General features: G+C 34.8%; 2 long non-coding RNA genes across 2 annotated transcripts; both read left to right on the forward strand.

Moving 5' to 3' along the window:
• The first annotated feature begins 32,594 nt into the window (after positions 1 to 32,594).
• Positions 32,595 to 77,979, forward strand: LOC129532538 (uncharacterized). Its single transcript, XR_008678293.2, has 3 exons — positions 32,595 to 32,982; positions 72,253 to 72,310; positions 74,009 to 77,979. It is a non-coding gene; the product is annotated as an uncharacterized lncRNA (long non-coding RNA).
• A 2,875-nt stretch (positions 77,980 to 80,854) lies between these two features.
• On the forward strand, positions 80,855 to 188,465 carry LOC129532539 (uncharacterized). The gene is made up of 2 exons (XR_008678294.2): positions 80,855 to 80,979; positions 188,301 to 188,465. It is a non-coding gene; the product is annotated as an uncharacterized lncRNA (long non-coding RNA).
• Positions 188,466 to 288,358: the final 99,893 nt, after the last annotated feature.

Here is a 288,358-nt window from a genome sequence, read left to right on the forward strand (position 1 = left end):
TGAAACATTTTAAATAGATTAGAAGTTTTAAACTTTTTAAGAATAGAGATTTTAAAGTACTGTTGTAAGTCATACAAATTTTAGCCAATAAAATCCTAAAATGTTGGGAAATATTCATATCTCAAAATTGTTCCTAATTAACAGAAATTTCTTTCAAAAACATTACTTTCATACCCATTTTTGAATCATGACCTTTGCACTGCAGCAATAGATTGTATTTTCAAAATTATCTGCCAATGGTACACTACTGAGAGACATTTATCATAAAAAATTCAACAAATTTGTAGTGTTTTGCTGACAAATGCACCTCATTTTTGGTTCAACCATTTTATATACTTTGCCACAAGAGAACCAGCATACTTCTCTGTGGTTAAAAGATTTTCAGTTTTTCATCATCTCCTTATAAAACAGTATAAAAGCCTCCTACTGCACATGTTTTAAAGATCTCTTTTTGTAAAATAATTGTCATGAATGTCATCACGTATAACATGTACACCTCTGGCTTCTATAATACTTCTCTGATGGGACGATTGCTTTCTTCTGAATGATATTGTAAAATTCATGCATGAAAACTTCTTTGTGCCCTTAGCTCAGAACACTTAGCTTTTTCCTAAATTAATTCAAAAGTGTCATTTACTTTTTAAAAGACATACATTTCCAGTGCACCTTTCCTTTAGTAGCTTACCAAAAGCAGTTTTGATGCATTGGTTTGCAAAATAAAATGTAGAAAATGAAGTGAGATGTTAGAAACATCTGGGCTGTCATGCAGTTTTACAGTAAACCTCCCACAGTAAATAATTTTTCTAAAAATTTTTATTTAGATCATCAATAATACACCGTAGTACCTGTCAACAATGCATACTGAAAAATAATGCATTTTTGTCTCTGTTTTGCTTTCTGTGTACTATTCTACCTAATTTTATGCTTCTGTAAGAGTTAATATTTCAACAATGCTATGTGGCCTTTGTCTTCCATTACTGAGTGGGAAACATGAAAAAATATTATTTTTCTGAAATACTGCCTTTAGGTCTCAATTCTGTCTTTTAATGTGGTTGTTCAATAAGAACTACTGGCATTGCCATTTCTTTTTATCAGTAACACATTCTGAAATTGTTGTTATTGGTTTTAATTACTAATTTTTTGTAGGAATACTAGATCAATTTTATGTTTTCTAAATATTGGTTCAGTTAAGATTAGAGACCAGAATCTGTAAACCAATTTAAGTGGAAATATATAGACGGTCTTGTAATGCACCACACAGACAGTGAGGGAAGATGGCCCTCACAAGTACTCTGCCTGTGGAAACCCAGCACTTCTTTAAAGCCATTCCACATGTTAACTGGCCGTGTGACCATCCAAGTATACAAGTTCTATTCTATGCATTAAATAATAAGTAGTTCATCTTTATTGTTAGGTTAAAACAAACAAAACAAAAATAAGTCCTAATATTTAATCCCAATGCCACATTAAGTTGTTTTGCGCTTGAAAACAACTCAAATAATTGAATGAATTGTCCAGTAACTCAATGGTACTCAAATGTCAATATATGTAAGAAATACTCTGGCATGCATTAAAATGCATATTCTCACACTCCACTCTAGACCTACTGCATCAAGATCATTGGGAGGTGGATGAGGCTTTACAACTGGGTAATTTTTAATAAATATTCCAGCTTATTTTAATAAATATTCTATCAATTACACATTGGTAAATATTGACTTAGAGTATAGAAAGTAGTCACTGGAGTAGAACATATGAAGACACATGACTTTTCCAAAGTGCATAAGGGCAAATAGAACTACGTTGTTTCCCAACAAATAATTCCAACATTCTAAGGGTGGTATAGATGGAAATATAAATAGCTCCAAGGGTGCTTTATTTACATCGGGGTAATAGTTTATAATGCCTAGCATTGCAGGTCACGTTATAGGTAGAAGGAATCATAAGATACAAATATACTATGTTTTGGAACAGAATCATTAAGTATTTTTTAGTAGTATATGTCTGTGTGTTTTCTATGCCACAATTCAAATTTAACTTTATAAAATTTGCTTTTTCCCTCTTTTTAATGTTATAGCTACTAGTATTGATGAAGATTTCACAATGTTTTCCTGTTGAGTTGGTTGTGCTGAGAGATAGCAAATTTAATTCAATTTGGATTACTGTTAAGATAATTAGCCTTGGGAGGCAGAGACTGGGACATTTATCAGTTCTGCAATACTGTTGAGCAAAAATGATATGGAAGTGATTGTAGCAAAATAATGGTATATATCAGACTCAAGGTACAGCTTTAGAAAAGAAAATAATTGAGTAAAAGAGCCACTAAAGTTAAGAGATAAGACATGTTTTTCAGATGAAATTGCACACATTACTGCAACACAATGACATTGAAAGTTTGGGCAGATGACAAGATAACGGGGCTCCCCAAAGACCAGGTGAGAGGTTAAAAAGTAAAATGGTTAGGAGTTACTAACAAGGTGATGATTAATGTTAAAAACAAGAATCAAATTCTGTTGTGCCATAATATTACAATTGGCTTGACCTTTAAGGCAGGCATCTGATATTAAATAAATAAATAAATAAAGCCTCTAAATTAAGGCAAAGTAAATTCAACATTTCTATAGTGTGAAACTGATAGAAATTTGGAAATTATAAACTATATATTCAGATTCTCTAACTTTCTGAACTAACCTTTAAACTTATGTATGCTTTCTGTTTTAAATTCTTTCCTTCTTTATTTCTAATAGCAAAGGGAATGACATATGTTTATAAAAAAATGTGTAGTGATACAAAATACTTTAAATAACATGTACATCTACATCATGAACAAAATCTTCTAGGAAATGTTAAGCAGAAGAATTTTGATATAGCTAGAAGAATTAGCCTAGCTTAGTATCCGTAAATTTATGAGAATAGTCACACTTCCTGTTTGATGGAATCCTCATTTCATATATCTTCAAATTTTAGCTAGACAAATGCATAACTGGATAATTGTATTCTCTCAGAATCCTGTGGCATAATGTCAAGTAAACTAGAATTCAAGTTTAAATAATTCAACAGTGCTAAATGGAATGTTGTATATTGTCAACAGAAATATTCTACAGTGAAATACCAATTTATAAAGTTCACATATATCTTACAACATGGCTTCCAAATATTGATCTAGTAGCCCCTTTTTATAAACAAAAAAATAACAAAAATATTACTGATCTCAGACTTATCCTTTAGCAATTTGATAAATTTGAGCTTCAACTTTCTGTTCATCCTAGAGATAGGAGCTTTAGGTATTAATACTTTAGGTATTAATTAAATAGTAAGTAATAATTCAGCATATTTTTATCATTTAGCTCTTCGCAGATTCCAAGCAATGAAAATTCACAAGAAGTAGTGTCAGTTTCTCTTGTTTTCTCCCCCATTGTCTATTTTAAGACACTAGGAATTTACTCTTAGTACAAACTTTCCCTCCTCTCAAATTAGACCAATATTGAACATAAGATTAGGTTAAGAATTTGTTTTAGACATAAAATTAAGAATAGGGTTATGATTGACCAACTTTTATCGCATCAATTGGTCAACTGTGATTAAAAAATAAAATGTTCTTTCATTGACAAACATCTTTGCTTCTCTGGTTTTTGTTCCTTTTCTCTCATTTCCATTTATAGGCACATTGGCATACATCGTATTGGGGATAAAAATCTTTTAACTGCAGCATACGTTGCAAATACTTTCTCCCAGTTTCTCACTTGTTATTTTTGTTCATAACATCTTTTATTATATAAATTTATTGAATTTATCATCCTTTTATGTATTCTTTATGGTTTTGTTTCCAAAAAACATCAGGTTGTTATATTCTCAAGTGTCTAGAATCATTTTACTCTCTTGGGTCAAATGCACATTCTATCAAAATTGTATTTTACTCTTGATCTCTTTCTTCGTTTTTTGCCTTGGACTTTTTTTAGTTATATTGCACTACTAAAAAATTATTAGTATTATTAATGTTAGTGTTACTATGATGGAAGTGACCAGTTTTCTACAAAAGCCCCTTTCTCCTTAGCCAGTCTTATTACCTTACCCATCTTCCACTTCCTCAAGCACATACCTACTGAAATTGTTTAAGTAGTTCGTTTACTTGCCTATTTTAGTATGCGTATTTGTTTTCTGTTAGTTTCCTATTGTATTTTTTCTGTTTAGTATGTATATTATATACTATTAGTGTATTTCATATGTGTATTAGCATTCATATTGATATACAAATAACACATACTAAAATAGTCAAGTAAATTATCACAACAATTGCCACAAAATTAGTGACTTAACACATATTTAATATCTTACAGTTTAAAAGGTCAGAAATGTGAAATGGATCTCACTGGGCTAAAATCAAGGTGTAGGCAGTGCTATGTGCCTCCTGCAGGGCCTACAGGAGATTCTGTTGCCTTATCTTTTCCAGATTCTAGAGTATGCCCACATTTGTTGACTCATGGTCCCCCTGTATCTTCAAAACCAGCAATTTTATCACTTTGACTCTGCATTTATGATCATATCTCCACATCTCCATTTCTGCTTCTTACTTTCCTGCCTCACTGTTTCACTAACAAGACCCATCTGGATATTCCAGAATAATCCCACATCTTAAAGTCATTATTTTGATTACTTCTGCAAAGCCTCTTTTGTATTTAAGGTAACATATTCATAGGTTTCTGGGATTGGGAGACATATCTTTTTGGGGGTCCATTATTCTCCCTACCATGGTGTGAAAGTCTTTTAGTTAAAAAAGTCTCCTCTAATTTACTCCTAAATCCACATCATGTGGAGCAATACATGGAATAGAACTATGTTTTTTTAAAAATTTTGAATATTTTTAAGACAAAAACTTGGAAAAACATAAGGAGAACAATTTTCATATAAGTATACTATGTGAAATTAAAGCAAATAAATCAGAACTTCCTGCCTTTTTCCCTAAATAACTTTCTCAGCAATAAAATGACCCACAAATTAAAAATTAAAAAACAAATTACAAAGTGGGAGAAAATGTTTACAACACGTACAATATACACAGGAAAATTTTCCAGTATACACAGCAGATCCCTAAAAATGACAAGATACTGATGTTTAATCTAAATAGTGGCCAAAGATATATACATTAAAACAAAAATGTATATATAAAAATATCAAATAATGTAGTGTAGAGAAGGGGCTGTAATGTAATTCATTCATACTCCATTTGTGGAAGTGAAAAATGTATGACATTTGGAGGAAAAATTACATTTGTGAGTGGTTAAAATACTTCTACAATTAAATATTCTAGAGACATACTCACAAATGAGCACAAAAAAATCGTGTTTTAAGTGTGTTTGTGAACCATGATTTTAAATAGGCAGTATGTTGTAGAGAATATAGTTACACAACAATAAAGAGATGGTTGCATTTATATTCCTCAAAATTAAAATGAATGGGCTGTATCTATCTAGTATCTATCTATATATCAGCATTGAAATAACTCATAGAGTTTCTCTTTGTCAAGTTGTGTCACTGAAGTACCTGGCCTCACCTCTACAGGCCACTATAGCTGGTCCCATCAGATCTTTAGAGTATGTGGCTGCTCATCTGTGAAGATGATGCACTAACTAAGAATTATTTTATTGTGTACAACAAGGTAAGCTCCATTTTAAAAGCCCATTCTCTTCTCCCCATATTAATTTTTAGTTTTACAGAATAAAGGGGGAGTAGAGTATTGGAAAAATCTTGACACACAAGTAAGTTTTGAGCATTCAAGCCAATGATGCAGTCCAGCTTTTCCTAGATTTTAGTTAGCAACTATTGCAGTTCCCATGTCATAGGAACCGAGAGTGGCTCAAATGAGAAAAAGAGCTGAGTCAGGAGAATATTTTAGTTCATTGGCCCATGAATGTAAATAGCTGTGTGTGGCTTGACTTGTCAACATTTTGAAAGCTATGTATTAGCAGATATTGCTTTAGATGATAGGAGGAGAGTTTGTATTGGTGTTCATTTCACTTTCTGTTATAAGCCATTAAATGTTTATTGTATGCATTATCTTTTTCTATTTCTGATAGCCTTATTTCCTCACTGGTTTTTCATTCTGAGTTCACCAAAAGTCTGAATTCAGAGTAATTTCAAGTAACATTTAAGTTTATTTTAAAAATGTTTTTCTAACTGAGCCGATTTTGTAGTCTTTTATCTGTCTCATCTTTCTCATACTTCCCTCCTGAGATCCTTTTCATGTCACCTTGTCTTCCTAGGCCTGATGGCCATCATCTTTAATGATATCGTTTCTTTTTTTTTTCCTTGGGAAACAAAGTGAATCTATATTTTCGTAGCATTTTTTTGTAGAATGCCAGACGCTTCAACTGTCTCTGGCGAGTCTTGAATTTCTAAATCTCATTTTTTTTCTCATTCCCTTTTACTAGAACTCTCTCTCCCTCCCACTGTCTCTCTCTGCCTGTCGCTCTTTCTCTTGCTGTCTTTTTCCTCCACCCTCACCCTCAATAGAAGGATGAATTTGATAAAAAATATTTATAGGTGAGGAATATTCTTTCTATGTGGTTTTTCTTACTTCGACAATCTTTTAATGTTGTTGATTTTCTTATTTTTCTATTTATTTGGTGGTGGTTCATTATTGGTTAGCATTCTTTTCTGCCATCCCAGTTTTTTATATTTTTATTTATTTTATCATGTTTTCCAAGCTTGTATCTCTTATCTCTGTACATCTAGGACCATACTAAAATGCATTAATATTTGGCAAAGTAATTTGTTCTTTTGATCCTCATCTGAAAATTTTTTTGTTTGCTTTTCAATTTCCTCTGGTTGCAACAACTTGCATATCACAGTATGTCACACATAATATTTGTAATATAAACACAAGATTTCTCATCAAATTTAAGGAAATTTTTTGACATATAATTATACATATTGTCAAATATATTTTAAAATTTCTTGAATGTTTTGTAGTAATTAATAATAATAGTGTGTGGCTTAGTAAATATTATTGTAGAATATCTCGTTCTATATTAGTAGTCCAACATTGGAAGCAGCACAAATGTCTTTCAATGTGTGAATGGATAAACACATTGTGTTATATCATACTACAGAATAATATTTTGAAATAACAAATAACAAACTGTTGGTACAAAGTTTAATTATTTGAGTTCTAACTTGCATAGAACTCAGAGGGATTATGCTGAATGGAATATGTCAATCTCAAAGGATTATAAAATGCATGGTTCCATGGTTCCACTTATATAACATCCTCAAGGTGACAAAATTATGGTGATGGACAACAGACTATTTCTTGTCAGGTATTAGACATGTGAAAGGCTGTGACTGTTAAGGGGTTATTGGAAGGATCTTGCCTGTGATGATAAAGGTATTCTGATTATGATGATGGTCACGCAAATCTGCATATGTGGTATATGTTCACAGAACAAATCATAAAAAAGTTTCATGCAAAAACTGGTAAATCTGAATAAGATCTGTACCTGAGTTACCATTAGTAAATAGTCAATATCCTGGTTTTGACAATGTGCTATGGCTATATTAAATATTGTATTTGGAGAAAGTTGAATGAAGCATACATGAGAACTGCATACCATTTTTAATAACTTCTTGTGACTTTTAAACTAATTTAAGATAAAAAATTATAATACTGTTGAAAGAAAAAGTTGTATCCCTAAAAGAAAGACTTAGGGTAAGAAAAAAATGTTAATAAAAATCTAAGACTTGCATTAGTTGAAGCATTTTCACATTTTGTATCTCAGTTATCTCCTAATACTATCAATCATGAGAGGAGCCAAGCATCATTACTCCATGCACAGTCAAGACCACAGTTGCATTCCAACTCAGAATCTGCGTTTGAAGGAAGAAGACACATTTGAGCAAATTGTTGACCTAGGTATCTCCAAAAGAGGAAAGGGCTGAGCAAGATGGTAGGTGGTAGTTGAGAAATCTGGCAGCAGGTGGTAGGAAGTAAAGTCTCAGTGTGAAACCTAAAGTGCACAGCTGAGATTTCATTCGTCATTGTCATAGCAACAAGACAAAAAGTATCTTGGTGGGATATTAGAACACTCAACACTGAATAACACTGGTATTCAATCTTTGTAAGCTAATGTCTTAGCCACCAGAGCTGGCATTGCATTTACTGTCATCAGGCTTCTAATTTCTTTCTATGTTAGATTAAGACTAGTCTCAGAACCTGGGCAAAAACTCTAAGGAGAGAACAAGTGACCTACCCATAGCTTGTAAGATCTATTTCGTAGTACCACATAGTACACTATAAATAACCACATGCCTTATATTTTACATTTTCATGTTCATAATTCTGCAGAATCAGACTAAAATTAGATAAGCAATAAGAATAAACAATTCATATTTTTGTACTCAGCTTTTCAGATGACTACTTTTTCTGAATCATAATTTTCTATTTTTACATAATTTTTGTACACTTGATCTGGCATCAGGAACAATAGACTATGATTCACTTAATCACTTCCCAACATTAAATAAATAATGATCTCTTAACATGTAATTCTATTTTATTTTCATGACATGCTCTCCTGTTATGTATAATAGTATTCGTCTTTAAGTGTGATGTAGTCAAAGGCAATGAGAATAGAAATAAAGACCAGCCTACCAATTAAAAAAATTTACTCCCCAAGTTGCCTAGACCTACCGTATGAGTTGTCACATTAAAACTGAAGTTTAATTAATCTTTTGCACAATGGCAATTAAAAGCATTTGCTTCAGAATTAGAAGACAGCAGAATCACAATAACCGTGTTAATTCTCTGAAATCCTAACTCTAGTAAATATTTTTCAAGGTTTTCTCAGCCCTCATATAGACATGTGTAATTTCAAACCAACATATTTTACAAGGAAAATGTTTCTGAGTGGTACTGTTTAGCAATTCAAATTATATGTCATCAGAAAGATGAATCGAGAATATAGCTATTAAAGATAAGGAAAGGCAATTGGAATCAAGAAAGGCACATACATTTCTTTCTAGCTGTCAGTGTTAAATCAGTAGAGAAATGATAAATGATCACTGTTTCGAGGAAAATCATAAGCTTTAAAAATACTTACGGCCGGGCATGGTGGCTCACACCTGTAATCCCAGTACTTTGGGAGGCCCAGGCAGGTGGATCACCTGAAGTCAGGAGTTGAAGACCAGCCTGGCCAACGTGACGAAAACCCATTTCTACTAAAAATACAAAAATTAGTGGGAAGTGGTGGCACATGCCTGTAATTCCAGCTTCCCGGGAGGCTGAGGCAGGAGAATCGCTTCAACTTGGGAGGCGGAGTTTGCAGTGAGCGGAGATCACACCACTTGCTCTCCAGCCTGGGCGACAGGGAGATTCCTTCTCAAAAAACAAACAAACAAAACAAACAAGCAAACACACCTTACATTTTCATGTTACAATATTTCTAAAAAAATACCACTTTAAGTGTCTCGCCTGTCATGGGCACCAAACCCTGCTTTCAATGTCAGACGGACTACTACAGAACACAGCAAAGATGTGTTGGAAACACATTCTTTCCTAAAAGTTCAGGTGCGATTGTACTACTTCACATAACCCTTCAACTTTGAATACATTTAAATAGCATGGAATCTAATTAAAGGAGAATAAGCGATTCAGGTGGCCGTCAAGGCCAGTCATTATTTTGTTGTACTGCAAATACAGATGAATAAGCTCCATCTTAAAAGTTCAATAACGTGTATTTAACAAATATTCCTAATGTGCAAGCTCATGGCAGAGAAGTTCTCCTTAGCAAGGAGACTGTCCCTAGGATGCCAGATGTTTCTTACACCAGAGCAATATTTCTGGCAAAATCTTGGAATATCAATTCCAGGATTTGCTCAGTATCCTTTACACTTCCGTGTCATCCATGATGAATAATGTCTTATTACTGACCACATATATTGAAATTGCATAACTGGCTTCTCCACTAGATTGAGAATTTCATAAAGACCAAGAATGCCTTTTATCTCTGTATTTCTGGAGTCTAGTGCAGTGTAGGATCCTATCAGGCCTGGAATATATTTGTTCCATTTATTCTGTAGAAACTAATTTTTAAGTAGTCTATAATACTCAAAAAGTGTGCTATTGCTGATCCATAAAAGTTGTTACACAATCTTATTGATACAAATACAATTATTATTACTTTGATATTTTATGAAAAATAAGATTTTAAAAGGAAAAAGAAAAATTTTTAAATATAGTAATTAAAAGTTAAGTGTTTTAGAAATTTATTATAATCTGACAGAGAAATTTTATGTCTGTTGTATCTAAAAAAATAAAGATTTGGCCTTATATATCTTTTCTAGTTATTCTGGATTCCTGGTTATAATAACTATTTCCCTGATTATTTACTTTTATTACATCTTTAAAAGTATCAATCCATAATGTATTAGAAGAACATATGAAAATATAAACTCATACTTCATCAATGAGAATTTAAGAAAAATGTTCTAGATTATTTTTGTCCACTATGCCTAATCCACATAAATCTGCCTTTGTCAATGGAGTTAGATTAATGCTAACTTAAAACACAATATCACAGAAACAATCTCTAGTGTTTCTCTTTTGGTGCAAAGTAGTAAAAGGCAATGAGACTAGAAATAAAGGCCAGCCTATTAATTAAAAAAAAAATACTACCCAGGTTGCCTAAACCTATGGAATGAATTGTTACAAATGAATTTAGGACACTTTGATAATGCTATCAAAAGTGACAAATGCTAGAAATCTGCAACTTTAACTACAGCACACAGCAAAGATGTGTTGGAAACACATTCTTTCCTAAAAGTTCAGTTGCCATTGTGCTATTTGGCATAACCCTTGGACTTTAAAACAGCACTCACATTAATTTTTAAAAGTTATTACTTAATATGTTGCAAATGCATAGCAGAGCCAGTCCCTCTTTCTAAGCAGACTGAACACATTCCTGTTATTTTTGTTTCCAACCCAGGGGTCCCGGTAGTTACTGCTAAGTAACTAGAGTTGGCATGGGAGATAGAAACTAACTGCTATTTTGATACCTGTGAATTCATGGGGAGGAAAGCTTGAAACAGCTTATCTCAACCTCAGCTCTATTGATATATGGGGCCAAATAATTTTTTGTTTTCGGTGCTGTCCTTGGATTGTAAGATATTTAGCATCCAGTAGCTGCCAGTGGCAATTCTTCCTCACACTCCATGCATCTATAAAAATTTAAAACATCTCCAGAGAAAACAGACGACTTGAATTCTAGCTAATCAAAATTATCTGTGTGACCAAGATTACAACTTGCGTTCTTACATCTCTGGACCTCATCATCAACATGCGTTGAAGTTCTGAAATTCCATGTTTTCTGACTTTGTGAAGAAATACCTTATTTTTATAGCATCTGCAATATTTATAATCTAGTGCATTAATCTGTCCTTGGACTAATAAGATTCTGTAAAGAAATATGACCTATTAAATGGTAGATTTTTCTATCTAATCTCTAAAAAAGCTTCATTTCAGGAAATTAGATAAATAACCTAAATGCCATTGGCTTTATATCATATTATAATAAATAAGAAGCATGTTTATAGATTGTAATAGAAAGCTATTACCTATGTGGGCATTTAATTTAAATTACACTAATTTTATAAAAAGGTAGCAGCAATAATATTCATCATATTCACTTTTGGAATAGATATTATGTGGCTGCAGGCTTTCATAACCCGAAATGATGGATCAAGAACTCTTCGAGTTTATTTATTAAATTGAATTTACCCCAAATTGCAAATGATGCCATTGATTGCATGGGTTTCTGATTCATTAAGATGTCTTAAAAATTGTCAAAGCAGAACCAAATGAAATTTGCACAATATTTTCTTTACACTTAACAGAGAGTTATAAACATTTTAAATTTTTTCATTTTTAATTTTTGTGGGTACATATTAGGTATACATATATATTTGCAGGGTATATGAGAGAACATTTTGTATAAAATAGTATTTTAAAAAAATAATAAACAATCATAAATGATTCTAAAAATACCACTTTTGTTTTCTAAACTTAGATTTGCTTTATGTCTACTGCTTATATATGTGTATGTGGAGGCCATATAATTTTGATTTTTGTGGTGGGCTGGACTTTCTTCTCTCCTTTATCATAATCATGTACATTTAGAACTTGAATGTTGGAATGAGGGATCAAGCACTTTTACATTTGTTCACATCACACACACATACACACATTTGAAACCAAAATGAATAGGAATTTAGGTCACTGCCACTATTGCATTGAGTCACCGATATACATACATAATGGTACATGCGATGGGAAAAGGGAGGTTCCTGAGAAATACCACATCAAATAGGTTGACATTATCTTGACAAGTAAAACATGCTCTGCTTCAAAGACTGAGGATCAGAGAGCAGGGATGACTCTGTATAGCAAGTAGCTGATATTAGAACTTCTTTGGACATAGATGGTTACTGCAAGTGACTGAGAAAATGGCTGTATATGTCAGAAAGGAAATATGCTTACCAAAAAATAAATAAATAAAAGAGTTTATGGGGTAGAGAAGAGGATTTTTTTTTGGTTTGCATTTCCTCTGAGGGTAATAAAGAAGAACTTAGCATCCTTTAATTCCTCACTACCACTATCTTCCAGAAATCTTGTTTACTGTTGTAATCAGCAACCTTATGAGTGAAGGCCAATAGAGTTGTCCTGCCATGACCAAAGAGTGGGGGCAGCATCCAGTGTTGCTTCAGAGCAGAGTGAGAAGATCAAAATAGAGAAAATCAAAACAGATTTACAGAAGGAATTTTGAGGTAACCAAGCCCATTAGATGTATTGGGGAGGACAAACTGTATAGCTTGATTTGAAAAGTACTGTGGAGGTACTCATTCTCCCAGCAGGTAGCAGCAGGTCTGTATAGAGTTGTGTTGACTTATTTTAAGAGCCTATGCATGTTCTGAGGAAAAGAAAAACACTAATAAACTGGAATTCCTATTAGTGAACTGAATATGGGCTCAGAGGCATCATAAATTTGTTAGTTTGATATAAACATCGTAACATTTTCATCTATATATTAAGAATGTCTCAAAACCTCAAGTTATAATGACTTCATCTCTTTTCTTTTTTGTACAAAGTTATGGGGAACATGTAAAATTTTATTACATGTATATAATTCATAGTGATCAAGGCAGGATAATTAGCATGTCTACCACCAGAGTAAAATATGTTTTCTTCAACTGTAGACACCCAGTCTTCTATTTAAGATTGAATTTATTTTTACAATCTTACTGTATATTTACACCCTTTAACCCACTTCTCTTTACCTTCATCTCCCTTTCCCTCTACTTATGCTTCCCAGTCTCTATTTTCTATCTTTTCCACTCCCTATCTCCATATGAGCAAATATTTTAGCTCTTGTAAGACTATGTCTTATTTGTTTTTTTTTTGTGCCTGGATTGTGTAACCTAAAATGCAAATGATATGATGTTATTATTTGTTATGCCAGAATAGTGTTATATTGTTGTATATATACTACATATTGTTTATCCATTCATTGGCTGATGGCATTTAAGTTGATTTCACATCTATGCTATTGTGAATAGTGCTGCAGTAAACATGGGAGTGCAGATATCCCTTTGATATATTGAGTTATTTTCTTTTGGTAGATACCTAGCAGTGGGATTGCTGGCTCTAACAGTAATTCTATTTTTATTTTTTTGAGAAATATCTATACTGCTTTTTATAGTAGCTATATTAGTTTACACCCCTACCACAAATATGTAGGCACTCTCTCTTCTCTGCATCCTAGCCGACACCTATTTTTTGTCTTTTTAATAATAGCTATTGTGACTGGTGTGAGATGATATCGCATTTTGGTTTTGATTTGGATTTCTCTGATGATTAATTATGTTTAGCATTTCATTATATACCTCTTGAGTGTTTGTTTGTCTTAATTAGAGAAATATCTATTAGTGGCTTTTGTCTAATTTTTAATGGAATTATTCATATTTTTCCTGTTGAGCTGTTGGAGTTTCCCATATATTCTCAGTATCAGTCCTCATTGGATGAATAGTTTGCAATTATTTTCTCTCATTCAACAGATTGTTCACTCTGTTGATTATTTCTTTTGTGGAGCAGAAGCTTTTTAGTTTAATTGGGTCCCATTTGTCTATGTTTCTTTACCTATGTTTGATTGCCTGTATTTTGAGGTCTTAGTCATAAATTATTTTCCTAGACCAGTTTCTGGAAGTGTTTTCCTCCAGTATTTTTAGTTTCAGGTCTTAATATTTAAATATTTAATCTATTTTGAGTTGATTTATGTATGTGGTGCAAAATAGGGGCCCAATTTCATTCTTCTGCAAGTGGCTATCCAATTTTCCCAGCATCATTTCTTGAAGGGGTTTTTTTTTTTCCCCAGTGGAATTTCCTGTTTACTTTGTTGAAGATCAGATGGATGTAAATATGTGACTTTATTATCGGGGGAACTAGCCCCCAATATTTCAACATAGGTTCTTTTCTATTTTCCCTAAGTGTCGGCTGGTCTGAAAAATAAAGAGAAAAAGTACAAAGAAATTTTACAGCTGGGCCTCCGGGGATGCCATCACATATTGATAGGAACGTATGGCGACCCCGAGCCACAAAACCAGCAAGTTTTTATTAGGGATTTCAAAAGGGGAGGGGTGTACGAATAGGGAGTGGGTCACAGAGATCACATGTTTTAAAGAGCAATAAAAGATCACAAGGCAAAAGGGCAGAGCAAGATCACAAGGCAAGGGTGAAATTAGAATTACTGATGAGGGTCCATGTCCCACTGGGCACGCATTGTCTTGATAAACATTTTAACAGGAAACAGAGTTCAAGAGCAGAGAACTGGTCTGACTAGAATTCACCAGGCTGGAATTTCCCAGTCTGAGCAAGCCTGAGGGTGCTGCAGGAGACCAGGGCATATTTCATCCCTTCTCTCAACTGCATAAGACAGACAATCCCAGAGTGGTCGTCTGTAGGCCTACCCCTGGGAATGCATTCCTTCCCCAGGGTTATCAATTATCAATATTCCTTGCTGGGAAAAGAATTCAGTGATATTTCTCCTACTCACACGTCCATTTATAGGCTCCCTGCAAGAAGAAAAATATGGCTCTATTCTGCCGGACTCCACAGGCAGTCAGACCTTATGGTTATCTTTCCTTGTTCCCTGAAAATCACTGTTATTATGTTCTTTTTCAGGGTGTCGTGATTTCATATTGTTCAAACACCCATGTTTTACAATCAGATTTCATATTGTTCAAACATACGTTTTACAATTTGTACAGTTAATGCAATCATCACAGGGTCCTGAGGCGACATACATCCTCAGCTTACGAAGATGACAGGATTAAGAGATTAAAGTAAAGACAGGCATAGTAAATTATAAGAGTATTGATTGGGGAAGTGAATAAATGTGCATGAAATCTTCACAATTTATGTTCTTCTGACGCAGCTTCAGCTGATCCCTCCTTTGGGGTCCCTGACTTCCTGCAACACTTTATTTCTTGGTTTGCTATTCTGTTCCATTGGTCTATGTGTCTTTTTTAAATAATACCATACTGTTTTTATTACTATGGCCTTGTAATGTATTTTAAAGTCAGGTAATGTGCTGCATCCAGCTTTGTTCTTTTTGCTCAGAATTTCTTTCAGTATTCAGCTGTTTTTGGTTTTCATATGAATTTTAGGAATTTTTTCTTATTCTGTGAAAAATAACATTAATATTTCGATAAGCATTGTGTTGAACTCATAGATTACTTTGGGCAGTATGATCTTTTTAATAATATTAATTTTTCTAATCCATGAGAATGGGATGCTATTTTCATTTGTGTCTTCTATAATTTTCTTCATCAGTGTTTTATAGTTTTTTCTTGTATAGATCTTTCACGTCCTTGGTTAAACTTATTCCCAAGTATTTTTGTGGCTGTTATAAATGTGATTGGCTTCTTGATTTGGTCCTTAGCTAGATCACTCTTGGTTTATAAAAATTCTCCTGACTTTTGTGCGCTGATTTTGTATCCCGAAACTTTACTGAATTCATTTGTCAAATCTAAGAGTTTTTTGGTGGAGTCTTTAGGTATTTTTATGTAAAAGATCTTATCAGCAATGAGGCACTATTTGACTTTCTGTTTTCAATTTTAATGTCTTTTATTTCTTTATCTAGCCTGATCGCTGTGGCTGGGACTTCCAGTACTATGTTAAATAAGAGTTGGAAAAGTGGGCATCCTTGACTTGTACCAGTTCTTAGAATGAAGGCTTTAAACATTTCTCCATTCAGCATAATGTTATCTGTGGTATTAATGTGATCTTTGTGTTTTGGGATTTGTTCCTTCTATCCCTAGTTTTTTGAGAGTTTTTATCATTCAAGAATGTTGAATTTTATTAATGCTTTTTCTGTGTCTATTGAGATAATCATGTGATTTTTGTTCTTCATTCTGCTCATGTGATATATCATGTTTATTGATGTGCATATGCTGATGCATCACTGGTATAAATCCCACGGTATCATTTTGTATTATCATTCTGATGTGCCGTTGGATTTGATTTGCTGGCATTTTGTTGAGGATTTTTGTGTCTAGGTATATTAGGATTATTAACGTGTAGTTTTCTTCTTGTTGTTGTTGTTGTGCCCTTGTCTGGTTTCCGTTTCAAGGTGATGCTCCCTCACCAAATAAGGCCTCTTCAATTTCACTGGATTAGCTCCAAGAGTATTGCTCTTAGTCTTCAGCTGTGAATCTATATTTTAATAAACTTTTCTTTCTTGGGAGACTTTCTACTACTGATTCAATCTCACTGCTCATTATTAATCTGTTCAGGTTTTCTGTATCTTTCCGGTTTAATCTTGGTAGCTTGTATGGTTCCAATAATTTTACTGTTTCCTTTAGGTTTTTCAGTTTGTAGGTGTATAGTTGTTATTTTAGTCTCTGGTGATTTCTTTTGCATCTCTATGGTATTAGTTGTAATGTATCTTTTATCATTTCTAAATTTATTTAAGTGATCTCTCTTCTTTTCTTGGTTAGTCTAGCTAGTGGTTTTTAGTTTTTGTGTACCTTTTCAAATAATTAACTTTTTGATTCATTGATTCCCTTGTAATTTTTTTGGTCTCTATTTCATTTAGTTTTTCTTTGATCTTTATTACTTCTTTCTTCTGGTACTTTTGGATTTGGCTGATTCTTACTTTTCTAGTTTTCTGAAATTCATTGTTAAGACTGTTAATTTGTAATCTTTCTACTTCATTGATATAGGTATTTGTTTCCATAAGCTTCTCTCTTAGAAGTGCTTTTGCTGTATCCAACAGCTTTTGGTATGTTGTATTTTGATTTCGTTTGTTTCAATAATGTTTTTGATTTCCATCTTAATTTTTTCATTGACCCAATTGTCATTGAAGAATATGTTCATTAGGTTCCATGTGTTTGTATAGTTTCTAAATATTCTTTTGGTATTGATTTCTAGTTTTATTCTATTAAGGTCTGAGTAGATACTGACATGATTTCATTTTTTCCATTCTTTGAGATGTGTTTTGTGCCCTTACATATGGTTTATTTTGGACAATATTATATGTGCTAATAAAACAACAGTATATTGTGTATTTGCTGGATATAATGTTTGTAAATGTCTGTTAGGTCCATTTGGTCTAATGTTCAGTTTAAATTCCATGTTTCCTTAGCTGATTAGCTGTCAAAATGATCTTTCTAATGCTGTGAGTGGCATGTTCAAGTCTCTCACTATACTGTATGTCAGTCTACTCCTCTCTTTAGATCAAGGAGTATTCACTTCATGAAACTAATGCTCCAGTGTTGGCTGAATACATATTTAAAATTCTTATACCCTTTTACTGTATTCATTATTTTATCATTATATAATTACCTTGTCTTTATTCTACTGTTATTGCTTTGAAGTCTCTTCTATCTTACATAGGAATACATACTCCTGTTCATTTCCATTTGTGGAGAATGTCTTTTTTCAACCCTTTACTGTTAGTCTATATGTGTCTTTACAGGAAAGCCAGTTTCTTCTAGGCAGCGTATTTTTGGATCATGTTTTTTTTTTGTTTGTTTGTTTGTTTTGTTTTGTTTTCAGAATCTATTCAGTCATTTCTTTATAAGTGAGTAGGCACTTTTCTCTTGATACTTTTCGGATTTACTCTTTATCTTTTACTTCAGATTGTCTGATTATAATTTACCATGGAGAAGACATTTTGCATTGTATCTAGCTGAAGATCTATGAGCCTCCTATATCTGAATGTCTACATCTTTTGATAGACATTGGGGGGTTTTCATCTGTTATTTTATTAAATAGATTTTCTAATCCTTTTATTTTCTCTTCATCCTCAGAAAAACCCAAAATTCATATATTTAATTGCTTTATGTTGTCCCAAATATCACCAAGATTTGCTTATTTTTTTTTTATTCTTTAGTTTTGTTTGATTGGGTTATTTCAAAAGTCCTGTCTTTAAGTTCTGACATTCTTTTTCCTGCCTGCTCTTATGTACTTTTTAAAATTTTCAAATGTATTTTGTTTTTTCTTCAATTAATTATTTAGTTCTAGAATGTCTATTTTTTTAATACTATATCTTGTGTATAAATTTCTCATTAATATCATAATTGTTTTTCTGATTTCTTTGTATTGTTGTTTAAAATTATCTTATTTCTTACTGAACTTCTATAAATCAATGTTTTGTATTCTTTAACTGAAAATTTACAGATTTTTAAGAATTAAGATAAATTGCTGCAGAGTTATTGTGTTTCCTTGTAGATGTCATATTTCCTTGTTTTTTCATGTTTCCTGTGTCCTTATGTTGATAGTTGCGCATTTGGTATAACAGTCATTTCATCCTATTTTTGAATTTAATGACATAGTGGAATAGTTTTTATTGAAGATATATCTGCTGTGAATAGGGCACGTTGGCTTTGATTCCGGGTGCATGCAGTAATGTAGCCTCTGTATGATTTCTTTGGCTGTAAACAGCATTAATACTTTTGCTGATTTCTATGGAGGATTAAAGTGCACTTATTAGTGGAAGTTGTAGTAAAGTTGTGCTGGGAACTGAGAAGCTAGGTCAGCCAGTGTTTGGGCCCAGTGGTGGCAGCAGTGGGCTGAATGTGCCTGGTTTTGTGCCCCAAAGGTGTGTATTATGGCACCGGTGTTTGTGGTTACTTGTGGGCTGATTCTTGGGCCTTCAGGAGGCTTGCTTAAATTCTAGTTGTGACAGCAGTGGGCCAGACAAGTGAGCAGGTTCTCAGGTCTTGGGGTAGGCAATGACAGTAGCAGCGGTAAAATGACCCTATGGGTCCCAAGAGGATAATGAAAGGACTCTAGGGAATGCAATAGCTCCCAGGATGTGGAGTAACAGGGATGCTTATTCCCAGGGAAGGATGCAGTCTTGTGACAGCTGCACTTCAAAATGGTACCCTGCCACAAATGTTCAGGTTTCATGGGAGGAGGTGACTGACCCAGCATGAGTTCCCTCTCTGCTGCAAGGCATTCACTGGGTCTCCAAATTACTACCGATACTTGTGTTAGGATTTGTGTGCATAGAGGATCTCTCCCATGCTTCAGAATACAATAGTCTGTGACAGAGAAGTGGACTGCTTGAGCCCTTTTATTTACTCGTTCCATATAATACTGAACCCCTCCAGGCTTCTGGCCAAACTTAGCCACACTGGCTAGTTGCTTCCTTCTCCTTCTGTTTCTCAGTTGTTTCTGTGAGTTCTCTGTTGGACTCTAGTGTTGCCTCCTAGATATTCTATTTGAGGCATGATTGTCTATTCATACATTTTTTTTTCTAGAGAGGGAAAGTGTCTGATCTGGGCAGTCACAAATATATGACTTTATCAAATTCAGGTATGAAGAAGCTTTTTGTATATCTCCTTATGTGTAGAAGGTATTATTATTATTATTATCATTATTGAGAAAGAGTCTCTCTCTGTCACTCAGGCTGGAGTGCAGTTACACGATCTCCACTCAGTGCAACCTCTGCCTCCCAGGTTCAAGTGATTCTCCTGCCTCAGCCTCCTGAGTAGCTGGGATTACAGGTGTGCACCACCATTCCCAGCTAATTTTTGGATTTTAACAGAGATGGGGTTTCACCACGTAGGCCAGGCTGGTCTGAAACTCCTGACCTCAAGTGATCTGCCCACCTCAACCTCCCAAAGTGCTGAGATTACAGGCATGAGCCACCGTATTATCTTTAATACCCTGTTTCTCTAATACAACCTAAATAGAAGGAAACATATTCAATAAGCTACAGTATGTTCTGACTTTTAAATTATACAGTATATTAAGCTCTTCTTAAATATCCATAAGACCAAAAACATCAAGGAGTAATTATGTTCTCCATAGTATTTCCGTTGCCTGAAAGTTTTATTGAACCTTCTAAAATTTTTGGTTGTTTGGTTAATAGTGTGTTCCTGTAATCTTCCAGAAACACTTTTAATTCTAACCATCTATCAATCCATCAAACAAACCACCAAGTTAACATCAAAGTACAAAAATGCACATTGTGTCTTGTCTCTACATATAATAATAAGTCGTAACCAGTAATAACTGAGGTGTGCTTTATACTTCTAAACACTTCACTAATTTCACGTCATACAGTCCTGTTTACTAATTCACTGTGCATGTTGGAATATATTAGAGGAAGAAGAGGACAATAGGCTATCAGAAAGCAGATGGGCCTTGGAGTTAGATGATCCTGACATCCAAATTCTGCTTCCTAAATGTACTAGGGTTATGAGCTTATAAACAGTACTAAAACTCTGAACATCAGAATATCCATCCATAAAAAAGATCTAAAAACTACGAACTTCCAAAACTCAAAACTTCTAAGGTGTTATAAAGATTATATTTTTAGGAAAACTATGTGTTAGAAACCACCTTACAGAAGCTTTTGCACTGATGTATATTTTCTTCACTTTTACAGTGAATTGTTAAATTAATTTTACTATTACAGTGAATTATTATTTTATCACGTAGCCCTGGGGTCCATGGGCTGTTTCTAAAGGAAACTCACACTCTATGATGCTTATTTGGTGTTCAATAGTACTATTGCTATATGCAATCAAAACCTGTACCAAAGTGAATTAACTTGGGAAGCTTGACAGAAAATGATATCCACAAACTTGGTTGACAAATTAAAGAATGCTGCTGAATTTTAGTAGTGAATTCATCCAGATTGAGTCTCATTAAGGAAGAGGATTTATTTTATGCTATTTACACAGTGAGTCTCCATCTCATTTTTTCTAATTATATTCATGGATACCATTGTTGAATAATGATGATTGTAAGCTCTATTTCATAAATGGACTAAATGTATTTATAAGAATTTGTAATTTTCCTAAAGTTACCCAGGTAGTAAGAACAAAAAAGGCAAAATTAACCCTTTTCTCTATTGTTTCTCCTCTGTAGTTATCCTTCATATCAGGCCTTAAACTCAAATAACATTTAGACTTTTTTCTTTAAACAGGATTGGAAGTAGTAGAATGTATGTTACTTGAGCTGCATTTTGTCATCAGAATATGATCCTTCAAACTAATGATTTTCAAAATGCTCACTTTCTACATCTTCCTGCACCAATCATTCCCTAGACTCAATGTTCCAAAATCAAAACTAAAAAACAAGCCAGAAACTAATGTGAATCTGACTTTTGCTGCTTGACTGTTTGCTGTTATTTTTTTATGAAGGTTACTGAAGGGAAGACCAAGACATTTCCACTTGAAAGTACACAATAACCTGGATAGCCCTAAGATCCTAAAGGTAGCAAAGACAATATTGGAATGAAGGAAATCAATAGTCACACTGAGTTACTAAACTAAAACCAAGAAACAATCCCTGAACTCCAGGGCTATGTGATAAAATAACTTAATAATTCACTGCAATAGTAAAACTAATTTAATAATTTACAGTAAAAGTAAAAATAGATAAATCAGTGTTAGAGCTTCTGTAATTTTCTGAGATCAGAGTAGAAATTTATCAGCACATGCGCTGTTACTAAAATGTTTAACTCTGTGAAGGTACAAGCTGATTCCATTCTTTTGTTAAGTAACATTTTGTAATTTTACTCTATATCTCTTCACTAAATTAATGATGCTTTAAATATGTATATTTTAGGAGGTTGATATCTAATTTATAGGAGAATTCAAGTTGAAGGGTACATTTTAAGAGAACTTTATCTTAATGACCCTTTGGGTAACACTTTGAGACTATCTCATTATTTTTATGTTCAGATTCTCTGGGGCTATGAAAAATGAATGTCATTGCTGGAATTTATTTTTGTTGTTTTTCTTTGCTGATATGTAGGAGACATTTATTTGAACAATTTCTATCCATTCTCTGAACCACAATATAAGAATTCCTATAGAACTGTATAATAAGCGAGGTTAAGTCTGCTCTACAAATGTAGTTTTGGTCCATTTAGAATTAACGTTTCGTGGTCAGTATGAACAATATTTTGTTACATGAGCTACTGCTTGTGTGCAAACAATGGACTAGAAAACATAAGCCAAAGAAAGGGTTTGCCAACTTGGAATTTTGGTCCAAATTCCTGTCATTAAAAATAATACTTTCCAATTTAGCGGGGCAAGGGAGGAGGATTGCTTGAGCCCAGAGTTGGAGATCAGCCCGGGCAATATAGCAAGACCCTATCTTTATCAAAACTAAAAAATTATCCAGGCGTGGTGGTATACACCTATAGTCTTAGTTACTCAAGAGAATAAAGTGGAAAGATCACTGCACCTGGAAGGTTGAAGCTGCGATGAGCCATAATCATGCCACTACACTCCAGCCAAGGCAACAAAGTGAGGTGTTGTCTCACAATAATAATAATGATAATAATAACACTTCCCAGTTACTGTTAGTGTTCATAAATATTGTTTAAAATGTGCTTTCTACCTGCTTATGTTGCCTTCTTTTTATCTAAAGAAAAAAATCCCATTAACTTTAATTATTATGTGCAAGTAGTTCTTTTTTCTCCTTATTCAAAATAATTATTAATTATTCATTTATTCAGATTACAAATAATATTATTTTTAAATAAACATTTACTTTAGAGAAATTTACATTTACAAAATATTGCAAACATTGTACAAAAAGATCCCATATCCTTCATGCTCAGTTTATTCTATTTAATAACACCTTATGTAGTATGGTACATTTATTACAATAAATGAGCAATATTGTTATTATTAACAAACGGTAAACTTTATTCATATATTCTTAATTTTTACCTGAGCAATTTTTATGTTTTATGAACCAATCAACAATATAACATTACATTAATAGTCATGTCCTTTTAGATGGCTGAGACAGCTTCCTAAATGTTCATGGTCTGAGATGATCTGGACAGTTTCGAGGAGTATTGATCCAGTATTTGGTAGAGTGTATCTCTATTTGAATTTTTCTTCAATGCTTTTTATTTGTATCAGATTGGGCTTATTTGTTTCTTGGAGAAAGATCACAGAGGTAAAGTGACATTTTAATCACACCATACCAACATGATTTATTAATGTTGATATTAACCTTGATCACCTGGATGAGGTTTTTCTTGTCAGGTTTCCACACTGCAAAGGTATTTTTTTCTCCCTTCTCATACTGTCATCTCTGGAGGTGTCAAGTCAAACAGAAAGTCAAGAAGGAAGACAAAAACAAGGATACAAAAGAAATTTTAAGCCTCTGATGCCTACAACTACAGCAAATATTAAACACAGCCTCTTATACAGATTTACATGAATCCAAACACTAAAGGTACATTTACTTAAGTTCCTATTTCGTGATACAAAACATGTTCTGCTTTCAAGTCATGCCAAAAGATGGACACAAACAAACAATAAAAACCAATTAAGCCACTGTCTGAAGAGACAAAGTAAGGATCAGAACAACATTCTAGTAGGACAATGATATTGAAATTACAATAATTTAAAAGTACCGTGTTAATAAAATGAAAGGCTTTAATAAAAAATGTTGACAACATAAAAGAATTGATGAAGAGGTGGACCACATAAAAAGACAGTAGACAGCAACTCTAAGAATGAATCAAAAGAGAATTCTAGTAATCAAAAGCAGTATATTAGTAATGAAGAATAATTTAGATGGTCCTCATCAGAAGACTAGAAGTGGCTGAGGAAAGAATTATGAACTCGAAAATAGATCAACAGAAACTTTCCATACTAAAAAGAAAATAGTGACTAGAATGAAGAAGGAGCAGGAAGAGGAGGAGGAGGAGAAAGAGAGAAAGGAGAAGAAGAAGGAGCAGAAACCAGAAAAGACCATCCTAGTGTTGTGAGCAATTTCAAAAGGTGTAATGTATGCATTACAGAATATTAGAAGAAGAAATAAAGAATGGAGAAGCAATATTTACAGTAATAATAATCGAGATCAATAACTTTCCAAATTATTGACAGATGCCAAAGCACAGATTCAAAAAGTTCAGAAAATACCAGACAGGATAAATTATAATTATAATTTTTAACAATAAAACATAAAATCAGGTCGATATTTAACAAAAACAATTATATTTAACATATCTGGGAAAATAAACTAACAGGGATTGAACACATGAAGGAGTGGGATTATTATCATCCTTTCTAACTCTGTTTCTTTGATTTGAAGCTGCAAATTAATTTTAAGTGACACAATGTAGTTAACATTTTTCTCCTTCAGATGACTGGACTGAATGGACTTTTATCTTCCAAATGAAAGCTGCATGAATAAAACCTATTCCCATAATGTCAGTGAGTATGTGTTCTAGACAGTTTCCATATTTATTTGTATTCATTTAGAGTCCCAAGTTTGTTGTAGAAGATATAAAAAGTGATGATGTTGTTTAGAAATAGGTGTAGTGCTTATTGTCTTTTATTTGAAGCATTACTATTATAATTATGAACATTAGTAAGCTAAGAAATCTAATTACACCTCCAATTATATGCCTTATATGTTCTTTAGGTTTTTAATGCTTACTTTAATGGTTATTTTAAAATTAATACCACTAATATTGCTTTTAAAGATATTACTATGGAAAAATTCTAACATGGTCTGTAGACACACTGTGTATGTTGTGTCACTGTTGCCTTAAAATATGTGATTCATACTGCTTTTTGTTGTTATTGTAAAATATACATAACATGAAATTGACAATTTTCAATATATTTAAATGAAGTTTTCAGTGGCAAATGAGGTACTTCTCATTAATATGCAATCATCACCAACATTCATCTCCAGAACTGTTTTATCATCACAAACTGAAACTGAGTATCCATTAAACACTAACTTGTCATTACCCTCACCTCCTGCCCATGGCAACCACCATTCTACTTTCTGTTTCTGAGTTTGGCTACTCTAGATACCATTTTAGTTGAAATAATAGAATATTTGTTCTTCTGTGCTTGACTTATTTCACTTAGCATGTTTTCAAGGGTCATTCATGTTGTAACATGTATAAAAATTTCTTTTTTTCAGGCTGATTAATATTACACACACACACACACACACACACACACACATATATATATAACATTTTGTTAGTTTATTTATCTATTTATGGACATTTGAGTTGCTTTCACCTTTTGGCTATTGTGAATAATGGTGCAGTGAACATGGGTATGCAGATATATTTATATTGCTTTACATTGCTTTTTTATAATGAACAGGAGAACTTCAATTAATAGAGATGTTTACTAAATGTGACATTTTTGGTTATTCTTTGAACAAATACAATAGCTAAAAAAAGGCCCCTCTTAAAACAGTCCTTTCCTGAAATATTTCTAACTACAGCTGATCCCACAATTACAGTTTTTTACACTGTCATATACTACTTGAAGGTACTTATTTCGGTGAGGGTTGGGGGTTTCATTTCTTTACTCACCTACGTAAATCTGCTTAAACAGCACTATCAGCTAAGCTAATGAAATCATGCATGTTTCCTTGAGCATCATAGCAGTATAAGTGCAAATCATCTTTCTGGATCCCGGAATGGCAGACACAGCTATGGCTGAATATTACGTATTCATATTACATAGCTTCATAGAATCCCAAATTTTAAAGTGTCTGAGATTTCCAAATTGCCTAATCCAAATTAAATGAAGGACTTTAAAAGTCAGCCTATCAGTTGAAATATCCAATAGGGACAAATTAGAGCCTTATATTTAAACACTTATTAGTATTAAATCAATATTTGTCAATAACCTATTTAGTCAAAAAGGGGCCAAGAATCTTAGTTGGCAGAGTAGCTGAGTTTGTTTTACTTCCTTGTTGCTTGAGTACCTTAGAAATCATTCAACAGGACAGAGAAGATCATGTTGTATCATTAGCAATTCCATTTCACAATGAATATATAAAGGTCATAGAGTTTTGTAAATAAAATTACATACCAATAACATACAAAGCAAAGCCATTGTAAATATGAGGAGCAGACTTCATTATACTTTTCTAACTTACAGATAAATATAAAGTATGCATAGGCGTAGGAATGGAATAAGAGCAAGACACACTTGCACACACACATATATATATATGTTTTTCCCTCTTAAACATTCACATTTGTTTCCCCTCATATCTATATTTTTAGGAAAATTCTGCTGTTTTGTTGCAAGGTAATTTTATTTCCATATTTCTTTCATTTTCATTATAATTCACGACAGTTTCTGGATAAATAAATATGTGTTAGCCAATACATTGATTGATTGATTGACTGAGTGATTGATTTGCTCCAGGGGAGTAACTTTAGGCAGGAAGATGGATGGTTTGAGCTTCAGTATCTGAAAGAAGGATGTTCATAATGAAATCCAGAAGGAAAGTGGGAACGAAATTATGAGATTTTTTAGCTTCCGAACATTTAATTTTTAAAATTGTAGTATCACTTCCATATAATAAAGTATACAGATATCATGTTCATTTTAATGAGTTTGGACATTTGTGGATGTATATATTCATTGCTGTAGAAAGTTCTGTTTTGAGCAATTGCATTCAATTTCCCCCACCTGCAGAGGCAACAACTTTATGATTTCTATGTTACACATTAATATCTGCTGTTCTTTGTATATATATAAGTTGAATCTTACAATATGTACTTGCTTGTATCCAAATTCCTTTAATCAGAATAATATCTGTAGGCTTATCCATGTTGTCAAGTGCATCATAGTTGACCCCCTTTTATTAATGGGTACTATTCCATGATATGAATCTACCATGATGCAATTATCAGCTCTCTTGTTGATGGACAGTTGAGTGTTTATAGTTTTAAACTCTTATAAACAAGACTGCTAGAGCAATCTTGCTTATGTCATTGTATTTCTTTCCCTTGTGTAATAAAGTAATGCCTGAAATTTTACTTACAGATGTTTAAAGAACTCAATTTCATAAGAAGCTGTGAAATAGTTTTCCAAGTGGATGTGTATTTTATATTTTACATTTCAATCAGCAATATGAGTGCTCTAGCTACTCCAAATCCTCCCCAGTATTCAATGTTGCCAGTCCTTTTTTGCCATTAGGAAATGTGCAAAATAGGTCTTACCATGAACATTATGTAGATTTCATCATGGCTAATGATACTGAAAATCTGTGCGTGTGTGCTTATTTGCTATTTTTATATCATCTGTTATAAATTGTCTTTTCTAGTCACATGCCCATTTTCTTAATTTTATTATTTTTATTTCTCCTTTCATTTGTAAAAACACTTATTATATTCTAGATACAAGTGTTCTGTCATTGTGACATTTGGAGAATGTTTTTCCAAGGCTATAACACACCTATTCTTGATTTGATGAGCAGAAAAGTTTAATTTGCTAAAGTATAATGCATATATTTTTCCATTAGTGGTTAATTCCATATATTTCCTGTACATGAAATTTTTGTCTACTCTAGATTCATGGTAATGTTCTTCTAATTTTGATGCAAGATGTTTAATGATATTAGAATTTTACATCTATGATTCAGATAAAATTAATTTTTTGTATAGAATTCCAGTTTAAATATATTTTATCTATAGAAATATGGCATTTCTTTGACATCATTTATAAAAAGACATACATTTCCTATACTAACCAATTTGAATTGAACAGTAATCAGATTTAATATCATGATGCCTTGATTATTCTAGCATTACTATAATTTTTGTATCAGTTATATAAAGTGTTTCAATTTTGTTTGTTATCATAACTTTTTGGCCATAATTTTGCATTTCCACATAATTTTAAAAATTTATTTGTCAATTTCTAAAAAGCTGGCTATAATGGTCATAGGGATTTTGTTAAATGATAAAACAAGCTGGGTAGAATTAAATTCTTATGAACCTTGTTTTCTCCAAGTCATTTAAATGATATATTTATTTTTTATTTATATTTTAATTTTTTCTCTTTAATGTTCAGAGTAAACATTTGGCACATTTTCACCAGATTTTTTCCTAAACATTTGATATTTTTGATTCTTTTGAAATTATAGTTTTGTTTTTTATTTTAGTGCATCACTGTAATATAGAAGTACATTTTTAAATTTGACCTTAAATGTTTTGACATTGATAAATTTGTCAGTTTTAGATTATCTGTTAGAATTTTCATATATTCCTATATACATAATCATGCTTTCTATGAATAAATACAGTTTAAGTCTTTAAATAGTTTCCCCCCTTTACTGTTTTTTCTTATTACACTCTCTAAGTGTTCAGTGTTATGGTGAATAGAACAAGTATGAGCAGATAACATTGGAATTATGTGAAGTTTTATGTTCAGTATTTCACCATTAAGTATTATGCTAACTGTAGGACTTTTATAAATACTCAATCAGATTCACTGATTTCTCCTATTTCCTCTTATTTCTACTCTGCTGACACACCTTATGGTGCTTTTTTCCCCAATTCATGGAATAGGTAAAATGCCATTTTTCCTTTATTCTGTTATTGGAGTAATTGGTATGAACTGATTGTTTAATATAAGTCAACTTTAAATTCCCAGGATGAATTCTACTGGGTCACAATGTATTATTTGACTTATAACATGCCTGATTTACTTTTTCCCCAAAGTTTATTATATTTTAATCTATGTTCAAAAAGAATATTGGTTTATTTATTTTCTGAAAATATCTTGGTCAGCTTTTGATATAATGGCAATTAGAAAAACAAGACACATTGTAGATTTCATTAAAGATATTTACAATGAATCATAAGTGTCATAAGGACACTGCACACTAAAAGTTTGACAAAAAAATTTTTAAAAGGACAGAAATTTATAAAATGCATTTTGATAATCCATTCTTTTTTTTTTTTGTTTTGAGACAGGGTCTCACTCTGTTGCCCAGGCTACAACACAGTGTTGCAAACATTGCTCACTGCAGCCTCAACCTCCAGGGCTTAAGCAATCCTTCTACCTCAGCCTCTCCTATGGCTGGGACTGCAGGTGTGTGCCACCAAAACTTGCTAATTTTTTTATGTTTTTGTAGAGATAGGGTCTCACTTTGTTACCCAGATTGGTCTTGAATGATTGGGCTTCAAGAGATCTTCCCATCTTGGCCTCCCAAAATGTTGTGATTACAGGCATGAGCCATCATGCCTTGCCATAATCCATTCTCATTTTTGTTTTCTTCTAATTTTTATTCTAAATCTTTTTTCTTTTTCTTTCTTTCTGTATCAATTTTATAGAAGATGTCTCCTTCAATCCTCTTAAAGATACCTGTGGTAGATCAAAAGAGGCTCCACATTCTTTGCCATATCTCTACTGAGAAACATGAACTATTTCATCTACTCTCAGATCTTCCTGGTCCTGTGATTGGGTTTGACTGATAGAATACAGCAGAAGAGATGCTGTGATTAATTCTGAGGCAGTGTCCTAAAAAATTTGCAGGTTCTACCTTCACATCTCGAAATATTTCTTTTCAGAACCACCATGCTCTGAAAAATCCAAATAAACTGCAGAAAGAGCCATATGAGAAGAGCAAAGTCATGCTGTCCAGTCTCAGCAGACCCCCAGGCTACAGCCAGCAACAAGTGCCAGCCATGTCATCCAGATGTCTTGAATGTTTTAGCCTCAATCCTTCAAGTGAACACAGTTCCAGAAAACAGTACATGAAGAAGAAAGACTATGCAGCTGTTCTAAGTCAATCTAAAAATAATACCATAAAGTGACACTTCGGTTTTCAGCCACTAAGTTTTGAGTTATTTGGTATGAAGCAAAAACAGATAATAGAAATACATACAATTTTCTAAATATTCTTCTATTTTTCTCCATAGAATATTTTTATACTCATGTTAAATAATGCAGGGAGCATGCAATACTTAAGCAATTGTTAAATAATATAAGTTTTAATATAAATTAAGACATGAAGTTGAAAAGAGTACAAGCAAGTTTCAGTCCCAAGCCAAGAACATAAAAACTTCATCATGTCTTATTTCAGGAGTCTATTGTTACATGGTATGAATAGAGCTAGGAAGAAATTCATGAACTAAAATATATAATCTTGGCAAAATATAACACTAAAATACTAAAAACTATCAACAATATCCCACGGACCGGGCAGAATTGAACTAGTAAACCTCAAATACCAGTTAAAATATGAACCTGTAGTATTTAAATTATGTCGTTGGACTATTTCTAAAAAGATACTAACAGCAATCTCGAGCATTTATATGAATTACTGCAGGAGCTCCATGCACACTCCTTAAGAAAAAATGAAGATTTACCAAATATGCAATATTGTATAGTACAGTGTAACCCTGTGCTATTGTCTTTCTCTCTACTGAATGATCTAAAATTGTTATGATGTGTACACATTTTACATTTATAACATTCATTGACATTTAGTCTAATTAATTATTAGTTCAGCATGCATAGTCTATTTGTATTAGTCATGTCCATATTTGCAAATCAAAACACAGAATTAACTTTTCGAAGGCTACGTAGGAGATGGGATTCTTTATTTGGGGGATGAGGGGAAAATATTCTATATTTATCATATGCTTTGAAATGTTTCCAATGCCTTTATTTGACTGATAGAGATTCTTGTGTGTGTGTGTATTTATATCTGTGTGTGATCAAAATGTATGGAGTCATAAAAAAAAATCCACTACTTAGTTTCAAATATTTGAATGATCTTTGAAATTCATTAAGTTACATAATTAAAGCTGTCTTAATTTTTTTAAGCCAAATAGCCCTTTATAGAGTTTGCACTGAGAGCTTCTTTGCTTTTCTCTATTCTTCCTGTAATATTCTTGTGATTAATTCAAAACCCATATGTACTCTCTCAAATTGTTACAGGTAGTTAGATAGGCATGCGCGGGGCAGGAGAGGGCTTTTCCCTCACCCACTAGGACTGTCAGGTGTTGATTTGACGTTTATAAAACTTCTCTAAAAATGATAATTTGGCAGCCACAGGGAGAGACAATCTCCTAATGATCCAGAGCTATTATCATTAAAAGTGTTAATTGAATTGCAGATGCCATGGAGAAGAAACTTCCTGGCCATACGCACTAATAGATAAAATGGTGAAATGTGACCTTCCGGGTACATCCCACGGGAAAAGGGAAGAAAGCCTCAGATGGGCATGTGCCCAATTTCCTAAACACGCTAGGCGTGCTCAATTCCCAGAAGTAAAGAGGGCACTGAGCATGCAGGAAGCTCATCCTAAGGGAAGAATCATGGGAAAGAGGGTGAGTCTATGAAGCCCTAGTGAGAGGTGACAGCGTGCTGGCAGTCCTCACAGCCCTCACTCGCTCTCGGCGCCTCCTCTGCCTGGGCTCCCACTTTGGCGGCACTTGAGGAGCCCTTCAGCCAGCCGCTGCACTGTGGGAGCCCCTTTCTCGGCTGGCCAAGGCCGGAGCCGGCTCCCTCAGCTTGCAGGGAGGTGTGGAGGGAGAGGCGCGAGCGGGAACCGGGGCTGCGCGCGGCGCTTGCGGGCCAGCCGGAGTTCTGGGTGGGCGTGGGCTTAGCGGCCCCGCACTCGGAGCAGCCGGCCGGCCCTGCCAGCCCCGGGCAATGAGGGGCTTAGCACCCGGGCCAGCGGCTGCGGAGGGTGTACTGGGTCCCCCAGCAGTGCCAGCCCAGCGGAGCTGCGCTCGATTTCTCGCCGGGCCTTAGCTGCCTTCCTGCAGGGCGGGGGTGGGGACCTGCAGCCCGCCATGCCTGAGCCTCCCACCCCCTCCGTGGGCTCCTGTGCGGCCCGAGCCTCCCCGATGAGCGCCGCCCCCTGCTCCAGGGCACCCAGTCCCATCGACCACCCAAGGGCTGAGGAGTGCGGGCGCACGCGCGGGACTGGCAGGCAGCTCCACCTGCAGCCCCTGTGCGGGATCCACTGGGTGAAGCCAGCTGGGTTCCTGAATCCGGTGGGGATGTGGAGAACCTTTATGTCTAGCTCAGGGATTGTAAATACACCAATCAGCACCCTGTGTCTAGCTCAGGGTTTGTGAATGCACCAATGGACACTCTGTATCTAGCTAATCTGGTGGGGACGTGGAGAACCTTTGTGTCTAGCTCAGGGATTGTAAACTGGCACCAATCAGCGCCCTGTCTAAACAGACCACTCCAGCTCTACCAATCAGCAGGATGTGGGTGGGGCCAGAAAAGAGAATAAAAGCAAGCTGCCTCGCGGCATCAGTGGCAATCCCGCAGGGTTCCGTTGTGCTGTGTGGAAGCTTTGTTTTTTCGCTCTTTGGGTCCACACGGCCTTTATGAGCTGTAACACCGCGAAGGTATGTGGCTTCACTCCTGAAGCCAGTGAGACCACGAGCCCACCGGGAGGCAGGAACAACTCCAGACGCGCTGCCTTAAGACCTGTAACACGGTGAGGGTCTGCAGCTTCACTCCTGAGCCAGCGAGACCACGAACCCACCAGAAGGAAGAAACTGAACACATCCAAACATCAGAAGGAACAAACTCCAGACGTGCCACCTTAAGAGCTGTAGCACTCACCGTGAGGGTCCGCGGTTTCATTCTTGAAGTCAGTGAGACCAAGAACCCATCAATTCCGGACACACTAGGAAGAAGGTAAAATATTCTCTGACCTTCATGCACCTTCTGGGATATCTTCAAAGTGAACTTTGCTTTCTTTCCTGTTTTAAAGCCTTTTAAAATAAGCTTCCCCTCCTGCCCTGAGACTTGCCTCAGTCTCTTTTTCTGCTTTATGCCCCTCAGTAGAATAAATTCTTCTGGAGAGGCAAAGACTGAAATTGCTGGGGACGCGTATGGATACGCTGCCCATAACTCAAAGTAAATCGGATTGCTGCCACTGGTAACAAAATAAGTAACTTGTAAGAGTTGCCTGGACTGTGGAATAACTTATTGGTTAAAACATAGGTTTAGTCTCTTAGGGACTTTCCTGCCTAACTAAACACATGTATTTCATATGGTAGGCATATGGGTTAGTTGGTTGATTGGTTGACAATGTTCCTCGATGTCCAAAACCATGTCTTACTTCTTTTTGTAGATGAAAAGTCCAACAGAATTTTCAGATAGCACCGAGTAACAGAAAAGCCAAATGGATACACACACCTATGGAACTAAAATAGTTATCAGATTTTCAAAGTTACGTCAAACATAAGTAAATAGTCTAACTTAGTATAGAAGTGTAAGCTCATTGTGTATCTTTACATTTTAATCTTTTAAGGTATTTTTGAGAGAAATCTTTATATTAAGTGAAACAGTTTGTTATTATAGAACTGATGTTATCATGAAAGCCATTACAGGAATTATTTATAATGCGTTACTGAAATCAGATATACAAAGTTGTAGGATTTTCCTTTCCAAACTAGTGGCTGTATCTATTAATTCTCTTGTAACGTAATTAAGTATAAATAAAATAGAAATAGTCACTACTTATTCTTTATTTGTTATTTATTTTTGAGACGGAGTCACACTATCACCTGGGCTGGAGTGCAATGGCGCAGTCTTGGCTCACTGCAGCCTCCACCTCCTGGGTTCAAGTGATTCTCCTGCCTCAGCCTCCCAAGTAGGTGGGATTACAGGTGCCCACCATCACGCCTGGCTAATGTATTTTTAATAGAGGCGGGGCTTCACTATGTTGGCCAGGCTGGTGTCTAGCTCCTGACCTCGTGACCTGCCCGCCTCGGCCTCCCAAAGTGCTGGGATTACAGGCATGATCCACTGCACCTGGCCAGTCACTACTTATTCTAAATAAAACAAAATGCATTAACTGAATAGAAAGAACCTTTTAAATTTCCTCTTAATGCTTAAACCTTTTCATTAACCTTTTAGCAAACCCTGTGCTAGGAATTGTTTCAAGCCTCAGGATGATTTTGCAAGAATAAGGAAGCCCACAGGCTAGGTTGAGAGACAGAGAGTTTAATAAGTAATTAAAATATAACATAATAAAAGCCATACTAAATTATGCATAGAGGGCTCTTCAATGTTGTGCTGAATATTCTTTGCTTAAGGGAAGGTCTAAATAGTTTTCTTTGTACCAACTGTGGGGCACAGTCAGTCAAGGATAGCTAAGTATCTTAGGACGTGCCAGGAAAAAGACTAGCTAAATGATTAGTTTTTGTTGTTGTCATTTTGTATTTACCTTAAGTTAGTATTCTTTAAACTTGAAATTTAGCAGAGGTGTGTACAATACTTAAATTTTCTTCCATCTAAAATTGATTGAGATTCATTAACCCTACCAACCAGTTCAACCCAAATCCACAACTAAGTTGTTAATGGAGAGCAAACAAAAAACGCTAGCAAACGAAGACATTCAGAAAACTGTTAAATATTTTAGATTTCATTATTAATATTCACAATATCTTATAAGTATCATAAGACACTGCACACTGATAATCTGACAAAAGGCATTACTTAAAATATGAAAAGGACAGAAACTTATAAAATGTATTTTTATAATCCATTCTTAAATTTTTTCTTCTAGTTTCTACTTTTTCTAAATCTTTTTTTATTTCTTTCTGTATCAGTTGTATATAAGACGTTTCCTTCCATTCTCCTGAAGACACCTATGTTAGATCGAAAGGGGCTACACATCCTTTGTCATTTCTTCTACTGAGCAATATAGCCTATTTCCCCTTCTCACAGATCTGGATGGCCCTGTGATTGGTTTTGACCCATAGAATACAGCAGAAGAGAGGCTGTGGTAATTCTCAGGCCGGGTCCTAAAAAATCTGCAGATTCTGCCTTCACATCTTAAAATAGTTCTTTTTGGAACCACTACGCTCTGAAAAGCCCAAATAAACAGGAGAAAGGCCATATGAGAGGAGCAAAGACATGCTGTTCATCCCCAGCCAAGCACCCAGGCTACAACCAACAAATGCCAGCATGTCAGCCAGCTGTCTTGAATATTTCAGCCCCAGTCAGTCCTCCAGGTGAACACAGTTCCAGACAACAGCACGTAAAGCAGAAAGACTGCAGTTGTTCTGAGTCAATTTAAAAATCGTAAGAAATTATAAAACAACATAAAACAGTGTTTTTTAAGCCAGTTAGTGTTTTAAGCTACTAAGATTTAGGCTGTGTTGTTATGTAAAAATAGAAAAATAGAGGAAAGAAATGCATAAAGTTTTTCAAATTGTTCTTCTATTTCTTACCATAGAATATATTAATATATTTATATTCATGCTCCTTTTCCTTTTTTTTTAGACGGAGTCTCACTCTGTTGCCCAGGCTGGAGTGCAGTGGCATGATCTCAAAACACTGCAGCCTCTGCCTCCTGGGTTCAGGTGATTCTTCTGCCTCAGCCTCCTGAGTAGCTGAGGTGGGACCCAGTTACCCACCACCAGGCTGCCTAAGCTTTATATTTTTAGCCGAGGCGGAGTGTCACTATGTTGGCCAGGCTGGTCTTGAACTCCTGACTTCAAGTGATCCACCCACTTTGGCCTACCAAAGTGCTAGGGTTACAGGTGTGGGCCACTGCACCCAACCATCCTTTTATTCTTTAGAGTGCTGCTTTATTTTGCTGATTCGATAGCATACTTGTCCCTTGACATCTGTAGGTGGATATGTGTACACATGTGAACATTAGTTTAATCTTTAATAACAGAGTGCTTTATTCTTGAAAACTATCTCTCTTAGGATGTAGTGTCTCACTACCTGTTTCCTTTCTCTCTTTTCACTTTCCTTGATGTTCTGAAGTTAAAGTAGATTTTTGAAAATTAACTTAGGGCATATGAGTATGGTGGGGAGAGAAAAAATGACCAAATTCATTCTGAAATTGTGCCTTCAAAACGTGGCACATGAAGAGTAGTGCAGTGTCCCCTGAATACTCCTGAGGTTTTCTGGTGGCACAGAATCAAGGACTCTGAAGAGTGGTAAGTGGGTTACAGACAAATTACTTTCTCTCAGTATTTGTTATATTCTTTTCATAGAATTTCGTTTTATTCTTTCAGTAGATTAAACTGATTTTTTTACTATGCCAAGCATAGATGCACCTTCATTTTTTTTCTTTAAAAGTCAGGTCATTTTTTTCCATACCTTATCTACCATAATTTAACAGAAATTGTGTCTTTATAGGTATTTTGTTGTTAAATCTGAGGCTTCAATACAGAAAATGTTTTTTAAATGGTTATGAAAGTCATAACAAAATTTTCTACTTCTAGCCATTGAATGTCAAACATAATTCCACTCAAACAATTGAAAGTCATTAAATTTTCCAATAAGCTCATGTTTGTATCTGCAAATTAATCATTCGGGTTCATTCAGTATTAACATTGATGCCAATATATTATAAAGAGAACTAATAGTAATGCCAATACTTTTCCCACTCAGTTAATGTATAGGCAGAAAAATAAAATAACTTATTAGAACATCAATGAAATAGAATCTGGGAACTTTTATAGATAATGAGAAAAAAAAAAAAAAACCCAGTGCTGATACTTTGGTCAAAACAGTCATTATCTTGCTATGTTTGAGAAAAGGTTAAGAAATTTCATGATTAGAATATTACTAAGTCATTTAAGTCATTAAGATTTAAATAGTGCAATGTCTCCTGAATACTCCTGAGGCTTTCTGGTGGTACAGAACCAGGGACTCTGAAGAGTGGTGAATGGGTTACAGGCAAATTATCTTAGATCATTAAGACTTAAGTCTTAAGACTATTAAGTCATTTTTGGAAGTTGGGTATAAACTATGTAAGCATTAATTAGTTATGTTATTTTCTTTTTTTTTTTTTTTTTGAGACGGAGTCTCGCGCTCTTTTGCCCAGGCCGGACTGCAGTGGCACGATCTCGGCTCACTGCAAGCTCCGCCCCCCGGGTTGACGCCATTCTGCCTCAGCCTCTCAAGTAGCTGGGACTACAGGCGCCTGCCACCAAGCCCGGCTAATTTTTTGTATTTTTTTAGTAGAGACGGGGTTTCACCGTGTTAGCCAAGATGGTCTTGATTTCCTGACCTCGTGATCCACCCGCCTCGGCCTCGCAAAGTGCTGGGATTACAGGCGTGAGCCACCGCGCCCGGCCGTAATGTTATTTTCAAATAGACAGACTTTGCATATTCATATGTGCGTATGTGTGTGTGTGTTTGTGAATATGAATGAAATAAGCATACAGCAGAACAAATATATCACAAGGGAAACGTCATATATTTAACATTTTACAGAAAAATAATGTAGTTCTTACCTTTTATTAATAATACAAAGTACAGTCTATTTTCAAAATACACTTATGTCTGAGGTATATTCTACAAATGAAACTGCATTTGTCTAAGATGAGTTTTCCAGAAATGTTCTTATCCATATTTGAAAGTGTAAGTCTTTGCTTAGTAATCATCTTTGAATCTCTTTTAATTTAAACCACTTCTGGCAATCTTTTAGCCAACGATTTCTTCATTAAAATGGACCCTATTGTTAAGTACCAGAAAGAATTTTCAAGAGGATTTTTCCAGTCACTAAAAACAAGGTCTAACATCATCTCCAGGTATAATTCTGCGTCAACATAGTGAGAGGGCTTGCCTCTTCATAAGCCAGAAACTAGTTGCAGTGTGACAAATGTTTCCAATGTAGTTTTTTGTCTTGCCTATCTCCAATAGCAACTTTCAGCTACTTCTTTCCCCTTCACCTTCATTTTCTTTTCCATTACCTCTCATTTCTACCACCATTGTTCAGGAGAAATATGACAGACAATTTATTATTTTCTTCATCACATTTTATTAGAATTGTATTACAGGCAAGATCATTGAGAGGCTTTATTCACAGAAGCAGGGAGAAAATCTCAGCATTTCTTCTCCTGAGGGACTCAGAATTGGACAATTTTCTACCAGGTTATTGTGTGTGCTTCCAGTGCTATTCAGTTCTTTCCATTTCTAATTCAGAATCTATCTTTTTCTAGAACTTCCTAACTTATTCACAGCTCCCTGCATTCATCTTTCTTTGTCTATACAAAGAGAGACACATTTATGTACAGACTACAGATTGATACATAGTTATTAAAAGAAATATTATATTTATATAAATTTACAAAAAGATGCATTCTCTTTTAATGGAAAGGCATATACCTAATATTACACTATAATATGGAAAGATAAATACATAATATTACATATTCATATATACCAAAAATCAGGAACTATATTCTCATTGATATTTCATCATGTAATGAAAGAAAAATCAATAAAACACAGTCTTAGTAGCACACTCACTGGTAGATTTAACAAATAATGTGATCTGAAATCTCAGTGTTCAGCATTGTCCCTTCTAGTCAATAGCATGAAAGGGCATTGGAAGCCTGAAGTGTGTTATCTGCTTAATTCATTTATCCTCCATTGTACACGTGGTTTACCTGCAACATATGTAATATTTTAAACAATGTTTACTTTCTAAATAATGTGTTATTTCTATTTTTTTTCCTGGATAGCACAGTATATAGACAGTATAAAGCAAACTTACAAAGTCTGATACAAGCAGAATATTTTGCCAGAGGGTTTTTTGACTAGACAGATACCTTTAACTGCAAAGTCTGAGACTGCCCCAAGGTGCTGTTTCTAAGTTGTTGAGCAGGGGATCGTGGACTACCAGCATGTCTGAAAATAAAAGAACATTCTTTGCAAGTCAAACGAAGATAACGTATTTACAATTTCATTTTTACTTGGATGATTTGGATCATTTCCGAGTGTACAGCCATGAGGTAACTGCTTAACCTTCAGAGTCAAACCATAAAAGGATCTTTATCTATAAGTAGGTCCTTCTGTGTCTCAGATATAGTATGAAATGGATTAAAATACAAAGATAATACCACTGATGCAACAGTAGTAAAACAGCCTTTTCTTTCTAAATTCAATTCCCTATAAACTTCAGATATTTTATTTTTACTAAATTATAGTTAGACTTTCTGTAGAATTTTTTGTTTTAATTTGTCTTATCACCTACTTTTTTGTACAGTGCCCTCTCACCTTTATGTTTTTGTATATAAAGAACGTAACAACTGGACGTTTCTTAATAGCATACTCATATCTAAATAGTAATCTTTTACATCTTATGCAAAGAAATAATAATACGTTTGCAAAGCAACATATGATGTTTTACCCAATTCCTGGAAGGAGTTTCTGAGTATAGTTGGGGAGGTCAAGCATTGAGGCAGAGTTCGGTGACAGGTGCAGGGATAGATAAAAAATGACAGTGAAAATTAAATAATCATAAAAACTTAATAGTGAAGATTCCTTAGAAGTACTTGCTTCACTCAGAAATGTCTTCAGAAACTTAGTCATGAATGATTCTTCAACCTCTGCTTGAACTTTCATTTGTGGAAATCTTCATGTTTACAAGCCAGCATTTTCTATATTTTAGTCACATTGGTTATTAGAATGTTTAAAGCAAATTTTTAGCATAAGGTAGTATTAACTAAACCTTCTGATATAAGTAGCATTAATCAATGCATCTTAGTGCAAATTGAGTACATTATCCCATTTATTTTCACTGATTAATTTTTCAATTCAGGCACATCTAGGATCAGTTTGTTCTCATATTTTTTATGACAATAGAGTTAAAGATTATTTTGGAAAAAAATTAAAAATTTCCACCACCCTTTATTCCTATGTATTTCCTTTTTTTGTCTTAAATAATCTAATAAAAAAAGTTCATTATTGAATTCTGCCTTTTTATATCTTTTCCCACTTAGTCCCGATCCTTTGTTATACAGACACAAAGTATAAGTATATATATATATATATATATTTTTCACATGTCAGGCCCTCAATATTTAGGTAACACTCTTATTCCCTGGTTGATCTTTCAATTTCCAGGTTAACAGTATCAGGTAACAATTAAAGATGAGTCAAATATCGTGATTTCAGAGCCCTTCATGTTTCTGATAGTGGGGCTTCAAAACTGATGTTCAAAATGTAGTGCTTTGACATGTTGAACTGAAGAAGAAACCTCTAGGTCTTCCTGACCCTGCCCACACTGCCGTGTCCTTAGATCTTCTGTCTCTCCCAACACACAAGAGTGAAGTTCTCTGACATTCCCTTATCTGCCTAAGTCTAGACTTGCCGAAGAAAACAATTAAACCTGCTCCCTTCCCTGATTTTCTCATTAACCAAACTCATATCATAGGAAGAAAGACTAAACTCTGTCAACAAACCTAGACAGACTTTTGTCACAAATCATTGTCCTCTCTTCAAGCCCATTGACTCCCCCTTAAAATCAGTTGCTAGCTCCCCCAAATTATCCAACTTCCTTCACTTCCCTTACCCCTAAGAAAAAATGTAATAACCATTCATAAACCATTACATGGTGGGGTAATCACTCTATGATTTTCCCTATTTGCACAATAATAAATTTGTATGTCTGTTATTACTAATTTATCTTCCATCAGTTGATTTCCAGAGAACCTACAGAAGGTGAAGAGGAAGTTTTCCCTTGGCCTCTACAGTTTTAGTGTCACAAACAGGACACTAAATGTGCTCTGATATTCTGGAAGCCATAGTCAAGGGAAGCCAGGACCTTACAAGCTGGCAGAGGAGTAAGAAATTCTTACCAGCCAGGCTCCCAGACTCTACTGACTCTGGTTGAGCAGATGGTAAAAATCACATTTTGTCTGTTTTTCCTCCCAAAACTATTGATTAATGAGAGAAAAGAATTTGTGTTACTTGTTTTAGGTATAGCAGCTCTGGTGTACTTTTAGTATGAATATTAATATTGTTTCATACTTTTCCGCCTAGAAATAGTTTTTTCCTTTGTCTTTCTCTTTCTGTGTTGTTCTGTCATAAAGAGAGGTACCCTGTGGTAGTACATAGGCCTAAAACTCCCATAAATCCATCGTTCAAGCGACTGCTGCAGACTGGTCAGTTTTGCAGTTCTGGCCAGACCGGTGGCTATTTAGACGAACGTTGCTCTGGGTCCCCATAATAAAAAGCAGATGAGATTCCCCTCTCGTCTAATATTTTATGTACTTTAGAGATTGACTTGTGACCAAGTGGGAGCACTCTCTCAACTTTAACCATCTGGGGTGCATGATATTTGAGTCATGTCTGGTGGCCAGCCTAACAAGACTGGGAACCCTAAAAAATGCAAGATTTTAAGCAGTATACTTTTTGTTCTGAACGTGTCATATTCTCAGGGAAGTTTATCGTATGAAGTCCCATCCTTCAGGAGCTTTTGTCACCTCAACACTTGTTGCCTTGTTAGTCATGGGAAAGTCTAGTCCCAGGGCTGCCTACCTATGTCATGGATTGAGTCTATGATTGGTGGCCCACCACAAGTTTGTGGGGTATTGGAGGCACTGTATACATAAACATACAATTATCTTTAACCATCTATGACAAAACGAGTCTTTTGAAATTTTATCCTACCCTTGGAATTGAACTTTTTTGGGTGGGGATTTTTGGAGCTATCTCTTCTATATCCTCTCTAGGGAATTCCTCTTCTATACCCTCTCCAGGAAATAAGTCTTGCTTATATGGTAAAAACTTATGCTAAACTTGGAAAATTGCCTGCTGGACTTTTCATAAAGAGGTTACTGGGCTGATCCACTATTTAAATAATTACACCTTTGGTAATTATCTGTGTGACTCTTGACTTGTGGGGGTATCCATTTATTATTGATACTTTTCTCTTCCACGGATGGCTTTTGACTTTCTATCTTTTCCCATCTGTAGATCACACAAAGTTTTAGGGGTTTTGAATATAGTTTGTCAACTGAGAAGGTGAGACGGTAGACAATATGGCCAGATAGAAATGTGGGTTGTCCCCATTTGCGGGGAGCAAAACTGTCCTTTCATTGAGTTGCTATTGGGTTGGTTCTGTATCTTGTGAAAATAACTCTGCATCTCTTTTGAGACGCCTAGTTTGTCCTTGGTTAAGTCATAACCTTTGTTAAGGCTTATTGATTTTGGTGAGTCACTTGGAAAGGTACCTTTGGTTTAAAAGAAAAAAAATAATATTTAAAATCTAGGTAAATTGACTGTTTGTCCCAGCTAACATTTAATAAGAGATTTTCAAAAATGTTTATTTTAAAGAGATCTATCATCAGAAGTCAGCTTAATTAAAAGCTGATAGTCAGGCTATGGCAGGAGAATTGCTTGAACCCAGGAGGCAGAGGTTGCAGTGAGCAGAGATCACAATGCTACACTCCAGCCTGGGCGACAGAGCAAGACTCTGTCTCAAAAAAAAAAAAAAATACATATTTATATATATATAATTCCTTAATATCAATAGGCAAATATTTGTGAGTGTTCTAATTTCTCTGACATTGTCATATTTAATTTGCAACTAATTTGATTGAATTGGGATCCTAAGAAGGTATATAAATTCACCTCCCACTAGGGAGGCCTCACAATCATGGAAGAAGGCAAGGAGGAGCAAGTCACATCTTATGTGGATGGTGGCATGCAAAAAGAGAGTTTGTGCAGGGAAACTCCCATTTGTAAAACCATCAGATCTTGCAAGACTCATTCACTATCTAAAGAAGAGCACAGGGAAGACCCGTCCCATGATTTAATCACCTCCCACTGGTTCCTCCCACAACACATGGGAATTGTGGGAGTAAAAATTCCAGATGAGATTTGGGTGGGGACTCAGCCAAACCATGTCATTTCGATCCTGAGCCCTCACAAACCTCATATCCTCACATTTTAAAATGAATCATGCCTTCCCAACAGTCCCCCATAGTCTTAACTCATTTCAGCATTAACTCAAATGTCCACAGTCCAATGTCTCATCTGAGACAAGGCAAGTTCCTTCCACCTATAAGCCTGTAAAATCAAAAGCAAGTTAGTTACTTGCTAGATACATTAGGAGTAAAGGCATTGGGTAAACACACCTGTTCAAAATGGGAGAAATATGTGAAAACAAAGATGTTACAGGTCGCATGCAAGTCCAAAATCCAGCAGGGCACTCAAATCTCAAAGATCTAAAATGATCTCCTTTAAATCTATGTCTCACATCCAGGTCACACTGATGCAAGAGGTAGGTTCCCATGGTCTTCAGCAACTCCACCTCTGGGTTTTGCAGGGTACATCCTTCCTCCTGTCTGCTTTCACAGGCTGGCATTGTCTGTGGCTTTTCTAGGTGTACAGTGAAAGCTTTCAGTAGATCTACCATTCTGGGGTCTGGAGGACAGTGGCCCTTTTCTCACAGCTCCACTAGGTGGTATCCCAGAAGGGATTCTGTGTGGGGGCTCCAACCCCACATTTCCCTTCCACACTGCCCTAGAGGAGGTTCTCCATGAGAACCTCGCCCCTGCAGAAAACTTCTGCCTGAACATCCAGAGATTTCCATACATCCTCTGAAATCTAGGCAGAGGTTTCCAAACCTCAGTTTTTTATTTTTGTGCACTCATAGGCTCAACACCACATGGAAGCTGCCAAGGCTTAAGGCTTGTATCATCTGAAGCCACAGCCCAAACTCTACATCAGCCCCTTCCAGCCATAGCAGGAGTGGCTGGGACGCAGGGCACAAAGTCTCTGGGCTGCACTCAGCATACGGTCCCCAGGCCCAGCCTGTGAAACCACTTTTTCCTCCTGGGCCTCTGATTCTGTGATGGGAGGCTGCTCTGAAGATCTCTGACATACTCTGGAGATATTTTCCCCATTGTCTTGAGGAGTAACATTCGGCTTCTCATTACTTATGCAAATTTCTGCAGCCTGCTTGAATTTCTCCTCAGGAAATTGATTTTTCTTTTCTATGGCATTGTCAGGCTGCACACTTTCCAAACATTTATGCTCCACTTTTCTTACAAAACTGAATGCTTTTAACAACACCTAAGTCACCTGTTGAATGCTTTACTGCTTAGAAATTTCTTCTGCCAAATACCCCAAATCATCTCTCATGTTCAGAGTTTCACAAATCTCTAGGGCAGAGGAAAATGCTGCCAGTCTAACTTTGCTAAAGCATAATGAGAGTCACCTTTGTTCTAGTTCCCAACAAGTTCCTCATCTCCATCTGAGACCAACTCACCCTGGGACCTTTTTGTTCATATCACTATCAGCATTTTTGTCAAAGTCATTCAACAAGTCTACAGAAACTTACAAACTTTCCCACATTTTTTTTTGTCTTCTTCTAGAGTCCTCCAAACAGTTCCAGCCTCTGCCTGTTACCCAGTTCCAATGTCACTTCCACATTTTAGGTGTCTTTTCAGCAATGCCCCATTCAACTGGTACCAATTTACTGTATTAGTTCATTTTCACACTGCTGATAAAGCCATAATCGAGACTGGGAATAAAAAGAGATTTAATGGACTTACAGATCCACATGGCTGGGGAAGCCTCACAATGATTGTGGAAGGCAAGTCGGACCAAGTGCCGTCTTATGTGTATGGTAGCAGGCAAAGAAAGAGCTTATGCAGGGAAACTCCCACTTTTAAAACCATCAGATCTCACAAGACTCATTCACTATCTCAAGAACAGCACAGGGAAGACCCGCTCCCATGATTCAATCACTTCCTAGTGGGTTCCTCCAAGAACACGTGGGAATTGTGGGAGCTACAATTCAAGATGAGATTTGGGTGGGGACACAACCAAACCATATCACCTTATAAAGTTTCTGTGAAAATTAATTAGTTAACTGTGTTTGACATATATTAAGCACTCAATAAATGTTTACCCTAAAATGTACATTTATTTTAAATCAAAGTTTATAATATAGTAGGTATTCATGCATTTATAAATGTAATTATTAATTTTTTGCAATACACTTTGAAAGAAAAAATTCATAATTAAGATTAGAATATCAATTTAAAGTGTTTAAAAATATCCTATTTATGTGTTAGTTGCAGAACCAATTTGCTAAAATAAGCTTATTGTATTATATCACAGGCCACATACAGAGCATTTAATAGAGAGTAGAGTGGTTTTCTGGACAGACATATTTTACAAATAAAGATATTCTCTTGAGAATGAAGGTTTAAAAAATAGAAGAACACAACCCTCACATGCTTTCCATGAACAAAGTAATTCACTGTTTGTAATCGATAATGAGAAACCCAGAAGTAATATGCAGAATATATAAATTGGTTGACTGATGCAATATATGCTATTCAAGGAGTTATGAGAAGTTGAAAAAAATGGCCTTCTTTAAAAAAAATAATATAGTCCAAACTGAACATAATAGAGAATTGAGGATACAAACTGCAGTGATATGAACAAGGTTAATTTGGAAGGTCAGACTAAATGAGAACATTAAACTTTTACAAGGCAAATATTAAAAATTGGAATGTAGAAACAAGAATCAATAAGCAGAAGAAAATATTTATCAAAATAATAAAATCCAGTGTAGCCTTCTATGGCAATTCTCAACATATCCTTTTAACCAATGTCTCATAGGTATAAAACAGTTTGAGAATTAATAAAGCCCTCTAAAATTTAGGCAAATTCTTCTTTAAATATAACACCTAATTACCACATTTTCCTAGCCTTGTTCATATGCAGATATTCATTTAATTATTTTTCAGATAAAAATTTTTGTTTTATTTAAACTGTTATACATCTAGACAATCATTTCCAGAACAACAGGATTAGTATCATTTGAGATAATCATATTAACTCTGAGTTAGAACCAGATGATCAAACTTTACTTACTTTTTTTTTTTTTTTTTAACAATATTGAGTGCTGCTTCTGGAGGAGCTAAGTGTAGAAAATACATAATATAAAAAACATAAAAAACTGAAGTATAGAAATGTGGATCTAACATTCTTTGAAAACTTATCACTTGGGTATTCCTGGATTTCTTCATATTACATTTTATTTGAATTGGCAAAGTAGAGGTTGTTCCATGTTGACCAGATTGAACATATTTTTGCAGGAGAGGTAGCATAAAGTTCTTATATCTACAGCAATAGTTGAATCTATTACTTTCTTTATTGCATTTCCTAGCGCTTTCTTATCTCTTTTATATTTTGCTCATATTCTGTTATCAAATGCCCAGTTAAGCTTTGAAATAAAATAACATATTTTTATAAGTTAATTCAGGTTTTAACTTTGAATGTTTGTATAGGACTTGAGAAGTTATATCCATAAGCTTAATACATGTATAAAATACATATATTTGGTTTTTAAAAAGTAGAAAAATGTGAAATGACTTCTGGATTGGTGACATTAAGAACCCTGTTCCTACTCCCTCAGCAAAACAAACGGAATTAGTAAAAAAATTTTTTCAAATAGAAGCCCTGTGTCCTAATGGCACACAGCAAATGAAGAAAACATTCAAGATAATCTACTAAATCTCAGTAAGAGCAAGTCTGTGATGCTTGAACAAAGGCCCACTTGCTACCCAAAACCGCAGCTCAGAATAATGAAAGTTCTACTCTGGGTGGGTACAGTGAAAAAAACAGGACATCTATTTTCCCCAATTTTCAGTCTATGACATCTCCCTAGTTGAGGCGGGACCAGAATTTCTCATTCCACTAAGGTCCATGTGGCAGAAATTGGATTTTAGCAAGAATGTCTGAGATGTCTGGAGCTCTCTTTCCCCATTCACCCTCACTGCTAAAGCAGAAGCTCCATCCCGGGACAAGCAGGTTGAGAGCACTGGGGCCCTGATTGCTCTTGCATCAGCACACTGGTGGGGTAGAGGTTTTATGCCAGTGAGGCTAGACAAGACCAGAGGGAATCTCTCCCATCTGGTGCATGTCCTGCTCATAAACAGCAGCATCACTTTTAGAGAAATAACTCTTTCCACTCCCAATTCCAGAGCGCTGATTCAGAGGTTTTCTTAGAGACAGAGGCTGACCATAAAAACAGAGACCTCTGAAGCTTCCCCCAAGCGACCTGGCTTTATTTTGAATATTGTGTGGGGAAGCTAAAACTTAAGGCATTCTCAGTAACAGTGGAGGTTTTGGTAGTAAGCAATTAAAAGAAGGTTGATATCTAAATGAGGGCAATAAGCTAACACACTAGGCCACTTAGTCTACCAGAGTGAACTAGAGACAGGATATCTAAGAAGAATCCTCTTGGAGTCAGAATAAACTTTAAAGGCCTGCCTCAAGACCACCCCTGCAAAGAGGATAAAATTTAATTATATAAGACCCTGGATTAATTTATGCCCTAGGTCATTGTAGAAAACAAAATACCAATAGCCAGCAATTAGTAGGGGCTACGAGTTTGGTGTGATACCAGTAAAGATAGATGGCTTAACAGAAATATGATATAAAGGGACAATCCAAGAGAGCCCTGCTAAAGCCAGTACTATTCTTGAGTGCATTTTCTAAGGCAGCAATCTCTTGCAAAGGCCACAGACTTCAGGAGAAAATACTTTATTAAGATAGTGACAACAACAATTTATGAGGGAAAATCCATATCCAGAGTTGTTGTAATATATTCCCTAAAATGTTCAATTTTTAACAATAAAAACAAGACATGCAAAGACAGAGGAAAGTGTAACACACATATAGGAAAAAAAAAGATAACCAAAACTGCCTATGAAGGGGTCCAAGTGGTAGGCTTATCAGACAAAGCCTGCAAAGTATCTATTAAAAATATAATCAAAGGACTAAATAAATAAAACCATTCTTAAAGAAATGAAGGTATGATGACAATATTTTACTAAATAAAATATAAATTAAATGGAAATTCAAGAGTGGAAAATAAAATCATCAAAATAAACATTTCACTGGAGGAATTCAACAGTAGATTTAAACTGGCAGAAGATAAATTCAGTGAAGTTGAAAATAAATTAAAAGTTATGGTTCATTCTGAAGAACAGAAACAAAATAATGAAGAAAAACAAACAAACTCTCAGGAGAATATAGGGCAGATACAATTAAACACACCAGCGTATGTAAAAAAGAATATCAGGATAGAAAATTGAGAAGCAAGCAGGAAAAATAGTCAAAAAAATAATGGCTGTAAACTTTCCAAAATTATTGGAAACTTTAAACATCTAAGAGGTTAAGGATTTTAGAGTGCATTAAAGCAAACTCCTTCATTTTACAGGCATGGACACTGTGCCTAGAAAGATGACAGATTTATGTTTCCTTTAATATTCCCGAATGGTTCATACGAAAATCTGTATATGTGAAATTAGCCCAGAGAAGAGTTTTAGAATATGAGGTCAGGAGTTGTTAATTCACTCTAAAATCCTTAACTATCATAAACTTCTATAATTTTGTGTTTCAAGTGGCCTACGTGATTCTTCAATGAATAAAATCTTTAAATCTTAACTCTATTTGAATTCCAGGCTCCAAACAAGGAATCAGTTCACACACTTCATTGCTTTAATAAAACTCCTCATTATTCAACGTAGTCACCTTTTTAACTCATATGCAGTCCATTGGACAATTGTTTATTAACCAATTCCTAATCTCACACACGGAAAGTCCTCCCACTCTTCTCCCCCTTTACAAATTTCTCCTGTCTTTTGGGGATCACCTTTAATCACAATTCCTCCCACACACCTTTTTTGACTTCCCTGATCTTTATCAATCAATATCACTGACTAACATAAACCTCACAGGCAATACACTGATCTTTAAAAAAATGTATTCCTATTCTCATCTGTTTAGATTTAGCTCTCTGATCATGACTTTGCTTTGATACTTTTATTCATGTGTGCCATATCACCAGATTCAGTGCTGGGCATGCCCCTTCCACCAGCCCTTAGTTCCCATGTGCAGAATAGAAGAGTTTAATACAACCATAGTACAGAAACATTTACCACACAGTTCAGAATTACAAAGGCTATTAGAAGATATAAACTTATTATAGAAAACCTTTGGGTTATAAGAATTGCTAGTTTTTGAGAATCATAAAAGAGGAAAAATATTACTCTCCTCTCTCTGGAAGAGAAAGATTCCTAACAAAAGGTCCTTTACAAAGCTACTTTATTGATGTTCACTAACATGAAAAAAAAATTGACCTATTTATCTGACAGCATTTGATTTTAGACTAATTAAAATTTCATAAAATTAGCATTTATAATAGCAATAATTTATTAGAAATTGAGGATTAAAATAAAAATATTATTACACGAATCTAGTTTTGCAGAGTTATCTCTTTACAAAAAAGTAATACATTATTTTGCAAATTATTTGGTATTAGGAAACCTATTTATATAATTAAAATAAGGTACAACAAACAACATAGTTTTAGAAGCATATGTGATGCTCTGTGTGCTCTATATACTTTATTATAGCTGGGTCTTTGTTTCTAAAAATAGTAAAAGAAATCTGTCCTCTGTCAGGTTTTCAGAAACACCAAATTAAGAATGTTTTTATGACATCTAACTTTCATTAGGATAAATATTTTAAAGAACGTTGGAAACAATACATTTAGTTTGGATATCTTTGGGGTTTTTTTGAATTGGTAAAATTACGTATTTTTATGATCTGTGAATTATCTAGAAGCCTGTATACACAAAAAAGGCCTTCAAATAAAAGCATTTCTAAAGGCTAAAGAGATTTTAACCTCATAAATTTGACTTTGAGCATACTTAGTTTAAATATTTGTTCTTTCTGAGGAAAATAAGGTCAAAATAACTAAAGTTCTCTTTAATTTTAAAGACAAACATGCCTCTCTAAATAAACTATACTTTCATTCATATATAACACATTTTGTTTATTACATCTCTACTATTAGTTTCCTACCCCCAGTTTCTGCGCAATGCCCAATTTTTCAGAGTTAATCTGTATTATTACATAAGATGTATTCATTGAATAATAGGATTGCCTGTAAGATTTACATAGCCCCCTCAATTAAATTAAATATGACTTGTATGTCTACAAATACATTACTTTCTACCCTATTTGACCTATTGTGTATAAGAGATTTAAATGTATGAGATTTCAACATGTTGGAACTTTCTGTTCACTTTGCACATTGGCTAAACAAAAGTTATATCCAGATTTAAACTAAGTTTATACAAAGCAGCCAATACTGTAAAAATAATGTCACTGTATAGAGACTAAAATATAGTGGTTGATCCAATTTTCTATGGAAAATTTATTTACATGAACTAAATGTTTTGAATTCTTTACCCTTTCACAAGCAACTAAAAATGCTGCAGGTAAATTTTTTTAAGTATCAGCTATTCTTTGTTTTCTCTGCAATTCTTACCTTTTCAGAATCTATTTAAGCTAAACAAATGTAACAAATAATTCAATTCTCTAAAGAACTTGGAAGGTAATTTAACAAATGATAAAGATATTACAACATAATATAATATTTTTAATAAAACAACGTATGATTAGACATGAATATGTATTACATATTAGGAAAAAGACTGAAGAAAAAATTTGCCAAAGCATATTCAAAAAAACACAGCTATAACAGATATTTCTTCACAATGAGAAAAAAAATTAAGCCTAGGTTCAGGAGTCTTTCGAGCTTTGCAGAAATTCTTGTTAGACTTGCCACCATTATAATAAATAAAATTATTTACAAATAATGCCATGCTTGATAGGTAATAGTAGATTTCCAATGGAGGAATACACATTAAATCAGCAAATGTTTTCACTGTTTTTACTGGGCCTGAACAGAGCAGACAACAGAATTTGTTAAATGCTAAAATTGGCTATTAAAAGACAGTGACTCCATTTCACTGCAGCTTTTTATTTGTTTGGTTGGTTGGTTGAGTTTTTTAAAAATATATATCATAGTATCATACATACCTGATAAAATTGATTCATTGTATCTCTAATGTCTGTTTCTATGTCTCAGCCACTGTCCAATATCCAATTTCCCTTCAGTCACTTTAAATGTGATAGATATTTGTACCTGATTTTAATAGGAAAAATTATCAGGCGGTAGGAGTCATTAGATGCCACCTTTTCAGCTACTTGCTACAGGTCACTGCTATAGCTTTTCACCTTATCAAATTGAATCAGACAGTGGCAATAATCTGATTGCATTCAGCACGGTGCCTGCAGAAACATCTCTACTTTCTGAGCAGCTCTATTGTATTCATCTTTCTTCAGATTGCATCCAGTTTCATTAAGGAACTTTGCTTCAAGGATTAACTTGGGATACAAGAAGAAAAAAATCAAAAGCAAGATGCTGAAATTGCCTTGAGAGACTTCAATAACATCAGTTTAAATTTGTCATACCTCAAATTAAATTTCAAAGGAGACTAGTTAAAAGAAAGTTGGCAGAAAGCTGTTTTTTCCTGTAAGATACAACTTTCTTGGCACGCACAAGTCACTTAACATTTCTGAACTGTATTTTCAATTAGCAAATAAGAATCAAAACTATGTAAGGGAAATTGCTCTCTAAAGTGTAGGTTATCCTTCAGATAAAATCCAAATATTTAAAGGCCTACACAGCTTGTAATAGTAATGAAGTTATATTTGCATTTAAATCCTAAAATTGCTGATTGTTTTCTCCATCTATACAAGTAAAAAATATTCCAACTCCCATATCACTCCTTCCATGCCCCATCCCAACTCCACCCTTCCAATTATTTTTCAGGAAAAGCCTCCTCTCTTTTTCTTTCTTTCATCTTCTTGGTAGCTACCTACCGTCAAATATCCCCTTCAGCCATTTTTGTGCTGCTAAAGACATGCTTTCCCTTTGTAGATATTTGAATCGTATGTCCAAAACAACTCTTCCTATACTTCAGTATTCATAAAACCTTTTGTGAAAAGAGCCCACAGAAATTCAGTGATTTGATGGAGCAGGGCATAACAATTATCTAGAACCTATTATAACATTTGCAAGACTTTTGCAAAGTGAACTATTAAGCACAGTCATTAATAGAAATTAAATTATATGAACTACAAGAAAATTAATTATATTAAAAACCTGGGCAAAAATTCTCACAATTTACCACTTTAAACTGCATTGTACTATCATCTATCCTATTAAGGTTATTACATCTGTTTTATGTATATGGCGTAAATACTCTTAAATTAACTTTAGCCTAAAGCTGCCTCCTTACATACTATGAGGTCAGCCTAAAGATGTCTCTGTACATAGTGAACTGTAACCTAAGTGAATGTGTAGACAGGTTGTAACCTACTCTTGCAGCAGTCATTGGGTTTTGACCAATCAAAGGTAACCAACTATCCAAACTGTGTTCAAATAAGACAAACGTCAAACTGTAACCAACCCAACTGTTTCTGTACCTCACTTCCATTTTCTCTATGTCACTTTCTTTTTCTGTACATAAATCATCTTTGATCAAAGGGCAGCTTTAGAGTCTCTCTGAACCTCTTCTGCTTTGGCAGCTGCATAATTGTTGGGAATAAGAGTTCAGAATCACAAGGAAAATGAGCAATTAGACAACATCTCAGCAAGGCAAATTTACTTCTACAGAAGGGTGTGTCTTGTGTTGGAGCAATGGTGAGAGCACACAGAACAAAGGAAAGGAGGGGTTTTTATTATCTCTAATACAGCTTCTGCTCCTGTGTCTTTCCCCTATGGGTTAGGGTTGGACCACATGGTCTGAACTAGTCCCAATTGGCTAAACATTTAAACTTTCTTAGATAACGTGGGCACATAAGGGAAGTGAGAAGGGAGGGAAGAGGGGTCATTTACAGGGGAACTAGGAAGGTAACCTATTCCCTAATAAGGAAAGGAATGTCGACTGGGGTTGTAGCAAGTTCTAGCATGCCTAGGCATATTCAGACAAGTTGGGGTGCAGCAAAGGCAAGGGGGTATTTGGAATTATAGGATAGAGAATGGGAAACTGGATAAGCTGTTTGAAGAGGGAACCTAACTGTATCTAACAGTTTCCCCCCTTTTGATTTTTACAATCTTTCCTCTTCAAACCTTTTTAACATGTCTTGACTTTGTTGTTCTGCTTGATCTTCTAAAAGAAAGAGCTTATCTGAATAAGGCAGGGGAGGATTGAGGAAAGTTTTGGTGAGAGTTGTCTCGATAAGTCTTTGTATTAACCCTCGAGCACAGGGTATTTGGCAACATCCAACAAGAATTAGTACACTTATAACAATGCCAGGGAGGTAACTATTGAAGTTACTAACTTTTCCCATCCACTGAACCACTTTTCCATGAGGCTTGTAAAGGGGTCCTCTATTCTGAGTTTTTAGCCAATTCATCTGATACAGAGGTAAGGCCCTGAAAGCCTTTTGTAATTGTCCCATCGGGGGCTGTGTTGTTAGGGATGAAAGTACAACACTGGGTTCTGATCATGAAAGAAACTCCACCTTTCTCTGCTAGTACCATGTCTAATGCCATCCTATTTTCCCAGGCCATTTGACTAGTGGACCTTAATTGTTCAGCTATTCCTTTAATGGCATCTCTGGTATAGTTAAATCCTTGCTGGTTATAGTAAATGTAATTTATCCAATCTACATTTTTATTAATAGTTAACCACCAGAACAATGTGGATTCAAACCATGCAGCTATTTGGTTTCAAGCTTTAAATTCATTTGACACTCCTCTTGGAACCCTGATGGCATCTATGTAAACTTAAGGATCAAAAGACTCATGAGGGGTCTCTCCCAGTTTATAGGGCTTTGCTTTTACTTTTTCTGGTGGATGAAATGCCAGGGTGAAAGGGATAGCCAATTGAATTAGAGAACTAGTTCCGCTCCAGTTACTTGGCAGAGTGTCCAGCAGGGGTCCACCACAATATGACCATACATCTGCTCAGGAATGGCTAAGGGCAGACTGATGGGTAAGCTCTTGGAAGGGCCTAAGCTCTTTCGATCCCTTTAAGTCTCCAAGGAATGCTAAGTATTCCCTCTGTCGTGAGAGACATGAGGTAAACTTGACATTGGAAGGCAGAGTCTGGATGGCCCTTGGGGCCTGACCTGCAGGGTATTGAACTTCAGGGAACAGCAGAGAAAGAGCTTGGCACGATTTGTCTTCCCAGGTTGTGGGGCCTTGAGAAAGAGCTACCATACAGCTCATGCACAGTAGGCAGGAAGACTATCCAAGTGGAAAGGGGGTGATCTGGGCCTCTGGTCTACTGTGCACACAAGCGTAACAGTCACTTTTGCTTAGGACATGGATGGAATATTTAATCCATTCCAGCCAGGCATTTGTATCTCATTAACCTATCTCAATTGCTAGGGTTTATTTTAGATCTTTTACTTCTATAATAGACACCTTGGTTTAAACATTAGGTGCAGGAATAACAGGTGTTTGTTTCAAAGCTGAAGCTATTGGGGATGGGGAAGGAGATGGGGGGAAACAAAATGTATCTCAAAAATACCTATAGGGTCTCTCCTGTTAACATCAACCCCTATACCATGGAGACAGCTGAGGGTAGGTCTGGGGTCAGTAGAGGTAGGGATAGTAATAGAAATGAGGATGAAGTTGCATTGGTGATACTGGTAATCAGGGAAAGTAGTTCCTTTAGTAAAATGAAGGTAAAGTTTTAGGGAGGTACAGCCTTCTAAGGAAGTCTAGCCCTGGGACTGAGTGATCCAGATAATATCATACCAGAAATAGCAAGGTAGCCAATTATAAGGAATTTTACAAGGATTAGGTTGAGAGTGGGGTGAGTACTAAGGGCAAAGATACTTTTCTGAAGAGGCTAGTGGCCTTTGACTTTGTAGGTCTCCACAGGGTTTGGCTAAGTAAGCATCAAATGTAATAGTTTGGCAGGGAGGCTGACCTGGTTACATTGATAGCAAAGTGGCTGACAGTGGAGTGAGGGAAGAAGAAGAGACAATATAAGAGACGAAAGAAGGTTAGACTTTTCTTAGTTTTAGTTTGGTGGGACTTGATTCCAGAACAATGGCCTATGATTCTGAAGACTGTGGCACTTTCTTGACTCGGGTATGGTAAGTCTACCCTCTTTCTGCTGTTCATACTGTGGTCTTAGTAGTTAGAAACACTAGGTAGGGTCTTTCCTAAGCCAGTTCAAGTTTTCCTTCTCTCCAGCTGTTAATGAGAATGTGATCTCCAGGTTGATGCAGATGTGCTGGGAACCTTAGGAGTGGTGCCTGTGCTAAAAGGCCTTTAGTTCTGAGGGAAGAAAAGGTGGAAGATAACTCAAGTATATCGTTTTTGAGAAACTGGTCTTTCGTCTCAAGCATAGGAATGTCAGCAGTGGAATGTAAATAAGGGAACTTACATAGCATTTCATAAGGGAATAAGCTGACATCTTTCAGAGGGGCAATCCTGACCCTTAAGAAGGCAATGTGGAGGAGTCTCTAAAACCACTTTGGTTAAGTGGCTCCTCAGAGTCTGGTTCATTCTCAGTATTCTTCCTGATGAAGGTGGGTGCCAGGGAGTATGGCACTCCTATATTATGTTTAGTGCTTGGGCTAATTTCTTAATGACATGTGCAGTGAAATGAGTCTTATTATATGAATCAATATTTTAACCTAAGACCTAGAGGACTATCAGGGGGAATATCGTTGTTATTATCTCCATCCTTTTCACTCCCTCTCTTACTTGGGGCATTTCCCATGTTGGGTCCTGGTTAGGCTCAATCCCTCATACTAGGAATTTCTTGCCTTTCACACACTTTTGACCTCCAAGATATCCCAACCACCAAGGAATACTTCACTGCCCTGGCTGCTTTTCTTACCTTGATCCAGACAAAGAAATGCGTCACCACCCCCATGGCTTTTCTTACTTTGGTTCCCACCAAGAAATACTTCGACACCCCTGTGGCTTTTCTTACCTTGGTCCCAACCACCAAGGAAATACTTTGCCAGCTCCCATGGCATTTCTTTTCTTGGTCTGTGCACAGAGCTACCTGGTGGCCATGGTATTGGTAGGCCTTTTCCTCCCATGTTGCTGAGAGTCCGGGTTTATTCATCACACCAGGTGGTTCTTGATCCTTTAACCCTGAGGCCACTGCAACTAGGCAGTGGGACGTGTCTCCTCATGAGAGAGGACTGGACACCCCTCCCCAGAGGAGAATGGTTTTCCCGTATGGGCCACAAAATTGTTGGGAATAAGAGCTTGGAGTCTCAAAGAAAATGAGCACTTAGACAGAGAACGTCTCAGCAAGGCAAATATATTTCTGCAGAAGGGTGTGTCTTGTGTATGGAGCAATGGCAAGAGCACACATAACAAAGGAAAGCAGGGGTTTTTATGATCTCTAATGCAGCTTCTGCTCCTGTGTCTTTCCCCTATTGGCTATGGTTGGACTGCACTGTCTAAACTAGTCCTGAATGGCTAAACATTTAAACTTTCTTAGATAAGGTAGGCACATAAGTGAGAAGAGAGAGAAGGGGGGTCATTTATGTGGGGACTAGGAAGGTAACCTATTCTCTAATAAGGATAGGAATGTGGATTGGGGTTGTAGCAAGTTCAGGCATGCCTAGGCATATTCAGACAAGTTAGGGTGCAGCTGAGATAAGGAGGTATTTGGAGTTATAGGATAGAGAATGGGGAAACTGGATAAACCATTTGAAGAGGGAAACTAACTGTATCTAACAATAATTTCTGAATCATTCTTTGCTCAAACTAGTTTAATTTGTCTAAAGTTATTTTTTTAACAATGCTATACAATGACATGCTTCTGCACACAGCTTCCTAACTCCACATCCAATGATCTTGAGTTGTTAGTCTGAAGTCTTCCATGGTGAGAATATTTTAGCGGTATGCTGGTAAATGTTTAACAACCAGTTCTCCAAAAGAAAAATGACCTGATTTATAGCATGTATCAATGTTGTGGCATAAGTATCCTCACTGTAGTTGAATCAACTTTGTAAAACTACTGAAAATTTAACAATTTCGTCTGCTGAGCTTGTTGGAGTTGTCTCCAGTATGTCATTGAATTTTTGATGCCAGATCTATTAACAAATATTGCTAAATAGTTCTTTTTTAAGCAAATTGTTAAACCTCTTCCAGCATAGTCAGTGTCAGGTCGAGTTTCTGAAGTCCAGGATTGAAGCAGGCATCTCAGATTTCTCCATTTCTGCCTTTGATTCAATTTAGTCTTTAAGACCCGAGACTCCCTAAAGGACAGATAGGAAAACTGTGGCTCAGTTGGACCTGCAGTCTGTTTATGTATTGCCCTAGAGTTAAGAAAAGTTTTCATATTTTGAAAAGATGGCAAAATACAATAAAGAAAAATATATGACAGACTATATGTGGCATACAAAACTTCAAATAATTACTATCAGGCTATTAAGAAAAAATTTGCAACTCCTGGCCTAAATTCACAACTGTTATTCTGCAAAACCCATTTTTCCAGTTCCTTATCCTTAAAGTAATTCTAGGCTATAATTTTTTAAAGTTTTCTCCAGTCCAGGTGAGTAGTACTGGATCACAATCCTGTCTCACATTTGTCTATTTCTGCCAGTTTTTCATCTGCCCTACCTCATACTGTTACAAGCCCAATAGCCATAAATGCTAAAGTATTTCTCCATTTATAGTATAAAGTAAGAAATAATGGGACACTCAGTTTTTAAACTATTTAACCATATGCTATAGGAGTGAATTCGTTTCTAGACAGAAAGAAAAAAGAACAAACAAGCATGCAGAGAAAAGTAGAAGGTTTCATGCAGGAAAGGTGCTCTGGCTACTCACTGTTTTCTAGTGTGCTAATTCATTTACCCCTTAGAAGCACAAAGGCCCATCAGGGGATGTGGTGATGAGCAAAACAGAGACAAGCCTACTCATATGAATCCCCTGCTTCTGGTTCTAGACCTCTGCATCAACATTGACTGTAATGTTACTCTGATTCTATGAGATACCAGAATATCCTTCAAAAATCCTCTTTCCATGACGCAGTCTGTTGTGAACTAAATTACTGGTCCATTCCTAAGAAAATAAAGTCATATTTAATTAAAATTACTTCTGCTTTTAGGGATTTAAAACATCAAATTTAATTTATAGACCAATATGGTTCTAAATGTATATATGTACATTAATACATATATATTTCTCTATATAAACGTTTTGTGTTTTATTATTTCTGATTGTTTAATAATATATTCTATTCGTTAGTTCTTAAGTTAAAATAATTTTTCCCGTTATATCTTGAACCCCACCTAATTTATCTTTGGGAATAGTAGCCAAGCAACTACTGTATGTAGAGTGATGTAACTTCATACACTAGTTAGTATCTTCAAAATTTTGAAACACTAAGAATAGGTTATATTCATTCTAGCAATATGAAAAGTAAAACTAATAGTTGTCAATCCTTTCTTTTCTACAAATAGTGACAAAAAATAATGTAAAACCTTATATAGATATATATGCAAACTGCATGAAGGAGTTCTAAGATAAAGAATTCAGTACATTTATTTTCTTTTTATGCACAGGTAGTTTTCAAACTTGTGCATTTTTTTCTTTCTCTAAGATTTTCTAATACAAGTTAAATAAGCTTAATGTACAGTTACCCAAAACTCCAGAAAGAAATTCTTCTGGAGGACGGCAATGGGAAAGAGTGGGAAAGATAGGCAGCAACTGATGGTCAAATAGCATTTTTTGATTCTATTTCATTAACTTTAAATTTCATTGAGTAGTATTTGCAGTGCAGTTGACTCTTCACCTATGGAATCTTCCAGGTGACTGTTTAGGGGCTATGCCACTGAAAGTCTTTACCAGTGACATGTCATTTTGTACTTTGTCATACAGTAGAATTTAATTTTCAATCAACACGTATGACTTGTCTTGAAATTGCTGATGATTTAGATTTATTTTCATGGGCTACAAGTGCTTATTTCTTTGCTTACTTCTATTTATAAACTTCCTTAAATTTACTAGACCTAGGAATACTTCTTTTCTGACTCTGTCATTTCTTTCTTATCAATCTGGATTATTCTCTGAAGCCCTGTACAATACACTTGTCCTTAAACAATAATCTCCTTTGTTACATTGCTTTCCTATCTGAGAATTCTTAAACCAGCATGTATAACATGTGGCACATATTGCTTGTAGTATTTTTTGAGGTTTTTTTTTCTTGCCCTTTTGTATCTTTCCAAGTAGAATTTAATTCTTTAAAGGTAATGAACCATGACTTATACTACTTGCATATCTCTCTGTTACTGATAAACTGTTGCACACATTGACAGAGCACATGCATATTTCACAAATGGATGAACAGGACTATCTTTGAAATGAAGATGCAAAATACTCCATTTAAGAAATTTCGTACCATTATTTTAGTAGGGTCAACACACCAGTCAAATACTTATTTTTAATTTGCTCATGAGAAGAATTATGTCCCTCGTTTTATAAACATGGCAGTCTTAGCATACACACAGCAAAATGAAAAAACTGACTCAGAATTATAAATGGATGACAGAGGCAGAATATTTTGGTGTGTTTCATTTTTAATATCATCCTTATTTTTTTTTAGTTTTTGAAATTTGTAATTTTAAAACTATTGTGTAAGTATTACATACAAGGAATTTAGAAATGATATTTTTAATAAATACATTTAAATACTTTCCTGAGTACAATTTGAAAGTCTACATAAACACCAACACATAAACAGAAATGTCTATTTTAAAAACATTTTGACTGGCGGTAATTCTAAATATATATTTGAGAAATATAATTGAGATAATAGAAATATTTTCTTTTATCTCAGAATATTAGAGATATTCTGAGACATTTTTACATTCTGAACATTAATAAATCATAAATATAAGTATATAAAATTATGTCTTTGGAGATATGACAATATATAGTAGAATATAATCATTTCACAAATAAAACAAAGGTGAATTAATAAAATTTTTTGGTCTAATATTATTGAGATACAGGACTAAAACTAGAATACGTATCTCCATTTCAGAAAGTTTCTTTTTTTCCTATTTCTCTCTTATTATCTAAATGAATAAAAATGAAGTTCATTCTTTTTAATGTGAAGCAAAGCATTCATAAAACACACAAAGTAATATTCTGCTATGTGTAAAATATACAGTAGAAAACTATTGTATATAAGTGAAATTAAGCTTTATCCAATGACTAAGAAGATAGAATAAGAAAAAAGTTATTAGAAATCTGCAAATTATTTCCCTTTTTAATGCTGCTGAGAAGCAAGTTTCACTTATTGAACACAGGCAGGCATGATCAATTCAAGTTTCAAACTATTTGTTAAACAGTGAAAAACGATGGCAATATGCCACAAAAGTTTTTAAATTAATTTTAACTTGGTATAAAATTTCCTGAAATTCATTTAATCTATTTTTAATTGGAATGTAAAGAAAATTATTCTAGGGACAAACTCATATGTGAGTCTCTTTGAACAGAAAGCATGTTTCCTGCACTTAGGAAACAAGCATGACAGCATGGCAAGTATTTTTTAATGTGGACATCTGTCTCTCTACTCTGGAGAACATAAATACTACCCACGTGATACATTCCAGATGGTGAGCATTTTCAGCTACCATGGCCCAAACACATTTCTGAGGTGAAGTGCCATCCCTCTTCTTGCTGAATGCTCTAAGCCTCATAGGAAATGAGGAACTGAACCTTTCATAATTCAATATGATCAACAAAAAGATGTAATCTTTAAATTGTTGAAGTGTTTGGTATATGCATTCTCTCATATAAAATATATTTTGTTTAAATACTGTATATAGTTTATTGGTATTTGGATAACATATTTTCTTGGCTAATATTCCCTCATTGCCTTGATGTTCTCTAACTTGATATAAGATAATTTTGTAAGAATATGGATTCAAATCTTACATCACTCTTTGGTGTATTAGAAAGCCAAACCATAATTTGCTACATGTAAATGGCTCACTAAATGTATGCACTAATTGGGATAAGGCATCTATATCCCCTAAGAATGTCTCCCTTAATAAATATCTAACTTACAGAAAACTAAATAGTCGTTGTTATTTATAACTGAATGAGGAAAAGCATTCATGAAAAATCATGGAAAGAAAAGAAAATGCTTTGCAAGACATACATTTGTGGCACTGACATTCATGATTCCATGCCTTTTGAAATATTTAGGTTCTGGACTTAAGCATAATTGATCATAGGAAGGATCAAAGAAATAATACACCCACAGTTACCCGCTACACTCACCTCATATATGTGAGAGAACACTGAGGACATGAGCATCTAAATGCAGGTGAGGTTGGTAGAGGTCCATTGTAGAAAGGAAGAAATTGCAAAGCTGCTACACAAAGGTAGGAAAGTTAGAGGAGGCTGATCCCTGACTACCATACATGGTTTAGGTCCACTATTTAAAATTCCCCATTTCCTGTCCACAGAAAAATGTATATTACACATAATAAAACTACTGACAAGAAAAAACAGTAGTTTGAAAATAAAATTGTCAGGAAGTTGAATGCTCAGGAAATACTTTTTTCTTTGGGTTATCAATAGTTGAAGGTAAGAAAAAAGTAAACATAAAATATGTTAAAGTATATATCTTTATGCATTCAAATTCTATGTCATCAACATATTTATGACATAAGTTTGTAAAATATTCTATGCGATTGTATTGTTTTTTGAATGAATTAGAAATGTTATCCATAAAGTAGGCCAAAATATTTATTTATATACTCTTAGTAAGTAGGCTAGATGATTAAATGAAACATTTGTTCTGACTCGCTAGACAATTTTTGATATGCTGTTTATATTAAGATAAATAAAATGTGAAGAGTATGATTGAAAATAATTTTGAAATTCTTCAAGGTAAAAGTGATATTCGCTTATTTAGAACTGTTTACCTTGAGGATTCCTGAACTGGAAGCCTCAATACTTATTCAAAATGTGCATCAACTTATGCTCATATTGCAAATCCAATGTACTTTTAATGATTTACTACATTATAGGTTCACAAGGAATGTACAAAACCAAAATAAAACAAACTCAATGTCCAGAACTAATAATAAGTTTGACCAGGTCACAAGATATAAAGTAAACATTTAAAAATCAATTGTATTTCTAAATTTTAACACTGGACCCCAAAATTAAAAATAAAATGTTATTTAAAATTGCCAAAAAGGAGAGAGAAATACTTAGGTGAAAACTCAACAAAACATGTACAGGAAATGTTTGCTAAAAACTATAAAATATTAGTGAAAGAAATTTTTAAAATGTAAATAAAAAGACAGACTTTGTGTTCATGGATTGGAAGACAGCATAGTAAACTCAGTTCACCCCAAAGTGATATATGGGAATAATATAATTATTTTCAAAACACAGCAAAATTTTTTGGGCATTGTGTATGTAATATTATCGATTAAAAAGGCCAAAATATTTATTTTATAGACTTTTTAAACCTATTTTGTTTTAATATAGTCAAGCTTTTGCTAAAATTTATGTGGAAAGGCAAAGGAAATAGAGGGGCAAAAACAATATTGAAGAGGAAGAGTAAAATGAGGAATTCATTTCTCCAATTTCAAAAATTATTATAAAGTTAAAGTAGTCAGACATGAAGTATTGGTGAAGGGATAGACATAGAGATTAATGGAATAAAATACAGAAACATAAGACACTAAAACAAACATGCAAAATGCTTTTTGATACAGATGGAAAGGCAATGTGATGGTGGAAAGATATCTATTTTGGATAACTGTAGGAAAGAGAAAAAGAAGGAAGGAAGGGAGGGGGAAGGAAGGAAGGAAAGAAAGAAGGAAAGAAAGAAAAGAAAGAAGAAAGAAAGAAAGAAAAAGAGAAAGAAAGAAAGAAGAAAGACAAAGAGAAACAGAAAGAGAGGAAGGAAAAAAGGAAGGAAGGAAGGAAGAAAGGAGAAAAAGGAAGGCCATTCTGGCTAGTGTGAGAGGGTATCTCTTTGTGATTGTGATTTGCATTTCTCTAATGATTAGTGATACTGAGCATTTTTTTCATGTGCTTTTCAGCCACATGTATGTCTTCTTCTGAGAAGTGCCTCTGTCCTTTGCTCAATTTTTTTTCATGGGGTTATTATTATCATTATTTGCTTGTTGACTTGTTTAAGTTCCTTATTGATTCTGTATATTACATCTTTGTCAGATGCATATTTTGCAAGTATTTTCTCCTTCTTTGGTTGTCTGTTTAATCTGTTGATAGTTCCTTTTGCTGTGCAGCAACTCTTTAGTTTAAATAAGTCTCATTTGTCAATTTTTGTTTTTGTTGCAATTGCTTATGACATCTTTGTCTTGAAATCTTTGCAAGAGCCTATGTCCAGAATGGTATTTCCCAGCCTTTCTTCTGGAGTTTTAATAGCTTTAAGTTTTACATTTAAGTCTTTAATTTAACTTGAATTAAATTTCGTATATGGTAAAGGGAAGGGGTCCAGTTTCACTCTTCTGCATGTGACTAGCCAGTCATCCTAGCACCATTTATTGAATAGGGAGTTCTTTCCCCATTGCTTCTTTTTGTCAACTTTGTCAAGGGTCAATTGGCTGCAGCTGTGTGACTTTATTACTGGGTTCTCTAATCTGTTCCATTGTATTATGTATCTGTTTTTATACCAGTACTAGGCTGTTTTGGTTACTGTAGCTTTGCAGTATAGATTGAAGCTGGGTAACGTGATGTCTCCAGCTTTGTTCTTTTTGCTTAGGATTCAAGTGGCTATTCAGGCTTTTTTGGTTCCATATGAATTTTAGAATAGCTTTTTTCTAGTTATGTGAAAAATGTCATTGGTAGTTTGATATAAAGAGCATTGAATCTTTACATTGCTTTGTACAGTTTGGCCATTTTATCAATATTGATTCTTTCCATCCATGAGCATTGAACCCTTTCCATTTGTTTTTGTCCTCTATGATTTCTTTCAGCAGTGTTTTGTCATTCTTGTTGTAGAGATCTTTCTCCTCCCTGGTTAGCCGTATTCCTAGGTATGTGTGTGTGAGTGTGTGTGTGTGTGTGTGTCTACTGTGAATGGGATTGTGTTCTTGATTTGGGTCTCAGCTTGGATGCCATTTGTGTATAGAAATGTACTGATCTTTGTATGCTTAAACTTTGCTGAAGTTGTTTATCAGATCTGGGAACTTTTGGGCAGAAACTGTGGGTTTTCTAGGTATAAACTCATATCATCTGTGAAGAGAGATAGTTTGGACTTTCTTCCTATTTTGATATATTTTATTTCTTTCTCTTGCCTGATTGCTCTCAGGCACTATGTTGAATAGGAGTGATGAGAGTGGGCATCCTCTTCTTGTTCCAATTCTAAAGGGGAATGCTGCTGGCTTTTGCCCATTTCAGTTTTCTTATCTATAAAATGAAGACAGTAATAGTACTTTTACTGAAAAACTGTTATAAATACATGCTAATGTATTTATGCTAATACAATATTATATTAGCATATGTAATAAATGTATTTATGCTAGTAAAATATATTAGCATAAATACTTTAGCATGTATTTATAACAGTTTTTCAGAAAACTTTCATGCTAATAAATTATATTAGCATAATAATTTTACATTTTATGCACTCAACAAATTTTTATTAATTAAAAGGTAATATAAAGCCAATGTTTAACATATGACTATAGCAGTGTGAGTACGACTTAGATGTTATGTCGTTAGTGGGCATTTTCTTCTTTAGGGTAAGACAAAATAACAACTCAAAAGTCTCTATTCCATTACTCTGAGACTTTCTCAACATTATTGCAAGTCATTTGTGACTCTGAAATACGTATAAATCTTTTGGTGGTGAGAATGATCTAGCTCAGCATTTGTCACTGCTTTGGTCACTGTGACTGATGAGTGATAGGCTGGTATCTTACCATTGCTTCATAATCCAGGAGGTTTCTTCTTTAAGCATGTTCCTAATAAATAAGCCAACTAAGAAAACAAGGAGAAGATTTTTAATTGGAACTCACATTTCTTTGATGAAGTATTCAAATAAACCCACTGGGCACTTTTATGAAACAAACTCTAAGAAAAAAATAGTATTTCAGTAGTGGGTTAATAATGAATAAATAAGATAATTAGAAAGAAGTTTTACATTGATCTGAAAAGTGGGCAAGTGTAAACACATGATATTTAAAGCCAGAAGAAGTTGTGTTGGACATTACAGCATATGAAGATTCCACAGAAATATTTGAGCCAGTAGAGTCAGATGAGAAAATCAGAGGACTTCCCTTTAATGGAGAAGGAACTGTGGAATTTTAAGTAGGAAATCCACAAAGCCAGCTATACATATGAATGTTATTAGAACCAAATAAGAGCCTGCTCTAAGCTCAATGCTTTGTTGTGAGAAAGAAAAATGGAATTCTAAGTTCCCCAATCAATGGAACATCCATCCCAGAGCAACCTTGGAAGAGGAGTTCTTGGCCATAATGGTACGGGAGGTCAGTCATGCCTCATTATACTTCCTCTCTCACTAACCACCATTAGGTTTTCTTCCCCAAGAGCTAAACAGAAACTGGCCTTCTCAAAATACTGCAGGGCTGATTTCAATCAGCTTCCTGACTCTTTCCCCTCCTTGTTGTGGTTTCCATACAATAAGCGACTAGCATTTCTTCCTGATGATAGACCACCAGCCACAGCCACCAACCATGGAGCATTTCTAGCCAGGCTCAAGAGGATGTGCAGTGGGGATTTTCATGTCTTCTGCTTTACTCTTTGACATTATAGGGCTAAAAGTTCCACCCCAGATCATGCTAATACCACCATTTTTTGAACGTTGGACCCATGGAGTGGCATGAAGCTCAATTGCGCATGTACATGTTTCTCCTTTCATAAATATTCCTGACTCCTCCTGTAGCTTATTGAGTATTTATATTAAGTCACCTCATTAAGTATAAATCCCTGTCTTATTCTTCCTGTTAAGGGTGGCAAATATTCAAGTTACTAGTGGCAAATATGTAAAAGTCTGCAGTAACCTTAATCCTTGCCTCCTCAGAAGAAAGAATTTGACTGAGGCATATAAGGCAAAAAAAGAGACTGAGGCAAGTTTCAGAGCAGGAGTGGAAGTTTATTAAAAAGTTTTAGAGTAGGAAAGAAAGGAAATACACTTGGAAGAGACCCAAGCAGGTACCTTGGGGGTCGATTGCGGTGTCTGACATTTTGACTTGGGGTTTTATATGTTGGCATACTTCTGGGGTCTTGCATTTCTTTTACCATGATGCTTCCCTTAGAGTGAGCTGCCTGCATGCTCAGTGGCCTGCTACCACTTGAGAAGTGAGAATGCATTGTGTATTTACTGTAGTTGTACATATGCTTGCCTGAGGTATTCTTCCCTTTGGTGGAAAGCTCCCAGAAGGTTCTACTTCACCATTTTATCATGCTTGAGCCCATCCATCCAGTTCCTGAGATTTTATTGGAAGCTGCTAATTACCAATTTCAAGTGCTTTTATCTATTGGGATATTGCCTCTTCCTGGCACTGACTCTGACCAGTTATTATTTTAGTGTGACAGCTTCCAGACCATCACTTCATGGTTATTCCTGCTGGTCGCCTGATATTCCTCTCCTGCCCTGCTCATGTTTGGCTAGTGACCTACTGTAACATTCCCACTCTCAAAGTGGCTCTTTCTAGCTTCTGCCCAGAAGCTATGTTTCCCAGCCTGTCAGAATGGTCACTGCAGTCTGCAACCCTTTTCAGAAATAAAACTTTCATTTCCAAATTTAAAAACCTCAACATTCTTCAGTTTACATCTGTGTTATCCTAAAATTTGATCTCAAATTAACTTTAAAATTATTCAGGTTTGCTTTCTGAACTATTAAATTTGACTCTAAGTTGCTAGTGACATAAATGCTACTCAAATTAGTTTAAGTAAAAAGAGAATTTCCATGGCTCCACAATGAAAGAAAGACAAAATTTGTTCTAAGGATCATACGATTCCTCTTTCTATACCCTTTGCTTTTATTTTATCTATGTTCTGATCACTCTCTATTAATATAGGTGGTTCTCCTTGAACTGGCAAGAGAAGTTAGTGACATAGGAAAACAAGAGGACTTACTACTTCATTATCTTTTCATTTCAGAGAAGGTCCACGTTTGCTCTGGCATGTAAACAACGCTTATTATTTTTGATACAAGTTTGGGCCCATGGAAGTGAGGTATTATTTTTAGTCAATATCCTAGGGCAGAAAGAATTCAACAAAGATGTGAGGAAGGAAGCCATGATGCACAGTCATTCTTAGTAAGTTTTGGAATTTTTCCTCTCTGCTCTAATATCTACTTTTGGACTATTTCTGTTTTAAGCTTATTCCTTACATTTTGACACTGATAATTAAGAGGCCGTGATAAGAAAGAATTCAGTCAAATATGTATTTATTGAATTAAATCTGAATTTATGTCTCTAACTTACACTTGGTCACCTGCCAGGAAAGTATCTCACTGTGAGATGGAAAATTTCTCATAAGGTATCATTTATGATTGCTAAAAGTCTCAGTTGTCAGATTCTGTCAATTATGTAAGTCATGGCTTCAAAGATTTGGGAATTACACAATGTAAAACCTACTACTCATATGACACATTACTTTCCCGTGATATGTTTTCTTCCTTAATAGTAAGTCCCCAGGGTTTATTCACATGTATGACACATGACTGACACTTTTGGGATAGATCGTACATAGCAATGCAGATATTTCTTAAATAATTAAAAACCTGACAATAATTTTTAAATTAATATTTGAATTAGTTGTGCATGATTTTGAAAGAAGGATATTTCCTAAATTAACATGTAAAATTATTAATCACAACAATGCAAACATCATATTTAATTATAATCACAAATGTCTTATAGTAGGACTTCAGAAATAAATAGGTACAACAAAAATAATAAGGCTAAAATGATGAAAATTGGTTTACAACACGGGTGATCTGGCTCCAGAGCCTGTCTATGCTCTATTTCTACTGACAGTTATATTGTGACAAAATGCCCAGCCTTTTAAAATGAATAACCATTTAAAAATTATTAAATTAATGAGTTACTAACAATTTTATTACTTTTACAAGATTCAAGTCTACATTTGAAAATAAATCAATAGTTTTGTGACATATGCCTAATCAACTTCTATATCAATTTAATCTAATTAATGAAATATCAATCTAATCAATTTTATATACATAATTCAAACTGTGTAATATGCATGTACATTTATAGCCTCATTAAACAAAACTCCTTTTTTCTCTTATTCCTTTATTTTATTAAATGTTGAGCCCTTGTTTAATTGAATTTTTTTTTAATATTAGGGTATTCTATAGTGCAAAGCAGCTAAAAGAAGTTGAGGATTTATTCTCCAATCTTTGCCCCTCCAACATAGTTGTTTATCATTTTCTTTCCTTTTTCCAACTTCGTGTTTTTTCTCTGTCTCTTTTTGTAGTGGTTTAGTATATGATCACTCTAGTCCTTTCAGTCAGATCTTGTTTAGTATGGGCAGTTCTGTCCACATAGACTGTTTGCTATGTTATAGTATGAGAAATTCTCCTTAACACTCATCCTACATATCCAAGTCTTGCATGTAAAAATCTTGATTATAATTTGAGTACTGTCTTCCATCCACAAGCATTTGGCCTTAGAGTAATTGATGTCTGTGAAGGCTGATATTCTGCAAAGTGGTTAATAATTTTAGAGATCACTGAGAGCTGCTTTGTCCTTTGAGATTGTAGATTTTAAACACAGCTTTGTGTTATGTTGTTATGTTTAACAAATGGGGAAACTGAGCCACAGTGAACTTAAATTTTCTTGACCACTCCCCCACTACTATTAATTGGTGCAGCTGGATTTTAAACTATTTTCTAATTAAAGTGTAATTCTTTTTCTGTAATAACACACTTTATATTTGTTAAAGAGAAAAGGTAAAAATCTTAGAGGAGATAGAATTACAAATGGGAGATTTTTAAGGAAGGAAAGCAATTAGAAGAGGAAAATATATGTGCGTGTTCACCCATGAGTACACACACTCACAAACATATACACCCCAAGGACTTCAGCAACAACAATGAAGCCCAAGCCCACATAGGCCTCCTGACAACACTACAAACTGATGTTCATTTCAGAGATAACATATTGCACTTGATTCTTAGCAGATCGATAGCTACAGTGCATTTATTTTTTAGTTAATAACCACATTAGTGCCTAAGCTTTAAATAAAGGTCAGTAAAATTGAACTAACAATTTGATCAAAACAAACATATTTCAACTGGATTTTTGAGCAGAGTCTGAGTCATTGTTCACTCAAGGCTCCACCTTCTCCAAAGATTTATTCTAACTCAACACCCATAGAGGATATCAGCTAACATCTCTCACTCAGTCTTATCTACTTCTTCCAGATTCTAACTAGAGAGGTAAAAACACTAAAACAAACATTTCTCAAACTCCACTGGAGCTATAGTTCTTATGTAAATTGGTTTCACCAATCAACCAGGTTTTGAGATTTGAAAAATAGAAGTGATGTGGAGTCTATTTTTCTATGAGCTGTTTTCTATCGAGAAGCTAGGTTGTGGAAATATGAAGTTTCTCTTACACTGGCTTTCACTATCATTACACCAGCTTCTGCAGAGTGTCAAAAAGAAAACCAAAGCACAAGCCACAAAACATTGGTAGCTGCTTGATCTGACACCCAGATTCCTAACTTATGGCTCACATTGTATATGTTCTAGTTTTTCCTGGGGTACCTGCACAGTTGCAGCAGCAACAACAGTATTGCTTTCCGTATTTCAGTTTTGTTTTCTTCAGTGGTCACCTCAGCAGTTATATAGTAACTCCTAATAAAGCTCCGGTCAGTCACTTTGTTTCAGTGTCATTCTAGAAGGCTCAGTTAAAAACTTTCTCCAATTATATTTTAAGCAGATGACTGTTTTAAATCTCTTTATACTTAAAATGCTTAGTATATCTGTTTTTTGCTTTGACTGATATAACCTTTTTACCAACTAGAAACAATACTATTATAAAACATATGATAAATAAAAAAGACTTTGCTTCAAAGTGATATTCTTTTAATTAGTTTAATATAGGTTCAAATGCATGATATAATTACTCATGACCTGTTGTCAGTTTAAACCACTGATTGTCAATGGCCTGGTTTGCCTTTGCAGATTTTTTCTTCTTTGCAGATTTTTTCTTCTTTTCTTTTCTTTGGGACGGAGTCTCACTGTGTCGCCCTGGCTGGAGTGCAGTGGCGTGATCTTGGCTCACTGCAGCGTCTGCCTCCCGGCTTCCAGCGATTCTCCTGCCTCAGCCTCCTGGGTAGCTGGGATTACAGGCACGTGCCACCACATCTGGCTAATTTTTTGTATTTTTAGTAGAGATAGGGTTTCAGCATGTTGGTCAGGCTGGTCTGGAACTCCTGACTTCAGGTGATATGCCCACCTCGACCTCGCAAAGTGTTAAGATTACAGGCGTGAGCCACTGCGCCCGGCCGCCTTTGCAGACTTCTTGTTCCAATTTCCAAAAGCTGTTATTAAGAAGTGTCTATGTTACTGGGTTAATCTACAGCTTTAGAAATTATCGTTTATAATTATAGAAAAAAATCTCTATTAAATGGTTCCATATAAATTGGAAATTTGATATGTACAGTGACTTTCAAAGATGATTAATAAGAATAGACTAGAAAAATTGTGGAAGGTATTAATAAAGAAATGATGAGCTTTGAAATCATTTTTACTCATTGACATAAAAAAATTCTCTATTTCATTGGACACTGGAAGACTTTAAAAATCAGATTACTATGAAAAAGTATTTTTACGGTGCACAATTTCTACCTCATTCTTGGACATATTTTTATGACTCATTTGGTTTTATTAATTTACTCTTGCTTCTAATTTAATTTGCAGTTTTAATTTTCTCTTGCTTCTACTACTATCAATCTTATATTTCATGCAAATTTGAATCTTCTTTGAATGAAGTTATAGTTAAATGAAAAAAATAAACCTTATGTTTTGAGAAGCTCAACTCATGATATGCTTAAATTTCAGATTTATCTCAAAATAACTTTCTACTCATACTGATGTTTACACATACTACAGCATACCAAAAGTTGTGTGTAACTAGAAAGTATTTCGAAGGATAAAAGATTTTATGATAAAGTGAGCTTTGTAAAGAGTCATCCTGCTATTATAATCATCTTGTGTAGAACAACAGCTATGGCTTAACTTTACCCTGTTAATATAATTTTTTCTAAGAAGAAATAGTATCCCTGTAAACCTAAACTACTCTATGAAGCAGTATATTAATTTAAAATCATATATTTGTTGAATTATACTTCTGAAAGGCATTGTGGCTCCAATAACTTACATTTTTTTAGAAAAAAGAAAGGAAAAGAAAACCAGGACCAAGATCATACAATCAGAAAAGTAGTATTTTGATTCAAGTAGTTTTCATATGCTTCTATAGCTCCTCACCCGTTTCCAGCAGAGTATATTTCGATATGCTGTCAACAAAGTTGGACCATGAAACTTAATGAAAATATGATTTAAAATATCATCAAAGACAAAAAACTTAAGAATATATTTTCTAAACATATACGGAAACTATCCTACACAACAGTATAAAATATTACTGAGAGAAATTAAATAAGACCTAAATAAATGGCGATATACCACATTCATAATTCGGCAACCTCAATTTTTTTAAGAAGACCATATTATGCTGTTCTTGCATTGCTATAAATACCAGAGACTGGGTAACTTATAAAGGAAATAGATTTAATTGGATCATGGTTCTGCAGGCTTCACAGGAAGTATGGTGCTGGCATCTGCTCAGCTTCTGGTGAAGTCTCAGAGAGCTTGCGATCGTGGCGGAAGGCAAAGCAGGAGCAAATACTTCACAAGGTGAGAGCAGGAGCAAGTGCGCGTGCGTGAGAGACAGAGAGAAAGAGAGAGACTAGGGGAAAGTGCCACACAGTTTTAAATGTCCAGATCTCATGTGAACTCAGACCAAGAGCTCACTTATCACCAAGGGGATGGCCTAAGCCATTCATGAGCAATCCAGCCCCATGAATCAAACACCTCCCACCAAGTCCCTCCTCCAACACTGGGGATTATGTTGTAACATGAGATTTGGTTAGGAACTAACATCCAAACTATATCAGAATAATTCTTCCCAAATTGATATGCAGATTTAATACAATTAAAATCAATATGGCTAAGATGCTTTTTTAAATACAAATATTCAAAAGAGTAGACTGGAAGTGGAGCACAGTGGTTGAATAGAATCCTCAACTGATTGTTCTCCCCACAGGAAAGAAATTGAAAAACTATCCACACGAAAAATCACTGTCATAGGAAACAAAAATCAGGTGAGTAATCACAGTACCTGGTTTTAACTTGGTATCACTGAAAGAGGCACTGAAGAGGATAGAAAAGAGAGTCTTGAATTGCTGATGCCGCCCCTCACCAATCCACTGGCAGCCACATAGTGAAGAAAGAGAATCTGTGCTCTCGAGGGAGGGATAGCACAGTGATTGTGGAACTTTGTATTGGAATTCAGTGACACTTTTTCACAATGTAAAGCAACATTTGGCAGAATTTAGCCCACAGCCCTGGAGGGAGCATTTAGATCAGCTCTAGCCAGAAGAGAATTGCCCATCCCAGTGGTCAAAACCTGAATTCCAGCAAGCATCACTACCAGGGACTGACATGTTCTAGGATTCTAAATAAACATGAAAGGAAGTCTAAGTCAGAAGGGCTCTAATTCCTTGGCAAGTCTGGGTGCTGAGCTGGGCTCAGAGCCAGTGGCCTTGGGGTACCTGCAGCCTAGTGAGACAACAGCCCAGGCCGCCAAGAGAGTGCATGCTCCACCGCTCCCCCAACCCCAGGAAGCACAGTTCATAGCCCTGGGAGAGACTCCTACCTTCCAGTTGAGGAGAGGAGAGGGAAGAGTAAAGTGAACTTTGTCTTGCAACTTGGATATCAGCTAAGTCACAATAGGATAGGGCACCACACAGTGTCCTAAACCTCCCATTCCAGGCCCTAGCTCCTGGGTAACATTTCTAGACACACCTTGGGCCAGAAGGGAGCTCACTGCCTTCAAGAGAAGGATCCAATTATGGCAGGATTTATTACTGGCTGACTGGAAAGCACGTGGACTTAAATAATTACCAGTGATAGCCAGGCAGTTCTAGTCATGGGTTTTGGGTGAGACTAAGAGGTATACTGGCTACAGGTGTGACCCAGCATGTTCCTAGCTGTGGTGATTATTGGCAGAGACTCCTTTTGCTTGAGCAAAGGAGAGGGAAAAGTAAAGGGAACTTTGTGCTGCATTTGAGGTACCAAGCTCAACCACAGTGGGGTAAAGCACCAAAAGGGCTCATGGGGTCCCTGATTTTAGGTCTTGGCCTCTGGATGTTATATCTGGAGCTGTCCTGTTCCAGAGGGGAGCTAACTTCCTTGAAGAGTGGGCTCCAGGCCTGGCAGCATTCACCATAATGGGACTGAAGAGTCCCTGAGCCTTGAGAAAACATCAGCAATAGCCAGGTTGTGCTCACCATGGGTCTGTGGCAGTGATGACCATGAGGAGTGACTTTCCTATTTGTGAAAAGAGGAAGGAAGAGTAAGAAGGACTTTGTCTTATTCCTTGGGTGCCAGCTCAGTTGGAGTAGAATAGAGCACCACATAGATTTCTAAGGTTTCTGACTCCAAGACTTGGGTCCTGGATGGAATCTCTGGAACCACCTAGGGCCATGAGAACTCATAATCCTGAAGGAAAGGACATGAGCCTGGCTAGCTTGAGTCTGGCTAGCTTCATCATCTGCTGATTGTAGAGCCTTAGGACTTGAGCAAATATAAGCAGTTGCCAGGCAGTCATTATTGTGGGCCTTGGGCAAGACCCAATGCTATGCTGACTTCAGGTTGAACCCAGTGTAGTCCCAAGGTTAGTGGCCATATGGGTGCTTGTGTCACCCCTCTCTTGACTCCAAGCAACTAAGCACAGAGAGACTCTGTTTGTGTGGTAAAAAGTAAGGAAAGATAACAAGAGTCTCTTCCTTGAATTCCAGGGAATTCTTTCAGATCTTGTCAAAGACAACCATGGAGATACTTCTACAAGTCTGCAAGAGCCACAGTGTCATTGGTCTTGGGGTGTCCCCTAATGCAGGTATGGCTGAGTGACCAAAGACTTAGATCAAAACATCCAAGTTTCACTGACTACCTGGAAGGCCATCCCAAGAAGGACTAGTACAAAAAAGCTCACAATGTGAAAACTACAATAAATACATAATTCTTCAATGCCTGAACACTGACGAACATGCACAAGCATCAAGACCATCCAGGAAAATATGACCACACAAAATGAACTAAATAAGACACCAGGAACCAATTCTAGAGAAAGAGATATGCGACCTTTCACACAGAGAATTCGAAACAGCTATTTTGAGAAAACTCAACAAAATTGAAAATAACAGAGAAAAAAGTTTCAGAATCCTATCAGTTAAAATTTAAAAAGAAATTTGAAATAATAAAAAAGAATCAAGCAGAAATTCTATAGCTGAAAAATGCAATTGACATACTAAAGATTGCATCAAAGTGTCTTAACAGCAGACTTGATTAAGCAGAAGAAAGAATTAGTGAGCTTGAAGACAGGCAATTTAAACGCACAGTCAGAGAAGACAAAAGAATAAAAAAGAATGAAGCATGCCTACCAGAAGTAGAAAATAGCCTAAAAAGGGCAAATCTGAGTTGTTGGCATAAAGACAAGGTAGAGAGAGAGAGAGAGTGATCAGAGTAGGAAGTTTATTTAAAGAAGTAATCACACAAAACTTCCCAAACCTAGAGAAAACATCAATAGTAAAGTAAAAGAAGGTTATAAAATACTGAGCAGATATAACTCAAATAAGACTACCTAAAGACATTTAATAATCAAACTCCTGATCATCAAGGATGAAGAAATGATCCCAAAAGCAGCAAGAGAAAAGAAGCAACATACAAAAGAGCTCCAATATGTCTGGAAGCAGACTTCTCAGTGGAAACCTTACAGGTCACGAGAGAGTGTCATGACATGCTTAAAGGGATAAAAGTAAAAAAACCCTTTTATCCCAGAATAGTATATCCAACAAAAATACCCTTCAAACATGAAGGAGAAATACTTCCCTAGACAAACAAAAGCTGAGGGATTTCATCAATACCAGACATGTACTACAAGAAATGCTAAAGACAGCTTTTCATTCTAAAAGGAAAAGATGTTAATGAGGAAATCATCTGAAAGTACAAAACTCATAGATAATAGTAAGTACACAGAAAAATACAGAATATTATAACCCTGTCACTGTGGTGTGTAAATTACTCATCTCTTGAGTAGAAAGACTAAAAGATGAACCCATAAAAAATAATAACTGCAGCAAATGTACAAGACCTAGACAGTAAAATAATCTATTAATAGAAATAGAAATAAGAGAAAGTTAACAACTGGGAAGACAAAGTTCAGGTGTAATATTTTCATTAGGTTTTTTTTTTTTTGCTTGTTAGTTTGTTTAGGCAATCAGTGTTAAGTTGTCAGTTTAAAATAAGATATGAATGGAGACCTCATGGTAACCGCAAATTAAAAAAAATACAAAGAAAAATGTACACAATAAAGAAAACACAAGAAATTAAAGCATACCATGAAAGAAAATCAACATCACTAAAAAGAAGACAGGAAAGAGAGAAGGAAGATAAGACCACAAAACAAGCAGAAAACAAATAACAAAATGGCAGGAGTAAGTGCTTACTTAATAATAGTAAATGTAAATGTACTGAACTCTACAATTAAAAGACTTAGAGTGATTGAATGGATTAAAAAAGAAGACTAAATGTTTTGTTGCCTACAAGAAACACCCTTCAACTGTAAAGACACAAATAGACTGTAAATGAAGTGAAAAAAATACATTTCATGCTAATGGAAATGAAAAAGTAGCAGAAATAGCTGTGCCTGTATCAGACAGAATAGATTTCAAGATAAAGACCATAAACAGAGACAAAAAAAGTTATTTTATGATGATAAAAGGGGTCATTCCAGCAAGAAGATATAAAAATTAGAAATACATATGCACCCAGCACTAGAGGACCCAGATATATGAAGCAAGTATTACTACAGAAAAGAGAGAAACAGACTTTAATAAAATAATAGCTGTAGACTTCAGCACTTCACTTTCACTGTTGGACAGAAAATCATCAAATAAATGTCAAACATTATCTGCGCTATAGAACAAACAGACCTAATAAATATTTACAGAATATTTTATACAACAGCTGCAGAATACACGTTCTTCTCAGCACATGAATTATTCTCAAGGATAGACCATATGTAGGTCACAAAGCAAGGTTAAATAATTCAAGAAAGTTGAAAACATATCAAGTAACTTCTTGTACCGCACTGGAATAAAATTAGAAATTAGTAACAAAGAATTTTGGAAATTATGCAAACATGGATATTAATCATTATGTTCTTGAATGACCAGTGAGTCAATGAAAAAAGTAAGAATAAAATTTAAATTCTTCTTGATAGTATGAAAATAGAAACACAACATATCAAAATTTACAGGATACAGCAAAAGCACAACTAAGAGCGAAGTTTCCAGCTATAAGTGCCTCCAATTTAAAAAGTATATAAACTTCAAATAAACAACCTAACAATGCATTTTAAAGAATTAGAAAAGCAAGAGCACACAGAACCCAAAATTAGTAGAGAGAAAAAATAATAAAGAGTAGAACAGAAATAAATGAAATTGAAATGAAGAAAACAACCCAAAAGATCAACAAAATGAAAAGTTGGCTTTTTGAAAAGATAAAATCGACAAATTGTTAGTCAAACTAAGAAAAAATAGAGAAGTCCCAAATAAATAAAATCAGCAATGAAAAAGAGACATTAAAACTGCTGCTTCAGAAATTCAAGGGATTGTTAGAGGCTGTTATGGGCAGCTATATGCCAATAAATTGGAAAACCTAAAAGAAATGGATAAATGCCTAGACACATATTACCTACCAAGATTAAACCATGAAGAAATCCAAAACCTTAACAGACCAATAACAAGTAACAAAATGGAAGCCATAATAACAAATCTCCCAGCAAATAAAAGCCTGGGGCCCTATGGCTTCACTGCTGAATTTTAAGAAACATTTAACGAAGATACAATACCAATTCTACTCAAACTAATCTGAAAAATAGAAGAGGAGGGAGTACTTTCAAATTCATTCTACAAGGTCAGTATTACTCTGATACCAAAACTTAGCAAAGACACATCAAAAAAGAAAACTATTTCACATTGCAGTATCCCTGATAAACTCTGATGCAAAAATCCTGAAGCTAGTACTAGCAAGCTGAATTCACCAATACACTGAAAAAATCACTTATTATGGCCAAGTGAGATTTTTCCCAGAGAGGCAAGGATTCAACAAATGCAAATTAATCAATGTAATATATCAAAAGATTGAAGGACAAACAGCCCATGAGCATTTCAATTGACTGTGAAAAACCATTTTATAAAATCCAGCATTGCTTCATGATTAAAACCCTCAAAAAATGGGTATACAAGGATCATGCCTCAACATATACAAAAAGAAGCCACATAGGACAGACAATGAATGGGGAAAAACTGAAAGCTTTTCCTCTAAGATCTGGAAACTGACAAGAATGCCGACTTTTACCACTTTTATTCAACATAGCACTGGCAGTCTTCCCTGGAGTAATCGACAACAGAAAGAAATAAAAACCTTCCAAATTGGAAAGGAATAAATCAAATTATTCTTGTTTGCCGATGATATCATCATATTTGAAAAAACAAAAACACTTCACCAGAAAACCGTTAGAACTGATAAATTCAGTGAAGTAACAAAATCAACATGTAAGAATCAGAAGTCTTTCTATATGCCAACAGCAAATAATCTGAAAAAGAAATCAAGAAAGTAATCCCATTTACAATAGATAAAATAAAATATGCATGAATGAACTTAATCAAAGAAGTGAAAGACTCTACTTTGAGGAAAAAATTTACAATTTCTGACAAACACTATATGACCTTGTAATCGTACTTCAAAGTGTAAAAAAATAAAAATTCATGTTTACACAAAAGCCTGTATGCCAATGTTTACAGATGCTTCATTCATAAATTCCTAGAATTGGATACAACTATTTTGTTTTTCCTTTTGTAATAAATTCTGGAAAATATAAATGTATTGGGATAAAACAATAGTTGGGTGTAATAGTTAAGTACAGGAGTGTCATGCAAGGAATATTTTCAGGGGAAGTAATGATCATGGGTGGGGATGGTAGATGCATGGCTCGAACTCTAGATTTCAATTTAGATTTGTCAAAAATCATGGAACTGTGCACCACAAAGAATGAACTTTCCTGCATGAAAATTAAAATCAAATCAATGAGCATTAGGGTATATCACAGGAAGAAATGCATACTGTGACAAATGAATCTCATTGTTTTACAAATATATGCTATGTTATAACACCATTAAAAAGTGAGAATAAAGGAGCTAACTCTGGAAAATAGCATTTTAATCAGACACTATGAGGGGAAAACTGAGAAATAATTGTATGTAAATATTCTTTTTGGGGATATTTTTTCTCATAGGAGTACTGATTAGAAATTAAGAAACCATATTGTATTCATATTGACTTTGAACACTCGAGTAAAAGGAATATTCATTAATTGTGGTGTGACTTTAGTATATGTCAGGAACTCTTTGATAGTTCTTACTCCAGACGTGACAGCTTAGTTTTCCTCCACTTGAGTGTAGGCCAGCTTAATGATGCTCCTCTAACCAATGGAATGGGAAGGAAAAAATAAAGTGGGACAATGTAGTAGACACCACCATGACCAAGTGGTCAAAGTTAACTCATCCATAAAAAGCCATCATTCTCGCTCTGAGATGATGCATTGAAAAGATCACTTTAGTTCTGTGGTATTCTTCCATAAATTATGAAACTCCAATCTAATCATAAGAAAACATCAGTGATATCCAAATTAAGGGTCATTGTGCAAAATACATAACCAATACTCTACAAAAGTACATTAGTGGAAAAATAGTGAATCAGAATAAAGTCTGTGATTTATAGTATTGTACAAATTTTAGTTTCATAGTTATGATAAATGCATCATGATTACATATGATGTTAACTTCAGGAGAATTAGGGGAAGGCTGTATAGAAGCTCTCTATAGTGTATTTACAACTCATCTCTAAATCTGAGATTATTTCAAAACAAAAGTTTAAAAATATAGAAATTCCTATGGTAATCAAGTCTCCAGAGTTAGGAAATAAACAACCTAATGAATATTGACCAAATATTTAAATTTTTTTGGCAAGGAATTTACAGTGATAGTAAATGAGTATATGAAAAAAATGTACAACATCATAATGGAAATAAAAATTCAAACCAAAATGAGATTTAGTTACATATTTGTTGGAATGGCTAAAAATAATGACTGACCATGTTAGTCATGGAGCAACTTAAACTCTAAAACTGATGGTATACTTTAAAGCTTAAGCTGCAGCAATATGATGACTTAGCCACTTCTATCTTAGACATTTAAGCTAGAGAAATGAAAATCTGTGTTGATATAAAGACCTGTTTACAAAGTGAAGTTTACAATAGCTTTATTTGTAAAAGTCAGTAATTAAAAATATACCAATGTCCATGCACAGGTGACAGTAAACCTTTTGTGATACATTGAGATTATGGAATATTACTTGTCAAATAAAGGAGTGAAAAATTTATACACATGACAACTTCGATGGATCCCAAAATAATTACTTTGAATGAATAAAGCCAACAACAGAGTACATACTATATGGTGTATTTCTCAAAATTTTTTATGAAGTTAAAATTAATGGGTAGTGACAGAAAGTAGATCATGAATATTTCTGTGAAGGAAAAATAAGCTAACTGCAAAATTTTAACACTATTCCTTTGCTACCATGGTTTTTTTTTACATAGATTATCTTTTTTCATGGCTATCCTGCACGTCGTACATGCCCTTTAGAAATTTTCTCTTTGATGCAATTATACATTTTTTCACTGAACAAAACTCAAGTGTATCATATTGCTGATGGTACCCTGCGGGTATCATTCATACACCTCAACATCAGTTGGCAGAATCATCTCCAACTGCACAGAATGCTAAGTGAAGCAATTTATTCACTGCAAGTTTAGGAAGCAGTTAGTGGTGAGGAGAAAAATCAAAAGCTTCTCCTCAAATTATAATGATCTCAATTATGTATAATATTGAAAAAGAACTACTGAATAAAATATCCCATGCAGTATTTATTTCAATTCTTACTTAACTTTTTCTTATTTTAACCATGTATGAATATTGCATCTTTTGCTATTTACTCTAATTTTGAGGAATGATTTTAGTGACATTTTATGTCTTATTTGCAACATTGTCTAGCAGAAAATAACAGGTTGTTATGATAACCACTACATACTTGAATGCTTTAGGTTATAATATAAAATAAATGAAAATATCCCTATAGACAATAAGCAATATTACATAAGATGATTAAAATGAATCAAAATTAAATTCATATGAAAATGATGAAATCAGCAAGTATCTCAAAGTGGAATAGGAAATATATTTGAATTAATGAATAACCTACTCTTTAATAATAATGTTTCATAAATGTTTCAAATGTAAATTGCTTAATAACACAAGTGGGAATAACATGAAATATAAACAACAGTATTAGTTCTCAGTAACATGTTTTAATAATATTCAAGGAAAAGCCAGAAGAAACAGCAAATATTTTATGACTATAAATATTCTCACCTTCAGAATTTCACAGATGGCATAAAAGACAAAATGACATTCTATCTCTTCTTTTTAGATAAAATTAACTTCATTTCTTACCATAAACTTCCTACATTGCACACTGAAGAGTAGAAATTGTGAGTAATCTTATGTGCTGTATCAGTGAAGACATGTCTTCCAAAATAACATGCTTACTTTGGATTAAGAAATACATCTTAATGTGTGATATGAAGGTAAATATAAACACTATAATTTAGAGTTTATTTTATTTTTTATGACATTTTATTTAAATTGTGCAGATTTAAACATTTCCATTTTTATTTTGGGTGATTTGGAATTAAAAAAATAGACACAAATAGCTATACTTCTGAAATTATATATCATTTCAATATGTAAGTAATAGTGTAATAGAGCCAGCTCATACCAGCTCATTAGAGACAATTGTTAAAGTTTTAGGAATTTTGCAAGCCAATTATTAAACTGAGCTATTATTAAATATTAAAATTATATGTTTATATAAACTTAAAAATAATTTATTTTTTAAATTAAAGTAATAAATACACAGAAACCACCACTTCCTAGTTATTTTGCTATTTATTATCTATGATCTTAAGATTTTTATGCCTATTATACCTATATGGAAGAAATACTGTACAATGATGTAATATTGACCATCTCTTCCAAAATCTGAATTCAGCAATGTCATTTTGGTATCTTGAAATTGGCCATGGTGGGTGTATTTACACCACAACAATAAGCAATCATTACAAATCAAGGTTTCTATTTCCCTTCATGGAGAGCAAACAGCCAGAATGTAACTCTTGCTAAGGTTGTATGAATACATAAATGTCTAAAAAAATAGATAATCCAAATGTGTTCAAGTAAGCTAATGCCTTCATTTTGCACTAAACATACTTTTGTGTATATGTATACACACATATGTCTATAAGTACATACAAAATTATATATAATGTGTATTAGTATGAAATTATATATGTATTATATATTTATATATTAATTTTTTTCAAGTTTGAGATACAAAAATATTGGGTTGACTTGCTGTTAAGATGACAAAAGTTTGTATGTTGGGCCCTCATTTCCATTTGAATTATAATATTGGGAAATTGGGAAAGAAAAAAACAAACAGTAAGATATAGAGAGAAGGGAAGAAAGAAGAAAAGGAGGGAGGAAGGAAGGGGTGGTAAGAAGGAAAAGAGGAAAGATGTTAATTCCCCACAAATACAAGGTCTCCATGGGTTAGAAAACAAAGGGCAACTTTGACTGGAGCCACAAGCCTCCTGGGCTGTAAGCATCTGGGACCGGGTGCAGGAGTAAGACGTCCTCGATTTTAAAGAAGGCTGCTGCTTATAAACATAGTTTATGCAAGGCTACAGGCCTAGAGAGGCTGAAGTCCCTGGACCTACTCTTGTCATAAGGAAGTGAAACAAGCCAGGCACTGATTCTGCGGTGAGAACTGCTGTAATTCCAATCTTACCCTAACCATGGTGCCTCAATTCTATTAAGCATGGCTTTTTATTTAGATTAGAAGACTGTTCTAAATTAGTATCACTCCATGTTTATCCCACATTTTCAGAAGTTTTGTTTCAAAAAGTGAAATGATTGCTGTCAAAGTTGTCTGCATTAGCAGAAAATAAAATTCTCAAGTAATTAAATGATACTCATGTCGGTGTCATCATAGATTTTAAATAAAAAATCGTTTACTACTTAATTCAAATAATGTTTTATTACTTTTGTTTATGAAAAGCTTTTTGGGCCAGGCATGGTGGCTCATGCCTGTAATCCCAGAACTTTGGGAGGCCAAGGTGGGTGGATCACTTGAGGACAGGAGTTCCAGACCAGCCTGGTCAACATGGTGAAATCCCACCTCTACTAAAAATACATAATTAGCCGGGTATGGTGGCATACACCTGTAATCCCAGTCACTTCGGAGACTGAGGCACAAGAATCGCTTGAACTGGGTAGGTGGAGGTTGCAGTGAGGCAGTGCACTGCAGCTTGGGCGACAGAGTGAAACTGTCTCAAAAACAAAAACTTGTGGAAGGTAATTTACTGAAGAGAAAAAAATCTGACGTTGTTAATAATACTGAACATTTAGTTGAAATGCTAGTAAATGAAGGTAAACATTATGATGTCAGTTTATACATGTTCTTTGTTAACTAAAAACAATATAGAAGACTGTCTTAATCCATTTTGTGTTGCTATAACAGAATTCGTTAGGCTGGGATAATTTATAAACAAAAGAGTTTTATTTTGCTCACAGTTTTGCAGGCTGAGACATTCAAGAGCATATTGCTGCCTCTGGCTAGCTTCTGGTGGGGGCCATGTTCTAGGTCAAACATGACAGAAAAGTGTAACAGCCACTGGTTATGCATAAAGAAATCACACGGTAAGAAAGGAAGCTAGAGAGAAAAACCAAGGAGCCAGAATCTTTTTAACAACCCACTTGCCCCTCTGGTATGGCAATCTACTCATGACCCAAATACCTGCTACTAGGCACTACCTTCCAAAACTGCCCCACTGAAAATCAAATTTTAACATGAGTTTTGGTGGGGACAAACCACATCCAAAGCACAGCAAGGAGAAATGTACTTTCAATTGGCTGTGAAGCACACATAATTTATAATTATGTCCTAACAAACTGCAGAACAGAACATATAGTTTTCAACATATAAAAAAAATTGCAAAAAATGAAATTAAACTACATTTTATAAAAGTAATATTTAATATTAAGAGATTTAAATTTAGGATCATGTGCTTTCTCTTTTATGTTCCTCTAAATGTTTGAAACTTTATAAAGCAAATGTTCAAAATAATTTAAGGGTTCTGTGATGACTAGAAACCATTTTACAAAGTTCTCCAAGTTTATGTTATAATTTTCTTAAAATAAGTTGGAATTCTTTAAGGACTATATATCCTACAAGCTGTTTACTAACACATTTCAGTTTCTGAAGCTTTCAGGAAATTGCAATTAAAATATAAAAGTGCTCACATTATTTTTTAAATTGAACTTCGAAATATATTTACTTGGGGGGAGAAACTTTTTGTGGAGCTAATATTTTTACTTGGATGAATTTATCTTTTGAACAAAAATAGAAGAAAACTGAGAGTCCCTACAATATTTTAGCATCCAAATTAGGAAAAACATTCAAAAATATCATAAATGTAGATAACTTATTTGATGATTTAATTCTTGAAAAGATTATTTGAAGATTGATACTCTAAGAGTAAAAAGAAGTTATGCATGCCAAACAATTGGCTGGAATGTGTACACAGTTCAGTAAAAGTTCATTTGGGAGATATCCTTGGATTACTAAAATATTTTGTAGGCTTATCCAGTACTCAGCACTTATGGAAAGAATATTTCCTCATTTAAAAAATACATACAGTCCCCTGCTTATGAACATTTGACTTACAACTTTTTGACTCTGATGGTGTGAAAGCGGTAAGTATTCAGTATGCGCCTCCATTTACAAACAATGAGATTATGTCCAAATAAACCCATTGTGAACTGAAAATGTCATAAATCAAAATGACAATATTTTCAATTAACAATGGATTTATTGGGATGTAGCCCCACTGTAAGTCAAGGAGTACCTGCACTATAATAGAGTCAATTTCAGGCATCAACATTTTAGGTTTTAAGATGCAAATAAAATTGAAGACAGTTCTACATAAAATGAAAGATAAAACTAACACTACCCCCAAAAGTAAATTATTATAAGAGAATAAAACTGACGTATAATTAAAAGATAGGAGAAATTTATTCTTATATTTTAATATTTATATTTTTACATTGATAATCAATATTCCAAAATTATCTTTTCTTGACAGAAAGGTAATGCTAAATTTGTTATATACCAAGTTTCTGTATAGGTATAAACTGCTGTACTTCATAATTTATTGTTCATTTTTAATACTTTTTACCACAATCTGATAGTCATATCTTCTTCGGATCCTCTTGGCTAAGATAGTTTCTCGGACTTTTTCATTACACATATCAAAGTTATGTGCTGTCATTATGATGTATCACTGTTGATTTGAGCTTTGATCATCTATCAGAGGTGGTGTTTGTCAGTTTTCTCCACTAAAAAGATGCTTTCTTTTCTCTCTTTCCATAGTGTACGCTTTGGAAGACAGTTGCTATAAAAAAGTTCACATCTAAGGAGGAGAGACTTTGTGTTCCACTTTCTGTGTCTGTAATACCTACGTAAATTATTTGTAATTCTTCTACAAGGGAAATTTGACAATTCTCCATTTATTAGTTCTTAGTTTATATATACAGACAAACAGATCTTATTTGAATTAAATATTTTATTATAAAAATCAATAAATATATAGGATATAGGAGAATCGGGTTCTCTCCCAAAGGAAAAAATGATTTGCTGATAAAGTGACAAAGAAGGATCCTAGATGTGGTGGCTCATACCTATCATCCCAGCAGTTTAGGAGGCCAAGGCAGGAGGATTTCTTGAGGCCAGAAGTTTGAGGCTGGGATGAGCTATGACTGCAGCACTACACGCCAGCTTGAGTGACAGAGCAAGACCCTGCCTAAAGTATGAAACAAAAGAGACCCATTTATAAATATAAGCACTGAAATTTAAAAGAATATACAAATGGCCTTTTATTGCTGACAGCTTAACTACCTCGATTCTAGCAGCTACATCATAATGTGTTCCTTTTGAATATAAAAATTATCTTCTCACTCAAATTTTTCCACCTCTGGGAGCTTTTTCAGTTGGCTCCTCTGAATCTTTGACGTACACCAGGATTAGTTATTGTTGTTGTGATTTTTTAGTAGTTTTTTATTTTGTGGTATTATAAGATGTCTCAGGCTGACATCATATATACTTGGCCCAGATCTAGAATCAGCCATTTATCCAAAGATTCCTAATTTCTCATACTTGAGTGTCGTATTAAAAATCAAGATCAGGGCACTGGATAGACCTGTTACTGTTGGGAAATCCTTGCTTCTAAGCCATTTCAATTGACAGAGCAAAGAAACATATGCATGCATACTAATTAATATATTTATCTATATATCTATCTATTTATCTTTCTATCCATCCATCTACATCTGCTTAGGTTTTAAGCTAAGCATGTGTTTATTCAAATGTCTTCAGTTCTATTCTGTTGTCACACAGATCATTGTAAGTTTCCCCCATGCTGGTTTTTACCCTCTTACTCTAATGGTGAGAAACTTGGCTCCCACTATCTGCCAACTATTTCCATAATTCTTCAATTTCAGTACTCTGATGGGTCTAGGAACATGATTTTCAGTTTGTTTGGCTTTTTTATTATAGAAAGAGGGAGACAACTTGCAAACTCTCAGATGTGACAGCTGAAATCAGAAGCATTGTGAACATAATTATACATATTTTCCAGGTCAATATGTGCACATGAAGACCTCCAAATGTAGAAAACCCAGTTTATTAAGATCCTCAGCATCTGCATTCTGAATTCCTTTGTTCTGTTTTGCTGAGGTCATATTTTCCAGAGGCTTATTCCCCTGCTCAATACCCATTATCAAACCACACAAGGGGTGCTCAGTCAGAAATATTCCAGAAAGACACACAACTACTCTGACAGGCAGCTATAGCTTCCAAGAATGGTTTCACAAGAAATTTGTGGTAAGATGGTGGAGTAGAAGGCACCAGGAATCTGTTACCCAGAGAACAATTGCAGTGGCAGAATCTGTATAACATAAATATTTTAGAACTCGGAAGGCTTTCAACGCTCAGAGGAAGTCTTGCATGTAAATTATAGTTAATTTTGGTCAATTTCAGGTGTTAGCACAGTAGAAACTATTCTTCCCCAACTTCCAGCCTCATAGCAGGCAGATGTGCATGTGTTCCTAAAGCAGTTGCAAGCAAGCTGCAGGAGCCAGAGTGGGCATAAAAAATCCTGTTATCCAAATATTAGAGAGCTGTGTTCTTATTGCTGATTGTCAGTTCTAAACACAGAAGTGCAGACCAAGAGACTTTGGCTATTATCTTTGTACCTCCCTCACTGTTGCAAGCCCCTCCTCCTTGGGCTGAATTGACTTCCAAGAAATTTAAAGACGGGTGACCTTTCTTCCCTCTTCACATCCCCTTCATCTTTGTCTTTTTCCACTTTGGGGTGCAGGATATTAATGATTAGGACATTCAAAAGAAAGTAAATATATGGGGAAAATTAGAAAGTGACTAAAATGTATGGTCAGGTAAATGTACAAGCATAGAAAAGACCTGAAAAAAAACTTTAAGTTTAGAATGTAGGCTGATTCTTGGCACAGAGATTACTACAAAAATCTTTAAAAACCGAAAAGAATAAAAACAATTTAAAAAAGCAAACCATGGGAAAGAAGAAGAACGTGATTTTGTTTTACCACATTATTATATATAAATGTCCAGTTTTCAACAACAACAAAAAATCAACAAGGCATACAAAGAAATGGGAAAGTATGGGCAATTCAAAGGGTAAAAATATCAACAGAAACTCTTCTTGAAAAAGACCTGATAGCAGTTCCACTGGACAGAAAAACAACTATCTTAAAGATATTCAAAAAGGCTGGGCGTAGTGGCTCACGCCTGTAATCCTAACACTTTGAACACCCTGGGAGGCCAAGGTGGGCAGATCACCTGAGGCTAGAAGTTTGAGATCAGCTTGGCCAACATGATGAAACCCTGTCTCTACTAAAAACACAAAAATTAACCAGGCGTTGTGGCTCATGCCTGTAATCTCAGCTGCTTGGAAGGCTGAGGAAGGAGAATCGCTTGAACGTGGAAGGCAGAGGTTGCAGTGAGCTGAGATCATGCTACTACACTCCAGCCTGGGCAACAGAGTGACACTCCATCTAAAAATAAATAATAATAATAATAAAAAATAGAGACACTCAAAGGACTAAAGGGATATGGAAAAAATCAAGGAAATAATGTGTGAACAAACCAATGAAATGAAGTGAAAATCACAATAACTGAAATGAAAAAAAAAAGAAGAACCCGCTAAGATTGAAAGGAAGTTTTGAAGAAGCAGAAGAAAGAATCAGACAGCTTGAAAATAGGACAACAGAAGCCATCAAGTTTGAGGGACAGAAAGATAAAAACGATTGAAGAAACGTAAGCAGAGCGTAAAAGGACTTGTGAGATGGCATCAAGCTCACCAAAATATGCATTACGGAAATCTAAGAAGAAAAGGCAGAGAAAGAGATAGGGAATATTTTTAAAAATAATTACTGATATTTTCCCAAATGATAAAAGTCATAAATACAGACATCCAAGAAGCTCAACAAACTCTAAGTAAGATGAATTCAAAGAGAACCGTGTGGAGATACATTGTAATCAAACTTTCAAAAGTCAAAGACAAAGAACAAACAGCAAGAGACAAGAAGCTCTTCACACACAAGGGATCTTCAATAAGATTATTAGCAGATTTCTCATCAGAAATGTTGGAAGCCTGAATGCCATCAGGCAATATAGTCAAAGTGCTAAAAGAAAAAAATAAAGACCAATGAACCAAGAATTCTATATTTAAAAAACCTGTCTTTTATAAGTGAGGAAAAGATTAAGACATTCCCAGATAAACAAAAGCTGAGATAGTTTGCTACTGGTAGACCTTCTCTGCAAGGAATTCTCAAGAGACTCCTGCAGGGTGAAATGAAAGAACACTAGACAATAACACAAAGCTGCATGAAAAAAAATTCAAATAAAGATAAATATGTGGGCAATTGTAAAAGTCACTGCTATAGTAATAATGCTTTTTTAAAAGAATTCTCTGTTTTTACATGACTAAGGAGATTAATATTTTTGAGAAAATTATTATTTCAAAAGCTAGTATTATTATAACTTTGGTTTGCAATTCCACACTTCATTTTCTTCTTTCTTGTAATTTAAGAAAATAATGTGTTTAAAGTATTCATGATAAAAGCATTCAACAAACTAGGAATATAAGAAAATCAACTTGGCTGGGCAGGGTGGCTCGTGCCTGTAATCCCTGTACTTTGGGAGACTTAGGCAGGCATATTACCTCAGGTCAGGAGTTCGAGACCAGCCTCGCCAACATGGTGAAACACTCTCTCTACTAAAATACAAAAATTAGCCAGGTGTGGTGGCACAGCTACGCGGGAGGCTGAGACAGGAGAATCACTTGAACCTGGAGGCAGAGGTTGCAGTGAGCCGAGATTATGCCACTGCACTCCAGCCTGGGCAACAGAGTGAGAATCCATCTCAAAAAAATAAAATAAAATTATTTCAGCATAATAAATACCATATATGTAAAACCTACATTATACTCAAAAGTAGAACACTAAAAACCTTTAAGATCAGGAACAAGGTAAGGATGCTCACTTTCACCACTTCTGTTCAACACAGTACATGAAGTGCTGGCTAGAACAATTAGCCAGAAAAAAGTGATACAAGATAATCAAATTGAAAACAAAGAAGTAAAATTATTTTTGTTTGTTCACAGATGATATAATCTTATATAGAGAAAACACTAAAGATTTTACACACACAAATGCACAGTGCCCTTTAAACTAACAAATGAATTCAGCAAAGTATCAGGATCCAAAATCAACACTCCCAAATCAGTTGCATTTCTATACATTAACAATGAACAGTTTTAAAAGAAAATTATGAAAATAATTGCATTTATAATAGCTTTGAAAAAATAAAACACTTAGCAATCAACTTAAGCAAGTAGGTAAAATACTTTTACAAAGAAAACTACAAAACATTACTGAGGAACTAAAGAAAAGAAAGCATAATGAAAACACATCCTATGTATGTGGATTGGAAATCAATATTATTAAAATGCCAGTACACTACAAAGCAATCTATAGATTCAGTGCAATCCCTATCAAAATCCCAATGAATGTTTTTGCAGAAATAGTAAAACCCATCTCATATGTGATTATATATACAGTAGGCCCTCCACATCAATCAAAAATACTGCGAAAAAAATCCACAGTTTCAAAAAGCAAAACTTGAATTTGTTGTGCACTAAACATTACATTGAATTCATGCAAGTGAAGTGATGTGTAGGCATTGTATTAAATATTATAAGTGATCTAGAGATGGTTTCAAGTATATGGAGGATGTGGATAGGTTATAATCAAATATGTCATTTTATATAAGGGACTTGAGAATCTTGAGAATCTGTGGATTTTCGTTTCTGGGGGGGGTGCTGGAATCAGTTCCCCTTGGAGACTCAGGAGTGGCTGCATGTAATGAGGTATTAATATCCCAAATGTATATAGAAAACCTAAACTCAATAATTAAAAAACAAAAAATCTAATTCAAAAACGATCAAATGATCTTAATAGACATTTTCAAAAGAAGATATACCCGTAGCCAATAAGTAACAAAAAAGATGCTCAGTCTTACTAATGATTAGTGGAGTGCAAATCAAAACTGCAATGATATACAAGCTTATACCCATTAAGTAGGCTACTGTCAAATTTAAAAAAAAAACAAAAAACAAAAAACAGAAAATAACAGATGTTGGCAAGGATATAAAGTAACTGGAATCCTTGTACACTGTTTGTGGGAATGTGAAATGGTACAGACAATGTGGAAACAGTATGACAGTTCCTCAAAAAATTAAACATAGTGTTCTTATATGATCCAGCAATTCCACTTCTGTACATATATTCAAAACGGAATGTAACATCTAAAAGAAATGTTTATACAGCCATATTTATAGCAGCATTATACACAATAGTCAAAATGTGGAAGCAACCCAAGTGTCTATCATCAGATGAATGGAGCAGCAAAAGTGATATACACGTACGATGGAATATTATTCACCTTTAAAAAGGAAATTCTGCAACATGCTGCAACATGCATGAAACTAATAACTGTACATTTTAAAATTAAAGAATGGAATTTGATGGTTTGTAACTCAAAGGATTAATGCTTGAGGGGATGGATACTCCATTCTCTATGATGTTATTATTTCACATTGCATGCCTGTATCAAAACATGTCATGTACACCCATACCTACAGTGTAAGCACAAACATTAAAAAATAAAAGTAAAAGTTGAAACAAATAAATTAAATTTAAAATAAAAAAGACATTATGCTAAAAGAAGTAAGCCAGTTACAAAAAGACAAATGATCCCATTTTTATGAGGTACTCACAGGAGTCAAAATCATAAAAACAGAAGAAGAGTGGTTGTCAGGTGCTCGGGCAGAGAGGAATGGGAAGTTATTGTTTATTGGGAATAGACTTTCAGTTTTATGAGATCAAAGAGCTCTGGAGATGGGTGGTTGGTAATGGTTGTTCAACATTGTGAATGTACTAAATAACATCGATTTCTGCATTTTTAAATGGTTAAGATGCTAAATTTTATGTTATGTGTATTTTACTATAATTTTTAAAACAAAACAGATTTTTCAAGCATGCTCATAAAAATATGTTTAAAATATGCATAAGAAGGACTACTGAAAAAATATAACAAAAAATTAAAGTAGCTATGGTAGGAGAAATATGAGAATTAGTTTTTACTTTATAAATATTCTGTATTGTTGTTTTATCATTTTTTATTCCAAAATACTTCTTTAAATAGGAAAAAGAATAAGTATGAAAAATATTTGACTTCTAATTAAGAATAAAAAACTGTCTCATAGTCTTGTCAAACTGCTTTAAAATTCTTCCACCTAACTTTTTCTTTTTCCTTCACTCAGGATCAGACTCTTTAAACTCTTCCAACAGTTCTTCCAGCTTTGTCTGATTACTTCCCTATTTTCTCTTACTCAAGTATTCTCATTAATAAAATCTTTGCACATTTTATTTTGTCTTGATATCTACTTATCAGAGGATCTAGTCTAACAATCTAACTTTTGGGGTCTACATTCTCAGAACCACTAGGTATAAGAATCATGTGTTAATCTATCACAGAAATATTCCAAAAGCAGTAAGATGCCCATTGGGAATATAAAAATTGTAGGTATATAAAGTATGTATTCATTAAAACATTAGCCGTCTTCTATGACTATCAATCACTTGGTTCTCCTGGAGATAATGCAGAGATCTCTACTGAACACTCCTCCAGGCCAGGAAAAGTGCCCTTCCTGCTTCTTCCACACATTAAGACCTAGTTATTTAAAAATATTTTTATTTTAAAATTGTATATGGAAAGACTAGACTAATTGATTTTACAAACTTATTTGCCTATTCAGTGAAGAAAACTCATATTCCAAAAATCTGTAGATGTTGAGATTGAATGCGTAATTTCACTTTATTCTACAGTGCATTATTCAGACTTTTTTTTTTTTTTTTGAGACAGGGTCTCACTCTGTTGCCCAGGCTGGAGTTCAGTGGTGCAATCTCAGCTCACTGCAACCTCTGCCTCCCGAGTTTAAGAGATTCTTCTGCCCTAGCCTCCAAGTAACTGGGATTATCGGTGCGTGCTGCCATGCCCTACTAAGTTTTAGTATCTTTTAGTAGAGAGAGATAGGTTTCACCATGTTGCCCAGGTTGGTCTCAAACTCCTGACCTCAAGCGATGTGCCTGCCTTGGCATCCCAAAGTGCTAGGATTACAGGCATGAGCCACCCCACCCAGCTTCAGACTTTACTTGAACATTTTATGATAATTTTTTTCCTAATAATTTCATAGATTTAATTATGTTTAATTTTATTTAAGGAAAAACGCAGATACTGTCCAAATTCTTACTTTATTTGGTGTCTTATAAATATAATAGGTATAACAAAAAATGTTTTACAATGTGTTTTCATAAGCTTGATTGCATCTAATCTGTATTTTTATTATGGAAGATGAGCTTTAAATATTAACCACAACAAAATACAATATAATCATTTTAAAGACGCTGTGTTGATAAAGCTTTTATTATCATTCTTCCTACTTATCTACCCTATCACCATAGCACAGACCTACCCTGGTTTCTGTTTAGTGTCATAGTCCTCACTGTCAACACAAATTAACTCAAGGACGTAAGCAGTTTGTTTCTCCCTTATGACTTTCTCAGGCAATAAATAAAAACCTAGGATAAATAAAATCTGAAATACTTATCATGGCAGGTCTATTGTCATGATTTGTAGTTGATGTGGATTATGCCCTTATAGTAAACTTCTATGTCAGAAATGTTTTGTCAATAACAATATTACACAAAACACAATAACAGTGATATAATTGGAAAAATGTATTGGTCTACGGAAGTAGACTCTAGTTCATCAAGGAATATTATTACAATACAGTTTTTTAAAGAATGTTTGAACTTCATGTTTATCAAACTGAAGGGAGAACTATTTAAAGTTCAACATTTTCCTGTTAACACACACGCAATCCATGCTGTTTGGTTTTTTGTTTGTTTGTTTTTTTTTTTTTGAGACCATGCTGTTTTTTATACTGGCTGTCTCTTACATTTATTTAGTCTCTTTTTTTCTTAGGAGACAACTAATGTTCATGCAGAGTTTTCGTTCATTCGACTTTCACAAAGAGGATTCTGTTTTTCTCCTCTAGTCATTCTCCCGGAATACTGTTTTTTATTCTCCTTATATCAGTAACAGAATAAGAAGGGGTAGGAAGAAAACATAGCAAAGGCAGAGATTATAAAAAAACGAAAGGAAAATGTTGGCGGTGACAGATATGTTAATACCTTTACTATTGTGATGGTTCTGTAGTTGTACACATATGTTAAAACATATCAGATTGTACACCTTAAATATTGCTGTACGTTTTATATAAAGTGTACCTTTATAAAGCTGTTAAAATATTATTTGTAATAACACAGGAAGTCAAAAATATAATTTTGTAATTTTAGTAGAAGTTACTCTGCTAAAATTTAGTAGAAGTTACTCTACTAAAATTACCAAATTAGATTTTTGACTTCCTGTGTTATTAGAAATAATATTTTACTAGCTTTATAAAGGTACACTTTACATAAAATGTACAGCAATATTTAAGGTGTACAATCTGGTATGTTTTAACATATGTGTACAACTACAGAACCATCACAATAGTAAAGGTATTAACATATCTGTCACCGCCAACATTTTCCTTTCGTTTTTTTATAATCTCTGCCTTTGCTATGTTTTCTTCCTACCCCTTCTTATTCTGTCTTCTGACAAACATTGATCTACTTTCTGTGACTATACCCTACTCTTTATTTCCTAAAATTTCATAAAATGAAGTCATATCATATATGCTTCTCTTTGACTTCTTTCATTCAATGGTTTTTGAGATATGACTATATTATAGCATGCATAGATTTTTAAAAAATTTTTATTGCCAGGTAGTATTCTATTATATTGAAATATCACTTTTTTTTTTAGCCATTGAGATGGCAAAAAAAAAATGGGCATCTGGATTGATTTCAGTTTTAGTGTATAACCACTAAAGTTGCTGTAAATCTTTGTGTTGTCTTATACCTTTTTTCTTTTCCTAGGTGAATATGTAGGTGTGGAATAGCTGGATCACCCTGTAGACATGGGTATTTTTTTTAATTGCCAGAGTATTCATTCACTGAGACTGTGACAAAATTTGAGGAGGATTTGTGGCTAGACTGATGGCTATAGTCCTATTGAAACTGTATATCCTCTCACTTGAGGAATTGGATGGGAAATTCTTCATTTATAAGAATATCTACATTTAGGTATAAATATAGCATTGTTTTGTTTTTGTACTAAAATTCAATTGTGAATTGAACAGTGTATTTGGAAGCTGAGTAGTCAAGTTAATAATGTATTACCTCTTGGATCCAAATTTATCTTTATATGTCTGCTCTGTGATAACGGAGGTAGGCTTTATAAAAAATCTTCTGCTTTTATGTTAATCTTGGTCAACAGAAGGTGTTGGATTAACCCAAAGAAAAGGGGTAGTTTACTTTCTGATTCCTGAGTGTCTTGTTCACCGGGTTCCAGCAGAGTGCCCTTTCCTCGATCTCCAGGATCCTGAAGTGTGTCCTTTCTCTACCTGCCATATCCTAAGCATATGTAGTTTACCTCACAGTAGGTTTCTATAAGGACCAGATTTCTCCTGGGTTGAGTGTTAAGAATGCAAATTCTCTCCTGATAGACTCCTGCAGGTTGTAGCTTTCTCCTGTGCTCCACTTCTTCAGAGTGTGGTTTCTTCCAGGTTAAGTTCTTGGAGGACAAAGCTGTCCTCATCATCTTAGCTCCTGTGGAGTGTGGTTTCTCCACTTTCTTTAACACCTAGAGGCCAGGAGTGTCCAGCAGGTATCACGTTCTATCTGCGTCTTCTTTGGAGTCTTACAATGGAATGGAACCAGCAAGGCATCTTCTTATAAAAACCTCCCTCAGCATTCTCTCTTATGTTCTTAGAGTGAGTTTTGAGGAATAGCACCTTCCTATTGTGTGGCTTTTCCCAGCATTATAGATTTCCAACAAGTTCCACCAGAGACATATCTCAAATAATTCTGTGCCATCTGGTGAAACATCAAAACACCCTCTAAAATCAAGGTGGAAACAAGGGGCACAAGTAATGGATTTTTCGTGGGGGTTCAGTCTTAAGGCCAGCATCTGCTCCATATGTCTGCAATGTTTTTATTATTTAAAGTTCTTTTTAACTTACTAGCCAGTTTCCTATTACTCTAATCACCTTCTTAAAAAATTACAGTTAAGCACTTCTTGTTCAATTTACTGTTTGGTTAAAACTCTTCTTAACTTTGTTATTAGGTCATGTTGATTCAAAAGTAAATGCAAGTCAAGGAGTTAAATTTCAAAAATTTTACTCTTTTTGCAATGTTCTTCCTTGTTTTATTACAACTTAATATTTTTGTAACTTGAATCTGTGTAGTTGTTAAAGTAGATAGGCTACATTCATGGTGATATTTAAGGGACATTGAGATCCTTGTTTGTTCTAAAAAAATCTCCTTCCGTCATCTAATTGTTGGCTTCTGAAATGCCACAATATAAACACAGTTATTTGGGGCTGCAATTGTATTCCTTATTAGAAGGGAAACCTCTTTGGAGGCTAACATAAATTTTCTCAAAAATTCAAACATTGGTGAAGATTTAAAATAATGTTGACATTAATGCCTCTATAAAATCAAATTCAGACTCTTGAAGCAATAGTTTTGTTTGTGGTGTGTGTGTGTGTGTGTCTGTGTGTCTGTGTGTCTGTGTGTGTTTTGATGTGGGGGAGAGCGTTGATAATGGAGAAATAAAAGATCACCACAAGAGGTTAAGACAAGCTCTGAAAAGAAAGTGCAGCAAAGATAAAATTCACTGTTTTATATTTTTAATAGGCCTAGCCAGCATAGCTATTAGAAGATGTGTTAAATACTTGGCATATACTTATGTGTTTGACAAGTAGTCATACAATGTTTAATGGCCAGAAACCCCTGGAAATAAATACATAGGGTCCTCAGTCCTTAACAGAACTCACTGTTCATTAAAGGTCACACATTATTATATATGTATATATTAAGGTTAACAAGGATTAGTTCTGCAAAAGAGATAGACATAAAATGCTAAGAGGAAATCCTAAGAAGAAAATATTATTTCTTGTGGAGGAAGATGAGAAAATACTGACTTAGTTGTTTCTCATATAAGTTTTGTCTATCTAGAAGTGCTTAGTCTTTATGAATATTTCACATTATTAAAACAAATAAATAGCTTTTTCAGATTTATTTATTCCTCTACTTTTAACTCTTGTGTAATATTATAAGAGACATCTTCTCTGACCCTATCTTCTATTATCCAGACTTAACACATTATTTGCAGATTCTTCAAATATCCTACTTGCTGTCCATGTCTCCAACATGTCTCTATGCTTTGAAATATGTTTATCCTATGCTTAAAAAGTGCTTAACGAACGTTAAATGATATAAATGATACTAATATGGCAGTGCAGAGAAGGGAAGGGGGTAGTCCCTTTAAATGATACAGAAGTAGGGAAGGGAAGTGCTGGGTAGAGGAGGGTGTGGTCCCTGGCTAGGGCTCCACCTCCATGGACCTAGGTGAGGACAGGCACTTTTGTTTTTCTGCCTAAATGTTGCATTTCCCAAGACCACCCTGGCCTGCCATGGCCCATCCTGTGCCTATAAAAACCCCAACACCCTAGCAGGCAGACACATAGGTGGCTGGACATTGAGGGGAGCACATCAGAGGAACACACGGGCGGCTGGATGTCAAGAGGAACGCACTGACAGGCACCTGCACGCTGGCAGGTCTGCAACACGCAGAAGCAGAATAACACGGAGTTGGCTGGGTCTGTCTGAGGAGAGCCCAGGCCGCTGAGTGGCCCGATTCCAGGGGAAAACCTTCCCGCTACATCCCCTCTGACTTCCATCTGCTGAGAGTTACCTCCACTCAATAAGACCTTGCAATCATTCTTTAAGTCCAGGTGTGATCCGATTCTTCTGGTACACCAAGGCAAAAACCGAGGTACAGATAGCCCTCTGTCCTTGTGACAAGGTAGAGGGTCTAATTGATCTGGTTAACACAAGCCACCAATAGACGGCAAAACTGAAAGAGCACACAGTAGCACACACCCACTGGGGCTACAGGGGCTGTAACCATCTACCCCTAGACACTACCATGGGGTTGGAGCTCCACAGCCTACCTGTCTGTATGCTCCTCTAGAGGTTTGAGCACCGGAGCACTGAAGAAGGGAGCCACCTGCCCTGTTGCATGCCCTGAGAGGGGACAAGGGAACTTCTCTCATTTCAATACTTGCTCTGATGAATTTTCCTCAACATACCACTTCTTGACACTCTCAAATCAGGCACAGCATGCAGATCATCACAGTTGCCAAAGGACTGGATAGGTAATATACATTATGTCTATGAAATGTACATAATACATCATGCATGCTTCTACCTACATTTATTATCCTTTTTTCTTGCAGAATTTGGTCAAGTATCCAGACCATTTTGGTCCTCAAAAGATACTTCCATAGTGAATGAATAACAATTTGACATTAAGTAATATTCAAAAATTTCTATCATTACAAAATTATCCAGTTGGCAAATATACCCAGTATAATCTCCATTTTTAAACTACATAAATGCTATTTTTATTAGATAATATTGAATAAATTATTGATATTCTAAATAAACATAAAATTAATGCTTATATATAGGACAAAGTTTTAACTTTGAGTCAAACTCTTAATCACTGGTTCTATGGAAGATGGTCATATATTGACCTAAATAAGAGCCTATGCTTTTATTTTCATTATGATGATTCTGTCTGCTCTGAGAAGGATCCATTTAAGAAAAAGTAAAAGGAAAAAGAAGACCTCTTAGGAAGCCGTGACAGATGGCTAGTTACAAGGTCATGGTGGCTTAGTCCAGGGTGGAAATAACATTAATTAAAATTGATGAAGTATTTATTTTAGAAATAAAGTCAAGCATACTGGCAGATTGAATGTACAGAGAGGGAAAGTAACCAAGTCTGTCTCCTATGTTTTGATTCTAGTAAATGTGCAGTTGACTCGGATAATGAAGACTGGAATAAAAAAATATAAGTAAGTGGGGCAAGACATAAAGATATCCATTTTAATTTTGTAAGTTTGAGATAGCTAAAGTACATCCATGTAAATGTATCACAATTAAAGTTGGAAGTACCAGAGCAGGTCCTAGAAAACGTTGAGCTCCGCAAATAGAAACATGGAATTTATTAGCATGCAGATATGGCTGAGACATTTGCTGCTCACCAAATATCCATGTGCTCCCCCAATTTACCAGTCCTCTTGTATTTACACAGAGCCAGGTGATTGGTTCTGCTGAAGGGCTGTGGTTGAAAATGATGTGTGTCATTTTCAAACCAAATTATGTAAGAGTTGACGTGTGACTGACCAGTTCTCTCCTCCTTTGCACTGGTGACAAAAATATCTGTATTTTTGTATGAAGCACCTAACATATGATAAAATAATCACTAGAGTGGTTTCCTGAGTAATATACATTTTATATATACGTATATGTATAAAAATTGAAATGAATACATTAAGTAAGCAGCTGAATATCAATAATCTGGAATTCAGAATAGAGATACACATTTGGAAAACATCAACATATAGGTGCCTTTAAGTGTTCAGACTGAATGTGATCAGAAAGTGAGTAAATGCCTGCAGAGAAAACACAGGCCATAAGGACAGAGCCCAGACAAACTCAAAGAATCCAGGATAAAGAAGGAGTACCAGCAAGAAGCCTGAGGAAAAAATGATATTTGAGGTAAAAGAGAAACCAATAATGTGGTATTTTGAAAGCCGGATATAGAAAATATTTTCAGGAGGGAGGACCAACAAACTTCCGTGTATTTTTCATATGTCAAGTAAAATTTAGGTTTGCATTGACAATTGAATTTAAGAGTATGGAGATAATTTGTTACTTTAAGAAGCAAGCTTAGAAGAGTATTGGGTATAAAAAAGTGATTTTAGTAGTTTATAAATAGTATGGGAAGAGCTAAATGACAGGCAAAGATTAAGAACAACAATTTAAAATTTTTTAAATGTAAAATGAAACAGATAGATGAATTATTAGAAAAAGTTGAAGTTAAAAGAGATTTTTTTTTTAAGATGAGAGAAATAAGTACATATTTTTATACTTATGGAAACAATTTGCTTGAGAGGAAAAATAGAAGATGCAGAAAATCTGAAGTAATTTTATTTTTGGAGATATTTTGAAATAATAACTTTGAATAAAGAACAAGTGATGTGATCCAGTACACTGGAGGAAATGTTCTTTGAGAGTCCCATGGAGAAATCACGTATAGTAATAGGAAGAAAAGCACATCAGAGTGCTAGAGACGCAGTTTAACAAAGAGGTATTGGGATCAGATTCTTCTGACAGCTTCCATTTTCTCAGAAAAATACAAAGTAAGGTCATCAGCTGAGAATAAATAAGGGGATGCAGATATCTGAGAGAGAGGAGAGAGGGGAAGGTATGTACTAGCCTATTAGGGCAGTGGGAGCATGAATCTTACAAGAAAATGCAATAGAGTTGCTTGAAAACATTGTCTAAAAAAGACCAAAAGCTCAGAATGTAGACTAAACTGTGTCATTTACCAGAAACTACATTATCAAAAGAATTGAGAGGAGTTATAACCATCCAGAGCTAGAGACCACTATGCCATCTTAATCAGGAGAGAATTAGCTGCTTTAGTAACAAATTATCCCATAACTTTCAATTACTTAATAAAGAAAATAGTTTATGTCTAATTATTACTATTCAAAAAAATTTGATAAAGGGTTTTGTTTCACATATTCCTTCATAGAACAAACTGACAAATGCTTTAACAATAGAACATGTATATCCTTAGGTCATTGTAATGGAGGAAGAGACAGACTGCGAAATGACATACTAGCTCTTAAATGCTTTGATCCAAGAGTGACATATGCCACTTCTACTCACAATCCATAGGCTATAATGTGTCACATATGTTTAATCCATTGCAAGAGATATATGTAGAAGAGCCCAAAGTAAGACAATAAATAGTAAATATCTATGGACTACCATTTTAATTATTTAACTTATCAAAATTATGATTCTATTTGATACAGAAGTACAATTTAAGAACACTTCAGATAATTTTCATGAATATTCAGTGCACATGTGGTAATTATAGAAATAGTGTTAAATTCTCAACAAAATATGTATGCATCATCATTGATTTAATGAACAAACTTTTTGAGGCCTTTCAAAAGTATATAATTACGACTTTTCTTTGAGTGTCATAGTCTTGTCTTTTCTGAGCTAAAGTCCTTATAAAATTAAAAGTAACGAAATCAGCTCCACAGATAACTTTAATAAAGAGAGATGATGTGTCATGCTATCTGGTGGCATGGATTTGAAACAGAAAGCTGGAGAGTGAGTGGTCAGAAAGCAGCAATAATGTACAAACAGAACATCTGCCCCTCCTCTAAGCTAGCTGAAAGGAATCAGCTGGAGTACAAAGCATCTCTGCTCTTGAGACTGTAGGAAGAGCAAAACTTACCAAAAGTCAGCTTCCACTCAGATCAATTAATGAAAAGATTGCTTAGGGGGAAGATAGTGGATATAGGGGATAATGAATGACTGACTAGGAGTTATCAAAGGCACAACAGACAAACAGGACCAGAAAACAAAACACAAAATCCTATGTGGCTTAGAGTGAAAAGTAGTATGGATGATCTAGGAGTCCCTCACAATTTTTGTGGTGATCTAATTAAATTAGAATAAAGAATCTCATGGAAATAGTTCTGGTAAGGCTCTGAGGGTTAGCAGAGGAGGAGAGGTAGGGGTTTTTGCTAGAAACATCATGACCACTCTTTAATTTGGCCAACAATTGAGTAGAGTGATGATCTTAATTAGAATGCTCAGCATTCAGAGAATGTTCTAAAATGGCATAGGTATATGATAAGGGTGTATATATCATCTTCTGGGAGTGGGTGTGTAACACTTATTTAGGGAGATAGAGCATTTTAACATGTAAGTTCAAACAGAGCTAGAGAAGCCATCCATGAAAACCAAAACAAAAGATGCAACCAGTAATGTAGATAAAACCAGGAGAGTGAGGTTGCAAAAAGATATCAGGTACAAAAAAATGTCTGAAGTGGCAAACTGTGCTAAAATTAGGCCTAGAGATCATGTCGAGTGTGTGTGTGTGTGTCCATATACGTATCCGTCTATATGTTTTTATAGCTGTGATAGAGTTTAAGCAACTAATGTTCATGTCAGGGAAAGACAATGAAGTGCTCATGAAATATTATTTTTAATCCATTAATTAGTCATACTTTTAGATAGATGGATAGATAGATAGATAGACAGATGATAGACAGAAAGAGAGAGCACGTACCATGTGCTAAGCACTATTAAAGGCTCTGAGATAAGAAAACAATACAAAATACCCTGTGCTCATGGGAATTAACTTCTGATGGATTTTTGTTCAGCATGCTAAGCACTAATACAGAGACTCTACCTTCTTAAAATAATTATTCACTAAAACATATGGAAACAAAAGGCATTCAGAATCATCAAATGGTTTGATTTGTTTATGCTTTCAATCATGGTAACAAATATAAAAAATAATTTATTATGAATGTACAGATTAAATAGTGTTCTAATCAATGACTTAAAATTTGGGTACTAGTTTGGATTTGGTCTGTGTTCAGAATATCATTGTAAAACTATATTGTGTTTTGAAATGCATGGCAAATAGAAAATAGATTTCCTGATATATGTTTTCAAATAAAAGTATTGTCATAAGAATACTATAAAACATGCTTTAAAAATCTTGATATAAAATTCCATTTCTAATTTATACATTTCTAATGGAATTGGAATTCAATGGAATTCTAATGGAAATGGAATTTCAAATTAGAAATGTATAAAATTTATATGGATGGAAAGTTTAGAGAGGGAAGCCTTTATTATCTTCCATATCAAAGTAGAAACAATTAAAGGAGTGATTTTGACATTAGATTTCATATTATTAGAATTGTCAGTGCTAAATCATATCTGCTTGTTTATGACAAACAGGAGCAGTATTTGTAGAAATTGCTAGGATGAAATACTACCTCTTTATTTTACTCTTGGACTCTTGGAGATAATAAAAAATAGTTTTTAATAAGCTTTTTAGTACCTTCCATTTATTCATTTGTTTAGAAAATCGGTTTTGTTTATATCTATAACATCTAAATTCAGACACATATTACATTTTAGAAGAGGGATGTAAGACATTTATTCTATATAAGATATTTTGTTTATATCTATAACATCTAAATCAGACACACATTAAATTTTAGAAGAGGACTGTTGGACATCTATTTTATATAAGATAATTGACTTTATTTTCTGAGGTCCTCATTTGATGAAAGAAAATACTGAGTTGTGTTCATTTAAAAATTATAATAAAGAATATATTTTCACAATTTTATTTTGAGAGAAAATATAAATTGAATTTTAGTCTCTTTGAAGAAGCACTGTGTCTTGAGGTTACCATTGAATTTTAGATGCTTAATCCATAACAGAATAACCATGTAAAATACCACTTGAGTACTTATACACAAGGGAACAGTAAAAAAGTACCATCAATGTGACAGATAATTGCAGCTCTAAAAACTATGTGCATTTTACCATTGGGGAACTGATTCTTTAGCGATTAAATAAGTAGCCCTCGAACAGATGTTAGATGCAAACCTCATTTTCTGAAGATCAGCTTTTTCCTCATTCTGCTGTATGATATTCTGTTGTTTCTTTAGACAGAGATGCTATTGATGGAAAGATATTGATGAGAAGATATAATATCAAGTTGACATCAACTTGATTTTATCCTGAAACTTTTTTTCTTATTATTATAGGATCCCTTATCTCCTGAGTCCACACTAAAATTAGAATATATATGTCCATACTAGGGACTCATATAGAAATGGTGAGTTCAGTAGCTCAACTACCACCTCCTTTATTTATCAAAGAAATTGCTCTGACTAGAGAGATTGGCAAATTTTGTTCCGGGGCCATAATATAATATCCATAACATAAGGCTAACTGAAGACATTGATCCACCCCTTTTGAGCCATGTATTAGATTTATTTCTTCTGAGTATGATGCCATGTAAAGCAAAGAATGATGAAGAAAATTATTGAAGACTCAAGAAGTTGTGACAATTTATTCTACTCTGGGGAGAAAAAAATATTCCCAACTTCCTGCCCACTGCCATTATTCTGATTATCCAAGATCCCTTCTACTGTGCTGGCTTTAATTTAGGTAAGTAACCAAAGCAACAAACAAAGAAAACAAAGAAACTAAAATGTTTGAAGGAATGGTGCAAATAGTACAATTTGTTCTGTGTTTTCATCTTATATCCTGCTACACTTTAAGAAAGAGTCATTTTATAGTTATATTTTTAGTAAACTTGAAGATGTTAAGTAAAATTTCATAGTATATCTGCATCGAATTTTAAAAATTCCACATAGATTGTTTCTGGAGACAAGTTTTTTTTAATGAAAGCATTAGAAGAATTTTCCTTTATTAATCAGAAATGGAAAACTTACATCATTTTTTACAACTTGGGATTTTATGAATTCCACTCATCTGTTAATTAAGCAGCACTTCCATTTTTAGTAAGTTAAATGGTATCTCATTATTTTATCCTTCATTTATTTTTCACCCTATATGTAATTCTGAGTTCTTTATTCACTTCTCATACTGGTGAAATATTTTACAGTTGCTCCGCAGTTGATATTTAGGAAATTTTATTTTCAGGTACTTTTGGATATCATCTTTTCTTTGTACTTTCAGAGGTTTCTCGTATTGTCTTTGTTGTTTTTATTTATTTTCTTTTTTTCCTTACACCATATACAAAAATTAACTCAATATATATTAAAGACTTAATTGTAAAACCTGAAACTCTAAAAACCCTAGAAGACAATCTGAGCAATACCATTCAGGATGTAGGCATGGGCTACAATTTCATGATGAAGATCCCAACAGCAATTGCAACAAACCCCAAAATTGACAAATGGGATCTAATTAAACTAAACAGCTTCTGCACTGCAAAAGAAACTATCAACAGAGTAAATGAACTACCTAAAGAATGGCAGAAAATTTTTGCAAACTATGCATCTGACAAAGGTCTAACACCGAACTTAAACAAATTTACAAGAAAAAAAGCAAACAACCCTGTAAGAAGAAAGTGGGCAAAGGACATAAAAGGACTCTTTTCAAAAGAAGATATCTATGTGGCCAAAAATTGTATGAAAAAAGCTCAAGATCCCTGATCATTAGAGAAATGAAAGTCACAAAAAACAAGGAGATACCATCTAACACCAGTCAGAATGGCTTTTACTTAGAAGTCCAAAAATAACAGATGCTGGCAAGGTTGTAGAGACAAAGGAAGACTTATACACTGTTGATCGTTATGTATATTGTTTCAGCCACTGTGAAAGACAGTGTGGCAATTCCCCAAAGATCTAAAGACAGAAATACTATTTAACCGAGCAATTTCACTCCTGGGTATATACCCAAAGGAGTAGAAATCATTCCATTATAAAGACACATGCATGTGTATGTTCACTGCAGCACCATTCACAATAACCAAGATATAGAATCAACCTAAATGTCTATCCATGATAGACTAGGCAGAGAAAATGTGGTACATATACACCACGGAATACTATGCAGCCATAAAAAATAAAGAGATCATATCCTCTGCAGGGACATGGATGAAGCTGGAGGCCATTATAATTAGCAAACCAGCACAAGAACAGAAAACCAACTACTACATGTTCTCACTTATAAGTGAGAGCAAAATCATGAGAACACATGGACACATAGAAGGGAAGAACACACATGGCTTTTTGGAGCAGGGAGGCTGGGAGGATGGACAGAATTAGGAAAAATAACTAATGGTTACTAGGCTTCATATCTGGGTGATTAAATAATCTGTATAATAAAACTTCATGACCAGTTTACCTATGTAACAAACCTGCACTTGTACTCCTGTATTCCTAAACTTTCATAGTTTAAAAAGATGAAACATATGAAAAAGATGGAGACAGGTTTTCAAAAATGTTTTTTTTTTTTTTGGTCTGGTGTGCTCAGAAATTGCAAGAGAAACATGATGTATTCAAAAGGGAACCCAGAGATTTAATTACTTATTTTTTGTTTCTTGGTTTTGAGAACTAAAAAATAGGCAAAAACCAAACAAACAAGCAAAATGAAAATGATACATATTTCAAAATAATTAAAAGAGTAGAATTGAAACGTTTTGACACAAAGAAATCATAAATGTTTGAAGTAACAGATACCTCTATTATCCTGATTTTATCACGCACTGTATGCTTGTATCACAATATCACATGTACCCCATACATATGTATAGCTACTATGTATCCATGTAATTACAAAGATTTTAAATCATGCAACTCAGGCCCTTACGTGGTTTAAATGATAAGAAAGTAGGTGCAATAATTCACAAATTATACATAAAATGTGGGTTTAAATAATAAATTATTTGCTATATAAGGACCTTTGGGAATTATTTTCAAAATGTTCAATCAGTTAAACCAATGTTTATTGAAAGCTGATTTGGTAAGATTAATAAGCAGCTTATAGCCCTTAACGCTAAGCTCCAAGTTCTCTAAATGAAAGGGCTTCAGGAAAGAATTATATTTTATTTGTTGTGTTGTAGCCTTTACATCTTATTAATATGAGATATTTGTTTCAGAAAAAAGTTTCTTATTTCATAAAATAGAGGTAATTCTATCATCTATTTAAAAGTCTTCACTTCTTTTTCCCCCCTCTGGAAAGAAATACATATAAATTCATACATTAGTGCTATGGAAAACATACACGACTGGAGAGAACATCAAACAGACTAGCCTAAAACTTAGGTGCTCTGTAACTTTTGTGATTCAGTGTAGCCACTCTATGCTGCAGTTTCATCATTCATATATCCTGCAGCACAGTATACTAGAATGATATTAGCTTTTGGAGTCAGAATATCCAGACTCCCGGCTCTGTGATCTAGGTAAGATTAGGCAAAATTCTAAACCTCCCTAAATCCTGTTTTCCTTATCTACTACCTGTAACAAATATAATACAAAATAAGCTCTATATCCCAGGGCAGTTTTAAGGATCTAATATGACTATATATGCATTATAGTTAATACACTTTTCCAGTGCAGGTGAATATAACTGGGCAGTGATATAGGTGCAGGGCAACTCAAAACAAATAGTTATAGAAGAAATAAGTGCTTATAGAAAATGAAAAGGATGTATAAAAGATACCCTTTGACAAAGTAATTTTAATTCTATGATTCAATCTTTAAGAAATAACCTTACATATTTTGCAGGATAGGAGCAAAGAAGGCTGTAAGCATGCGATATTTCTTGCACCATTATTTGAAAGAAGAGGAAATAAAGTTTAAGATTAAGAAAATGCTTTAGAAATTTTTGGAGCGTTCAATAAAACAATATACACATAACGAACTTGCAGCAGATTAAGTGGAATACAAGAATGCTCACTTATCAAACTCCATGGTACAAGCTACAAGTGTGATCTGACCAAGGCATAGAAAAAGGAAGGTTTTTTTTTTCATTTTTGGTATGAATAGAGCATACATTAAACTAAATTTTTATCTTATTATACCTTGAATGACATTGCTACAGCCTTTAACTCAAGCCATTGTGTTCCATGCTGCTGCTATGCTTTCTCATTCTCTATATGTAGGTGATTAGATTGTGTAAGAAACAGCATATACCTGTAAGTCAGATTCATCTTGTGATCTTGAACTCAGGTTTGTAGATATTCTGGAGTTTCGAGTGCATATTCACTACAAGTTTCAAAAGTATGCCCTCTAGCAGGTTGTATTTTTCAAATATGGATGCAATAACGTTGTCCATCCCAGTAGTTCTTTTGTAAAGAGTTCCTTCTGAACTCTGGAGTGCCTTTGTGGCTGTGTCAACTAACAGGATAAGGGGGAAATGGTGCTATGTGACTACTGCAAGACGACCCCTGCCCTGACCACCTTCTGACTGCAAAGTCAAGAGAGAGAACAAGCATGAACTTCCAAATGGGTCCAACCTCCAGAACCATGATCAAAGCACAAGTTTGCTCTAGTTTTAAGTCATTGTTTTGAAGTGATTTGTTATATAGCAATAGATACCCAGAACAACCTCTGTAATTTTATCCAAACTCTTGATAAACCTGAAGAATAAGGTGTAGAAGTAGTGATTCACAAAAGTAGCTGCATTTCAAAATCTCCTGATTTTCAATTTTAAAATGCTTATTCCTGGGCATTTATATTTACCCACTTTTCAGATGTATGGCCAGACAACTGTATCTTTTTAACAGTTTGTATGTGTGTGGTAAAATACTAACATGAAATTTACCATTTTAATCATTATATAGTGTACATTTCGGTGTTTTATTTGTTGGTTTGTCTGTGTGTTTGAGACGGAGTCTTGCTCTGTCACCCATACTGGAGTGCAATGGTGCAATACTGGCTCACTGCAGCCTCCACCTCCCAGGTTAGAGCGATTCTCCTGCCTCAGCCTCCCGAGCATCTGGGATTACAGGCATGCACCACTACGCCCACCTAATTTTTTTTTTTTTTTTTTTATTTTTAGTAGAGATGGGGTTTCACCATGTTGGCCAGGCTAATCTCAAACTCCCAACTTCAAGTGTTCCACCTGCCTCGACCTCCCAAAGTGTTGAGATTACAGGCGTGAGCCACTGCACCCAGGCAATTCAGTGGTATTAAGTACATTCACAGTGTTGTACAACTACCATTACTGTTTAGTTCCAGGACATTTTATTACCCCAAAGGGAAACCTTATTCCCATTACGCCCTCATTTCCTATTCCTATTTTCTGCAGCCAGTGGAAACTAATGTGATTTCTCTTTCCATATATTTGTGTATTTTGGAAATTTCAATTTTTTAAGGAGCCTATAAAGTGATTTTTATACAGACCAGCACCTGTTAGCTGATGGATATTTTAGGAAGAGTATACTACTGTGTACAATTAGAAAATTCTCTTCAAGTTAAGATAAATCTAGCCATGTTCTGTTCCAAAGGCACTAATTTCCATTTCTATCCTGGGCCTAAGTGTTTGTTTTTCTTTCTACTATGTACCACCAAATAACAATTTAATTTTTTGTTTCTCTAATTGCTCAGAAAATGTGAAATTATTCATATTGCCATTTGCACAATCTATCTTCTTTCTCATTTTGACCATCAGAGCAGACCATAGAATGAATGAGGGATTAATTTTAGACCCACTTCCAATTTCCTCAGTTCATCAACCCCCGGTGATTCAGAGAAACACAAATTACTTGGCTGTACTTATTTTGTCAGGCCAGAGGCATAGGGTCTGTATACTTTACAAATCTCACTGCTTCTGTTAGTTTTAATTTACTTAGATATATATTTCAGTCTCCTATGCATTCTACTTTAGAAATTCAACAACATAAAATAAAATTTGAAGATTACTATATATATATAGTGTGTGTATATATATTTTAAAGAGTAACTCAGAAATGGAAAACTGCCCAGGCATGGTGGCTCACACCTGTAGTCCCAGCATTTTGGGAGGCCCAGGCAAACAGATCACCTGAGGTCAGGGGTTTGAGCAGGGCCAACATGGTGAAACCCTGTCTCTACTAAAAATACAAAAATTAGCTGGGCGTGGTGGCAGGTGCCATAATCCCAGCTACTTGTGAGGCTGAAGCAGGAGAATCGCTTGAATCTGGGAGGCAGAAATGCAGTGAGCAGAGATCACGCCATTGCCCTCTGAACTCCAGCCTGGCCAAGAGTGAAACTTCATCTCAAAAAAAAAAAAAAAAAGAAAAAGAAAAAGGAAAACCAAACACCATATGTTCTCACTCATAAGATTGAGGAGCAAAGGCATAAGAATGATTCAATGAAATTTGGGGACTTGGGGGAAACAGTGGGAGGGGGTGAGGAATAAAAGACTACAAATTGGGTACAGTGTATACTGTCCTGGTGATGGTTGCAACAAAATTTCACAAATCACCACTAAAGAACGTACTCATGCAACCAAACGCCACCCATTCCCCAAAATCCTATAAAAATAAAGTAAAACAAAATTAAAAAAAACAAAAAGGTTATTGTAATCATACTAGAATGTGTGACATATATTCTTTTATTGACCTTTTCTTATTTATAATACATCCAAAATACATTATTTTCAAACTCCAACACATGAGAATTTATATTCATACTTTTTATGTGTTAAATATATTAATTCTCAATAACAAGATAAAATGTGTTTGAAAGTGCAAAATTTATTTATTTTTAATAAAAATATCTGCTATATACAATGCATATTTTAACACTGTTTTTATGATGTTTCTTTGTTATGTGTATAATTTTAAGCTCTAAAAATTTGCCTTATATTAGGTAAAGATTTTTCAAAACCAAATTCAACTTTTCACGTTTAAAATTTTTAAATTTAGATTTCTTTTCTTTTAAAATTCAGGTTTTAAAAAGCAGCTTACTTAACTTCACCCTAACCTTAATCTCTTAAATAGGTAAATGCATTAGAATGAATAATGGCCACAAAAGGGGCCCTAATCTGGAACCTGTATATATATATATATATATATATATATATATATATATACACACACACACACACACACACACACACACACACATGTATACATGGTGATTATATAAGGTATTATATATACACAGTATTATATATATAAGGTATTTTTTATATATATGGTGATTATATAAGGTTTTATATATATATACATATATATACATATATATATATATATATATGATCTCTGCTCATTACATTTCTGCCTCCCAGGTTCACGTGTGTTTAAGGATTTTGAATGCAAGAAATATGATTTTTAATTTTCTTTGAAACAAATTATTGCTTTTATTTGAATTTGGAATGATGATCCATTAAGATCAAGTTAAGGTTGTGCAATTTGAAGTAACAACTCTGTTATATTAATATTATCTGATTACTTATATAAAATAAAGACATATGAAATACATATTGACATATTACTAATTAATAATAGCAATTGTCCTCATGAGTTTTACTCTTAAAACGCAATTGCATACATATTCTCAATGACATGTCCTGTCATCACATGAGAAGAGAGAGAGATCAGGTATTATTATTTTCATATGATTGAGAAGCTCAGAATCCAAATAACATAATTTGAAGGGTACGAATATTTATTGATGGTACACATGGGAAAATAGAGCATATACATATACTTAGGATTTAGCCAGAACTAGTTTTGGGTCTCAGCTTCTCCACCATCAAAATAGTCTTGACCCAGTTGCTTAATCTCCCTTAGCCTCAATTTCTCATATGTCCAATAGTAATAAAAATAATACCTATATTATAGGGCAATTGTGAGGTTCAAGTACAAAGTATGTCATCAATAAATAATAGGAATGTGGCACATCCTTAAGCTTGATAGTCTACACATATTATCTTAGTGGACCCTCAAAACAACTATTCGATATGTAATTTCTAATTTAGAGCTGTAGAAATTTATTTGCAACCACCAATGGTAACTACAACATGTCCTTCAGCATAACTTAAAGTTGAAGTGTTTTACAATAAGAGTAAGCAGTAGGTATTGAAGTCCTGTTCAATTTAAAGTTCATAAGAGATACTATATCAATACAAAGTACAAGATGTCAACCCTCTATGAAATACCAGTATTCAACTTTCAATCCTGAGATATCTTCTTTGTTGGAGAAAACTTTTGAGAACTGTATTTTCTGACAAGAGTGAAGACAAGGGGAATAAATATCAGGGGTTTTAATACAATTCAGAATTGTATTAAACTCTGGGATTGACGTCACCTTCAATTTAATCCTTTTTTTTTTTTTTTTTTTTTTTTTGGTCTTGGTACGTTGCCCAGGCTAGTTTCAAACTCCTCAACTCCTGGGCCCAAGTGATCCTCCTGCCCAGCCTCCTTGGTAGCCAGGACTACAAGCCTGCACCACTGTGCTCGGGCTCTCTCTCTCTCTGTCTTTTTTTTTCTTCTTAAAACAGGCCCTCTTTTAATGACAGATTTGTTTTCTTCCCTTTAAAATGAGGGTGGAGAATAATGATCTCTAACATCTCTATCTGCTCTTCTTTCGCTGATCCTCCAGTACACAATTCAGTGATTTACTTCATTCCTTAAATTTTATCATTTTAATAGCAATGTGTTGTGCATTTATTTTCTTTTTAATTAAGCTGACAAAGTATGTTTCCAAAATATTTTCCAATGTGTTTAAACATATTTTTAAGAATTAAAATATTTTAGTACATTTATTGATTTACAAAAATATATTGAATAGACAGTATAGAGTTTCATATGTCCACACCACCCCTACTCCTACACATAGTACACACTGTGATCTAATTTTAAATAACCTGAGTCAGTGTGGGACATTTGTTACAATTAATGAACCAATGTTGGTACATTAGTATTAACTAAAGTCCATAGTTTACATTAAGATTCACTTTTTGTGTTTTATGGTTCACTTTGTTTTGAAAGATGCATGATGACATACATGCAACATCACATTGTCATACAGGATGTTTTAACCATACTGAAGATACTCCAGTGCTTCTCCAGTTCATCTTTCCCCCCTCTCCTCAAGACCCTGACAACCACTATGCTTTTTAATCTGTGGAGTTTCCCTTTTCTGAAATGCCATGTGGTTGGTGATCATACAGTATGTAGCCTTTTCAGACTGGTTTCTTTTACTTAGAAATATGCATTTAAAGTCCCTCTATGTTTTTCATGGCTTGATAATTTATTGTTATTATTGAATAATATTCCATTGTATGCCTGCACTACAGCTTACTCACCTATTAAAGGACATATTTGTTGCTTGTGATTTTTGGTGATTATGAATATAGCTGCTATAAACATTCATGTGAAGGTTTTTATGTGTACATAAGGCTTCAACTAAATTGAGTAAATAAAATTGCTGGCTTTTGTGGCTAGGCTAAGTATAGCTCTCTAAGAAACTACCAAAATGTCTTCCAAAATAGCTGTACCATTTTGCATTCCAACCAGCAATTAATGAGTTCCTAACTACACATCTTCATCAGCTTTTGTTATTATCATTTTTTAGCCATTATAATAAGTGTGTTGTGTTATCTTGTTGTATTAATTTGAAATTCCAAAGAGATGTATGATATTGAGCATAGTTTCATATGCTTATTAACCATATTCATATCTCTTTTGATGAAGTGCCTGCTCAGATCTTTAGCCAATTTTAGAATATTTTATATCATTTTTGAGCTATGAGCTCAAAATACTATATTTTGCTGTGCAGAAGGATTTTTTAATTTTAATAAAACTTAGTTTATCCAATCCTAAAATTCATATGGATTCTAAAAAGAGCCCACACAGTCAAAACAATATTAAGCAAAATGAACGAATCTGGAGGCACCATATTATTGGACTTTAAATTATACTATGAGGCTAGAGTTACCAAAATAGCATGATACTGGTATAAAAATAGGCATATAGACCAGTAAAACAGAACAGAGAAGACAGATTAAATCCAAGTACTTGTAGCTAACTGATCTTTGACAAAGCATACAGAAACATAAATTAGGGAAAGGACACTCTATTCGATACATGATGCTGAGCAAACTGGCAAGACACATGTTGAAGAATAAAACTAGATCCTCATTTCTCACTGTATAATAAAACCAACTCAAGATGGATCAAAGACTTAAATCTAAGACCTGAAACCACAAAAATTCTAGAAAATAACATCGTAAAAACATCTCTGGACATTGGCTTAGGCAAATAATTCATGACTAAGACCCGAAAAGCAAATGCAACAAAAATCAATTAATGGGACCTAAATAAACTAAAAAGCTTCTGTACAGAAAAAGAAATAATCAGCAGAGTAAACAGACAACCCACAGAGTGGGAGAAAATACTCACAAACTATGCATCTGACCAATGACTAGTATCCAGAATCAACAAAGAATGCAAACAAATCAGCAAGAAAAAAACATATAATTCCATCAAGAAGTAGGCAAAGGACATGAATAGACTATTAAAAGAAGATATACAAACAGCCAACAAACATATTTAAAAATGCTCACCATCACTAATCATCAGGGAAATGCAAACTAAAACTGCAATGAGATACCTCCTTACCCCGGCCAAAAAACAATAGATGTTGGCATGGATGTGGTGAAAAGGGAACGCTTTTGTACTGCTGATCAGGAATGTAAATTAGTTCAACCACTGTGGAAAACAGTATGGCAATTCCTTAAAGAAATAAAAGTAGAACTACCATTTGATCTAGGGATCTCACCACTGGGTATTTACCCAAAGGAAAATAAGTCATTATATTAAAAAGACACATACACAAACGTATTTATAGAAGCACAATTCACAATTGCAAAGATATGGAACCAGACTAACTGCCCATTGACCAACAAGTGGGTAAAGGAAATGTGGTAAAAATACACCATGGAATATTACTCAGCCATAAAAAGGAACAACTAATCTTTTGCAGCAATTTGAATGGAGCTGGAGGACATTATTCTAAGTAAAGTAACTCAGAAATAGAAAACCAAATATTTATGTTCTCATTTGTAAGTGAGAGCTAAGCTATGAAGACACAAAAGCATAAGTGTGATAAAATGGACTTTGAAGTAGGGGAAGGTTGCGAGGGAAGTGAGGGATAAAAGAGCACATATCTGGTACAATCTACATTTCTCAGGTGACAGACGCACTAAAATCTCAGAAATCACCACTAAAGATTGGCATTTGGATTGATTTCATATCTTAGCTATTGTGAATAGTGTTGCAATAAGCATAGAAGTGCAGACATGGCTTTGACATACTGATTTTATTTGCTGTGGATATATGCCCAAGAGTAAGTTTGTAGATCTTATGGTACTTTTATCTTTAATGTTTTGAGAAATCTTCCCAATATTTTTCACAATGGCTGTACTAACTTATTGTCTCACCAACAGTGTGTAAGGGTTCTCTTTTCTCTACATACTCCCCAACCGTGTTATGTTATAATTGTTGATAGTAGTTATTCTGACTGCAGTGATTTGATATCTCATTGTAGTTTTGATCTTCATTTTCATGATGATTACTAATGGCAAGCATTTTTTTCCACATATCTTTTGGCCATATTTGTGTCTCATTTTGAGAAAGGTCTATTCAGTTTTTTTGCCTACTTTTTAAATAGGTTATTTTGTTGTTGTTGAGCTGTTTGATTTCCTTATATATTATGCATATTAACTCTTTATCAGATGTATAGTTTGCAATCACAGTCTTCCATTTTGTAGGTTGTCTTTTTGCCCTGTTGATTATTTCCTTTGCTATGCAGAAGTGTTTTAGTTTGATATAATCCCAATTTTTTGTTTGTTTTGTTTATCTGTTTGTGTTTGTTGCAGATGCTTTCACGGTTTTCTCTAAAAATCCCGTTCTGCACCAATGTCATAGCTTTTCTTCTATGTTTTCTTCTGGTAGCTTCATAGTTTTGGGTCTTACATTTATGTATTTAATCCACTTTGAGTTAATTTTTGCAAATGGTAAGAGATAGAGGTCATTCTTCAGCATGTGGATATCCGGTTTTCCCAGTACTATTCATTGAAAAGACTGTTTGTTTCCCATTGCGTATACTTGACACCTTTGCTGAAAATCATTTGGCTTTAGATGCACAGGTTTATTTCTGGGATTTCTATTTTGTTTCATTGAGTATGTATTTGTTTTTATGTCTGTACCACACTGTTTAATAACTGCAGCTTTGTAGTATGTTTTGAAGTCAGGTAGTATGATGCCTTAGCTTTATTCTTTTTGCTAAAGATTGCTTTGGCTATTCAGTCTTTTGTGGTTCCATACCCATTTTACAAATTTTTTTCTATCTCTGCAAAGAACGACATTAGTATTTTGATAGGGATTGCATTGAACTTATAGATTGCTTTTGGTAGTACTTTCATTTTATCAATATTAATTCTTCCAATCCATAAACATTGGATATCTTTCCATTTTTATGTCTTCCTATGTTTTTCGTTAATATTTTGTAGTTTTCCTTCTGGAAATTTTGTAATTGGTTCAATATATTCCAAGGCATTTTACATATTTTTGAAGCTATTGCAAAAAGGATTACTTCTTTGTTTCTTTTTCAAATAATTTCCTATTGATACATAGAAATGCTACTTATATTTGTAAGTTGATTTTATACTGTGCAACAATACTGAATTTATTTATTAATTCTACTAGTTAGGTGGTGGATTATTTGGGATTTTCTGTATATAAGATTATGTTAGCTACAAACAGGGACAATTTGACTTTCTCATTTCCAGTTTGGATACCTTTTATTTCTTTCACTTGCCTAATTGCTCAGCCTAGAACTTCCAGTACTATGTTAAATAATGTGATGAAAGTAGTATCCTTGTCTTGTTCTAGATCTTATAAAAAAAGCTTACAGCTTTCCCCAATTCAACATAATGTTAGCTATACATTTGTTATATATAGCCTTTATTATGTTGTGGTATATTCCTTCTATATGTAACTTGTTGAGTTTTTATTGTAAATGGTTGTTAAGGGCTGGGCATGGTGGCTCATGCCTGTAATCTCAGCACTTTGGGAGAGCAAGGGAGGTGGACCACCTGAGCTCAAGAGTTTGAGACAAGCCTGGGCAGCATGGCAAATCCCTGTCTCTATCAAAAATTCAGAAAATTAGCCTGGTGTGGTGGCATGTCCCTGTGTTCCCAGCTACTCAGGAGGCTGAGGTCAGGGGATCACTTGAACCTGGAAGAGAGATGTTGCAGTGAGCAGAGATTTCATGACTCCACTTCAGCCTGAGTGACAGAGTGAGACCCTGTTTCAAGGAAAGAAAAAAAAGAAGGATAAATGGATGTTGAATTTTATCAAGTGCTTGTTCTGTGTCTATTGAGATGATTGTATGGCTTTTGTCCATTCTGTTAATGAAATGTATGATGTTTATTGATTTGCATATGTCAAAACATCATTGAATCACTTGAAATGAATCCCACTGGATAATTAAAAATAATCTTCTTGATTTCTTGTTGAATTTAGTTTGCTAGTATTTTGTTGAGAATTTTTACATGCATGTTTACTGTGATATTGGTGTATAACTATAGTTTCTTGGGTATTTTTTTGTTTTGTCCTTGTCTGCTTTTGATTTTAAAGTAATTCTAGCCTTGTAGAATTAGTTTATAAGAATAATCCCTCTTTTATTTTTTGAAATAATTTTAGAAGAATTGGCATTAGTTTGGCTTGGTAGAATTCACATTAAAACCATCCAGCCCTGAACTTTTCTTTGATGGAAGACTTCTTATTTCTGACTCAATCTTATTACTCCTTGTCTGTTTGGATTTTCTGTTTCTTCATAGTTTCATCTTGGTAAGTTGTGTGTGTCCAGAATTTCATCCATTTCTTTTAGGTTTTTCAATTTTCTGGCACATAAATTGTTCACAATAATCTCGAATAATCTTCTGTATTTCTGTGATGTCAGTGCTAATCACTTTTTTGTCTCTAATTTTAATAACTTTAATTTTAATTTTAATGACCTTTTTTGCCTCTAATTTTATTTGAGTCTTCTCTTTAGTCTAGCTAGATTTGTCCATTTTATTTATCTTTTCAAAAAATCAGCTATATGTTTCCTTATTCTTTTGTATTTTTAGGTGCTATTTTGTATATTTCTGCTCTGATTTTGTCATTATTATTATTATTATTATCTATTTTTTTATGGACGGAGTCTAGCTCTGTCACCAGACTGGAGTGCAGTGGCGTGATCTCAGTTCACTGCAACCTCCGTCTCCCGGGTTCACCTAATTCTCCTGCCTCAGCCTCCTGGGTAGCTGGGACTACATGTGTGCCACCACATTCAGCTGATTTTTTATTTTAGTAGAGACGGGGTTTCACCATGTTGTCCAGGATGGTCTCGATCTCCTGACCTCGTGATATGTCTGCCTCGACCTCCCAAAGTGCTGGGATTACAGGCATGAGCCACCGTGCCTGGCCTGTTTCTTTTGTTTTATCTGTTCGGAATTATTCTTGTTTTTCTAGTTCCTTGAGTTACAACATTAGATTTCCATCTTTTGATTTATAGATTAACTGCTATGAACTTTCCTCTTAGTACTGCTTTTGTGATATTTCATAGATTTTGATATGATGCTTTTTATTTTAATATGTTTCAAGTAATTTTTTAATTTTAAAATATTTTTTCATTGATTTTTTGGCTGTTTGAGAGCATGTTGTTTAATGTCCATGTGTTTGTATAATTTCCAAGTTTTCCTGGTATTGAATTCCAGTTTTAATGCAATGTAGTCAGAAAAAACACTTGACATGATTTTAAATTTTTAAAAAAAATTTGGAGTTGTTTTGTGGCCTATCATATCATCTACCTTGGAGAATGTTTTATGTGCCACTGAGAAGAATATGTACTGTGCAGTTGTTGAGTAGAATGTTCTGTACATGTCTGATAGGTCCCTTTGGTCTAGGTTGTAGACTAACTTCGCTGTTTCTTAGTTGATTTTTTTTTTTTTTGTCTAGACGATATCTTTTGCTGAAAGTGGGATGTTAAAGTTCCCTCTTCTTATTGTATTGGAGTTTATCTCACCTTTGTGGCTTGTTAATATTTGCTTTATATATTTAGGTGTTCTGATATTGGCTGCATATGTATTTACAATTGTTACGTCCTCTTGTTTAATTGACCTTGTTATGATTATATAATAGCCTTATGTGCCTCTTTTTAGAGCTTTAGATTTAAAGTCTATTTTATCTGACATAAGTCTAGCTACTCCTGCTATCCTTTGGTTTCCATTTGCAAGGAGTGTCTCTTTTTTCCATCACTTCACTATCATTCAGTGTCCTTACAAGAGAATTAGGTTTCTTTCTAAGCAGCATGCAGTTGAGTCTTGTTTTTCGATGAAACCAATCACTGTCTGAGAACTTAATTCACATTTAAGATAATTATCAATAAGCAAGGATAATACTGCCATTTTGTTTCATTAGGTTTTGTTTTGTTTTGTTTTTTGTAGATTTTTTTCTTCTTTCCTTCCTCTCTCTTGCTGTTTTCTTTTGTGATTAGGTGCTTCTCTCTAATAGTACGTTTTGATTCCGTGCTCTTAATTTTTAGTGTATCCACTATAGATTTTTGTTTTGTGGTTAACATGAAGTGTTCCAAAAATATCTTGCAGTTAAAACAAGTTATTATAGGATGAGAGCAACCTAACTTTAATTGTAAAAATAGGAAATTTAAAAAAGGAAACCAAATAAATAAATGAATCTACAATTTAACTTTATTTCCCCCCACAGTTGGAACTTTTCACATCCCACATTACATAATATTATAGTTCCTACATTTTTTTCAAATTAAAATAGTCGTTATTTTTTAGTAATTTGTTTCTTAAGTCTTAATATTACATCCACACTCACTCTTACTGGGCTGGCACAATTTAGACATGCCAATGAACCTAACATGCACATCTTTGGGATGTGGGAAGAAACTAGAATACCTGGATAAAACACAAGGTGATGTAGGGAGATAGCAGTCCTGGCTAGGAATCAATTTTTTCTCATCTATGTTATAATAAAATGACATTAAAGAAATTAATGCTATCTCTAGACTTTCTATACTGTAAATGTGGTGTGTAAACTACTTATATCTTTAATATGATAAAAATTACTTTCACTGTAACTTGTTTTACTTGAAGTTGCAGCTACCAAGACCTTACAACTATTTTAAGAGAGGACTTATGTATCAGAGTATTCTTAGTTTCCCTGTAAATTTGCTCTTACCAGTGAGCTGTATACCTTCAGATGTTTTCTTGTCACACATTAGCATCTCTTTCTTTCAGTTTGAAGATCTCACTTTAGCATTTTTTTGTAAGACAGGTCTGATGGTGATGAGTTATCTCAGCTTTTATTTTTATTTTTTGGTCTGGGAAACTATCTTCACTTCTGAAAGATAACTTTTTTGGATACAGAATGCTTAGTTGACAATATTTTTCCTTCAGCATTTTGAATATGTCATTCCACCCCCTCTGGTCTGTGTGTTTTCTGTGAGCAGTATATTGCCAGGTGAATTAGAATTCTCATATGTATAATTTGCTTATTTTCCCTTGCTGATTTCAGAATCCTCTCTTTGTCTTTGAAATTTGAGGGCCTGATGACAATATGTCTCAGGGCAGACTTATTTGCACTAAATCTTAGCGGCCCTTGACCTTTATGACCCTGGTTCCAGTAGTATTATGTTTTTGTTGATTCACTTTTTTGAAATTTTCTAAGTCATGTTATTCACAAAAAACACTTTCATTTATTCTTCTCAATCTGTATACCTTTTATTTTCATTTTCTCTTAATATTACATAAACTAGGACTTCCAACACAATGTTAACAGAAGTGGTGAAAAAAGCAGTTTGTCTTACTTACGATCTTGAGAAAAAAGCATCTAGTTTCTTTTCATTATATGTGAGGTTAGTTCTAAGTATTTTGTAGGTGTTCTTTATCACCTTGAGAAATTTGACCTCTATAGCTAGCTAAGAGTTTTATAATCAATTGGTATGAGTGTTTTATCAAATTTTTTCCTACATTTATTGATGTGACTATATATTTCTTATTTAAACAGGTAATCTGATGGATTACCTTAATTGAATTATGATTGTTGAATCAGCCTTGAATACATTAAATAAATCCTACTTGGTTATGGAACATAATTCTTTTTGCACATCTTTGAATTTGATTTGCTAATATTTTGCTGTGAATTTTTGCATTTTTGTTCATAAAAAATAGTCTGTAGTTTTCTTTCTGCATTTGATTTTGATATTAGGGTAATTCTTGTCTCACAGAATGCATTAGAAAGCATTCCTTGTGTTTCTATTTGATAAAAGACATTGTAGAAAATTGAGAGAATAATTTGCATGCTTTCTCCTTTTTAACTCATTATGGCATGTTTTATGACCCAGAATGTCATCTATCTTAGTGAATTTTTATGCAAACTTGAAAAGAATGTGTGTTCTGCTATTGTTGAATGAAGGGATCTGTAAATATCAATTAGTTACAGTTGATTGAAGGGGGTTATCAATCAGCTATATTCTTATTGATTTCATGCCTCCTAGGTCTTTTAATTTTTAATAAAGAGGTATTAAAATCTCCAAATATAATTCTAGATTTTTCTATTTGTCCTTAGAATTCCATCAGAGTTTTTCTGTCATGTATCTTGATGCTCTATTAGGTGCATACTCATTGTTGTATAGTTCTTAAGAATGTACTTCTTTATCATTATCTAAAACACTTCTTTGTCTTTGATAATTTTACATGCTGTGAAACCTGCTTTGTGTGAAACTAATGGAGCTACTCCAGCTTTATGTTGATTAGTATTAGTATTATATATATTTCTTCATCCTTTTGCTTTTAATCTACTTGTGGCTTTATATTTAATGTGGGCTTCTTCCAGAAAACATATAGTTGGGTCATTATTGTTTATCTTATTTACTGTAACAATCTCTGTCTTATTTGCTATATTTAGACCATTCACATTGAAAGTTATTATTGATACAGTCATATTAATATCTACCATATTTGTAACACTTTTCCACTCGTTGCACTTGTTCTTAAGATTAATATTTTCTTCTTTTTCTGCCTTCTCTGGTTTTAATTGAGCATATATTTTATTCCATTTCCTCTCTTATCAAATCAATTTTTTTTCTTTGTAAAAACTCTTTGGTACTTACCATAGAGTTTGAAATATTCATTTACAACTAATTTAAATCCACTTTCAAATAACACAGTACTATATTACCTCATGAGTAATGCAATTAATGCATAACAGAGTAAACCCAATCTTTTTCTCTCTTCCCATTTGTCTTTCATGTCACTTATCTGTATGCTATTAGCGTTCAATACATTGCTGTTATCATGGCTTTGAACACATAGTTATCTATTAGATTAAGGAGAAATAAATAAAATAATTTAATTTTTTTTCTTTTCTGTCATTCTATCTTTATCTAAATAAGAGTTTCTGACACATTTGAATTTGTTTCCTATCCTCTAATTTATGGCTAGAGGATAAAAATAAATATTAAATCTTTCTACTTACTCAAATTCTTTGATTGCTTGCCAAGTGGTCATCTCATTTTTTTATTATTCTTTAGATAAATTTTACTCTTTTAATAGCAGAGTTTTATGCTGTTATTTGTATTTTTAATTACACTAACGAATATGAGTCCAAAATTTTGTTTCCATTAACTTTAAGATTTCATGGTTAAATATGACAATAGCTCTATGAAATTTCTAAAATTAAATACTTTCAAATATGCATAGTATTTTTCTTTAGTTTATTAGATTATTGATGAGAGTAACTATCTTTTTAAAATATTCTATGTATTTCTTTTATAATTATACATCTAAATATCAAAATTTTTTAAACAAATCTGCGTAAGTGGTTGTTTGATTATTTTTTAAAAATGCTAAGCCAGGTCATACTACATTAAGAAGTCAATTTAAGAAAAATCTGTTTGATTACGGAACTCCTTAATTTTCTACTATTAAAACTACCCATTTTTCTCATTTAAAGCTGATTTTTTTTCAATGATTAATCGTCACCCTGGGATTTTTCAGGGTGCTTGTGCACTGATATGGCTCAGCAGGAATGCCTAAACAGAACATTAACATGAGCAGTCGTGTGGGAAGATTAAAGATTAAAAGTTACATTTAATTTTCTAATCAATGGGAGGGCAATTTACCCATGGGATGCTTCCTTCAGCAGGTTGCAAACCCAATAACTGTATATAATAGGAATGTTTTGGATTGAGTTAGAACTGAACTTTTGCCTTAAGATGAAAATTGTAATGTGCATAGGTATGACAAATTATTGTATTGATTTGTCTTGGTTTTATTTATGCCTTAAAGTGGAGGGACATAAAAACAAATGAGATAATATTTACTTAGAAAACTTCATAATACATTGAAGATTTTTTCTCCTCTCTTGCCTGCTATGCTTATAATCATCATTCAGCAATACCTCTATCATCATCTTTTCTGTGAAATATTATTTCAGTTTATATTGTGGGATGATTAATATTCTATTCTTAGAGTTCCTGAGCCATATTGTGCATACATTCTTACAGCATGTATCCCATTATATTTTAATAAGCATGTTGGATCTTCCTGCTTACATGCCTCACTGGTCCCTAACAAATTCATTGCTATGTAATAATAAATAATAATAATTAATAATAATAGTTGAAGTGATTAATATTTTTCATCACTTTTATTTGACTTATTCTTTAAATGTATCATTCTAATCCTTATAACAGCATTTTAGATGTTTAGAGAAGTTAAGTCACACTGAGGATTATTGCAGTAGTGATTCAGTAATGACTCAATTTGGAATTTATATCTAGATTTGTTTTATTCCAAAGGCTGATTTTTCCCCAATATAGAATGACTTGTTGAATGACAGCAGAATTCTAATTCTTAAATACATAAAAGAAAATAAATGATAGTGCTGAAATTTTAGTTTATGTCATGCAGCCTGAGGCCATAACATGAAAAATACGTGAAGACATAGTGAAACAAGCAAACAAAACAATGCGCATGTGAGTATAATGTTGGCTGCTATAGCAAATAATTACCAAACTAAGTGGCTGTCAATAGGAGGCTTTATTCTTAACTTATATAAATAGTCCACAGAGATTCCAAGTTGTTATTTTTGGTGGTGGGCAGGCGAGAAGTTATGTTCCTTAGTCATTCAGAATGAGGCTGATGGATTCTGTGCGACCTGCAATGGGGCAAAATTTGCTGGCATTCTTGGGCTCTATCCCTCTAGCTAGCAGAAAAGGAAGAAATTGGATAATCACACATGGGAGCTTTTGATGGGTAAGATCTCGATGTAGTGAACATCACTTCCACTGGCAAGAACTCAGTAGGAGTTCTTGCATCTCCTATGCATTCAATGGAATGCATAGTTTCATCTCCTATGCATTCAGCGGAATGCTTAGGAGACCGGGAGATCCAGGAATATGAGGGAGAAAGTGCTTGTGGAGATTTAGCCATTTTCTAGACTAGGTTGATTTGGTCACCAATATCCATTTTCCAACATCTCTCTAAAGGAGAAACCCATACTTCTATTAAATCACTGCATCTGGCTCATTGTTTGCCTTTGATCTCTGAAGGAATACTATTTCCAAGTTTTAACATAAAATTCGTGAAGTACCAGCAATGAAAATCAGTATCAGCAAACTAGGGCTAATAAACTTATTAGCCTCAATTTGATATATTCAAGCATCCCACCTCTTAAGTGAGGACTCGTGATATATAATGACATTTGCTTCAGATAGATTTCCCGTAAACTTCATTACAGGACTTTAGTAGTTTTTTATTCCTCTCCAGAATAGAATCAACACTGTAGTTTGTTGGGAACTAGAAAAAAACAAGTAGTAAATAAAAAACTCTAGGAAAGTAAATGAATCTATATGAAAAATAATGCAGACTCTAGCATTCAAAATTCAGTTGTTTGCAGCTCTTCTTTTCTCAGGGGGCAAATTAAAAAGGCAAAGACATTGTCCCAATTTAACACATGGATGTTGTAGAAATATGAAATATGTAGAGACAAACTATGATGGAAAAATTTTTTGAAATAATATAGAAGACACTGTATAAGGATGGCATAATTTACTTTTTCTGTTCAACAATGCATGTAAGAAATTTCGTCATAATTCTATTTTTCAAGCATTAGATCTACTGAACATGTCCTCTTGATTTTTGAAGCATGTGTATTAAATGTATACAATTGCAAAACACCTGAAGTTTGTTACCACTATTTGTTATGTCAAACCACAGTTTAAATGTAACATATTCTAAGGCCAGCAGAGTATTCATAATCAGCATGAAAAATGTGTTTGGAAGACAAGTTACAACTGGTTGGTAAGAGTAAGTGAGACAGTTGACATTAAGAATGTTTACAGTGATTCTGAGCACCAAGAAGGGTGTTTGTTATAAAACATAACACACAAGATCTGAAAAGGACTGAGTTAAATTATCACTCTGTGAGGCAAAGGGTCTGAAAAATTCAGATTAGTTTTTTTATCTTGTTTGTATAGAAAACTTCAGAAAACATATTTATCTCAATTTTATAGATTTATGCAATTGATAGATATTTATAACTACTGAGCACTACGTCTATCTTAGAGATGAGAGTATGTTAATATTAACTATTTATTGTTCATCAGGTCTTGTGCTAGAGACATTTCCTATGTTTTTCATTTAATACTTAAGTAAATACAATTATTATATTTAATAATTATGTAACAGACCTGAAGATATAGGTTTTGTGGGGCTTGCAGTTTATGCAATATATGTGGCCATGCATTTTGCAATTTTTTAAAAAATTTTGTATACAGGAAGGATCCAGTACAAGTGAGAAGCACTGAAGCTTAAGCTTCTGTAGCTTCATGGTAAATCTGTCTCTACCAAAGGTAGAGATGAGAAAACTGAGTTTTTGAAAAGGTAAGTAATTTTCATAATAAGTAGTAAAACTGACTTCAAATCCACACACTTCTGAATCTGTGGGCCATAATCTCTCAATTCAAAGCATGGATGATTTGAAAATTGATATAAAAAGGAAGAGAATGTGCAACTCTGATAGATCTACAGAGACAGTGCCCTATTTGCCATTCCCTTTAGTCATTGGGCCCAAATAGCTTGCTAGGATTGTGCAGAACTTCAAAGAAGTTATTTCTCTCCGTCTTCTATAGAATTAGAGAAGTAAATTTATATTTATATTGGGAAAATTGTAGCATTATAGAATACGTTTTTCTGTATCTTTCTCTCTCCTTTCCTACACTGAGAGCTCATCACATAAAGATATGCCTAACTGGTCTATCTCAGGATTTAGGACAGTGCTTGAAGCAGCAAATTTCTAATGATTATCTGCAATGTTTTTAAATAAATAATAGAAATTATCTTAGACTCAAGAATTTTTTCATAAAAGCAAATCTGTAAAAAAGATTCATACTTATGATCCAAAACAAGTGTTGATTGATACATTTGTAAATTAACGCTACAACCTGTATAGAAGCATCTGAAAGTCAGAGGATGGGACAGTAATCACTAGATGTTCTCTCAGAATCCCTTGTGCACTGTGAGAGTCATCTATCTCAAGACTTCAAGGTTACTGACATCCATGCTGGGTGGAAATGTACACTGTATCTTACAGACTGCTTGTTAGAGTAACTTTCTAATTGTGAATATTTGACCCCCAGCCATTATTCCATTGAAAGGGTATATATCATACATGTTTCTCATGTTCATGAAAACAAAAGAATAAATTACTAATGCTATGTGGAAAAAGATTAAGGAAAGAAGTAACCCTATTTGGCATGAAGTTAAATATGTTTATGACACTTTTTGTCACTATTTGTACTTTTTCTTTAACAAACCTTATAATCTCATTGCAAAGAAATATAAGCCAAGAGAAAATTATTGCCTCAAATGAAGACAGTAAATAATAGTGAAGCTAGTTTTTGGGATGATAAAACCAGGTGTTTAAACCATATCAGTAATTGTTTTTCTTCTCCCAACCCATCTCTGTTTCTCTAATCTTATTGTATTCATTTCTGTGCACTGCAGAAGTGTTTTCTCCATTTTAAAGACAACACATGAGGCAGTAATTTTCAAGATTAAATCTAATATGGACAAGTAAAGAAAAAGGACTGTCTCCTGCTTTCAACCAGAAATTCCTCAGTTATAGGCATTTGCCCTTCTTCTACCTACTTGATCATGGTTCTATAACAGTGATCAATAACCAGAGGGAAAAGAAAAATTTCCCAAAAGAAGGGGTACAATGTTAGTCCAAAAAAATCAGTGCATGACTATCACAGTGATAGCTTTATATTAAAGTGAATATGTGTTCATTCTGTGTCTTCTTGAGTGCATATTTCAGTAAATGTGTTACATACTTCAACTTTGCCAGTTTTCCACATATTTCTCAACTACATATATCCATACTTTGAAATTCTTCAGATTCATTATTCTTAACATTGAAACTAATTATTATTGTCTTACAACATCCTCCTTAGTTTACATACTTAAATTACTATATAGTTAATCCTAGTAGCATCACTTTTTAGTTAATTGATTTTAATTCTGAAAACACCCTCTGCATCTAGTCTATTAAATGTTATTTAAATATCTACCCTACAATTTTTAATTGTCCTAAATCATTGCAATTTCACTGTCACTTACTAATATCTTCTCATGCTAAAAGGATTTAAAACAGGGAAACACCAATTATAACCTGTGTACAAGTTTTGCCTTTCCTCAGTTTTGTTCAACAACTTTCCCAATCCATTTAAGAGCAGTCTGTAGCATCTCTAATTTTTTTTAACTTTTGTGTAAACACTACATGATTTTATATTCTATAAAATTTGTCTCAATTTTTTTTTTTTTTTTTTGACATGGAGTCTCGTTCTGTCGCCCAGGCTGGAGTGCAGTGGTGCAATCTCAGCTCACTGCAAGCTCCGCCTCCCGGGTCCACGCCATTCTCCTGCCTCAGCCTCCTAAGTAGCTGGGACTACAGGCGCCTGCCACTATGCCCCGCTAATTTTTTGTATTTTTTTTTTAGTAGAGACGGGGTTTCAGCTTGTTAGCCAGGATGGTCTCGATCTCCTGACCTCGTGATCCGCCCGCCTCAGCCTCCCAAAGTGTTGGGATTACATGCTTGAGCCACTGCGCCTGGCCATCTCAAAAATTTTACTATGGACATCGGTAAATATTCATTGTCCATCTGGGGGACTTTTGATGATGTATGTGTTTTTGTAGGAACTTACATTAGAAATAGTTGTGACATATGCCCTTATTCTTTTCATTGTCATATTTTCCATTCTTTTAATTTTTGTTATGCCTTCTGACATCTCTGGTCCAGTGGCTAGGATAAGCTGTATCACAAATCAAGCGCAAAACTAGGTTTTGTTCTTCAATGCTAATCAACCAAATAGAAATCTATAATGGCTCTAAAAAAGATCCTCATCCCTTGTGTGAAAATAAATTCCCATTTATTCACTTTACAGTTTTGTTTGCCTCCAATATCTGCACATTTGCCTTGTTGTTTCTACAAAATATTCTGGATTCTTTCCTCTACTAACCTTTAAAATCAATTAGTTATGCTTGTTTTGTTTTGTTTTATTTTGTTAAGGAATCTTCATGTTATAATACATGAAATGCTTTTTAACATATAAATGTACTTATAAAACTCCTAGTTTCTGAAGCACCCCTTATTATAATAGGAGGAATCCGAGAAAAAGGTAAATTAATCATGAAAATTTACATCGGAAAATTGGGAAATAAATCTTACTGAAATAGATTTTGTCCTTTATTCCCACTATTGCCTACAGAGCTGGAATGGTTATATATAAAATTAACATACATTGATTATTTTATTTTTAGCAAACAAATGTTTTTATATTACATCGTCAAATGCAAAGCATTGTTCAAAAGCAAACAGATTAAAATATCAGAGGTTTTGTGACTTATGGAATATTACAAATTACTTTTACATACATAACCAAATATTAGAGTAGATATGAAAAAACTATCCTACAATGTTAAAGAAGCACTATTATTTTTTCTGGATTAGCTTTAGTGTATTTTTTTATTACGGTATAATTGACTAATAAAAATCATATTTTTAGTGTAAAATGTTTTGATACATGTATATATTGTGAAATGATTACCACAATCAAGTATCAAACTAGTTAACATATTCGCTACCTCCCTCACATAGTTACTTTTATGTGTATGTACCTATGTGTAGTAAGAATATTTAAGTTCTGTTTCCTGCGTAATTTTCAAAGATAGGATACAGTATTATTAACTATAGTCACCATGCTGTACAACAGATTTCCAGAATTCATTCAAACTCTACAGCTGAAACTTTGTTTCCTTTGACCAACATACCCTTTTACCACTACTCACCCCCATTGCTCCTGGAAAACACCATTCTACTCTCTGCTTCTATAAGTTTGAATATTTTAGATTGCACATGTAAGTGATACCATGTCACATTTGTCTTTCTGTGTCTGTTTTTTTTTTTTTTTCCCATTTAACCTAATATCCTCCTGGTTAATTCATGTTGTGGAAAATAGCAGGATTTACTTTTTTTTTTTTTTAAGGCTAAATAGTCTTTTAAAAGGGGAGAAAATACCTGAATGGGCATTAAAAGGATAGAAAACATGGCCAATGAACGTTTGGAAAAATGTTTAATATTGTTAATCAGAGAAATACAAATTGTAACCATAATGGCATCCCAATATGTGTCCATGAAAACAAAACAAAACAAAACAATACCAAGAAGTGGCAATAATATGAAAAATTTAACTTTCATACATTGTCATTTCACATGTAAATTGGTACAGGCTGAACAAGCTTCTTGAAAATTATTTAGGTTTACTCACAAAACCTATGCATACATATACATCATGGCCCCTTGTTACAGGATTCCTTCAGTACCGTTTGACCAGCCAGAAATCTCTGTGGCCATCACCTCTGTCTGGGCCTCGCTTGGGCCCACTGGACTTGCTCTGCCCACTTGACCCAGCAGGCTGTGCTTGGCTTGTGCCCTGGTCTGGATCCCATACCCACTGTGGCTCCACGCTCAGCCCATTGTTGGACCTGGCATGCTGTGAGCGGCTTCAGCATCGGGCGCTGACGTCCAGATGAGGGGAACGCTGTGGCACCCAAAAACTCAGAAAGGCCAGCAATTGCGGAGCCCCAAGGGGTGTTACAGCTTTTGCTTGGGGATTCTCGAGGTCTGAGCTCCCCAAAAATGTCACAGCTCTTCACTCCTAAAGCTCAGTTAGTGGGAGTGTGTTACAAGCCCTTTTATTCCCACCACTCGCAGCTTGGAGAGCAGAAGGGTGTGGCACTCGGAGGCTTTTTTGACTCTCACAGTTTAGCAAGCAAGAGCGTGGTACAGCATTTTTACTTCTGCCACCAGCAGCTTGCTGGTTCTGGGTTTGTAACCTTCAACCAAGAGGAATAAAGTGCATGGACACCAGAGAGTGAGTAAGGCAGAAAGGAATTTTACTGAGTGACAGAAAGAAAGCTCTCAGTGGAGAGAGGACTCCAGAACTGGTAGCCAACTGTGCGGCTGAGTCCATAGTTTTTATGGGCTTAGAATGAGGTAATGCTGGCGGGCACCTGTAGTACCAGCTACTCGGGAGGCTGAGTGAGGCAGGAGAAAGGCGTGAACCCGGGAGGCGGACCTTGCAGTGAGCGGAGATCATGCCACTGCACTCCAGCCTGGGCGACAGAGAGAGACTCCCTCTAAAAAATAAACAAACAAACAAAACAATGAGGTAATGCATGCTGATTGGTCCATGAATGGTCTTTGGAAAAAGCACCATTCAATTGGTTAAAAAGCATCATCCAGAAGGAACCAATCGAGAGAGGGTAAGATGGGGATAGAAGTTCTCACTTCATGTGTGTACACTATCTGGAACCAGCAGCTTGCTTTTCAGGCTTTTAACTGTCTTTGGCTTGAAGGGTCAGGCTTCACCACAGACCTGTGTCTGTCTGCCTAGGAATTCGTCTGTCTGCTGTTGCTATCACTATCAATTTTACTCCTAAGTGCATAGCAAAAATAATTAGTATATATGTCCACCAAAAGACATACAGAAAATTGTTATTAGCAGGTATACTACAAATAGGCCAAACTGGATACAATCCAAATGTTCAAATATTCAGCCATACAATGGATACATAAATTGTGGCATGTGTGCCAATATAATATATAAACAGTGATTTTTTTTAAAGAAAACGTTTCATCTTAGATTAAAATTGATTACTGAAATAATCTAAACACAAAATACTACACACTACATATATGATGCCACTTACACTATGTTCAAAAAAGGCAAAGTAAATCTGAGAATAGGAATCAGAATATCGCTACCTCGAAGGGCGGCCCATCTGTATTATAAGGAGTAAAATGGGGTACCTTGGAATGATGGAAATATTGAATATTTTGATTTGAAGTGATTATAAGTTTAAGGAGTTTTACACATAAGATCTGTGTCCTCTACAGTATGTAGGATTTTTTATTGTTCAAATATTAAAAATCATATATATGCTGGTATGATTTCCTAAACCCAATTTAACATGAAGAAATAATGTGGCAAATGATATATACAGTATGGAATCCTGTTACATATATATACATATAGCATGTGTGTGTATATATATATATCCCAAATATATATATACACACACTATATTCCATACTATATATTTGTGTAGTATGATATATACAATATGGAATCCTGTCATATATATATATATATATATATATATATATGGAATCCTATTCCATAATTTCTAGGAATACATAGACAAATGTGTAGAAGGAACTGTAAACTATAAATATTGAACAGCTCTGATGATGGGATTAAGGTAGTGGATAAATATTGGGAGCAGTAGTTAAAAGAATCTTTAGCTTTGTCTTTTATTCTTTACATTTTTTAAAAAAGATTACATTATCGTGTTGCATTTTTAATTAAAAATATTAGCTAGTCTAAAAAAGAACTATTTTAAATTAAAATGTTAGTTGAAATAAAACAAGACAAAACAATACAAATGCTAGAAGTAAAAGAGAAAGAAATTTTCTAAAATGCTTTACAAAATGACAAGGAGATTAACAATTTGAGTAAAAATGTAGGAGAGGCAACGAAGGTCAGGCTGTAATGTTTGTAATAGTCTTCTGGATTTTTGCAGTTGGATATCAGCATCTGTTCCACCTTTTCCTGATAATAGCACTCCAACTGACCTCTGTGACATCACTTGTTTTTTTGTTGCTGCATACAGTCTGGTGGGATTGTTAAATAATTTCTGCCTTTGTCTAGAAACTGGTGCACAGCTGCTCCATACAAAGTTAATTTAAATACTTCCCCACATAATTAGAATCATGTATGAAGTGACAATAAACTAAAGTGGTTAGAGTTTTTGTTGATTTGTTTCTTTTTTATTTTTAATAATTCCAGTGCTGGTAACTGGACATAATCAGAAGGTGTGCTGTTTCATATGATTTTGGAGCCTGTTCTTCAACCTTTCTTCAATTTTATAAGCTTCCCAATAATATATCCAGTATTTTTTCATTAAGTTTTTATATTAGTTAAGATTTTCAGATTTACTTTACTTAGTTCAAACCAAAAACTTTGACTGATAACATGACCATCAAAAATACAATAAAAATTACATAAAGATAAAATTGAAAATAGGGAGAAAATTAGCTAAAAGTAAACATAAAACAAATTTCAGCAGAAAGGACAAAAATCTTTCATCTGCACACATTTTTATTGAATTTTACAAATCCATAAATAAGAGAATATCCTACTTGCATCCATGGATAAATAATGTATTCTCTTCAAAAACATTGCATGTTAGAAAAAAATAGCAATGAATCTTCACAGTTCTTAGTAAAAACTAATTATAACTAAGTAATAAATCAATTTTGATAACAAAAACAAAGATTTTATCTTTTTAGGCACAAAAATACTCAGAAATTTATATGTATGCATTCTTTCTTATGCATTCATCTGGTAAAATTCTTAGGAATTTTATTCAATAATCTACTCTGAAAATAAAAGCAGGGAGCAAAACCAAACAAAAGAAAACATGAAGTTCCAACATTTCTTTGAAGAGGTTTCTAGGATTGCAACTGGTAAAATTCTTAGAAAATAGTCAGTAGAGATTAGAACCTTATAATAGAGAGCTTTACATGAGAGAAGGCCAATGAAAAACAAGGATATAATATACCAAATAAGTGAGATGTTATGAAAATAGAAAATGTAATAAATGATTAGATGGTAAACACAAAGGAGGGGCAAAATTTAAATAAAAATGAAACAAGAAAGGTTATGCAACCATAAAGCAAAGTAAAACACCGCATATTTTCAGCCATTAGTGGAATATGAAAATAGGGCATCATTCAAAAATAACTCCAGCCAATTCTCCTTTGAGCAGTTTGGGAATTGTGAAGTTTGAAAAGAACTAAAGGGAATTTCAGTTAGTTCTTCCATGAGAAATTAATTCACAGACAAATCTCTGAGACATTCTATAGTCATAAAACCGCACAGATTAGAACTTTATGATAGAGAACGAATGCCAAGGAAAAATGACGATATAATATGGGAAATATGTGAGATGTTGTGAAGCTAGAAGATAATAATAAATGATTAGATGGTAAGCAAAAAGGAAGGGCAAAATTTAAATTAAAAAAACAAGAAAGTTTATGCAACCATAAAGCAAATTAAAATACTGCATATTTTCAGCCATTAGTGGAATATAAAAGTAGGGCATCATTCAAAAATAACTCTAGCAAATTCTCATTTGACCAGTTTGGAATTGTGAAGTTTAAAAATAACTAAAGAGAATTTCAGTTGGTTCTTCCATGAGAATTTATAGACAAATCACTGACATATGCTATAGTCATATAATAGCATTATTCTATGCATGGGCAATGTATACAAAGACACAGATAGCTAGGGTTAGGAAATAAGATTAATGCCAGTAAATTAGGGGGAGAAGAATTATATGTAAAAACATGAAGAGTAATTTATTCATCATCCCACTGTGCTAAAACAATAGCAAATAAGAATAGTTCTATATAAGAGAATGGGAGAAAAAGATTGCAAAGTAAATTCAACCCTCTCCCGTCATATCATTAATTTCTTAAAAGTTGCTAAATAATGTCTAATTTATGCCTAAAGCATAGTAGCCTTCATTTTTTTCTTAAAAGAAGTTAACCACAAAATTATTTTAAAATATAAATGATTACAACTTGCTAGGAGAAATACGGTGAGCACACTATATTTTTGCAATTCATTATAAGTTATTTGTTCAATTTGACCTCCAGTATCATGCTTGTGTATTAATTTCTTTAAAACAGGAGATGAAAAGAAATAGACCAAACAGTTCACAGAAAGTGTAGAGTAGTTAAGGATGATATAGAAAACACGAATCAATCATGTGTGATTAAATGTTATACATATAATGACGTAATTATAGTTATGAATTTGATATAATTATGTTATTATATTTACAATATTAGACTGGCAGGGATTTAAATGTGTTAATTAACACACAGTGTAAGCCAGGATATGGGGAAATAGGAAATAGGTCTTCTCTTACACTGTCGGATAAAAGATGAACTGCATATAAGTACTCATATATAATGTACAGATATGTAATTGTATATGTACACATAATATATTCATGTATGTAATAAATAGAATCATCCACATATTAAATCTATACATATACAAAGTTTTATATTAACATTTTACTTTAGAGAGAGAAAAAAATGTTTTACCCTGGTTAAATCTGTGGCATGAGCTTATGTGGAGTGAGTTGGAGCAATTATCATTATTCACTTTTTAATTTATTTGTACTGTCTGAATGCTTTCCATTTGAATGTAGTATTTTTATAACACAAAACATTTAAAAACATAAATGCAATAGGATATTTATTAAACTTGCATGTACAGTATTTAAGAAATGTAGTAATCAAGACCCCTTCTTGAACATAACTGAAAGTTAACAAAATCCGTCAACCAAGTGATGAAACAACGAAAATTATTCAGGAATAGACAGGTTGTGGTAAAATAATAGAACTAAATAAAAACAATGGGCATTTAGAAACAAATCTATGGTAAATCGTTGTTATTGATTTGTTAAACAATATAAGGCAGAGCAACATAAATCAATTTGTTTTTTCACAGCAGTAATATAAAAGAGTGCATAAAACCTTCACACCTTGCAAGTAGTAAAGCTTAAAAATTTTAGGTTAAACATTGAGGTTGATGGTAGTTTTCAGGTGTGTCAATAACCAATTGGGTATCGAGAAAAAAACAATTTTTTATAGTGATACTGATGAATGACTGAATCCCACTTCTACCACTTAATACCTATACAACCATGAGCAAGCCACAGTCCTCTTATTTATGTAAAATAGAGTAATGAACACTGCACATAATTGTGGAATACCTATATTTAAATTAGATACCATAAATAATTTCTCTAGCTTCTTACATGTACCTTTGTCAATTAAACAACTGGCTTTTTAAATGTCGTATGGATTCAGCTACATTGACAATGTGTAGACTTCAGATGTTAATAAATATTTCGGATTATTTGGTTCACAATTATAGTTATTTACATCTCTTTTTTTTACCTGTAATTATTCCTTGGTAGACACAGTGCTCATTTAGGTAGCACATTTCAATCATGATTAAAAAATTAAAACCAGACCTGGCTGAGATAGCACTGATAGGCTGAAAAATTTTCTATAGCCTGTGGACATGAATAGTACATAAACAAAATCTTCAAAGATCACTTTAAGTAGGGCGAGTTGGCAGTTGCATAATTTTCTTATATTGACATAAGAATTATATCTAGCTTTCTGTAATGTTTTTATCTTGATCAGAATGAAATGACATGCATTTTTAACCTTAATATCACATGAAATGCAATGCAAGGAAGCAATTTACACTGCTTGTATATAGAAACAGAAATCTATTGTAACAAACCTCAGTAATTCCAAATGATAAAATTCACACATTCACAAAATTATTATCAAAATGCCTTTTATTATAGCTTGACTGTTTAAGAATTTTGATTGACAGCATTAAAATAAATGATTAATTGTAAAAAATCTTAATATAAAATTTTCAAAGAAACTTGTCTTCAAATAAGTCATCTGTCCACTCTCTCCAATTCCTCTCTCTCTCTCCAATTCACTCTCTTCCATCTACTTATAACTTAATCTTATATACTCAAGTGTTTCCTCCTAATACGTATCTTAACCAGAGTTTTGAAAGCCACAGTTGGCCTCCAAAACACAAGCTATAAAATATTATATAAAATGACTCCTTTTTTTAAAAACAAAACAAAACTGTTTTTCACTTTGGAATAAAATATTCTTTCTTTTTATGGCTTATATGGCATTTTACTAACTTATTCTAGAACTACTGTTTGGACCATAGTTAAAGGGTGCATCGATTTCATTCAGTGTCACCTCTTCCTAAATATGGGTGACTCTAATTATCTGTTTTCACCCTGGCCAACTCTCTTCCCCTGAGGTGTATTCCTTTTATATTAGTTTTTATTTTAACATACAAATGACTTTTGGAGTCCTCTTTCTCAAACTTTATGGCTTTAATTATTCTGCAATTGATTGATTAGAACATTAATTTATTCAAAATATTTTATTGAAAACTTGTTACATGCCATACACAAGAGACAAACAGTAAAAAAAAAAAAAAATGATTTCATGAAGTATTTATCCTAGCTTCAGTCAGTGATATCTGCTAAGGAAAAGTGACCACAAAAGATATAGTGTGATAGATGTGTGTGGGGGTGGAGGAGGGTGTTATTTTAGGATAGGGTAGCCAGTTAAATTACTATCAAGATATCCAAAATTTCATGGTGCTTTAAACATGGAAGTTTTGGCATACTTTGTCCCTTATTCCAGGGCACAAAACATTCCCAACTTCCCATTTCACACTTTGAGTGACTTACTGCTCCATCCGCCTCTCTTCTAAATTGCAAATACATTTCCGCTAGTTTAATGCACATTTCCAAAGCAACTCCAAATGAAAAATGCCTATAAATAGCACTTATACTGCATCTCATCCCCAAAAGCATCATCTACTGAATTTCTTAATCTTGATGAATCAATTAATTTATTTAATCACATACATTATGATAGACATAGTGCTTGATCTTGCGGTAAAGGAGAGAGATTCATAGTTTTCCTCACAGACCATAACATGATTTTAATTAAGGATGTTAAACTTCAATTGTTTGGTCAATTCTTCCCTCTAATTAGCCTTACAAAGCATATATTTCATTTTTTTCTCAGCCATTAAGCTTTAATGATTCTTTAAAATGCTTTCTAAAATCACTCTTTTTCTTGTGTTATCACTTGGATTGCCTCATTTTTTATCTTACGTTCTGCAGCAACACTAACAACAAAGAAATCCTCTTATAGCTGCTTCATAAGAGAACTTCCTGCTTCCATTCTCATTTGTCTCTTAAAACTTGCATGCTGTTACAAAATTCTACGTGGTTTACATGTATTAACTAACCTAATTCTTACAACTCCAATAAGGCAATTAAGTAGATATCACTACTTTTCCAATGAAGCCATTGTCACACGTTTATACAACTAAGAAGTAGTGAAATCACAATTTGACCAAACTCAGTTCATCACTGATATCTATGCCTTTAATCATTTTCTATGTCCAAGCTATATGTTTCCATTACCATTTTAAAAAAATCTCCAGACATAAAAGAGGTAACTAAGGAATAGAAGAAGAATGCAAGTTGTATGTGCATAAAAGCAAGAGTCATCAATGGCTATTTATATTGGAATATCACAGCATCATTATGTCAGCAACTATGTCTCCTCTAAAAGTTGCTTGCACTTTCTGCACTCACCACATAGTTCTTCCGAGTTAACTTCTTTACAGATAGTGACTATTAATACTTCGGCTTTCCTTATGCCTATCCTCCACTATCAGCCCTGCAAGGTGTTGGAAAAATGTGCCTTCCTTATCCACTGGAGAGGTCACAGGCTTTGGCTCTACATTGCAAACTGTGTTTTCAGCTTCAGAATTATACAATTTGAATTCTAAAAACGCAATAAGGTTAACATTTTGCTATCAATCTTCGAATTGATTATTACAAATACATGGACACCAAAGGTCTACAAAGTTCCCCTCCCAGTTTTTTCTGCCTAAAAATTGACATCATGTTTTTCTAATTTTTTTGAAGGGATGAGTATGAGAGAATCCTGGGGTAAAGCAGGAAGACGTGATAAATGTGCATTGCTTCTCTTAGCTTAGTTTATTTTTTCCTCTTACAAAATATCTAAGGACAGAGCTTATTGCTTGACAATCCATTAAGTACTTGAGTCTAAAATGCAATAATGCTTTATTGTCAACTGGTTAATGCTGATTAAAGAGTTGGGACTCTCTGGCAAGTTGATTAGCCATACTTGAGGATGGTGTGAGTAAACGGTGTATTTATGAATATGAACCACTGGATCCTGTGAAAGAACACATCTTCTAGGTTTACTAACTATATTATACTGTCTGAATATGAGCAAGAAACTAATGAGTATACCTAAAGAGGTAACAAAAGATTTAAATACTTTAAAATACAAAAGTTTAATTTGGAGAAATGTTAAACTTTCTATTTTGAGTGTTAACCAAAATTAAAATAACATACCTTTCAAATTAGTACAGAAGATAATATCAAATACTTTTCCCTATATTTTAGGAAGAACTCAAAGAAAATATCTGTGAAATGCAAAATAGAAAGCACTGAATATGCCAAGATTAAGACTAAATATATTTATTATCATAAAAAATAAAATCATATGCCATCCTGTTGAGACAAAATTGATTTGTTTAATTAAAGTGTATGCTCATCTGCTTCCTCTCCAAATATCATCCAAAAATTGAAGACTTTTTTGAAAAAGAAAGAAATTTTTTCATTAAAATAAATATTGACCTAATATCAAATCAGACATTTAAAATTATGTTATTTCACAGCTATTAAATATAAATGAAAACATTGCAGGGGAGTAGAAGAAAATACTATCTCAGTCTACAGCAATTGTACTAGATATGATTCTTTAACATTCAGCCAGATGCTCATTACTTTTACTTAATTTTTTAATTTAACAAAGTTTGTATTTTAGTAGAATATTCATGCATTCATACTTATCACTGAATTCACTAATTTAGCACCTTTCTGCATCTAGGTAGCTATAATGACCTATGATATATATTTCTTGTTAATCCCATAATATCCATTTGATTTCTGTTTTAACGTTTTAACTAATTACTTGTTTTCCATTTTGTCTATATTTTCTCTATTTTCATTAATATATTAATTACAGTTATTTAAAAACGTGTGTCTGTTGGCCGGGCGTGGTGGCTCACGCCTGTGATCCCAGCATTTTGGGAGGTTTAGGTAGGCAGATCACAAGTTTAGGAGATTGAGACCATCCTGGCTAACATAGTGAAACACCGTCTCTACTAAAATACAAAAAATTAGCTGAGCATGGATAGTGTGCGCCTGTAATCCCAGCTACTCGGGAGGCTGAGGCAGGGGAATCGCTTGAACCCGGGAGGCGGAGGTTTTAGTGAGCCGAGATCGCGCCACTGCACTCCAGCCTGGGTGACACAGCGAGACTCCATCTCAAAAACAAACAACTAAAAACAACAACAACAACAACCAAAAAACGTGTGTCTGTTAAATATCTGGGTTATCTCTCTGTTTGCTAATATTTACTATTTTATCTCTTGTTTATCAGCCAAATTTCCTGACTATGCCTGGTAATTTTTTAATGTATTTTGTACCAGTATTCTAGAAGAGTTATATTATTCTCCCCTAAAGGAGAGGTTGGCCACCTTTTTCTTAAAGAATCAGACAGTACATATTTTAGGTTTGGGGACCGTACTATGTCACATCTACTTACCTCATTTGTTGTTGCAAGGAAGTAGTCAAAGGAATATGTAAACACTTGGCCATGACTATGTTTCTGTAAAACTTAATTACCAAAATAGGCAACTGGCCCAATCCATGCTCTAAATCATGTTGACTTCTGTTACGACAGGCAGTTAAATTTCAGGTGAATAATCTTATTCTTGTCAAGGTTTGGTTTTAGCCTTTTTAAAATTAGGTCTATTTCAGCTTTCCAGTTAGTCTTAAGGTTTAGCACTTTTCTGAGGGTTGGCCCATAGTCTTAGACTATGGGTGTTATGTGGTCTCAAATGAATGCCTGGTATTTACCATGGTCCTTGAATCTTGGCTAAGTCAGAAATTCAGTGTTTCCTAGTAGTGTGTGAACGCAGAAGCTGTTTTACACCAAGCCTCCAAAAGCCTCACCGTCTGCATGTGCACCTTAGGAACTGGAAAGGGACCTAAGGAAAAAACCCTACAAGAGTTTAGGGCTTTCTTTCTGTGTTGCTCTCCTTCTATAAACCTTGACACCTTTAAACTGCAATCTCTTTTTCTTCCAATATCAAAGTTGCTACTTTCTACTTTGACTCTACTTCTCTGTGATACACTTACACAAGTGTCTCCAGGGTAAAATTGGTGAAAGTGGACCCAACTCATGTGTTTATCTTCCCTCAATGAGCACAGTCCTGTTTTTCACTGCTGAAGACTTAAAATACTTGTTTTATATGTATAGACCATTTTTATGTTTGTTATGAGAGTGAAATCTGATACTAGGTACTCCGTCATGTAAAGAACCTGAATGACAACTGTTAAATACAAATTATATAGGTTCCAGATGTGGCTATCTTCTAACAGAGTGAATTACTGGCTTTTGCTGGGCAGCTAGAATTGGGGCCGATTTCCTTAATCTAATTAGCTATTGAGCTGAATTCTGTCTGGGTTTGAGTTAATGTAGCCACAGTCCAGCTTGGGCTTGAGATTTTTTGTAAGACATAGCCCTCTAAATATTTGTATGTGATAATTTGCTGAGTTCACCAGGGCTCCTTCATACAGGATCTGAACTCAATTGTTTTCTCTTTACCACAGTGAGACTCCCAAAAATAATATGAAGTAATTTATTCAAACACTAGGAGTAACTGAGATATTAACAAGCAAAATAAAAATTCTGCTCAAAGACATTCCTGTAGAATTTAAAACTTGTTTAATTAGTATTTTAAGTGAAGCACAGGCCTATCTGGAGTTATTAAGGTTCTAATGATGTTTGAAAACGCTCAGAAAGACAGAAAATACATTTTTGCTAGTAAGAAGAAAAGTATTAGTTTAATTGGAGACTAAAAACTGTCTTCGGCCTGCAGTGAAGGAGCCTTTGATCTCAACTCAGATCCAGATGAATTTCTACAGCTGTGCTTAGGTGAATTTACGTGCTATAGCCAATTAAGCTGTATTGCTTAGAATGTGCATCTCGAAGACTGTGAAAACACAGACACTTAGTTTTTTTGTTTCCTTGAGTAATCTCATGTGGCAAACTAGCACTTCAGTTGAAAAAAATTACCCTTCTGTCAATTTGGGAAAAACTATTCTCCCCATTTGTTAATAAAAATAAATAAATAAGGGGGCAGAGCAAGATGGTGGAATAGAAAGCTCCATCAATCATGCCCCCTCCCAACAAGGACACCAAGTTAACAACTATCTACACTGAAAAAACACCTTCATAAGAACCAAAAATGAGGTGAGTACTCACAGTACCTGATTTCAACTACATATTGCTGAAAGAGGCATTAAAGAGATAGAAAAAACAGCCCTGAATCACCAACACCACCACCATGTTTCCCCCAGCAACAGAGGCATGGTGCGGAGAGCTTCTCTGTGTGCTAGGGAAGAGAGAACACACCAATTGTGAGGTATTAAGCTCAGTGCTGTTCTGTTAGAGCAGACGGGCAAGCCGGACCAAGCTTAGCTGATGTATTCCTATGGAGGGAGCATTTAAACAAGCCCTAGCCAGAAGGGAATTGCAAAACCTAGCATTCTGAACTTGAGTGCTTGCCAACCTCACCACCAAGGACCAAAGTGCTCTTAGTTTCTAAGTAAATTGAAAGGCAGCCTAAGCCATAAGGACTGCAACTCGTAGGCAAGTCCTAGGACTGAACTAGGTCAAGAGATGGTAGACTAGGGGGCACATGTGACATGCTGAGACACCAGCTGGGGCAGGCAAGGGAGTTCTGCCATCACCCTTCCTCTAACCCCAGGCTGCACAGCTCAGGGCTCCAAAGGAGACTCCTTCCTTCTGCTTGAGGAGAAGAGAGGGGAGAAGAGAGGGGAGAAGAGAGGGAAGAATGGGAAGAACTTTGTCCTGCATGTTGGATACCAGCTGGGCCGCTACAGGATAAGGCAGCAGTCAGAGTCAAGAAGCCCCTGTGCCAGGACCTAGCCCACAGATGACATTTCTAGACAAACTTTGGTCCAGAAGAAAATCCGCCTCCTTGAAGCAAAGGACCCAGGCCTACCAGCTATTCATCGCATGCTAACTGAAGAGCCCTTGGGCCCTGAATAACCAGCGGCTATACTCAGGTACTACATAGATGGCCTTGAGTGAGCCTCTGAGACTTGCTGGCTTCAAGTGAGACTCATCACATTACCAGCTGTGGTGGCGATGGAACAAAACTCCTTCTGCATATGAAAAGCAGAGGGAAAAGTAAAGGGAAGTTTGTCTTGCCCCTTAGGTACCAACAGTGCCACAGGGAGGTTGAGAACCAAGCAAGATCTTGGGTTCTTCAGTTCTAAAACTTCACTCTTGGACAGCATTTCTGGACCTGCCATGGGTCAGAGGGTAGTCCACTGCCCTAAAGGGTGAGTGCCCGGCCAGGCAGCATTCACGACAAGCTGACTTAAGAGACCTTGGATCTTAAGGGAACATTGGTGGTAGTCTGGCAGTACTCCCCATGGCCATGGATGGTGATGGCTAAGGCATGAGGCTTCTCTGCCTTTGGAAAGGGGAGGGAAGAGTAGGAAGAACTGTGTCTTGCAGTTTGAGTGCCAGCTCAGCCACAATATAATAGAATACCAGATAGACTTCTAAGGTTTTTTACTCTCATTCTTGACACCTAGATGGTACTTCTGGACCCACCTGGGGCCTGGGGGAACTTGCTGCCCTGAAGTGAAGGAAACAGGCCTAGTTGGCTTTGCCACCTGCCGATTATAGAGGGCCAGGGCCTTATGCAAACACAGGCAGTGGTCAGGGAGTGGTTACAGCAGGACTTGAGTGAGACCCAGCCCTGTGATGGCTTTAGATCTGACTCAGTGCAGTCACAGTGGTGGTGGCCACAGGAGTGCTTGTGTCACTCCAACCCCAGCTTTAGATGGCCCATAATAGAGGCAGAGATTCTGTATGTTTTGGAGAAAGGAAGGGAAAAAAACAAGAGTTTCTACCTGGTAATCCAGAGAATTCTCCTGGACATTGTCCAATACCATCATTGTGGTCTGCAAGAATCACAGTGTTACTGGCCTTGGGATGCCCATTAAAGCAGAAACAGCATTGATCACAACACCCAAGTCTTTTCAAATATCTGGAAAGGCTTCCCAAGAAGGACAGCCACAAATAAGCCCAGGCAATGAAGACTACAATAAACACCTAACCCTTTAATGCCCAGATACTGAAGAACATCTACTAGCATAAACATCAACCAGGAAAACATGATCTAATCAAGTGAACTAAATAAGGCACCAGGAACAAATCCTGAAGAAACAGAGATATGTGACCTTCCAGACAAAAGAATTCAAAATAGCTGTGTTGAGAAAATTGAAAGAAATTCAAGATAACACAAAGAAAGAATTCAGAATTCAGTCAGATATATTTAACAAAGAGACTGACAAAATTAAAAAGATGCAGAAATTCTGGAGTAGAAAAATGCAACTGGCATACTGAAAACTGCATTAGAGTCCTTTAATAGCAGAATGGATGAAGCAAAAGAAAGAATTAGTGAGCTTCAGGACAGGCAATTTGAAAATACACAGTCAGAGGAGACAAAGGGAAAAAAAAAGGTTAAAAAACAATGAAGCATGCCTACAGGATCTGGAAAATAGCCTCAAAAAGGCAAATCTAAGAGTCATTGACCTTAAAGAGGAGGTAGAGAGATAGGGGTAGAATATTTATTCAAGTGATAACAGAGAACTCCCAAACCTAGAGGAAGATATTATTATAATATAAAAGTACAAGAAAGTTGTAGAACACCAAGCAGATTTAACTCAAAGAAAACTTCCTCAAGGTATTTAAAAAGTCAAACTCCAAAAGGCAAGAATAAAGAAATGATCCTAAATGCAACAAGAGAAAAGAAACAAATAACGTACAACAGAGCTCCAATGTGTTTGGCAGCAGACTTTTTATTGGAAACCTTATGGGCCAGGAGAGAGTGGCATGGCATATTTAACGTGCTGAAGGAAAAAAAACAAACAAAAAAAGAGTTTTACCTTAGTAAAAGGTTACTATAGTATATCTGGCAAAAATATTCTTTAGACATGAAGGAGAAATAAAGACTTTTCCATACAAACAAAAGCTGAGCGATTTCATCAGTACCAAACCTCTTCTACAAGAAATGCTAAATAGAGTACTTCAATTAGAAAGAAAAGGGCATTAGTGAACAATAAATAATCACCTGAAGGTACAAAACTTACCAGTAATAGTAAGTTCACAGAAAAACACAAAATATTGTAACACAGTAACTGTGGTTGTAAACTACTCTTATCCTAAGAAAGATTAAACAATGATCGAATCAAAAATAATGACTTCAAAACCTTTTCAAGCTGTCATCAGCATAATAAAATAGAAATAGAAACAAAAAAAGTTAAAAAGCAGTGGGACAAAGTTAAGGTGAGTTTTTATTAGTTTTCTTTCTGCTTGTATGTTTACACAAATAGTGTTCAGTTGTTATCAGGTTAAAATAATGGGTTATAAGATAGTATTTGAAAGCCTCATGCTACCCTCAAACCAAAAAACACACAATAAAAACAACAACAAAAAAAGAAACTAAATTATATCGCCAGACAAAATCGTCTTCACTCAAAGAAAAGAGGAATGCAAAAGGAAGAAATATTATACCATAAAATAACCAGAAAACAAATGACAAACAGCAAGGGTAAATCCTTACTTATCAATAGTAACATTGAATGCAAACGAACTAAACTCTCCAACCAAAAGACAATGAGTGGCTGAATGAATGCAAAAGCAAGATCCATTTACCTGTTGCCTACAAAAAACACACTACACCTATAAAGACATGCATAGAACTAAAAAGGATGGAAGAAGACATTACATGCCAATGGAAACCAAAAAAAGCAGGAATTGCTAAACTTATACCAGACAAAATTGATTTTAAGACCAAAACTATAAGAAGATTCAAAAAAGGCCAGGTACGGTGGCTCATGCCTGTAATCCCAACACTTGGGGAGGCCGAGGTGGGTGGATCAGGAGGTCAAGAGATGGAAACCATCCTGGCCAACATGGTGAAACCCCATCTCTACTAAAAATATACATGGTGGTGCGTGCCTGTAGTCCTGGCTACTCGGGAGGCTGAGGCAGGAGAATCGCTTGAACTTGGGAGGCAGAGGTTGCAGTCAGCCAAGATCACACCACTGCACTCCAGCCTGGTGACACAGTGAGACTCTGTCTAAAAAAAAAAAAAAAAAAAAAAAAAAAGAAAGAAAAGAAATAAAAAGATACAAAAAAATCACTATATAATGATAAAGGGGTCAATTCAGCAAGAGGACATAACAATTTTAAATACACATATACACAAAACAGGAGCACCCAGCTATATAAAGGAAATATTATTAGAGCTAAAGAGAGAGATAGGCCCCAATACAATAATAGATGGAGACCTTCACCACACCTTCAGCATTGGACAGAAGCATCAACAAAGAAGCATCAGATTTAATTTGCACTATTGATCAAATGGATCTAATAGATATTTACAAAATGTTTCATCCAAGAGATGCAGAATACACATTCTTTTCCCCAATATATGAATTACTCTCAAGGATAGACCATATACTGGGTCACAAAACGATCAGAGCAGAAATAAATGAAATTGAAAGGAAAAAATACAAAAGATGAATGAAACTTGGGAGGCTGAGGCAGGAGAACTGCTTGAACCCAGGAGGTAGAGGTTGCAGTGAGCCAAGATCACACCACTGCACTGCTCTCCAGTCTGGGAGACAGAGCGAGACTCTGTTTCAAATTAAATAAATAAACATAAAGATGAATGAAACAAAACTTTTTTTTAACATTAAACAACATCAGCAAAGTTTTAACAAGACTAACTAACAAGGAAAGAGAGAAGATGAAAATAAAATCAGAAATGAAAAAGGAGACATTCCAACTTATACTGTAGAAATTCAAAGGCTCATTAGTGGCTGCCATGAGCAACTATATGCCAATAAATTGGAAAGTCTAATGAATCCAATAAATTGGCATACAGTTGATTACATTAGCCACTAACGAGCCACAAAAGTAAAGAAGAAATGGACAAATTCCTAGACACATATAACTTTCTAAGATTGGTATATGAAGAAGTCCAAAACCTGAACAGATCAATAGTAAGTAACGAAGCTTCAGTAAATTTTTTCAGTAAAGAAGAGACTGGGACCTGGTGGCTTCACTGCTGAATTCTACCAAACATTGAAGGAAGAACTAATATCCATCCTACTTAAAGTATTTGAAAAAAAAGAGGAGGAGGAAATACTTCCAAACTCATTCCACAGGCCAGTATTTTCCTGATATCAAAACCTGACAGTCACATCAAAAAAAGAATCCTACAGGTCAGTATCTCTGATGAATATTGAAAAAATCCTCAACAAATTGCTAGCAAACTGAATTTAACAACACATGAAAAAGATCATTTCTCATGAGCAGGTGGGACTTATCCTAGGGTTTCAAGGATGATTTAACACACACAAATCAATCAATATGATACATTATATCAACAGAATGAAGGAAAAAACCCATATGATTTCATTTGATGCTGAAAAAGCATTAGATAAAATTCAGCATCTCTTCATAATAAAAACCCTCTAAAAACTGGGTATAAAAAAGAACATACCTCAACACAATACTTTTTATATTAGATTCACTGCATTTTATTACAGCTTCCACAAGGTTCTAGTTATTCACAACTTCTGGGTATAGTTACAGGACAAAGATTAGTGAAAATAACTCTAGAGTCTCGGTGCTCAAGTTGGTCCAAATTCCTTAACAGTCATTACCTTTCTCGTCTACTGCTTATTCTGGTTTTCTCTTCCACTTAGCTAACTTCTCTGCCAATTCTGATTGCTTGTCTGTTGAATTGGAACAAACTCTACTTCCTAAAGAGTTCAAAGTCCAAGTTAAAATGTCATTATCAAGTTACAAGAGCTGTTCTTGTCCATCTTGTTCCTATCAACAGAATGAAGGATAAAAACTATATGATCATTTCAACTGACCCTGCAAAAGTATTTAATAAAATTTGACATCCCTTCATAATAAAAACCTCAAAAAATTGGGTATGGAAAGAAAATATCTCAACATAATAAAAGCCATACATGACATACCCAAAGATAGTATTGTACTAAATAGGGAAAAACTGAAAGGCTTTCCTCTAAGATCTGGAACATGACAAGGATATCTATTGTCACCACTGTTATTCAACATGGTAATTATGTCTTAGCTAGAGCAATTAGATAAAAGAAAAATGCAAAAGGCATCCAAATTGGAAAGAAAGAAATCAAATTATCCTTGTTTGCTGATGATATGATCTTAAAAAACCTAAAGACTCCATAAGAAAATTATTAGAACTGACACAAAAATAGTAAAGTTGCAGGATACCAAATTAACATACAAAAATCAGTAGCATTTTTATATGCCAACAGTAAACAATGTGAAAAAGAAATTAAAAATTCCATTTACAATAGGCATAAATAAAATTAAATATCTAGGAATTAACCAAAGAAGTAAAAGTTCTCTATAATGAAAATTTTTAAGCACTGATGAAAGAAACTGAAGAGGACACCAAAGAATGGAAAAATATTCCATGTTCATAGATTGGAAAAATTAATATGGTTAAAATGTCCATACTACCCCAAAATAGTCTAGAGATTCAATCTCTATTCAAAATACCTATGACATTCTTCACAGAAATACAAATACAATCCTAAAATTTATATGGAAATGCAAAAGACCCAGGATAGTCAAAGTTATCCTAAGCAAAAAGAACAAAACTAGAGGAATCACGTGACCTGGCTTTAAATTATGCTACAGAGCTACAGTAACCAAAACTGTCATAAAAACAGACATATATACCAATGAAACAGGAATGAATCATTTTTTTGCTTTTATTTTACCTACTAACAAAAACCCTGGTACAAAGTGCAGATGAGAATGGAGTTTTCTGGAAAGAATAGCAAAAGAGCTACAATAAATGTCTATACCTCATTTCTGCAAACAGCTAACAAGTTGACTTCATCAGGGGGTCAGGTTTTTCAGCACACTCTCAGTCCAGTAGCCAATAACTACGTAGGAAAAGACTATATAACTTAAAATCCAAAAAACAAGATCGATTCCCAAAAATAATGAACTAATTTAATTATAACTTTTTAATGTCTTATTAGCTCTTAAATTAACATAGTTAAAATTGGTTTCCAACTTCAACAGACACCTTAAAACTCAGAAAAAATGACATCCCTGAAAAGGTCTAAATATGTATATAAAGCTAAACACTTTTTATAAACCTAGAGAAAAACATTCATAGATACATATAAATTCGCTTTCCCAATAAACTTATTCAAAACAGTGGTTTAATGTTTTACTAAATGCAAAAATCCCTGTCAAAGGGCCTGGCCATGTTTGATAAAAATCCTTGGTTTTGATTTTCTAACATTTTCACAAAAGGAAAGCTTCCACTTGTCTAAAAATTCATACTGTTAACCATTACTAACTCATCCACATACTAAAATGTGCTTTTGGATATTAATGCCGTATGTACTGATAGCCCAGACTTAATTGAGGAAATGACAAATCTAGTCTAAATAAGTGGATATTTACAGAAATATCATGAATACTGCTTCTGACAACTAATCACCAAAGACAAATAAGAAAACTATGGCCATCACCAAAACCCTGGATGGAACCAAGGGTATCAACCTTGAATGGAAATTTTATAAAGACTGGACTGATGAGAGTCACGGTAATATGGCTGTTCTCTTTTGAGATGCAGACTTTCTATTGCCTACTACAATAATGGTGAGTTATAATTCTTAAATTATCTGTAAGATGCGTTTAAAGTTTGGGTATTCTAGGTATGGATTGTAAAGTCTGTTTGTTGCCTTGTGTGAGAATGTTCAATTTTGCCATAAAAATAAGAAAATAAATGAAAAAATAAAACTTTAAAGAGGTATTACATACATGTAAAAAATAAACTGGTAAATTAACTGATTGGGCAGAATCATTAAACATGTAAGCACAGATAACTTAGTAAACTGTAAGACATGTTAGGCATAGACAATGTAAATTAGTACACAGTAAGAGATGTTAGGTATTAATTAAAGTAAATGGGTAATTGAGACATGATTAAACCAAGATAAATTAAGTAGATAATATCGTTGCTGAACAAAGTTATAAAAGAGACGAAATGACCAAAAAGCCCCTAAGATTCATATACTTACTATAGATCAGTCACTCAAAATTTATAAGATGATAAATTGATTATCACATGGCAGTAGCCATTATGATCCCATGAATATTCTAAGAAATGCAAATAAAATTTACAGTCGCTCATAAGGCTATGGGTGAACTACAGTTATTGGCAAGGCATGCTGCTCCCCATGTTGTCTAATATAACAAGACATTTTGGTTCCAGGCACCTTCTGTTTTCTGAGCACCCTTGTTCAAACCTCTACGCTGATCCACAAAACCACAACTTCATCAGGAAAGGCCAAAGTAGCGAGAGTGAGGCAAAAATCTAAAAATATTGGGCATTGTCTATTTCAGAAATTATGGCATTCTTCTATCATTGCACCCTTTCCTAATTATGTGTATCTACTTCTATTTTCCCCTGCTTATCATTATATGTTTTAAATTGATTTAATAAATCATATCATTCTTTTCCAGGACTCTTCTACACCATTGCCTGGTATGTAGTTTGGTGTTCATTCAAATAATTAATGATTGAATAAATTAATTAATATGTTTCTTTTATATTTTAACATGGCAATAAAATTTTAAAACCTTCACTTCTTAAGACTGGTTGAGACTCATAAGAAATTAATACAACTATATTGCTATAGGGAGTAAAATATAGCATAGCCCACTCTAGAAAATAGCTTGACAACAGAAGTTTTAAAAGTGTCCATATCATTTCGCATTATGTATTTAATATCTGGTACTCAATTTTAGGGAAAGTATTTGAACTAAAGGAACAACATTAAAGTGGTTATCTATGAAATGTAGAAATTTCAGCAATTTTTTCTGTATAATTTTTATTATACAATATTCAAGACTTAAAATTATGTATTTGGCCTCCTCATTTCAGCACATCATAAGATTCCAAATGCAAATATCTTCATTCCTTGAACCCTTTTTTTCTATTTTTGGTTACATGCCGCATGGCCTTGGCCAATATTTTACAGTAATTATAGGAGAATTATACAGATTTTTACATCAAATTGAATGAATTCTTTCCTGAAATAGAGTGACTTTGCAATTTTCCTAAACCAGAAGGATAATGACCATTAAAATTAAAAATCATGATCTGGTCTTATTGATTAAAATCAGCCTAAATAAATTGTAAATACATTTAACAACTAGAGCATATGTCTTCAACTTGCTTATCCCAAAAAGATTGATTTTACACATTTATTGTAATGCTAATAGTTTTAAATACTGGAAATCTGAATTGATTACATCGTGGCATAGTTGTATTACCACTTACACAACTTTATACATTTTAAATTCTATTTTTATAATTGATTATGTATCTCAGAACATTTAAATCATTTTGCAAGAAAAGCAAATATTTCTCTTTTGTTAAAACTGTCACTGATTTTTCAAAGGTTTCATTCCGACTGCCTGTTGCTGTAGAACAAACTTTCCATAACACAAGGGAATAAAACAATCACTTCATTATGGTTACCTACCATGCGAGTCAGGGATATGGGGCAAAGGGTGAGTGTTTCTTCGCTACTTCACGAAATGACTCATTTGTGTGCCTAGAAAAACAGCAGGCCAGAACAGCAGCTACTGGAGGTACCATTTCCAAAATGGTTTCTTTACCTATATGCCTGACACTTGGTTTAGAATAAAGAATGGGTTTGAGATAAAGAGTTCAGGTGAAACTCTCAACAGAAGAATTTCTATGTGGCCTCTCTACGTGGCAGCATTAGGATAGTCAGACTTCTCACATGGTGTCTCAGCACTCCAAGAGTGGGTGTTCCAATGAACAAGACAGTAGCTGCATGCCCTTTTATTACTTAGACTCCCAAGTCACATTGCATGGCTATGTGGCTTAGAATGCCATAGAAATTTAACCTATGCAGCCACCTCAAACTCCATGTTTAGGTAAAACCACAAATATATTGGCATACATTCCAACTTTGCCTAGGATATCTGACAGTAAAGAAACACATACTATGAACCATTACTATGTGTTAACATTCCATTATATATGGGATAGAAAAGAGAGTAAGACAGATATACCCTCTGCATCAATGAATGGATACATTCTGTGAGTGTGTGTGTGTGTGTGTGTGTGTGCACACGTGCACCATGGTCTATGGAGGGAAAGAGGATGATAGAAGACTAGTATAAATGAAATTTGGAGAGCAAGGGTACAAATGTAAAAATATTTAGAAGAGAGATCATGATTGGTTATGTACCATCAGTTTTTGGAGGCTAGAAGTCCAAGATTAAGGTTCTAGCCCATTTGTTTTCTGGTGAAGGCTTTCTTTCTGGCTTCAGGTGGCCACTGTCTCACAATATCCATACATGGCCATTCCTTGGTGCATGCATATAGGAAGAGAGAGAAAGAGTAATTTCTCTGGTGTTGCTTCTTGTAAGGTCACTAGTGTTATTGGATCAGGATCCCATCCTTAATGGCCTCATTAAACCTTAATTATTTTCATAGAGGCCTCATCTTCACATATAGCCACATTGGGAGTTAGGGTTTTAAAATATAGACTAGAGGAGAAGAGAAAACCACGACAAAAATCCATAATGGTAGGATAAACATTTGTGTGTTATTGGCTCTTGAAAAGTTCCTATCCATGCGTTGACTTCAATTACCTTTCAAGAGCCAGTAGCTGTTGACAGGCTCAGGACTACATAATGAGTTTCTCTAACACACATTAGTTAGCTAGAGGCAGGAGCTTCTAAAAACTGTAACAGGCAAACAAACAAAAAAAAAAAAAACAGAGTTTCTAAAAAGTGTAACAAACAAAAAACCTAGACATACAAGTAGTAAAAAATAAAGACTCTCCTGTTAGGAATCAAGAACTAGAAGGTACTGTCATAACTATTCTAATATATTGTAAAATCTGCTCTGAGCAGTAGCTGTTAAAAAATTCTTAAAATATTTTGAAAGTTCAATTTGTGCTATTCAGAATTAGCTTCATGACAGTGCATAGCATTTAAGTAATAACTCACCTATAAATAATTTTATTCTCAGAGTGAATCATCTACCTATTCACACACTACTTGAAATTTGAGATTAAAATATTTTTCTTAATATACATATGAGCAAGCTATAATGGTATGCATAATCATATCTATATAACTCATAATCATTAAAAGTTTGTAATATGTATATGCTGGAAATATGTTAAATGGCAGTCTTCTGTTTAATAGTAAAATTTAATCCTGTGTTTTACACATGACATAATCTTCTTCTGATTTATATTATGCAATATTAGCAGACAGAGTATTCTACAGTATAAATAAATATAAAAATCTCCTTGCAACAAACTTAACAGAAATAAGTCACTAGGGAAAGCTGTTATGTGATTCATATATGTGTATTTGTCACTTGCTAGAACAAATGATTCATGCCTCTACCTTGTCTTTATTTAAATTGTTTAAGAATATTAAACTTATAAGACAAACTGTTTGAATGCTATTTACCACTCTGATAAAATCAAAAGTTGTGAAGTTTATATTATTTTTGAAATTCAGCACTTACCAAATAGCTATTGGTATTTATTTGATTCACATTTACTCTATGGTAAATCAAGTAAGAGGAAGCATAACTGTCTAAATATGAGAGTAACATAGATATTTAACTTAAAAATATTTTTGTACTTTCTATCTTTTATCTATTTCCTTAATTTTTATTTGATTTTAAAGAGTTTCCCAAGTACACTTGACACTGTATTTTTCATAACACTGGATTCTATAAAAGTTTTGTATTATTTAAGTAAATTTGTCACAATTTTCCATATTATATAATAATTTTTGTATTTTTCCTCTCTACAGACATTCAAAATATTATTATGTGTAGTAGTATTGGATAGAAAATAATCTTTTCATCCCACAATCTTTCTTTCTCTAACTTCTAACAGACAGGGTAGGCTTACCATTCTAAAATCCTATGTATCTTATCTATTAATCCCTGTCCATGGGCAATATTACATGTGCCTGACCTTGGTGCATTACATAAGAGGATATAACAGAAAAAAAGTATGTGTATGTTTATACACACACACACACACACACACACACACACACACATATTCATTGGCCTAATAAGCTAATATGTAGAAACTATAGACCAGCAGATCCTATCTACCATTTTATTACAAACTATTACCTAGAATAATGCTAGAAAATTGAGTCCGCTGCAAATATATTTGAAGGGAAATTTAATTAGTTCTATTATTTTTAAATTTTTCAAATACATACCCCCAACATTGAGTCAAGGAACTAGAACTACATGAGGGATTATTGATAAAGAAAAAGCACAGTTGGATCATAAACTGTGATGAATTCATGATGATGAGATGCAAGTTATGAACAATATACCAAGTACAGACTTGAATTCACAATTGTGTGTAATAACATTAATTATTAAAATGAGGGAAACTGCCAGGTTAATGAAATTGACACTTTAAATTGTTCCATGAAACGATATAGATCAACATAGAAAGCACATAAAATCACCTGAAGACCACACCAATATTACATCTCAGAGAAAGTATACTACACTTTAATATTTTTTTCTTTTTTTTTTTTTGAGATGAAGTCTCGTTCTGTCGCCCAGGATGGAGTGCAGTCGTGCGATCTCAGCTCACTGCAAACTCCACCTCCCTGGTTTCATGCCATTCTCCTGCCTCAGCCTCCAAGTAGCTGGGACTACAGGCGCCCACCACCACACCTTGCTAATTTTTTGTATTTTTAGTAAAGACGGGATTTCATCCTGTTAGCCAGGATGGTCTCAATATTCTGACCTCATGATCCGCCCGCCTCGGCCTCCCAAAGTGCTGGGATTACAGGCATGAGCCACCGCGCCTGCCCGGCCTCTATACTTTAATTTACAGGAATGTGAGGAAGTAAATCACTGACACCATAGAGATGGTACAGACAATACATCATGGCAAAAAAAATAAAGCAAGGTCTCTGCAAAGAGAGAAGAGTGTCATGAGGTCCTCATAGTGGAGACGTGCTGATAATAAATTCACTCCCAGAAAAAAAGTCCCCATCCTGATTATTTCCCTAATTAGCACTGGAAGGTCAAATTAAGGGAAAAAATGTATACACACACACACACACACACACACCCCCTACCAAATCATACCTTTAACTAGGAGTTTACCTCCTAGGCATGCCCAAGTTCCTGGCATTTCCCTCAATGTTGAGCTCCAGAGATCTAGACTTATTGTCTTCCTTCTTCACGTCTGCACAGAGATCACCTCCCTATATGTGTGTGTGTGTGTGTGTGTGTGTGTGTGTGTGTGTGTAGTAAATAACTATATCTGTCTACATATAAAACTATAGATAAATGTATAATATAATACATTAAGTAAATGTATTATAATTACTTTTTACCTATTAGTCAAAGTTCTGAGACTCAACTTTGCAGATTCCTCTCCAAAAGTAAGAAATAATATATACTTAATTCTGCATATTCACTATGAAAAATTAGAAACAAGCCAAATGTTCACTTTATGCTGTTTAAAAATCTTTAGTGGATTCACATTAAGACTACTTAATATATATTATAAATTTTTTCAAAGATACACAAAATAAGGTTATATACTATCCATTTATTTATTTTCTATTTACTTTTATTTATTATGGTGATTTTTTTAAAGATAGGCTATTGCTCTGCTGCACAGGCTAGAAGGCAGTGGCACAATCATAGCTCCCTGCAGCCTTGAACTCCTGAGCTCAAGTGATCTCCCAGGTTCAGCCTCCCAGAGTAGCTAGGATTACAGCACATGCCACTGTGCCTGACATCATTCATTGTTTTTAATGTTAGTAATAATAACATTTTATAATTTTAAATTCTTTTGGACATTTCATAGGGTAAAATTCATGTTTTTTTAATAAAGAATAAGAAAATATCTGAAAATATCTTAATCATCTATTTAGAAAAATTATCAGTTCACAACAATTATCAACAGATGGTAAGAATCATTGAAAGAAGACAAAAGAATCACAGATCACACTGATTCAACCTGATTCCAAGGTCTGTGTCTTTCATGTCTATACAACCTTTCTTCTCAATATGAATGCTGGAATTTTAAATATGTTACTGACATGCCAGATTTCCTAATTTAACTGATATATTTTTAATTTATATTTGGAAACCAGGGAGTTTATCTTAACTTGCTTTTTTCTTCTCTACTTGGCATCTACTCACTGCATAAAAAAAAATCAACACAGAGGCTTTATATAAGAGTTTCTTGAACAGTTCCAGGTAGCTGAGGCAAATTGTAATTGGTGTAAATAGTACCATAAATAGGGTTTCATTATAAACAAGGTTTGGGTTTTCAGCCAGCATATAACGCAAAATTGAATATGGCAAAAATTTCCCTTGAACAACACCTTCAAGAAGCCAAGAAACTGTGTACTTTCTCTCAGTAAGGGCAGACTAGTCAGTTTTCCTCCAGTGTTAGAATGGGTTTGTTTTGCTTTGTGAAACAAAAGATAAGTGTCATGTTTCCAATTTTGGGGCTGATGTAAGATATAAGAGTCAATCTTCAAACCCTAGAAACACAGGATACTACTATGCTCATAGCGTGAGTGTCAAATGCACACCGATAATCAGGGAATTATGGATTCATCACTGTTTGACACAGAGAGACTCTCTCATTTTCCTCCACTATTCTCATGCGTTCTGTTAAATTAACATTATTTCAATTCACTCTAGAGATGCCTGTCCTCATATTACAACAGAAAATAATGTCACTAAAATCATACCTTTAACTGAGTTTACCTCCTAGGCATGTCCAAGTTCCTGGCATTTCCCTCAATGTTAAGCCCTACAGATCTAGACTTATAGTCTCCCTTCTTCACATCTGCACAGTGATCACCTCCATTTTATTAGGAACATTTTTTCAGTGGACAGGTTGGCTTTGTTTTGGGGTCCATCCATTCCTCATTTAGGCAACCAGTGTACAAGAAGAGTGCAGGGTTATGGATGTGAGGAGAGAATGATGAATTTAGTGTTACAGCTAGAAAATAAAGTTCCTGTTCACATAAACGAGTAAAACGCCCATCTTTCCTTTACTAAACACAGCTTGGCGAGCAGAGCATGGGCTCAGTATTGGTTCCCAATCATTCTCATGATGAAGAGGTTTTTAATGTGCCCAAACTGAATAAAATTTAAAGGCAACCAGGGATGAATTCTGATAAATATCCCAGGGTGGTTTCAGGCACATGAATACTCAATATCTTTCTGGCAGTGTAAGGATTCAATATGTCTTACCTTAATTCCTGGCCATCCTGGCAGTAATGCTGAATGTTTCTTTCCAAAACACATATATCCCCACATACTTCACTAGAACAGAAAAGACAATATTTCTCAAACTAGATCCATGTTAGGAAATATAAGTGTTTTCAAAATATAAAATTAAACCTCCTGGGTCACTCCTACTCACAATGGGAATAATGTTTTCCATTATATGATATGATGAGAGGTGCCTTGTTCTTTGATTTAGTCTTCTGCTTTCAACAGACTGAGTGGGTCAGTGGGTATGACCATTGATTAAGGATTGGGGTGAACTTTGTTACCTTTTAGTGTAGTAGTATTCAAATTCCAGCCTATACCACCAGCATTAGAATCGCCTAGAATCTTGTTAGAAATACAAATTTTCTGGCCCCATTCCAGACCTACAGAATCAGAAACCCTGGGAATGAAGCTTAGCAATCTGTTACTTAATAAGCTCTCCAGGTGATTCCGATGTAGACTGAAGCTTGAAAACTACTTCCTTGCTACAAGGAACCATATTTTGTGTCCAAGACTTATTTTGTTTGGGCCATCTTAAATCCAAGCAGAATAGAATCCCCTAGGATAAAGCTATGTGTGGCAACTCTTGGCAAATATGGGGCACATACTTAATTTCAACCCTTTATATAGGTTAAGGAATAATAGAAGTTTTATTCCCAATGTTATACTGATTTACTCATTGTTCACCTTAAATAAGAATAACATGCTGGAATGAATGAAATTTAATAAATGTTTTATTTTTTAATGTTCACATCTTTCTTTTTTATAACATTTCAAACAATATTGCTTCATTTTCACTTGTTATAATTAGAAAGTTACATTCTTATAATTTTGTTTTAAGCTTCATCAAGTTCATGTCATTCAAATTATATTAAAAGTGGCTGTTTCTTCTAGATTTGTGAGGAAAACTGAAGTAATGAGAATTGTTTCATTTTCAGCCCTGCCACGGAAATGGCTGAAGCTTGCTAAAGTTAAATAATCCTCTATCTTTCAATTTCCCTTTCTATACAATCGAGTAATAATACCTGAAACCTACAGAAAACCATGCTATCATGTTTAGTTAAGTAAACTGGGTAAAGAGCAGAAATGGTAGTCTAACAGCTAAGAATTGCTAGAGAAAATGCTAAGTAATTAAGTAATATTTCAGAGCTACCATTTCTCTTCTAAAAGAAGCTCTAAAAGAATCCTCTACTTCATTGCTTTTGTTAAGGAATCTTTTCTTTCAACTCAGTGATTCTTTTTAAGTGACGTTTACATTAACTACTGAAATTCTACTTTATTCTAATTGGTATCTAATCTATTCTGATACTATTTTAAACTCCAGTATCTCTAACTAATCTTAGTTTATTACAGTCATTTGAAAGGAAGTGATGTGTGTACACTTCATCTGGATAAGTTAAGTTATACGTAACCGAAAATGAAGAAAGAGGTATATAGATATACAGACATTTATGTAGATAAAATTTTTACTCCACGTGCTTCTGAAGATAATTTGAGAAAACTGAAAACATAAGTATGATTAAAGAAAAATGTAAAATTCAGTACAAAATAAATGAGAAATAGTTATCATTTTGATAATAGGAAAGAACAAATTACTTTCCTGATACTCTTTTCAGTAATAGAAAAAATATGGCACATTTTTTCAACTGAACTATTCCATCATCTTACGCCTCTTTGATAAGGTGCTGACTTTTATGCCACTGTGGTCAAGAAATAACATAAGGGAAAAAAAAGAAAAGAATTTGTTCAAATTTTCATGTACTTTAATATACTTCTTTAAAATACCAATACTATTGTAATTGCATTGATAATACATGAATACATATTTATTCATAAAAATAATTTTCTGTTGATGATTACATACCTTAATTGTAGCCACATTCCCCTAATTCTCCACTCTCTTCTGACTACTTACTTTTTATTATTGAAGACAAGGAGGTCCTTTTATGCCGTCTAGAATCTAGAAGCCTGGAGGGGGGATGCTTATTTCTTATTTCATAAAATAATAATAGAAACAACATAAATAGCTCAGAGCTTTAAACTCTTAGCTTAAGTCAATGTCAGAGAACCAGAGAGCTCATTTGGTGGCCCTAACATAACCCTTTCTATCTTGTAAACACAGAGTCAACTTCACTGAAAATCAGACCCAAATTTTAATTGTGGGGGTTACATAATGACATTATGTTAACTTCATTGCCTTGTTTAAGGTCAATGTGAAATTTAGGATGGAAATTGTGGGATTTGGAATAGGAACATATGAGTGGACACAGACAAAACTGAAAATCTGAAATCCTTCACATGTAGAAGCAGATACAATAACCTTCTCACTTTTCACTAATTCCCATCCAAGACTTGCTTAAGGCAAAACTTAAACACTGTTTTCTTTATCTTATCTTTCCCTCTTCCCCATATCCAGTCAAATACCAAGTTATCTTCTATTCTGCCTCTTAAACATTTTAAACTTATTTTTATTTCTTTTGTCATTAATTTGCACATAAGCTATTATTAGACACTCCCCTAAAAATGGTAGCTGCGTCCTGTATTTATTATCTGTTACCTCAGTATTCTATTTATGCCTTTTCAGTCTTCCAATATCTGTTTAAAATTTGGGGTATTAAATTATCTTTGTGAAGATAACTGTTGTGGCTTGTGCATTCAGGGCCCAATGCAGTGTCTGATCTCAGAGGTATCAAATGCTTGGGAGGCGTTTACAGGGCAATGAATAATTTCCTGCCTAGTCAACTTTTTTTTTTTTTTTTGAGATGGAGTCTCACTCTGTTGCCCAGGCTGGAGTGCAAAGGTGCAATCTTGGGTCACTGCAACCTCCACCTCCTGGACTCAAGCCATTCTCCTGCCTCTGCCTCCCAAGTAGCGGGGATTACAGGCATGCACCACCACGCCCAGCTAATTTTTGTATGTTTAGTAGAGATGGGGTTTCACCATGTTGCCCAGGCTGGTCTTGAACTCCTGACCTCAGGTGATCCACCTGCCTTAGGCTCCCAAAGTGCTGGGATTACAGGCGTAAGCCATCGCGCCCAGCCCATAGTCAACTTTTTAATTTGCAAGAGAAATGTACAGTTTTAAGTTTTATTACATAAATAATTATTATACATAGATACTAAGCAAATCATATAAGTAGAGTGTTCTGTAAAGGAAGGTTGAGGTACACATAGCCTAGAGAAACTTCCATATATAAGAGTTGAGTTTTAGAGAAAAAACTACAAGAAACTGGGGGAACATGACTACATAACTAATTTGCTTTCCTTGTGTATTAACTGTTGCATTTTAAATTTCCATATTTGTTCAAATACTGATTTTATATGGATGTTATTAGCATAGTGAAGCTTATATAAATACCATATGTATATTTAATAAATCATATGTTTACGTTATAAGATTTAAAGACAAACAGGCTTTCTGTTAGAAATGAGCTCATTTTCATTTCAGAAATGAAAATACTAAAACTGAGAATTTATGTAAAATAATCTCAAAGACATACACCTCCTAAGTGAACGAGACTGAGCGTCTAGTCTAGTACTTAGATAACTATTTTTAGTTTAAGCCCACTTTCTCCTGTACCATTTCCTGTGAATCTAAAATAATCTAAGTCTGTGATGAAAGGAAAAAGAGCTCTCAAAGATACATACATTTCCTGACGTAAATTTTTTGACAAACTATATAATTTTGACGTACCTCACTTTAGATGCTGAAATCAGCTTCATCATTCTATACTTTCTTTTCTCCACCAGCTAATTGTACTACTTGCTGCAAAAACGCATTAGATTCACAAATTCAGTATTTCTACACATCTCCCAATATAGCAGAGTGGTTAAGGGTGAGAGCTTTGTGGTAGATCCGCTTATGTTGTCAAAAGCTAGCTTATCAGTCACTTGTTGCATAAACTTGGGAAAATTTCTCAGCATTCTTTCCCCTCTGTTTTTTCATCAGTATTAAGAATGATAATAGTTCCTCACTATTCAAACTAAATAGACTACCTGGAAAAACCTTAAATATACCACACAGTGAGCACTCAGTAAACTATTATTAATATTACTAGTAATCTTCCGCTATTAGAGGAATTTGTAAAACTGTAGTAACAAGTTAAAGTGCAATGCAGTGTAGAATCCATTAAATTTTAGTTTCTCACAGCTTTCAGGAACAACTGAATACATGAGATATGTGTTTATATTAAAATATATTTCATACAGTGATTAATGATTTTTTATTAAAATAGCACTGCCACTTATTGTAAATATTATTATTTCCATTTTAAAGATGAGAAACCTGAGATTTACATTGGTCCAATAGGTAGTCCCTGGCCCAACAGACAGTATGTGGTGAAATTGAAAATATGTAAAATATTTTAAATTTTAGTTTTATCTACACGTCAAGAATTCCTCCAAATATGTCTGTCTATTTATATACCTAGCTATGATATAATTAGAATTTAAAATAACATAGAGTCTTCGATATATCATGCAGCTTGTTTTTACTTTCTAAAATGAATAATTAAGTTTTGCTCATAATTTGTGTCAAACTTATCATATTTATAATAATGGGCCTATTCATTTTATGGCCCCAAATTAAGTATTCTTTTTTCACCAAGTATTTTTAAAATATTTTTATGGTAGTGCAAAAATCATTGAGAAAACAGGTCATACTAACTGGAAACCTGCCGTTTAAATTAAAGGGCCAATAAAATAGTTGAATATATTTTTCTTCTGAAAATCAGAAAGATGATCAGTTAATCATAGTGCTACATAAATTGAATATGAAATAGTAGAATTAATTATCAGTGTGTATTTGTATGTTAACCAGAAAATAAGTTTAACATAAAAAATTATTCAGATTTCTATTTTTAGTAAAAAAAATTTGTTATATGAATAGAATGTTTTCTTAGTGCTCCAATTAACAGTCATTTTATATTATCTCTTCTTCAATCTTTTACTGTGTGATTCATTTTCTCTTCATTTGATTGTGTTATTTTCTGATATTTGGAAATGTTTATGTGTTTATTCTGAAATGTATCTTTATAATTACTATTATTATTTTTTATTTTATTTTATTCTTATTATACTTTAAGTTTTAGGGTACATGTGCACAACAGGCAGGTTAGTTACATATGTATACATGTGCCATGCTGGTGTGCTGCACCCATTAACTCGTCATCTAGCATTAGGTATATCTCCTAATGCTATCCCTCCCCCCTCCCCCCATCTCACAACAGTCCCCAGAGTGTGATGTTCCCCTTCCTGTGTCCATGTGTTCTCACTGTTCAATTCCCACCTATGAGTGAGAACATGCGGTGTTTGGTTTTTTGTCCTTGCAATAGTTTACTGAGAATGATGATTTCCAATTTCATCCATGTCCCTACGACATGAACTCATCATTTTTTATGGCTGCATAGTATTCCATGGTGTATATGTGCAACATTTTCTTAATCCAGTCTATCATTGTTGGACATTTGGGTTGGTTCCAAGTCTTTGCTATTGTGAATAGTGCCGCAATAAACATACGTGTGCATGTGTCTTTATAGCAGCATGATTTATAGTCCTTTGGGTATATACCCAGTAATGGGATGGCTGGGTCAAATGGTATTTCTAGTTCTAGATCCCTGAGGAATTGCCACACTGACTTCCACAATGGTTGAACTACTTTACAGTCCCACCAACAGTGTAAAAGTGTTCCTATTTCCCCACATCCTCTCCAGCACTTGTTGTTTCCCGACTTTTTAATGATTGCCATTCCAACTGGTGTGAGATGGTATCTCATTGTGGTTTTGATTTGCATTCCTCTGATGGCCAGTGATGGTGAGCATTTTTTCATGTGTTTTTTGGCAGCATAAATGTCTTCTTTTGAGAAGTGTCTGTTCATGTCCTTCACCCACTTTTTGATGGGGTTGTTTGTTTTTTTCTTGTAAATTTCTTTGAGTGCATTGTAGATTCTGGATATTAGCCCTTTGTCGGATGAGTAGGTTGCAAAAATTTTCTCCCATTTGGTAGGTTGCCTGCCTGTTCACTCTGATGGTAGTTTCTTTTGCTGTGCAGAAGCTCTTTAGTTTAATTAGATCCCATTTGTCAATTTTGGCTTTTGTTGCCACTTTGCTTTTGGTGTTTTAGACATGAAGTCCTTGCCCATGCCAGTGTCCTGAATGGTAATGCCTAGGTTTTCTTCTAGGGTTTTTATGGTTTTAGGTCTAACGTTTAAGTCTTTAATCCATCTTGAATTAATTTTTGTATAAGGTGTTAGGAAGGGATCCAGTTTCAGCTTTCTACATATGGCTAGCCAGTTTTCCCAGCACCATTTATTAAATAGGGAATCCTTTCCCCATTGCTTATTTTTCTCAGGTTTGTCAAAGATCAGATAGTTGTAGATATGCGGCGTTATTTCTGAGGGCTCTGTTCTGTTCCATTAATCTATATCTCTGTTTTGGTACCAGTACCATGCTGTTTTGGTTACTGTAGCCTTGTAGTGTAGTTTGAAGTCAGGTAGTGTGATGCCTCCAGCTTTGTTCTTTTGGCTTAGGATTGACTTGGTGATGCAGGCTCTTTTTTGGTTCCATATGAACTTTAAAGTAGTTTTTTCCAATTCTGTGAAGAAAGTCATTGGTAGCTTGATGGGGATGGCATTGAATCTATAAATTACCTTGGGCAGTATGACCATTTTCATGATATTGATTCTTCCTACCCATGAGCATGGAATGTTCTTCCATTTGTTTGTATCCTCTTTTATTTCATTGAGCAGTGGTTTGTAGTTCTCCTTGAAGAGGTCCTTCACGTCCCTTGTAAGTTGGTTTCCTAGGTATTTTATTCTCTTTGAAGCAATTGTGAATGGGAGTTCACTCATGATTTGGCTCTCTGTTTGTCTGTTATTGGTGTATAAGAATGCTTGTGATTTTTGTACATTGATTTTGTATCCTGAGACTTTGCCGAAGTTGCTTATCAGCTTAAGGAGATTTTGGGCTGAGACAATGGGGTTTTCTAGATATACAATCATGTCATCTGCAAACAGGGACAATTTAACTTCCTCTTTTCCTAATTGAATACCCTTTATTTCCTTCTCCTGCCTGATTGCCCTGGCCAGAACTTCCAACACGATGTTGAATAGGAGTGGTGAGAGAGGGCATCCCTGTCTTGTGCCAGTTTTCAAAGGGAATGCTTCCAGTTTTTGCCCATTCAGTATGATATTGGCTGTGGGTTTGTCATAGATAGCTCTTATTATTTTGAGATACGTCCCAACAATACCTAATTTATTGAGAGTTTTTAGCATGAAGGGTTGTTGAATTTTGTCAAAGGCCTTTTCTGCATCTATTGAGATAATCATGTGGTTTTTGTCTTTGGTTCTGTTTATATGCTGGATTACATTTATTGATTTGCATATATTGAACCAGCCTTGCATCCTAGGGATGAAGCCCACTTGATCAAGGTGGGTAAGCTTTTTGATGTGCTGCTGGATTTGGTTTGCCAGTATTTTATTGAGGATTTTTGCATCAATGTTCATCAAGGATATTGGTCTAAAATTCTCTTTTTTTGTTGTGTCTCTGCTGGGCTGTGGTATCAGGATGATGCTGGCCTCATAAAATGAGTTAGGGAGGATTCTCTCTTTTTCTATTGTTTGGAATAGTTTCAGAAGGAATGGTACCAGTTCCTCCTTGTACCTCTGGTAGAATTTGGCTGTGAATCCATCTGGTCCTGGACTCTTTTTGGTTGGTAAGCTATTAATTATTGCCACAATTTCAGAGCCTGTTATTGGTCTATTCAGAGATTCAACTTCTTCCTGGTTTAGTCTTGGGAGGGTGTATGTATCCAGGAATTTATCCATTTCTTCTAGATTTTCTAGTTTATTTGCGCAGAGGTGTTTGTAGTATTCTCTGATGGTAGTTTGTATTTCTGTGGGATCGGTGGTGATATCCCCTTTATCATTTTTTATTGCGTCTATTTGATTCTTCTCTCTTTTCTTCTTTATTAGTCTTGCTAGCGGTCTATCAATTTTGTTGGTCCTTTCAAAAAACCAGCTCCTGGATTCATTAATTTTTTGAAGGGTTTTTTGTGTCTCTATTTCCTTCAGTTCTGCTCTGATTTTAGTTATTTCTTGCCTTCTGCTAGCTTTTGAATGTGTTTGCTCTTGCTTTTCTAGTTCTTTTAATTGTGATGTTAGGGTGTCAATTTTGGATCTTTCCTGCTTTCTCTTGTGGGCATTTAGTGCTATAATTTTCCCTCTGCACACTGCTTTGAATGTGTCCCAGAGATTCTGGTATGTTGTGTCTTTGTTCTCCTTGGTTTCAAAGAACATCTTTATTTCTGCCTTCATTTCGTTATGTACCCAGTAGTCATTCAGGAGCAGGTTGTTCAGTTTCCATGTATTTGAGCGGTTTTGAGTGAGTTTCTTAATCCTGAGTTCTAGTTTGATTGCACTGTGGTCTGAGAGACAGTTTGTTATAATTTCTGTTCTTTTACATTTGCTGAGGAGAGCTTTACTTCCAAGTATGTGGTCAGTTTTGGAATAGGTGTGGTGTGGTGCTGAAAAAAATGTATATTCTGTTGATTTGGGGTGGAGAGTTCTGTAGATGTCTATTAGGTCTGCTTGGTGCAGAGCTGAGTTCAATTCCTGGGTATCCTTGTTAACTTTCTGTCTCGTTGATCTGTCTAATGTTGACAGTGGTGTGTTAAAGTCTCCCATTATTATTGTGTGGGAGTCTAAGTCTCTTTGTAGGTCACTCAGGACTTGCTTTATGAATATGGGTGCTCCTGTATTGGGTGCATATATATTTAGGATAGTTAGCTCTTCTTGTTGAATTGATCCCTTTATCATTATGTAATGGCCTTCTTTGTCTCTTTTGATCTTTGTTGGTTTAAAGTCTGTTTTATCAGAGACTAGGATTGCAACCCCTGCCTTTTTTTGTTTTCCATTTGCTTGGTAGATCTTCCTCCATCCTTTTATTATTATTTTATAACTTCTGTATTTTAGATAGTATTCTTAAGATACATACTATGAATGATAATATAAAGAGTTTTATTAATCTTCCTTCTCCCTTTCACCCCATTACTTACATTTCAATAGTGTTATTTTTTTAGTGTGCACCTTAACAGAATCCTTTAAATTAAATCTCTTAAACAACAATGAGCTTATTCCACTTTTCCCTCTTCTCCTCACCCTTTAATTTACTTTTTTTTTTTTTTTTTTTTTTGAGATGGAGTCTCACTCTGTCACCCAGGTTGGAATGTAGTAGCACGATCTCAGCTTACTGCAACCTCTGCCTCCTGGGTTCAAGTGATTTTCCTGCCTCAGCCTCCCGAGTAGCTTGGATTACAGGTGACTGCCACCACGCCAGGCTAATTTTTTAATTTTTGTTTTTAGTGGTGATGAGGTTTTACCATGTTGGCCAGGCTGGTCTGGAACTCCTGGCCTCAAGTGATCTGCCCACCTGGGTCTCCCAAAGTCCTGGGATTACAGGCGTGAGCCACTGTGCCTGGTCTAATTTACATTTTTATTGTTGCATTTACACTAACCCTGCATTCTAAAACAAATGTTCTAAAAATCTGAAGTTAAATATACTTACTTCAATTGTACCTGCTCTGATATAAATCTGTTTCAGACTTCTCTTCCTTGAGTGTCTGCTGGGTTTGCCTCTATTGTCTTGCACTGAATTTTGATGTAGAACAAATAATGTCAACCTGGTTATCCTCCTTTTAAGAGTGACTTCCTTTTAAAAAAAAATTGCTGAGTACAAAAAACAGAAAGGATAAATAAGACCTAGTATTTGGCTACAGTCAAAAATAATTAATTGAATATTTTAAAAAAACTAAATGAATAAATTGGATTGTTTGTAACACAAAGAATAAACGCCTGAGGTGATGGATACACCCATTTACCCTGATGTGATTCTTTCGCATTGCATGCCTGTATCAAAATATTTCAGTTAACCCATAAATATATATACCTACTATGTAACCACAAAAAAAAATTAAAAATTTTGCCCCAAAAATTATTCTATTTTTCATGTTTAAAATGTAATGTTATTAATCTTGTATTATTCTTAACTATTAAAATATAATTTTTCTGGAACAGGTCTGTGACTGAAATATGTAGTATAAATTTTTTTCCTAATATTTTGTTTGAATTGTATTTTAAAATACAGTATTATGCCCTTTGTCTTAGTTTTCCTCTCTGGGTACATCAAATAATTATTTGCATGGATGAGAATAATCAATATCATTAAAATGGTCACACTATCCAGAGCAATTTGTAGATTCAAAGTTATTCAGATTAAACTATCATTGACATTCTTCACAAAACAAGAAAGAAATATTTTAGAATCGATGTGAAACCAAAAAGGAATCTGAATAACTAAGGCAATCTTAAGCAAAAAGAACAAAGCTGGAGGCATTATGCTATTGAACTTCAGACTATACTGCAGGGCTACAGTAACAAAAACAGCATGGTTATTTGTACAAGAATAGACACATAGACCATGGAACAGAATAGAGAACCCAGAAATAAGGCTGTACACTTACAACTATCTGATCTTCAACAAACCTGACAAAAACAAGCAATAGGGAAAGGATTCCCTTTTTCATAAATGGTGAGGGGATAACTGGCTACCCATATGCAGAAAACTAAAGTGATCCCTTCTTTATACCATATACAAAAATTAACTCAAGATGGATTAAAGGCTTAAATATAAAACCTAAAACTATGAAAACCCTGGAAGACTATTTAGGCAGTACCATTCTGGACATAGGCACAAGTAAAGATTTTATGGCAAAGATGCCAAAACCAATTGCAGCAAAAGCACAAACTGACAAATGGGGTCTACCTAAACTAAAGAACTTCTGCACAGCAAAATAAACTATCAACAGGGTAAACAGACAACCTACAGAATGAGAAAATATTTTTGCAATCTATGCACCTGACAAAGGTCTAATATCCAGCATCTATAAGAAACTTAGGCCGGGCGCGGTGGCTCACGCCTGTAATCCCAGCACTTTGGGAGGCCGAGGCGGGTGGATCACGAGGTCAGGAGATCGAGACCATCCTGGCTAACACGGTGAAACCCCGTCTCTACTAAAAATACTAAAAATTAGCCGGGCGTGGTGGCGGGCGCCTGTAGTCCCAGCTACTCGGGAGGCTGAGGCAGGAGAATGGCGTGAACCCAGGAGGCGGAGCTTGCAGTGAGCCGAGATCGCGCCACTGCACTCCAGCCTGGGCGACAGAGCGAGACTCCGTCTCAAAAAAAAAAAAAAAAAAAAAAAAAAAAAAAAAAAAAAAAGAAACTTAAACAAATTTACAAGAAAAAAAACGGTTAAAAAGTGAGCAAAGGACATTAACAGATCCTTCTCAAAAGAAGACATATACATTTGGCCAAAAAGCACATAAAAAAAACTCAACATAACTGATTATTAGAGAAATGCAAATCAAAACCACAATGAGACACCATCTCACACCAGTCAGAATGGCTGTGATTAAAAAGTCAAAAAATAACAGACGCTGGCGAGGTTGTGGAGAAAAATTAATGTTTATACACTGTTGGTGGGAGTGTAAATTAATTCAAGCATGGTGGAAGACAGTGTGGCAATTCCTCAAAGATCCAGAACCAGAAATATCATTTCACCCAGGAATCCTATTACCGGGTCAAAATAATATACATTGTTCTATTATAAAGACACATGCATGCATATGTTCATTGCAGCACTATTCACAATAGCAAAGACATAGAATCAACCCAAATGCTAATCAATGATAGATTAAAGAAAATGTGGTACATATAAACCATGGAATACTATATCATTTCCTTGGCAGGGACATAGATGAAGCTGGAGGCCATTATCCTTAGCAAACTAATGCAGAAAAGCAAATACCACATGTTCTTATTTATAAGTGGGAGCTAAATGATGATAACACATGAACACGCAGAGGGGAACAACACACAAATGGGACCTATTAGAGGGTGGAGGTTGGAAGGTAGAAGAGAATCAGAAAAAATAACTATTGGGTACTAGGCTTAATACCTGGGTGATAAAATAATCTACAACAAACCCCCATGACACACATTTACTTATGTAACAAATCCACACAGTTTGCACATGTACTTGTGAACTTAAACGTTAAACAGTAAAATAAATAGAAATAATTTTAAAAAGTTATTATTTGATGGATATTTTTTGTAGTCTATGCCTGTCATTTTATCCCAAATACCTTTTATCTCTTTATTTATGTTTTTGTGTGCTATAGCTTTTTTCATTGATTTTTCTTCATTGTTTTCCTCCTAATTTAGCCTTTCTATTTCCTGAAAGGCCTTTTTTCCCCCCTCATTCTGTCAGTTCTTGTTTTAGTTCTTCTATCTTCTAGCTATCACTTTTATTGTGTGGTCCTCTCTTCCTTAATTTCACTTTAATTTTTTCATGTTTACTTTTTGCTTTGTTTAATGTAAGGTCCACTTATGTTTATGTCTGGTTATTGTTCATTTTTTTTGGAAGGAATCCACTATAATTTCTTATTTATGTATCTTAGTGCATAATGGAAGGCATGCTGAGACATTGAACAATTATTAGAAGCTTTCCAGAAACCTTTCAGTAAGTTTTTATTATTTTTACCTGGTGAACATTTCCTTTAGCATTGAAGCCTTTGGGTTCACCTAGCTCTCTACTCTTCCCTCATTACTGCAACATCAGTTAAGTGTTAAGAGGCATGGTCTAGATAATAGAAAAGCTTCTCCCTTAGAACCACCTCCTCCACGATTTTGAGTTATATAATTGGCTTCCTTGGAATAGTTTTGGTGTCTCCTTTTTAAATTATTACTATAAATAGCAACTGTTGTAATTAAATGATCATTTTGACATGCTTTTAGGGGTATGATACTCTTACAAATTTAAGTTTACTTTTCACTTTACACATAGTAACTCATAAAATGCTTAAAATTATTTGTGAGATAGGTTCTCTGACTATACCTTATTAACATACAAAAAAACTGAAGCAGAGGACAGTTACCTTATTTGAATATTTAATAATTGGTAGAATTGAAATGTAAAGTCAGACACGCTGGTTCTGACATATTTGATTTACTTAACTATATTAGTTTGCCTCTTATCTCCCTTGTCTCAGTCTAGTCTTATAGATTTTATAATGTAAGTGAAAGCAAATCTGTAAAATAAGAATAGAAAACCACGATGCTGACTAATAACAACAAAGACAACACTCATAAGTTTCTCTAATAGTGCTTTTTCTGCAACTGTGGAGAAAAATGGAAAATATATCTGTGAATATTCAGGGAATTAGAATAAATATCTGGGTATTTGAGGAATTTTGGTATCAAATGCTACTTTCCAGAGTTGAACAAGTATTCCACAGCCCTAAAGAGCTCCCGAACACTCAAAAGGACTTCATAAAAGAATAGAAGAAAAGAATTCTTTTTGACAGCCAAAATTAACTAGAATACAATCTAATATTGCCTTTCAAACATCCCCATATACAACCATACCTCCCTCAAGATAGATAAAAGCAAATAAAACATAAAATATGTGGTCCAAAAATAAAATAAATTTAATAAAAACAAATACATTTTTCATGCTGTCAAAAAGAAAACAATAGGAAGGTACATGCACATTATATGGAAAAGCAATTGTTACCCACATTAAATGTAGGTAAATTAAAGAAGTCACAAAACACCTACACAAAATATAACATGTCAAAAGAGAAGAGCATAGTAAAAAAAAAAAAAGGGAGTTCAAGACACATTTTTATATGAGATGTAGAAAATATTTTGCAAGTATTTCAAGCTATGAGAAAATAAAAAAATTACATAAATTCAATACAATGAAGCCAAAATTGGTTGAAGAAAGCAGAAAAGAAAACATGAAATGAAAAACATGATGGAGTGAAACAAAATGAAGACATAAATATATTTTAGCTATGAACAACAATGAACGAATAGACATAGCTGTTGACAATTTTTTAACAAAAAGGCTACAAATAATTGCAGAAGAATGAACAAACGGATTAAAAAGTAGTGAGATGAAAACAGGATGCATTTCAGGAAAACTGACATGCATGAAGTGTAATATCTAATAAATATTAAAGCAAATATATTCAAATACCCTTGAAGCAAAATATTGCAGAAATGAAGTAAATAGTCGTAAAAGTATAAATCATATTCTAGGTAAAATTAAAATTTAGTCATTTGCTTATCAATGTATTAATTCAATAAATAATTATGCAGTTCCTTCTCCATGACACTGGGATACACTGCAGAAGAAAGATATGGATTCTGGTCTGATCAAACTTACATTTCAATCTGGTTCATCACTGAAAACTAATCAGTCAGAGAAGTAACTGAAATAACTATATATTTTGTTAAACTGAAAGTAAGCAAATATAAGCTGCTTGGATAATAAAATTACAGAAAGCCTTAAAGAGAGTTAAAAGTTAAAATAATTATTAAACTATGAGAAAGAGCCAACTATGGGAAAAGCAAATGTTTCTGGAAAATACACAACAGGTGTAAAGCTCCTTAAGCAGAAAAAGAGTGGCTTTTTGAAGATCCATATACTAATGTTGCATAGGAGAAAGCTTGGCCAAAAGAGGTTGGAATGATTGAGTGAGTAAATCCTTAAGGTTCTTTATATATGGTTTTCAATTTGCTACTGAAAATCATCAGATGTTTTAAGAAGCAAGTGGCATGATCCTTTTATGTTTTAAGGTGGTAACATTTTTTGTATTGTGTGTTGATTGAAACAGAAGAGTCTAGAGTAGAATTGAGAACAGTTAGGTTACATTGGCGTAGTTCATATGACAATGCCACTTCACTTTGCTTCACTTTGCTGATGTTAAAATTCATTAAGAGAAGTTATACTTCTGTTATATTTTTGACACCAAATAGTCAAGAAAGCTGAAGGATGTGACGTATGTAATGAGAGAAAAGGAGGTCCTGAACGTGATGGGTTTGTGGCTTGAGTGGTGTCTTGCACTGAGGAAATTCCTGTTTACTTTAATGAGGAAAAATGCAACAGAAGACAATTTTGAGGTGAGGCGTCTCAGAGTTTAGTTTGGAAATTTAAGATAGGGAGTTAACTATAGATACTCAAAAGATACCACAGAGACAGCTGCCTATGTCAGTCTGTTTGAATTCAAGGTTTAGGATAAAGATATAAGTTTTGAATCATTAGCATAAAATGATACTGAAACCCATGTGTTAGTTTGAGAACAAGAGAAAGAATGTCAAGAGAGAAAATGAGGAGAGCTTGATTTAAAGGAGAAGACAGCAAGAGGGAAGGATAAAAAAACAGACAGTTAGACAACAGAAAAACCTTGAGAAAGTATAAATTCAAAAGCCAGGAGAAAAGATTACCTCGAAGGAAAGAAAATAACTATAGCTGGCTAAATGCAGAGGAATTTACTCAGATAAAGTCAAAGGAGTTTTTTTCTGAAACATTTACTAAGAAATACTGTAGTGAGATAATCACAAAAATAAAGACATTACCCAAATGTTATAATATTGTGGGTAAGGGAGCATAGTAGAAAATGTTTATGACTTAATTTACTCATCTTTTAAAGGCTGATAATAGCAAAGGCTATAAATGCTAAATCTAGATTTGAAAGTTTGCTGAAAGTTATGACATCAATTCCTAACACATCTAAATACAATGATGTATGTAACAAAATTGGGAGTGGAGACATCAAGAAGTATAAAATGGATCAAATGGTAGTTCTACTTTTAGTTCTTTGAGGAATCACCATGCTATTTTCCACAGTGGTTTCACCAGTTTACATTCCCACCAGCAGTGTAAAAGTGTCCCTTTGCACCACAGCCACCCCAATATCTGTTTGTTTTTGTTTTAATATTTTATTATAACCATTGCAATGCCACTACTGGGTATCTAGCAAGGAAAAGAAGTCATTATATGAAAAAGAGACTTGCACATGTATGTTTATAGCAGCACAATTCCCAATTGCAAAAATATGGAACCAGCCTAAATGCCCATCAACCAACGAGCGGATAAAGAAAATGTGGCATATATTAATACATCCCATGGAATACTACTCAGCCATAATAAGGAATGAAATAATGGCATTCACAGCAACCTGGATGGTGTTGGAGACCATTTTGTAAGTGAAGTAACTCAGGAATGAAAAAAACCAAACATTGTATGTTCTCACTTATAAGCAAGAGCTAAGCTATGAGGATGCAAAGGCAGAAGAACGATATAATGGACTGTGAGGACTTGGAGGGAAGGGTGGGAGTGGGATGAGAGATATTACAAAAAAGAGGATATTACAAGAAAGAAATATGATACCAATCTCATTAATAAAGCTTCAAAAATCTTCAACCAAATACTAGTGAATGGAATTTAGCAATATTTATAAACAAGTAAAAAACACAATTTTTTTCTAGAAACGCAAAAGTTGTTTAACTCACAGCATTAGCAGAAAGTGTTTAAAAATCAGATCATCTTGATATATGGATTAAGTATTTTAACTCTCATAACTCTTCATAACATGTCATGATAAAACCAATACCAAATTAGAAATGAGAGACTATTTCTTTACTCTGACAAAAAGTACCTATAAAAGTCCTTCATCAAACATTATGCATGGATAATTACTGAAAGTTCCCCCTTAGAACATGGATGACTCAAGCATGCCAATATCAAACAATAATATATAATATTATAATGGAAGTGCTAGTCACAAAAATAAGGCAAGAAAAGAATTTTTTAAATATAGAAGGGATAAATAAATAAAAATAAAGAAAAACATTATCACTATTCACAGATTATATGATCTTACACATGTAAATATATGCATCAAAAAGATATGTCCAAGAATGTCCATAACTGCCTTAGTCATAATAGCCCAACAAATTTAAGGTATATTCACATAATGGAATGTTATACAATAATGAGAACTTTTAAAAACTACAGTTGCGCAAAAAAAGATAAATTTTACAATCAAAATGTTTTGCAAAAAGAGACAGATACAATAAGCTACATGTTGTCTGATTTCATTTACATAAAGCTAAAAAACAAACTACTTTTTGACAATAAAGTTAGGACAGTGATTACACTTGCCATATTCAGTGTCTGGGTAGGGGAATAGAGTGGATATCTGGAACATTTGTGTTATACTTTCTTGTGTATACTGAATTTGAGCAGCTTCACTTAATGAAAATTAACCCTGCTATGCACTTTTGATTTCATCACTTTTCTGTATCTGGGCTACATTTAAATAAAATGTTTTCTTAAATTAATGTTTGATAATAAAATAATCGCATTAATGTAGAGCAATAAAAAATGACTTATTTCATCCATATTGTATTGTGATTTTCTGAAAATAGACACCAGGCAATTAGAGAAAAATATCAATAACACAAAATGCAATGTTTTATGTTAGTGAATGGAGAAGAAAACAAGGATCACTGTATTTGATGTGAAGTTATGCCAAGAAAACAGAAAATTCACTGGAAAAACTATAGGTAACAATAAAAATCGTGCAATAATGAGGCTAAAGAAAAAATTAGCACATAATTATTAAAAGCTTTTCTGCATAAAAACTAAACAGTAAAAAACATATAATGAAAGATGCCCCATTTATATTAGCAGCATAAAATCTAGAACACTTAGCAATACGTTTAACAATAATTGTGCAGAATATGTTTGTGGATAAATTAAATCTCAAATGTTAATGCTCCCTATTATTGACCATCATGAAAATTTGCATTGCCCAGAGATAACATTTAGACAATATTATGTGGATCACTAAGAACAAAACAATGAGTTTAGGTTATTCACTTGTCCTTCAGGATATTTCTCAGCCTCCTCCTCCTGACACCATAAACTTAGTGTTTACCGATTACAAATTAGGTCTTAAGTCATACTTAGCAAAACATTAGGAGACCTAACTTTTTACAAGAAATGCTGTTCCAAAGCCAAATACAAATGATTTCCAATATGCTTATTACCACTCTGTTCCCATTCATTAGCAGAGGTAATTAAAGAGTTGGCTGCAAATACAAAACATTCATTAACAGCCTTTTATTATTCTTGCTCCGTCTGCCTATGGAGTCTAATGTGGAAATTCTGGCACCTTCTCACATTTATTTTGTCTTTGTGTATGTTAATTAAACTTTCTGGTAGTCATTTCCCAATCCTCTGGGATAAAAGGAAACTGAACCGGATAAATTCAGGCAGAAATATTAATAATTGAGGCACCATTGCACTAGAATGTCTGCTTGTTTCAAGAAAATATTAGTGAAGTTAACTCTCCATTCTGGACAAGTGTAGTATGTGAAGAAACACTTGTTGTTATTATTATTATTATTAAAGTAAATGTGTATTCACACTTACCTTTTATTCATGAATGCCTCTCCCTCTGATATACAAATAAAATGGCACTTATTTAAGCCAATATATAAATGTAATATGTGGAATATGGAAGTATTGTTGGTCATTACTTAATGGATGATGAGGCCTATAAAATAGCCTCTTTTATTTTTAGAAAGAATTGAACTTTCGACAATACCATCATGGTAGATTTTAAACATCTTACTCAACTGTCACAAAATGTGACAAAGTTGATTTCATGTAATGACACACATTTTCATGCTTAATGTTTGAAATTAAAATATCTGTTCTACTTTGTTAATAATATGAATAAAGCAATGAAGGTAAACTGTTCAGAGAATTGCCTGATATTTAAAGTGTTCTATAATAGTCAATTTTGAACGTTAGATTCAATATTAATGTTTTTATTTTGTCAGACATGTTTACATACTTTATAACTTACATGTAATATGGTAATAATGTTCCAACATAAGCCAAAGACAGCCAAGACATGTGAGAATAAAGTGAGTTTGGGTAGAAGGAAATACATTTTCAGGAAAACAAATACTGTGTTTTAAAAAATAAATTATAGATAGCCGCTCAGGAGGCTGAGGCAGGGATATTGCTTGAACCTGCAATGCAGAGGTTGCAGTGAGCCAAGATCATGCCACTGCACTCCAGCCTGGGCAACAGAGCGAGACTCCATCTCAAAAGAAAAATTATAAATACATTTTATCAGAAATTTGATTAATAAATCAAATACTAAATATAAAATATGAAGATAATTATAGTGAGTCCATTTCTATTTCATTTTCTGTTTCATTTCATTTTGAAATGTTCATGTATAGTCAGATTAACTACTTATAGCAACTACGTATTTGTTTCAAATATTGTTGAATGGCACAGACTCCAGTTGAAGAAACATGTGAACAATTAAATATTTTGCTGTGACTTTCTGTAACCTATAGAAATAAGTTTGCTAATTAACTTTCTTCATAGTCTTTACCATCTCTATGTTTTAACTTCATTTCCTTATAGGGAATTTTGAATATAATTTTTATGGGAATGTGACAATAATATCAATTATATATACTTTCTCATTTCTGCTAAAATGCTTAAATTTTTACAATGTATGTTTCCTAATTCATTCTATATATTGCCACCAAAATAAAACAATAATATCAGAGAGAGAGAAATCTTAGGTGGGAGAGAGATAATATCAGCTTTAAAAATTGCACACTGCTTTCCGAAGAAAAGTCAAAAGGCCTTAGATTAATATTCATGGTTTTAAAAATTCACATTCAAACCAACTTTTGCAACTTTTTGCACTCCAACATGAAAACTACCTTATCATCAGTGGGATTACACTGCTAACAATCTTCTCAAAAATAGTTGAACAGAGAAATTATGAAAAAGTCTGAAAGGCAAAGGAAAAAAATATTCACCAGGGTAACTGTATGTAAAACTATGGTAGTTCTCATTTTGCAAAATTGTGTGACCTGCATAGAGTTCTCAGAGGTTGCTCACTATAGACCAGTGTACGAACTAGATGTACACCCTTGGATAGTCATGGACTTGTGGTTTCCAGAGTTGTCAGATCAAGTATGGAATACTACATAGAAAATTCACTTTAAATTAGATCATTCTTTCCACAAGAAACTCATGTGACATGGGTACATCTATTACAAGTTTAATTTGGCAAGCTTGTATATGATTTCTAAAGGAATCTAACGGAATACTTTTAGAGTGAGCATGGTAAAATAGGAGAGGGATGGGCAGGAGGTGGGAGACATACGTTTTATAATACCTTCTCCACAAGTGACTAAGTGTTACCTTTGAAGAACTTACATTTGGCATTTAATGACTTTAGTTTTCCCCATACTTTCTAACTACTAAATAGCAGTTAATTTAAATCTGAGTTTCCAAATTCAACTCCTTGAAGCAAATGCACAACTGATTTGACTGTATATAAGCATGACTTGGAGAGCTTGTTAAAAAGGTGAATTTCTAGAACTCATTTAACCATGCCTAACATTTTGACTAAATAGTTCTAGTAAGAGGTCTGTGAATTTTCAATAAGAAATTCTGGGCCAGGCGTGGTGGCTCACGCCTGTAATCCCAGCACTTTGGGAGGCTGAGGTGGGCAGATCACGAGGTCAGGAGATCGAGACCATCCTGGCTAATATGGTGAAACCCCCGTCTCTACTAAAAATACAAAAAATTAGCCAGGCGTGGTGGCAGGCGACTGTAGTCCCAGCTACTCAGGAGGCTGAGGCAGGAGAATGGCATGAACCCAGAAGGCAGAGGTTGCAGTGAGCCGAAATTGCGCCACTGCACTCCAGCCTGGGTGACAGAGTGAGACTCTGTGTCAAAAAAAAAAAAAAAAAATTCTGAACATTCGGCAGCAGGTTTTTCATTCATAAAACTGAGAAATGCCTTCTAAGATTCTATCTGTATGTCTCACAATTAAGGTTGAATGATGAGGTTCCAAGGTTCTTAAGTTTCTCATTTGTCTATCTTGCATACTGGGTTGTCTAAGTGTTTTCCTAAATGCATGAATTGAACTTTGAATCTGACATTTTATACCACTCTCAGACATAAAAGAAAATTTTGAAAAGCCGTTATCCAAATGACTATTTTGTGTAAATTGCTAATTCCCTTTCATTGTTTGGATCACTAATCCATAATGCTGCAGAAATATTAATTTATTGCAAGTTTGTTTGAAAGTTAATCATATGAAAGATTTCGTTATCTATGCTGTGACCTGAAAGCAAAACGAAAAAGAAGAAAAATAAACGTAACGAACAACTGCAGGGCACATTTTATGTAATAAACTTCTCTGAAAATGGTAAAGTATGTTGTTTTGTTGAAGGAAACACAAATAAGACCAAGTAATTGTCATTTGATCTAAGTGTACATCAGTGACAGTGTTTACATTTAATTAAACACATGGAACACAATTTCTTTCACAAACTTATTAGATGCTGAGAAATAGAATTGCCAGTTGGGTATGCAGGGAAGAAATGTATACCCTAAGCTTTAATGTACACCTTTAAAGTTTAATGTACACATTTAATGATTTAAATATTAAACTATGGACTTTAAGTGATATTGATGTCTGAGTGTACATTTATCAGTTGTAACAAATGTATCACTCTTGTGGGAGACCTTGATAACTGGGGAGTCTATGCATGTTTGGGGACAGGAGGTATATGGGCTTCCTCCTCTAAATATTACTATGAACCCAAAAACTGCTTTAAAAAATAAAGTCTATTAAAAAAAAGTGTACATTAAAAAGAAAAGCTGGCTGGGTGTGGTGGCTCATGCCTGTATTCCCAGCACTTCGAGAGGCTGAGGTGGGAGTATCACGAGGTCAGGAGTTCGAGACCAGTCTGACCAACATGGTGAAACCCTGTCTCTACTATAAATACAAAAATTAGCCAAACGTGGTGGGCGCCTGTAATCCCAGCTACTCCGGAGGCTGAGGCAGGAGAATTGCTTGAATCTGGGAGGCAGAGGTTGCAGTAAGCCGAGACCATGCCATTGCGCTCCAGTGCTGGGCAACAGAGCAAGACTCCGTCTGAGAAAAAAAAAGAAAGAAAAGCTTAGGAATCCAATAGAGTTAAAAGAGTTTCTCATAATTTGTTTTAAAATGAAAAGTTTATTTTAAAATTAAATTAATTTAGACTTAAAACAATTATTTTCTAGAACTATAATTTTAAAATATAGAAAATATCTGTAGTGAATTGACTGTCTTACTAAGTAGATGAAAATAATTTTTAGAATAGTTTCAATATTCACCGTTTTTACATCAAATGATTAAAATTAGTGTTTGAATATATCCTTGTGTAATTCCTAAATCATGCATATCTAAACAAAGCTTGGTATTTCACTGCCTACTCTGCTTCCCCTGCAGTCTTCTTTTCATTCACATAGATGGAGAGCTACCTAGCTAGACATATATACAGAAATAAATATAGGTAAATTTTGTTATTCATAGATGTCCATATTCACTTATATTGTGGTTTTGTTTTCATTTGTGTGTTTGTACTTATAAAATCATGTTTGTGTGTATATATATATATCTCTAAAAGTCTATGATATGTTTTGCTTACTACCTATAAATCTATGCTACTCCATTTTGTATTTAATAGCTGTGTAGTATTTCATAGTACAGATTAAAATCAAGCAAAGTGGGAATCATGTGCCTTTCCTTTTCAAATTAGTTTTTAGTCCATATACTAAGTGTCACTAAGAATTCTACCCTGAGTTGTTTTCAGTTCTTACTTTCAGCCTTGTATCCTCCATAGTGAATTACTATACTTCTGTGTTTTCTCAGTCACATATATTTAAAATAGTTTTTATTGTTTATTAATCTTGACTTTGCATTTATTTCATTCATACAAAATGATATAGCTTAACACAGTAATTCAAAACTTTTTAGTTTATATTTAGTACAGAAAAGTAGGAATCAGTGTATAATGATTTCACTATTTTAAAATTTATTTTGTTGCATTAGCTATATTATCATATTTTATGCTGTAGGTACAAGTAGTATGACATTCAATATTGAATTAGGGCAGTAAAAATAGAAAAATTCAAATAATTATTGCTAAAGTAAAAAGGCAAAGATACATAACTTTACTAGTTTGTAAAATGCCTTAAAATATTATAATTTTATTTATAATGGGACTTCATTCTTCATATTAAATACCTCTATCAAAATAGTATCAACCCCTAAATCATGGCAGAATCAAATCTTATTTAATTTTAATTTTGAGGATTCTCAGTTTTTCTGTTCATTTTTCTCAAATATTCAAATTTATTTGCCACATATGAGAATGGCTATATTTTGACAGAACATAATTATAAACTACTACATTGATTTATTATGTTTCAAATCTTCTTATAGTGATATAAAAATAAACTGAAATCAGTATTCAAGTGAAATTTTTAACATGAGATATCAACACATGAAAAATGCTTTCTAAGAATAATTTCTCTTGTGTCTATTTGATTCTTCTCTCTTTTCTTCTTTATTCATCTGACTAGTGATCTATCTATTTTGTTGATCCTTTCAAAAAACCAGCTCCTGGATTCACTGATTTTTTTGAAGGGTTTTTTGTGTCTCTATCTCCTTCAGTTTTGCTCTGATCTTAGTTATTTCTTGTCTTCTTCTAGCTTTTGAATTTGTTTGCTCTTGCTTCTCCAGTTCTTTTATCTGTGATGTTAGGGTGTCAATTTTAGATATTTCCTGCTTTCTCTTGTGGGCATTTAGTGCTATAAATTTCCCTCTAAACACTGCTTTAAATGTGTCCCAGAGATTCTGGTACATGGTGTCTTTGCTCTCACTGGTTTCAAAGAACTTATTTATTTCTGCCTTCATTTCGTTATTTACCCAATAGTCATTCAGGAGCAGGTTGTTCAGTTTCCATGTAGTTGTGCAGTTTTGAGTGAGTTTCTTAATCCTGAGTTCTAATTTGATTGCACTGTGGTATGAGAGACTGTTTGTTATGATTTCCATGTTTTGCATTTGCTGAGGAGCGTTTTACTTCCAATTATGTGGTCAATCTTAGAATAAGTGTGACGTGGTGCTGAGAAGAATGTATACTCTGTTGATTTGGGGTGTAGGGTTCTCTAGATGTCTCTTGGGTCTGCTTGGTCCAGAGCTGAGTTCAAGTACTGCATATCGTTGTTAATATTCTGTATCTTTGATATGTTTAATATTGACAGTGGGGTGTTAAAGTCTCCCCCTATTATTGTGTGTAAGTCTAAGTCTCTTTGTATGTCTCTAAGAACTTGCTTTGTGAATCTGGGTGCTCCGGTATTCAGTGCATATATATTTAGAATAGTTAGCTCTTCTCGTTGCATTGATCACTTTACCATTATGTGATGCCCTTCTTTGTGTCTTTTGATCTTTGCTGGTTTAAAGTCTGTTTTATCAGAGACTAGAATTGCAATCCCTGCTTTTTTTTTTCTTTTTTTTTTGCTTTCCATTTCCTTGGTAATATTCTTCCATCCTTTTATTTTGAGCCTATGTGCTTTGCACAAAAGATGATTCCATATGAAATTCAAAGTAGTTTTTTTCTAATTCTGTGAAGAAAGTCAATGGTAGCTTGATGGGGATAGCATTGAATCTATAAATTACTTCGGGCAGTGTGGCCATTTTCACGATATTGATTCTTCCTATACATGAGCGTAGAATGTTTTTCCATTAGTTTGTGTCCTCTCTTATTTCCTTGAGCAGTGGTTTGTAGTTCTCCTTGAAGAACTCCTTCACATCCCTTGTAAGTTGTATTCCTAGGTATTTTATTCTCTTTGTAGTAATTGTGAATGGGATTTCACTCATGATTTGGCTCTCTATTATTGGTATATAGAAATGCTGTGATTTTTGCACATTGATTTTGTATCCTGAGACTTTGCTGAAGTTGTTTATCAGCTGAAGGAGATTTTGGACTGAGATGATGGGGTTTTCTAAATATACAATCACGTCATCTGCAGAGACAATTTGACTTCCTCCCTTCCTATTTGAATACCCTTTATTTCTTCCTCTTGCCTGATTGCCTTCTGCTCTGAGGGCAGAACTTCCAATAATATGTTGAATAGGAGTGGTGAGAGAGGGCCTCCTTGTCTTGTGCTAGTTTTCAAGGGAATGCTTGCAGTTTTTGCCCATTCAGTATGATATTGGCTGCGGGTTTCTCATAAATAGCTCTTATTATTTTGAGATACGTTCCATCAATACCAAGTTTATTGAGAGTTTTTAGCATGATGTGGCGTTGAATTTTATTGAAGGCCTTTTCTGCATCTATTGAGATAATCATGTGGTTTTTGTCATTGGTTCTGTTTATGTAATGGTTTAAGTTTATTTACTTGTGTATGTTGATCTAGCCTTTCATCCCAGGGATGAAGCTGACTTGATTGTGGTCGATTAGCTTTTTGAAGTGCTGCTGGATTTGGTGTGCCCGTATTTTATTGATGATTTTTGCATCGATGTTCAGTCAGGCATATTGGCCTGAAATTTTCTTTATTTTGTTTTGTCTCTGCCAGGTTTTGGTATCAGGATGATGATGGCCTCATAAAATGAGTTAGGGAGGATTCCCTCTTGTTCTATTGTTTGAAATAGTTCAGAAGGGATGGTACCAGCTCCTCTTTGTACCTCTGGTAGAATTTTGCTGTGAATTCATATGATCCTGGACTGTTTTTGGTTGGTAGGCTATTAATTACTGCCTCAATTTCAGACCTTGTTATTGGTCTACTCAGGGATTCGACTTCTTCCTGGTTTAGACTTGGGAGGGTGTATATGTCCAGGAATTTGTCCATTTCTTCTAGATTTTCTAGTTTATTTGTGTAGAGATGTTTATAGTATTCTCTGATGGTAGTTTGTATTTCTGTGGGATCAGGGGTGATAGCCCCTTTATCATTTTTTATTGTGTCTTTTTGATTCTTATCTCTTTTCTTCTTTGTTGTTCTGGCTAGTGGTCTATCTTTTGTGTTAGTCTTTTCAAAAAACTATCTCCTGGATTCATTGATGTTTTTGAAGGTTTTTTTCGTGTCTCTACCAAAAAAGAGCCTGCATAGCCAAAACAATCCTAAGCAAAAAGAACAAAGCTGGAGGCATCACACTAACTGACTTCAAGCTATACTACAAGGCTACAGTAACCAAAATAGCATGGTACTGGTACCAAAACAGATATATAGATCAATGGAAGAGAACAGAGGCCTCAGAAATAACACCACACATCTACAACCATCTGATCTTTCACAATCCTGACAAAAACAAGCAATGGGGAAAGGATTCCCTATTTAATAAATGGTGTTGAGAAAACTGGCTAGCCATATGCAGAAAACTGAAACTGGACCCCTTCCTTACACCTTAAACAAAAATTAACTCAAGATGTATTAAAGACTTAAATGTAAGACCTAAAACCATAAAAACCCTGGAAGAAATCCAGGGCAATATCATTCAGGACACAGGCATGGGCAAACACTTCATGACTAAAACACCAAAAGCAATGGCAACAAAAGCCAAAATTGACAAGTGGGATCTAATTAAACTAAAGAGCTTCTGCACAGCAAAAGAAACTATCAGAGAGTGAACAGGCAACCTACAGAATGGGAGAAAATTTTTGCCATCTGACAAAGGGCTAACATCCAGAATCTGAACAAATTTACAAGAAAAAATTTAGAACTTAAACAAATTTACAAGAAAAAACAAACAATCCCATCAAAAAGTGGGTGAAGGATATGAACAGACACTTCTCAAAACAAGACATTTACACAGCCAACAAACATACAGAAAAAAAGCTCATCATCACTGGTCATTAGAGAAAGGAAAATCAAAACCACAATGAGATACCATCTCACACCAGTTAGAATGTCAATCATTAAAAAGTCAGGAAACAACAGATGCTGGAGAGGATGTGGAAAACCAGGAATGCTTTTACACTTTTGGTGGGAGTGTTAATTAGTTCAAGCATTGTGGAAGACAGTGTGGCGATTCCTCAAGGATCTAGAACCAGAAATATCATTTGACCCAGCAATCCCATTACTGGGTATATACCCAAAGGATTATAATTCATTCTACTATAAAGACCCATGCACACATATGTTTAATGTGGCACTGTTCACAATAGCAAAGACTTGGAACCAACCCAAATGCCCATCAATGATAGACTGGATTAAAAAAATGTGGCACATATACACCATGGAATACTATGCAGCCATAAAAAAGGATGAGTTCATGTCCTTTGCAGGGACATGGATAAAGCTGGAAACCATCATTCTCAGCAAATTAACACAAGAACAGAAAATCAAACACTGCACATTCTCACTCATAAGTGGGAGTTGAACAATGAGAACACATGGACACACGGCAGGAAACATCACACACCAGGGCCTGTCAGGGAGTTGGGGGCTAGGGGAGGGATAGCATTAGAAGAAATACCTATGGTAGATGACTGGCTGATGGGTGCAGCAAACCACCATGGCACGTGTATACCTATATAACAAACTTCCACGTTTTGCACATAGACCCCAGAACTTAAAACACAATAAAAAAAGAAGCCAGATGCAAAAGAATACATGCTCTGTAATTTCACTTATACGAAGTTCAAGAACAGACCGAACTAATCTACAAAGACAGATATTCATAACAGTGACTGCCTCAGGTTGGGAGTGGGATTTGGGGATTAACGTGATTGGCAGACAGGGGAACTTTCAGGGGTCCTGGGTATATTCTATATCTTAATTGGGATAGTGATTATGTGTTTATGTATTTACCAAAAAACATTGAATTATGCAAATAAAATCTATGTATTTTAATGAAAAAAGAATAATTTTTCATAGCATAGGTCTTAAATTATTCTTATCTTACTAAGTTCATAATATTCTGGTTGTTTGTGGTTGATTTTGTGGGAATTCCCTCCTGTCTCATTTTACTGGCCAAGAATAATGATGACATATTATATAAGTTTATATTTTAGAAAAATATAAACTAAGCCTACTGTAAGCTTACTAATTATTAGTAATTCAAAATGAATTAGTGATTCAATAATAAATATGATGGGATGGTGAAATTCTTAGTTGGCTCTAATTTAATCCTCAACTTTCTCATTTTATAGAATGCTGTAAAATTTGAACCTTTAGGCATTTATTGATTAGTTTCTGCCTAATTCAGAATGACGCGGATGTAACTTTAAGCACCTTATTTGTGCCATGTGGCACACTAGAAAGAAGTGTTGGTGTGAAGTCATGGAATGGCCATTACTACTATCAGAAAAGAGGAGTTGATACATTCCTGGCTCTGAAGTCAAGAGAAAAATCAGTAAATTAACAAGGTATAATAAGAAACACAGGCATCATGATTGTTGGTGATATATAAATAGTGAATAGAGATGGTCATACATTTTCTCCAGCCTTAGCTGTGTATAACTAAAATCTTTATGTATCTTACTATGAAATACCCCAATTTTCATATTTTTGGAGTGCTTTCTTTGTAAAGCAATCATGAAAGATTAGACAACTGACCTATTTTAATTTTTCTAACTTCTGTAACAGTGTAAGGAAAATATTGTCCATTATCTTGAATTTCTGTAATAGGGTGGATTGATTCAAACTTCTGTAAGAGGATGCCTCAAGATATTGCAGGAATGACTTGAAAAATATCTAAGAGACACATTATCTTTCCAATTCATTTTACTTACGGAAAGAGAAGCCTGTGTTTAAAAAGTTTATTTTCTAATTCTACTAATTATGTGACAATGGAGAATAACAATGAACTACCCTTACAGATTTCAAGACAGAAAAAGAACTTTATTTCAGCAGCTTCCTCTGTAGTACACAAGCAAAAGACAGATATTGAAGAGTTTATTTGGCTCAGAAAAGTTATCTGCCAAGATGAAGACAGACTAAAACAATTCATGCAATTAGCAACATTTTGAAAAATATGAATAATTACATCTCAGAGAAGAAAATTTTATGACCAGATTTACATCTTCCTTGACATGGATAGCAGGAATACCAGATGTCTTCCCTGTGGGGGTAAAATTACCCCATCAGTAGCTCTAATTACTCTGTTATTTCAGGACTAAGAAACATGAATAACAGATAGATATTAACCATTTGCATTTGTTTTATCAGATGCTACCTCAGTTTCTTCTTATAAAAATATTTTTTAATCTACTATGCTATTTTAAGAGCAACTCAAAGACTTTTCTATAGCTTTGGAATAACTAAATAAACCAGAACTTGGAGCAATAGCAAATGTTGCATTTCAGCAGCATGATAAATAATGAATAGGTCATTAAAATACCACCGATCACATCTCTTCATCCGGCTTCATAATACAAGAGCAAAGGGACACACAATGCTAACGACTTATAGGAAATTTAAAACTCCTAAAAGGAAATAGAGTGTATAAATGAGCACAGTATTATAAATCTTTAGAGCTTACAGCCATGTGGGAAATCAATGAGACTAGTTGTTCAGAGAGATTTAAAAGGGACGTGCAAGTTCCTTGAGAGCTGCAAGAGTAAATCAACAATTTGAGCAACAGTATCACAAAAAAAGTAATCCCAGTCCTTAAGCTCCAGGTTATCACCTGATAACTGAAAGAGGAAAGAGGGAGGTTGGTATCCCCTAGTCAATTGTAAATGAAAAGAATTAAAGGCAAGAAGACAATGAATTTTTGAAAGCTTCATATTTAATTCAAAACTGAATTTATTGATTTTTTTTCAGTAAGTACTTTAAAATCTCTAATCTACTCTTCATGGGACCCATGAGACATATTACTTTGACATCAAGTTATTTCTTATAAAATTTGCCTAATCCTTTATTTAAATCCAAAATGCAAAGTAAAATCCTCCAGATATAAACATCTAACATAGCATAGTAGCAAATATTTTGAGGTGGGAAAGAATGATAAAAGAAATTCAGCTCATGAAGTTTTAGTTTTTGCCTTAAACTTTAATCAACAGAGAGCATGGATTCAAAGACAAAGCATGGTTTTACAAATGTCAATTATAAATGGCTGGAGAAAGGCTGATGTGTGAAAAAAATTCATTTTTTTGAGCAAGAAGATAAAACAATATAATTATCTTTGAAATGTTTGAGAAAACGGTCATAGAATGTATAAGACACATCTAAACTTCATAAATAAGAAAGAAGCATCCATATTATATTAAATCATTTTCCATTTAATTCAATAAGATATTATTAGAATATTTTCTTCATATACAATAAATCTATGCAACTACAGTTGCATTTGTAAAATGTAATATAGAATCACATACAATAAAATTCATTACAATTATATATTTTCCATTAATCTTAGGGCTTTCAAAAATTATGCAGTTCTAGTTTTTAAAAGTGCTAATCATATTCTTAGATACTGAAAATTTATGAGTTGAAATGTTTATGAAATAAATTTTACCTGGGGAGTTGTGGCTCATGCCTGTAATCCCAACACTAATGAGGAAGGCCAAAGTGGGAGAAACACTTGAGCCCAGGAGTTCGAGACCAGCCTGAGCAACAGTGAGACTCGGTCTCTCCAAAAAATAAAAAACTTAGCCAGGTGTGGTGGCATGTGCCTGTGGTCCCAGCTACTTGGGAGCCTTATGTGGGAAGATGGCTTGAGCCTGGGCAGTAGAGAGAAACTGCAGTGAGCTGTGATTGTACCACTGCACTCCAGTCTGGGCAGCATAGTGAGACCCTGTCTCAAAAACAAAAAACAAAAACAAAAAAATGAATACATTTTACCTGACTTCCAAAAATATGACTATCTTCTTCCTATCAGAAATGTGCATGTATTTGTGTGTTTAATTGAAGAGGATTACACATACTCTTATTTCAACAGTGTCCATATTTCCAATATTTTTTCTGCGCTAATACTTATATTGATTTTTATCAACGTGCTCACTGTCTCCAACCAATGCCACCTTCTCTTGAGGTTGAGGCAATAGTGAGTCAGAGGTTTCTGCTGTGGCTCTAAAACTTGTTAGGCCTGACACCAAGCAATAAAACTTACTTTATACGGTTTTGTTGTAAGAGCTAAAGAAATAAACTTATCATAATGTAATTATTTTTGTAAAAAAGCTCTTTTTACCTGCCTACCCGAATAGCTGAAGATCAGATTTAAATTTTCTGTATTTAAAATTCAATTTTTAAAAATCATTTGGTTTTCCTTTATCATAAGAACCTCATCTTTCTTTTTTTTTAATTTTTGATAACTTTTAAAAACAAATACGAGCTCAAATTCGAACAAAGTTATTGCTAAAGTTAGTGTGTGCTAAATCCTATCTAGGAAATATTTTAAATTTATGTTAGTGTCAACATATGTTTTATTTAACAATTCCCCTACTGAGAGGCATTTTCTTTCTCATAATTGAAAATCATGCAACCAAGCATCATTTTATAGATTATAAATTTCCCCTTCTACATACATATATGTTTTCTTAAAAATAGACTCTCAGCCCGGCAAGGTGGCTCATGCCTGTAATCCTAGCACTTTGGGAGGCCGAGGCAGGTAGATCATGAGGTCAGGAGATCAAGACCAGCCTGACCAACATGGTGAAACCCTGTCTCTACTAAAAATAGAAAAATTAGCTGGGCATGATGATGTGGACCTGTAATCCCAGCTACTCAGGAGACTGAGGAAAGAGAATCGCTTGAACCCAGGAGGCGGAGGTTGCAGTGAGCCAAGATCATGCCACTGCACTCCAGCCTGGGTGACAGAGCAAGACTCTGTCTCAAAAAAAAAAAAAAATAGACTCTTGAAAGTATCACTTCTGAATCAAACTGTCATAACATTTTTAGTTTACAAGTCGTAGAAAAATTGCTTTTCATAATCATTATACCTATTTACCCTTTAACTCACGAATTTTCCAAAAGTTCTAAGCTTTATGAGTTATTTTTCACTACAACATGTCATGGGAGTTGGAAAATGTAGATGTAGACATTCTGGCAATGAAAATACTTTGTCAGTTATTTGCAAGGAAGGTTTATTTATTTTCCCAAATTTATTTATGCAAACAGTGTTGTATTTATATCTGTATGAACTCATGGATATTTCTTCCATATTTTGTGTTATTAACCAGGGATACATGACTTATTGTGTTGAATTTTTCTGCTTTGCCCTTGGGGAGCTCTTTCAGGTTGGCCACTATGTTTTTTTCCATGTTCCCATTCTGGTGTTTTTTGAGTACATCTTTACTTTCTGGTACTTCAAAGTGCTTCATGCTCATCTTATGTTTTCCCTTTCCTGAGGATAAAATCAGTGATTTCTCCAAGAAACACTTGGCCCTTTTCTTAGATAATGATATTTGGAAACCAAGATCTTGATGGTTGGGTGTACTTATGGCTCCTGAGGTGTCACTGCTTCTGAGCCTTCTTTATGGGCAGAGTGAGGCAATATATTTATGCATATTAACCTACACATAAACACATTTATGATTGCTTTTGAGTCTAAACATCTGAATATATATTAGGCTACACATAAATTCATACCCATACCTCTGACTCTAATCCTGCCATGTGCTTTTAATTCTTCTCTCTGTTATTTATATTGAAGGTATATGCATGTGTTTGCACTAAAGTAAGTAAATATTAGAAAGGAATCATGTACAGAATTCATGGATATTTATGTACTGAATACATAGTTATATTTTAACCTACCCCATTTGCTAATTCCTATTTTACTATAATAAAACCAGAGATTATAGAAAATAGGTGATTAACCATATTAAACATCTATTCAGTGGAAGAACCAAAATAGCACTTGAATTAAGACAGATACATAAAATGCCGTAACAGCAATGTTTTTACATTTTTTTTTTTCAGTTTGGGGAAAATACACATCTGACATCACCTTTATTTCAAGAGTGTGTGTACGTGGTGACAATGAAGATATAAGAATTGGAAAAGAAATTTGAGAAGTTGAGAGTAATATAAAAGATTATGTTACTTAAAACAATAAATACAAATAAAAGCTGCATTGAATATTTATATGTTAATCTCTTACTAACTAAATGAAGTTAACATATTAAGTTTAAATATTCCTAAACAGCATCAATGCCTAAGGAAAGATTTATGGTAATGAAGTGTTGACAGTTTTTTGAAATTGCTTATGTATATGTTAGCTGACATTAACATAAGTAAATTGCTTCTGTCTGGAATTCACCTTGAAGCCATTTTCAAATATAATAATTCCCTATCCTCTAATATGAAAGTCATATTTAAATAAAAAATGAGAAGAAAACTGTCTGTTACCCTTGGGTATTCAGTATGTCCCTGGATTTCTAACTATAGCAGATGATAATAATTGTCGTTATATAACCAGTACATACCAAATTCGACACAATTCAAACTAGAGACTTAGTCTTGTAGTTTCTTTAGTTGCACTGCAGTCTATATTCACATCTGTTCAAATCTAGTCAGTTCCATGTGCCAGTTATTTTTGAAAAATAATATCTAGATCTGCTACATTGCTTTTTTGATTTTTTTAATTTTTTTTTTTTTTTACAAAGTACCTTTTTCTTAGATTGCTCTGGAAAGCCTACACCTTTAATATAATTTGTATCCTGAGCTTTTAATGCACTGACAGGTAGAATTAGTTGACCTACCATTAGATTGACTTATTTCCTCTGTAGAAAGTTTTATCAGGTGAGAAGTTTTGGTAATAGAAAAGGTGGCCACATCCTTAATCTGATCTTTTCTCCAGAAAAGGTAATCAACTATAATATTTGATCTCTTACTGTACTTGGTTTATTTGTATAGATGATTATTTTGGAATTCACCAGCAGAGCACCTTAAAGCCTCCCCTGATACTATCCAAGCTGTCAGTTGTTTCTTCAAGTAAAAATGCTATTCCATGAAAAAAAAAGGTTACTTTAACCCTCAACTCAAAATAATAGCACATGTGCTTTTGGATAATCATCGTATGTTCATATACAGCTGAAAGACATTTTACATACTTCTGGTTTCATCATACAGAATATTTTTAAAACACGTAGTAACAATGAAGCTTTCATAAAATTAATAAATTGTACCGATTCCTGAAAGACAAGCTTCAGTGAAACTTTTTTTCCCCTAGGAATACGTGATGGAAAAAAATAACATGACTATCGGTACAGGGTAGTGCCATTGAATTCATGCTAAGGTAACAGAAGTAATAACCGTCAAAGTAAATGACAATACAGTTGTTCCTGATATACCCTGATATTAAAATCTATCATTAAACTCTTTCAATATAACAGCACAATTTGTGTTCATTTCCAAGCATTTCCATAGAAGAAGATTTTCTTTGATGATTAGCTGGTACTGATACCCAATAAAAAAAGCAAAACTGCAAGTCCACATATTATCTGTAGATTCATTCACTTGTAAGACATAGGCATAATTCTACTGATAACACGTGGTGTCAATCAGTCTTTATGCATACAGCTAAGCATTTCATTTGACAAGTTACCTTCTCATTGTAAAAGAACAGTTCTGTGATTCCTGTTACTTCTCATCAAGCAGGCATTCAGCAATGTCAACTGCATAAAGCTTTATTAATCATCTAGCTATTGAGTGCCTTTCTCTAACCAAGGTAATACAGTGTGATGATTTACCCTGTTAAGACACTTCAGTGGCTTTTTCATTTGCAGTTTGGAAAATTATAAAATAAAATTAGAACTCCAGAATATCTTATTGTCTATATTTGAAATATTTAGATCTGTTTCCTTTAAAAGCTAAGCAATTCATTTCAAAACAATGCTACAATTTAACTGAGAGTATAAGCTTATTTGAAAATCTTTTGTTGTGTAAGACACAAGGGATAAATTATTAACATTTATAAAGCCAAAAATAATAGCATTTTTTATATCAGTGGTCACTACTTAAACTATTTTTTAAAATTTCTTTTGGAGTAAATTTCTGTACTTCATGGGCCAAAAATCTATTTTACGTTTTTCAGCATTGTTTGACATAGACAATGAATGTGTGGGCTGAAAAAGCAAGTCTTCTGGTTTCCCCCTTTAAACCAATACTCCACTTTGAAACATCAGAAAAATTCCCAACATGTAAATTTCAATAACCACTTATAATCTCATTAAATAACATTTTTTGCATGCTTGCTATTGCACCAAATTATCTAGCCGTTCTTTTAATCAGACAGGCCTTTTTGGTCTCCTTTGCTTTGTCTCCTTTGCTTGCTCCTGCCTCTAAATGTCAAGAGTGTCTCAGTTGAGGGTCTTGCAAAAGTAGCAATTCCTTCTCTCTTTGGCATGGTCCTCACTATAATCATTCTGATATCAATGAGAAGAAAATTAAGGATAATAAAAATCAGGTGAATTAAAGCAGCATGAAGAGAAATTCTAAGCAGAAAAGGGTGAGTCCCAGGCAAAACTCCACCCTCAAGCTGAAAAGCCTAAAACTCGCCCAAAGTGAGAATTTCTATCCCTGTTTTCTCACTCAAATGTTGCCTTTGCCTAAACCACCCATAGCCCTGCCCCACCCCACCCTGTGCCTATAAAAATCCCAGACTCAGCTGGTAGACGGGACTGTGACTGGATATCGGAGAGAAGTGGCTTGACTTCAGGGGGACAGCTTAATGGCATAACTTCAGAGAAGAATCTGGCTAGCAATTGCTGTAATTCAGAGGAAGATGAACTGCCTGCCCCATCCTCTTTTCAGCTCCCCTTCCTGCTGACGGCCACTTTCATCAGCAATAAAATCCCCCACATTAACCATTCTTCAATTCGTTTGTGTGATCCCATTTTTCCTGGATGCCAGACAAGAGCTCGGGAGCCACGAGTTTGGATACGAAAGGCTATCATACTGGCACTTTGCCCTTACTGGTGGAGGGCAACTCCCTCATGCAGAAAGGCAAAGTTAACACTTAAGCCATCTGTGGACAGCAGAGCTAAAAAAGCACTGCAACATGCCCTCTGGGCCTTCAGGAGTAGCAGACACCCCTGCCTGGATGCTGCCACTGGACGTGCACGGAGTTCCCTCTTGCCCAAAGCACACATGCTGGCTCCCACACCCACTCACCTGTGTACTCCCTGCTATGAGGGGTGAAACACACTGGGTCCAAGTGAGTGGAGTTTGATCCCACTGGCACTGAAGCAGCCGGCCATTTCCAGTGCTCATGCATTCCATTTGCTCATGCACTCCCTCCTGAGAGGAGTTGACGGCAGTGGGCTGAGTCAATGAGGCACACCTGTCAGGGGTCCTGCGAGGGTGTCAGGGAAATGTCCTGCTTCACTATCATATAAAGTTCTAAGCACTATCCACTCTGGTTTTGGAGCTAAAAAAGTTGAATTATTCAATGTAAAAGTTCTTGTCCTATGACCTGACAGGCTCACTAAGCATTAGCAACTAGTTATTTTTATTATTATTATAATTATAAAAGTCAAACAGAGAAATTTTTCTCACAACCTTCCTCCAACCTTCTAGGCAACTAGCCTGTGATTTCTTTCCTTGGGGCATAATTTGTGGAATCTATACAATTGTGTTTTACCTTACTTCCAATACAAAGAAAACTGTTTTCCCCCAGTTTGACTATAGGGACATACTTGCCAAGATAATAAGAAGGCAAGGAGTCTAAACAAAGATTATTAAATCAGGGGAGTTTCAAGTACTGCATGTAATCTAATCTCATTGCAGATCTTGACAGATTCATGATGGCTGAAGAAACTTTAACCCTCCTTTTATTAAAAGGCAAGGTCTGTTTATTTATCCCTTTGAATCTGAGCTGTCCTATGACTTCTTGAACCAGAAGAATAGGCCCATACTGGGCATAGCTTCTTCAGCTTTTTATCACTCTTGGGGAGCTCTAAGATGCCATGTATTAAATCTAATTATGCCGCTGGCAGCATCATGTGTGGAAGACTCTAGAATGCATAGAGAGGAAGGTGTACAAATGGAAGCTTTCTTCTAGCCACCTTCACCAAGTCACGAGACCAAAAGGCTGTCAACTGAATACTGCCAAGTGACAGCATCGTTGCTACATTGAGCAGAGGAATCCACCAGCCAAGTCTTGTCTGAATCTCTGACTCCTACATTATTAAATATGATTGTATTGTTGTTGTTTAAAGGCATCAAGTTTTGAGGTAGCTTGCTAGGCAGCAATAGATAGCCCTAACAGAATCTGGAAACTGATAGTGAAGTTCCACCATGATAAAAGCAAAAATAGTTTTGGTTTTGAAACTAGATAATGGTCGGAATCTGAAAAGATCTTAAGAAGAATTTTAGTGGATGCTGGAAGACCTTTTAAGACAGTACATGGACACCTCAATGGTAAAAAGAAAAACATTATTGGAGGCAAGAGAAAAATGGACACTCTGGATACTCGTTATCTAATTGCAGAAAGTTTGGCAACATTGTCCATGACATAATGGAGAAACTAGCAAGGTACTTAATAAATTTGTGTGTCTGGTTGTTGAATCTTTGATACAAAGTATAAAAATTACTTTTTAAAAATTATGATAAAATAAGAGATAGGTGCATTAAAGAAGAAAATAAGTTTTTAGTAGAATTTACAAGAAATATAAAAGCAGCCAGGATATCCTGTTAACACAAGCATGCGTGCACACACGCACACACACACACGCGCTCGTGCACATGCACTTCAAAACAATATGTTTCTCAGTCTATTGTTCTTTTCAGCCATTTCAAGGGCTTTTAAGGAGCTAAAATGTATGTCTTTGTAGGCTTGCTCTTTTAAATTATAGTTTCTCTAAGAATCCTAAGGATTTTCTGTTCCAGCAGTCTCATATGCCACCTACCATGACAAAAAGCATGTCTCAAAAAAACAGCATATGAATATGTCAAATGGAGTAAACTGTAGTGAAATTCATAGAAAACCCACAAAGCTTTTGATACAATGATAAAAAATAAAAAGAGGCTTTGGATTCCCCCAAATACAATGAGAATGAAGAAGGTAGAAAAGCCTAGTGTCTTGCAAATCTAGGCCATTTCTTATGAAAAAGAAGGGATATCACAAAGGGTGGTGTCAAGAACACAAAGCAAGACAATATTCAAGGAGAACAATGGAATGTGGAGCGATAATCAGAACTTGAAAATAATACATCCAAATGAGAGAACTGAAATTGAGATGGGCAGAACCAGTCCAGACTGCAAGAACTGTAAACAATGAACTAAATAGAATAAGTGCATTTTAAGTTGCTGAGTTTCAGAGTAGTTTGTTATGAAGCAAAACTTTGCTGACACAACCATGTTAGATTACACCCTAACTATTACAGAAAAGTGGTACAAGAGAGTGAAGGAATGTCATAAAAATGACCTACATTCATAGCAGTTTTATAATACAGCAAGGGTAACGATAGAGCAGGTTTGAAAGGTAATGACACATGCAATTCTATGGCAAAACATCAGTTAAACTGTCACCTGAAATACTTCAGAAGGTAGACTGCCTACCAACACGGCCTATAATTTGGGCATAATTGGTTGCAAATTTGACTTCTTTTAGCATGTGTGCATTTCAGTAATTATGCAAAGCATGTTCGGATAAAATCAGAAAGATCATCTATATACCTTTCGTTAAGGGGAAGGACTTCAATGTTTCCATTATCTTTTCTTATTAAAAAAAAAAAACCCATACCCCACATCTTGTTGGTAATGAAACATAATTATTTCTGCTTCAGTAAAAGTAGAATAAAATTAACCTTCGCTGGAGGTAGCAAGTTATGTTTGGGCACTTATAAAGGTATTCTTGTTTAAAACAAGCTTTGTGGAACCCAGTCTCCAAGACGGCCCCCAGTAGTTCTCACCTCCCATTTTTCATCAGCTTGTCCAATGCCCTCACACACTGAATAGAGTAAATTTATGTGATCATTAGGATAACATGGAGGTGGCAGTATGTAATTTCAGGGGCTAGATAATAAAAGGCACTGTCACTTAGGCTTCTGTCTTTTGGATCATTCACATTGGGGAAATGCTGTTATGTTGTGAGAACCCTTAAGCAGCACTGGGGAAAGAACTCCATGGATCGGATGGAGGACTGAGGCCCCCTGTCACCAACCAGCTGACCATGCTAGTGAGTCACTTTGGAAGTGGATCCTTCAGCCCCAGTGAAATCTTTAGATAACTCTATCCCTGGCTAATGTTTTGATTGAAATCTCATGAGAGACCCCAAACCAGAACTGCTCAGCTAAATGGTTCCCCAAATTTCTGGTCTGTACATACTGTGAGGAAAAAAAAAATGTTTCTTGTTATTTTAACTATATTTTCAGGCAATTACTAATCCAGCAATAAATAACTAATAAAACTATAAACAAACCCTAGAAGAAAACCTAGGTAATACCATTCAGGACATAGGCATGGGTAAGGACTTCATGTCTAAAACACCAAAAGCAATGACAACAAAAGCCAAAATTGACAAATGGGATCTAATTAAACTAAAGAGCTTCTGCACAGCAAAAGAAACTACTATCAGAGTGAACAGGCAACCTACAGAATGGGAGAAAATTTTTGCAATCTACTCATCTGACAAAGGGCTAATATCGAGAATCTACAATAAACTCCAACAAATTTACAAGAAAAAAACAAACAACCCCATCAACAAGTGGGCGAAGGATATGAACAGACACTTCTCAAAACAAGACATTTATGCAGCCAAAAGACACATGGAAAAATGCTCATCATCACTGGCTGTTAGAGAAATGCAAATCAAAACCACTATCAGATACCATCTCACACCAGTTAGAATGGCACTCATTAAAAAGTCAGGAAACAACAGGTGCTGGAGAGGATGTGGAGAAATAGGAACACTTTTACACTGTTGGTGGGACTGTAAACCAGTTCAACCACTGTGGAAGTCAGTGTGGCGATTCCTCAGGGATCTAGAACTAGAAATACCATTTGACCCAGCCATCCCATTACTGGGTATATACCCAAAGGATTATAAATCATGCTGCTATAAAGACACATGCACACGTATGTTTATTGCGGCACTATTCACAATAGCAAAGACTTGGAACCAACCCAAATGTCCAACAATGATAGACTGGATTAAGAAAATGTGGCACATATACACCATGGAATACTATGCAGCCATAAAAAAAAGATGAGTTCATGTCCTTTGTAGGGACATGGATGAAGCTGGAAATCACCATTCTCAGCAAACTATCGCAAGGACAAAAAACCAAACACCACATGTTCTCACTCACAGGTGGGAACTGAACAATGAGAACACATGGACACAGGAAGGGGAACATCACACTCTGGGGACTGTTGTGGGGTGGGGGGAGGGGGGAGGGGTAGCATTAGTAGATATACCTAATGTTAAATGATGAGTTAATGGGTACAGCACACCACCATGGCACATGTATACATATGTAACTAGCCTGCACGTTGTGCACATGTATCCTAAAACTTAAAGTATAATAACAAAAAAACTATAAACAAACATTTTATGTCTTAAATTTTACTTGACTGCTGTATTGCTTTTTCTTTAAAAGTACTGTCTTTGGACACAGCACTTGAATTTGCCACTTTGTAAATTTGAGCAAGTTGTTCATTTTCATATGCCCTATTTCTCCAATCTGCAAAGTGGAATAATAATGGTAATCACATGGTTAAGGCTTATGCAATTTACATGAAATAACATACATAAGGGATTAGAAATATACCTGGCACGTAGTAAACACCCAATCTCTATGAAAATTAATTTTTGTGGAAAGGTTAATGGGTTAAGGTTGAATATACAGCAAATCACATTTTCCCAGATTCTGATATTTCAGGCTGTTTATTTACAAAATATGATACTTAATAAAACTGTTATTTTTTTCTCATGGAATATTTCTCAAAGTCGCTTTCATTTCTACTTTTTTTTGTTTCACAATATCATTACGCATTTTGTATTCCTGCTATAATCAAGACAGACTTTATTAAGATAGGTGGTGGTTGTTTCTAATAAGTGAAATAGTCATCCTAAGGCACAGTATGGAAGATGAATATCACTTCAAAGTCTAGATACAGAGTAGAGACTTCTATCTATTAAGTATGCACTCTCCAATTTTAGACTTACATTCTTTATCTGAGTTTTGCACTCCTTGGGAGACATATCAAATTTTAATTATTGCCCTTTTGATGTTTACTACAGCAAATAATTTATTTCCTATGATTCTATTCATTTTACTTTCATAAATAAAACATTCTTTCACTTATTGTATGTTTTATTGTTATTGAGACCAAATTCTAGGACTAGCATCAGAAATGTATTTCTTCGGTTGGCCATTTTATTGTTCCTTTTGCTACCATTTGTTGGAAATAATTATGCATTACATGCTATGAATATTAGAAGTCGTCACTTGTATAACTCGTGTCTGTTTTCTCAGTCCCAAATGACTGATTCTTCCCTAAATAATGCTTTTTTTTTCAAGTACAACTATTTTCCATACATATGATGAAAAAGTCATGCTCTCAAAATATAACAAGTATAATATTAACTACCCTGGATCTATGTTGTTTTTGAAACATTATACTTCAATCATTGAGGTTAATTATTGACTCTTTCTCAAGAAAACAAAATAAAAATGACAACTTAATGCGGCTAACAATGTAATAATTTAATAGAGATACTGACATCTCAATTGGGCTGTGTTTTATTAGTTCAACAGAAATTATAGTTTCAAGTATGGAAGAAAACGTCAAATGAGATTATAAATTGTATTTATCATGTAAATTAATATAATAAAGAGTCCATTTTCAATTTATTATATAGGAAGAAATAGGAAAGGCTCTCATGCCATCATTGGTTTTACTTTTGGCTTGGCTAATGCCAGCACTAAAGACACATTTCATTGTGTGGTTTTTTTGTGCAGAATAGGAAAGTACACATACAGCATTCTGTGTTCTAGTTACTAGAACACAGCCAGTTAGGTGACATTTGAAAACTGTTACTGCCAAAGCAAGTCAGTTTGCAAAATGTAATATCAAATTTTGAAACATTTGTATGAAATGACTTGTCACATGCTGAGTGTTTGCCATACACAACACAGAGATTTGCTTTACTTTTTTTTTAATCCTCAAAAGAGAATAGGAAAGAAAAGGTCCACTCTGCATTTTCCCCCTATTCCTATCTCTGCTTGAGTAAAATATAGCCTGTGGCTGTGGAAGAAACTCCCAGTCATATCATACAGACACTTGACAGGAGAAGCATTATATATTCAATTAGCCAAAAATATATTAATGAGTATGTGTGTGTATATATATATATATATATATATATATATATATATATATATACACATATGTGTAAATACATGCACACATACTGCATTCCTGCTAGATTGCTTCTCACTCGGTAACTCTACACAGGCTCTGGAGTATGTCCAGAGAAATTGTCTCCATCTTGTGTCTAAACAGTTCATATTTCTCCCTAAATGATCTGAGAAATTTTTTTAATTAAAATTAATTCATTTTTCCAAATCAAAGGACACATTTCCTAAGAATGAACTGGCGCAGAAGTTTTTAACCACATGTAACCCAGAGCAATATTCACTAGAATGTTTTTCCTAATTTTGCTTGCATACCTTTTTTTGTCATTATAATTGTGCTAGCAAAAATACCAAGGAATAGGTCATACTACCTTAGTCCAGGTCAAAAATAAGAAATGGGTTTTACGCATATCTTATGTACTTAATTACAAATAATAATAGAGCACAATAAAACAGAATGTTATTAAATATAGAAAAGAAAGAAAAAAGGAGAGGGAAGACGGGAGGGAGGGAAGGAAGGAAAGAATGTATGAGGGAGGGACTGAAGGAAGGAAGCAAGCTACTTGGTACTTGGTTTTCCTATGAAACCACCTAATTTACACAAAAGAAAGTATTTCTGCATGTCTTGCGCTTTCTGCCTGAGGAAGAAGAGGAGTGATAATGACCTCTGAGTCTAGAAACTCTCTGCCAGAGACTAGGAGGTAGTGAACATAGAGGAAGAGGATTTGCAGCCAGCAGACAGTGGAATATTATACTAAAAAAATTATTACATAGGAATAACTTACCAACTCAGACAAATGCTGAGATTTAAAATTAAGAAAACTTAATAAAATTAAGTTCAAAGGATGCACTTCAGGAAGAAAGATAATTATCCCAGAAGAAAAGTTAAAAGTATCATAAACGTATTGAAAAAACCTGGCATGGGTTGGAAGGTGAAAGAGAAAAAATAACAACTGATTTGTTAGTTCACTTAGATTTTGATAAAAATTTTCAAATAATTTAAACACATGGAAGAAAGTAATTAGTTTTAAGAGTGTTACTATTTGGAAATATATCTACTTCAAATCAGACAAAACACGTAAAAAGTAAAAGATATTTTCAAATATTTATCTGTTCTCATCTTGAGACTTGAAACCATGGTTAGAAAAGGGTTTTCTGGATGAGGGAAGCTGATATGTTGATTATTATGTTTGTCCTTATATGTTTAAACTTTTGCTTCATGACGTCTCTCCTAATACCACAAAAGCAACTCCTAAGTATCTGAATTCACCTCAGCTTAGCTAATTTTCTATTACAGATGACTTATTTTTTACACAAACTAGAAAGTATTTACAGCATTATTGGTGCAACACTATAGCCTTGAAGTAAAAAGTTCTAACCTTAGAAGTCAGACACACACACACACACACACACACACACACACTGGTTTCTCATTCAGTCTAACAAGGAAGAATGTTCCCGTTTCCGTAGTCAATATTGCTTTTTATCAACTTATTGCAAATTGAAAATAGTGACATACTTTTGTTTCAAAAGCGCATACAATGAATTGGGGGAACGGGTGGTAAAAATGTAAAAATCAAATAAAGAGGTTTTTTTCCTGATTGATTAATTTTGTTTTCAATGCAATATTTTAATTAAATAGTACTGCTAAATTTTCTGCCCTAATGACTTCCAATAAAGAAATATTCATATCAAAACAAAGGATGTGGGAGATGTTAGTATATATTTGATGCGATTTTCATCTCTGTATATGATATATGTATTTGTATGTATATGGTATATGTATATGTTGTGTATGTAATTTTCATATCTGTATATGGTAGGGGGAAAGGGAAAACTTTTAGACTTTACATTTATTTTTCTAGAGTTTTTAAAGTATTATATAGATTTCTAGTTAGTACATTCAATAAATGTTTTTTATATATAATATGGCAATTCCAGTAGTCTTCGGTAGAAATATGTAGAGTACAAATAGACATTTTTGTTTAATAACACATTATTGAATAAAATTGGAAAAATAGTCTCAGTTTCCATGTACATAAAAGCTTTTAAATATCCGTAGAATAAATTCATGTAGATATAACAACAGAGTACATATTTTTCAGTGAAATTTTCAAATTTATTTACTTGTTGATTCTGAATTATTAAGCAAATAATAATCTTCCCTGTAATCCACCCAGTAATATCCGCTTTCTTGGATGTTTACAGTATTCTATCATTCTAGTGGTAGTGAATCTCTTACTAAAATGTTTCGTGAATTTTTTACTAGTCTGCTACTAAAATTGCTTTCTGAAATTTTCTTTCATTCTATTTCCTTTTAAGTTTTTTTCCATTTACATAATTAAAACATTTTAAATGGGGAAACAGAAACCTTTAGGATTAATGGACAGAGTAATTTGTCTCATAATGTACAAAATTTACTTTTATTCATTCATTTGTATTTTCGTTTGTGCATGAACTCAGTCCACATTTGCTAATCACTTTCTATTTTTCAGAGATTTATGGTTAGTATATTGGGTACAAAAATAAAGAACTTTCTCTGATTATAATATGGATCAGTATTTTAATTTGTAGATAGATTGTTTTAATAACTCAGGAGTTGTTAAAACATCTCTACTTGGAAAAGAGAGGTTATGACTGGAGAATCTCTTTCAGAGTTCTGGGTCTTCAGCACTAGTGGAAACTTTTGTCAACCAATCATAAGAACAATGGGTTATTTCATTCGGTGAGTAGAATTACATGTAAGAAATTTCACTGGTGAGGCAAGTGGAGAGTGAAGAAACTCCAAAAAAAATGTCTAGGAAGCAGAATGACTAGAATTAAGGATTCTTCCATCAAGAGATTGATCAGTTTTTCCATTCAACAATGTAACATTACTATTGTTTTGTGTGTGTGTCTGTGTGTGTGTGTATGTGTCTTTATAGCTATGGTTTCAGGGACAACGCTCAAGCCTTGTCTTGAACTGGCTATGAAATGTTCTGTGCATATTTTCATCTCTTCTCTCTGAATTTGTGATACTCTCTAACACATATTAAATTTCAGTAAATATTTATTGAATGATTAAAATAAAATGGTTTGTAAGATGAGAAAGGCCATGAAACTAAAAAAAATGTATGTTTTAAAGACTAAGACATTTACCAGTCTGAATAGAGCCCAGTATTCCCCAAAACATTTTGGAATCATTCTATACTATGTAGTGAACTGGAAAAATATTCTCTAAGACTTAAGGCTTTTTAAAAAGTCATGAAGTTTGGTTATTGTAGTCTAACATCAATTTGGGATCACAAGTACTTATAACAAATCAATTCATTTAATTCATTCTGTTTGCTGTTATAATTTCATATGATAATAAAAATTTTTAATATACTTTTGAAATGTTCTAAAATCCCCTGAATTATAATTTCTCCATTGTAACTGACCATATACCAAAATTTTCTTTTTGAAATCAATGTAACTGAGATGCCTATTTCATTTTCTGTTCCCTTATTAAAATAAAAAAATGACTTAGGTTTGTGGCAGATGGCAAATCACTTCAAGATCAAAATAATAATGAAGTAATACAATTAAAAACACATTAGTTAAATGAAAACCTGTCCATATTAAGGCTGGTACAAAATATTCATTACAGCTTTATTCATAAAAGCAAAAATTGATAAACAATCTAAATGTCCATGTAAAAGCAATAAAATGAATCCAACTATTGAATAATAACAGGCAATGAACTACTGATATATACACCATGAAGGAATCCCAAAAGCATTATGCTAAGTAAAAGAAGCAAGATATACATGACTGCACGCTGTAGAATTACATTTTTAAGTTCTACAAATGGCAAAACAATAGTGATGGCAGATATGTGGTTGCCAGGACTGAGAGTGAGAAAAGGAGAATGACCAGAAAGGAACACAGAAAGTAGGTGGGGTAAAACTGTGGGAAGATATAGAGAAATGAAAAATCAAACACAAACAAAGTAGAGTCTTGCAGAGTTAACTGTCATTTTCCCAGTAGAATTAAAGCTTAGAGTCAACCAATACAAGTGCAGGAATGAGCAGTGTATCTATCAACCCACAGGTCATGGATAAAGCAAAGCAGCATAGAAAGAAGGAACATATGTCTGTAGATACCACTCAGTGGTAACTTGTAAAGCTCCAGACTAAATTCCATCAAAAGCAGTGAGCAAAGAAAATGTGCCAGGAACAGGTTGTGTTAACTGTAGGCATTCTTTACCCCAGCTTACCCACTAAATAACATAATTCAGTGTTTCTCACCATTTGAAAACCAGCTGAGGTTTAGGGGACTCCTAAGAAACCCTAAGATCTTTTCAGGCAGTCTATGAGTTCAAAACTGTTTTTATAATAATAGAAACTCTTAGTATTACATAATCTTTTCATTCTCATTCTCTCACAATGTATAGTACGATACATCCCAGAGACTACACTACAATGTGATGACATCATTGCTTAGTGGCTAATGGAATATGTGTTTTTATATTTTTGGGTTTTAAACATTTTGGGGTTTTAACTATTACTATGGCAAACATCTGAAGAGATAACTCACCTAAATAAAAGCATAGAAACGAGTCCTAAGATAGAGAAGTTTGAGAATTGCTAGCATGGTTAAATAAATACTGAACCGCTCTCAAGATTGGGCCTGGAACCTCTCCTTCCCAGAAGTATAAAAAGTAGCTTTGCTTCAAGCTTTGAGAATTACTTCTTAAACACAGAAAAATATTTGCATGAGGAGATCATATGGTTGAAAAGCAGAATATAGCCAAGTGTCACTACAGACCTGTATAACAAACATATATAAAAATGAAAAAAGTCTAAATGATCTGTTTTTCTATTCAATAATGTAACATTACCCTAATGCATTCCAGTTTAGGTTTCATCCTCATTTCAGTCTGCTGATGACAAACCATGCCTACTTAAAGTCTTAGCGACAGCTCTCCTGTTCAGAGGAATAAATAGACTAGTACAACTATAAGGAAAATATACTAATTACCATAGTGCTGCCCTCAAACATAAAACCACAACAACAGACAAAAATTCTTAACTACAGATTATATTAAAGAAAATCTTTACTATGAACATTGACAACAATTGGTCCAGTCACAAAACTGGATCTATAGATCTGAGGACAAAACCGCAATACTATGTAATCAATAGAATAGAATCTAGAGCATCTTCCATTTAGAAAATTTTATGAACTTCTCTAAAAGGGAGGGAATCAGAGAATACGAAGTTATTGTAAATTAAAATGTAATTCCTATAAGTAAAACTTCAACAGAATGTCTGGAAAAGAGGACACTCATATAAGTGACCAGTAATTTAAAATTCAAAATTTCTCCCAGAAGTTTCAGCAACAAGTAAAAGATATAAAAATGTAACAGAGCAGTTCAGAGATACAGAGCACAAAGCTGAATATTCTAACATCCGTATAATAGGAGTTCTAACAGGAGAAAGTAAAGAGAATTTAGGGCAATAAATAAATGAAAATATCCCTGACTTGAACTAGTCTTCACATTTAGATGGCCCACCAAATGCCAAAGAAGGAAATCATTTTTAAAAATACATATCTAGACACAAACGTATATTTCACAAAGAATAAAAAGAAGTTTTCCATAATAATAATAATAAATTTAAAACCTTACTTCCAGATCCATCAGAATAAAATTGACCTAAGATGTCTCATCAATAACATTTGATGCCAATTAACTGACAAAATAAGGCATTTTTTCCTTCAAAATGTTAACTATCGTGGATCCTATAATTATATGTGACAAAAACACTCAATTGTGACAGTAAAATAAAAATATTTTTACATATAGAAGAACCCCCAAAGCCTATTTTATTCATAGTCTTTCTAAAAAAAACTTCAATTTCCTTATCTGTAAAATGAGTCTTTAAGAGTCTTAATTTCTTAATAAAATCCTAGATGATTTCAAACAGGCCATTTCTGCCTGACATTTTGCTAACACAACTAACAAAAAACTATCAGCTACAAAAACAAAAGTAACCCAATGAAATGTACAAGAAAAAGTAAAAGATTATTATCTGAATCTGAAAGATATTATCTAAATCTAATCAAGGAGTGGAATTGACAAATGTGTATTAGACCCAGGCAGCAGGCCAAAGAATCTACAGGTCCAAATGGTGAGAACTCCTAGATTCTGTGAACTGACATGGTCCCATACAGTTTCACTGCATAATTGATAAGACCTATGCCTCAAATCTTATATTCCATCTTCCAGGGCAGATACGGGAAGCAAGCAAACCTACATCTATCACTCAGGAGAGGCTGTGATATGCTAAAATAAGCCCACATCCTCAGTGGCTAAGAAAAACATTAATATTTCACTTATGGTAAATGCCCATCATAGATTCAGCTGGGGATTCTACTCTGCAATTCACCCAAGATCCCAGGGGAAACAGATGCAATCTCTCGGCTTGGGTACTTGCTGAAATCAGAAGAAATACATATGGTAAACTATGCCCAGGGTCAATGCTGTCAGCCAAAAGTGTACAAAGAACATGTTTTCATCCATGTTTTATTCATTGAAGCACAACTAACTTCTGGGGTAGTAAATTATAATCCTGCATCAAACAAAAATATCACAATATTTGATAGCATTTATGACTATCATATTTTATGAGAATTATGACCTAATTTTATCTTATTACAACATTATTTTTGACAAATAATGGATAAATTTATTTCTATAAAAAGCAGTTATTAATGTACTTACACACACAGGTTTGGGCCTGGATTCTTCTCCATTGTCAAAGACAATGTAGCCTTTATGTCTCCTTGAGTAATTATAGGTAAATCACTCTATCTCTAACAACTTTCATTTCCTCAGGTATATACACTGAATTTCTAAGATCCTCAATTTCCATACCAATAAAATCTTAAATGTTCTTAAAGTGATTTTCTCTTCTTTATTGACATTTTCTTTTACTTTACAGACAAGAAAATAAGAAATTTTATGCACAGAAAAGATATGTGAGTTAAAGACCATCGTAGTATATTTAGTGATCAACTTGAAATTGATTACATCATTTATTAATCTAATATTTCATGTATTTTATGTCAAACAGACATACGCACATACACACACACACAGCAAATTTCTCAAAACAAAAGCAAAATATAGCAATAATAACCACAGCCACAAAACAGAATCTGTTTTAAGAAGCCCAAATTATCTATTTTCTTTTTCAAATCTCCATTTACCTATCACCTGCCAAGTTTATAACGGTTAATTATGGTTATAGAATTTTTAAAATATGAAGTAAACGTAAAAGTGCCCTGAAAAAATATGTCACATCATAGTCAAGACAGTATCTAAGATGTATTGCATAAAAGATTTGTCAGTAAAATGCTCTTTAATCTCTACAGGATTCTCTGCACTTGAAAAACCAGATGTTCATTGTATTTGATGAGCTACAGAACCACTGCCTGTATTGAAAACAACGACTAAGAATGAAGTGACATTGACGTGTGGCAAAAGCAGTCCCACTTTACAGTAAATTTATGTTCAGCTGTTTTAACCTTCAATGAGTATTCTGTGAATCTTACAAATAGTTCTTATAACAAAAAAAATTCATGTTGCTTCATTTCAAATTAGGGGTTTCCTTAACTCATTTTCCTGCAAGATGAGAGACAATATCTTATAATGTATGCAACATAGATTTTTATTTTCAATGATACAAGTAATACATAATAATTGTATTTTCCTCATAAAAATACAAGATTTGTAATGATAAATTAGTTAAAAAGTAAAATTGTCTTTCATATTTCCCTTTTCCTCAAGGATTCAGTTACTCTTTTCAGTTTTCCACATATCTTCATAGGCAATTATGTATGTTTATATGCCCATCTGTACATAAAGTTAAAGTGTGTGAGTGTAAATATGTTGTATTAGTCCATTCTCACACTGCTATAGAGAAATACCCGAGACTGGGTAATTTATACAGGAGAGAGGTTTAATTGACTCACAGTTCTGCATGGCTGGGGAGGCCTCAGGAAACTTACAATCATGGTGGAAGGGGAAGCAGGCAGCTGCTTCACAAGGCAGCAGGAGAGACGTGCCAGTAGGGGAAATGGAAGACACTTACAAAACCATCAGATCTCGAGAGAACTCACTCACTAACAAGAGATCAGCATGGGGGAAAACTGGCTCCATGATCCAATCACCTCCCTCTCTCAACACGTGGGTACCGCAGGTCCTTCCTTCAACACGTGGGGATTACAATTCAAGAGGAAATTTAGGTGGGGACACAGAGCCAAACCTATCATATGTGTATGCCTGTGTGTGCATATGTGCGTAGTTTAGGATATAAATGGAGTTACAATGTGTCTACTTTTGTGCATATAGCATTATTTCTCAGACATGAAGATCTCTGATCTCTTGAAAGTTCAACACTAAGTTAATATAAAACCATTATTCTCTAACATGATAAGATCAGTTCTTAAAATATGAAAATAATTTCATACTTTTAAAGTAAGTAGCATTTAGCCTAACCCTCCCACTTTCCCCAGCCAACTCAGCCCCTCCTTCAGGAGCTCCAAGACCCAGCAACCAAAAGATCAACACTTGGCATAATAGGCCTCAGAACCTGCTCCAGCACCCTGGGCAGCCAGCAACTCTTCTGAATGACCAAGGCACTTGTTAAATATTGGAAATGTAGCCCTAGATGTATCAAAATAGAATTTGTCATTTCACTGTTGGTAGCTCTTTCTCCAGTTCTCTTACACTACTTCATTTTATAACACTTTTCACCTTTTGACAAACCATAAAATTTAATTATAATTACATTAACTTAGTGAGGGCGGGGATTTTTTGTTTTGTTTTTTACTGCTATATTCCAAGCGCCAGGATATGGTAAGTTTGATTACAGTTCATTGAATTAGTAGCCTCATGCTCTTACCAACATTGAAAATCTTTATGAGTTTGCTAATAAAATAAACATACTGTGTTGTTTTCTCAATTCACATTTAGCATATTACAACTGAATTGAACATCATAATTTTTTAAAAGTTGTTGTTTTATATATACAATTATTCTATAGATACATATTTTTTCAATTTTTTTATAGTTAAATGGATTGTTTTATATTTATTTTCAATAAATTCATTAAAATCCTTTTGCTTTGCTGATGGCTATTTTGTAGCTAAAACAAGTTATCACTTATTGTTTCCATTCAAGATTAATCTGCATATTTAATTTAATTCCTTCATAAATCCAGGGTACACTTTATAAAATGCTGCTATTTAAAATTTTTGCTTCGTTTCTGTTAATTACCAGTTTTGTTTTGCCCCAGTAAGAAAAATGGGCTTGTATGATTTGTTTTATTTTGGAAATTTATTTTTAATTTTAGTAAAATTGTATTAGGCCTAGTAGGTTTGTACTGTGGTACTATACAACTCCAGGTTCTCAGCGACTCAGCATATAAAAATTCTTTTTCACCCTTTGTTTCACATGGGTTGATATAGGGGCTCAGTTCCACACAATCATTCAGGGTCTTAAGCTTTTGACATCCCCAAGACATATAGTTGCAAGACAAGTAACATGCAACCTTCAGAAAACAGCAGAAAAAATAATTTCAATGGTTGGCCTGTCAGGAAGCTGCATACATTTCTTTCACACAGAAATAATTGGCCTGAACTAATCCTATGGCCATAACTCCCTGTAAGAGGGCTGGCAAATGTGAGTAAACATATGGAATATGTGGTAAGTACATCTTTTTACTGATGTATTATTCCGGTCCCACACACTCCTTTATTCCCTTTTTTTCTTTAATAAAACTTAAATCAAATTCTTTTTAAGGGAACAAAATCCAAACCCTGTCCATTCAAAGTGTGGGGTCTCTGGGTGATATGTGGTAGTCACTGCATCATTCTGAAAATGTTTCCTCTTCTTTCAGAGAAACAGGTAAAACAAGTTACTCTCCCATCCCCCACACACCCCATCTTGGCCATACACACACACCACACACACACACACAAACACACACATTTTATACAATGGTAAAGCTAGGATTACTCAATTGTGATACATTTTTTCCTGGTGGAAAGACAAAGCAGTTGATAGTAATATTTCCAAAATTGTACAAGTTAACATTGTGAGGGCCCTTACCCTGGAAATAAGGAATGTTTTCAAATTAGGCATTGATTTGGCTCTTAGCAGACTCCTTCGTTCATTTTTCACCACAGCTCCAGACTTTGTAGTCAAGGTGTTGTGGACTGAATGTGCCACCCTGCAAATTCAAATGCTGAAGACCTAAACTCCAGTGTGGCTGTTTTGGAGATGACAACTCTAAGAAAAATAATTCAAATAAGGTTATAAACATGGGGCCCTAATTCAAAAGGATTAGTGTCCTTATAAGAAGAGACACCAGAGAGATAAGTCTCTTTTTCTCTCCCAGTGACCACACACTGAGGAAGATCCATATGAGGACATAGCAAGAAGGCAGCCTTCTACTGGCCAGAAAAGAGGCCTTATAAGAAAATAACTTGGCAGGCAGCTTGACCTGGGATTTCCAGCCTCCAGAACTGTGTGATTTGTTTAAGCCACTCCACGTATGGTATTTTTGTCCTGGCAGCTGGGGCAAACTGATACAGAGGTATTTCCTTTGGTGTCATCCTTAGTGGTTGCTGAGAAATATGCCCAGCTTTCAGGATCGCCTTCCTATTTACAGCAGGTTGGGGATTCAAGCGCTACTTGCTTTCAAATAGTCATGGCCTTTTGAAACTTGATCTCATAGTTTCTTTAGTTGCACTGCAGTCTATATTCATATCTGTTCAAATCTAGTCAGTTCCATGTGCCAGTTGTTTTTGGAAAATAATATCTAGATCTGCTACATGGTTTTTTAAAATTTTTTAAATTTTTAATTTTTTTTACAAAGTATCTTTTTCTCAGATTGCTCTGGAAAGCCTACACGTTTAATATAATTTGTGTCCTGAACTTTTAATGCACTGACAGGTAGAATTAGTTGACCTAGCATTAGACTGACTTATTTCCTCTGTAAGAAGTTTTATCAGGTGAGAAGTTTTGGTAATAGAAAAGGTGGCCACATCCTTAATCTGATTTTTGCTTCAACGCTGATTTTCAAAGGCCTTAGTTGCTCATATGTTTTCTTCATTATATCTCTTGCATGAGTTTGAGCTGACTGCTTCAACTTTAAAGACCCTGAATTTATCAAATTTCCGTATTACATTTATTTTGGCTTGAAATCAGTCTAATTATTTTTTGAGCTCATCAATTTTATGTAATACCTGGTCAAATCCAGTCAATAATGACCAATAGTATTACAATTCAATTCCCCAATATCTTCCCTAGGAGCTAAAAGTGCATTAAGTATGTGATCTAATTTCCAAGTTAAGTCTGATGAGAGTTTTACTAAATATGTTACCATTGAGTGACATGTGATATTATTTTTCCCTTCCCAGGAATCAGTTTCTTAACTTACCACCACCTGATCCTTAAAATAATGTCATCTCTTTTAGGCTTCTGTGATGGCAGCCTCACTTCCAATAACAATACCACTATCCCTGTTAGTCAAGATAGAACAGGACATATTATGCTATGATAATAACACTAAAATATCATTGACTTAAAACCACATATGTATTTCTAGTTCCAATGTCATGTATAATATGAACTGGCAGGGGTTTCTGCTCTATCAAGAAGTGGGATCTATTTCCTCACTCTTTGAATTTGAACTTGGTCCAATTTACCAATATGATAGTAGGAAATGTGATACAAACAGAGACTTGAAAACACTAGTACATTGAGGTTTGCCCTTGTTTGCTATAACAAAACAATGAAAGAAACAGATGAATAAGCCCATGATATTCTACTCAATAAAAGCTAAGGAGCCCGATGTCATAATTTGATAACTTCCCAAGATGTGAGGAAGGCCGTCTTCTATCATCTCATCAGCTTCCCAGCTGTCTATAGACACAAGAGAGAGTGCAACAGAAATTATTTGAGGCCCCTCAGACCAGAAGAACTGCTAAAAAACTTATGAAGTGGGTAAAATAATTAGATTTTGAAGCCAAGAACTTTACTAAGTCAGATTTTTTTCTCAGTTTTTAGGCTCTAGGTTTATTTAATATAGAAAAATCTAGTGGAGACATGAACTGTTACCTAGAAATGGGGGGCTGCTATAAGAAAAACTTAAAACATGTCACATTAGTCTTAGGTCTGAGAGTTGAAGTCTGGAAAAGCAGCCAGGAAACACATGATGGAGCTTAGAAAAGTGGCAAAGATACTACTGCATCAGTGTGGAAATGCCAACCTGATGGAAAAATTGTTAAAACTGCTGCTTGTGGTAATGTAGAATATAGAAACGTACCCAAGACCAGGCACAGTGGCTCACACCTGTCATCTCAGCACTTTGGGAGGCCGAGGCATGTGGATCATTTGAAGTCAGGAGTTTGAGACCAGCCTGACCAACATGGTGAAACCCCATCTCTACTAAAATACAAATATTAGCCGAGTGTGGTGGCAGGTGCCTGTAATTTCAGCAGCTTGGGAGGCTGAGGCAGGAGAATCATTTGAACCGGGAGGCAGAGGTTGCAGTGAGCAGAGAACGTGCCACTGCTGCACTCCAGCCTGGGCCACAGAGAGAGAGACTCCCTCTCAAAAAAATGTACCCCAAAAACTTGTAAGCTTGGCCAAAAAGATTTCTAGATATTGAATACAGTAAATTCACAAATATTTATAATATTGAATCAATAATATTACCCTTTTTCTCTGACACTCCTATTCACCTCTAGATATAGCCTCTACCCTTCTTTGCAGGAGACTCAACAGTGTGGGCTACATTAGTAGGGTATATTACACCCTGACTTGTATTAAGTTCAAAAATTTAGGAGCACTGGATGAGAGGGCAGGGAAATTCTTATATTTATTTAATACCATGGCTCCTTTCCTGTGAAGACACAGGTTGATAGAGATTGAGTTCTAATACCAAAGGTCCTAATTCCTATCCCACTTACAGTTACGGCTCTCTCTCCAGTTTCTTTCTCCTGGTTTCTTCTTTTAAGACCTGGCTGGTAACAGCTTTCCACTGTTGTTAGACCAGGATTGCTTTACACTACTTAATGGATTTCTTTTAAGTCTTCCTGGATTTTTTAATAGCACCCTGAGTTACATATCAATTGAAAGATTATTATCATTAATATTATTATAATTAAGATAACTAGTTAGAAAGCCCTTAAAATTATAGATTACTTTTACAGGTCTTAATTTGTAAGGCTTCTTTGTATTTAATATGATAAAGACAGATTTATGCTGAGTACTATCTACTTTTCTTGTAGCTAAAGAGAAAGAGGAGCTATTTTCTATCCACATGACAATGACTTTTTTAGAAAACTGTTAGAACAACCTGCAATTCTTTAATGCCTAATACTCGAATTTTACTACTTAGTACAGAGGGGGAAAAAGGCTAGGGTGTGGCCTGAGAAACCTAAAACAAATTATACAAAAAATAAAGACAGAATAGGATTATTAACAAATGGAGCATGGGGCATGACCTCCTATCCATTTATGTATCATTTGTACAAGTTTCAAAATACAATTTAATATAATGTTTAAGAAAACATTTATTTGTGTTATAACAGTAGGAAAAAAATCAGATTAGTTACCCCTATACGAAGGCAGGGGATGACTTGGAAGTGTCATATGTTTATAAATATAAATGTAATAAACTGTGGCATGTATAAATAAGCAAAAAATAGATGAATGTAATCACATACTGCAGAGGAATACTGGAGATGATTAAGTATTACTTTACATCAATTTTACAATTTATGTTGAACACATTGAAATGAAGAGTTAGTTGGAATTTACATTAAATAAGTCATTTTAAAGGAAATTTAGGTAAAAATCCATTGCTTAAGTGGTAAAATTATAATCACATATAAATAACGATAATGCTTCACTGTAAAGAAACATCAAAACAGAATTTTCTAAGTAGGCTTGAAAAGCATATATAAAGAATGAAAAATGTCACAAATATTATCTAGAAAAAAATAGTAAAGGGAGACTATGTATCAGACGATGCCAGCAAATCTTTTTCCTCTTTTATGTGTGGGCCAACAAAATATTCTCTAAACTGGCAATTATGAGAATCTGAGCAAAGATAATTAACATAAATACTAAATGCACCAGTCAACATACCATTTACTCGCTAAAATGCATTTACTCTGTTTTCTTACTAAACGTAAATATGTTTATTTAATATAACATTTTCACTTTCTCTTCATTCTTAGCATACATTTTGGACTTATTGCAAATGTTATTTAGCTTTAAATATCATCTATAACCTGGATAATTCAAAATTTATACTCCTGTCACAGAAGTTTTTTGAACTTCAGATGTGCAAATCCAGTTGTCTACTTGAAATCTCTACTCAGATCCCTCACAGATATTAAACTCAACTAGTGCAAAGCTAATCTCTTGATCTGCCCAACTCCCAAGCTTATTGCATGCACAGTCATTAACATAACATTTGATGAAGAACTTATTCTTTCATTTGCTCAGACTAAAAGTTTTGGAGGCATCTTTGATTTTCTTTCTCTCACATGCCACATCCAGTTCATCAGGAAATTCTGTTGCCTGTTCCTTCAAAATGCATCCAGGATCTGACCACTTCTTTCCCTATCCATTACCATAATCCTCATCCAAGACACCATGAATTCCAGCCTGGACCACTGCAATATTCTCCCAACTCATTTTTATTTTCATCCCTGCTAAGCAGTATTTTTTAAACATGTATGCCAAATCACAATTTTGTTTCAAAACTCTGCAGTAGCTTCTCATTTTCCTGAGAATAAAAGCCAGACATGTTTTTGTTTCTCATTCTGTCCAATCCACAATGGTCATTTTTCTGCTTCTTGATCAGATTACATACACCCCCATCTTAGAACATTTACATTGGCTGAAAAGCTCTCTTCTCAGATATTTGCCTTACTAATTCCCTCACCTTTTCAAGTTTGCTCAAATGTCACCACCACATTGAGGACTATGTAGTCCAAATTATGGCAAGGTCACTGCCTCCTTTCCACCTATTCTTGATCTTCCTTACACTATTCTATCTGTATTTGTATTTATTTATATATTTAACTTTTTCAATGGTAGTTATATATATAGTGTCAGGCATATAATATATGTTAAAAATATTTGTTGAGTAAATAGATAAATGAAAAAATGAACATTTATGACTAATGTATTCTAAAATTAGGTAGGACGTAAATATATAAAGCACATAATAGGCAAACACGCTAATATAATTTCTATTTTCAGAGGATTAAGTCATTTGAAGCTCATCCATTTTAGTACTACTTAAATTAGTATAATTGCATTTTAGCTTCCCTTTTTTCTCAGGCAAATGCCATCCCACTTATATTTTAAATGTCATTTGATTTTCACGGTTCCTACTAGTATATTTGCAAATAAAGGCAATTTAAATAAAAAAAATTACGATCGTAAGATAAACCCATTTAATGAGATGGTTTACACAAATTATATACAATTTAAATATAGATAAGATTTTGTATAAACTGACATCTTGCTATATGTCTCATATTTATGTTGTTCCTGGTTTGTTTATACTCCTCAACAGCTATTTTTTTAAGTTTATATGAAAATATAATTTTGAGGTCTACATGATAGGTAAAATGATTTTATTACTACATATATCACTGCCACAATGGAAACAAAACACTGAATACTACTTAGATTAGAAAGATTTTATTTCATTTCATTAGATATAATGACAATTGTACTTTCATGCAGCATCAAAAGCAGTTTTGATTTTGTTTTCTCAGGATTTGCTTTGCCCTATTGAGTTTGGAAAGTTGGTACATTTAAAAGTTGTAAAGTTAACTTTCCACATTCAACTAAAATGTAACATGATAATATTGTGGTTCTTCTTCTAGAAATTAGTAAAAGAACAAGTTACAGTACTGAGTACAAGATCCGATAACTAAACATAGCATCTCCACCCTGCTCACATAGCTGGAGAATTTTGAGATAAAAGGAAAGTAAATTTTACTTATAGATTAAGGTCACTGGAGACATAAATACTCTGAAGAGTCACATGGAACTAGGGAGAATGATAGTAAAAAAGAACAAATTTAAATGTGCAGATGTATCCAGAATCAGATTTTATCAGCATAATTTTGCATTCATTGCATCTTTGCTTTGAGCCAACAATAGAAAAGAATGAGATTTAAAATTTTGAAAAATAAATATATAGAAACATTACATTTTTTGCTCTTTTAGAGCGCAAATTTTTATCTTTTTTTCCTGAATTTATTGAAATGTACCTTTATTTTTAATAAAAGGAGTTTAGAATGATAAGATTGTGATGGATAATAATTAAAGTATCAATTTTAAGGAGCTATCATATGCATTCAGTTTTTGTCTTAAATTTACTTGAATTTCATCACTCTGACAGCTGCAGAAAATTTTTCCAATAATTTCTAAATAATATAGTTTCATAGTGAGAAACTGTCATAGAAATATTGTATTTTATTCATCAACTGGCAGTAAGGCACAGGCTATGATCAATATTGTTCTTATAATAAATAAGTTGGTAGTATTGGGGCTGAATGAGCATAAATGCATGATACTTTTCCTCATCCATCATAAGGATCACAGTCTACACTTCTTACAACAAGAGACAGGTCAGCAGGAGAAAAGTATAACAAATTTGTTTAATCAAAATTTTAAACAACCAGGCAGTCTTCAGAAATGAAACCCTAAAGACACAGGAAAAACTGTTGTTTTGCTGGCATTAGATGAAAAATGTACAGCCATATAGAAATGCAAATGCACAAAATTATAAACCAGTGGTAGACTGAAGGGGAAACCCAACAAAGTCTGTCTGTTTGTATTCTTCTTGGCCTCTTTATGGAGCATTCCTTCCCCCTAGCATGGGGCAGGACTTCTCTGGAATGAGAGTTTTAAAGGGAGAAGGGAGGAGGGGAAGCAGTATTTTTCTAGATTTTATGGCTTCTTTTTTGAGGAGAGGAGTGCTAGTTTCTATGACCTGCCTTAGAGAAAAAGAATTCTGACTTCTATGACTTACTGTAGAGGAGAAACTGGGACAGGAGACGGAAGTACTAAAGCTCAGAGAGATGTTACTTCTGAGACTCCTTCAATGTTCTTCAGCTCAAAGCACCTGCATGCCAAAGTGCCGTAATTTGGAATATCATGTTCTGAGCCCTAGCTGATTTCAGAACACATCATCCCAAAATATGACTGTAGAAAACCAGAATATAGCACCACAAAATATAATTCTTTGGCATATTTTGAGCAGGTTATATTAAGAAATCGCAGCCACAGGAGTACCTCTAAAAACCTTTTTGTAAAGGAAATTTATATCTATGAAGCAAATTTTCATTAGTAAAAGGGATCTATCAGAAAGAGAGCTGCTCACAGACAACTTTTATCTTCTGAAATACTTTTATCTGCATAACAAGGCAACCTTTATTCACCATATATTTCTGCCCTTCATCCTTCCATAATTTGTCTCCACCAGGACCCCTAATCTCTTATTCCTTTATGTAGCTCAAGATGTTATATAAGCTTCAATCATCTGGTCCTTCTTTGAGTTTCACATTTTTGTAGGACTCTCATGTGTGAGCATGTAATTAACCCCGTCACCCCTGTTTATTCTAGACCTATAACTAAAGTCCCAGTGGGCCCCTAGAGGTGAGGTTGAGCGTGTGACCTATGAGGAGGTATGGTATGCTCAAAAAGAACCACTTAAGTTTTCTAATTTATATAAGCAGGAATCTGGAGAACAGGCGTGGGAATGGGTATTAAGGATGTGGGATAATGGTGGAAGAAACATAGGGTTAGATAGGCTGAATTTATTGATTTGGGCCCACTAAGTAAGGATTCTGCATTTAATATTGCAGTTTGGGGAGTTAAAAAGAAGGATCTAATGGTTTATTTGCTTGGTTAGCAGAAATATAGATTAAAAGATGCCCTGTTGTGAGCAAGCTGAAAATGCCTGATCTCCCTTGGTTTAACACAGAAGAAGGGATCCAAAGGCTTAGGAGGACTGGGATGGTGGAGTGCATTTGTAGCTTTAGACCTACTCATCACAGCTGGGAGAATCCGGAAGATATAAACTTCACCAATGCCTTGCAAAATAGATTTGTGAGGGTAGCACCTGCATCTTTGAAGAGGCCTGTAATTGCTCTTTTCTGTATGTCAGATATAACAATAAGAACCACAGTTACTCAACTACAAAATTTAAATACAATGAGAATAATTGGATCCCGAAGTGGAAGGGGCCAAGTGGCAGCACTCAACCATCAAAGGCAAGGTGGACATAGCTACCATAATGGACAGCAGAGGCAAAGAAGCAATCAGAATAGTCTGACTTGTGTAGAGCTTTGGCATTGGCTAATTAGTCACGGTGTTCTTATAAGTGAAATTGATAGGAAGCCTACTGCATTCCTACTGAATTTACATAAACAGAAAATTTCCAGCTCGAATGGACAAAAGATTAATTTGAATTATAAAAAATGAGAATCATGGCCCCTCAGTCAATTTCCAGACTTGAGCCAGTCCCAGAAGCCCTTGAATGAAGGGGAGGCCAGGTCTCAAGGAGAAAGGATCCCACTACACTACCAACAATTTATGGTTTTAATCTTTCTCCCATCCTTCCCCAAGGAGACCTCTGGCCTTTTATCAAGGTAACTGTGCACTGAAGAAAGGGAAATGATCAGACTTTTCAGGGACTACTGGACAGTGGCCGTGAGCTGATATTGATTCCAGGGAACCCAAAACATCATTGTGGTCTTCCAGTTAAATTATGGACTTATGGAGGGCAGGTAATTAATGGAATTTTAGCTCAGGTCTGACTTACAGTGTGTCCAGTTGGTCCCCGGACTCATCCTGTGGTCATTTCTCCAGTGCCAGAATGCATAATTTGCATAGACATACTTAGCAGCTGGCAGAACCCTCCATATTGGTTCCCTGACTGCTAAGGTGAGGGCTATTATAGTGGGAAAGGCCAAATAGAAGCCATTAGAGCTGCCTCTCCCTAGAAAAATATTAAATCAAAAACAATATTGCATACCTGGAGAGATTGTGGAGATTAGCGCCACCATCAAAGACTTGAAAGACGCCGGGGTGGTGATTCCCACCACATCCCCATTCAACTCTCTTATTTTCCTGTGCAGAAGACAGATGGATCTTGGAGAATGACAGTGAATTATCATAAGTTTAACCAAGTAGTGACTCCAATTGTACCTGGTATGCAGCCATTGATTTGGCAAATGCCTTTTTCTTCATTCCTGTCCATAAGGCCCACCAGAAGCAATTTACCTTCAGCTGAGAAGGCCAGCAATATATCAATATACCAGGTGTGTTACTCCGACCCATTTATTGAGTAACCTGAAAGGCTGCAGGTTTTGAGAAGGGTCCAGAACAGGAGAAGGCTCTGCAAAAGGCCCAGGCTGCTGTGCAAGTTGCTCTGCCACTTGGACCATATGACCCAACAGATCCAATCCAATAGTGCTTGAGGTGTCCCTGGCAGAGAAGGATGCTGTTTGGAGCCTTTGGCAGGCTCCAACAGGTAAATCACAGCAAAGACCTTTAGGGTTTTGGAGCAAAGTTGGGCCATCCTCTGCAGATAAATAGTATTCTTTTGAGAGACAGCTCTTGGCCTGTTACTACTGGGCTTTGGTGGAAATTGAACGTCTGACTATGGGTAATTGATATGGTTTAGCTCTGGGTCCCCAACCAAATATCATCTTGTAGCTCCCATAATTCCCACATTTTGTGAGAGGGAGCTGGGGGGATATAGTTGAGTCAGGGAGGTGGGTCTTTCCTGTGATGTTCTCATGATAGTTAATAAGCCTCATGATATCTGATGGCTTTAAAAACTGGAGTTTAATCTCCTTTGGCAGCACCCTTGCATATAAACTCAGGATCAATACTTTGCATCCTTCAATCGAATCAAGCTGACACTCAGTATTAATCATCATGAGTTCACCCCTTATCAACGTGAACCCATATACATCCCCTGAGATTATACATAATCTTCAAATAAAGAAAATAATAAGGTCATAATTATGCCTAACATAATACAACTACCCTTTGTACAACTGGAAACACACCAATCCCCAACCCAAATGCTATTACATAAAGTTAACAATACTTAAACGCTCATATAAAATCAACAAATCTTATGTCACATGATAAAGGAAAAAGGAAATAAAATGCAAATATTTTCTTAGTACAAGTGTATACATGCACAAACATGTTTTTAACAAAAGTAGGAGGAAATACTCATGACAATTACAGTCCTCTTATCTGTAACTGGTCACGTGGTGATAGCTGGTATTGATGACTACCTTCTTCTACTACCCATTCTGTATTCCCTTTGCCTTCAGCAAGCATTTCAGCAGGTCGTGGTTTTATTCCTGGTGGAGTGACCCAAACCTTCATTCCTTGAAGAGTCTGGGCCATTTGCAGTCCTGCCTGGATTGGGCTGTTGTAGTTTCCCATTGACCTTAATCATAGGGCATGGTAATACTAAGAGACACTCTAATGGATCTCTTGTGTTCCACGTGTACTCTTCCTTACCTCCGTTGTGGAGTAAGACTGATTTCATCATGATAGTCTGGGTCAATCACCCGAGTCAACACTGCAACTGTCTTCTTAGTCTGTTGACTTAAAGGTATATATGGTACTGTTTCTCCCATAGCCAGGATTCATGGATCCAGGAATCAAGAGGTAGAAGTGGAAGTGGCACCACTCACCATCACCCCTAGTGATCCACTAGCAAAATTTTTGCTGCCTTTTCCTGCGACTTTACGTTCTGCTGGCCTAGAGGTCTTAGCTCCAGAGGGAGAAACACTTCCACCAGGAGACACAACGATGATTCCATTAAACTGGAAGTTAAGATAGTCACCTGGACACTTTATGCTTCAGCTGTCAGTGAGGCCAGGATGTAAAGCAGGCAGGAAAAAATGTAGAAAGGCTAGACTGGCTTAGCCTCCCAGCCTACATCTTTCTCCCTTGCTAGATGCTTCCTGCCCTCAACTCATATATATATGTATGTGTATATATATATACATATATATATATGTGTGTGTGTGTGTGTGTGTATATATGTGTGTGTGTGTGTGTGTATATATATGTGTGTGTGTATATATGTATATATGTGTATATATGTATATATATACACACACACATATATATGTATATATCCTATTAGTTTTGTCCCTCTAGAGAACCCTGACTAATACATATGTTTATGGCTAAATCAACTCTAAATTGTGAATTTACGAAACATTATTGTATTTCCTAAATTGTCACTAAATAACAGTTGTTATTCAACAGTTTATTTGATTTCTTTTAATATTAATATTTATTTTCAGTTTGTGTTACTTGTGGGAAATGTTTACATTTCAAAAGAGGATTCCGAAGATAAAATGTAGATATAGATAGTCTTGCCTCAGGCAGTATGTAATACTTAGACAATACCACAAAATAGTTATAAAACAAGTGCCATAAGGAGGATAAAAAATAATCTGCAAACTAGCATTTCAAGAAATGCAGGCTTAATCCACATAGCATTTTAATGGGTTTTTCAGATAGTTCAAAAATATTAATTTTTGATAAGTTGAACCTTGACTTTTTAGTCTTAGTTTAATTTAGAGTTTTCAAAGGCAGTTACAATAACCAGTGTTTTCACATTGCTCCAGAGGCCGAGGTCATAGGTTTGACATATCGGCTGGCTTGTTGGTTTAACCTAAAAACTGTCGACTTCCTGGTGAGGAGTCCAAAGGCCTCTCACAAGTGGCCCTCAGTGAAAATGCTAATGTCACAGCAGGAACTCATCACCAATGGAGAGAAAAATACGTAGAATGGTGATGTTCTGATACAGACTGTAATATCTTTCTAGTCCAGACCCCACAAGCTAACACTTGCAATTTGACTGAACATCAAGGGATCATTTGAAAAGAGTAATCATAATTAATTTATGTCAGTAAATAATTGCTAGCTATGATCATCTACACACACAAATTTACTCATTTGTCACAACGAACAACTGTGCCAGTTATTGTTTCTTTGTGTGTGTTTACCTCTCTAGAGTGACTTGCTTTTGCTTATATGTCACACACACACACACACACACACACACACACACACACACACATTTCTGTAAGGATTAAAACAGCTAATAACTGCAGTATATATTTACTTGAAAGTAATGTTGATTTTCTGCCAATGAAATAGTTATAAAGACAGTACTTGATTAAAGAAGCAGGACTTGGTATCCTTGTTGTGTGGAATATTACCTAGATGAAATAGTGGGCATGGACCAGACAGGTTCACAGGCCAAATTAAAATGCTTAAATCACATGGTTTATTAAATATACATACTCCACACAGCATGAAGCAAGTTGAAAGAGATGAAGTATGTTAAACCATTTAAAATAGAGTGTCAGTGCATTGGAAAGACCATGCTATCTGAATTCATGTTACACAATGTTCAATTGTCCTCCCTCTCTGCCTTCCCAATGATGATTTGGTTACCACAGTGAAAGCTGAGGTTCAATCAGGGGGGCCCAGTGTCAGAAAGTACTCTGGGCAAATGACACCTTAACAAACAACAGAGAAACACACGTATAAATATGTTTGGCAAACAGATATAGCAGCCAATTAACTTGTTGAGCAGCCATAGGTCTTATGTGAGTTTATTGGGCATAGAACTTTCGAGGCAAACATGGCTGTCAACAATGGGTGCCTGAATTAAGACCTCATAAATAATGAGTGCTTCATATGCCTCATGTATATTTACCATATCCTATTACTCAATGCCTGCCTGTGGGCCTCATGAATATTTAATGCCTCATGAATAAACTGCACTCTTGGTCCTTCCATCCTTCTCTGTGTTTAACCTACACATGCTCTAATTACTAACTTCTTATCTGTACTTAACACAAATTGTGAGTTTCTGTTTTTTTTTTTTTTTGCTAGAATTGGATATTCTCAGACAATACAAGAAATTCACATTGTAATCTCCTCCTCAGCTATCAAACTGAACTGTTTTACAACAACTAATATAATAAGAATTTTCAAAACAGGAAAAAGAGAATATGTGTATGGATACATTTTCATGTGTGTGTTGAGATGTAGGTGTGGGTGTATGTCTGGATGGATATAAGACAGATGATTGACAGGCATTACAGACAGATAATAAAGATGGATATTTAGTTTACTTTTTCACAATTAATTGCATTCACATGTAATTTTGAGAAACTGACTTAAATGTATAACAATTATTTTTGTTTGGAAACATGGGAGTCACAAGGTACATGGTTATTAAAGAAAATTTTTGAACATTAACATAAATTTAATTAATTGATAACAAAGTCAACAACAAAAGTATTTCAAAAGCAGGTGTTTTTTCTGAAGAGCTAATTAGCCATCGAGTTATTTTATAAAATTAAATGTATAATAATGTTAAAACTCTTATCCTTTTGTCTCCTTACTTTTGCAAAGATATTAATTCTGAATATAAAATAATATATATCCAGTTTATATGATTCTATGTGCCAACTACCATTACTACTGGGTAAGACGACCTTATCCTGTAACATTTGTCAGCCTTCACATGTTCAATCTCCATAATATAATGTCTAGGAAGTTCCATTTGGTAAACTGCATCAGTTTTTCAGTGTAACCCAGTGTGTCGATTTGTGTGTATGTGTATGTTGGGACTAAAAGTAGAAACAATTGTATAAGCTTTCCACTGTACACAGATACTACATGGTGATAATGAACTTGCTTGAAAGAAAACAAAAAGGCAGAAAAACAGCCATAATATAGAATTTCAGTTTAAAATTAATCAGAATAATACACATATGTGGCTTTATATATTAGGCCACATTTAGTTTTAAATGTTGTGTGTTTTGTTTTGTTCCTTCTGCAATCAAAATAAAATGAGACCAATTATACACCAATTATACACTGCAAAGAAATGTACATGTTTGTGGAGAGCTGAATATGGGTGCGAAGTGATCAGTTGTAATATTGATCTACATATTTAAATTTTAAATGATATAAAGCGAAATAAATATGAACTTTATGGCAATTGAAGATAAATCTTCACTTTCAATTTTTTTTTGAGATGGAATCTCACTCTGTCATCCAGGCTGGAGTGCAATGGCGTGATATCAGTTCACTGCAATCTCTGCCTCCTGGGTTTAAGTGATTCTCCTGCCTCAGCCTCCCAAGTAGCTGGGATTACAGGCACATGCCACCAAGCCCAGCTAATTTTGTGTTTTTATTAGAGATGTAGTTTCACCATGTTTGGCCAGGCTGATCTTGAATTCCTGACCTCAGTGATCCACCTGCCTTGGCTTCCCAAAGTGCTGGGATTATAGGCATGAGCCACAGCGCCCAGACCACCAATAATTTTAAATGTATTAATTCAAATTGTATATCAAAAGTATCTGAGATCGATCTCAATCAATTTAGGGAGTTTGTTTTGCCACGGTTAAGCACATGCTGGTAAACAGCTGAAGGAGATCCTGAAGACACGTGCCCAAGGTGGTCAGGTTCCAGCTTGGTTTTAGACATTTTAGAGAGACATGAAACATCCATCAGTACTTGTAAGGTGTACATGGGTTCACTCCAGAAAGTCAGGGCAACTAGAAGGGGGGTGGGAGGCATCCAGGTCACAGATCGAGTTAAAGATTTTCTGATTGGCAATTGGTTGAAAGTGTTATTATTAACAGAAAGGAATGTCTGGTTATGATAAGGGGTTGTGGAGAACAAAGTTTTATCATGCACATGAAGCTTCCAAGTCGGAGGCTTCAGAGAGAATAGATTGTACATGTTTCTTATCAGACTGAAAGAGTCTGTTCCATCAGTAATTCCAAAAGCGAGGAAGATATAATGAGAAGCATGTCCAACTCACTCTTCCTATCATGTCTGAATTAGTTTTTCAGGTCAACTTTGGAATGCTCTTGCCCAAGAGTAGGGGTCCATTCATATGGCTGGGGAAACTTTAAATTTCGTTTTGGTTAACAAAAGTTACATATTATCACCAACTTTCCAACTCGCAACGAAATTGCTATGGGATCTTTGGGGTGTCACTTTTCAAGCCAGAAACCTGTGGCTGGTGTTGCCTTTGCCCAAGTTTTGCTCAGGCCCACTGGGCTGATTATGCCAACTTGGCCTGGCAGTCTGTGCTAAGCTCATGCTACCAGCCTGGGTCCCATGCCTCCAAGGGAGACTGGAGACAGGCATGGAGCAGCAAGGGGTGTGTGAGCTGCTGGCCACTGCGCAAACACGCCAGCTGTTGCCACAGGGCAGGCAGCTCCAGGTACTGGCATGGCCACCAGCTCTATGAGATGTTGCAGCTAGACCAGGCACACCACAAGCAGCTTCACCAGCTGGGAGCAAGGAATGCTGCAGTGCTTGGAAGCTTGGAGACACCAGGAACCACAGGGCTCCAAAGACGGAGTCACAGCCCTGGCTTGGGGAGCTCCCAGGTCTGAGACCCCTGAAGGGCCATAGCTCATCTATCCTTTCCTTTACCGGCAACAGGGTGAGCAAGGAGCATGTTTAAGCCCTGTGTGTGTTACAGCAACTCTTTTAACTTTGCCGTTCAGCAGGTTCCAAGTTCTTCTCCTGCAACCAGGAAGAATGAGGTATGTAGACAAGTGGAGGGTGAGCAGATGGAGATGAACTTTATTGAGCAATAGAACAGCTCAGAGAATACCTACATTGGGCAGCTTTTCTCCATAGCCAGGGTGTCCTTACAAGTGTTCAGCTCCTAGCAGAGAGGGTGGCTCCTCTCTGCAGGCAGGTCATCCCAACAAGTGTTCACTTCTCAGGAGAGAGGGTAGCTCCTCTCTGCAACTGGTCATTCTGACAAGTGTTCAGCTATCATCAGAGAGGGTAGCTCCTCTCTGCAGCTTGTCATCACATTGTCTGCACCTCTTGGCAGACAGGAAGCCCTAGAGTGGATGGCTCCTCTCTGCAGGCAGGCCATCCCATTGTCTGCAGCTATTGGCAGAGAGGGTAGACCATCTCTGCAGATGGTTGTCCCATCGTGTCTCTGTCCTCTGCTCTGCTCTGCCTGAGCCCAGGACTTTTATGGGCTTCAGAGGGGAGGAAGTGTGTGCTGATTAGTCCACGGCAGCCATGGGTGGGTCTGGAAAAGGCAACACAAGTTCCCATGTGGGACTGGCAGCCTGGCCCCCAGCCGTCAGGCTCTCCTGGCCTGAAGGTAGGGCCTCAGCAGGGACCCGACCCTTTCCACCCAGGAACCTGTGTGCCTCCTGTTGCTGCTCATGGTGACTGGGCTCAGTTCTAACTCTGCTCTGAAGTTGGGGCAGTCATTGACAGCAGGGAGAAGCCATGCAGCAGAAGCAGGCACTTCTAAACCTGCAAGGGCAGGGGCGGCCTTCCCAGGCCCTAAAAGTATATAAGTATACACTGTAAGTCTACTTGAGATCCAAAGGATTTGCCTTTGTGGAGTTTGGAGCAAAAACAAAAGAAGCAAAATCTACTGAAGTAGTTCAGATCCTAAAAAGAAAAAAAAAAGGCAAAAAATTTAACAAGTATTATAAATAGTAAAGCTTTTTTTGCAGTCATTTCCGTTTTTTATCAACCCACTAGAAGCAGCACCAAAGAAAACTGGCATGTTCTCTAAGAGTGAAAACCAAACCTATTTTGCTCTTTAATAACGGTAGTTGAAGGAAAGTGAAATTAATGATAGCATTGTTACAGAAGAAAAGGAAAGGAAAAATAAGAAGAAAGGCTGAATGACGGAAGACAATGGCCAGGCTAAAAAGTTAATATTGACGCAGGCAATACAAGCATCTGCAAAAGGAAAAAATTGAGAACTACATCTGGAGGCTCTGAAATAGATACTACTGAACCTCAAAAGCAACCTTTAAAGGTAAAGAAAAATTGGGAAAAACCTGAAATATTCAGCTTTCCTGAAGTCAGAACAGGGAAAAAGAGAAATAGCTCTGAAAATGCAGAATTCCTGGCTTCCAAACCAAAAGCAAATAAAATGTCTCAAAAGACACATTTTAAAATCTTTAAAAGTTTACAAAGAAAACAGAGGTATAGCAACTTTAAGATTATAATTAGATAAACAAGGTTATGTTTTACCCATTTTGTAGCCACAAATGTCTTAACTGGGTTTTTAATTGCTCAAGATTTAGAAATCTCTACTGAAGAGGAAAAGGATACTTAAGATACAAAAGATGACACTCTCTTTAAAATAAGGAAGCATTAAAAAAACATAAAAAGAAATATAATATGAGAAAGGTTATCCATTAAGAGTACTATCAAAATAAGTATATGGTAAAAATTCTATTGCCATTGGCAATTGATATTACACTCCATATAATTGTGATATTTTTGTTTCATGTTCCCATTGTTTGTTATTTACATATAAAAACAAATGGTTTTTGTAGATTGGAATTTTTTTGGTAAATTGATTAACTGTAGAATATTTTGTGGATTTTTTTCTATGTAAAAAGTCAGGTTTATAGAATTAAGTCATTTGTCTTCTTTTTGTTTAAACTCTATGCCTTTTGTTACTTTTTGTGTTCTTTTTTAATTATTTTTTTTTTTTTTGTAGGAATAAGGTCTCATTAGTTTGCCCAGACTGGTCTGCAACTCCTGCCTCAGGTGATCCTCCCACCTCAGCCTCCCACAGTGCTGGGATTAAAGAAGTGAGCCACTGCGCTCAATCTACTTATGTTATTCAACTGGCTTGGACTTCCAGTATGATGTGTAATGAATTGTGAAAGTGGACTTACATTCTCTTTGGAGAAATATGCTTAATATTTTCACTATTAAATATGTTGTTAGATGAAGATTTTTCATAAATGTTCTTTATAAATTAGAAGCCTCATTCTATTTATAATTAATTGAGTTTTTTCTCAAACAAGTTTATAGATTGTCAATTGTTCTTTTTGCATTGATTGAAATAGTCTTATGACTAAAGAGACCACTTTTTAAAATTTTTGATGTCATTGTGTGAGTTAGAATAATGGATTTTTAAATATTAAACCAACTGTGTAATACTGGCATAAATCTAATTTTTCACTGGGTATTTTCCTTTTTATATTTTGGTGAATTTGATTTTCTAAAATTTTGTTTTGTTTTATTTATAAAACATTTGACTTTGTAATTTTCTTTTAAATTCTTGTGAGATTTTTGGATCAGGGTATTCCTGGCCTCACAAAAGCAACTGGATATTTTTTTCTGTGTTGTTTTCTAAAAGAGTTTTGTTTGTTTAATATCAGTATTTCTTTTTTAAACGTGTGATAGACTTCATCAGTGAAGCCATCTAGGCCAAGAGATTTTTGTGGAAGGGTTTTCCTTCAGGATTTTATTTTTTTAGTAGATATGGGGTATTCAGGTTGTCTTTATTCTTGGGTCAGTTTTTGCAATTTGTGTTACCTAAAGAACTTGTCCATTTCATCTATTGTGTCTAATGGCATAAAATTATTCATAATATTCACTTACCTTTTTAGTGTCTGTAAGATCTTTGTACTATTTTATTTCATTCCTATTATTAATTGATAATTCACCTGTTTTTCATTTTCAGTCTTGCCATGCATGCGTAAAATATCTTAATATTTTCAAAAAAACTCATTTTTTCTTCATTGATTTTTGTTGTTTTTACATTTTCTAGTTCAGTGATTTCTGATCTTTTCTTTATTGTGTCTTTTCTCGTACTTAAGTTTATTACTCTTACTTTTCCATCTTCTTGATATGAAAACTTAGATTATTAAGTTTAACATGCTTTAATTTTCTAATGTAAGCCTTTAACACTATGAGTATCTAAGCACAATCAATATGTTGTATTATTAATGTTTGTTTCAAAATTTTCTAAATTTCTCGTTCTCTTTAGTGTAATGGTTTTTAAATATCTTGCTTGATTTCAAATATTTAGGGCAATATTTAACTTTATGATAGTCACAAACATATTCTGTATAGTGTTACTCCTTAAAATGTCTTGAGAATTGTGTTTTTTCTCTTAAGGATATTGTCTATTCATGTACACTCAAAAGAATTTGTTTTCTATACTTGTTGGATTGGGTGCTTTGAAATGTCTACTAAGCCTAGTTGTCTTAAGTAAGGTACTAAAAGAAGTTGTTAAAGTTTCCAATTATGAGGGTAGATCTATATATATCTCCCATTATTTTGATTAATTTTTGAGTTATATGCTTTGAAGTTCTACCGTTAAATTTGTTTCTGTATTTGATGAATTGACTCTTTTATCATTATGAAATGTTTCTCTTTATCTATGGTACTACTCTATTTATGTCTGTTTTGTATGATATTAATGTAGTTATTGCACCTTTGTTATGATTAATATTTGCATTTATATATGTGTATATATATACATACATATATATATAGTTCTTCTCTTCTAAATAGCATATGGTTAGTTCCTGCTTTTTTATTGCGATATTTTACTTTTAATTAGAGTGTTGCATAGAACAATAACAATAATGAGATTGAAGCTATAATAAAAAGTATCCCAACAAAGAAAAGTCCACGACCTGATGGCTTTGCTGTTGGATTCTAGTAAAGATTTAAAGAAGAAATAATACCAATCTTACTCAAGTTATTCTGAAAAATAGAAGAGGAGGCAATACTTCTAAACTCATTCTATGAGGCCAACATTATCCTGATACCAAAACCAGACAAAGACACGTCAAAAAAAGAAAACCACAGGTCACTATCCCTGATGAACATTGGTGCAAAAATCCTCAACAGATAACTAGCAAACTGAATTCAGCAACACATTAGAAAGAAAAGATCATTCATCATGAACAAGTAGGATTTATCTCAGGGATGCAAGGATGGTCCAATGTATGCAAATCCATCAGTATCATATATCACATCCACAGAATACAGGACAAAATCCATATGATCATTTTAATTGATGCTAAAACAGTAATTGATAAAATTCAACTTCTTTCATAATAAGAACCCTAAAAGAACGAGGTATAGAATGAACATATCTCAACACAATGAAAAACATGTATGACAGACCCACAGCTGGTATCATATTGAATGGGGAAAAAGTGAAAGCCTTTCCTCTAAGATCTGGAACAAGACAATAATGTCCCCTTTCACCACTGTTATTCAACACAGTACTGAAAGTCCTCACTAGAGCATTTGGATAAGAGAAAGATATTTAGGCCATGCTGAATGGAAAGGAAGAAGTCAAATGATCCTGTTTGCAGATGATATGAACTTATATTCGGGAAAACCTAACTACTCCACCTGAAAACTATTATAACTGATAAACAATTCAGTAAAGTTGCAGAACACAAAGTCAACATACAAAAATCAGTATCATTTCTATATGCTAAAAGAAAATAATCTGAAAAAATCAAGAAAGTAATCTCATTTACAATAGCTATAAATAAAGTTAAATAACCTTGCATTTAACTTAATCAAATAAGTGAACAATCTCTATAATAAAAATTATAATGATGGAAGAAATGGAACAGGACAAAAAAAAAGGAAAGATATTCTATGTCAACGGACTAGAAGAATCAATATTGCTAAAATATTCATACTACCCAAAGCAGGTTACAAAGTCAAGGCAATCCCTAGCAAAATAACGACATTCTTCGCAGAAATAGAAAAATTAATCCTGAAATTTTTAAAGAACCAGAAAAGACCCGGAATAGTCAATGCTATCCCGAGCAAAAAGTACAAAACTGGGGCCAGGCACAGTGGCTAATGCCTGTAATCCCAGTCCTTTGGGAGTCAAAGGCAGGAGGATTGCTTGAGGCTAGGAGTTCAAGAGCAGCCTAGGCAACAAAGTGATAACCGATCACTACAAAATAAAAAATTAGTGGCAGGGGTGTGTGCCTGTAGTGCCAGCTACTTGTGAAGCTAAGGTGGGAGGATTTCTTGAGCTCAGGACTTTGAGGATTACCATGAGCCATAATCATATCATTCCACTGCACTGCAGGCAACAGAGCAAGATCCTGTCTCAAAAAAAAAAAAAAAAAAAAAATATATATATATATATATATATGTACATAACTGGAGGGTTCATTAGATAACTTCACATTACACTACAAAGCTTTAGTAACCAAAATAGCATGGTACTGCCATAGAAACAGACACATAGACCAATGGGACAGAAAGGAGAACCCTGAAATAAATCCGTGTATCTACAGTGAACTCATTTTTTACAAAGGTGCAAAGAATGTAGAATGAGGAAAGGACAGTTTCTTCAATAAATAGTGCTGGGAAACCTGGATATCCATATATAGGATGATAAAATTTAAACTCTATCTCTCCCCATTTACAAAAATCAAATCATAACGGGTAAGACTTAAATTTGAGACCTCAAGCTATTAAAAAACTAAAAGAAAACACTGGGGAAATTCTCTATGACACATGTTGAGCAACGATTTCTTGAATAATACCCTACGCAAAAATGGACAAATGGGATCACATCAAATTAAAAAGCTTCTGCACAATGAAGAAAACAATCAGCAAGGGGAAAGATAACCCAGAGAATGGGAGAAAAATATTTGCACACTACCCCTCTGACAAGGGATTAATACCCAGAACACATTAGGAGCTTAAACAATCCAATAGGAAAAAAATTTAATAATCTTATTTTAAAATTTATCTAAAGATAGCAATAGACATATCTCAAAATATGACATACAAATGGCAAAGTGTTTGAAGTAGTGCTCAACATCATTGACGATCAGAGAAATGCAAATCAAAACAACAACGAGTTATCATCTCATCCCAGTTAAATGGCTGTTGCCCAAAAAACTGACAATAACAAATGCTATCAAGGATGTGGAGAAAAGGGGACCCTCTTACACTGGTAGGGGGAATGGAAATTAGAATAACTATTATGGAAAACACTGGAAATTCTCAAAAAACTAACTATTGAAATACCATATGATTCAGCAATCACAAAGATTTAAGTATGTACCTAAAAAAAGAAAATCAGTATGTCAAAGATATACTGGCACTCACATGTTTATTGGAGCACTATTCACAATAGCCAAGATTTGGAAGCAACCTAAATGTCCGTTGACAGATGAATAGATTATAAAAATGAAGTACGTATACACAATGCAGTACTATCGAGCCGTACAAAAGAATGAGATCTTGTCATTTGCAACAACATAGATGGAACTGGAGACATTCTGTTAGGTGAAATAAGCCAGATACACAAAGGCAAACTTTGCATGTTCTCACTTATATGTGAATGGTAAAAATTAAAACAGTTGAACACATGGAGATGGAGAGTAGAATGATGGATACCAGAGGCTAGGAAGGGCAGTGGTTTCAGGGAAGTGGGGATGGTTAATGGATTAAAAAATGTAGTTAAATAGAATGAATATGAATTACTATTTGACAGCACAATAGGGTGATTACACTCAACAATAATTTATTGTATGTTTAAAATATCTATATGAGTACAATTGGATTGTTTGTAACATAACATGAATAAATGCTGAGGTGATGTGTACTCAAGTTACCCTGATGTGATTATTACACATTGTATGCCTACATCAAAATATTTCACATATACCACAAATATGTATATATACCTACTATGTAGTCACAAAATTAACCAAAAAAAAGAGAAAGTTTTCAGGACCACAGGCAAAGACATAAAATGTACTACAAATGTAAGAGAATCTGAATACATCAATTTACTTTAAAAATACAAAAAAGAAGGTAACATCATGGATAATTGTCAAGAAACAGGAAATTAAAATAAAAACCAAAAAACTTAAGAAATGCAAACCAACTTGTCCTTGAAGTTTCAAGATTAAAGCAAAACAGTTTTTAATGTATTGGAACTCAGATAATACTTGTAAAATCTTTCCAAGGAATCTTCTAAAGGATTAGCTTCAACCAACCAAAAAATGACTGACAATACAATGTAAACAGACTAATGGGTAAGTATTTTATATATTTATTTCTAAAGCTAAGAGTAAAACAAGGGTAGGTCCATAGATTGAAAAATAGTCAACATTGTTTTGATGAAGAAATAATGCACCTAATAAGATGGAAGCAGGAAAAAAAGAGGAAGTAGAAAAATATAAATTGACTATAGTATAGGAGAACAGACTGGATTCAAAGGATACGATTTAAAATTGATGGAAAGTAAAATGTTAAATAAGAAAAAGGGAGTTTAAAGGTCTGCAAAAACCATTAATACACAAAAATTACCAGAATCGAAAGGCAAACTTTCCTAAAAACCCAAAGAAATTAGAGGCATAAAAACAAAGATAATCAAAGAAAAAGAAACACAGTAAATATAAAATAATATAAACAGTAATTAGGACATAATATAGCAGAGTTGAGATCAAACATGAGAATAATAACAAATAGAAATGGGCCTATTTAAAAGAAAAGGTTTTAAAATTGGCTCATAAAATGACATCTAATTCTATGCTGTTTTCAAGAGACACATTAAAATACAGTGATTCGTATAGATGAAAAATAAGAAAAATCCATAAAGATTTACCAGACAAATGAAACAAAAAGAAAACAGAATTTGCAATTCTGATATCAAAGTAGACTTCAACCTGAAGAGCATTAAATGAAACAGAAAAGGCATACTTTATAATGTTAAAAGCCACCTTCTAAAATGCAGATAGCTGTTGAGCCTATCAGTTGGCAAACAAATAATAAATAAATATCTATATTAAACAAAAACTAGGGAAGATGCAATAATAATTAAGAACATGCTGATAACAGAAGACAACACTTCATTCTCACATGAGACAGGCAAGTGAACAAAACTAATTTGGGATGTAAAAATCTTTAAAAGACATAAAGTATATGTTTTGAATATATATAGAACACTATGCTGTGATAATACAGAATGTACCTGCTTCCAAGCACTCATGGAACTTTCATGAAAATGGATCATGTACTAGACACAAGGAAAATATGAGGAGTTTTCACAGAACAGAAATATTATGAACAATATTCAATTATCACAATAAAAAGATTATAATTAAAAAGTAAACTATCATATTTAATAATACAATATTAATAATTGTTTAATAACTCTATAATTAATATATAAAATACTTACCCATCCATCTATTTACATTGTTCTTTCAGTCACCTTTTGATTGCTTGAAGCTCATCTTTTAGTAGGTACCTTGGAAACAATAGCTTCCTTTATAAATCAATTTTTAATAAATCATCTTCTTTTATTGCTTATCAAGACAATTGGTTTTGATGCACATTAATATATTTAAAAATATTCTCAGTTACTTCTACACACTTGTGTATGAGACAACAAAATAAGAGTAATCATTAAATAATAAAAAAATATAGTAGCAGTAATATGACATATATTGTGAGATTAATTGATGCATTGGATTCAAAATATCTTACATATTTTTATGAAAATAATATAGAATTGTAAGATATTTATACAAATTATTCCAACATAATATGTTATGAGGTAAGGACTTTATGGTAAAAAATAACCCTGGTTTAAATCTTAGTTATCTCATAACAAACCACATTTGAAATGTGGTTTGAAAATAAGAGACTCTTTTTCTACACTCGTAGAAGTAAAGTTTCTATCCTGGTCTTTTGCTTAGTACATGGTGCAAATGGCATTGAATACTGTTGTGATAGTTTTCTAAATATAATGAGCTAACATACACCCAAAAATACCATGGTACCCAACCGGTGTAGTCAGAAATAGAACACTTTATGAAGGTGATAGACTGTGGCATGCAGAGTTCTTCAGTGTAGAAAACATAAATAACCCTAGCTAGATTAAGTAGCAGGAAATTATTTCCAGGTATTAGTAACATATGTTTGTAAAGGGTGGTATAAGATTATAACTGGAACTTCTTAGGGATATTCTCAGAATCACTGCAGAACTAACCGGAAAAGCAGCAATTGCTACCACTGACACAAAAGCTACGCTTTACCTTTCCCCAAAAATGGAGCCATCCATTTTCAGCTGCATATGGATGTGTCTTTTTATTGACAAACCTGTCTGTTTCTGTGTCCTGGCAGCATAAGAATTCTGAGAAGTGTCAGTTTGGGCAACTCCAAACTCACACTTTCCAGAATTCTTATGCTGCCAGGACACAGAAAGACTTTGTCAAAGTGTGACTTTGGAGTGAGTTTGTGTGAAAGCACGTTGAAAATGTGGTATCTCCACACTGTGGAGCATGATCAGAATATAGAAAAAGTAGTCAAAACTTTTGGGACTGTTACAAATAACAGTAGTCAACTACAGAGGGAAACACTCTCATTGCTAGTTGAAATTCTGCCCTAGACCAACGATGCCCTATATTGCAAGGAAAACATCTGTTCAGTTTGATGGGCATAAATCATATTGTTAAGGCAGTCCAATCAGTTTAATGCCATTACAGTTTTGAATTATATAATTGATTGTTGTGAATTTCTGCAGGCCATGCAATCATTTAATAATTTGACTTTCCAAATACATTTCCTTGAGCAAAGAATGTTCATGTCAACTTAAAACTTTCGTGTAACTTACATTATTGATCTAAATCAATATCTTGGTACTTTGGTTTACACATGCCAGTCTTTCAGCTTCTATTAAGTTCAGATAGCATCATTAGTCTCATCAACTCTATGGTCCTGAGAATGTTTCTGGAGTATTAAATCATTAGGAAAATGCTATCCTTTGAGTTGCTTCATTAGAAAGTTATTGATCTTGTTTGATGATGAATTGTTACTTCTCTCAAAGTTTGAAAGTCCTACCATCTCAACAAATTAGACTACTTTTGTTATTTGCGTCAGTTAATTAGGCAGTTTTTGTTATTTGCATCAACATTTTGTCTTGGTGCATTTTTTGCATTGTTTAATTTTTATTTTTTAATTTTATGTATATTATCCATGTTGAATTTTTTAAAAATTACAACAGCAAGACATTTATTTTAGAAAGATTATTGATGTCCTATTGCACGAAAAATTCTATAAAACTAATTATGTTACTTAACCAAACTTTCCTAAGTTATTTGTAGATGTTTGAGTAATTTAAAACTTAGTTAAAAGTAAAAATGCGAATTGTTTTTACAATTTCAGCTTTTATCATAGATTAAAGGGTACGCACACAGGTTTGTTACATGGGTATACTGCATGATGCTGAAGCTTGGGCCACCAGGCAGTAAACACCGTACCCAACAGGCGTTCTCAGCCCACACTGCCTTCCCATCCTCTCTTATCTAGTGGTCCCCAGTATCTATTGCTTTCATCTTTACATTAATGTGTATACAGTGTTTAGCTCCCACTTTAAGTGAGAATATGCTATATTTGGTTTTCTGTTCTTGCATTAGTTTACTTAGGATAATGGTCTCCAGACTGCAAAAGGCATGATGAGGTTTCTTATTTAAATTATAATGAATAAATCCAAAGATTTATATAAAAATAATCTAATTCTGGCCTTAATATTTTGAGCCCCCTCATAAGAATGTTATTAAACATTCCTAATCATTCCCTTCATAGTCACTTCATCTTTCTGCCATGGTTTACACTCCAGGAATTGCTGGAATTGCTGCTATTTATATCTTTCCTGACCTTTAGAACCACTACAGTCAAACAAAAATATTGTATCAAAATAATAAATGAGAAGAAAGTCAATACTATTGGCTCCAACTATAGGAAAAATTTCAGTTTGTTCACAGGCACACACACACACATACACACATACACACACACACACATTTATATGCAGATAATGAGCCCTAAGGATAGTTGAACTAAAGCCATTTCATTTAAGACAATTCTGCTTTCCCAGATGATATGCTAATGAACCAAGTAAGCAGTTCTAAGTCATTGATATCACATTATTCAGCACACAATTTCCAAAAACAAGTTAATGAACCAGTTTTTGAAAATCATTTAGAAGAGACACAGTTTGACACATACCAATGAAGCCAGTTCATTGGCTTGCTAAAATGGACTGTATCTTGGGTCCTTTCTAAACTAAAGCTAGCTTGACTTTGGCTGTCATCAGAAATAGTATAAAAATAAAAATGAATAAGTGCATTCCTAGGCCGTTGAGAGGACTGTTTTTTTCTATTAACATAATAAACTATATTCAAATGACCACTTATATCACCATAAGAACTAAATGCCTGATGAAAAAGTTGAAACAAAGCCTGTGTCTCTCATTTACTTAAGTGTCCTGGAAGTGATTCAAAGACCCTCTATAAGAAGAAAATGGTTTTCCTCATTCTGAGGTATTGGTATATCATTTGTTTTTACCGTGTTTGTGTGCATCCTTCCCTGTTTCTGGTGGTTTATGTTTATGTGGAGACAAAAGAAGCTGGAATATTTTAGTCTATTGTTTCTCATACACATTCTCTAAGGCAAATACTATGTGAATTTTGTTGCTCTTATCGGTGCTTCAATTGAGAGTTTCTACGAAAACACTTTTAGAAAAATACAGGAGGAAATATTCCCTGCATATATAAAACACTTTTTCTATCGTCCATCATTACATCTCTCTCCTAAACACTTTCATGCTTCCTTACTGTTACTGTCTATAACCATTTTTGGTAATCCAAGAATTTATCACAAAAAAGATTCAATTTCTGAAAACACAAATATTGCAACCTCTAACCAGAAGCTCTTTCCTTTTAATTTTCTCAATGATTTTACTTACATTTTACCCATTGTTAATCTAATCTAGACAAAACCATTTATAGATATCTGCTCCATTGCTGTCACATAGCTTTCAGTCTATTGAGAGACATTGAATAATAAACAATTCTATTACAATATGATTCAGTGCTGTGATAAGCCAGCATTTTCTCAGGTCTTGTGGTTTTTATTTACTTAATACCTCCCAAATGCATCCACCAATTTTCTCTTTACTATATGTTTTTAAAAAATCACAGCCATCTTTTACCCGGATGATTCTCACAGTTCCTCAGTGAACCTTCTTGACTTATAGATATGTGTTCAATCCATTTCTCATGGAGCTGCCAGAATAATCTATTTAATAGAAGCATCTTTTACTCCTTGCTTAAAATATTTCCTCGTGGTCATCCCATTAATACTGAAGTGAGGAACTATTTTTTTTACATGATTTGCTAGACCCATGGGACATTTCTTTTACTGTCCTATCTCTTTATCCTCACCTTATTTCCTGCCCCCTAGTTGTGATACGTAATCTACAGTCTAGCCATGCTGCATTGTTTTGGATGAATTATGTTTCATATTTAGCAACAATGCACATACCATTTCTCTGATTGAAACACACTTCCCATAATCAGCTTCCCCAACTTCTAGTTAACTTCTCTTTTCTTTGGCCTCAGAATTTTCATGCACTCGTGGGAAGAATAGTGTTTCATTGTGTTTATTGTATTTTTCAGCCAGGTTGGAGTCCAGGATCATACATAAGCTAAATTCTGCATAGATTTATGTCTTTAAATAGAAAGTCCTATGAATTAATAATTAATGTCCATGCCTTTAAATAAAAAGTGCTTGGATGTGGGATCCCTCTGAAAGAAATACCCCAGCCTTACTTTTTTTTATTTTATTGGATAATAATTACGTTTCTGGCTCTAGCAATATCCAAGATATCTTTCTTTTGAAATCTCTTCAAAAGCAACTAAACCTAGGTTTATTTCTTTTTCTCTTTCACAGCTATTTTCATTGATTGTTAAGAGACATTAGGTTCGCTATCTAAATTTGTAATTTCTGTTGTTTTTACTTCCACTGTCAAACTAAACTGTACAAACTAAGTTGTGGATTCATGTAGCTAGCCCATGCTAAATATCTGCCATCTACAACATGGGCCTCTATTTATTCTGGATGCCTTAATCACATAAGCATCATCCTTGGATTTAAATTTCAGATTGCTAGACTGTCACTACCATTCATAGAGGTAGAGTTTAATAAAGAAAACATGAGAAAATAACAGGAGTCTTAATTATGAAAGGAGCATGCCTTCTCTTTGGATTCAGTAAAGAAAAAAAATGTATTGAAGTTATTACAAACCAAAGACTAAAATAGGAATTTGAAACATGTGTGCACAGTAGAGTCTCTTTCTAGAAATTGGATTTTCTTATGAAGTCAAATAATAATGGAATTTGCTTTAAAAACATGTTTATTTAGTTTTACCTTCAAAATAGGAGCAGTGTGAAGCAGCATGGGCATAAAACAATTGTAAAGCAAAATATGCTGGTTAAACCAGAGGAAGAGAGAGAATTCCTTAGCACAAATTTAAGATCTTACAGAACAGAGTAGGTAGACATGAAAGAGAAAAATAAATGAACCTGGGTCGAGTTGCTTTTGAAAATATTAAAAAAAAGATGTCCTAGGTATTACTAGAGCCAAGAGTGTAATTATTACCCAAAGAAAAATGTAAAAAGTCAGGCTGAAGTGATTCTTTTAGAGGTATCCCAGATCCAAAAAAGCATGTGGAGTCATATTGTTAAGGTTTGTACAGTGAGAGCTATTGGTGAACAAGCTCTTGAAGACTGAGACAGCTTTGCAAAGTGGTTACATAAAGGACAGACTGATTTAAGAGGCAAACAAATGGGAATATCAGAACAAGTGTTAAAATATTTTTTGAAGTGTTTCACATGACACAGTTACTGTGGTTGTTAATACAGATACTGCCTGTGTCCTGAGGAAATGCACAATATAAATTTTGAAAATAGAAATTTAAAGGATGTGATATGTACTAAATACAGGACATAAAGTATGCTTAAATTGATCTTGGCAGTACTATGATACATTGAATGCTGTATTAGATTAGTTATTAGTCTAATTGAAAAATGCCCCCTGTATGCTATTGTGCAGCTCAGGGAAGTAAAGAAAGGCAAGATTATCTTAAAACAGCAGATAATTGTTCACTTGCAAGCAAATGAATTCATACTTATTACTGAGTTCACTCACAAGAAAAAAATGTAAAGAATATGCCATCAAATAGACGTTTGAGCCTGAAAGCAAAAGCTAAGTTAAAGGAGAGCAGGAAGTGCTGGTACCCAAGCAAGAGGCCAACGTAACCAGGTTACATGGAAAAAATGCAGATGATTGTCTTCTCAAAAGGAATACATCAGAGGAAAATGACACCCAAGTTACATATCTCACAACTGCAGAGGATATAGTGGAAGAATGATTAGCATACTTCTAGTGAAGATGAGCAAGTAACTTGTTTCAAGAATGTTCTTTCTCCCAAAAACATGGCCATGGTATGTGAAATACAAAATGATAAAACAAGAAGATATCCAGATCAAAAATGATATACTCCTCTGTAATAGTTTATACTGCCATCAGCAGTAGATTAACCTATTAGTACTAACTTAATTTCTTAAAACAACACAAACTTGTTGCATTAATTTCTGTAGGTTTAAAAATCCAACACAAGTCTCACTGGATTAAAAATCAAGGTGGCAGGAGGGCTATATGTCTTTCTGGATATTCTAGGGAATAATCCATTTCTGAGCCTTTTCTAATTTCTAGAGGCTGGCTGTATTTCTTGGCTCATAATCACCTCTTCTGTCTTCAAATCCCAGCAACAGTGAGTGCAGTCCTTTTCACAACACATCAATTTGATCTTCTTTTCTCTTCCTTCTTACACTTTTAGGATTCTTAGGATTACATGGGGCCCACCCAGAAGAGGCAGGAAAACTTCCTTATTGTAAAGTCAGCTGATTGGCAACTCTAACTCCCCCTTGACATGTATTATAACATATTAGCAAGTTCTAGGGATTAAGATTTAGACATCTTGGGGGAAGGGTGCTATTTTGTCTTCCAAAATAGACGCTTCTGTGTAATAGCAGTGGAACAAAGGATAAGCAAAGTTAATATGGGCATGAAGGCAGTGGCAATCAGGGAGTCTGGCTTTTGAGATATATTATATTAGGTGTTATGCTATTCTATTGGACACATTATAAAATATCTGTAATAAAATAATACAATGAGTAGTGCTAGGACATTTGGATTTTGTCCATAACGAACAAGATAAAATTAGATTCATTCTTTACCATATGCCAAGAAAAATTTTCAAAATTTATAAGTAAAATATAAATCATAGCATATTAAAGAAAAAGATAGATATGGGGCAGACTTTCTAGCCATGATGTAAAATGCACACAGAGAAAATATATTGGTAACTTATAAAAATTAAGGTAAAAGAAATTTTTGTGAACTAGCCTTACAAAAGTGAGAGCAGGGCTTTCCTTATAGATTGCTAATTTCCTCCAGGGGCAATGACTTTCCTGGATAATTAGAGAAGTAAAGGCTAAATCTAATTAGCAAAAGCAAAATACACACACAAAATAAAAATAAAATAAAAATAAAGGAAATGTTAGAAAATAACTTACATTCTTCTGGTCTCCTTTCAATCAGAGTCATCAGGTAGAGTCACAGTCCCTCTCCTTCTCCTATCCCAGGAAATCTAACATGCCTTGAATCTTGACATTTTAAAATTGGTTGGCACTAACCCATCAAAATACTAAAGGTAAAAATTCTTAATTTATTTCAGCTATATTAGTTACAAATATCATCTCCTAACTGTCTTACATTTTTACAATCCTCAATGTCTCTTTTGGTAAAATGTCTAATTTAAAGCTTATTGTCTCAATCTTTTTCTTTACATTGAATATTTTTGCATATCGCTTAACAAGTCCTTCTCTACTCTTAGGTCATGAGGATATGCTTCTATGTTTTCTTTTCAAAATTTAATAATGTTGTTTTTCACATTTTGCTTTCAATTCAGTTTGATAAAAAGAAAGTAGAATAAGCACTACCACAAACAGGATTATTCAAATAGCCAACAAATGTACAAAATGGTATTCAACTTCATTACTAATTGGATAGATAAATAAACAAATAAAATTAAAATAATATGCCTGGCTAATTTTTTTTTTTTTTGAGACAGAGTCTCACTCTGTTGCCCAGGCTAGAGTGCAGTGGCACAGTCCTGATTCACTGCAACCTCCACCTGCCAAGTTCAAGTGATTCTGGTGACTCAGCCTGTTGAGTAGCTGGGATTACAGGTGTGCAACACCATGCCTGGCTAATTTGTTTTGGTATTTTTAGTAGAGATGGGGTTTCATTATGTTGGTCATGCTGGTCTCCAACTTCCGGCCTACCTAGGCCTCCGAAAGTGCTGGGATTTTTTATTTTTATTATTGATTGATTGATTTTTTTTTTTTTGAGACAGAATCTCACTCTATTGCCCAGGCTAGAGTGCAGTGGCACAGTCCTGGTTCACTGCAACCTCCACCTACCAGGTTCAAGTTATTCTGGTGACTCAGCCTGTTGAGTAGCTGGGATTACAGATGTGCAGCACCATGCCTGGCTAATTTGTTTTGGTATTTTTAGTAGAGATGGGGTTTCATTATGTTGGCCATGCTGGTCTTGAACTTCCAGCCCACCTAGGCCTAGGGTCACCTACACCTCCCAAAGTGCTGGGATTACAGGTGTGAGCCACCATGCCCAGCATACCCTGGCTAAAATTTTTAATGTTTGACAATTTCAAATACTGGTGACGACATGAAGCATGAGAAATTTAAGCACCGATATGGGGAGTGTCTGTCAGGGATACTTGCACCAGCATGTAACTGGTACAAGCTTTTAGAAAAAAACAGCCATTAAAAGTTGAAGATATACAAACATACTTTGTTTTATTGCACTTTGCTTTTTCACACTTTGCAGATAATGCATTTTTCACAAATTGATCTTATATGGTGATCCTGCATTCAGCAACTGTATTAGGAACATTTTCCAAAAGCAGGTGCTCACCTTGTGTCTGTGCCACATTTTGCAATTGCTGCAATATTTCAAACTTTACATTATTAATATATCCACATTATTAATTAATGTGTCCACATACATTATTATATTAATATATCCACATACATTATTAATATACCCACAGTGCTTTCTGATTAGTGACCTTCGATATTACTATTGTAATTATTTTGGGATGACACAAGCTGTTACTATATAGGATGGCAAATTTATTCAACAAATGTGTGTATTCAGATGAATCCACTGACCAGACCTTTCTGCAATGTAAAATACGTTCTTATTGTCTTTGTGAAAAGTAAATTGACTGTAAATGTCTAGATTTATTTCTGGGTTCTCTAGTTTGTTCTTACCAGATTGCATTACTCTGATCTTCTCTTCTGTTCCCTCCTTAAAATGTCCCAATATAGAGAACCCAATTCTATGGGTTCTATTTATATGCTTATATATCTATGTGTCTGTTTATATGCCAGTACCATGTTGTTTTGTTTACTATGGCTTTGTAGTATATTTTGAAGTCAGATAGTATGATGCCATCAGCTTGATTCTTTTTATTCAGGAATGCTTTGGCTATTTACGGTCTTTTGTGGTTCTATACAAATTTTAGGTTTTTTTTGTTTATGTGAAGAATGTCATTGTGTTGGTCTTTTGATAGAAATTGAATTGAATTTGTGGGTCACTTTAGGTGGTATTGACATTTTAACAATATTAATTCTTTCAATCCGTGAACTTGAGACATCTTTCCATTTTTTGTCTATCATATTAAATTTTTTTCATCAGTGTTCTGTAGTTTTTATTGTAGAGATATTTAATTCCTTTGGTTAAATTTATTCCTAGGTATTTTACATTTTTGCACCTATTGAAAATGGAAGCGATTTCTTTTTCAGTTTGTTCTCTATTGCAGTATATAAATGTTTGTTGATTTTGCATCCTAAAACTTTACTGAATTTATTGGTTCTAATAGTTTTTTTTTTTTTTTCTGGTTGAGGTTTTAGGCTTTTAATTTTTAAAATACATAAAAAAAATTTTAAATAGAGCTTGGGGTACAAGTAGTTTTTAGTTACGTAGATGAATTATATAGTGGTGAATTCTGAAATTTTAGTGCACCTGTCACCTGAGTAATGTACATTGTACCCAGTGTGTAGTTTTATATCAAGCCCCCTCCCATCATCCCCCTTCTGAGTTTCTGAAGTCTGATATATCACTCTGTATGCCTTTGTGTACTTATAGCTTAGCTCCCATTTATCAGGGAGAATAGACAGAATTTGGCTTTAAATTCCTGAGTTACATCACTTAGAATAGTGGCCTCCAGCTCCACCCAAGTTGCTGCAAAAGACATTGTTTTGTGTTCCTCTTTATGGCTGAGTGGTATTCCATGGTGTACACATATATGACATTTTCTTTATCCATTCGTTGGTTGATAGGCACTTAGGTTGATTCCATTTCTTTGCAATTGTGAATTGGGCTAAAATAAACATATGTGTGCATGTGTCTTTTTCATATAATGATTTCTTTTCCTTTGGATAGATACCCAGTAGTGAGATTGCTGGATCAAATGGTAGATCTACTTTTAGTTATTTAAGGAATCTCCATACCATTTTCCATAGAGGTTATACTAATTTACATTCCCACCAACAGTATACAAGGGTTCCCTTTTCTCCACATCCATGCTGAAATGTATTTTTTTTAACTTTTTAATAATGGCCATTTTTGCAGGAGTAAGGTGGCATCTCACTGTAGTTTTAATTCGTATTTATCTGATAATTAGTGCTGTTGAGCATTTTTTTTCATATGTTTGTTGGCCTTTTTTTTTTTTTTTTTTTTTTTTGAGACAGAGTCTCACTCTGTCCCCCAGCTGGAGTGCATTGGCCCGATCTTGGCTCACTGCAAGCTCTGCCTCCTAGGTTCACACCATTCTCCTGCCTCAGCCTCCCAACTAGCTGGGACTACAGGTGCCCACCACCACACCCAGCTAATTTTTTTGTGTTTTTAGTAGAGACGGGGTTTCACCGTGTTAGCCAGGATGGTCTTGATCTCCCGACGTCAGGTGATATGCCCGCCTTGGCCTCTCAAAGCGCTGGGATTACAAGTGTGCGTGAGCCACCATGCCCAGCTGGCCATTTTTATATCTTCTTTTGAGAAACGTCTGTTTATGTTATTTGCCCACTTTTCGATAGTATTGTTTGTTTATTTCTTGCTGAGTTGTTTGAGTTCCTTGTAGATTCTGAATACAAGTTCTTTGTCAGATGCCTAGTTTGCAAACATTTTCTCCCTTTCCATGGGTTGTTTGTTTACTCTGATAATTATCTTTTACTGTACAGGAGCTTTTTAAATTTAACCAGGTTTCATTTATTTTCATTTTTGTTCCATTTGCTTTTGGAGTCTTAGTCATGAATTCCTTGCCTCGGCCAATGTCCAGAAGAGTTTTTCCAAGGTTATCTTCCAGAATTTTTTATGGTTTTAGGTCTTAGGTTTAAGTCTTGGATCATCTTGAGTTAATTTTTGCATAAGGGATCCAGTTTCATTCTTCTACATGTGGCTAGCCAGTGTTGCTAGCATCATTTATTAAATGGGGTGTCCTTCCCCAGTTTACGTTTTTGTGTGCTTGATCGAAGACCAGTTGGTTGTATTTGTCTTTACTTCCAAGTTTTCTGTTCTGTTTTACTGGTCTATGTGACTACTTTTATGACAGTACCAAACTGTTTTAATAACTATTGCCTTGTAGTATAACTTGAAGTCCAGTAAGGTAGTGCCTCCAGGTTTGTTCTTTTTGCTTAGAATTGTTTTGGCTATGTGGGCTCCTTTTTGGTCCCATATGGATTTTAGAATTGCTTTTCTAGTTCTGTGAAAAGTGATGTTTTTATTTTGATAGGAAGTACATTGTATCTATAGATTGCTTTGGGGAGTATACCTTCCACAAGAATGATTCTTCCAATCCATGAGTGTGGGATGTATTTCCATTTGTTTGTGTCATTTATAATTTCATTCAGCAGTGTTTTGTACTTCTTCTTTTACAGATCCTTCACTTCCATTGTCAAGTATTTTCCTAGGTTGTTTTTTATTTTGTTTTGTTTTGTTTTTTTCTGCAGCTGTTTTTAAAGGAATTGAGTTTTTGATTTGATTCTCAGCTTGGTCATTGTCGATGTATAGCAGTGCTACTGATTTGTATACACTGATTTTGTAACCTGAGACTTAACTGAATTCATTTATTAAATCTAGAAATCTTTTGGCAGAGTTCTTAGGATTTTCTAGGTATATGATCCTATCTTCGGTGAACAGCAATAATTTGAATATCTCTTTTCCAATTTAGATACCATTTCTTTCTCTTGCCTGATTACTCTAGCTAGTACTTACATTACTATGTGGAATAGAAGTGGTGAAAGTGAGGACACTTGTCTTATTCCACTTCTTAGGGGAAATGCTTTCAACTTTTCCCTATTCAGTATGATGTTGACTATGGGTTTGTCATATATGGTTTTTATTAGTCTGAGGTAAGTCCCTTTTATGCCTACTTGGTTGAGGGTTTTTTTTTTTTTTCAGAAAGGGAAGCTGGATTTTATTGAATGCTTCTTGTGCATCTATTGAGATAAATATATAGTTTTTGTTTTTAATTATATGTATGTGATGTATTACATTTATTGACTTGTATATAGTAAATCATCTGATATGGTTTGGATCCCTGTCTCCATCCAAATCTCCTGTGGAAACTTAGTCCCCAAGCTGGAGGTAGAACATGGTGGGATGGGATTCGATCATGGGGGCCATTTCTCATGAATGGTTTAACACCATCTTTCTAGTGCTATTCTCATGATACAGTTCTCACAAGATCCATTTGTTTAAAAGTGTGTAGCACCTCCCACCTCTCTTTCTTTCTCCTGCTCTGAACCATGTGAAGTGATGGCTCGCCCTTCTCCTTCCATCATGATTGTAAGTTCCCTGAGGCCTCCCAGAAACCAATGCCACTATGTTTCCAGCACAGTCTGTACTGTACTGGAAGTACAGTACCCCAATTAAACATCTTTTCTTTATAAATCACCCAGTCTCAGGTATTTCTTTATAGCAATGTGAGAACAGACTAATACACCATCTCTGAATCCCTGAGATAAAACCCACTTGATCATGATGTATTATTGTCTTGTTGTATTTGGTTAGCTGCTATTTTGTTGAACATTTTTGCATCAGTTGTTCATCAGGGATATTGGTCTGTAGTTTTCGTTCTTTTTTTTTTTCTGTTATGTCCTTTCCTGCTTATGGTATTAGAGTAATACTGGCTTCATAGGATAACTTAATGAGAATTCCTTCTTTCTCGATCTTTTGGAATAGTTTCAGTAGGACTGGTACCAATTCATCTTTGAATGTCTGGTAGAATTCAGCTATGTAACCATCTGGCCCTGGGCTTCTTTTTTGTTTGTTTTTTTATTATTACTTATTCAATTTTGCTGCTTATTATTGGTCTCTTCAGGGTTCCTATTTCTTTCTGATTTAATCTAGGAGCATTGTATGTTTCCAGGAATTTATCCATTTCCTCTAGGTTTCCTAGTTTGTGTGCATAGAGGTGATCATAGTAGTCTCAAATTATCTTTTGTATTTCTGTGGTGTCAGTGGTAATGTCTCCAGTTTCATTTCTAATTGAGCTTTGAGTCTTCTTTCTTCTTTGCTTGGCTAACCTAGCTAATGATTGATCAATTCATTTATGTTTTCAAAGCTTTTTTTTTCATTGATATTTCAAATATTTTTTGTTTCTTTCAATTTTATTTAGTTCTGCTGTAATATTTGTTATTTCTTTTCTTCCCCTAACTTTGGGTTTAGTTGTTTTTGTTTCTTTAATTCCATGAGGTGTGACATTAGTTTGTCAATTTTTGATTTTTCAGACTTTTGGATGTAGGGATTTAGTGCTATACTCTCCTCTTAGCATTGCTTTTGCTGTCTCTCAGAGGTTTTTATAATTTGTTTCAATATTATTATTCATTTCAAGACATTTTAAAATTTTTACCTTGATTTCATTTTTAACCCAAAAGTCTTTCTGGAGCAGACTGTTTAATTTCTATGTATTTGTATCGTTTTGGGTATTCCTTTGGAGTTGATTTCTAGATTGATTCCACTGTGATCTGAGAAGGTATTTGATATGATTTCCATATTCTTAAATTTATTGAGACTTATTTTGTGGCCTTTCACGCAGTATGTGTTGGAGAATGTTACACATGTTGATTAGAAGAATGTATATTCTGCAGTTTGGGGTAGAATATTTTGTAAATACCTGTTAAGTTCATTTGTTCTAGAATGTAGATTAATCCTTTGTTTCTTTGTTGATTTTTTGTCTTGATGATCTGTCTAGTGCTGTCAGTGGAGTATTGAAGTGCCCTACTATTAATGTATTGCTGTCTTTCTCATTTCTTATTCTAGTAGTAATTGTTTTATTAATCTGGGACCTAAAGTGTTAGGTGCATATACATTTAGGATGATAATATCTTCTTGGTGGATTGATTCTTTTATCATTATATAATGTCCTTCTTTGTCTTTTTATTTTAACTGTTGTTGCTTTAAAATCTGTTTTATTTGATATAAAACAGCTACTTCTGCTCACTTTTGGTTTCCATTTGTGTAGAATATCTTCTTCCGCTTCTTCACCTTGAATTGATGTGAATCCTTACATGTTAGGTGAGTCTCTTGAAGAAAGCAGATATTTGGTTTGTGATTTTTTATCCATTCTGTCAACCTGTGACTTTTATGTGAAGAATTTAGGCCATTTACATTCAGTGTTAATGTTGAGATGTGAGGTACTGTTCCATTCTTCATGTTGTAGCCTACTTGGTTTTTTTCATTGTGTTATGATTTTATAGGCCCTGAGAAGTTTATGCTTTCAATAGGTTCTATTTTGGTGCATGTTGAGTTTTGTTTCAAGAATTAGAACTCTTTTTAGCGTTATCATGTTATCAGTAAACAGGAATAATTTGACTTTTTTTTCTTCCTAATTTGGATGCCCTTCATTTTTTTTTTCTCTTAATTGCTCTGGCTAAATCTTCCACTAACATGGAATTGTTACTAAAGTGTTACTTTTTAGTTACTACTAAAAAGTGGTAAAAGTGGACATCCTTGTTCCATTTCAAATCTAAAAGAAAATGTTTGTAATTTGTTCCCATTCAGTGTATAATGTGAAATGTGGGTTTGTCACATATGGCTTTTATTGTTTTGAGGTATGTTTCATCTATACAGAGTTTGTTGAGTTTTATCATAAAGAGATGTCGTATTTTGTCAAATGAGTTTTCAGCATCTATTCAAATGATCATATGGTTTGTGTGTTTGATTCTGTTGATGTGCAGTGTGATAATTAAGGAATCAGAGAGACTGAGGGGTTGAGGAGGAATTATTTAATTATGTAGGTGCACCAACCCAGTCGGATTAACATCCAAATGACTGAGCCCTGAACAAAGAGTCAAGCTACCTTTTAAGCATTTTGTGGGTTGGGGGGAGATCTGTGCAGGAGGAAGTGTATTACAGAAGTGAGAAACAAAGACAGTTATTCAGTTAAGACATGCATTACATTATTTCTTACTTTTCAAGGAACAACATGTTTTACAACTTGAGATTATCTTTCTAGTGACTTTGCAGCTGCACAGCTAGAGAAACAGTCTTTGCAATGCCTGGGAAAGGGAGAGATAAGGCTCACTAACCACAGAGAGAAAGACAGGCAGTTAATTTTGAAGGACTCCAGCCCTTTCTCTTTCTCAAGGGGAATTGGGTTTTCTTACATACCACTGAGTTTTTGCTTATGCAGTCTTTAATTTCTTTTAATTCCTGTTCCAGATGGGATGTGTCACATTTATTGATTTGCATGTGTTGATTCATCCTTGCATTCCTGATATGAATCCCACTTGAACATGGGGAATAATCTTTTAATGTGTTATATTTGGTTTGCTACTCTTTTCTTGAGGAATTTTGTTTTTATACTCATCACAGATATCGACATGTGATTTCCTTTTTTGTTGTGATTTTGCTGCTTTAGTTTTTGTTTGGTTATTAGGATAATGCTGGCCTCACAGAATGAATTTAAAAGTGTTTCTTCCTCTAAAATTTTCAGAATAGTTTGAGCAAAATTAATATTAGTTCTTTTTAAAATATTTGGTATAATTCCACATCAAAGCCATCAGGTCCTGGGATTTCCTTTGATGGAAAAACGTTTATTACTACTTTCATCTTGTTACTTGTCAGTGGTTTGCTCAGGTTTACTATGTCCACATGGTTCAATCTTGGTTGGACATATACAACCAAGTATATGTCCAGAAATTTATCAGTTTTTTCTAAGTTTTACAATATGTTCGTGTATATTTGCTCATAATACTTTCTAATGATGCTTTGTGTTTCTGTGACATTAGTCATTATGTCTCCTTTTTTGTTTCTGATTTTACTAATTTGGGTCTTCTCTCTTTTCTTCTTAGTCTAGCTAAAGCTTTGTTAATATTACTTTTTTTTAGAAAAGCAACTTTATTTTATTGGCTTTTTAAAATTATATTTTAGTTTCAATTTTATTTATTTTTGCCCTGATACTTATTATTTTTTTCCTTGTATTAATTGGGTTTTGTTTGTTCTTGACTTTCTAGTTTATTGAGCCACATCATTAGGTTGCTTATTTAAAATATTTCTACTTTTTTGATATAGGATTTATTGCTATCAACTTACCTTTGTACTGATTTTTATGTTTTCTCTGTATTTTTGTATGATCTATTTCATTTGTTTCAAGAAATTTTTTGACTTTCTTCTTAATTTCTTCATGAGCTATTTATTGCTCAGGACCATGTTGTTTAATTTCCATGTGTTTGCATAGTGTTCATAGCTTTTCTTGTTATTGATTTATAGTTTTATTCTATTAGTCAGAAAATATACTTCATATGCTTTTGACACTTCTGAAGTTGCTGAAGCTTATTTTGCGACCTAACATATGGTCTATCCTAGAGAATGTTTCATGTACTGATTAGAAGAACGTGTGTTCTGCAGCAGTTGGATAAAATGTTCTATAATTATCAGTTAGGTCCATTTGATCTAGAGTATAACTCCATGTTTCTTTGACAAATTTCTATTGGGATGATATTTTCATTAATTACAGTGGGATATTGAAGTCCCCTAATATTAAGGTATGTTAGTCTATGTCTTTTTTAGTATTAATGTTTGTTTTATGTATTTAATATGACTGGTGTTGGATGCATATATATTCATAACTGTTATATCCTCTTGCTGAATTGATTGTTTTATCATTATATAGTGACCTTTTATTCTCTTTTCACAAGGCTATATTATCTGTTACAAGTACAACCACTTTTAATCTTTCTTGATTTCCATTTGCATGTGATTTTTTTCCCCATTCCTTTACTTTTAGTCTACATGTGTCTTTATAGCTGAAGTGGATATCTAGTAGACACATACAGTTAGGTCTTGTTATTCCATCCATTTGGCCACTCCGTCTTCTAATTAGAGCTATTAGTTCACTTACATTTGATAATATTATTGACAGGAAACAATTTACTACCACCGTTTGTTGCTCGTTCTTTGGTTGTTTTGTAACCCTTTTGTTCCATTCTTCTCTTATTTCTGTCTTCCTTTGTGGTTAAGTGATTTTTCTCTGGCAGTATGTTTAATTTGTTGCTTTTTTATTTTTACTGTGTGTATTACATGATTTTGCTCTGTGGTTACAATGATATTAGAAAAAAGAGTCTTATAGCTATAACAAGTTATTTTGAACAGATGACAAGAGAAATCTGATTAGAAAAAAAGAAAAAAAGGAAAACTAAGAACTTTACATTTTAACCCAATCCTTCCCACATTTTGACTTTTTATTGTCTCAATTACCATCTTCTTATGTTGTTTATTTCTTAACAGATTGTTGTAATTTACTGTTATTTTTGTTAGATTTGTTTTTTAGTCTTGATACTAGTGATATGAGGGGATTACACACCACAATTACAGTATTAAAGTATTCAGAGTTTGTTGTTATATTCACCTTTTTCATTGAGTTTTAAAGCCTCAAATGTTTTCTTTTTGAACGTTAGGAATTTTTTTCTTTCAGATTAAAGAACACTCTTCAGTTTTTATGTAGACAAGTCTAGTGGTGATTAAAAACCCTCTATTTTTATTATTCTGGGAAAGAGACTTTACCTCTCCTTCATATTTGAAGAATGATCTGCTGGATACAGTAACCTTGGTTGGCAGGTTTTCTTCCTTCAGCATTTTGAATATGTTGCCACACTCTCTCCTGGTCTATATAGTTTCCATTGAGAAGTATTTTGCCCGACAAATCAAAGACCCTTTATGTGTTGTTTGTATTGGCTGATGTGTCAGACCCCAGGCATCAGAAAGTGGTCAGTTCGTGGGTTGGTAAACTAACAGTGTAGGTTTGAAAAAGGATAGTTCTATTAGAAAGAAAGAACACTGCAGAAGTGTGCATTGGGCCATCTCAGCAAGAAAGAACTGAGTGTGTCAGGGTGAATTTTTCCTTGTGGGTATTTAAGGACCTTAAAGCAGGAGCTTAAGGGTAATTTGAACCATATAAGCCACATAGGTCAATATAAAAGATTACATTTGTAGAAATTTTCATGCCTTAATGTCAGCAAGGGTTGCACAATGAGTTTTGATAAGCATGTATTCCAGAGGTATATAAAAATTTTAGACTGGGCGTGGTGGCTCATGCCTGTAATCCCAGCACTTTGGGAGGCCGAGGCGGGCAGATCACGAGGTCAGGAGATCGAGACCATCCTGGCTAACACGGTGAAACCCCGTCTCTACTAACAAATACAAAAAATTAGCCGGGCGTGGTGGCGGGCGCCTGTAGTCCCAGCTACTTGGGAGGCTGAAGCAGGAGAATGGCATGAACCTGGGAGGCGGAGCTTGCAGTGAGCCAAGATCACGTCACTGCACTCCAGCCTGGGTGACAGAGTGAGATTCCATCTCACAAAAAAAAGAAAAAAAAAAAAATTCTAGTTACTTAAAAATTTTGGGAAAGAAACCTGGAACCAGATGCCTGCTTTAGATAATAGCTAAGTCCAATTACTTCTAAATTCCTCAGATTAAGGAGTTTCTCCTCTGGGTGCTCCACTTCATGGTCTTCAGGTGATCTTTACTCTCCTCATTTAGCTTTTTTTTTTCCCCTTGCTACTTTTTGGATCCTCTCTTTACCCTTCCTCCTTGAGACTTTGATTGTTATATGCCTTGGAGTAGTCTTATTTGGGTTAAATCTGTTTGGTGATCTCTAATCTCTTGTACCTGGATATTTATATATTTCTCTAGGTTTGGAAAGCTTTCTGTTAATATTTCTTTGAATATTTTCTTGATCTTGCTCAAATCCCTCTTGAATGCCAATAACTTCTAGATTTTCTCTTTTAAGGTTATTCTGTATATCTTGCAGATGATTTTGTTTCTTTCCACATGTTTTTAAATTTGTTTATCTGATTATGTTTTCCAATAGCCTTTGAGCTCACTGATTGTTTCTTCTACTTGATCCATTATGCTGTTCAGAGCCTCCAATACATTTTTCAGCTCAACAAATATCTTTCTCCTTTCCCAAATTTATGTTTGGTTTTCAAAAGTATTTCAGTTCCTTTGTTAAATTTTTCTAAGTTTTTTAATTGATTTTCTGTGTTGCCTTGGAGTTTGCTGAGTTTTATTAGAATTGCTATTTTTAAATTTTTATTTGAAAGCTTATGCATTCAGTCACTGGCTCTTGCTTTTTTCATTTGGAAAGGTCATGTTTCCCTGATTGCTATTGTTTCTGTTGGATGTCCATATATGGCTTCAAATGAAGGATGATTTATTCCAGTCTTCACAGTCTGGCTTGTTTTGGTTGTTTTAGAGTATGTTTGCTTAGAAGTTGTTTTTTTTTTTTTTCAGTTGCCCGTGGGTGATAAAAATATCAATCAAAGTAACTGGGAAGGAGTGGGATGTTAAAAGAAGTCAAAGCTGGCAACATCTTGCAGTTGAGGAATGACAGGAGAAATGCTTTGAGTCAGATACAGCATAGTGGTGACCTTGAGCATTCTGTTCAGCTTGAAGTAGGATTCTGCTCATGGCTTGTGTTACATCATAGTATCCATCCTTACGAATAAAATTGTGATGATATGAATAGAAATATGGGAGAACTAGTATACAAGGAATGAAATAGTGAGATAATTGAATACATGACTTTGACAAATAAAGAAGTGGAAACAGAAAAGACCATGACTTAATATGCAAGTACTTACATGGGGTTAGGCAAATCTACATGTGTGAGAGGTAAAGCAGAAATACTAAGTGCAGGCCCCTGAATGGTAGTGGCAACATTAAGAAACTGATGGAATCTTTTTTTGCAGAGACTAGAAAGTGACCTTGGAATTAAAATTATTGAAAAGAAAGCTTTCATGGGCGTCCGTGTGAAGAGACCACCAAACAGGCTTTGTGAGCAACAAGGCTGTTTATTTCACCTGTGTGCAGGCGGGCTGAGTCAGAAAAGAGAGTCAGCAAAGGGAGATAGGGGTGGGGCCGTTTTATAGGATTTGGGTAGGTAAAGGAAAATTACAGTCAAAGGGGGGTTGTTCTGTGGCGGGCAGAGTGGGGGTCACAAAGTGCTCAGTAGGGGAGCTTTTGAGCCAGGATGAGCCAGGAAAAGGAATTTCACAAGACAATGTCATCAGTTAAGGCAGGAACAGGCCATTTTCACTTCTTTTGTGGTGGAATGTCATCAGTTAAGGCAGGAACCCGCCATCTGGATGTGTACATGCAGGTCACAAGGGGTATGATGGTTTAGCTTGGGCTCAGAGGCTGACATTCCTGTCTTCTTATATTAATCAGAAAAATAAATGAAATAGTGGTAAAGTGTTGGGGCGGCGAAAATTTTGGGGGTTGGTATGGAGAGATAATGGGCGATGCTTCTCAGGGCTGCTTCCAGCAGGATTGGGGCGGCGTGGGAACCTAGAGTGGGAGAGATTAAGCTGAAGGAAGATTTTGTGGTAAGAGGTGATATTGTGGGACTGTTAGAAGAAACATTTGTCATTTAGAATTATTGGTGATGGCCTGGATACAGTTTTGTATGAATTGAAAAACTAAACGGAATAAGAGAAGGAGAAAAACAGATATTAAAGGTCTAAGAATTGGGACAACTCAGGATATCTGATTAGAGAGTGCCTAAGGAGATTCAGCATAGTCCTGCCAGCAAAGATTATTTGTTTACTTCAAGAGTTAAGAGTGGCAGTTTGGGGATAGCACCAGGAGATATCAGCTGTGATGGCTTGGAGAAACAGTGTAAACCAGCAGTGTAAACAAGAGCGGGGTATGTATGAGTAGTTCAGAACAGTGAATAGGAGCATGACTAGAAAGAAGATAGTAGGGATGACAAGTTTTTTGAGGCACAGTCTAAGTTAGTCTGCTGTCTGGAATGAGACTGGGGCCTAATAAAAAGGAGCATCTATACAGGAGCTGAAATGGGCTGTACCCTGTAGCATTCTGAGGACAGGTCTGACTTCTGAGAAGGGAAAGTGGTAAAAGTATTGTCTAGTCCTTTTTAAGTTGGCGGCTGAGCTTGGTGAGGTGTGTTTTTAAAAGACCACTAGTCTGTTCTACTTTTCCTGAAGACGGAGGACTGTAAGGGATAAAGGTTTCACTGAATACTAAGAGCCTGAAAAACTGCTTGGCTGATTTGACTAATAAAGGCTGGTCTGTTATCAGACTGTATAGAGGTGAGAAGGCTAAACTGAGGAATTATGACTGACAGAAGGGAAGAAATGACTGCAGTGGCCTTCTCAGACCCTTTAGGAAAGGACTCTACTTATCCAGTGAAAGTGTCTACCTAGACTAAGAGGTATTTTAGTTATGTGACTCGGGGCATGTTGAGTAAAGCTAATTTGCCAGTTCTGGGTGGGGCAAATCCTCGAGCTTGATGTGTAGGGAAGGGAGGGGGCCTGAATAATCCTTGAGGAGTAGTAGAATAGCAGATGTAACACCGAGAAGTTATTTCCTTGAGGATAGATTTCCACAATGGAAAGTAAATGAGAGGTTTTAAGAGGCGGGCTAGTGACTTGTACTATAGCATAGCCTGCCTTTGCTGGTGTGTGGCGATTAGGCCTGGTGGAACGGCCATTAATAAATCAAGCATGATCAGGGTGAGGAACAGGAAAGAAGGAAATATGGGGAAATTGGGTGAGTGTCAGGTGGATCAGAGAGATACAGTCATGAGGGTCAGGTGTGGTATCCAGAATAATGTGGGAGGCCAGATTGAAGTCTGGGCCAGGAGCAATAGTAATTGTGGGACTTAACAAAGAGTGAGTACAGCTGAAGGAGCCAGGCAGCGGAATGTATATGCATCAGGTATGAGGAAGAAAATAGATTTTGGAAGTTATGAGAACTGTAGAGAATAAGTTGAGCATAGTTTGTGATTTTGAGGGCCTCTAAAAGTATTAGGGCGGCAGCAGCTGCTGCACGGAGACATGAAGGCTAGGCTAAAACAGTAAGGTCAAGTTGTTTGGACAGAAAGGCTACAGGGTGTGGTCCTGGCTCTTGTGTAAGAATTCTGACCGAACTAACCATGCCTAGGAAGGAAAGGAGTTGTTGTTTTGTAAGGGATTGAGGTTTGGGAGATTAATCAGACACGATCAGCAGGGAAAGCATATGTGTTTTTATGAGAATTATGCCGAGATAGGTAACAGATGAGGATGAAATTTGGGCTTGACTGAAGTAATAGGGGTTGTCTGTGAAGCCTTGCAGCAGTACAGCCCAGGTAATTTGCTGAGCCTAATGGGTGTCAGGGTCAGTCCAAGTGAAAGCAAAGAGAGGCTGGGACGAGGGGTGCAGGGGAATAGTGAAAAAAGCATCTTTAAGATCAAGAACGGAATAGTGAGTTGTGGAGGAAGGTATTGAGGACAAAAGAGTGTATGAGTTGGGCACCACAGGATGGATAGGCAAAACAATTTGGTTGATAAGGCGCAGATCCTGAACTAACCTGTAAGACTTGTCCAGTTTTTGGACAGGTAAAATGGGGGAATTGTAAGGAGAGTTTATAGGTTTTAGAAGCCCATGCTGTAGCAGGTGAGTGATAACAGGCTTTAATCCTTTTAAAGTGTGCTGTGGGATGGGATATTGGCATTGAGTGGGGTAAGCATGATTAGGTTTTAATGGGATGGTAATGGGCATGTGATCGGTTGCCAGGGAAGGAGTAAAGATGTCCTATACTTGTGGGTTAAGGTGGGGGGATACGAGAGGAAGATGAGAAGGAGGCTTTGGGTTGGGGAGAAGGGCGGCAATGAGATGCGGCTGTAGTCCAGCAATAGTCAGGGAAGCAGATAATTTGGTTAAAATATCTCAGCCTAGTAAGGGAACTGGGCAGGTGGGGATAACTAAAAAAGAGTGCATAAAAGAGTGTTGTCCAAGTTGGCACCAGAGTGGGGGAGTTTTCAGGTGTTTAGAAGCCTGGCCGTCAATACCTACAACAATTATGGAGGTAAGGGAAACAGGCCCTTGAAAAGAAGGTAATGTGGAGTGGGTAGCCTCTGTATTGACTAAGGGGACGGACTTACCTTCCACTGTGAGAGTTACCTGAAGCTCGGCATCCGTGATGGTCTACGGGGCTTCCGAGGTGATCGGGCAGCGTCAGTCTTCAGCTGCTAAGCCGAGAAGGAGTCAGTCAGAGAGCCTTGGGCCACAGTTCCAGGGGCTCTGGGAGTGGCTACCAGGTGAGTTGAACAATCCGATTCCCAGTGGGGTCTCGCATAGATGGGACACGGCTTAGGAGGAATCCTGGGCTGCAGGCATTCCTTGGCCTGGTGGTCAGATTTTTGGCACTTGTAGCAAGCTCCTGGGGGAGGAGGTTCTGGAGGAACGCCTGGCCGCTGCGGTTCAGGCGTCTGGAAGTTCTTGTGTGCTGGAGATGTGGCTGGGGTTTGTCTCACAGTGGAGGCAAGGAATTGCAACTTTTTTCTATTATTGTACACCTTGAAGGCGAGGTTAATTAAATCCTGTTGTGGGGTTTGAGGGCTGTAATTTAATTTTTGGAGTTTTATTTAATGTCAGGAGCAGATTGGTTAATAAAATGTGTTTTGAGAATAAGATGGCCTTTTGACCTTTTAGGGTCTAGGGCTGTAAAGTGTCTCAGGGTTGCTGCCAAACGAGTCATGAACTGGGCTAGATTTTTATATTGATGAAAAAGAGCCTAAATGCTATCTGATCTAGGATAAAGAAAAAGGAGCATTAACCTTGACTATGCCTTTAGCTCCAGCCACCTTTTTGAGAGTAAATTGCTGGGCAGGTGGGGGAGGGCTAGTCAGGGAATGAAACTGTAAGCCGGACCGGGTGTGAGGAGGGGAGGTGATAAAAGGATTATAGGGTGAAGGAGCGGAGGTTGAGGAAGAATTGGGACCTAGCTCAGCCTGGCGAGGATCAGCCTGGGGAGGAGGGGAGAGGTCAGATGGGTCTGTAGAAAAGGAAGATTAGAAAGACTCAGGGACGCTTGGGGTTGCGACTGAGGGGACAGGCGGGAGGGAAAGAAGGAAGATTTGGGACGAGTTGCACTGGGCACAGAGACTAGAGAGGGACCGATGTGTAAAAGAATGCCTGGACATCAGGCACCTCAGACCGTTTGCCCATTTTGCAACAAGAATTATTTAGATCTTGCAGGATGGAAAAATTGAAAGTGCCATTTTCTGCCTATTTGGAACTACTGTCGAGTTTGTATTGGGGTCAAGTGGCATTGCAGAAGAAAATAAGATGCTTAGATTTTAGGTCAGGTGAGAGTTGAAGAGGTTTTAAGTTCTTAAGAACACAGGCTAAGGGAGAAGAGGGAGGAATGGAGGGTGGAAGGTTGCCCATAGTGAAGGAGGCAAGCCCAGAGAAAAGAGAGGGTAGAGACACGGAGGGAAGGGGTTCGGGGGTTCTTACCCTCCAGAAAAGCAGGAAAGGGGTTGGGGCACAGAGATATGAAGTTGGGGCATGGAAATAAGGGATTGGGGCACAGAGATATAAGAGGTTGGGGTGCGGAAATAAGGGATCGGGGCACAGAGATGTAAGGGGTTGGGGTGCGGAAATAAGGGATCGGGGTGCAGAGATATAAGGGGTTGGGGTACTTGCCCCTCCCCTAGAAAAGCAGGACTTGCCACTAAGGGTGAAGGAGAAAGGGTTAGAGGTTTCTTGCCCCCCAGAAAGGTGAAGAAGGGGTAGAGACATGGAGAGAAGGGGTTGGGGTACTTGCCCCTTCCCCAGAAAAGCGGGACTTGCCACTAAGGTTGAAGGACCAAGGAAGGCGTCCCTGCATGGTCTGACACCTCTGAAATGTTGGTGAATAATCAGAGAGGCACCCCTGCAATGATTAAACACCAAGGGAAGGCTGCCTTCCCTAGTCTGTGACTGGCGCTGGAGTTTTGGGTCCATGGATAAAATGTGTCTCCTTTGTCTCTACCAGAAAATGAAAGGAATTGAAATTAAGAGAAGGGAGAGATTGAAGTGTGGCGCCAAGATTGAAAGGAGAAAGAGATTGAGGGATAGTGAGGGAGGTTGGAGAAGAGAATAAAAAGAGGCCGCTTACTGGATTTGAAATTGGTGAGATGTTTCTTGGGCTGGTCGGTCTGAGGACCTGAGGTCGTAGGCGGACCTTTCTCATGGAGCAAAGAGCAGGAGGACAGGGGATTGATCTTCCAAGGGAGGTCCCCCGATCTGAGTCATGGCACCAAATTTCATGGGCGTCTGTGGGAAGAGACCACCAAACAGCCTTTGTGTGAGCACCATGGCTGTTTATTTCACCTGGGTGCAGGCAGGCTGAGTCTGAAAAGAGAGTCAGCGAAGGGAGATGGGGTGGGGCCGTTTTATAGGATTTGGGTTGGTAAAGGAAAATTACAGTCAAAGGGGGGTTGTTTCTGGCGGGCAGAGTGGGGGTCACAAGGTGCTCAGTAGGGGAGCTTTTGAGCCAGGATGAGCCAGGAGAAGGAATTTCACAAGACAATATCATCAGTTAAGGCAGGAACAGGCCATTTTCACTTCTTTTGTGGTGGAATGTCATCAGTTAAGGCAGGAACCGGCCATTTGGATGTGTACGTGCAGGTCACAGGGGATATGATGGCTTAGCTTGGGCTCAGAGGCCTGACAAAAGCTACTATAAAGAAAAGAGAAACAAAATGTGCCAAAATTTTGTGAAAGGATTGAATTTTAGGCAAACAGGTTACCTGGTAGTGAATTAATCTTTAGGAAACTCATGTTTAGAGTAGATATCCTGTCCATAATTATGTAAACTGCAAAATGTTCTGGTCTTAATATTCTGTGGTTTAGAAATATGAGAAACAGCTAAAATAAATGGGCTTTAACACCCACAAAAATACAGATAGCAAATAAATAGAGAAATCAAAGCTATCTTAAATGCTAGTAATTAATTCTAAAAGTACCTAGCTCTCATTAAATTCTGCTTTATGCTGCATTCTTTAGAAGGATGGGATTGATTTGTGAGCAGCAAATCTGGTACAGCCACATTTTTTTTTCAACATGAGAAAAGAGGGAAATAACTTTTAAGACATTAAGTCTTTCAGAGCTACATTTGTGATTAAATTGAGCAATTTTAGCTCACTGTTTAAAAAAGGACTATATAATGCAAAAATTATGCACAGAGTGAATAATAAAAGATGTGACTGGAGAGATTAAAAGTTAAACAAACCTGCAGAAATCACAGCATGACAGCAAATTCCAGATGGCTGCATTCCCCAGGGTCCTTAAGGAACTTTGAAAGGGTAAGCTGCATGTCATCCAACAGATTTTTATCTCTGAAAGCCTATAAATGAAGGAAGAAATGTTCCTGAAAATCCACCACTTCAAAGAACAGTTGTTTTGAACTCTGTGTGAGGGCTTGACCAAGTTCATGACTCAGTCATCCAAAAAAGCCCATGCCCAAGGGATTACAATTGCTCTAACAAGAACTTGCTCCTATGCCCTGAATGCTATTTGTTTTGCAAATGTATCTGAAGACAATTCAGAAATCGTGTGTTTTCTTTTCTATCTTCATTGAGGTATAATTAATGAATAGAAATTGTATATATTAAAGGTGTAAGATGTGATGACCTTATATATGTAAACACTTAAATTATTATAGCAATGGAACTAATTAACGCATCCATCACCTCACATAGTTATCTTTTTGTGTGTGGTTAGAACACTTAAGATCTACTCTCGATGCAAATTTGAAATATGCAATATAGTATTATTAACTATAGTCACTATACTGTATATTAGATCCCCAGAACTTATTTGTTTTGTAACTGAAGCTTTGTATCCTTTGATCATTATCTCCCCTGCCCAACTTTGTCGTCCTTCCTACAACTACTTCCCATCCCTAGAAACTGATATTTTACTTACTGTTTCTATGATTTTGACTTTTTTAGACTCCACATATGAGACCATACAATATTTATCTTTCTATGTCTGGTTTATTTTATGTAGAACATGTCTTCTAGGTATATTCATGTCACAAATGATAGAATTTCCTTTTTTAAGGCTGAATAACAAACATTTAATTATATATATATCTCACATTTTCCTTATCCATTGTTCCAATGACAGACACTTAGATTGCTTTCATATCCTGACAATTGCGAATAATCGTGCTACGAAGATGAGAGTGCCAATATCTCTTTGAGATACTTATATCAATACCTTTGAATGTATACTCAGAAGTGAGATTGCTGGATCATATGAAGTTTACTAATTTTTTAAGGTAACTTCATACTAGTTTTTATAATATCTACACAAATTTATATTCTCACCAAAAGTATATAAAATTTCTCATCTGTATAGCAAACCCCTGTGACATGAATTTTACCTATATAATAAACCTTCACAGCTACTGTTGTCTTTTTTTTTTTTTTTTTTTTTTTTTTGAGATGGAGTCTCGCTCTGTCACCTGGGCTGGAGTGCAGTGGCAGCAATCTTGGCTCACTGCAACCTCTGCCTCCCAGGTTCAAGCAGTTCTCCTGCCTCAGCTCCTGAGTAGCTGGGACTACAGGCGTTCGCCACCACACCTGGCTAATTTTTGTATTTTTAGCAGAGATGCGGTTTCACCACATGGGTTGGCCCGGCTCGTCTTGAACTCCTGACCTTGTGATCCACCCGCCTCAGCCTCCCAAAGTGCTGGGATTACAGGCGTGAGCCACTGAGCCCGGCCTATCCTCACTAACATTTCTTATCTCTTGCTTTTCTAATACTAATCATCCTAATATATCAGAAGTGATATCTGATTGTGGTTTTAATGTGCATTTACCTGATTATTAGTAATACTGAACACTTTTTCGTATACCTTTTGGCCATTTGTACATCTTCTTCTAAAAAATGTCTATTAAGATCCTTTGCCTTTTTGAAAATTGTGTTATTTTTGGGGATTTTTGCTTCTGAGTTGAATTCTGAATTGAATTTTAGCCTTTATTAGACACATGGTTTTCAAATATTTTCTCCCATTCCATAGGTTGTATTTTCACTATGTGGGTTGTTTCATTTACTGTGCAGAAGCTTGTTAGTTTGAAATAACCCCATTTTATTTTTGCATTTGCTGCCTGCGCTTTTGGTGTCATATCTACTACATCATTTTAAAGACCAATCTCAAGGAGTTTTCCCCTACTTTTTTCTGGTAGTTTTATGGCTTTAAGGCTTCCATTTAAATTTATAATTCATTTAATGTGTGTGCACAGTGAAAGATAAAAGTCCAATTTTATTCTTTTGCATGTGGATATCAAGTTTTCCCTCTACCATTTATTGAAAAGACTATCATTTCTTCATTGTGCATTCTTGGCACCTTTGTCAAAGATTAGTTGACCATATGTGCATAGACTTATTTCTGGGCTAGCAATTCTGGCCCATTGTTCTATATGCTGTTTTTTGTGCTGGTATCATGCTGTTTTGATTACTAGAGTTTTGTAATGTAGTTTGACATCAGGAAGTATGAAGTCTTCTGGCTAAAGATTGCTTTGCTTACTTAGGGTCTTTTGTAGTTCCATATGGATTTTAAGATTTTTTTTTCTTTTTATTAAAAAATATTGAAATTTTGATAGGGATTGCACTGAATCTGTGGATCACTTTAGGCAGCATGGACATTTTAATAGTATTAATTATTCCAGTTCATGTAAAGAACATATCTTTTTCTTTTTGTGTCTTCTTCAGTTTCTTTCAGTAAGTCTTATAGTTTTAGCATACAGATCTTTAACTTCCTTGGTTAAATTTATTCCCAAATATTTTATTCTTTAGATGCTTTTGAAAATAAATTTGTTTTTCTAATTTCCTTTTCTGATACTTTGTTATTAGTATATAGAAATACTACTGAATCTTGCTTGTTGATTTCGTGTCTTGCAACTTTACTGAATTTATTTGTTCTTTTTTTTTTTTTTTTTTTGACAGAGTCTTGCTCTGTTGCCCAGGCTAGAATGCAGTGGCCTGATGTTAACTCACTGCAAGCTCTGCCTCCTGGGTTCATGCCATTCTCCTGCCTCAGCCTCTCAAGTAGCTGGGACTATAGGCACATGCCACCACACCCAGCCTGGCTATTTTTTTTTTTTTTTTTTTTTTTGTATTTTTAATAGAGACGAGGTTTCACCATGTTAGCCAGGATGGTCTCGATCTCCTGACCTTGTGATCCACCCGCCTCGGCCTCCCAAAGTGCTGGGATTACAGGCGTGAGCCACCGTGCCTGGCCTATTTGTTCTAATAGTTATTTTGTGGGAGCTTTAGGGTTTAAAATATATTCAATTATGTCATCCCTAAACACAGAAAAAAATTACTTCTTCCTTTATAATTTGGATATCTTTCCTTTCTTTTTCTTGTCTAATTGAATTTGGCTGTGACCTCTAGTAGTATGTCAAACAAAAGTGTTAAGTGTGGGCACCCATGTATTATTTTTGGTTTTGGAGGAAAATAGATCATCTTTTCACCAGTAAGTATGACGTTAGCTGTGGGCTTGTCATATATAGCCTTTATTAAGTTAAAGTTAATTCCTTCTATAACTAATTTGTTGAGAGTTTTTTATAAAAATGGGATGATACATTTTGTCAAATGCTTGTATTGCATCTCTTAATATAAATCATATTATTTTTATCCTTTACTCTGTTAATATGGTGGGTCACATGTGTCGATTTGCATATGCTGAGCCATTCTTGCATGGAAAGGCATGGAAATTGCATTCTACTTGATCACAATGTATAGTCCTTTTACCATGGGACTGAATTTCATTTGCTAATATTTAGTTGCGAATTTATGCATTTATGTTCATCATGGATATTGGCCTGCAATTTTCTTTTTTTGTAGTACCATTTTCTGATGTTTGTATCAGGGTAGTTCTAGTCTCATCTAATGAGTTTGGAAGTATTTCCTTTTATTCCATTTTTTTGAAGAATTTGAGAAGAACTAGCATTCATTCTTCTTTAAATGCTTGGTAAAATTCACCTGCTAAGCTGGTTGGTGCTTGACTTGTCTTTGTTATGAGGCTTTTGATTACTGCTTCAATTGCCTTACTGTTTATTCACTCTGCAGGTTTTCTGTTTCTTTGTGATTTCATCTTGGTAAGCTACATGTTTCTAAGAATTTATTTCTTCTAGTATATTGAATTTTTGGCATATAGTTATACATAGTAGTTTTTATGATCATTTGTATTTCTTTTACATCAATGATAATGTCTCCTCTTTCACTTATGATTTTATTTGAGTATGTCCACATAAAAATTTATTTTTTGTATCTTTTCAAAAAAAACTCTTGGTTTTATTGATTTTTAAAAATTGTATTTGTAGGCCTGTATTTCATTTATTCTGCTATATTATTATTTTCTTCTATATTCTTCTATAGTCATTACTTTCTTTCTCCTACTTTGTACTGATTTTTTTTTTCAATTCCTTGAGGTATACAGTTAGGTTGTTTATTTGAGGTCTTTTTTATTTCTCAATATAGGCATTTATTGCTAAAATCTTCCCTCTTGGAACTGCTTTTGATCCATCCCATAAGTTTTACTATGCTTTCTTTCTATTTCTGTTTGTTTCAAGATATATTTAATTTGTTTTCTAATTTTTCTTTGGCATATTGGATTTCTTTGACTCCATATTTACCTTAACAGTGAGTTTTTTATTTTCCTGTATATTCATGTTCAGGATAATGCTGTGTAAATTTCATATATTTGTGAATTTTCCAGTTTTTGTCATGGTATTTATTTCTACTTCTATAACAGTATGATCAAAAAAGAAACTTGATGTTTCTTTTTAAAAGACTTCAATCTTTTAAAATTTATGCAGACTTGTTTTGTGGCCTAACATGTGATCTATCTTTGAGAGTGTTCTATGTGAGCTAGAGAAGAATGTGTATTCTGTTGCTGTCATATGTAATATTGTATATATGTCTATAAGGTCTATTCATCTAAAATGTAGTTCTTCTCCAATGTTTCCTTCTTGGTTTTCTATCTCCATGATCTGTCCATAGCTAAAAGTGGGGTATTGCTGTCATCTGCTGTTATTTTATTCTTATATATCTCTCCCTTGTACTCTACTAATATTTACTTTATATATTTAAGTTCTCCAATATTAGGTTCTTGCAGATTTACAAGTGTTAAATCCTTTTGATGAATTGAACCCTAATTATTGCAAAATGACTTTCTTTTGTCTGTTTTTACAGTTTTTGAGTTAAGTTTATTTTGTCTTAGCATAACTATCCCTGCTCTCTATTTGTTTCTATTTGCATAAAATATATTTTTTATTTTCTTCACTTTCAACCTGATGTGTGTCTTTAATGCTAAAAGAAGCCTCTTGTGTGGAGTATATTATTCTATCATGTTTATTTTGATTTTTACCTATTCAGAAACTCTGTACCTTTTGATTAAAAATTTATTCAATTTACATTTTAATTTTTTCTAACTATTTTGTAGTTCTTTGTTCCTTTCTTTTGCTCTTGCTTTCTCTGGTATTTGCTTGCATTTTTGTTGGCATATTTAAGTTCTTTTCTATTTATCTTCTGTGTATATACTGGAAATTTTTTTCTTCATGGTTACTATGAAGCTTACATTAAAAAAATCTTATAGTAATAGTCTATTTTAAGCTGATAACAACTTAAGTTTAATCACATACAAAAACTTCACTTGCACTTCTCTGCCGCCACATATATGCTAGTATTGTTACTCTTTATATCTTTTAAAATTATGTATCCATTAACAAATTGTTATAGCTATAGTTATTTTTAATAAATTTGTCTTTTAACTTTTATACTAGAGTTAAAAGTAATTCACTTTCTACCACTATAATAGTTGAGTAATCTGAATTTAACTCTATATTTATCTTTAACAGCAAGCTTTATATTTTCTTACATGTTCATGTTGATACTTACTACTCTTTTATTTTAACTTGAAGAACTCCCTTTAGCATTTTTTGGTAAAGCTGACCTAGCTGTAATTAGCTTCCTCAGATTTTGTTTGACTGGGAATTTTTTTTATCTCTTCCTAATTTCCAAAAGACAGATTTACTGGGTATAGTAATCTTAGTCAACCATTTTTTTTTTTTCCTTTAAGCACATTGAATATGTAATTCCACTCCCTCCTGGCTGGCAAGATTTCTGCTGAGAAGTCCACCAGTAGACTTATGTGACAGTAGTTAACTTGTGTGCGACCACACTCTTTTCTCTTGCTGCTTTAAAGTTTGTCTTTCACTTTTAGCAATTTGTTAATAATTTATCCCCTGGTAATGTTTGTATTGATCTTGCCAGAGACCCCTTGAGCTTTGTGAGTCTGGATGTTATATGCCTCCCCAAATTTGGAAGGTTTTAGTCTTTTTTTTTTTTTCTCTTTCTCTCTTCTTCTGTGGAACTCTAATAACATATATACTTGTTTGTATGACGGTATACCATTGGTCCTATATGATTTCTTTACTCTTTAATATTTTTTTCTTCTAACTTGGTAATTCCCAGTGGCCTGTTTTCAAGCTTGCCAGTTCTTCTTCTGCATGATTGAGTCTTCTGTCAAAGCTGTTTACTGAATTTTTCAGTTTTGTTATTACGTTCTTCAGCTTCAGGATATCTGATTAATCATTTTTACAGTTTCTAAATCTTTATTAAGCTTATTATTTAGCCCATATATTATTTTTGAGGTTTTATTTAGTTGTCTATATGTGTTCTCTTACATCTTCTTGAGCTTCCTTTGGATGATTATTTTTAATTATTTCTCAAGCAACTTATAGATCTCCACTTCTTTGGGACTGTTCATTGATGCCTTATTAATTTCCTTTGGTGATGCCTTGTTTGACCAGTTCTTTATCATCTGTGTAGCCCTGTACTGATGTCTATGCATTAAAAGGAACAATCACCTCTTCCAGTCTTTACAGTCTGGTTTCAGCAGGCAATGACCTCCTGTTGAGTCCCTAGGGATTGCAGTCAATCAGCATTGAAACCAAGTCATATAGCTGCTCCTAGGTCTGCAATGGGGTCCATGATTCATATGTTGTTACCAGGTGCTTCGGTAAGTGTGGATTCTGCTTGGTCTTTAGACAGACAGGAGTGTCTCATTAATCTTGGTCAGTGGCTCTGGCACTGGGCAAGGGTTCACCTCATGATCTGCAATTAGGTTCACAGATGATGGGGTCTATTACCAAGTCTGTGGGCAAGTGTAGCTTCCAATAGGTCCCTGGGAAATCTCCCACTGGGTCAATGGGTGGATTACTGGGCACGTGAGACTACTCCTGTGCTACAGATGCTTGAGGCTAAAACTAAGTCATATGGCCACTTCAGGATCCACAGTCATATTGAGGCTAGTAGCCTACCTTTGATAGCACAAACAGGCATGTCTCCCACTAAGTTGCTGGGCAGGCAGGACTGCCCCTTGACCATGTCTGAGAGGGGCTGGACCTCAGTAACAGGCTCATTTTAGGATCTGTAGCTAGACCAAAGTCAGTTTGCCTGTCTTCCTGGGAAAAGGTAGGCATGTGTTTCACCAGTTCCTGGGTGGCCAAGACTGTTCCTGGACTGCAGCTATCAGAGCCTGAGCCAGGTTACAGGCTGCATCAGGGTCCACAGCTCGTACTGAGGTCAGTAGGCCTGAGGCATGGGTAGGTGTGGCTCCTTCTTGATCCCTGGATAGATGGTGTTGGTGGCAGGACCAAGGCCAAATGGGACTGTAACCAAGTCCGCAGGGGGACATGGCTGTTTCTGGGTCTGTAGTTGGGACCACAGCCAGTAAGCCTGGCACCTAGGCACTGGCCTTACTTCTCAAAACAATTTTATTTGGTCTTGGGCTTCATCAGGGTTTTGCAGCCTCTTATCTGGATACCAAAGCTCTCACAAAGCCACATTTGTCTATGGTTTGCTGCCAAAATACTGTTGTTGGAGGGATACAAGTGGGTAACCTTTTATTCCTACAACTTGCTGATATTATTCCTAAGGTTTTTGTGTTATGTTACCTCTATAATAGAGGTCATAGGAAAACATGCGACTAGGTAATACAGGAAAAACTTTGGGGCCCCCAAGTGAGACCTATGTACCTGATTCATGAGGTACCCTGGGATTTTAGAGAGGCTTGTTTCTGGAAAGCTTTCACTTCTAAAAACCTTTAACTCTTGTTTTTATGGAAAATAATTTTGCTTTGTGAAATAATTCAGTCTTTGAAAGAAGACAGAGCTGGTTTTGACTGTTGGACTTGCTACTTTCTTGGCAGTATGCTTCTTAATTAACTTCAGTTTTTACATTCTTTTTTTAAAAAAGGGGAATAACAATGCTTACTTCAAGAGTTGTGACTATAAATGGAACACGCTACTTAAAGTACCCAACACACTGTAAAGCACACGATAAATTTATCAATGCCAGCTTTTCACCCTTTCTTGTGCCTGTGTGTGGATGTGTGTGTTTCAAATTTCTAAATCACTGATCTCCTCACACGTTGTCTCTAAAATTTTACCCTGATTCAAAATAATCTCCCATGTATAACTTGAATATAATGCAATATGCATACAATGTGCCTGATAACCGAATCTTCTCTGTCCATAAAACACAAAGTGTGCAAATGTGCACACACACAAACACACACACACACACACACAGAGACAAAAGCATATAACACAAAATAGTTACATTTTAAATGCTCAATGGCCGCATGTAACTATTGGTGCCTATTGGAATGGCAGTTTTAGAATTAGAAATATGAATTTAAACTTAGATAGGAATTAGTCAGCTCAGAAAAAAATATTCCTGATATTTTAATAGAAATTTTATTTTATGCCACTAGCAAATTTACTTTCCCCTTTTCCAAACCGTGGTTTTCATATTATTTCTTGCTGTGAACTTCTAGTACCACTTGCACCCATTACTCAGCTAATGACCTTGCTTAGAAATTCAGAGATCAAATAATATGTTACCTTCTGCATCCTCCTACTATTGATATGCACATACACATATGTATTCTGCCTCTCTTGAATTAAAAAAGATGAACTGCCTTGCCATTATTTAAGATAAGCTTCATCAATTTTTAATGGGTCATTCTGCCTACTCAATATTCTACTGTTACACACAATTATCTCCCTTCTTTCCTTGAAATTATATTTGTTTATTGTATTCCTCCCCCACTACACTGAAATCTTCATTAAGGAACAGCTTATTTGTTTTGTTTTTGTTTTATCTTTCTATTCCTAACATCTAAGATTATGCTTGGCATCTAATAAGTACTCAATATTACCCTAATTAAATCTGTGTCTCCTCATGGTTAGTCACAAAATGATGTCATATTCAAAAGTAATGTTAAAAGTAATTAATCCTGTAAAGTACTTTAAAACTTTACTTAACATCTCTGGAAGAGGCACCATAGAGGCAAATTTATTTCGTGATATTATTTGTCTCCTGAATCATCATGGTCACTCCAAATATCTTCAATTTCTCTCTCTGTTTGTATCTATCTATCTATCTATCTATCTATCTATCTATCTATCTACGTATCTAATATTTATCTGTTTCTTCCATGTTAAGATTAGCTCTTCAGTTAATGGATAAATTTATTCTTTTCAGGATTATTTAAAACATCTCAATATTCCAAACATTACAAACACTATCTAAAAGGCTTTCAGATAAATACAAAAACATCCTTATTAATTTCGTAGCAGGTGAACATTTAAATACTTATAAATGTCCATTTTAAAACGAAATGAATGGATGATTGATTGAACCATATTCTACATGTGACTTGATGTATTATAGTGGACAAGCATGTATTTCAAGCCAGTCCGTGATGGCCTCAAACTCCTTCTGTGGCACTTATTAACGGCTAAAAATTGATATGCTAATTAACCTCTCAAATTTTGTTTGTTCTGGTCTGTAAAATGGCAGTAGAAATATCTACCATGTGTTCAGGAATGTGAGATTTATGTAAAATAATACATATAAAATAATACATATAAAGTCAATTTAACACACCTAACCTACTGAACATTATTGTTAACCCAGCCTACCCTAAACATGCTCATAACACTTACATTAGCCTACAGTTGGGCAAACATCATCTAACACAAAGTCTATTATATAATAAAGTGTTAAACATCTCATGTAATTTATTGAATAGTGTACTGAAAGTGAAAAACAGAATGATTGTGCTTAATGTACAGTTCCTTCTGAATGCTGCTTCTGCATGATTATAAACTTGAAAATAAATAAAAATGAAAACACAAATAACCCCATAAAGATTGTGCTTCTAGCTTTTAGCGCTGGCACTATTTCAATTTTTGTAATTTTTCATATCAAATACCTCACAATAGCTTAAGAACACAATCCCTGGATAACTGCATTTTTTTCTTCCTAGAAGGGCTGAGAATCATTAAATGTTTGCCATCACTGATCAGAGAGCAGTTAGCATCTTTTTATCAAAAAACAAAAAAAATTATATAAATTTTATAAAATTCCTAAGGAAAATGCATTTTAACTTAATTGTATGAATTTTTTATATCATCTGGCTTATGAGATACATTCTATAATTTGATTTGAATGGCAGTATTATTCTTTTCCTTATTTTTACATTTATTCTTTATTGTCTGCAGAAAAAAAATGATATAATGAAATACTCAAGTTGTGTCCATCTTTGAAGTTGAGAACAGTTGGTCTCTCAGAGATGATTAGTACCTCTAGCAGGCTCAACATCACATAATTCAATCTCCTTTGAACCTGAATTGAGTGCTGATAGTGCTATTTATTCTGCATTTGAGATGACAGTTGATGGCTAATATTTTCTGTGGGGAAAAACATAGCCTTAAGAAACAAACTTAGCATGCTTAACAGTGAATTGTGGTACAGCAACAATAGAGACCCAACTTATTTTTAAAATTCCAGCAACCAAAACAAATAAAAAATATGACGTTATAATGTATATATTATAATATTTGTTACATTAATAGAAGGTGAACTACCTGTTATTGTAACAGAAAATCCAATTTACTGTCTGTTGCCTTCAATTTTGATTTGACAAATGCTCAATCTTACGCTGTGTTTCAAGTCCTGTCATTTATCTTTTGGAGCATGTACTGTAATGTCTCCTTGAGGCAAATAAAACTATCTTTGCATTTCATTTACTAAAAATGCTTAGGTGCAAATATGTGAGAAGCTAATTCTGTTGTTAAGATCTTTTTGGCATGTGAAATCCATCATGACTTTAAGTTTGAAACTGTTGATTGCATCCTTATTTGTATGAAAAGAAGAAGGCACATGATGACTATTTCTATTGTCCTCACATATACAGCATGTAATTTTGTGATCCATATCAAACTTACTTAAACAACTTCATCAATTGTAAGTATTTAATTATTTCCTTCAACTAGTTTAATTGGATATAAAAGCAAGTTTTCCATAGGCTGGAATTATTTTACAATATGCATTAAAGAAAAACCTTCACAATGTAAAATGTTAGTTCTCTTTATTCATTTACTATTAGACAACTATTCCAGAGAATGCCAAATTGTATGTGAAGGAACACCTTAGAAACAAAATCTCACATTTAAAAAATAATTACAATGATTGTCAGTTCATGTTGTCATATGAAACACATTTTTTGTTGTCACTCCTTCCAAAAATTCCAACAAAAAGACAGTAAATAAATAAGAAGGTACATATTCTCTAACACATAGAGAATAGAGAGCAAAAGAAAGCAGGTGAAATACATCAACAATACTTTAGAAGATGGAAAGAGTATGAATGACTATACTACCTGATTTGCATAGTGGAAAAAGCTGAATCTAGATGCTGTGTTAAGGATGGCTAATCAAATTTAATTCAATGCATCACAAAAGTAATCAAGAAAAGATTGAAACTGAAGGCAACTAGTACCTCTAGTAGGGTTGCCAGGTAAAAGAGAAGACACGGCTGGGCACGGTGGCTCATGCCTATAATCCCAACTACTCGGTAGGCTGAGACAGGAGAATGGCTTGAACCTGGGAGGTGGAGGTCACAGTGAGCTGAGATCGAACCATTGCACTCCAGCCCGGGCAACAGAGTGAGACTCTATCTCAAGAAAAAAAAAAAAAAAGACACACAATTACGTTTGAAAATGAAAGAACATTTTTTAGAACACTATATCCTAAATATTGCATGAGATATGCTGAAACAAAATCAGTCTATCTGAAATTCATATATGACTGAGCATCCTCAAATTTTTTATGCTAAGTCTTGCAACCTACTCTGAGGATAGGTTGAGAAGTGGTACTGAAATCTGTGTAAGGATTAGTTGAAAGTGAAAGTAATAAGCAGTGTAATTACTAGATCTCCTCTCTCACCCAACCCGTAGTGAAAACCATCTCACTGCAGCCCGGCAGGCAATGGGGTTTCACCCCCTGAAGAGACTGAACCAGAGACACTGTATTTAGGGAGATGCATTCTGTACAGTACATCAGGATTGAGTCACCATCCTGAAAACACTGGAAGTAAAAGTCTGAATAATGAAAAATAAGACCCTCTAGCATATTGTCCTCACTAAGGCTATAGATTTTAGAAGACAGCATTACCTACCCCCACTCCCATCAAATCAGAGATTTAGAGATCCCTTTTGAGAACAGGCTCCCCTAACGAAAGTGCACAGATACTATGTTTGAGGGTCATCAAACGAAGTGGCCCAGGTCTCTCTCTTTTTGACCACTCCACAGCAAAACTGAGATGTTGGCAGGGTTGTCTCATGCTCATAGGAATTATTTTAGATTTTCAGTGTCTCCTTCTGAAATAAGCAAGATTGCCAAATATTCATCCATTTATTAATTCACCAGGTATTTGTTGACCCAAACAGTTTTAGAAACTGGAGATACCTCAGTAAACAAAAGATCAAGATATACTTGACAACTTCTAATACTAAAGGAAAAAAGTAAAAATTTAAAAAGACAAAGAGATAATAAATCAATAGCAATAAAAATTGATGGTTAGTAGATTCAGAAAAATAAAGATATATCTTGTCCTAATACAATAACAGCTTATTCTTTTTTAAAAATTAAGATAATAAATAGTATTTGGAAATGTAAAAAAAATCATTGAATCAAAATATTTTTAAAATGAATTGGAGTAAATATCACATAAAGAAAATTAGAAAAAGACTATTAGAGAGTAACAGAAAAATAATAAGAAATTACATAATACAGCTGGGTCAACCAACATAAGTTACAGACAGGGAAAAAAGAGAAAATTAGAGAGTATAATTACATAAAAATAGAATTCCAGAATTAAAGAAAATAAGTTTTTATATAAAAATGTGTCAAATATTCAGAACAATAAGTGAGGAAACACACACACGCACAAAGAACACACTATGTGTGAGACAGCAAAACAAGAGGGATTTAAAAAAATCCCCAAATATTCCAAATCAAGAGAAAACTAATTTACTTTTGCATATGAAGGACCAGAATGAAAATGACATCAGACTTCTTCATAGCAGCAAAAGTAGCTGGAAGTCTAATGAGTAATGCCTTTAAGAAAAAATCTAAGAAAAATGTGTTTGTGACTGAAAAGTCTAAATCCAGCCACTCTACCAATCAACTGTGAAGACAGAATATTTTCAGAGTTGTTTTCAGATTTTCAAGATTTCAAAAACTTATCTCCAACCATCTTTTTTCAGCAAGAAATTTAAGGGAATTTAACCCTTCAATAGTAGAATACAGTAGGTCATGTATGTAGGGTAAAATAAAGAAATAGCATTGTAAACTTATTTGGTAAAAGGTATGTTCATATCAAAACAGTGAAAGAATTGAAAGTGGTTTCCTCTGCAGTTCAAAATATGACTGTCTACTTTAGCGCAGGATATTGTGTTTTCGTTGCTGTTGTTTGTTTCTTTGGAGCCCAAAAGTATTCTGCCTTTTAAAACTGCATATAAACAATACTTTGGTAAAAATTAAAATTAAAATTAAATCCATGGAGAGCTACATGATTCAATTATCTCTCTGCACAGAATAAGAAACTCAAGTAAACACTGTATCAATTGGAGCCATAGAATTCCAATTATCTCCTGGAATCAATTTATGCAATTTGGATAAAACACTTGTTGAACTATGACTTTAATTACTTGAGCACAGTAATGTTAACAAATCAATATAAGAAATACCCAAAGATTCATACAATTTCTAAAGCAAAACATCAATAAAAGCATATCTTCAGACGGTATACAATTTATTATACTTCCAAAACTTATTGTATAGTCACTTAGTAACATGAATACAATGAAGTGACATGTGTTATTTAATTTTCTTCACAGATCTAAGTTCTTTAACTCCAAACATTACACTCTGGTGATTAATTTTTCTTAATCACAGGCTTAATGATTAAAGTGGAGGTGACTTCTAGTGAAATAATAAAAATGTAATTAATAATAGGTCCTACCAAGGAAAATCAAGCACAAAATTGTTGAGTCTATTTTAAAAATAAGAGCAAGATAAAAAGTGATAGTATAGAACTAAGACAATTTTATGCTGCTCTAGTTACCCCAAAGCAGTAATTATTTGGAAAGTTATATCAATCTAAAGTGGACTCTGATTGACAGGAGAAGCAGACGTTTTCTTTCTCTTTTCAAAAAATTGTTACTTAAATTATCCATACAATAATTTACATAGAGTGTGCTTAGAATGAGCGTATTTATTTATACCAAGTAGTTTTGGTAAATATCAGAAATAATGGTACCTAATGAAAACAAATTCTTGGCTAACTTCTTCCGTAAAGATTTGCTTCCATTTCCCTTTTCTATTTGGCCCTCACACATTTTATTTACCCTGTGGATAACATGGTAACAGTGAGCATGTTCCTCTAGGACATTGGGAAACTTGGCAAAAAGCTGGTATTCCTATCATGCTTCTTATACTCCACAGCTAAAGTGGTAACTTCTGGCAGAAATAGCCTTTTGCCTGGAGGATGTCTATACCCAAACCAGAGTAGAGGGAGGATTTTCGACGCTATCCAAAAGTTAACCAGAGGGAAACTGAGGAGATTGGTCATGGGAAAGTGTAGACAACAGATGCAAGAATAAGGATGAGGCTACTCCAGCACAGTGTTAATTGTTCAATTATATTTTTAAAATCATAAATTTTGACTGTTATGCCAACATTCAGCATCTGTGTGAGAAACTCTTTACTACCATGAAAATTATTTCTAAATTGTTTGTCAGTTACCCAAAAAATTCATTCAGAAATATTTATTTAAAAAATTTTATAGAGCTTCTACTATGTACCAGGCATTTTTTAAAGTGCTAGGAACAAAACTATGTACTCACAGACAATTTTTTTGGTCTACTCAAGCTTACATTCTAATGGGGGGAGAGAGAGGTTGACAATAAATTTAAAAAGTGAAATAAATAAGTGAAATATGCAAGATGAAGTTAAGTGTGTTACTGGTGGTGAATCCATACAGTTCTGCAGCAATGTCAATTATTGCCTCTTCAGAAAAAAGAATTTGACTGAGTGGCATAAGGCAGAAGGAGAGGCCAAGGCAAATTTTAGAGCAGAAGTGAAAGGTTATTAAAAAGCTTTAGAGCAGGAATGAAAAAAGTAAAGTACACTCGGAAGAGGGCCAAGCAAGTTACTTCAGAAATCAAGTTTGCAGTTTGACCTTTTGATTTGGGGTTTTGTACACCGACATGCTTCCAGGGTCTTGTGTTACTTCTCCCACCATTCTGCCCTTGGGGTGGGCTGTCTGCATTCTCAGTAAGTTGCCAACACACAGTACCTTGGGCTTACCAAAATTTTGCGCATGCTCACTTGAGGTATTCTTCTCTTAACAGTCGCATTCCTAGGGGAAGAACATATACCGGTTAAACTCTGCCATTTTTTCTCTTAGTGTGTAAGATCAAGGCCACTCATCCAATTCCTGAGATCTTATCAGGAAAATGATCACCAGTTTCAGGTTTTCCTATCTATTGGGAGACTGCCTTTTACTGGCACTAGCTGCAATCAATTATTGTTTTAGAGGGACAGCGTAACAACTGCTTGACCATCAGCTGATGGTCACCTGACATTTCTGGTGGTTGTGGGGGATGCCCTCTCTTGCCCTGCTTATGCCAGACTATAAGCAGGCATACTATAACATTTTCCCCCTCAAGGGTCAAAGACCCCACTTCTTTGGGGAAAATGGTTGCCTCCTGCTGACAGAGACCTGATTGTAGTTGTACTGTTGGTCTTGGCCTCTTGCTAGCTGTCAGGGCAGGGTTGGCTCCGCGGGTTGATGAAAGCTGTATCCAGTCAGGTCCAAGGGAGACAGGGGCAGGACTTCACCTGCCATGTCTCACTGCTGGGCAGTCTAGGGTCCCCTGTAGATGAGTGACTCTTGAATATTGAGAGGTCATATCTCTCACTGAGGATCCTCTAGAGCTTGATGGCCTGAAGGTGATAGGAAACAAATTGGTTATTTGATTTAGAAGACATGGACCAAAAAGGAGCAAACGTACGAGACTAACAACTGGTCCTAAAAGGGGAAGAACCCAGCCGAACCATTTCCAGCTTCCTTCCCAATTTAACTAACTCTGGGAGCCTTATTTCCATACACTAGAAGTGGCTTGGTTTGGGAGCTGTCTGACATTGTCTTCCACTTTTCCTGATTGATTTACCCAAAGGCAACATTTTTTATCTAGTGATAAACAAATTCCTCTCTGTGCTTCCATTAACATATCTGGTCCTCGATGATTTTGGAGGACAACACCAGATAAGGAGTCCATTTGTTCTTGCACAATTGTTAAGATTTTAGCCATGGCATCAATGTTTTTGGCTATTTCCTTTGAGAGCTGGCTACAGGCTAAGGAGGGTTTTGTGATTCCAACAATCCTGGTTACCATACAAACTATAATACCAAGTCCCATGAGAAGGAAAATTAATAGGATAGCACTCTTCACCCTGAGCAAGATGGAATGCCGGTGGATTGGTACTGGAAGAGAGAGATTGCCAGGGACTATGAAAATATCCAGGGATACATAGCCTATGGTACAAGTTATAATCCAGTTAGTGGGGAGGTATTGGGGAACTGATTGGCTACAAATATAGAAGGCTCCTTGGTTTTTAAGACAAGTAGAGATGTCAAAATGAAATAAGGTGGTGAGGACAGCTCAAAAAAAAAAAAAAAATCCCAAGACTGCTGACATGCCCAGGTAGACGGTGGCTATAGTCACGCCTGCTAAGACTTGGGTGCATGGGGTTGCTAGCTGATTCCAATATGTGCTCAGATTTAGAATACTGATCCAGATTGTTACATTACTCATCCCTCTTGTTTCTTCTGAGCTGCAGCCAAAGATCACTAATTGGTTCACAGGAATAAGCAACATTAATCTAAATTGCAGACAAAACTTCAAAAACAAATAATAAGTATGCAGTCTAATAGCAGGTGTACCATAGTTCTTCAGACATAGTTTTTCTCTTGCCAGTCCTCATTTTTATTAAAAAAATCATGATAGGACTAATTTGCTTGCAAAATAAGTTTTAGAGTTATTATATTTAGCCTGATTATTTCCATACACCACAGAAAGAATAATTATTTGCCATATACATTTATTTTTAATTGGTTTTGATGAAACTTCATTTCAAAAGAAATCTCAGATAAGACCTTTTTAACACCTTAAGCCTAGCCATGAGTTTGCCATCAAATACCTGTATGAGTTGGGTAAATTTCTCTCCTCTCAATGTCCCAGTATAGCTTGGGGCTCCTGGGCCTGTCAGAAAGTGACATCTTTACTTGCCACAAGAACAAACCCTGTAAAGGGACTATGCAGACAAGGTATGAGGCTAGTTTTCCCAAGGGGCTTTTATTAGATCTGTAAGTTGAAGTTGATCTTTTAAAGGAGAGCATGCCATTCAAGTTAAAGTCTTGGTAAAATAACCAGTTTCTTCAATTGTGTACTGTTGAAAAATAAAAAATAAAAAATAAACAGATTCTTATTGCACTTCTGCAAGTAACTTTATTGCCAGAAGTTAGGAATATTCATAAATAGTTTCCAAATTTTTGAGATATCCGGTAGAGAGAAATATGCTCCACATTTTATTTATAGGAGTATTTTTCTAAATCATTAAAAGCTGTAAATAGTTCAAAAGAACAATTTTCTTGGCTTTGGAAAACAAAGTATTAGCAATGTTTTAATCAAAAAGGCATGAAAGGATAATTTTAGTCTTTTACTAGTTCAGTCCATGCAGTTAATGCCTGTTCTGCTTAATATTCATGAACATTTCAGCTCTCCATGAGAGTCTTGAAAGTTTTTCCCTCTATTCTGTCACAGTAAACAGTATCCAGAATTATCAGAAAAACCTGCATTTAAGGGCACTTGTTAGAGTCCTATAACTGATTATAAAACAACCTTTAAGGAGGATCAAAATAAGACAATTGTCCATGGAAGACAAAACATCTTAGATCAGCCACAGTCAAAAACACAATTGAAAATGAAATTTGTTACCTCTATGGCACGCAATAATTTAACATGGCAATTGTAATTATTATTGATAACACATACTAAGACATATCAGAATTATAGGAGACACAGAATTTCTTTTATAGAATCAATTTTTCACAAACTTTCCACAAATTGTTTAAACATTTATCTTTATCCTAACTTAAAACAATACTTTACAAAAATTAATTCAAGATGGATTAAAGACTTAAATGTTAGACCTAAAACCATAAAAACCCTATAAGAAAACCTAGGCAATACCATTCAGGACATAGGCATGGGCAAGGACTTCATGACTAAAACACCAAAAGCAATGGCAACAAAAGCCAAAATTGACAAATGGGATCTAATTAAACTAAAGAGCTTCTGCACAGGAAAAGAAACTACCATCAGAGTGAACAGGCAACCTACAGAATGGGAGAAAATTTTTGCAATCTACTCATCTGACAAAGTGCTAATATCCAGAATCTACAAAGAACTCAAACAAATTTAGAAGAAAAAAACAACCCCATCAACAAGTGGGCAAAGAATATGAACAGACACTACTCAAAAGAAGACATTTATGCAGCCAAAAGACACATGAAAAAATGCTCATCATCACTGGCCATCAGAGAAATGCAAATCAAAACCGCAATGAGATACCATCTCACACCAGTTAGAATGGCGATCATTAAAAAGTTGGGAAACAACAGGTGCTGGAGAGGATGTGGAGAAATAGGAACACTTTTACACTGTTGGTGGGACTGTAAACTAGTTCAACCATTGTGGAAGTCAGTGTGGCAATTTCTCAGGGATCTAGAACTAGAAATACCTTTTGACCCAGCCATCCCATTACTGGGTATATACCCAAAGGATTATAAATCATGCTGCTATAAAGACACATGCATACGTATGTTTATTGCGGCACTATTCACAATAGCAAAGACTTGGAATCAACCCAAATGTCCAACAATGATAGACTGGATTAAGAAAATGTGGCACATATACACCATGGAATACTATGCAGCCATAAAAAAGGATGAGTTCATGTCCTTTGTAGGGACATGGATGAAGCTGGAAACCATCATTCTCAGCAAACTATCACAAGGACGAAAAACCAAACACCGCATGTTCTCACTCATAGGTGGAAATTGAACAATGAGAACACTTGGACACAGGGAGGGGAACATCACACACCGGGGCCTGGGGCCTGTGGTGGGGTTGGGGGAGTGGGGAGGGATAGCATTAGGAGATATACCTAATGTAAATGACGAGTTAATGGGTGCAGCACACCAACATGGCACATGTATATATATGTAACAAACCTGCACGTTGTGCACATGTATCCTAAAACTTAAAGTATTAAAAAAAGTACTTTAACCTTCTAAACTAGGCAAAAATAATTCACATTCCCATGCAGTCTTATACTCTTTTGCCAAAAGCACATTCTCTTTGGTTGCATGCTATTTCTAAACCCCTGATGTAGGGCTATCCAGATTAAAGTTATTCATTAAAGATTTAGATAGCATTCACAGGAGAAATAGGGCTAGAGGGGAAGATGAAATCAGAGGTGGGTAAATATTAAGTAGGCACCCATCTTGAAGGAGGTGCCATTTGCCCCAATTACTGAATAGTAGTTGAAGGAGAGTTGCTCAGAGAAGGAGACTAGCACAGGATAGACAGCTCTTGAACCCAAGAGGGAAACTTATAATTTTACTTGTCCTTGGCTTTGTCCTTAGGACAACCTGGAGGAAGCTGGAAAGCTTGTAAAGCAAATAGTTGAGCCCGCCTTTTGTCTCTGCATTTTATTTTCTTAGTCCTGGCCTTCTTGTCCTGATCTCAGTTATAAAAGACTAAGGAGTCTAGTTTGATGATTTCCTGTATAATGGCACTAGGTTCTAAGGCCAACTTATGTAATTTTCTCCCAGTTCATTTTTAGGCCAAACAGTATTACAAAGAAAAACTAGTGTTTTGTTTTAAGATTTGGAGGAATCAAACATCCCAGTTTTGGGGTACGCATCTGAGGTGCATGTCCTGTGGTATGGACATGTGATTTCCCATCTACAAAGAGAGAACAGAAGAGGAAAAAGGAAAAAGAAGAAGTCCCCTCTTATTCTTCTACTATCCTGAATACAGCACCCCTCATTCATACTTAGGGTTCTGGAATAAACCAGTCTTACCATTTACCCTTAACTTTTTTCTCATCTCATCACAATTACCTACTTGAGAACAAAGGACATACCAGAATGAATAGTGGGCCAACTGTTCACCCTTGGGTTGCTGGAATGAGCCAGTCTTACCATGCACCATTAACCTTGTCTTCCTCTTGGTAGCCTAAGACCAACCTTCATCTCTCTCCTACGAGTCTCCTGTCTGTGGCTTTGGGCTGGATTATATCTTTGTCTCCGTAACCTTATAGTGACTCTCGCTTGGAGCATTCTAGCAACAAAATGATTATCTCTTTTCTTACATTCTCATTTTCCCTGTTCTTCGAATAGTTGAGAAGCCTGTATTTTAGCTAACTGCTACAAGTGGGGTGGACCTCCCTCCCTTTGAATATACCTTGAAGATCTTGATGCATATTTAGAAGGGTGTGGAAGTGATTAGAGAAATGGAGGCTACAGGAGGAAGTGGGAGGAAGTGAGAGGAATAATTCTGGAAAGTCTTCATATGCTCACAACAACAACAGCCCTTGGATTTGAGAGGGCAACATTTATTTGCCCTCTTGACATGAAGTAGTAACTTCTGGAGGACTTGGGGCTTGGAGTAAGAACTCGCAAATGGCAAAGGGAGAATTTCCCCTCCTCCCAAAGGGGTGTTAATTCAAAAAAAAGCAAGTAGGTGGGATCCTTAAAGGGCCACAGACAGAAGTACAGAAGTAGGCCCTATGCAGGCAGATAAACTGCTTGAAAAGCCACTGAAAAACTCAGCCCTGAGGTATAGCAGGAACAAAAAGTGTATGGTAAGTCTTAAGGAGCTGGCATGGCCAGAGTTCCAATTAGTGACTTTCCTAGAAGTGTGCCAGCAGACAGGGGAAGGATTGGAGGTCAGCCAAGCTGGTAGGGTAAAAACAAGTATAAATCTTAGGGGATAGCTGCAAGAAAGCCTGTGTCTTTGCTGCCACACAAGCCCAGCAAGAGCCATAGGCACACGAATAATAGGGACTGTGGGTTTAAGAAGTCATGTGGCATGTAAAGTGAAAGCAAAGAGGCAGACTTGCCCCTGAGGTAGATGGTCCAGCAGGTGCACAAGGCCATTTCAGAATGCACTCAGAACAAACAAGAGAATAGGCCATGCAGGTTCTTGGGAAAGGGCTGATTTTAGTTGAAAAAAACCAAAAAACAGAAGAAACCCCAGACATTGCATGATTTCAGGCTTTAGCCCTACCACTCTTGTGAATCTCCTGTCCAGGAGGGCCATTAGTGCTTCAGTTATACTTGGCGTGGATTCCAAGGTCCTTCCCACCCCCAAAGGCTACCCATCAGGGTGAACAGAGAGACCAACCTGGGGGAGCAGAGTCACTTGTGGCCAAGAAGAATTGTTCTGGGGTTTGGTTTGCAAGAGAGCAAAACGGCAGAAGAAAACAGCATATGGGGGTTGAATGCCCCCAGCAGAACAAGGCAAGGCATAGGGGTGTCTTACTACTGGGGATCATACCTGAGTCACACAGCACCAAAGTATGTTAGCAGTGGAACTTATCTGAGACATGTGGGCCAAGCGGGCAACTTGAGATACCAAGTGTACTGTTTTACTTTTGACTTGGGGTTTTACACATTGGCATACTTCCAGGATTTTCATCCCTTCTCCTCTGATTCTTCCCTTGGGGTGGGCTGTCTGCATTTGCAATGGCCTGCTAGGACTTGGGAGGGGAACGTGTACAATATGTTTACTGGCGTTGTACACGTGCTCACTTGAGGCATTCTTTCCTTACCAGCCTAATGTTCTTAGAAGGTCATATACTAGTTAAACTCTGCCATTATTCCTTTAAGGTGCAGGCTTGAGTCCACTTGCCCACCTCCTGAGCTCTTAGTGGGAAGTTGCTGATCACCAGTTTTAGATTTTTTTTATCTGTTGGGAGATTGCCTTCCCCTGGTACCAGCTGTGACCAATTATTATTTTAGAGAAACAGCTTAACAACTGCCTATCACCTGATGGTCACCTGACATTCTTAGTGGGGGGTACCCCTCTCCTGCCCTGCTCATGGTACTTACTATAACAAGTGCAAGCACAAGACAAAAAAATACAAGAGGATATTTTAATAATTCAATCAAGATATATTGATGGTTTTGCCCATGTTAGAAGGGTTGTAAGGCACAGTAATAGGGTAACTGGGTGTAAAGATTTTTAAGAAAAATAATTTTCTAAGTTAGCTCATAAATTCATTAGTTGTATTCAAGGAAAGTATTTTTAATGATTTGATGTTGATTGTAAACAGTTAGTTTTTAGAATACGTTGATATTGAGGTTAAAGATTTAGCTTGTAGGTCAATATTTCCAAATTTGCCAAATTGTTGGCAACAAATTTAGAAGTGCAGAATCTACCTAACTCCTTCATAAATGGATTTATTAGCCTCTCCCTACTGCCTTTTTTGAAACTAGAGTTTTACAGCTTCTAATTTCCTCTGGGTAAAGTAGTATCTTTAAAACTTGCTTGTTTGTAACAATTACCTGGTTTGCTTATCAATACTGTAGATTCTTAAGCTTTCCTGCAGACTCATGGAATCAGAATCTTTATACATGGGACAAAACAGCAGTTTTAATAAACAGCCTAGTTTATTTACACATACCTGAAAGTTGGACAGCCACTCATTTGCTAACATGATAATATAGAAAGAATAAATTCTTAATAATTCTTAATAATTGTTTTACTCTCACATATTTAGAAATCTCAGTACAAGATTAATAATATTCTGTCTTTCCAGTCTTACAATTCTCTGTACATTTATTTATAATCAAGGGGTTACCATAAAGATATTAAACTACATGTCCTCTCATTTCCATGGACCTCTTCCATGGTGTTTTGTTTCACTTTGTGATGATCCCAAACATTGCAGAAACCTATAGTCTCACCTAACATAAGTAATCCCTGTTTATTTCAGTCAGAGGTAAGGTGCACAATTATAGAGCCAACATTATAACTCAAGCTCTCTTAATACTAATAGACATCATAAATTTGCCTTCAAATTAATCTAGTCACTTCTTGGTTTAAAGTTATTTGTTAGCATTTTATATTAGATTGTGTTAATATTTTTAGAGGAAAGCAAAATTTCGGTATTTGAAAGGAAAAAAATCCAATAATGTGAATAAATATCTAAATTTAAGGCTTTTCACTTTCAGCTATTGATAAAATGCTAGTACTGTTGCTAGTAATATTACTAGATACACAAATTCACAAAAATCATGTAGTGCACATTATCAAGAAGTCATCTAGTATAGATATTATATAATGTTATGAAAATATACAAGAATAAGTGTGCCTGCCTAGAAATAGATGTTGTGATTTGTTTTTAAGTACTTAATTTGTCTAATGGCTTTACAAAATTTAATAGTTATGCTACATCTTCTGATTGTAAAATAGTTGGTGGTTTTACTTGAACAATGAAAATACTATAAAATTTCTTTTCAAAATCAATGAAGTCCTATACTGAGTTCTATTATGTAAGTTCACCAGAGACTTAACATCAATTATTAATTTAATCTTTGTTGTCTTGAGACACACACAGACAAGACCTCATCAGGAAGCATATATACACATGCACATACAAAATTGCTGGCAGATTATTGAGAATATAATTTCCTGGCATAAAAGACATGTTTATAGCAAACTAAGAGATTCTTAAAGGCAATGCTAGATGCCTTTGGAAGGAACCCTCATGTACAGCATAGTGACTGCAGCATTGACTTGGCATTTAATGAATATTTGATGATGAATGAATAATTGAATTAATTCAGATCCATGTTCTTGACTGAAAACCAAGGTGACTTCTTTACCATGTGCTCGAATAAAGAGATGTTTAATTACAAACTTGATAATGTTGTCTCATTAGTTTTTAGACACTAAAATACAAAAACCAGACCAATTTATCAACAGACCACTATTCATGATCCAGCATGATTTGTTCAGGATTGAGAACTAATGGCTTCTTCTGGCATAGACCTTCAAATTCAAAAATAATCTATTTACAGGCATCAGGTTGACATCCAATTTCAGTTCCTATAGTAACACATTAGAGAAAATAGTTTTTTTTTAAACAATTGGTTTCCTTGACATGTGTTTCAGTGTGATATTTACACTGCTGTCTGTGCTTATTATAGATTGCATTGATTATACAGCAGGAGTGTTAATGTAACTGAGTGGTTTATTCTTTCATGGGACTGCAGCACAAACAAGGTAGTCTAACTTGTGTCAATGTGTCCTGATAGCCTGAGAAAAATTTTCACAAATAAAATCCAACTAACCTTTCTTTCCCTGATCTAACCACAAATAACCCCCACAAACAAGGGTCATTGCAAAGACTTTGACTAATTAGTTGTGAAATCAAAACTTAGGTAATTATATACTGCCGCTAAAAATGGACTAGCAGAAGATAAAACATATTTGTACAAAATCAGGCAATCCAAAGTTACACCAGTGCATTTAATCTCGAAATCCCTCCTGGTGTAATACTTAAAGACATTCTTAATTTAATAAGAATGGCAAAACAACAAAACTTTTACAATTTAAGTGAAAGTACTTTTATGAAAAAAAATTTTAAGTGAAGTCAATAGAAAGGAGATCCTAAGGTCAAAGTCTTGTGCATTTGACTTTGTTTTAACATCAAAAGACATAATACAGAAATAGAAAATAAGATCTCAGAGTGGAAAAAGATATTCATATCACATAAAACAAAGATTTTATATTTATTATATATAAGAAGTACTTACAAATCAACAAAAAAATGGGAAAACGACACATTGGTATTTCATAAAAGGGGACAAAAAGAATAGCCACTGGGCAATAAGTACGAGGCCATGAAATATAGAGTAAAATGTAATATCATTAATATCCAAAAAATGGCTACAAAAAGAATTACAAGATGAGGCATAGCAAGAATGTAGAACAAGAGAAGCTCCTTCATATTGCTGGTGGTAGGGGGAATCAATATATTCACTCTGTAAAAATGTTTGGCATTGTCTACTGAAGATGAGCATACACAGCTAAACAATTTCACACCCAGATATATAATCAACAAAAATGTGTGTGCTTATGCACTGAGAGGCATTTAAAATAATGATCATAGCTCCATTATTTGTAACAATCAAGAGCTGAGAACTGTTATGAGACCCATAAACAGTAAAAACAGATAAAATAATGTATACATATAGGGGAATACACACAAATAGAAGTAAACTATACCATTACACATGGATGAATTCCACAAACATAATGATTATTAGAGAAGCTGAAGTATAAAAGATTATATACTATACAGTCTCAGTTCATTGAGTTTCCTCCAAAACATAATAAAAACTAAGTTTTGTGATTAATATCACAACATGCAATAGTAAAAGAATGAAGAAAAGTTTAGAAAAATTTATTACCACAGCAATCAATTTATTTGTTTTTCTTAGGTGGTAGAGATGGAGTTTTTGTGGAAAATTTCTTTAATGGCTGGTAATTAATCTTTCCTGACCTGACTCATGACACAAATACAGAGAACCAGAATCTAGAGCTCACAGAAATCCTGAAGAGCAGGTGGAAGATGAGAGATTACATTAGAGCATGTCCTACTGGGAAGATGTTGAATTCACAGAGGCAGGGAAAAGTGTTAGGATGTCTCAACTAAGAGGTTTAAATAACTCAACATAACATAAATGTATATTTTCAGATGTATAGTAAGTCAAATTAAGTGTATAATAGAGCATTATTATAGCAGGCAATGCTCACTAGTCTAAACAACAGATTGTCACAAGTCTTAAGATAGGTTATTATATTTTCAAATATTTATAATTGGATTTGAACACAATTTTCTCCCTCAAGTTGACTATTCTGGAAGTATTTTTTAAAAAACAGATATTATATGAATCTTATTCAGTATGAACAAATAAACACCAAATAATTTTTAATAGAAATCAGTGAATTTGGTTTGATAGGTATGTAGATAGATGTAGATGCATATCAAGAAAAATGGTTTGAAGCAAATATTTTGGATATGCTCTTACAATAAAAATCATACTAATATTTCATTTCTGTATTACTTCATCAACTTCTTCATTGGAAAATCAGAAATATTTATTATTGATAAAATTTATTTTTTGTTTTATGTGAATACAAACTGAGTTATAGTGTTACTCATTATAATTTTAGTTCAGAATATCTAACTTTGAGTTAAAATGTTACTTGAATTCCATTTTAAACTACATTTTCATATAATTCGTTTCTCAGCATAAGTTGACAATATGGCCTAAGTAGTGAAAACATTGAAGAGAACCAAATAATTACATCAAATAATATTTATCGTATTTTTAGCATAGCTTCTACTACACACTAAGCAATTCTCCCCCAGAGGGAACAAGCATTTTCTCTAAGACAGCATAATCCAAATGTGTATCAGCTTCATAATTTTGTTCCATTTTTACCAGAAACATCAGGGTAGAACTATAGCTCTCCATTTCTCGTGTTTCATATGGTATTTCCCACATTTTACACAGCTGATTAGTAAGAAATTTGACTCAAAGTCTAAAGGGCAGGAGGCAGAGCTAAATGGCTGAATAGAACCTTTTCTTGATTGCCCCCCTGCAGAAACACCAAACTGAACAGCTGCCTACGTGAAAAAGCACCTTCATAAGAACAAAAAATAAAATCAGATATGTGTTGTGTACTTGGTTTTAACACAATAACAAAGAAAAAGGCATTGAAGAGGGCAGAAGGACAGTCCTGCATTGCCTGCACCACCCTTCCCACAACCCTAAGCAGTACAACATGGAGAGAATTTATGTGCTTTGGGGATGGAAAGCAAAGTGGGAGTACGGGATTTGCATTGGAACTCAGTGCTTCCTGTCACAGTAAAATACAAAACAGGGCAGAATTCTGGCACAGGTGCCCACGACGGGAGAATTTAGACAAACCCTGGGCCAGAAGGGACTCTTCCACCCTAGCAGAAGAAAACTGAGTCCTGGCCCGCTTTACCACTGACTGACTAAAGTGACCTGGGTTCCCAGATAAATTTGAGAGGAAGTTAGGCCATAATGACTGTAGTCCTTGGGCAAGCTCAGGTGCTGTGCTGGTCTCATAGGCAATGGATTTGCGGTGCAACCCAGAGTGGCACTCCTGTGGCAGCCACAGGAGTGCCTGCATCACCCCTACCCCAACTCCAGGCAGTGCCACTAAAGGAGAGACTTCTTCTACTCCCGGGAAGGAGACGGAAGAATACAGAGGACTTTATCTGGCAATGTGGGTTCCAGTTTAGCCACAGTAAATTAAAGCACCAGGCAGATTCCTGAAGCCCCTGATTCCGGGTCTTAGCTGCTGGATGGCATTTCTATACCAAACCTTGGCTACAAGGGAATCCACTGCTCTAAAGGGACAAACCCAGTCCTGGCTGGATTCACCACCTGCTGACTAAATCTGAAAGAAAAAGATATTAGTAAACAATGAAAAATCATCTGAAGGTATAAAACACAATGATATAAGTAAGACCCAGAAAAATACAGAATACTTTAACACTGCAATTACAGTTTACAATTCACTCATATTTCTAGTAGGAACCCTGCAAGATAAACCCATCAAAAATAACAACTACAACATTTTAAGAGACAAGACAGTACAAAACAATATAAACAGAGACAGCAGAAAGCCTAAAAGTAAGGAAGAAGAAGTTACAGTGGTGAGTTTTTTAGTTGTCTCTTTGCTTATTTTTCTTCTTTGTGATAAGAATTAAATTGTCATCGGTATAAAATAATTGGTTATAATATGCTATTTGCAAGCATTATGATCACAAAAAAAACCCATAAGAGATCCACACACACAAAAAAAATACAAAGCAAGGAATTAAAATATCTACCAGAGAAAATCATTTTCACACAAAGGAAGACAGGCAGGAAGAAAGAGAGGAACAACAAAAGAGCCAGAAAACAAACAGCAAAATGACAGTAGTAAGTAGTTACCTGTCAGTAGTAACACTGAATGTAAATAGACTAATTCTAGAACAAAAGACATAGAGTAGCTACACAGAAAAAAATAAACAACACAAGACCCAACTATATGCTGCCTATAAGAAATTTACTTCACCTATAAAGACACATATAATCTGAAAATAAAGGGATAGAAGAAGCTATTTTATGCAAATGAAAGCCAAAATATATCAGGAGTATCTGTATTTACTTCTCATAAAATAGACTTCAAGACAAAAATTGTAAAAATATACAAAATTGTTGTTATATAATAATAACAAGATTAATTAAGCAAGAAAATATAACAATTGTAAATGTATATGCATCAAACACTGGAACACCCAGATATATAGAGCAAGGATTATTATTAAAGAGAGAGACAGACGCCAATACAATAACAGATGTGGACTTTAACAACCCACTTCAAGTATTGGACAGATCATCTCATTTGACAAAGAAACACTGGACTTAATCTGAAGTATACACTAAATGGACCTAATAGATATTTACAGAACATTTCATCTGAAAACAACATAATGCACATTTTTCTCCTCAAAACATGGAAGATTCTCAAAGATAGACCATATGTTAGGGAACAAAACAAGTCACAAAAATTCAAAAGAATTTAGAATTATATCAATTATGTTTTCTAGCCACAATGGAATAACACAAAAATAAATAAGAGGAATGTTGGACTGATAAAAACACACCAAAATTAAACAATATGCTCCCAAATGATTATTGAGTCAATGATGAAATTATGAAAATTTTAAAATTTCTTCAAACAAATAAAAAAAAACACAACATACCAAAATCTATGGAATACTACAAAACCATTAGTAAGAAGAAGGTTTACAGCAGTAAATGTCTACATTTTAAAAATAGAAAAATTTGAATAAACAACCTAAGAGTGTATCTTAAAGAACTAGAAGAGGAAGAAGAAACCAAACCCCAAATTAGTAGAAAGAATGGTATGATAAATATCAGACCAGAAATAAATGAAACTGAAATTGAAAAAAAAACACAAAAGATCAACAAATTAAAAATTTGTTTTTTTTTTGAAAAGATAAACCCTCAACAAACTATTTAAAAAGTAGCAAGAAGACACAAATTAATAAAATTAGAAATGTAAAAGGAGACATTACAATTGATACCACAGAAATTCAAAAATCACTGGAGATTGTTATGAGCAACTATTATGAGCAAATATATGTCAATACCTTGGAAAACCTAGATGAAATCGATAAATTCCTGGACACATGCAACTTACCAAGATTGAACCATGAGGAAATCTTAAACTTGAATACACCAATAACAAATAACAAGATAAAGGCAGTAATAAAAATTTTCCATCAAAGAAAATCCCAGGGCCTGGCAGCTTCACTGCTAAAAATTCTGTCAACATTTAAAGAAGATGCAATACAAATCCTAGTCAAACTAGTTTTAAAAAATTCAAGGTAAAGGGAACACTTCCAAACTCACTATATGAGGCTACTGTTATCCTAACAGAAAAATGAGACAAGGACACAACTTAAAAAGAAAGCTACAAGCTAATATCTCTGAAGAACATAGATGCAAACTCTTCAAGAAAATACTAGCAAACTGAATGTAACACATTAAAAGATCATCATAATCGAGTGCAATTAATCTTGGCGATACAAGTGTGATTTAACATATGAAAATTAATAAATGTGTTACATCACATCAACAGAATGTAGAACAAAAACCATATGAACTTTGCAATAGCACACAAAAAAGTTAACATCCCTTCATGATAAAAACTCTGAACAAACTGGGAATAGAAGCGAAATACCTCAACACAATAAAAGCCTATATGAGAAACCCACTGCCCATATTACTTTAAATGAGGAAAAACTGACAGCCTTCCCTCTGAC

The sequence above is a fragment of the Gorilla gorilla genome, chromosome 2 (assembly GCF_029281585.2).
Source record: "Gorilla gorilla gorilla isolate KB3781 chromosome 2, NHGRI_mGorGor1-v2.1_pri, whole genome shotgun sequence".
Taxonomy (NCBI): domain Eukaryota; kingdom Metazoa; phylum Chordata; class Mammalia; order Primates; family Hominidae; genus Gorilla; species Gorilla gorilla.